This window comes from Lissotriton helveticus, chromosome 7 (assembly GCF_964261635.1).
Source record: "Lissotriton helveticus chromosome 7, aLisHel1.1, whole genome shotgun sequence".
Taxonomy (NCBI): domain Eukaryota; kingdom Metazoa; phylum Chordata; class Amphibia; order Caudata; family Salamandridae; genus Lissotriton; species Lissotriton helveticus.
The window spans coordinates 469,731,109-470,019,466 of NC_136068.1; the positions used below are offsets into that span (position 1 = coordinate 469,731,109).

At 45.0% G+C, this 288,358-nt stretch overlaps 2 protein-coding genes across 3 annotated transcripts; both read right to left on the reverse strand.

Annotated features, from left to right (window-relative positions):
- Positions 1 to 81,807: 81,807 nt before the first annotated feature.
- LOC144768624 (maestro heat-like repeat-containing protein family member 2A) lies at positions 81,808 to 152,084 on the reverse strand. Of its 2 annotated transcripts, XM_078652434.1 has the most exons (17): positions 151,955 to 152,084; positions 142,775 to 142,867; positions 141,175 to 141,253; positions 140,644 to 140,757; positions 139,938 to 139,999; positions 138,019 to 138,138; positions 134,577 to 134,684; positions 132,620 to 132,740; positions 129,422 to 129,462; positions 128,964 to 129,105; positions 126,018 to 126,070; positions 124,761 to 124,868; positions 101,491 to 101,610; positions 100,116 to 100,214; positions 85,676 to 85,759; positions 84,945 to 85,016; positions 82,200 to 82,292 (listed from the first exon to the last, which is right to left on the reverse strand). In XM_078652434.1, exons 1-16 carry the CDS (start codon positions 151,973 to 151,975, stop codon positions 84,951 to 84,953), a joined length of 1,431 nt encoding a protein of 476 aa, XP_078508560.1. In that variant the 5' UTR covers positions 151,976 to 152,084; the 3' UTR covers positions 82,200 to 82,292; positions 84,945 to 84,950. The 2 variants fall into 2 exon arrangements, with proteins under 2 accessions (XP_078508559.1, XP_078508560.1); XM_078652433.1 differs by lacking the exon at positions 84,945 to 85,016 and having other exon boundaries at positions 81,808 to 82,292.
- A 756-nt stretch (positions 152,085 to 152,840) lies between these two features.
- On the reverse strand, positions 152,841 to 227,513 carry LOC144768625 (uncharacterized). Its single transcript, XM_078652435.1, has 7 exons — positions 227,415 to 227,513; positions 209,283 to 209,343; positions 201,075 to 201,202; positions 171,267 to 171,389; positions 155,812 to 155,974; positions 154,508 to 154,606; positions 152,841 to 152,979 (listed from the first exon to the last, which is right to left on the reverse strand). Exons 2-7 carry the CDS (start codon positions 209,335 to 209,337, stop codon positions 152,846 to 152,848), a joined length of 702 nt encoding a protein of 233 aa, XP_078508561.1. The 5' UTR covers positions 209,338 to 209,343; positions 227,415 to 227,513; the 3' UTR covers positions 152,841 to 152,845.
- Positions 227,514 to 288,358: the final 60,845 nt, after the last annotated feature.

The window sequence follows — 288,358 nt, forward strand, 5'->3', positions numbered from 1 at the left end:
ACAGACCATATCAGAGGTTCTCTAGATGGCAATATACCATCTATGCTAGTATTGCTCGACTTGTCGGCCATGTTCCATGCAGTGTCCCATCCCAAATGACTCTATAGGTTACAATAGATTGGCATTCATGGGACAGAGCTAAATTGGCTTGGCAGTTTCCTGTCCAACAGAACCCAAACCATTATTTTATGCTCTTTTAAATCTCGCACGATGTTGCTGGACAAGGGGGTGCCCCAGGGCTCTTGTCTTGACCCTCTGCTCTTCAACATATATTTTGCACCACTCACCAAGATTGTAAGAGCCTTTGGCTTTGAGATCATAATATATGCAGACTCTACACAGTTTGTAATTTACTTTGAGAAAGATTTAGCCAAAACTAAACAAAGCTATTTAGACGGATGACAGCAATTGGCACATGGATTACAGAAAAATTTCTCAAGTTGAATGCAGAAAAAACTGCTGTTTGGCAAGGCCCACTAACTATGGACTGTTAACTGGTGTCCATCAGAACTTGGGATTGTGCCAATACCCAAGCGGGTGGTCAAGAACTTGGGAGTCCGCCTTGACCAACCTCTTACCATGAAAGAGCAGGTGATGTCAACTTCAGGTTCTTGTTTCCATATCAGGCACTTATTGAGAAGAGCGTTTCTCTTCCTTCCCCTAATACCAAGGAAAACGGAGTCCAGGCCCTTGTGGTTAGCCGCCTGGATTATTGCAACGTTTGTTTTGCAAATGAGACATTGCTACCAAAATTACAGGTGGTACAGAACATCGTGGATTGCCTGCTTTGCAATTTGTCACCTGGGGCTGCCTCAGCTCTCCATCTGCAGACATTGTATTGGCTCTCGGTTCGGAAGAGAATAATTTTTAAAATGTGTTGTCTTACGCATAAAGCTCTAACTAGAAACTGTCCTGGTTAAATAGCTACCAAACGTAGGCACTACAACCCGCTGAGATTTTTGAGACCGAGAGATAAAGCATTGTTACTCATTCCACGTGTCAAAAGCGCCCGTTCGGGCAGCATGTCTTATTCCTATCCAACTCCTTGTTATTAGAACAAACTGTCACACCATATTTGGATCTATTCAGATCATTCTCGATTTAGGAAAGTACTTAAGACAATGTTTTTCTTATCTAGCTTCTCTTGATGCCCTGTCTCTTGTTTGCACCGAGATACCCCTTGGGGTGATTCGAGTGAGTCATAAATTAAATTGGCATAACATAAAACCGTCTATTCCAGTACCAATGCATTAAAAAACCAATGCATTTTTAAAAAATGGGCGGGATACAGGCAGGAAGTGATGCATTGGGTGTGACAGCCTGCTAACTAGGAAATGTGAATTTGCTTACGCCTTCACTTCTCTGTTAGTCAGTGCATAGTGGAGGAGGTTGCCTGAGGGTATCTGTTGGAGAAGTGTGTTAGTTGATATTGAGAGTGTGTGTTGTGTCCAGGGCCATGTTGCTGTCATATATTGTGTAGTGTCATTGTTATGTATTTTGTATTGTCATTGTACTGTTGGTGTTTGTGTTTTGGGGTACTGTGGGTAGGTATAGTTGGTAGGGGTTTTAGATTTAGAGTAGACCATTTTTGGGGGATTGTTGAGGATTGGGGTATGTCTGGGAGGGGAGGGGGTGGAACTTCAGTGAACCACAGGTGTGATGGCTGGTCTGGCTCATACCACATTACCTCTCAAGGATGCTTGAGGCTGGTGGCATGATGAGCAAGGGCTATCCTGCAAAGGACAAACATGACCGATGGAAGAAGGTGCACTGGCACCACAAAAATATTTTCAAGGTGTCCCTTACTACACAGTATTGGATATGGCCCTATACCTGTTACCTCAAAACATGCACAATCCAAATCCAAATTAGAATATTATAAAATAATTTCTTTATTTAAACATTTTTTTGTGTTGCATAATCTGCAGTTAATAACATATATTTGTAAAAAAAACACAATTTATAATGCTCTCTACATGTATCATAAAAACACTTCATCATAAAATTACATGAAAATCAATATTCACATAAGAGGGAAATACAAATAAATTTTTCAAACGTGTAGACTGAACACCCCACTATTACCCCTTCTGCTATTTAACCGCACCAAAATAAACAGAGAGACAAAAACACAGACAATTAAATTTGTCATCCTACGACACATCAGGGTAACATTAATTTTTCAGACCAATCCTCTTAGATGCCTTCAGCTTGTGTTTAAGAATTCGTCACAGTCCCCAAAAAGATCGTGCCTATTAATGGCGTTGACGCGTTTCCATGGCTTTCTCTTATTGTTCCATCTTTTTCAAGACCAGGATATGTCTCTCTTTTTTAGGCACTGATTGGTTGCCTGCTGGGGTTATGCCTGTTGGAGATACATCATATTAATTCTCTATTTTGTATTCCATTTAGCATCATTCAATTCCTGTAATGACTTAACATCTTAGACTAGCAACATTTTAGTCCAAAGATTAATTCAGCTGTATGGTTGAATACTTCTCACAATCTGATTCGGGGAAACGAAGGAGAGCTAACCGCCACTTACCTGCGAGACCTGCCAGACGCCGCCACCGCCAGGAGTCATACTGTGGCAGCCAGGCACTTGGAACCGCGCCGCCACCGCCAGGAGTCATTTCATTGCTGACTACACGTGCCGCCGCTCCGGGACTACAATTCCCGGCAGCCTACGCGGCGGCGCGCTCTCTGACAGCACGAGAGCGCCAGGAGGCGCAGATCAGCAGTGCTGCACCCCGCTTCGCGGGACGCGAGCGGGAAGCCCGGGCAAAGGGCGGGCCCTCTACGGCCCTCATCGGCAGGAAGAGACAGGGACAGGGCTCCGACCCCTGGTCAAACTGCCCAAGTAAGTTAACTTCTCCCGACTGGATCAATTAGAGATTGTGCTACCTCCTAGTGCCTCACATTACACGGACTCACATAGACGCTACTTGATATATTTGCCCCCTAACATGTCTAAATCAAAATCGACTGTTCCACTCAATACTATAGACAACTACATGGTACAGAAAGTGGCCCAAATAAACAATGATAGGAGATCATCCTTGGGCCTGAGCCTCTCTCCAGATTTGCTCATTGACAACACACCTTTACCCACTCCCGCTCTGGATATTAGTAATGAAGTGTTTCAGATCCCGGATAATAACTCTTTGCCTCAGCTCCTAGTTGCTATCGCTGATTCTGTACCTGAGAGCACACCTGAGGAAGAACTAATACTCCTAGAAGAGGAGGACCCTACACCGGTGCCAGCACCAAGAGTAGTGAAGGCAGAGGTGGAGAGTATATCTAAACGGGGTGGTCTTCGATCAGGTAAAAAATGTCATGATGTAACCCCTCTGAATAATAATGGAGACGACACAGGGGGAATTACTGAAGGAAAGGTACACTTGGATGAAGAACAATTCAAGAAGCTGTTAAATGCCCTGGACAATAAGATTAAAACTATAACCAAGCCGCTTTTAAGTAAAATAGACCAGCTAACGGAAGAGGTGAATAGGCTGGGGGGTCTTCTACAAAAATCATTAGAAGAAAAAGTGTATATTCCAATACCGAAAACACTCTTAGTTGAGACAAAAAACACCCAAACTGCCCCCAGGTTAGAACCACTTGAAAATACTCCCTTGTTCTCCACGGAGAACACTGACTTAGGGAGGGAGGGCCCCAGGGATTTACACATCAACCAGAGTGATTCTGAAGGGCTGAGACAAAGGGACAGTAGGGTAGATCTTAACCCAGAGAAGGGGACTGTAGAACTAATAGTAGAGGCATCTCCATTAATTTTGGTGCTGGCAAATGTCCCCCATTTGGAACCAGGGCAAGTTGAAAACATCCCATCCCTGATAAATAAATCCTTACATTGGTTATCTAGGAATATGGCTTTTACCTTGGGGGGCAGGGACCAGTTGGCGCAAGAAGTAGTTAAAGCTAGAAGAGTTGAGTGGATCGGGGGTGGCACTAAAAAATTTAAAGGGGACTGTGTGGTACTACACCTGTCTGATCCAGAAGTGCTGCCAAACATCCTAGCGAATATATACCCCCCCCAGCGTAGATCAACTGAAATAGTGCCATTAACACTGGACTTCTTTTACATGAGTAGAGGAGGGAATATTTTAAACCCAACAATGCTGAAAACTAAATGGATCCCTGTACAAAAAAAAGCCAGAATCCTTGAGAAAAGGTATGATTGGGGAATACCACTGGAAAATAGATTCTCTGCCCTTTCCGGCCTTTCTGGCCTTAATGAGTGTGATTGACTGGAAGTTCGGACGATCGTAGAAAAGAATAATGTTGTAGAGCTCCAAGAAAGTGGAAATGAAGCCCCTATAAAGTTGTTAGAAATAATTAAAAGTGATGGTAAGACATCTGGTAGCAGTGCAGAACAGCGTAATATAGAAGGACTTTTGCCACTAAATCCCCGTATTATTACAAGCAATGGGGAAATTAGTTGCACACTTCCCTTGCCGTACTATAATCAGGGAGCCTCATCGCAAGAGCAGCCCAATCAGACGAAAACTAGTCTTAAACTTATTTCCTGGAACTTGGCGGGAATCCACCGCAAACTTGAATCCCCTGAATGGTGTGAATTTATTGACTCCCAAGATGTTATCATGTTACAGGAAACTTGGGCAGTGGCACCTGTTTTCTTCCAGGGCTTTTTAAATTTCTCTGTCCCAGCTAATAAGAACATCAAAGGGCGGCCCTCAGGGGGTCTAACTACTTGGGTACGACAATCCCTACAATGTACCATCAAGCAGAGGCCTGCCAGCAATTGTGATATACTCCCGATTGTGATCACCTGGGCAGACGGCCATAATATGGTCTTATATAATATCTATGCTAGGGGAACCCAAGGGGGCAAAGCATCGGAAGTGTTAGATGCATTGGATAATGATCTAGAGACCCTTCCGGCCCATTATACTATTTTAGTGGGGGGAGATCTGAACACAACATTTGAGCCATTGGGAGTCGAGGATAATGAATTGGCCCTAGAGGAGAATACCAAATGGGGAGTCCCCCAATTGGACCTACCGATGGTAAAAAAATGGACAGAAGTAGCAATTCAGACGAAGAGTTTGTGCTTGGCTAGGGGGTTGAGGGCAGTAAATGGCCGCACCCCCTCAGACCAGCAGGGCACGCATACCTTTGTTAACTTGAGGTCAAGTAGTCGGATAGACTACATCCTCATAGATGTTAGAGATTGGCACAAAGTAGAAGACATGAAAGTGACATCAAGATTGGAGAGTGACCACAATCCATTGTGCTTACTCTTTAATCAGGATCAAAGTAAAAGCTCAGCTAACAAGGACGGAGGTGTTACGACATTAGAAGTCATTCCAACTAATAATCTCCGACACGTTAAATGGGCAACCTTGGTAGATAATCCTGGGGTCATGCAGGACTTACTGGAGGTAGTTAGTAAAGAGGTTAGCAATCTACAGATCCATTGTAATGAAACACATTTTAATCAACTTATTGAAGAGTCACAACCAAAGTTTTTTATTAATTTACAGAGGTTTTTCCTAAAAAAAACACAAAAGGGAAGGGTGCTGGTCCCCCGAGAAAAAGAGGGTGGTATGACCACTCATGCAGAAGGGCGCGACAGAAACTCAGCTCAGCATTAAGGACCAAAATAGGTGTATTAAAGGCCAGGGATGACTACAGGAAAGCCCAAACCAGGGCAAAAAGATTGTGGGATGAGAACTTATGGCTAGATCTTAAGAAGGCATGTGTAGCCAAACAACAGAAAGAGTTCTGGGCCATCTTATAATGGGGTAGTGGGGGAATAGCAGACTGTCCGAAAAACCATGTAGCGAAGGAAGCATGGGTGGACTTTTTTAAACCTCAATATGCTGATAACCTGCCCCAATCAACCGAATTGCCCCCAGAAAGAGTATTCTACAGTTATGGAATATTCTCACTGAAAGATGTAAATGAGGCGATGGATGGGGTAACTAGAGGTAGGGCACCAGGAATTGATGGAATACCAGCGGACGTATTTTTATCTGACAGAGCCAACTGGTGTAAATATTTCGAATGGCTTGCGAATTCTATCGCACAAGGAGCAATGATTCCAGCAACATGGAAGGGTGCGGAGATTATACCGGTCTTCAAAAAAGGGGATAAGACCCTACCAAGTAATTATAGGCCGATTAGCCTCATTGACTCGGCACAAAAATTGATGGGCAGGATGATTCAAAATAAAATTCAAGCCTGGATAGACGAAAAGGATATCCTGTCCCCGTATCAAGCTGGCTTTCGACCATTAACTAGCTTTGTTGACCAGGTATTCCATTTTTTAACTTTGTTTTGGAAAAATGTAACTTTGATAAATGGACCATTATATGCTGTTTTCGTTGACTTGAAGTCAGCGTTTGATTTGGTTCCCCGACAAAAACTATGGATTGTTTTGCGCGATTTCGGAATAAGCCCCGAATTGTTGACTTTGCTTATACGCATGCACGAAAATAACTATGCAAGGATTAGGTGGGGTGCACAGGGAGACGTCACTGAACCTTTCCCTGTAGAGCGTGGGGTCAGGCAGGGTTGCGTCCTGGCCCCCACCTTATTCTCTCTTTATATCAATGGCATAGTAGATTTCCTAAAGCAATCTCCGACAGATGCCCCGGTACTAGATGGGGAGCGGGTCCACAGTACTAATGTTTGCTGATGACACTTTACTGGTCTCGCGGACCCCAAGTGGATTACAAAAGACAATCAATGCCTTTGGAGATTTCTGTCGGATTCGGGGCTTGGAACTAAATACGACAAAGACTAAGTTTATGAACCTAAATCCAGCAAAGCAATTTAAGGGAAAAATGTATTTTAATGGGTCTATTTTGGAGGAAGTGAATGCTTTCACCTATCTAGGTATCTCTTTACAGGCCAACATGAATTGGAAATCTCATATGGATTCTGTGGTGCTAAAGTTCAATCAATTGACTGGGGCTATAGCACAAAAACATAAATCTTCATTTACAAAACCTATTCAGCCTATAATGGAGATTTATAGCATGAAAGTGCTGGGCGCTTGCCTCTACGGATCCGAGCTATGGGGTTTTACCAACTTGAGTACTTTGGTTACTGCAGAAAACAAATTTCTCCGCCGAATGGTTGGTGTCCCACAGAGCACTCCCTCGATCCCGCTCCAATATGACCTTGGGAGGAAGAAAATCGAGGATATGGCTAGATTGCGTCCTCTTTTATATTGGAGGCGCGTAAAGACTACCCCTGAACTGGGCCACTACGCATCTGCTCTCATGGACATTATTAGCTCTGATCGGTTTCATAAAATACCCTGGCTTAAAGAAATTAGGACTTTGCTCCAAAAAATGCACCTAAGGCATCATTGAAAAAGATGTATTGGGATATGATATACAATACTGTCTTGACTACTAGTCAACCTTCCATGTTGGCATCCCAGTTTTTGGATTTAAAAATAAGCCCTAAATGTGAACAGTACTGGGATTTGATTACTAAACCACTGGATAGAAAGCTGTACTTCCAGTTTAGAATTGGCTCCTTACCACTTAATGCTTTTACTGTTAAATGGTCCCTAGGCAATGTAAACACATGCTGCTATTGTAAAGATCATGTTGAGGACATCCCACATTTCCTGTTTGCATGCCCATTATATGCTGCCCCGAGAACAAGATGGCTAAAACCGATTTGTAGGAACTTGGGGATAAGGAAATATCTAGAGGCACTAAGAATATTAAGATCAAATTGTGCCCCCAATCTTGCTATCGCCTTAGCCAAATACCTGGGATGGGCCTGTATAATACGCACGCGCACCTTAAAAGGTAACTAATCATGTAAAATGGATTGCGTAACTATGGGGACAACCTCAAATAGATAAGATTTTGTATTGTGACTCAGAATTTAAAACGTAAGAATTTTATAAATTGAAGTATTCGTCAGCAAATTGTAATTTGATGGTGTTTAATATGTATTTTATACTGATCTTAAAGTTTTAGAATAGTATTTATATTGTTTAGGATAGGGAAACATGCTTTTATGACAATGCTGTTGAATAAAGTATTTAAACTTGAAACTTGATTCATTTACAACCCCGGTAAACACCCCGGTATAGTATTCAAAGTCATGTATTTTGATTTATGCATAGCCTATCGGTGATAATTTCACCATGCCCCATCTCTGGTTAGAATCGCTTTGTATCAAAAGTGTACATTTCTGCTTAATTTACAACAAACAGTAGATGTATTACCTTATCTCATCTTACTGTTGTATTAGCACTCCTTTTTAATTGGACATACTCCTCTTTTTGGGGGGTTTACACGATTCTGGGGAATGTATTTACATTTACAATAAGTAACCTAATTAACACACTTTCATGCTGCTCTTACTGCATGACTGAATATGAGGTTCTCCTTCTCACCTTCTTGTTGGAAACCCTTTTTTTTCCTCTCCTTTTTGTCGAATCTTATCGCTTTGTCTGTTCCCAGGTTTAACTTCCTTTTAGTAAAAACATATTTTCTTCCACTTCTATCTGTTGAGGTAAAAGGGTCCCACATTACTTTTTACCCTTCATTAGTTCTTTTTTGAATGACAGACCCTCGTTAGTCCTAACCTTCACCTACCTTTAAAAGCAATCTTTTGAGGATCTCTTATACTTCCCTTTTCCAATTTTGCTCTCGTAATAGTACCCTACTCCCCTGGTTGCGTGAAGGGGTCTCTCTCTTCTCTTTCCGAGTCTCTTACTACACACCAGCTAAAGCAGTATGAGCAGATATCGTCTCTGTGGAGACCGATCTAATAGACCTCCTGAGGCTGGAGATCGGTGGACCTGTCAGTATGTATGTATGTCATGTCTGCATATAGTGATGTACCTTTATCTGGAACACTAAACGGAAACATGATTAGTACTACATTTATCTTTTCCAACAATATAGGGACGATGGTGCATTCCTGTTCCTTCACCCTCCACTGGTGCTGTATTGGAGGACTGGCCCCAACACAGGTACCCTTGCACAATGGTGTAAGGGTGCTTGTGTTGTTGCAAGGATTGTGTTCGCGCAGGAAGGCACAACTACTTGCACAAATGTAAAACCTGAGACCCTTTCTCCTCTTTCTATATGTATTGCAGAATGCAGCACACATGCATACATGAGAAAATGAGGAGAACTCCAATCATGTCTCCTCCTTTTGACTCCCCTGGGGAGCCATATGGTCTTTGCACATTACCAGGTCAGCACTGTGTCATAAATCTGGGCAGCCATCATTAGACATGGGTGTTGTGTGATTAAAGCCCCCACAAGGCCCATGGAATACCTACCTAGTGCTGAGTCTGGCAAGGAAGTGATTTTGCCTGCGTTGCCTTACTCCATATGTATTAGGCAATAGTAACCCACCCAAAGTGGCTTTGTGTCACATCAAATTTATGTGACATATCAATTTGGCCCACCGGAGCATTTAAACATGTTATGCTTGTGCGGTGCAAGGTGTTCATTAACTTGCTCCTTAGATACTTCCAGGGTAAATCGTGTCACCCATGTGCCTTGGCACACTGGACTCTGCCGTTGTGCTGGCCAGCATTACTCAATCTATCCCATCCTGGATGCATGCTTCAGGCATGTCATTATCAGTACCCCTGAAGTCCAGCATCCCAGATGTTCTGGGGTGCAAATGGACTTGATGCATGCATTGATCTGGGACTGTGGCCAAATGCGTTTTTCCAAGGTGTGCACTTCATCAATACTGTTATCTTATGGTATAGTTTATAAATATGTTGACATGCTAAAATGCAACATTCAAAATGCCATATCCTCTTTCATGTCTTTTAGGTGGCCATCTTCCATTCTCATGGGGAGAGGTGCAATTATTCCAGGACCCCAATGCTACCAGTAAGTGTCAATACTAAATGGTACTATTTTGATGTATGTGTCTGATTGATGTAGGAATGAACTATAGCCAGAAACCGGTCCTTGGATGCTTGATTCCGGTCTGGGAAAGACATGGCTTGGTAGTTCGGACTGGACTGTTCCCATGAGGCACAGGGTCAGAGCTGATTTGCATATAGCCAGTGTCTAACCTAGGGTGGTGTGGAGTGCAAAAAAACGATGGATTTAGGCACAGATCCTTGTACTGGGGTGAATGTATGACATTGTTCTACATTCTGTCCATCACCTGTGTTTTTTGCAATATGTGGCGGGAGCTAACACCCAGCTACCATCAATGAGCTGTCAGTGATTCAGCGCATCACTGGGCAAAACTGTCTTTAGAAATTCTCACAGACAACGACCACTGTTTTTACAGTAAGGTACATGTAAGCTGGCCACAGGAAATACACATCTCTAAACATGTACCTAGACCCTTAGTTACAGGGAATTGAGTTAGGGCAGCACAGCAAGTCACCTTACTGCACTGCCCTACACCAATGTGAAAGGGTGTGAATGCACCGTATTATGCAATACAGTGCGTTCCTGTCCATTCTCCCTCCACTGGCACAGTTTCAGCAACCTAGAGCAAATGCAAGCACACTTGCACCATGGTGCAAAGGTGCCTGTGCTGTCATCAGAATTGTTACTGTGCAGAGAGGTGTACCTTCCTGCACTGCAACAATCCTAGGAGGCCTTTTCCCCTTTCTATGTGTGCTACAGAATACAGAGCACATAGAAAGAGATAAGGACGAGGAGAAATGAAGATACAGCACATAAATAATACTATTCCTAAGTCCAGTGCACCCCCTACAGCAAGTCGTTGTAACGACTAGCGATGTACAGGTTCGCGTTGAAACGGAATGGAATGCGTGAAAAACGCATTAGTTGTAATGAGACATATTCCTATTTGGCCTGTATATATTTATGAGGCCACTCAAAGCCACGCAGGATGGATTAGTGTGGGTTCATGAATTTTATTCAGAGCTCTGTGTCATGCATGTACCACTTTATGTGGGGCAAAAGTGCTGCAGGGCTCTCATCAATAAACCCCTGAGTGAGAGCTGCAACGTGTGCAGCCTTGTGAAAGCCAAAACGGGGTATGCCAAGATAGCCACATTGTCTGTACTGTATCACCTCATCCATGTACACTTATGTTTATGATCAATGATCTACACTTATGCTGGCCGCCACTCCAACTCCCAATTTAGTGTAACCAGGCCCATGTGTCAAATTTGTCGATCTGGACATCTACATGAGTGTGAACAACTGGCCCATATGATATGGGTTCTAGCTCATTGTGAGTTCTGTTACAGTCTGTGCAAATACACAGATGGCACTTGACTCAACTTAACTGGTACTAGTTGGTGATGTCTATGTAGTGACAACATATTGTCTATATCTTCATCCCTATTGATGGTGTTGTAATGGTCAGGTACAGAGTAATTGTCTTACAATGTCAGACTAATTATGTCAGACATCATGTACATGTCTAGACTATGTTAACAATGTATTTATATTTTCTCCTTAGCCAACATGACTGCTGATGAGACCTGCACCTTCAAGCTGTGCAAGGAAAGTCACCAGCATGTAGGGAATGTCCGCAAAGCATACCGGAAGATGCAGAAATTGTAGACATGTGCTAAAGCCTCTGGTACTTGGAACATTGCCAGACCCAGCACACAGTCAATCCCTAGTATGTCACAGGCCATGCCAGACTACGGTCAAACCAGGCCAAACTAGGGCCAAGGCAGGCCAGGGCCATGACATACACAGCAGGGGCGTAACAAATACCCCCGCAGCTCCTGCAGTGCCCAGTACATGAAGGGGGCCCCCTCAGCTCAACTGCAGAGCTGTGACAGAGAGAGGCTCTAAAGCAGCAGCTGCAGTCTGAGCCTTCACTGAGCTCCTCCACTAACTGAAGAGAAACAAAGTAAAGTTACAATGTTTCTCTTCGGTCAGAGCCAGGCCAGAAGGAGGATGAGGGTGGGGGCCCCAGAGAGAGCAGGAGGCATGCACAGAGCTAACTTGGCCCAGAAACAGTTTGCAGCTGCAGGATTCCCTACACTTGAAGGGGCCCCCTCTGAAGAGAGTGCTGAAGCACAGGCCTGAGCAATGCATCAGTTCTGTTTAGCTCCAGCCTTTCTTTGGGCAGGTAGCTGTGTTCTGAAAGGTCTCCACACAAAAAAGAAACAATTGCAATGTATAGCTTTTGTTTCTTTCTGGTGTACAGAGGCCTGGAATGAGAGGCACCCCAGGGTTTATCAGTGAATCTGAGCACTGGGGTGGAGAAAGAAACAGTGGCCAGAGCAGCAAAGAAAAAGGTCAGAAGGAAGTTCAAAGGAAGAAGCAATGCTGAGAGGGAGAGACAGGTGATAGAACTCTGTGTGTAAATGTGTGTGCGCACAAAGGGGCTTACCCTGCCCACCCCTCCCCTGCAGGAGGCCCAGGGACCCCTCAGCCATGCACCTTGCTTGCCCTGATATTCAGCAGACTGCAACTTGCTCTTTTCTTTGTGCACAGTGCAATAAGTTGACACTGCCCTGAAGAAATGTAAGTAACACTATATTGTTACTTTTTAGGAAGCCAATGATTCCACAGGAAGCCAGGCCAGGAGTTTTGTAATTGCAGGAGAGTGTGGAGGGCTCTTGCAGAAGGCCGGGATGGATGACTAAAGCAGGATTCAGTGATTGTCTGTGGACCCTCCCACATCCACCCTCAGTAAGAGTCCAGTATCGGAGTCAGACTACAGAGGTGGCAAGCAGCACAGAGCAGCAGGCTTTCACCCAGCCATGTTGGCATCCTTCAGATGATGAAGGGCTGTGATTCCTGGGTGTTAAAGAAGTAGTGAGGCTAGCGCTGGACTAACTGGGGTCACCCAAACAGGTGAGTCCACTGACAGCCCTTTTCTTTCTACCGTGATGTAATAAAGGGAGGCATGGAGTAACTGACAGGCCCTGGGGGTACTGGGCCAATACCATAGCATTCATTATGCCTCAACACCTGGTCACTCCAGACTTAACAAAAACCCCAGAAGCCCCCACTGGGCCCCCTGCAAGTACTGAACAAAGGCAACTGTTTTAACAATGCTTGATAGCGGGTGGAATCTGGGTATGAGTGACTCCTTGCATTGCTTGGTCTGCTTTTCAGCGGTAGGTTCTGCCCCGCCCCCAAAAGTGAGACCTGACCAAGTAAATTCACCCGCATTAGGATTTCCAACCTCAAGCAGAATATCATTTACCACATGTGTGGATTGCACATGTTGCTCTGGGAGGGAGATGAGAACCAAGCCAGTGATCCTGTGACTCTGGCAGTGGCGCTCTGGGCTCAGACTGTCAGTGTCTAGGTATTGCGGCAAGGTGGCCTTATGGCTCAAAGCCCTGGCCTGCAGCTCTATCCCAATGATCCACTGAATAGTGGGCATTGCTCCTTCATAAATATTGAAAGCTGGGTGAAAAAAAATGGGACAGCTTTTCTGTTTTTCAAACGGCATTAAAATGAGTGCACTGCACTTCCTTAAAATGTTTGCTTTTCAAGTTGTAGGAAAGCACTGAAAACTTGTGTAAAAGCTCTCACAGGTCTGCTACTCAGAATTAAGCAAACATTTAAAATGAAATAGTCATGCTGCATTCAATGTACTTATTCCTAGTGTCTTCCCATCACCTTGCAAGTTTCTACGCCCAACACAATATCTCTCTTTTTCCCTGTTGGTTGCCTCACTTTTTATTCTTTGGGTTACTTGATCTCCGCTGTCTCCTAACATGTGGTTTTCATCCTGCTTTCTTTCCTCCCCTCTGTCTAGCTTCTACTATGATGTCCTGTTCTTCTGTTCCTCATTTTTCCATATAGTCCCCTTCATGCACTGTGAATGACCCTCATTTCTGGTAATCTTACTCTCTAGACAACATCTGCTCAGAGATGGTCACTCTTAACCCTCCATATCCCCATTGTCTTTCTAGCTCTTTTGTTTCTTTCTCTGTTTTTTTCCTTTCTTGTTTTCTTCTCTTTTTCATAAATGTCCCTTCTTTCTGCCCTTAGCTCTCTGACCTGTTTCTCGCACTCATTCCTTTATCTCTTTGCCAACATTCTTGACTTTCTAAGTAGTCTTTCTCTCCCTTTATCCCTAACTCTTTCACTTACGCTCTCTCATACACATTATTTAAGAGTTCTCCTCTATTACTCAGACTCTCTCTACCCACTTTTTGTTATGACTTTCCTGCTCGATCTCCTTTTCTTTCTCTTTCTTTGACTGTATCATCTTGCATCCTCTTTCAGTCTCTCTTTCCTCTTATACATCCATTATGGCCTGCTGTCTATCGCTGTTTGACTGCTCTTATTTTCTTGCTGCTTCTTTCCTCCTGTATTGTTTCTCGTCAATGACGATCACTCTCTCCACCTCTCTTACAGCAGCCTCCTCTTTATGAATGTGTTTGGTCTAACTATGATTCTAACTCATGCACTGCAATACATCTTTTATTATGTTACCTTGATTGTTCATTTTTGTCTCCCCCTCCCCACTCTATTCCCTTGTATTAGTTCCTTGGCTCATCTAATTGGTGTCTGGAGGGTTGCGGAATAAATGTGTGTGCCAGTTACCTGTCACTGTGCTTAATGGCAGGGGCGTTATAATAGCCCCTACAGCATGGCAGGCCCCGAGCTCCAGGGGCCCACCTCTGGCACTGTGCATGTGCAGCAGGCCCTTGCCCTGAGACAGGCCTAGACTGGCAGTACCTGGGGTTTTCTTGGGGCCAGTTTTGTTACGGGGCGATTTTCCTTTTGGGAATCTATATTACATCAGGCCACCCGACCCATCAAAGGTGTTTGGCGCGGCCTAAATGCCAGCTTTAGAAGTAGCAGCACTGGGGTTAAACTAAACACCATTGTCCCTCTTTTATTTCCAAGTCAGTCATCATGGAAATAAAAGAAAGGCAACGTCGGTCTGCGCTCACTCACGATAGCATATGGCACAACCTTTACCAGAGCGGAGCACCAGTCTGACCCTGTAAAAGGTCATTGCGCTTGTTGGATTTGCAGGATGAAAGGTGTTTAGTAGGCTGCCGCAGTAGAAGGTCTTGCGGCGGGCTTAGTAAATGGGCACGCACTGCAAGGCAAGGATGAGCACCAGGACGGCCGGGCCCTGTGTCATCATAGCAGCAAAACGTCAGCAGTCCCAGTTATTTATATGGATGAGTTTAGCGCGCATCTGTACTGAGTTAGACCGGATAAGAATTACAAGCACACTTTTAGGCCAGGGAGAATTCAGATGCCGCCTAATCACCTGCTGATTTCCTCCTTGAAATATAAATTAAACATGCTAATATGTACATCGTTGTTTGACGGAGGCCACACAAAGTCGGCCGGCGTCTTATGTTGTTGCAGCTGTTGGCATGCATGCTTCTTCCATAAAGACTTCATGCCTCTCAGGATAATAAAAGAGACTTGCAGCAAAGGGCAGCAGTTTGAAGAAAGTCGTCTTAGTATGTTTTACTTTTTGAGTAAGATTACTGTGTCACAGGCCATGATATTAAGCTGAATACAGATTCAGATGAAACCACTACTCAATGACTGCAACATGCACTGTATGAGTTGGATGTATTTGCTATTTCAGCCATTGATGTGTGCTTGTAGTGGTGAGAGCCTGTCTGCTACATCTTTTCACTGATCTGGCACTGCCTGGATCATCTAACTGTATATTCTATAGCTAAGGTGGAGGATGAACCTGGGGTAGAGGCCCCTGCTTCTGCACTTCTGCAGCTCTTCTGTACAGTATGAGACCATGAGCCTTAATCTGAGACCCAGCCGCACTATAACCAAGTGCCCCCCCAGTGTTGACTGCTCAGTGTTAAGGAGCTGACTCCTGTGAGCCAGTTTACCTGTCCATGACAAATTTCTGTGACTCTGCTCTCCTGCCTGTCCACACAACATGCCCTCAGCACCTTTGCTAATTGTTATCTGCCTTCGTCAGACTGCAGGAACAATATTTTCTTAACAAAACTGTGGACATTATTTTGATTAAATAAAAAAATGAAAAGCCTTTGGAACGTTGTTCAAGATAGATCTTCCCCCCTCTCTTTGACTCTGAAATGAACAAATATACTTAGATTACACAAAAAGAGCGCATCTGCAGGCAGAAAAGCACCTCCAGCACTTTCCACTAACTTTTGTGTAGGCTGCCACCTCCACTAATTACTTTTTTATCGGCTTGGGCTGCACTGCCCTGGTGCAGACCGGTTTTTCAAATGACTATGATCTTTTTAGCCTGGGTTATCAGTGCGTCTGTCCATGGTTGGTCATTTAGCACTGTAGGCAATTTGCTTTTAGAACTGTCAGCTCCAAAATCTACACTTGTTAAAATTCAGCAGCTACTTGAAATACAAAGCTACTCTTGCTAATTTTTCTTTCTGTGCCTCCTCGGAAAGAAATGCAAACGTTGAGTCTCTCAGGGGTGTCCAACATAGGTCCAGGAGAACCGGATCAATGCAAGATAATCAGCTATCCATGCGCTATGTAAACAAATGCAATTTAGAATTATTTTATGTTGATGTCTTCTATTTGGAAATCCTAAAAATTTGGCAAGGCCCTGGCTCTCCTGGATCTACCTTGTATGTCCCTGTAGTTTCTACAGCGCAATGTCTGCCTTTCCGTCATAACACAGTATTGAAGTGGTTCTTGTCCTTGCTAATGTGCTAAGGATTACAAAATACACAATGTAGCTATTTTGAGAACAAATGACCAAAGATACTATGGTTTGCTACCAAGTTAGTAACATGTCAGTTCAAATACGCAAGCCACCATTGACTGTGATATTTATTAGAAAGAGATACTTCTCCAGCATGTGTGTGTTCTTGACCCCACCTTGCCAGTACTGCCCATGTCATTGACAGAAAGTGTGGGTGGGTATATTTATGATCTAATTTTACATAGGCTGAAAGTATTGATAATGTGGTCATAATAGTAAGAAGCTCATTAGTAAAATGAATTTTATTGACATCTTATTAGATAAAAAATAAAATGACAATTTTTCAGAAAAGCTGTTTTTTCAAAATCCTTAGTGTAATGCCCTGGGTTGCATTGGTGAGGCTGACTTATGTGTTAGTTAGCTTGGCAGGGCTTTTGGATGCTTGATTTCTTGGATGACCCTATAAGGGGCAGGACTCCATATTTGAGTGCATGCCTTAGACCAGCCCTGTTTGAGGTTGCATAATTAGTGTTTTTAACACGAGACAGAGTGTAGTGGATTGTTTGAGGAACGTGCGACTCTAAAGATGATTTTAAAAATCTGTTATCCTGCTGTTTTAAATGAAAGGTTATAGTAAACATAAAACTACGAGAGCAACATTGTAAGAATTGCACCACCTTATAAGAGCTGCTTTGTCATGTATGTTGGCTTATGGAATATTTTAATTGCATGATATGTTATGTTATGTTGTTCAATAGTATGGTGTGCCACATTTCTCTATGTGTTATGTTGTCATGCTTTTATATTGTATTTTGTTACCGGGCTGTAGTACGGCATACCATTGCTGATTGAAAGAGTGCTGCAGGCAGATATAGATCTCCTTAAGTGCACTAAGACACAAGAGAGAAGGGGGTGGACACAAGAAGGTTTATATAGCCAGCTCTATTTCGTAGGTGAAGGGCATCATCCAGCAGTTTTAGAGTTGCATCGCCACAAACTTCGTGGGTAGTGCCAGCTCCTCTCAGGCATATTTACACCTGAGCAGGGAGTAGACCCAGAACCTCTTTGTATTCTTCCTCTTTCGTGGTTCTGTATTTCTCTTCCCAGAGAGTGGTGGTGGGAAAGCGTTGCTTCTATTGGGATGTTTACAGTGTCTGGCAACCCCCAGTTGCACAGGCTGCTTTCCAAATGAGGCTTGATGGGAGGTCGGCTAAGCCTGGCCTGTTTCCTTTCTCCTGATATCCTGCTTTCACAAAGTCTGGAGGAATGTTCTGCACTCTCAGTGGTCCAGAGAAAGCACTTCTAACCTCGCTACTATCAGAACAGAGCTTAATGCCATATGAAACTCTAGTACTATCAGAAAAACACAATTTTTGCACCTAAACTAAGCCACTTAGAATCCACTGGATTAAATACTGGATATTCTAAAGCACTACAAACCCCTTGAGAACAACTGCAATTTAAGGGATGAGCATCCCTGTAGATCATCTGTTTGGGTCTCCATAGTCTCTTCTTTAGATACACCAGGTCTACACAGAGGATCTCCTAATTACTGTATTCACTGCAGGAGGTGTTTTGAAAGATCTCAGTAATCACTATAAACTCAGCTTGCCAACTGCAGAGAAGTATATTGCGTAGTAACCCTATCTCATGTTTTCTCTCTGACACCAACACATGATAGGCTCACGACTCTGGTTACTCACACACAACTACAGTAGGCTTCCCGCAAAGAATAGCACTCTTCCAAACAAGCACTCCTCACTGTGTAGTGTGCTTCCTGAACAATAATGTGCAATGGAGAATGAAGCACTGTACAAGTGCAAATACTACTATGCATATTTCCACTAAAACAGGTCTCCATAAAATGTACAAGACAAGACGTGACCAGGAACTAAAAGCAACTAGATGGCAGGAAAAAGAAAATCACAAACAGTCAGTCAACTAATTAAGTCCTCATCGCCCTGAAGGTAATGTATTTGACTATAATTCCAGTACCATAGGCAACATAATGCCAAAACAGTAATTAATGAATGGCATATGAGAGTTCTAGTATGATGTGGACCCGTATTTGGAAACAATATTGAATTTAAAAATATTGAGATACACAAATATTGAGTTCTTAATATTGTCACACATAAACATTGGAATGCAGATATATCGTTGACAAAAATATTGATTTTTTTAAAGTGAATAATGTAGTTTCCAGAATATTAATTTTTTAAATATTGTTTTCAATAATATGGCAGATATAAATGCCAATTTTTAATTATCTTTACGTGTTTTGGTTCGAATGTCAATTTCATATGTTATATATTGTTTGTAGAACTGCTGACAATCTTTTTAAATACAGTTTGCAAGTTTAGGTTATTTATAATTTTAAATTTAATTGTTAAAAGTACTTAATAGTGTCCTAGCAGGTTTCGAGATTTGTAGGGGTGCAAGGTGGGAAGTTAATTAAGTATATTTAATGAATAATGCATTTTTAATTTAGTAATAATTTGTAACTGATATTTATTTATGCAAATTGTGTAATTATTTTTTTGTCATATTTTAGGTGTGGTTTGTAGGGTTTGTAGGGGTATGTGTTGGGAAGTTAATTAAGTAATAATTGATCAATAATGAATTATTAGTTTATTAATAATTATTTAATTGATTTTCAATTATTTAAATTGTGTAAATATAATATTTTTAATGTTATATTTTAGGTGTGGGCCTTTTGGATTTGTAGGGTTATATGCTGGGAAGTTAAGTAATAATGTATTAATAATGAATTATTATTTAATTATTCGTTTTGTTTCAAAAACATTTATTTCGGTCACCAGGACCATAAAAAGTAACAGAAGCACAAAATGGCACACATTATTAAAATTATATTTATCAGAGTTAAAAAGGAACACTCCATTTGTAATACAATTCACAGTGTGGAGGCGAGTACAATGGGTTTTTACCGTCAAGCCAAGAGTGGGGGAAGGAGGAACAAAGGATTTCACTGCGGGAGAAATTTATATCAATTGATGTAATGCGATCTACCATCAGCTAAAGGGAATAGCAGCAATAGTTCAATAAATAGTTTAAAATGACAAGATATAAAAAAAGTAATACTATTTACAATTCTATATACAAAATAATCAAATGCTAAAAATTAATATCTAGGAAAAAACTGTACATACAATAATCACGTTTATAAAATGCTGCTGATACACTTTTTATACATTTCTACCCCTCTGAATAAAAGCCCACCTCCTGCGCCACATTGTGTTTAAATATCTTGAAACAGCGAACACAATGGGTTCGGATGTATCATATTTTAGAACCCGAAAGGCTTCCCTACAAAGCTAAAAACCGAGATTCCGCATAGCTGCACAAGCCAGTAGCGCCTTGCATTTTGGTAGCTAGGACAGAAAAATAATACATGCATTTCTGTTTCTTCTTGTGTAATGCATACGGGACAACCCTCCTCTTTCTGTCCGGCCCATTTATTGGTGACCGCACGTACAGGCAAAGTGCCATGTCTAAACTGTTCGTACAGCTTTCTTGCAGCCTGGGGAAGGATATCATCCAAAAATATTTCTAGCTTATAGTTGTCTTTCATTCTAAGATACGGTGTTGTTATGGAGCCTAATTTATGATTTGCTTGGAGTGCTCCAAGCTTTAAGGCACAGTAGGTTTTGGGCACTAGGGCACGGGGGACTGACGGACAGGTAACACCCGGAGTGCTCCACATAAAAGGTTGGCCAAGCTTATCGCACTCGTGCTTTACATGAGCAAATCAAGGTACCCTTTTCACCAAGCCTGGGTAAGATAAAAGCTCATTTGTATCTGCCTGGTATGGTGCTAATTCGGGAGTTGCCCAAAGTCTTCGCCAGAACGTCAACGGTTTTAGGCAAATCTCGTCCTCAATCGGTGTAATACCCAAATCTAATCGCAAAGGGATTAGCGGTGTACTGGCCGGGAGACCCATTACTTGTCTTAAGAATCTATTCTCAGTTACAACTAAAGTAGAAACCGAGGAATTCCCCCATAATTCTGCCCCATAGAGAGTTGAGCCCTATACAATTATTGATTATTTAGTTGATTGTCAATTATGTAAATTGTGCAAATATAAGATGAGGGTTGTTGGGTTTGTAGTGGTATAGGGTGGGACATTAATGAAGATATAATTTGTTAACAATTCATTATTAATGTATTATTAACTAATTAAATCATAATTAATTATGTAAATTATTTATTATTATATTTCTTTATGTTATGTATCAGGTGAGGTCTGTTTTGTTTGTAGGAGGATAGGGTGGAAAGTTATTTAGGCTATTATTATTTATTAAATGTTTAATTGATCATTAAATATGTTCATTTTGTTATATTTCTTTCTTTTAGTTATATTTTAAGTGTTGGCTGCTAGGTTTGTGGGAGTATAGTGTGGGAACTCAATTGAATAATACATTTATAACATTTTTGCATATTTTAAAATTATTAAAAGTTTTAATAATCATGTACTTTTTTATTGTTATTTAATTTTAGATATATAATTTTCATATTAAGAGTTGTATATATTTGGTCAACTAATAGAGTTATTTAAAAATGTTATGCTTGTATTAAAGTACTTTCCCCATAACAGATTGGAGTGGGAATAGTAAATTGAAGCCTTCTGAAGTCCATGGCTTTCCTTACTGTTGAACAGACTGAAGTTGGATTAGTGAATTTAACACCTCTGAAATCCAACACTTTCCCTTCTATTGCAGACTGGAGTAGGAATACTGAATTTAACCCCTCCGAAATCTAACTCTTTCACTACTTTTACACTGACTGTAGTTGGAATAGTTAATGTTTCCTCTCCGAAGTTCAATGCGTTACCTACTGTGCCCCGGACTAGGATGGGGAATGGTAAATTTAACCCATTTGAAGTCCAACACTTTCCCTACTGTTGCACAGAGTGGAGTTGGAATAGTAAATTTTACTTCTGCGAAATCCAACATCTTCCCTACTGTTGCACAGACTGGAGTGGGATTAGTAAATTTAACCCTTCCGAAATACAACAATTTTCCTACTGTTGCACAGACTGGAGGAGAAATGGTAAAATGTACACATTTGAATGCCAATGCTTTCCCTACTGTTGCAGACTGGAGTGAGAACAGTATATATATAATTTTTTTATTTAAATACTTATTTTTTAAATTGTTAAAATAAAGTCGAGTCGAGTCGAGTCGAGAGATACTTTATTTCGGCCTAACAAGGCCATAAAAGCACAGATAAAAAACATATAAACTACAATACAATCAGTGCAACTTATCCAACATTAAAAGACATACACATTAAAATATTTGATCAGAAATACATAGGAATTATATCATATAATAAATATTCTAAAAAGTGCCGGTATCTCAATCATAATGAGTAAAATCAATTTTATTTTTTTAAAACCTCGAGTCACAGTTCGGAAGTAGGGTCATTTAGTTGGGGTTGCCCTTTCTTTAAAATTACTCTGCGTGCGCACCACATTGAGAACAGATAGCGGGATACTGAATACACAATGGGCATACTGCTATCATATTTAAGGATCCTAAAGGCCTGTAAAAAATGGGATGTTCCAAGGTTCCTACACAGCTGTCGTAGTCAGCGATGTCTTGCTACCTTATATGCCGGACAGAAAAACAGTACATGTAGGTCGGTCTCTGTACAATTATTACATGTCGGACAGTCTTTTGTGGAGTCACTCCCCCACTTATGTCTGAGAGCACGCATGGAAAGTGTGACATGCCTGAACTGTAAGTATAGTTTCTTAGCAAGAGACAGCTGTATATCGTCTATGGCAAGTTCTAGACTATATTGCAGTTTAACTTCTAGAAAGGATGTTGTCAACGTACCAATCATGGAACCCCCCAGCAATATGGTAAGATTATACTCCTCATAGTTCTTTTTCAGAAGCTTCCTATGTATTAACAGACAGCTGCCTTTGGGACTAGCCCATAAATTTCCCATTCCCATGGATGATAAAGAATTCTTGATATGAGCAAGCCAAGATATTTAGCTTGCTCCGTTTAAATTTGCCACTTCCCTCAATTCCTCTCTAAACATAGATAGCTCAGGGGTGCTCCATATGGGGCCAACTCCTAGATCCATTCGGAGTGGGTGAGCGGTGTACTTTTGGGAAGTCCCAGAAGTTGTCTGGAGAAGGAGTTCTCAATCTTGGCAAGTTGTTCAGATGGCCGATGGCCCCCAATTTCCACCCGATACAGGGCAGCTCCTCTGGCTTGTGCCTTGTATAATTCCAGCACCGGACCCACTTTTTTTTTTTCTTTATTGTTCAATTCATAGCATATAGTATTTACAAATCAATCATTGAAATCATTAATGTAGGAATGTTATGTAGTTACAAAAATAACACCAAAACATGAATAGCATTAAAACAGCAGAAAGAAGGAAAACGTATGACAATCAAAAACAACAAAATTTCAAATAGACATCACCATATATTGTAGCATAGGATGCTAAATTTGAATCCCTAATTGTTTCTTCCTAAAAGATTTTATGCAGTACAAACTAAATTCAAGATTAAACACATTATAAAACTTAGCACGCCCCATTTCATATGATGGCGCCTCTGATTGCAGCCACATAGAGGCAACGCATAATCGAGTAACGGTCATAGCAATAAATATGAAATATCGAAAAGGATAACAAGTCTGCATGGGTACAATATCCTCACCCACTCCAACACCAACCCCCGTAGTTTATGATAGAAAATCTGAGATGCCATCTAAAAATTGTTTTAACACTATGCAATCAAAAAATATATGTACAATGTCAGCTTTCTCCGCCTGACACCTAAAACATTTCCAGTCATGAAGCCTGCCACATTTCATCATTTTAACAGGTGTATAGTATAAATTAAACAAAGTTTTATAGTGTTGGGTGCATAGATTTTCCGTCAGAATATATGAGCCAGTATTGCCAAATCGATCCCTCTACTTTGCTTTGTGCATCTCAATATCATCCCGCTGAGTTGGCTGCAATATATCGTACAGTGTCCCAATGTTAGCTCTTTTAATCAGAGCCTCTACTAAATCATTAGTTATAATGGGCGAGTGTCTACAATGTTTATTAATAAAATCACGAATTTGCAAGTATTTAAAGAAATCATTCTTAGATCTTTTATATTGTTCAACTAAATCTGAAAAAGAAACAAGTACTCCTGTACTGTAAATATCCCCTAAACGTCGTATCCCCTTATCCCTCCAAATATCCATCTTTGTATCCCAAAAAAATAGAGGGAATATTTCCTTGGAGTTAAAAGGCATATAATAACCATTCCAGTTTATAGATACAATTTTACGTATTATCTTCCACACCTTGTAAGCAGCTAATATAATTTTAAATCTCGTTCTTTTAGAATAACTTGGTTCATAGAACTTGAGCAGAGTCTCTCTTTCCTGGGTCCCCAACAACATCTGATATATATTAGGGGCTTCAAATAACCTTACTTTCACCTCGGTCACCAGATACTGCATGTTCTGCAAAAGACAAACTAAATAATAAAAAACAAAAATCGGCACCCCCCCCCCCATCCACCATGTGTCAATAGTGGCGTCATATATTTTGGAGCACTCCGAGTTTTCTTCCAGCCCCATATAAACCTGTCTACAACAGACTGAAGCTGCATTAATTGTACTCGTGTGAGCTCTAACTGTACCGTCCTAAAAAAACATTACCCGGGGAAGTATACTCATTTTTAAAACATTGCATCATCCTACCATTTATAAGTGCAGACACTCAACCCTTTCCAGTTGACTTCGTACTGAAGCTAGTATATCTACCCAATTCACTTCAACTATCTCTTGAAGGGACATCCTAATCTTTATGCCCAGATATCTTGCTTCTGGTGTAACACGTGCTTCCCCAGGACAGAGCCCCTCTGTACAAACAACCTGGCTTTTGGTAACAATTAGCTTACACCCGGCGACTTCCCCATATTGCTGAGTCAGGTTCTCAATCTCACTTAATGCTTGCTCTGGGTCAGATGTTACTACCGCTATATCATCAGCGTAAGCAAGAACACGTACCTAATGCTGCCCAACTATCATTGATTGTATTCCATTAGTAGTCTCCAATATTAACCACAATGGGTTGATATAGATGGCAAAAAGTAAGGGCGAGCAGGGGCATCCCTGCCGGGTACCCCTAGTGATATATACAAAGGATGACTCTTTCCCCAATGTACAAATTTTAGCCCGCGGGTGTTTGTACATAATCTGAAATGCTACCAAGAATTGGGGGCCTAACCCCATCTTTCGCATTGTAACTCACAAAAATGACCACGATACACGGTCAAATGCTTTTTCAACATCTAAAAAAATGATCCCTATTTGCTTTTGCAATGTAATAGCATAGTCTAGCGATGCAATAATCCTGTGTAGGTGATTAACTGTGCTCCTGCAAGGCACAAAAACGTGCTGGTGCCGGGATACCAACGATGGCATAACTTGTGCTAACCGTGTGGCAAGGATCTTTGAATACACCTTGCCATCAGCATTTATTAATGATATCGGTCTATACGACCGTGGAATCCTGGGAGGTTTATCCTTTTTCTTTAAGATCACTATGTTCGCATCATCCCAGGAAGGTCGGGGATTCCCACATTAGGCTTCTATAAAAGTGGCGAGCATATCATTCATTATAATGGGAAAAGTATGCGATAGACCTCCAAAGGGAGTTTATCCGGCCCTGCCACTTTCCCTAACACTAATCCATCGATTGCAATCTGAAGTTCTAGCATAGTAATAGGAGCTTCTAGCTCTTCCCGTTCGATTAGTCCTAATTCAGTTAAATCAAAATTATGGAGATACAGTTCTATGCTGCCCAACTCCACAGAATCTTGGGTATATAGTTCCTTATAATGCAAATGAAATACCGCCACTATTCCTTCCATGGTCTCAACTGTGCCCCCTTTACCATCCTCCATAATTTCAATTCACTGGGAGGTTTGTCTGCCCTGCAGTCTTTGAGCTAAGCATCCACCAGTTGCTTCCCCATATTCATATCTTTCTTCCTTATGAATTTTGAACTGAGCAGCTATTTCTTGACTCCATACCCCATTAATCCGGGCCTTACAGCGTGTTGTCTTAGTTTGCACTTCTTTAGTATCCGCATTAACTCTAACCGCTTGTATAAGTTCACACTCAGCCTTCCTTAACTCCTCGAGTAAAGCCTGCATATGTTTTTTCTGTTGTTTCTGCTTAGCCCACCATAACTAAGTGTTTCGCCCCTTAGCCCAGCTTTCATGGAATCCCAGATCATTGGTTGGGTTGCCGATCCTCTATTACTATCCAAGAACAGCGTAGCCCAAATTTGGATATGACGAATATACTCCCCATCACTTAACATTTTTTTATTGAATGTAAAGGACCGCTGTTTGCAGCGGAAGGCTAAGACTAGCAAGGTCCATAACCACGGGGCCATGATCCGATGTAGTACGGGCCACACCTGCATCTTAGCACCAACGGTCAACAACCGAGGTAAGAAGATATAGTCTAACCGAACAAACTTGTTGTGTGGGGACGAAAAGAATGTATAACCCGGATCTCCATGATTCACAGTTATCCACCCATCAACTAGTCCGTGATTCTGTAAAAGTTGCTGCAAGGCCCTAAATACTTTAGGCTTACGCCCTTTATACCTAGCAAAATGAGAATCCCATGTCTGTGCATCCCCATGTATCTTAAAATCCCCAAGTAGTATCAATGGGGTCCCCCAAAGTGCCAACTCAACATTCAAAAACTCCAAGATCTCAGCCTCATCCATATTTGACCCATATACACTCAGTAATAGCCCACCTCCCGAGATTATCCACCCTCAATCTACCCGTACCAATTATGCCATGACGCACCAAGATCGCCACCCCCCTATTCATAATGGATTGTTTCGAAGTTGATAACAACGTAAATCCCAGCTCAGATAGTATCCTACGATTAGACCAGGGAAGATGCGTCTCTTGCAGACAAAGAATACCAGGGTTTATTAGCCGGAGTTCAGTGATAACACGTTTCCTCTTTGGGACATTGTTCAGCCCACAAACATTAAATGAACATATTCACAGCCTTCTATCTGCCATTACTATATGAGTATCTAATGGCCATCAATATATACGAGAGATATACTCTAAGATTCCTACCGCACGTGCTATGAACTAAAGTTTTACCCTTTAGCAGATTCCCACCCAACCCCTTACTCCCCAAGTGGCCCTCTACACCCCCCCACCACCACCACCCAAAAGAGCCCACCCACCCCCCTGCATGTGACCCTCCCCCATCAAAGAGGCCTTAGGGCCAATCGCCCTTGTGATGCTTGGTGAATAGCCCACTTTGTGATCGCCTTTCCAGCATCCTTATATGTGCAGCTTAGGAAAAACAGAAGAAAAAAAATCACAGCAAGTGGCAAGAAAAGAAGTCATATCACTACATACAAGATCCATTAGCCTGTATAATTATCCTCAACCCAAGAATTGAAGATATTCTTTGGCTGTAATGACCGAAGTGAAACAACGTATATGTCCCTTATTAACAGTCTTTAAAGTAGCTGGTTGTTGTAGAAACACCTGTACGCCTTTTGCTTGGAAAGGAGTAATCAGCTGCCGCAGCTGCCATCTCTTTTCCACTGTGGAGTGGCAGTAATCGGGTCTCGCAAAGAATTGCACCCCTTTACCAATTCTCTTCTTATCTGGTCTAGCCAGATCGTACAATGCCTGTCTAGCCAAGAAATTATTCAGGGAAATCAAAATAGCCTGCAGTTGTTGCACTGCTTGTCCACTCCTTGCTGGCCATTGCCGAAACAGAAATCTATGTGCCCGTTGAATTTCCTGCAGTCAATTCCATTCTTTCAGCTCAGGCAGCGCCTCTTCAAACAGCTCAGCAACAAATATTCGCACATCTTGCCCCTCAAGTCCTTCTGGCACCCCTAAAATACGCAGGTTGTTACGGCGCAGACGGTTTTCTAAGTCCACTAGCTTATCGTGCACATTGTCTTTATTGGCTTTTATATCTGCGACAGTGTCTTTTTGAACCACCAACTGATCTAGGAGTGATATGCGAGTCTCCACTTCTGCCATCCTCTCGGTAAAATCGTTACACGTTTTTGCCAGCCGTCTAACTGTGTTTTGCTTTTTTTCATTTATTTATTTTTTTATTTATTATTTTCAGGAAAGGTACGTCAGATACATAACCATACGTAAAGATCCATATACAATAACAACAGAATACATAAATGAAGCATTTTTTGGATCAACAAAATTCACAAAGGAACAGTGAAAGAAGAGAGAGCCCAAAAGAAAAAGAGAGAGAGAAAAAAAGAAAGAGGGAGCAGAAAAATGGAAGAAGCAAAAGCACAGAGAGGGATGGAGTTGGAACCCAGAGAGAGGGAGAGGAAGAGAAAAAACCAAACATATACAATTCATTATACCCACAATCCACTCTCTCACCCCCTGCCTCCTCGCCTCAACTCCTCCCCCCCTTCCTAACCCTGTGTCTGCAGCTCCAGTAAGGGTCCCCAGATTTGCTGCTCTTTTTTCCTCGCTCTGCTCCACTTGCATTTGTATAACGCAGCTTCCAAATTAAATATATGAAGCAGTCTGACATACCAAGCCTGATATGTCGGGGGGTCCTTATCCTTCCATTTGGAAGCAATCATTATACGGAGGGCTGCTGTTACCATGAAACAAAAATAAACCTGCGTTATTTCTAGCTGCAGGGCTTCGTCCCATCCCAACATTATTAGAGTGGGAGTTAGTATGATAGAACATCCCATAATCTTACTAAGGAAGCATTCAATCCCCACTTTAACCAGCCCCAATTCTGAACATTCCGCAAACATATGGATCATGTTGGCCGGGCCTTTACAACATCTTGGGCATTCGTTTTAATCCCTCTTCCCCCAGGTCCAAAGTTTGGCCGGTGTAAAATATAGACTATATATAGTCTTGAAGTGTTGTGCCTTTAAGTTAGCCGATAAAAGGACCATGTTGGACAATTCAAGGGACCTACATAGGTCCACATCCTGGTTTCCAAGATTAGCAGCCCAAGCACATTCTACTTTGACTATATCGTCTTCGTTAGCTTCGATCATCATCGTATATACTTCTTTCACTTGGGGATGTTTCCGAACCAGAATGTCCAAGAGCAGGAAGCTTAAATGAAAAGTAGGGTGAGTCATAGCTGTTTTAGTACATTCCCTTAGTTGCAAGTACTTAAATAAGCTTCAAGAATCTATCTCAAATCGGTCCTGAATCTCTGCAAATGTCATAATGCCAGTTAAATTCATAATATCACCTACTGAATTAATTCTCGCCTGTTCTCACTTACTACCGATCCTATCAAATAGAAAACCTGGGAAAAATGAAGAACGCCGTAATAAAAGGTAACGATGTAATTTAGGGATATTCAGAAATTTACTGGTTTTCTGCCACACCCTCCAAGCTGCTCTAAGAGGTTTAAAGCGGGTTATTTTGTAATAGCTATTATCCAGTTGTCTAAATAATAGACCTGGAGCTTGGTTACCCATAGCTAATTCAAAGATAGATGGCGGGGTCTCTGTCTGGTGTATTACCGGGATTGGTCTAAACAATATAGTCATTTGTTGGAGCATAATAGCCCAGTAAAAATATAGGATGTTTGGCACTGCCAACCCCCCTCGGTTTTGGAGGAGGGACATGAATCTCAAGGATCTCCTTACCTTAGGATATCCCCAGATAAACTGTGAAAAGATCGCTTCAACTTTTTTAAACAGGAAGTTAGGGGGTTCTAATGGTATACAACGGAGTAAGTAGAATATTTTCGGGAACATTGTCATTTTTATGACATTTGACCTACCTATGATAGATAAATGTAGATTGTTCATCTTATTAAGATCTGCACTTATTCTACTCAAAAGAGGGTCTACAATAATATTCCAGATGGTGTCAACATCGGCTGCTATTGAGATCCCCTAAACAGGTTGCTGCCTCTTCCCTCCTGGGATCCTGCCACAGAATTGAGCTTGAACAGATGATTTTAGTTTTATCCGCGTTTAACCCATACCCGGGCAAGATCTTCTATTCTACTAATTGTTACCTGGGGTCAGGGGTAACAACTGCGATGTCATCTGCGTATGCTAGCACTTTGGTACAGTAACCCCTGACCACCACCGGAGGAATCACCGGATCATTTAAATTAGCTCTAATTAACGGATCTATGTATAGTGAAAAAAGGATTGGGGAGCATGGGCAGCCCTGCCTTGTCCCCCTTGCAATCTTTACCTGTCCAGAATGCTGCCCCATCAGTTGTATTTTTGCGTATGACTGTACATACATTGCTCTTAGGGCAGTAAGTATACGGGGTCCAAAGCCATTCGATCTTTCTGCCAGAGGTATCCCCATTCCACTTGATCAAACGCTTTTTGAGCATCTAATAATATTAATAATATTAATGATATTTGTTGCCCAGAGCTCTCAGCGATGTTAAATAATGAGATTACCCTTTTAATATGGTCTGTTGTACTGCGACCAGGTATGAAGCCGTGTTCCCACGGACTTACTAAGAATCTATGTCCTTTAAAAGCCTCCTTGCTAGGATTTTAGAATAAAGCTTCTCGTCCGTGTTTATTAACGTAATGGGCCTATAAGAGGCCGGATCGTCAGCCGGCTTCCCCTTTTTCAAAAAAATAACTATACTAGTCTCCTCCCATGACTTTGGAGGAGTGAATTTCTGCTAGACTGCTAAGAACAAATCTCACAACGAAGGGGCAAGTTCCTTATGCAATATCTTATAGATCTCCATGGGTAGGCCATCTGGGCCTGCCGCCTTTCCGGAGGCCATGGATAGCAATACTTCGTTAACTTCTTCCATTAAGATGTCTCCCTCTAGTTCTTGTATCACAGGCGGAGACTTTGTCCCAGGATCAACCATGGTTTGATGTCTGGACTTATAGAGATCTTGATAAAAGTCTTGGAAAATATTTACTATCTCTTTAGGATCCGAGGACACTGTACCGTCCTTCCTTTTTTGCTGCCTGCCGCTGTTTTTTGTCTGATCCGCAGTGCCAGATGTTTCCCTGTCTTTTCCCCGTATTCATAGTGATCCTGTCTACTAGTTTGAAATCTTTTAGCTACAGATTGATTAAACAACCAATTTATCTTCGCTTTGTTACTAATAACTTTTCGTTCAATCTCTGATTGCCGCTGATTCTGTTTTTGGACAATAATAACCATATGTTCTGTCTCATATCTACTCAGGTCTAGCATCAGTGATCTGATAAGCTCTAGTTGTTTTTTCCTATGAAACCCGGCAAAGCTAATTACCTCCCCTCTAAGCCCGGATTTATATGCACCCCACACCATCTCCCGTGAAGTACTATACCTATTACTGTAAAAAAAACTGTATAGTCCAGCGTTTGATATAATCAGTGAACCCGTTGGTAGCAGGCAATTTCCTATCAAAGGTCCACCTTGCTGGGGGTTTTAAATACCCTGAGATCTCAATCTCCAGAACAAGGGGGTTATGGTCCGAAAAGAACCTTGGGTAACTTCCTTATCTGAGCTTTGTTTACTAATGAATTCGAAATGTAGAAATAATCCAGTCTAACATACTTTCTATGTGAACACGAATAATATGTATAGCCTGGATCCCCAGATTTTGTTATTGACCAAATATCTACCAGCCAAGGGTTTGCGGCCAGTGCCTGTATTGCATAAAAAACTTGTGGTTTCCTGCCTTGATACCCGACCTTCCCTAGCCCCCCTGAATCCATATGAATATTAAAATCTCCACATATTATCAGTGGTGTAGGCCAGGAGGTGAGCAATACCTCTAGTTCTATCAATAAATCTGCATCATCTAGATTTGATCCGTATATGGTGCAGAGTGTACCAAGGGTGGGAATTACAGCAATTGCCCACTGGCCCCATTTATCGGATAGTTTGCGATTGCTTGGCGGAAGCCGGTTGGAAACATGTATTGCCACTCCTCTCGTATTTGAGGTTTGTGAAGAGCAGGTTACTTGTGTGAAGCCCGGGACAAAGTCAAGACTTCTCTTATGCCACGGAAGGTGGGTCTCCTGCTGACAAATGATATCCAAACCCAACGTTCGCAGTGCTTCACTCATCCTATCTCTCTTAGCTCGGTCATTCAGCCCCTCAATGTTAATCGTACAGACAATTAGCTTACCCATCCCTAAATCTACCTTGGTACCCCCTTCGCCTGCTCTGCTTCCTGTACCATACCATCCAGCTATATTGAGCCCCGACTCTAACCACCCAGCTATCCAATATGCACTGATTTACTTTCCTGAACATTTTTTGTTTTTTGTGCCTTCCTCCACCTCCCTCCCCACCCCTCCACACCCCACCCCCCACCGACCCCCCCTGCATCGTTTAGCAACAGACCTGACTTGGTCATTGGGTGATGGTTAACAGTGGATCCCCGCTAGGGTGACATTATACAAGAGAAAAAATAACAAAAAAAAACAAAAAAAGACGATACCCCCTCTCGCCAGATCTAGACCTACACCTACCCCTTCCAGATTAGTTCACCATTGTTTTAGCTCAAAGGTAATAGGGAAGGTAAGCAAGACGAGTACACAGAGAGGTTTCCCATCAGATCCGAAGGGCCATGGTATTAGGCAGTCTTAAGTCCAAAAAAGAAAATTCTGAAAAAAATTCTGATCAGTCTTACTATCCCTTATCCACCACTTGTCCCCTGACCACCAGCCCCATCATAATTCATTTACAACCAGCATCTAAGAACTCTTTAGCCTTGATTTCCAATGTGAAGACTCTGACCCGATCCTTCCAAATAATTTTAAGCCGGGCAGGGTTTCATAGGAAGGCTTGTGCTCCCTTCTCCTGAAACTGAGAGATCATTTGACTCAATCGCCACCTTCGTTCCACAGTGATGTGGCAGAAATCAGGCCTTGTGAAGAAGAAGAACCCGTCTACTGCCCGTTGTGCATCTGGTCTAGCCTTCTCGAAAATCAGTTGCCTTAATAAAAAGTTCCCAAAATAGACTAAAATTGCCCGAGGTTTGGCATCGGGGCGGACTGGTTGGCGAATATTAAATGGGGCCCGGTGCTCCCTTTGAACTTCATGGGACCACCTCCACCCTTCTAAATCTGGAAAGGCTTTTTGCAACATCTGGACCATGAATGCTCTCATATCTTGCCCCTCCTTTTCTTCCGGTACCCTCGAAAATCATAAGTTATTCCTTCTTTGGCGGTTCTCGCTCTCCTCAAGCTTCCATTGGATATCTACCAATTGTGCCTCGTGTGCTTCAACTACCCCCTTTGATCCTGCGAGATCCTCCTCGAGGGTTGCTGTTCTAGTTTCCACTTCAGACATCCGATCGCAAATGTTGCTGCAGGTTCTTCCAATTTTCCTCACAGCCCCCTGCAATTTTCCTGCAACATTTTGTGCGCGTTTGCTCTCCATTCGGGCTTCTTCCCGGTGTGCCACGACACACTGAAGGATAGATTCCAGAGTAGGAGGAACCAGGGCAGCCGCCGTATTTTTAGGTTGTTTCTCTGAGCTTTTTTCGACCCCTACCAGTTGATCCCCCAGTGAATAATCCCACCTTAACTCCTGTGATTCCTTTGATTTTGGGTTGTCGGCTCTTTGGGCTCTGTTATTTAGCTTTCGAGTGGCCTGAGAGGCTTGCCTGCCACTGGAGCCTTTGTCTGACCCACTGTCCTCACTAGATTCAAATTCGGAGCCTGACTCTGAATCCACCTCCGACCAGGTAGCATCTGACATGGAGTAGAAGTTGTTTGCTTCGGAGTCTGCATCCTTCTCCCCGGGGATCCTATGTATCTTTTTGGGACCAATGGGATCCTTCACTGCTCCTTTCTGGGGTCCGTCGCCCATTGATTCATGTCTATTGGGGGTACTCTGATCCGTTCTGGTTTTAGTAAATCGCCCCCCCCCGGGTTTCTCTTGAGCCTCTTGAGCCTCCCCCATGCTAATAGAACCCCTCTGTGCATCAGGCTCATCTCCAGGCTCTTGAGGGGGCCTCCTCCCTCTCTTTCTGCATTGGAAGCAGCCAGGACTAAATTGTCAGGGTTCTGAATGTTAATGAGTGTTGGGGAGGTTAAGACTGTAAGTGCGTTGACAACACTAATAGGGAGCCCTTCATTTACAGTTGTTATGCCCCGCTGATCTTGTGGCTCACTGAAAGGTCCCGTGTCCCCCAATTGCTCTCTTTCAGGTGTATGCACAGTCTCAGGTATTGACCCCTGTATTGGGTCAGCCTGAAGCCCCGCTTCCTCTGATCCTGACGGTGGCTTACCCAGAATCTTCCTTCTCTGGCCGCCAGCCCCTTTCTGCTCCTCTGTTCTCCCTGTTTGCCGGAGTAGATCGATGACAATCCGCTGTTGCTGGGGCTGCAAGGCCGGGACCCTCGCCTTCCCATCAGGATTCTCCGTTCGGAGCTTTCGCTTCTTCTCCTGGACTGCCACCGGGGTTGTCTCTTGCTCACCACCCCCAGGAGAGCCGAGGGGGTCTGCTTGCACTGACCCCCCCTGCCCTGTGCTGCTCCTTTCGGCGGCATTATGATACGATTCGAAAGTGCTGGGTCCCCCAGCAGCTCCTCCGAGAGACCGCTCCTAAACGCCGAGCAGTCGGCAATCAAAACCTCTGCAGCTGCCATCAACGCCGCAACCCACTCAATGATGCCTGGTATGAGGGGATCTCTCCGATTCCGATTAACTTGCATTTCCCAATGTGGGGGCTGGGGGTTTTATCACCTTATCACCTATTTCATTTCAATGATTATCACCCCTGCGGGAGCCACCTTCGTCCGTTTTCTCTTGGCCGCCTTCTTGCTCCTCCTATGTATCTCCTTTCAAGGCTGTCCCTGTGTTTTGCAATGACTGCTCCCCACTGGAGATCTCCCAATCAGGCGTTTCTGTCATCCGCCCCCCAAAGAAGAATTCTTGGTATGGCTTGCATCCATGGTTGTAGGGGTCATGTCTCCAAACCCTTCTTCCTGCAGTTGAAAATCTCCTTCCATATCAGACTCCTCTGCGTGCTCTGAAAGTGAATAAAACTCGCTTTCCTTACTACTGGTGGGTTCATTCCTATTGTCACTGATAATGCCATTATCATCCATTAATACAGGCTCATTAACAATGTCTAAATCAGCCTGCAGTGGCTCCACATGTTCCAAAGACAAGTGACTCTCCTCAAGAGATGGACCGGTCAGTCTCCCCCCCCCCCTGGCTGGACGTCAAGAACACTGGGTTTTGAAGTGATTGTCAAACAAGTCGCAGCTTTTTTACCAGCAGCCACTTGGAAAATATGCGGTATCTTGGGTGTCACTTGTACCATGCCCTTGTACTGTACAGTACTCTCCAGGTGCTCAGCCCCACCAGACATTTCTTTGGAGCTCTTTGCCGCTAGTGCTGCACGTGTTCCTACCGCAGACTCCCCAGTGGCTCTTGTTTTCCCACCTCGCGCAACTTTAGGTGCCATGCCAGACTACCTATAGTGTCCCAGAAAAACCGAGAACAATAGATTTCAAAGAGTCCAGCTGCTTATTTTAATATAATGAAGCCCAGCATAAAAACATCCAATGAAAAGTTAATGTGCTTTTACACCTGAACTCACCAGAGCCTTGTAACCTGAGCCGCTCTCCCGTAGTCTGCTCACAGCCTGGCATCAATGTCTTTGTAGCAAGAATGTATCAGAATTTATCGGAAAGTAACTTTATAGCAACAGATTTAACAGAAGATGCTGCCTCTCCACAACAGTAAAGGTTAAATACTCCGCTGCTTTCGATATTAGGATTTTCCAAACCCGGCCGCGAGCTCAGCAGTAGAGTCCATTAGCAGCCGTTAGCAAGCCGACTCAGGTGAGGCTGAAGTCCGGATGCCCCTCCAATTCTACTATTGCCGTTTTTGCTAGTTTTACAGCGGGGAGCGCAGCGGTTTCTTTTTACTGTCCCGACTTCAAAAAACCTTCCGTACGGGCAGCAGAAACACTCAGAGGGAAGCCCCAATCCACTCCAGCCAACACCGCCGCTTCTGCCACCGTTAACGCCTTGCAGCCCCCTCCATGGAAAAGACGGGAAAAGCGAGGTAACCAGGAGCTGCTCACAGAAACGTCTGCCGTGCGGACGTCATCTTGCCTCCGTTTACCATCCACTGGACCCATCTTTTTGGGTTAAAATATATTAGCATTATTTGTTTGTTTGTTTACTTTTATATCATGTGTTTATACATAGATTTTTTAAACAATTGTAATATGTTTAATATTTTTTCATTTTTTGTACTTGTGTTCTAATATTATCTATATTTTATTTAAAAATATATTATATGTATGCTTTTTTTATAACAATAAATTAAAAATATATATTTTTATTAATTGTGTTAAATTATATATAGCTGTATAGGTATATGTATGTGTATGTATGTATATTTATGCATGTATGTATATGTGGGGCATAAAGTGCAGCATAAATTATGCATAAAAGAAGCAGAGAACTCTGGTTAGTTCCAAAGTTTAGGTGGAGAGCAGATCCTATGTAGAGCACCCTACAACACCAGCGACACTCTGAATTTGCTCACCTGAAATGTTTGCTTTTCTATCAAAGTATTTAAGCATAGAATTAGCACACGGATATAGAAAGGGACAACGTATTTTGCCATTTCTACAGCAAAGTCTTTAAGCATTGGGATTAGTACAGTGCTATTCTGCCAAACTGTAAAATTACATAAACCTTTTGCCACTCCAGGCCCTGTATTACAGCTTTGGATTAGTTAAAAACCATCCAAGGCAACCTGAAATGAACAAAAGCAATCCTTGACATCTGTTTTGCTATCATTCTAGCTCTTCAGCGAGGTTTAGCTTTGTCCAGACACACGGGTGTACTTAGTATAAGTCAAAACAATACCCTTTTAAGGATAGGTTGCTGCATAAATCATACAAAAAATAAGCAGATTACTCTGAATAGTTCCCAAGTTTAGGTCTTGAGCAGCTCCTATGTACAGCAACCTACAACACCAGCGACACTCTGAATTTGCTCATCTCAAATGTATGCTTTTCTATCAATATTTTTGAACATAGCATTAGCACAATGCCATCCACGTTGAGATAGAAAGGGCCAAAGTATTTTGCCATTTCTACAGAAAGTTTTTAAGCATAGGATTAGCATAGTGCTATCCATGCCAAGCTGTAAAATGTCAAAAGTCGTTTACTACTATTAGGATTCATCAGCAAGGCAGCTTCTTTTCCAATTTTCTCGTGGTTGAAATTTATAAGACCCAAGCATGTAGGGCAGTGCTATAAGGGGGCTGCAATCTCAATCAGTTAGATATTCGTAAAAACACTTTTAATAAATCTCTTATGAGATTACCAAAAAGCACTCTATCCCTTCCTCTGAGGTTGGACTTAAACCTTACATACCTCGCTAATGTAGTCTGTCTGAAACCTATCTTATAATGGACAATACTGTGGTTAAATGAGGACGTGGCCCTATATAGAGACTATGTCAGTGAGATAATCGACAATCGTCTGGGCCTCACGATCCCCGGGTATCTGACATCAAAACCTGGCTGTTCAAGCGTTGCCTTTCTGCATACCGTCAGCATTCTTCTTCCATGCCCAAGAATGCCCATGAAATTGTTAAATCATTGTATTGGAACATCGTTTTCTGCAATAGGATTTCCATTGTTCCTGCAGGTAGTTTATCTGATCTTTATTTATCCACCAAGTGTGAGTCCCACTTTGAAGATTTTATGGATTTTCTGAGTGTCTCTTCAGTGAGATCTTTGTTTATTAAGTTCAGACTTGGAATACTCCCACTGGCTGTCTTTACTGGCACATGGAATACAATCTCTGCTATGGCCAACAATAATTGATGCCCTCTGGGATGTCCAAATATTGAAAATGAAGAACATGCCTTATTCTCTTGTACTGTTTATGCTAAGCAGCGTACACGTTGGATCATCTCTCTTTGCCAGCTCTTCCACTTAGAGGACTGACATTTACCTTTAAGAATATGTTAGTCACATGCTAGGCCCAGTGTTGTATATTCAGATTCCAACTTTTTTCATTCAATGTGATATATGACACAAAAAGTTGTTAGGGCAAGCGCCTTTTAGAGCTGTGACCTGTAAATACTAGACTATATTGGTTAAACTTTTACTACCTTTTTACACTGTGCACTTTAACACACTTGTAAAATCTAGTGATATGAGTGGAACCCAAATTCAGATTTTTACTTTAGCTGCCCGATAGCACAGTTGGGCCACTGAGAGCTTAGTTTAGGCTACTGTTAGAGGCTGCCCATCTGTGATGCTGTTGGGACAAGGGAGTATCTCTGTGTTTCCTTTTATTAATTGCAAACTTTGTGATCCTAATTATGTTTTTATGAAAGTTTTTATAACTTTGCTCAGGAATGTTGGCTGCTGCTGAGAATTGTATGTTCTTGTCATGTGTTTATTTTATTATTTTTCCTTTGTATGTGCTGTGTTATTGTGTACTTTTATGGCTCTTTTGAGCCGAAATAAAGATGATGATCGTGATGGTGTCAATACCATACCGATGAATTCCAAGATAATTGTATTTCCTCTGTATGTTGCCTACATTTACTAAATTCATGCGGAGTCTTGTAGAGTTTTCAGTTTTAGCAAAGCTAGTGCAGTGACAACCTAATGGTTGGGAGTTCCAATCCTCTCAAAAGGAAGCAAGATCTAATCATGGTCAATGTACATGCCCAAGAAAGTTTTTTTCCTGTCCATGTGAAGAAAGCTTTCCCGGGAAAAATCTTGGGGAGGTGCATGAAAGGCAATTAGTATCTGAGTCAAGTTGTCAGTCCCCATTCAAGGTCCCCAGGGTAGACAGGAGTTACTGGGCCCCAACCATGGGGGTTGAGCTCATTTGTAACTGGTGTCCTAGAGATAATCCTTCTATGGCTCTGGACAGTAGGCCAAGTACAACCCTTTTCGCACTTGACATTAAGTGGAGAGGGCTAGGCCTTTTCTAAACGCTGTCAATAATGGGTGCAGCCTTTATCCGATCACTGGTACTGAATTTCTCTTAGAACTAGGAAGTATGAACGGCTTAGTTGGCCTTACCAGGATTCAAACAGACGCTAGCAACGGTGGTTAGCTCACTAAGCCATATTGATGCTTTCTCTCAAAATACCCTACGAATCAGCGGGAAGGTTGATTGACCTGAAGGGATGAGAATGGTTAACACTGTTACTGGGGAACTGCTGCTGCTTCACACCTCACATACAGCATGTTCGTTCCAGTGGAAATTGAATATACTCATATTCTGGATGTAAATTAACCCTGAAAGGTAAAAAGCATTTACTCAAGCTTAGATCATTCTTCATGTCCATTAATAGAATAGATATTCCTCAAGCTGTTGTCCATTCTTTTGAATGTGTTTGAATCACTTTTTCAAGTAACTCTTTTAAACCATTCCAATCCTGCATTTTGTGTTGTCCATTGGTTTGAGACTACCATTGATGGCACACAATTCCTCTTAAAAAAACAAGTACATACATTAGAATAGTAATAGTGTGCAGCTCATGCTCCCATAGTTTTATAGAATCAGTGTTTTAAGTCGATTTTGTTTGAGATTTAAACATTCTGTACTCTACTCCTCTACCACACAAGTACTAGGGAACCTCATTCTACATCAAGACAGTGAGGCTTTTATTGTGTTTTTGTCTTTTATTTACTAATCATTTAAAGCAAAAACATTTACAATTCACACATTGCAACTGCCATTTAAACCATAGACTTCAAACAATGGAAATCCTTCACAGTATCTATTCCTTCATTTTCTCTAACCTCTCTTTTTGACTTTTCTATGGTGCTGTTTGTGGTTTAGGTCTCACACTGTAATATTAGACCTTTCAAACTGTGTGAACTACTGCTTTCCTGCAAGGTGTTAAGCACTTATTCCTGTTACCTGGCTTAAGGTGTTTCAGTTGATACAGATGTGCTACTTGTAATATTCGTAGCCCAGCCAGAGTCCTTCCTGTGCCTTCTTTGTAGCCTGTACCACTAAATGCAAATTACGGCCTGGAGTCCACTTTTCCAGGGGAAGCAGGTGTTGTGTATGCCCAGAAGACTCGGTTTTGTTTAAAGGCTTTATTTAGGGAAAACAAGTTGACCATAAAAGAACAATAATACAGCATTATTAATAAAAGGCTATTAACTAATACCCGGACCATTGCTTTGTGGTAATAAAATACAGTGCATAATTCAATACTACTACAATTCTCAATAATTAGAACAATACAGGGGATGCATACAACATACATTACATCCCTCCCTTCACCTCGCAACCCAAGCACACCATCTGTGGAGTCCACCAATGCTCATCCCTCAGCTCTGCCCTACCCTCTTCAACATCTTTATGACTCCACTTGCAGGTATTGCCAGATTGCACATCAACATCCTCTCCTACGCCAACGACACTCAACTCCTCCTCTCACTCTCAGCAAACCCCACCTTGACAAAAACCAACTGCCACAACTGCATGAAGATTGGCGCAACTGTCTGAAACTCAACATGGACAGAAGGAGGTTCTGATCTTCGGCAACCATACTGCCCCTTTGGAATGACTCCTGGCGACCAACGGAGCTCGGACCCATCCCTACACCAAAAGACCATGCTTGAAACCTCGGCATCGTAATGGAGAGCAAACTCTCAGTGAAACATCAGGTCAACACCATGGCCTCGACCTTCTTCTAGATGAACGGCATGCTCCACAAAATCTTCAGATGGATCCCCATCAGCATGAGGAAAACTGTGACGCAGGCCCTCCTCACCAGCCAGTTTGACTACAGCAACACACTCTATGCCGGCACCTCCACTCAACTCATACAAAGACTCCAGAAAATCCAGAATGCAGCAGCCAGACTGCTCCTCAACCTGCTCAAGACGGCACTTATCACCCAGCATCTGAAAGACCTTCACTGGCTCCCCATCCAGAGGAGATGCCAGTTCAAACTCCTGACCCACGCATACAAAGCCCTCCACAACCAAGGACCAGACTACATAAACCACCGCCTGATCGTCCACCAACCCCCAGAAACCCCCGCTCCACACACCTTGCGCTCACTCAGACACAGCATATCCGCCACTCTGAAGGACACTCCTTCTCCCATCTCTCCGCCAAAGCCTGGAACACCCCCACACCTCCGCACTTCTCCCTCACTGAACCACTTCAGGAAGGAACTCAAGACTTGGGTCTTCACTGTATACCTTCAGCACAGCACCTGGATACCCCACAGAGGGATTAGCCGTGCTATACAAATAATTGATTGATTGATAGGCAGCAGATTTGGAGGGCCCCAGAACTTCAGTTAATGGTCCCTAGAAGGACGATTCTTGACAGTGTGTCTTCAGTTCATCATATGCTTCTAAAATATAATAAAATACGTTAAATGAGTATGCTCCGTATTAAGCTAGAAAAGAAATGCTTTTCCTAATTTGTACTTCAACCCATATAAAGGAAGCAATACTAGAAAATAAAAAAGAGTCCGTCAAGGAATGTAGGAATTTTAGTGCAGCCTTGTGGTACCTGGCATTATTTGCAATGAAAAGTGGTTTCAGATAAAATCATTGCAGTCCATCATAAAACATCAAAAAAGAATAAAGTGCTTAGTGCTCAGCTTTGAAGTGCCATCATATGGGCATGGGGGTCACATCGCTAGGTCATTGTTTCATTACTGGAAAGGGGACTAGAAAGTGCACAATTCAATTTCCGAAGCCTGGTTAGAACAAATTGGTGCTGGGAACATAAGACAATAGACTAATACAGTTGGAAGTCTTCTCCGGATGCAATTGACATGTATAGGGTGACCATATGTTTCCTACCCTCAACAAGAGTCCTATTTCCAGATCTGGAGCCTTAAAGGGCTTTTAACTCACTTTTATGCAGGTTAATCACACTGTATGGGGATTGAATTATGAGGGAGTCATTAAACTTCTTTAGCACATCATTAATATAGGAGAGCCAAGGGATGTTCAAAACATGGTCATGGGGGTCATATCGCTATGTTGTTGTGTCATTACTGGAAAAGAGACTAGAAAGTGCACAGTTCGATTTTCGAAGCCTGGTGAGAACGCAAGCCCATAGACTAATACAGTTGGAAGCCTTCCCCGGATAAAATTGACATGTATAGGTTGACCATAGGTTTCCTACCCTCCACCAGTGCCCTATTTCCAGATCTGGAGCCAAAAAAGGCCTTTAAAATCACTTTTATGCAGGTCCATCACACTGGATGGGGATTGAATTATGAGGGAGTCATGAAACTTCTTTAGCACATCATTAATATAGAAGAGCAAAGGAATGTTCAAAACATGGCCAAGTGTATGACAATCTATGATGATAGATCTAGTAAAGGTCATTTTAGGCTTAGGTCTAATTGACCGCCAAAGCAAGATCGGCTTTAGTAAGAGTAAATGCTCTAGATAGCTAAGTCCCACCTCATTATGGGTAATGTATGTTGAGACATAGGTAGGGATTCTTAGCAGATGCTCGAGGAAGGCATTCTCCTCTGTCTGTAAAGAACCACTCAGAAGATATCCCCAGATGCCTCCTCCATACAAGCCATCAGCCAGTGCTTTGGCTTCATATATATTTATCATTTCTCTAGTAGGATGACTACTGAGCTTCCTTGAAGATCTAAAGACACCCATGCAGACCCCACTTATTTTTAGCCTACCACTTTATATGTGATTGACCCATGAGCCATTGCTGGCAAGCGATATACCCAAATAATTGAATGTATTGATCCTTGTAATCAGGGAATATGTGATATAGATGCTTCTGCTCCTCTAGGTCTTTTTACCATATGTTCTCGTACAGGTTTTGGTAATAATGATCTTCAATTTCCTCCTCTCCATAAAATCGACAAAGGTGTCCATAGTCTATGCAGGCCGACGGTGTTCTTGACATCAAAACTGCGCCACGGGTGGAAAGTTCCACAGGGACCAACCGGCGGGCGACAATAGGCGCGTTGGCCTGCAGAGCCCTGAGAGTATCATCAACCCCACTGATGTAAAGGGCAAAAAGAAACAAGCCAGAACATAACCCTTCCTTATTCCCTTCTTGACTTCATAGGAGTGAGTATATTCCCAGCTTGAACCAAATCTATCAAATCAAAGGCACTACTGAGGTCAGCAAAAATAAAGATAGTGAGCCAGCTTTGACCTCTGCAGATTTCCAGAAAAGAAGGTCCAGGTTGGCACACTGTTTTAAGGTCCCCCAACCCTTTCCTAAAGCCAAACTGGGCTCCTGACAGGATGGAGTTATCGGTGGCCCACTGCTTCAATTTTTGTAGGAGAGCCCTGCTGATTAGTTTGGCTGGAGAATCCAGTAATGAAATAACGCGGAAGCACTTCGGATCTGATCTATCCCCCTTCCTAAAGGTGGACACTATAATAGAGTCAGCGCAGCTAGGGGACATCATACTCTCTGCAACTATGTCAAGAAAATGAGGGCCCAGAGTTCTCCCACAGCCTTGAAGGCATCAACCAGAAAACCATCTGTCCCGGGCAATTTACCCCTGCACTGTGGTGGAAGGCCAAAAGAACTTCCTCCAGGGATGTTTCTGGAGGACTCTTAACAACTCAGCTGCCGATCGGCTCTGTGTCACTCGCTAGAGAGCCAAAAATGTCTGAATAATGCTCAACCCATGTACATGGGTGGGACATGCAGAGTGAGCTCTGGAACTGTTTCACCTTTCAGCAACAGGGCATTAACAGTATTCCAAAATAGAGTGGCATCATTGGCCTCGATTGCCTGGGTTAAATTTGCCCAAGTCTTTACCCTGAGAGCCTACTTACTATTGCCTGAAGCTGAGTTGTAATTCTTCCTAAGTATTTTGAAGACAGTTTGCTCCCTTGGTGAGCTCTACAGTGCTGTCCGCAGCACTTTAGCATCCTGAATGTATGAATGATTAAACCAATCATGCTTTGCTATGGGCCGGATGTCTAGGCTTTTGGGGTAAGAAAGCATTAAGTGGCCTAGTAATAGCTTCAAATGCAAAAATGAGTAACATATCTACCTTGTCACCCAGGCAATACTTAAACTCTGCTTCATTAGTAATTAACAGCTTCTGGAGCACAGCTGGAGGATCTATCCCCGTCTACTTATGGCATCCATGTTAGCAGTCTTGGAGCTAACCCCCTGCTTTTCAGTCTACAATAACAAGAGACAACTAGCGGCTTATAGTCACATAGTGCACTTGGTATTATTCCATGATCGATAACAAGGTTCCTGGTAGAAAGGAAGACTAAAATGATCAATAGTCATACTGGCTCCTCTACCAATAAACGAAGGGATCTGGTAATTTATTTAAAAAACAAACAGGTATATCCTGAGCTAAATTCCAATACCAATCAATGTTCAAAATAAATCAAAATCGTCGCAATCTTCTCATAATCTTCATTTAATATCCTTATTCAATGGTGATCTTCAACTCCAAACCTAGCCAACACGTGTTTCGTCTTTCATGGTAACAACCACAGACTTCGTCTAATTTTTGTAGGATTATAGCGTAAAGCCAATTAGTAGTTTTCAAATTCACAAAATAGGGAAAATTCCAGTTGTCGTGATTTTGCACTATGTCGACTTAGCCATAAAGGTGTGTGGCCTTTCCTAATTATGTGTTAAAAGTACGATCAGCATCAAACCGGTCAGAGCAACATATTCCGCGTATACGTGTGAGTCGGCGTTTCATTTCCTCGGTAATTTTCTCCAGTAATAATCAATCGTACTTAAAAATTAGGGATTTGAGAGAGTACCCATAGGAGTTAAGTTAAAAGTGAGGGACTCTGTCACCTGCTTACGGGTTATACCACACACCAATTTGGCAGCAAGCATACATGTCTGTATATTAAAATCCCCTGTTAATAAAACAAAACAATTTGAAGAATTGTTTTGTAAAAATATATCTAAATCCGCCTCTAAAGAAGTAACAACCTCACTACATGTGGAATCAAAAATATTATTATAAAAATTAATTAAAGCCAGGTGAGATCTGCCTGAAAAGGACAGTCAAACAAGCTTGTAATAGGGCGAGGCAGTAAAGGATCTCCTAATAACAACAGGTAACACATTTGAAAATGGAATTCAAAGACCACCTTTTGGCCAACCTGATAATGATGGAGCAGCGGGCTTACAAATAGAAGAGAATCCTTCCACGTAGTAGTGGACTACATCCCAGGTTTCCTGAAGACAAATCACATGAGAAGTGGAGGTACTATAGACTCAGCCTGGAGTATCTAGCTTGTTTTTAAAACCAAATATGTTCCATGATGTAAAAAAGATACTCCTTTATGTCCCACTGATGCTGGTAGTGGGGATGCTAGACTAATTTCCTTAGGACGGTATTCATTAAGTCAAACTCTATAAACATGGTACACATAGAACTCAAGTTACATCATAAGTGTACCTCAGTAGTTCCTCAATTCAATTAAGCATATCCTCAAAAAGACACACAAGCACCCTAAATAGCTTCAATAGTGACTATTTAATCTCACAGTTATTATAACAGATCACTGTCAGGAACGTTCCAAAAGAGAAAAGTGGGTTGATCCAGGGGGAGTGTGGAAATGGATTGTGCTCGTGAGAATAGAAAAGATATATAGGGAGGGAAATCAGAGATTAGTTAAATAAATTACACATAGTAATGTCCTTAGTAATTAATTGTTTTAACTACTGTCTGGTTACCCCATTGCCCCTGATTGGTTGAATTCCCAATGATGTTATGTCATTCTATTACCTGTAACTCGCTTAGTGCCATAAATCTTTTGGATGAGGAACCGCATGTTGACAATCAGCCGCTGGAAATTGGAAAGGTGGAGCGGGGGCTGGCACCCTGCGAGAGTGATGCATGTGGTGATAGAAATACCCCAGGGCAGAAGAGCTATGTTATTAATGCTCCTGGGCAACTCCAGTCCTTCCATCATTGCGAGTTGTTGGCCCCGGTCTCTTGGCGACCCACCATCCCCCAAGAAGGAGATCAAATCCTTGGGAATATGGTTGGAAGACGATCTGTCCTTCAGGACTCATGCCAAGAAGACCGCAGGGGTCTGCTTTGGTTTGCTGAGATCAGCCCGAAAGGTGTTACCTTTGCTTCCCGCTCCATCAAGGAAGCTGTTGATACGTGGCCTAATTCTATCTAGGCTCGATTATGGAAATGTGTTGTTTCTCGGTGCCCCTGAAGCTACCTTCAAAACCCTCCAACAGGTGCAAAATGCAGCTGCGAGAGTCCTTATGGATGTTCCTAGAAGGCAGTCTGCTGCTCCGGCCCTTAAAGCGCTCCACTGGCTCCCCGTGAAGGAGCGGGTGAAATTTAAAGCGCTTTGCACAGCTCACAAAATCTTATATGGTAAAGGCCCTCCCATACTTGCCAATATGGCCCGTCCCTACAAACCCCCTCGTCTGTTGCGCTCTGATCAAAAACATCTCTTGCAGTCAGCGAGAGTAAGAAGAGCCCGGTCTGGGGGCAGGCGTTTTTCTGTGCAGGTGGCCTCTCTTTGGAACTCTCTGCCCCTCAAGATTCGCTCAGAACCCCAGATCCTATCATTTAGGAAGCTGCTTAAGACCCATCTGTTTCCCCGGTAGTGATTAGCTGAGTCTTTCCTTTTTTTTCCTGTGGTCTGTTGCGCCGGGATGCCCCTGGGTAAGCCGAGCGCACTACAAGTTTCATATTATTATTATTATTATTATTAGGATTGTTACTAGGCATGGAGACCTAGACAGATTCTCACCTGCTACATGGGGGTCTTTAACATTTATAGTAACACAGTCCCCCTCGATACTTTTCCTATTAGGTCCAATCCACCCAACCCTTCTTGTCATAATTATTAGGTCCTCCATCACTGTTGGAAAGAGACACTTAGATTGTAACCAATAGAGGACCTTAGTTGGTTAGATGACTCAGCTACACCTGGGAAAAAGGGGGTACATTAGTCATTATTGCCGCATACAGGAAACAGGCTGGGGGTAAATAATGGTAAGATTGTTAATTATCTCCCACGCGGAGCTGCTAGTCTTCCTTGTTTGCTGTGAGACACTTCTTGGAGAGATGCCAGGTGTACACACAATGTCAAGGAGAATAAACAAATTGTCTGCTCTAGTCCGACCCAACTGAGCAAGGCATGGGTCCATAGAGGGGGCATTAGTGGTAACACTGCTGGATGATGCTCAACAAAAACACTACTGGATTTGTCAACCGCTCTTCTACTTTCTCAGAATGAGCCAGAATCGATTCCTGTACACTCGTAACACGTTACCACCCCTTTCATATTTCTTCTACCTTGTTGGGCACAGTTTCCCTGGGCTTACCCAAATTGTGACTGCTGGGTCACAGATAGGACTGGGTCTCGGTCACGCAGATGGAAAGATAGTAACAGGCACCAGAGAGGCATAAACCCAAATCAGTTCTCTGCAATAAGCAGTGTGCTCTTTGTTTCTCATGTGCTTTGCAGAGATGTAAGTGTCATTTATTTGGCTTCCCTTGAACTCTTTCCTTAACTTCCATTTTTCTTAGAGTTTTTAACTTGTGATATTCAGTATTTCAAATGTTCCAGCTCTGATTTCTCCACAAGAGATGAAGAGCTTGAGTCGAAAGAGTGCACCTCCCTCTGGCCCATAAAAGTAAGAATGTTATGGCATGTGTTTGCAGGTCAGTGCACTGTTTGAAGTCAAGCTTGCATGCAGAGGGTATTCTGTGACATGTTATGAGACCCAGAGAGGCTCTTTGGACTAGAGTCCAGAATGACCATAACATTGTCCGCGTATAGGCTAATGCGGTGCTCCCCCCTCCATGGGGATCCCCTTAATCCGGCCATGGTCTCTGATGTGCTGGGCAAATGGCTCCATGTATAAAGCAAACAAAAAGGGCGATAGGGGACAGCCATGCCTAGTGCCTCTACCAATAAGGAACTTTTCAGAACTCACCCATTGACTCTGACAGACGCCTGTGGTGCCTTATAAACACTAAAACCAAGGACCGAAAGCATTCCCCAAAACCAAAATGCTCCAGTGTGCAGTGAAAAAAGGGCAGTGGACCCGATCAAAGGCCTTTTCCGCATCCACTGTAAGCAACATACTGAAGCCTCATTTACGGTGATCCTTGTCGATGGCATGGAAAAGTATTTTGGTGTTGTCTGTGCAGAGTCTGTGTGGAACAAACCCGGCTTGGACGGGGTGTATGAGGCCCTGCATAAAAAGGTTAAGGCAAGATGCCAGTATTCCTGTGAAGAGTTTAGAGTCAGAGTTAAGAAGCAAAATTGGATGATAGTTCGCACAAAGTGTGGGGTCTTTCCCTGGCTTTGGGATAATGGTTATGGTAGCATCCAGCAGGGATGCTGGAAGAGAGCCAGAGTCAGTTATGAAATTGAAAAAGTTGGTCAGGATTGGGGCAAGGTCAGGGCAGAAGGTCTTATAAAACCCGGCGGGAAACCCATTTTGGCTAGGGGACTTCAACAGCTTCTGTCTGGCTAATGCCGAAACGACTTCCCCCTCTTTAATAGGAAAGTCGAGTGATGACGCCAAGTCATCAGTGAGCTTAGTAACAGTAGAGGTAAGCAGATAGTCAGTAATAGCGTTGGATGAGGTGGTCTGTGCAGTGTATAGAGAGGAATAAAAGAGTCTAAAGTGCTCAGCAATGGAATCGTCCTCTGTAAAGTCAGTACCCCTCTCAGTCAGTAACGTTCATATTATGTTAGCTAAGCTTTGGGCATGCAATTTAGCAGCCAAGAGCCTACCACTTTTGTTACCATTAGGATAATACAAATGCTTGAGGTGAAGCAAGCTGAATTCTGCCCTGTCTAAGTCCAACCCCTCCAACTGTTTCCTGGCAGCTTCCAATTGGCGCCACCACTCTTGGGGTCCCTGTGCGATGATGAATCCCCTCCAAGTCCTTAACTTTAGATTGGAGTACCCCCGTTTCCATTTCCGGTCCTTATTGTCAGCAGCTGCCAAGGAGATAAATTCTCCCCTGACAACAGCCTTCATTGCGTCCCAAACAACAGCCAGAGGAACCTCCGGGGTGTCATTAGTGGCTAGATAGTCAGTTATAAGTTTCCTGATCTTCTCCTGGGTCTCTGGTTTGCTTAACAAGGTCTCCTGTAAGCGCCACTGTCTTCTAGCCTGTTGGTGGAAGGGGGGTCTGAACTCCAAAACAAGCACGGAGTGGTCAGAGAGGGTGTGCGGATCAATTTCACTGAAGTAGAAAGCCTAAGGAAGCCTGAGAGCCCATGAAGTATTCAATTCTAGTGTAGGTCCTGTGTGCATGAGAGAAGAAAGTAAAGTCCCTAGAGTTTGGGTGGTGAACCCTTCAGAGGTCTACAAGTCCAGCTGCCTTCAACCAAGAAATGCCTGCGTTCCAGAAGGCCCCCGCCCCGCCCTCCCCGTGGGGCGAACGGCCCATGAGGTTGTCCATGACCAGATTGAGGTCGCCACCTATTAGTATGAGGCGGTCATGAGAAAGCGGTGAATAAGCCAGAGCATCCCAAATAAAACGTTCCTGCCCCTCGTTCGGGGTACATATGGAGCCCAATGTCAAATGCCAAAAGGCGACCCTTGAGTTTTGCCAGTTTTGGACCAATGGAACCCCTAAAGGAGTGGGAAAAAAGGATAGCCACCCCGCCCTTCTTATGGCCAGAGGAGGAAAGGAATTGTTGCGGGAATTTCCTGGATTTAAGCCGGTGTTCGTCCCCGGTCAGGAGGTGAGTCTTTGGCAAGAGACAGATATCTGCTCCTGAATTCTCTAGAAACGGGAGGATGGCCCTCCATTTACCCGGATTGTTTAGGCCCTTTACGTCAAGGGAGAGAATCTTCAGCCAACCATGGGGCCCAATACTAGGGGAAAGAGAGTATACCATGCCAAGCGGCCTAGCCCTCACTCTGCCCTCTCAGCAAAGGTACCCCATGAGTACCCTGAAACCCACAGAGCGTAACCTGAGGTGTCCGTAGGTGTGTCAAGCATCAGTGCTCGGTGCAGAAGTACTTGGTGTGGAAACAAAAGACATAAAAAGAACCCCCACAAACATGACCAAACAGTAAGAAAAATAGAACCTCTGGGGGATAGGCCCTGGAAAGGGGTCCCCTACCACCGATGAGGAAAGGTCCGGATGGGGTCGATCATGGCCATAGTCTGTCCGAGCGCTGCTCCGCCCTGAGGCCCAAACTGCAACCAACAGGCCTCCGAGGCCCTGGAAATGGGCCCTGTAGGATCAGTCTGTCCTTCCCACCAAGGACCTTCCGGTAATGCTCTCCAGGACTGCCTTGCGTTCTTGGATGATGACCTTGGGCTAGACTTTGAAAGTTTCTTGCCCCTCCGTCTCCTCCCCTGCGTCTCCCAGCACCCACCTCCCGCCCCTGGCTCATCCAAGCTCCCAGCTTGAGATTCTGGCTGTGCGATCTTAAGGAGGGCATATGCTGCTTGGTGCGAAAGGTTCTGGCAAGTCTGACCTTCCCAGTAGAAAAGTAGATGGAAAGGGTAGCCCCAAGAATAGGGGATGCCAAGGCTGCAAAGATGCAATGTCACTGGGCAGAATTGTCGCCACTTCTGGAGGGTTACACCAGAGAGGTCCTGAAACAGTTGGAGGGAGTGACCCCGAAAGCTAATGGAATCGGACCCCCGGACAGTTCGCAGGATATGTTCCTTCATGGGGAAGCTGTGGACACAGGCCAGGATGTCCGGTGGGGGCCTTTTGGAGGCACGGGGGAGTCCGACCCGGTGCACACCATCAAGGCGTATCTAAGAGACGGGTACATCCTCCAAGATCTGTGCGTAGAGGGCCTAGACGAACTCCTCAACATTTCCTGCCTCCACTGAGATCAGCACATTCTGAATCCTCACATTCTTGCGTCTGACCTGTTCTCCAGGTCTTCAGCATGTGCCTGTAAATCAATCTGTCTATCAGAAAAGCAAATTATTTCTTGGCGGAGAACTCAATTTCTTCACCCCTAGCAGTGTCGTTGGATTCCAAGGAGTCCACTCAGTCCCCAATCTCTGAGACATCCTGCGGGACGGCCTGCAAGTCCTTAGCCAGGTCGTTCTTGATCTGCTGGTGGTCCTCCTTCAGCAACAGGAAAAGTGCATCCATACAGGATCGAGTGATGGGGGATTCCCCATCTAAGCCTCCCTCCGGGGCCGAAGGTTCCGTAGAAAGTGCTCTTAGGGTGGGGGTTTAGCAAGCATGTCCTTGATCGTACGCTCCTTCTTAGCCCAGGCAGTGGTCATCTTGAAGGCTGAGGTGAGTTCAGAGGGCGCAAGGGCGACGGACAGGTAATTAGTCCAAAGGGAGCACGGAGCGTTCCAACCTGTGAGGCACCATAAGAAATCGCCAGCACCGAGCTCACCAGCAGGGACCCGCAAAGCATCTGTTTCCAAGGGGAGCCCCAAAGGGAGAACCCCTTGAGTCACCACAGGCAGTGGGAGAGTGCAACAGCCTGGACCTCAGATAAGGCATTAGGAGCCAGTGATGCATTAGCTCCCCTCAGAGTCCGGGCCCACCACCGGGGCACTTCCAAGCTCGGCTGAATACTGGAGGCCACTAAGTCAGCCCTCCCCAGGTCCTCAGCACGATTCACTAACTAGCACCTTTCTCTGGCAGTAAGGGCCAAGACAAAGGGGGGAGGGGTAGAGCCACAGTCCTGTTATAGCCCCCAGGCCGCCTGGTGTAGTCACGGCGAAGTAAAGAGCCTTCATGAATGAGGGGGGCCGGCCTCCGGTCGGGCCTCCCACTGCTGATGGACCTGGGAGTATCTTTAGGGGGAGCACAGCGCCGCCCCCCTGGGGGCCCTGGAGCCAAGCTGCCAGATGTGCGGTAATGAGAGGGGGGACCGCTACCTCCAGGAGGATCCGCCATACCTTCAAAGACCGGCAAGGAAGGCCAGGTACCGCCGCCTCTCCGATGCCTCTAGGCCCCACAGGAGAAGGTCAGTGGCAATGCAGATGCAGGTGGTTGTTCCGACGACGACCCATCCTCCGCGGGCCGTCACGTGAGATATGGATGGGGGCCAGCTAGCAGGCCTGGACGTCGTGGAGGCTTCACACTCAGTCGGCTGGGCCTCAGCTCCCTAGTCCCACGCCATTGGCATCCCACCGAGCCACAGCGGAGGGTACAGCCACCCGCTCACTCAGGTCCAGGCGAGCCGGCTCATTAGCGCTGGTGCTTCGTCCGAGCCCCCGCAACGGCCTCCAAAAACCCCTCCGGGCCGTCCAATGTGGCGGAGAATATGCAGTGCCGCAGCTGCAGCAGATGGGCCCCCCCAGGACCCCGGGGTTCAGCGATGTAGGTGCAAAAATCCAGGGCCGGAGCGGAACGGTTACAAAGCACGTATGCTCACAATGCCATCTTGGCCACGCCCCCCATTTGCCTTCTTAGAAAAAGTATACTTCCTCACGCTAGTTAAGGTAGCACATTCCCTTAATGTAATTCTGAATGGTGAAGCAGTACGAATAAGACTTCATCATCTGGACTATTAGCCCACAAAGGGCCAGATGTAGGTAATTTTATTTTACCACTTCTTAAATACCGAATCATACCGATTCGGTATTTAAGAAGTGGTAAAATAGACAGGGGGAGATGTAGGTATTTCTGAATCGGTAAATACCGAATCGTTAAGATTCGGTATTTACCGATTCTGTAAATACCGATTCGGTAATGCCCACTGATTCCTATGGGCATTGAAGCCCATAGGAATCAATGGGCATTACCGAACCGGTATTTACAGATTCGGTAAATACCGATCTCAGCAAGGGTGCAGGGGGTGTCACTTTGACACCCTCTAGCACCCAAAATACAGGCATGTGTGCCATGTGGCACACAGACATGCCCTAAGGACATGTCTGTGTGTCACATGGCACAAGTGTGCATGCACAGATGTGCATGCACACCTGTATTCGGTATTTTACCACCCAATTGGATTGGGTGGTAAAATACCGAATTCTGAAGGCCTGTAGCACTGTAAACAGTGCTACCTACATCTGGGTTTTACCGAATCGGTAAGATTACCGATTCGGTATTTTACAGATTCGGTAAATTTACCGTTTCGGTAAGTTTACCGAATCTGTAAAATATTGGCCCCTACATCTCGAAATCCAATTACCGGTCGGTAACGGCCGAATTCGGCCGTTACCGACCGGTAATTGGCGACCTACATCTGGCCCAAAGTGTCTGGTACATGGGACAGATCTGCTTCCCTAACAGAACCAAAAACTCTACCTGGTGTGGGCATCCTTACTTCTAATACTGTCCTCAATGGTATGTCATTTTGAAAGACAACAACTGTTTTCATGGAATCAACACAAAACAGTTGGTCATCCATTTTTCCTGCTTCAATGAAGATAACACATACCCATAAGACATGATTATGGTCACTGGCTGTTAGAGCGCCATAAGTTGGTATCACCTCTAAAGCCTCTATTTGCAGTATTAATTCAGCATTAGGCATCTAAGAGTCTTGCCAGTGTTGCCAAAATAGAAATTCTTTAGGTAACTCTTGTGTCTCTGCTATGATTGTATATACTGCCATAGTAAATGCATCCATATATGCAGGTCATTCTCTGATCTGACCTTCGGTAGAGGAATCTACTGTTAATGCCATGATCCTGGAAGGTACTTTTACAAGATACTGGGCTAACCCATACAAAACTCATATGACCTGGGTAACATGTGGTATGTAAAACAGTATGGTCCTACTGGTACATGAGCAATGACAAATACAACATTTAATTTGAGCTTTAGGTGAGCACAAAACAAATTCAAACACAAAAGGCAACAACATAAATGAAATGCACTTAATGAAGAGTCAAACAATGGGATTCAGTTTTTGTGTCAAGATTCATTAGTTATAATTCAACAAAGGAATACATCAAATTTATTGAATAACGGTTGCTCCAAAAAGAAAAGATGTGTTTCAGATGGTGCTCAAGTGCGCAGTGATATGGAGAAGGCGAAGAAAGGATTAATACAAAGGTAACCTGTCTACAGGATTTAGTATGGTCTCTTATTTATCCTTGTTCAATAATCAGTCCCGGCTTGTTAGTCTAAAAAAGTCAACGGTTAGACCCGACTGTTGCCTAAGGTGACTTAGATCCTAGCATACCGGTCTTCATCAGGACAGAGAGAAGTGCGATGAAATGTAGGGCAACCTCACAATGGTGCAAGCGCTCCATGTGATGCTGGAGGTGTAGAATCAATGTACATTCTCCCCTAGCAATTTTCAAGAGTGGTAGGTGTTCGCCTTATGTGCTAATTAAATGTTGCATTTGTCATTGCTCACGTACCAGTAGGACCCTACTGTTTTATGATCCTGGAAGGTAGCACTCCAGGGGTAGAACAATTCATGGTACCATCAGATTCAAAATGAATAGTCATATTTAACTTGGCCTTAAGATTTCTCCCTAACAAATTGGCTAGGGCAGCTCACGATAACAGTAAACAGCCATTGATGTACCTCCCTCCTACTTCCACCTCAACTGGTTTAGTAAAGGAACCCTCAATACTTCCCCAGAGAATTCTTGAGTGTCCAATGAGCTGTTGGAAATCAGAGGGTCTCCCTCTCTAATACAGGATCTTGTTGCTCCTGTATCTATGAGTAATACACACCTTTTGTCATTGAGAGCTACTGTCACAGTGGGTTCCCCATCTGGCCTGTATGTCACTGACAATAATGGACACATATAAATACTCTGCGGTTACCTTCCTTGTGTATTTCCTCACACAGAATTAATCTGGAAAGGATTCCCTCCTCTCATAATGACACCTCCTTGTTCACGTTGAGGTGGAGTCACCATTGGGAGTGTTTGGTAGTTTTGCTAAGGCGGCACCTGTTGTGCTTGAGGCATTACTGGTGGCTGCATATTTTGTGATGGCGTCTGAGGCACATATATGATTTGCAGATTTGGCTGTGGCTGTACTATTGTGGTTTCTGGCTGATTGTAAACTCCTGCTCTTCCATTTTGCTCATCCCATCTCTCAGTTCTGAAGTCTCTAATGAAATGTCCATACCTCTGACAATAATGACCTTCTTGACTTGATCCATCCTTTGATGCCGTAGCCTACCTCTTCCTATTCCTCCTTGTCCTGCTCTAATACTTCCCTTTATCCTTACATTATCCTGTTGTTGAGGGTACTGTTGTCGAGTAGTCACTGGGATCAATCCCACAGATATTGCAGTCATCCGAGTCGTGACTGCCACTTACGCTCCTTCTATTGCTCCTTTCTTTGCCAACTTTTGCTGCACTAATTTAGCTGCTGATTTTTATGTCACCTCTTGTTTGTCCATTTTTCTTTCTTCCTATCACTGCGCTGGATCCTCATTTTGCTACATTGATTGAGCCATGAGAGATCTAATGTCTGGCCTATCAGGATACACTTTCCTCAGCTGATCCCAAACCACTGTTCTAACCAAATCAAATGGACACCAATCATATCTGGTGTCAGTGAGGGCAACGTTTCTCACTCCAGCTTTTTGAAAATCAATGTCTGTTTCATCTTCTATAAGCGATCTAAGAAGACACTTTATGCACCCTACTGCCAAGGTGTTACCTCCAGTTTGCTGTTCGAAAGCTCAAATCCATTTCCCTGCCCCCTCTGTAAGCAGCGGTAGTCATTTCTTGGGTCCAAGGAACAGAACGAGGTGCCCCAGGTCCCCTGCTTATCAGGGCGCATCTGTAAGGGAGTGGTAGAACGCTGGGGATCGTGCTGTCTAGCATATTTCTGACATACAAAGGAACATTTCAGCATGTGGGGATAATCCCATTCTAGATCTCCCTCACTAAAAAGAATGCAATGCTCAGCATTCGCCATATCATATGGATCAAACAAGCCTTCCCTTCTGTGGTCATGGATTCATCTGTGAGGCTAACCTTTCAGTCCCATCTACTAAATTATCCCCATATGGCACACCACTGTGCCAGCTATTTTCTTCTCCTTCAGCGACTATCTCCCTAGGGGTGAGATCTGTGCTGTGCAAAACTGATTGAAAATTAATTTGCTGTACTGGTCTATCATGTAGTGTCAATCCTGCAATGGCCTCACAAGATTCCATCCTGAGGTCTGGGTGGCCATGTGTTCTCTGAAACTGCAATCGCTCGAGCTCTGTTGCTCAAGTTTTCCTAACTCTAGAAAGCATTTTCTGCACTCCTTCTTTAATATCAAGATGATTAGGCAATGGCCTTGCATTCTTTGTGTGATCCAAATTGATAAGGGTTTTTTCTTGAATATTAACATCATAGGTAAGGTGCATAGCCTTTGGTGGTTGAAGCATTTCATCCATACTATCCACACGCTTATGCATATACTCTTCCATTTGTTATTCGCCCAAGTTTTCCCTGAATCTGTCCTGAAAAATTATTGTGATATCCCTCTCTCCTCACTTCCCTTGCCTCTCTTCTACTCTCACTTCCTGATATCCATTCTTAAACACTTTATGGTGAAACTATTACGTTCCCCTTCTGCCAAGTAAGTAGACTACCTTCAGTCCTATTCCTTTCTTGGGATACTGCCCATTGCACCTTACCTACAGCCCTATACACTAGTCACTATATCGAACATCATCTCCATCTCTTTGCTGTGGGTGGACATCTGCTTCCTAACTGCCCTTCCTTTTGTGTCTCTTCTGTGCAACAAAAGCAATGTTGCTGATGAAACCTGTAACTGGTCATCACTATCTCATGGTCTTTGCTGTTTGCTTCTGTCTTCCTGGGGAGAAGCTGGATCTAGATGTATGTTAACTGTGTTTCTAGGTGTCCTGAAAACTGGTAGTCACCTACCCTTACTTGCTTCCTAGATATACTTGCATGTTTTTGCTTTGGCATTTGTAGAGTAACATTAGAGGTAACTTTTAGAGATTGTAAAGGGGTCTCAATGTTGGGGTTCTCAAATACCACTGAGGTTTCCTGGAGCTGCACCAGTGAATAAATAGCAGGTACCTTGGGAGAGGTGTTCATAGGATCATACAGGGGTGGGGGAATAGACGGGGTACTATGGATATCAACTTTCGAGGGGTTCTTAGGCTTCTCACAAAAATCTTGCCATAAAGCTAAAGTGGCTTCTCGCTTCTGTAATTTGGCTCCTGCATATTTACTTCTGAGATGTGTACCAATATGCTCCAGTATTTTGTCGTCAAGTCTCCCTTCTTTTGGCCAGGGATTTGTATGTTTCTGGGAGGCTTTAAACCGTTCTAAATAATATTTTTGCAATTTTCTCTGATCATTTGGAAATATCTTTTCTATATGCACTAAGGGAGTCTCCATGATTATTCGTATTATAAATTCTTCTACAATGTAATTTTTTTATCTTTCTGGTCAAATATTACTCTTACTTTAAAACTTACACACGTTTTTTAAAAACAAGAACATTCATCAACTTTGCCTTTATCAATTGTGCAATACACATGAAAATAACATTATGCAACATTACACATCATCATACTGAGCCCACATTTTATTTATATACACACACACGCACTCACCATCAGCATAAGAAATATGAACAGTTCAACTACTTCTAAATGTTAATCAGCATTATTGTACTCTAAACGATAAATAGACCTGGCAACCACCGGTCATTTGCCTCTGCGCTCAGAGAGGATAATCTTTTCAAACCATGTATCTCTTAGTCTATCGAATGACTTCTGGACATAAGATCCAGGGCAGTAATTTGCGTGTTCAGATCGTACCTGGAGGTAAAGTGTGGCTACATCAGCTTTGCATCTGTCCCTGTATGTCAAACATTGGAACACATATTGGCACCTTCCAATTTCAAATTTCCCATATTGACCAATTACAACTTTATATTGGGACTAACAAGGTAACCAGTTATGTAGCGCCTTTCACACAATCTTGCATGCAATACCCTTATGTCTCTTATAACCTTATATCTCGTATATCTACATCTGTGTTTACTATTGCCAAGGGAAACTACTGATACAATATATACAAAAACAAGGACCATTGTCTGCATTGTCCTCAACATAAAAAGATGGCAATCTCTGGATCCTACCAGTCCCCCATGTACAGCCAGAAATTCAGAGAACACAGTGGCTGCTTTCCTTATCAAAAGGTGTAAAATAATCTATGCAGCAGGGGTAGGTGGTCTTACGGCTTTAGCAGTCAGGTGAGGGCAAGAGGGACTTCCAGGCTGGCTTGCTAACTGTTGCAGGGTGACTTTAAAATGTAACAAAATTAAAAAAGACAGACTCCTCTTTTGCAATGTAAAGACAGCTTTTTACTGTTGTGACCTGGAAATCAACCCTCCTCAAACAGGCAGGCAGCCGGTCTCAATTTGCTGTTTCACAGTCAGCTTCTTATATACAAAATAAGAAAGTACTTTATTACAGACCAGCAAATAATAATTGACTTAGTAGTTACAGATTGAAAGTAGAAAGCATTGAAATGCACGTAGCCCCGTAACCTCAAACTCAAAAGGAATCCTCTACCCAGTCTTTATTGCAGTTTCCAACAATGCTTAACAAACTAACCAGTCTTCATTCTTGAATGCATATATATTTGTGGTAAATACAATTTTAGTGGTATGTGTGCTTTATCATCGTGCCCCTAAGACCTTAGTATATCTTTTTTAAGTAATTTTATCTCCTGCTCTTACTGTCTAGTCAAGCTTCAATCTATTTGGAAACACAAAATAAGTGCCAATAAACCAATGTGCTAAAGCCATACAGTTCTTTAAGCTTGTTAAACACAAGTTGCCTTTTAACTGCATCGCTTTCAAGTTATTTATTATATTATGTCCTAAAGTGAACTCTTCAAATATATTCTTTTACTTCGCATGCGTTACATCGCATGCCTTTACAACGCGGTCGTTACAACAACCACGTTGTTACAACACCAACTATTACATCACCAGTCATTTCAACGACTTGCTGTGGGGGCGGGCTGGACTTAGGAATAGTATAATTTACTATTCCTACTCCAGTTTGTGCAACAGCAGGGAAGGTGTTGGATTCTAAATCCAACACCAATGCGCCCCCTACAGCAAGTCGTTGAAACAACTTGCGATGTAATGGTTCACATTGTAACAACACGGTTGTTGTAACAACCGCATTGTAAAGGAATGCGATGTAAGGCATGCGTTGTTATGGCTGTTTCCCAAACTCTTCGCCTCTCTCTTGTCTGTACGACATGTTGGTCCACACTGTTCTTTCACTATGTATGACTGTGCAGTGCTTTCTGCTGGTGTTTGTTGTTTCGCTATGTTTTCATATTTCACATTTTCCACAACAGATGTCTCAAAGTGGTTGTAGCGGTGAACCCCGATCGAGAACATCATGACCCATTCCCACACATAGCATTTGACAAATTGCCATTTAACTCACTATGAGAGAAACATTTTGGCAGCAGAAAATGTTTCCATTAAGCGATGTAATACACTAAACCCATCTTACCTTTTGCCGAATCCAGAGGGAGATGATGAGGGCAAATTTTACCACAACTGTGCTAGCATTACCAAGTTTTTGCACAAAACCGAGACCTGACAAACTAGATGTACCGAATCTGACCGCACTCTTTTTGTTGATGGGTCCTGCCTAAGAGACCGACATGGTATCTTAAGAGCCGCTTATGGTGTATGTACTCTGATTGGAGTCTTGGAAGCGTCCTACCTGTGCCATGTAACTTCTCCACCAGTAGCCAAACTGATTGCCCTGACAAGAACTTGCTGTAATTAAGAAGGTTCACGAGTCACCATTTACTCTGAGAGTTACTATGGGTTCAGAGTGTGTATGACTTAGGATGTCTGTGGTCACAGCGAGGTTTCATGACCTCTTCTGGTTCTCCTGTTTTGGCACTGCATAAGTTGATTGACTGGCAAACAACCCACAGTTCCACGCACAACCATGTAGAATAATGACTTGGAACATTGCTGGATTAATGGGCAAAATGGGGAATGAAATCTGGATTGACTACTTAAAAACTTTTGACATTGTGGCCTTACAGGAAACATGGGACCAATCGAACTGTTTTTCACTCGACAGATATGTACATTTCTTTATCCCTGCCCCAGGTAGTCGGGCGGGAAGATCTAAAGGTGGTCTACTAAGTCTGTTTAAAATAGAGGTAAAAGGAAAGTTGACTCAGCTTGACTCAGGATGTAGCAATTGTTTAATTGTGGAAATGAATACCCCAGATTCTACTAGTATTTTATTTATAAACTTTTATAATGCCACTGCAAACGATAGCACCAGACTTAATCTGGACCAGCTAGATACATTTTTGTCAGTCTATACAACTACGATAATTTGCTTTGAGATAATTCTCTTAGGTGACTTCAATACCCACCCGTGTAATTACCCATGTGCCAATTCAGTAGAAGAGAGTCCTCCATGTTCTGCAGTAGCGCATTTTGAACACACAAAAAGGGGGGAGGCTCTTGAAGAATTCTTGGCAGCGTGGAACCTGTACGAATCAAGCTGCGGGGGGGGGGGTGATTTGATTGTCCCTACTTTTAAAGGTATAGGTGATGGTACAGTTATTGATTTAATTTTTATGTCCTGTTATATTTTAGGAAAGGTATTAAAGTACAGAACAGAAATCTCAGTCTTTAGCGATCATAATCCAGTTTTACTGGAGGTTCTGTCTGGGTTTTTTTTATCATTTAAAACAGCGTTACACAAGGGTGGTCAGGAAGTGATCCCGACAGATCAGGGTCGCAGATTAAAATGGGCAAACATAAATCTAGAGGCAGTTATACAGGACGTGTTGAATAAGGTGGATGATGATGTAGCGATGTGTTTAGACTCTCAGGCTGCTGCTGAGCAAGTGATTAGTTCATTTGACAGTATTTGTAAACAGATCAACCAGAGCTTAATGGTGGTTAAGGGCCGCCCACAAAACCGGGCCAAGAGATGGTTTGATCGCTCTTGCTCAAAGGCACATGCTGACCTGTTAAAGGCCCTAAAGTCTGATCCAAAAGATCGCGCATTAGTAGCCAAGCTAAGAGCAACCTATAAAAAGGCTATACAAAGCAGAAAAATGTGCTAAAAGATAATGCTTGGTCACAGTTACTAGATCCAGAGGTTTTAAAAAGTAGTTCTCAATTCTGGAAAGTAGTAAATCAACCCCTATTCGCTCCGGTAGAGAATAGTGCCCTTGAATCCAACGTTGCTGACGAGGCTTGGATTATGCACTTTAGTAACATATACTCTAGTACCACTCCTCAAGAGTCATTATATATGACTAAAGAGAGAGTTGAGGGTTATTATGTTACTTTCGAGGTCACAGAAGTAGAAAGGGCAATAGACGAAACTCAGAAAAATAAGGCACCTGACCCCGATGGAGTTCCTGCAGATATTTTTAAGTGCGACTCAAAATTATGGTAAAAAATCCTGAGCAAGGTCTTCAATGTATTAAATTATAGGAATATTCCATCATCCTGGAAAGAGTCTATCATCGTCCCAGTATTTAAGAAGGGGGATCGGTCAGACCCAGCGTGTTACCGCCCAATCTCTCTAATAGATTCATCTGTCAAAATCCTGGGGCGGGTCATCCTGCGCAAATTGCAGAATTGGCTCGATGAGAAAGGGTTTTTATCTAATGTCCAATATGGATTCCGATCCAAAAGAAGTACTTTGGATCAGTGTCTCAACCTACAACTGTTAGTGGACAAATACACTGTTGCCAGGGAGGGGTCCTTATATTTAGGTTTTATGGACCTTTCTTTGGCCCATGACCTCATGAATCGCTCGAAACTCTGGCAGATCCTAATTGACCTAGGCCTTGATCCAACTTTGGTAAACTTCTTGGCGGATTTACACTCTGGCCTGCGGGCCTCCGTTAGGGTGAACACAGAGGGGCGTTGTTCTAGCCACTTTCATTCAGAAAGGGGGGTCAGGCAGGGGTGTATCATGGCCCCTCTCTTGTTCATGATCTATATAAACGCCCTTGAACCGGTGCTTAAGGAGGTGATGGCACATGCAGGAGATCTGGGTATACCGGTTCTCTTGTATGTGGACGACGCTGTCCTTCTATCGCAAACTGGGATGGGGCTTCAACGCTTGTTGGATGCATTTGGAGTTTTTATGAACTCATTAGACCTTAAAATAATGTAAAAAATCCCAAATCATGATAACAGGGAAAGGTTGTCAAAAGAAAAACGTGAAAACCTTCTTCTGTGGCAGAGAGGAACTAAGCAGAGTATCCACATTCCCGTACCTAGGTATTATCTTTGAGGAGAGGTGGAATTGGGGCACACAGATTAAAGCAAGAAACACTGTCTTTGCAAGATCCTCTATGGCCATTATGGCCTTTAGTAAAAAGCTCGGGGGAAGGCCCATTGAAGCCCTGTTAAATATTTATAAAGCAAAGTGTTTGGCGGTAGCGACATATGGTTGCTCACTATGGGGATACAGTGCTACGGACTGCTTGCAAATCACTGAAAATAAATTCATGAGAACAATTTTATCAGTACCGCAGTCAACCCCCTCTTTTTCGGTGCATTCAGAGCTGGGCGTCGGTTTTATTACGGATTTACTAAAGGTAGCGCTGTTAATAACCTGGCTGAAGACCTGGCTGAATGCGGAACTCTCCCTGAATCACTCCATACTCAAGGACTGTGTCCACTTAGACAACGCAAACAAAATTAAGTGGTTATCTTACGTTAAACAAGGTTTTCAGAATATCTGAAGACCAGAGCTCTTCCTTGTGCCAGAAAATATAACCGTAAAGGATGTAGATTTAACAAAGGTGGCAATGCTACAGAGGTTGTCTTTGTGCAGAGAAGAGAAGGAGCTCAGAAAAACAACCGTTAGATCCAATTTTATGGTTTCAAATCCCCCAGGTCCTGAGCCCTACCTGGTTTTAGTCAACAGACCTTATCATAGATTTCTTTTAACGCGTTTCCGTTTAAATTTGATTTACCTGAATCTAGGTCAACTAACAGTATGGAGTACCTCCGATCAAGCGCCTCCGTGCTCCTGTGATAATTTTTCAAACCAGGATACAATGCATTTTTTAATGTTCTGTGGCCATTATATGGCTGCAAGGAGGAAGTTTCTTGTCCCCATCCTCAAGGAAGAAGGGTTTATTCAGGTAAGGCCTGCGCTCTCCTATATTTGCAACTACTAAGCAGTCCCAGGGTCATCTCTCATGTTGCTAGTTTTTTGGTGGGGGCTGCCAGGGAGAGAAAAAAGATAATGAAACTTCACACTTGACCCTATTTTTATATTTCATGCACTTTATGTACACAGTGTGTTTTTTAAATATGGATGGGATAGTACTTACTTTGTATATGTATTGACCTTTTTTCTAATATTTTTAATATTTATGAAATTTGTGAACTTTTTAATAATGTAACTGTAATTTATATATTGATCATCTCTGTCTTTTTATGATATTGAATTATCGAATAAAGTAATTTGACTGACTGACTGACTGGCACTGCATAAGTACTTTACACATTACCCTAAGGTATGCCTGCCTGCTCTGTGCCACAACTACCAGGGGGTTGAGTTCGGGATTATTTAGGGACTTTATGGTTTACCCTAGCCAGTTACTGTCATTATTCCTTGAAATGGGCAGCTGCCCTCCTCAAATAATAATTCACTTCTTATACTAGTCTCCTGAGGTGATGGAGCATCAGAAACATCTCTTTAGAGGTCGTGCAAGTGTACTTACATAGTATGGTAAGAGCTTGTCAGTGGCGGTTAGCAGTGATAATGTGATGTATTCCTATAGGTTCTGTATCGATCCCCCTATTCCTGACCCTATTCTGGTTAACAAACTAACAAGTTAACTAGCAGCCATCCCATGAGGCAGAAAACCCCCATGATGCAGGAACCGTTATCTGATAAAGCCACACTACGGCACAGGAGCGTGTTATCTGATTAGGTCATAACACTTGCCATCTAATTAGACAAGCGATATTCCTCCAGCCCCTGATAAGGCATACGGAGTTCTCATAACAAATCAAACCTATGACACCTTGGGAAAAACCCTGCGGCCATTGTTTTGATTTCACCGAGAACTTCAGCAAAAGAATGTGCTAACGACCTGGTCGTATGACATCCTTATTGACGTATCTATGTCCATCCTTACGTCAATCTCGGCACCTTAAAGGTATATATATATCCGATATTGCCCTATGCAAACACACGCGGTGGTGACGAGGACGGAGCAGCCAGACTTGCCGAAGCCCAGAGCAGAGCAGACCCCGCTGGCGCAGCCCCGCCTTTCCTGACGCGCTGAGAACGAGACGCTGCCTTTCTCCTGCCGAGAAATCCAGCTCCGGCGCTTCCGGGTAGCCCTCGCAGGCAGCCTGGAATATCGAGACCAGAGACGAGAGATACCATCCCTCATCCATCCTAGATTTCAGGTACAGAACTGAATAACCCCTCACAGAGAATTCTTTAGTCAGTCACTTGGCAAAAACAAACTTAACTTAAACTGTAACTTTCTATTCCCGCCCACGTATTAGACTTAGGTCAGGTACACGGGGTAGGCTTAGCTAGAAACACCAGTTGAGTACGATTAGTCAAATGTATATGTGTATGTAATATATTTTATTCATTTTAAACCTTCATATGGCTTAGAAACCATATCAATGTTTTTACAGTATTATTTTATACTTCTGCTTTTAATGTATGCACTTTACTTAATCATAAGTATTGCAATAATATCGATCCATTTCTCTTGTACGAGAAAAGAGACTGATCAATAAATAACATCTTTTATTGAACACGCCCGTCTCTTCCTTTTCTCTACAATCTGATGAGACTAAGAATGCACGTACTGACTGAGTAAAATAAATTGCCTTTTGTTTTCACACGACTCTCGAGATACACTCTTGATTAGGGGAGAGCAAAGTTGTCATGTTCTATGGTTGTCAGAAACTAAATCCCTTCTTGTCTATCCAGGGAGGTTCAACTCCTCCTTGCCTATTCGAGAAAGTTTCTAGTGAACTCTGAGCTAGCTGGCAAACCCAAAACTTTAAGTCTAATATCGACAGTAGTAGACCTAGTTAACGTCTGGTCTAGGCCTATACTATTGAAGGTATTATTCCAATGCGCAGAGCCTCTCGAGAGTCGTGTGAAAACAAAAGGCAATTTATTTTACTCAGTCAGTATGTGCATTCTTAGTCTCATCAGATTGTAGAGAAAAGGAAGAGACGGGCGTGTTCAATAAAAGATGTTATTTATTGATCAGTCTCTTTTCTCGTACAAGAGAAATGGATCGATATTATTGCAATACTTATGATTAAGTAAAGTGCATACATTAAAAGCAGAAGTATAAAATAATACTGTAAAAACATTGATATGGTTTCTAAGCCATATGAAGGTTTAAAATGAATAAAATATATTACATACACATATACATTTGACTAATCGTACTCAACTGGTGTTTCTAGCTAAGCCTACCCCGTGTACCTGACCTAAGTCTAATACGTGGGCGGGAATAGAAAGTTACAGTTTAAGTTAAGTTTGTTTTTGCCAAGTGACTGACTAAAGAATTCTCTGTGAGGGGTTATTCAGTTCTGTACCTGGAATCTAGGATGGATGAGGGATGGTATCTCTCGTCTCTGGTCTCGATATTCCAGGCTGCCTGCGAGGGCTACCCGGAAGCGCCGGAGCTGGATTTCTCGGCAGGAGAAAGGCAGCGTCTCGTTCTCAGCGCGTCAGGAAAGGCGGGGCTGCGCCAGCGGGGTCTGCTCTGCTCTGGGCTTCGGCAAGTCTGGCTGCTCCGTCCTCGTCACCACCGCGTGTGTTTGCATAGGGCAATATCGGTAATATTTATACCTTTAAGGTGCCGAGATTGACGTAAGGATGGACATAGATACGTCAATAAGGATGTCATACGACCAGGTCGTTAGCACATTCTTTTGCTGAAGTTCTCGGTGAAATCAAAACAATGGCCGCAGGGTTTTTCCCAAGGTGTCATAGGTTTGATTTGTTATGAGAACTCCGTATGCCTTATCAGGGGCTGGAGGAATATCGCTTGTCTAATTAGATGGCAAGCGTTATGACCTAATCAGATAACACGCTCCTGTGCCGTAGTGTGGCTTTATCAGATAACGGTTCCTGCATCATGGGGGTTTTCTGCCTCATGGGATGGCTGCTAGTTAACTTGTTAGTTTGTTAACCAGAATAGGGTCAGGAATAGGGGGATCGATACAGAACCTATAGGAATACATCACAATAATGCATTCTTACAAGGGAAGGGAGAGGATCAGCTCATCTGACCACTTTCAGTTCCAATTTATTAAACAAAATGTGGGGTCCATCAGATTTATTAAACCACTACCTGACATCTTGTCTGCCTTCTCAACTTCCCTCTGGGCATCCCTCTGCATACCTCCCAAAGAAAAGAGAGCTCGTACCACCTTCTTCTGTTTGACGTAGGTCTGTAGAGGTCTGCCCATTGTTGGACAACTATTATGTACATAGGTCTACAGTTGAGAGGGGTCTCACTTACAAGGATACTGGCACATTAAGAGCCCACTCAAAATGGTCTCTGTGCAACAACATATGGTTAAAACAAATTTATGGGCATGTGTGGAATTCTGCATGTGCAAGCTGAGACTAAGAACCTGTGTGATCTTGTGATGTGATATGCTGTCAACCTATGAAACCCATGACCATGGTAAAGTATTAGAACCCAAAGCTGTTGACAAGGATACCAAATTGACCTTGTGGGTGCTCGCTCATTCTAGGCGCAGAACACCACCATTTGCTAATTTTTTGTACTTGGATTGGGAGTCCCAATCAGATTACATGGTTGGACCGAGCTTTCCTGTGAAGATGGAAAACGCCATTGGTGAATGATAACATCAGCAATCAAAGCAAAGGGGATGAGGATAACACATCAGAAGTGCCAAGGCACAACCTGCAGTCATGTCTGATTTTCCCTATAAGGGGAGAGGAGGTACTGGATGCCACGGTGATTCTCAGCTACACTTGGCTTTTCTCCTCTATTCATCTCACTATCTGATATGTGATGAACATCTGTTTTCCCTAGGTGAGACTGCAGCTGGGCCAATTGTTCTCCGATCATAGAACCGGAAGTAACACTGGCAAGAGGTGCAAACATGGAGAATCTGATACTTGTTTTTGGCTGTGTTTCTTGCTACTGTTTGAGTTTTTGCTTCTTTTACGACTGACTTGACTTGCTCAAAGCTAGTAAAACAAGCACTGAGAGACATTCTGGAGGGACGAGTCTCAGTCATGACACCCAAGACCAAAGAGGGAGCATTTCTATTGTCTTCTCACGTACTTCAGCCAACAATTGGCACTCCAGAATTGGAATCATGTTGAATAGTGCAGATATGATGATCCAGCCTTTTGACATACTCTCTTGCTGGAACATCTCGATAGCTCATTTTAAAAATTACCTGTCGGCTAATAAAGAGAAAGATTTATCCAATAGGTCTATTCTACCACCAAAAGGCCTATTCCACTTCACAAATGTTCTTCACTCTTCCAAACAAACGCTGGGGTAATAATTATATTGCCACAATAGTATCCATAAATGGGGAGCACAGCACACAGTCAAAATCTGACTGCGAGAGGTTCATTGTCAAACTAAGCACGGTCTGGACAAAACTATAATCTCATTCTATGCTCGCCTGTGCAATCCTGCCAGCACACCTGAGCTAGACCACACAGATGAAGAAATTGGAGCTGAAATAATCCAGGTCTGTTAATCGCAAAAACTAAGGAGAGAATTCTGCACCAAGTGAAAATGACACTACTGGCTATGCTCACTCTAAAGCATTCTCTTGAATTATCAAAGGTGGGTGCTGCTTACATGGTAGCCTCTCTAGCCACTGCCCCATCAAAATAGAACTGGTTAATCAGTGAGCAAAGAAAGTGATGTGTTACTCAAGATGCCTATCAAGTAACCTAATATATTCTGCAGTAAATATAGCAACCCTGAATATAGGAGGGGACCTGCCAGCACAAGGAAAAAGTGTTTGCCAAAGCCTGCCGATCATCAAGTGGCAGCAAAGTTGAGATGGACTTTGTGTGTTTGCCTTTGCTGGTGGTTTATTGTTTTCTGGTTTGTTTATATTTTTATTGGATGGGGGTCCTCTCTCCGGTGAGCTTTTTACTTGTGGCCCTTTTGGGAGGGTCCATCCAGTCACATCTGTCTGTGTGGTCCCTTCCATGGTCTGTCCCCCTTTCTCGGCTCCATAGCATAAGACATATATCTCCATGGTTTTTTACAACCTGATGGAAGTTAAGGTAGTCAGCTATAATGTCGGAGGCCATATCAATCCTACCAAGCGGAGAGCAGTGCTCTCCTTACTCGAGCATTTGGAGGAGGATATATTTTTACTTCAAGAAACCCACCTGCTTCACAAAGATAGACACCGTATGCAATCCAGGGGGTTACCCTTGCAGTTCTGGTCTTCAGGGAAGAGTAAGAAGGGTGGGGTGGCCAATCTGTTTTTCAAACGCTTTAGAGGTTCCATGGAAGGCTCAGTGGCAGAGATTAAGGGCATCTCTTTGCGATGAGGCTACAAATCAGCACCTATAACCTCACAATAGCCTCAATCTATTCCCCAAACGAACATCAGGAGAAGTTCCTGACTGAGGCCCTGGCCGAGGTTCTCCACACGTCCGACTCCTTGGTTGTGGTGGGTGGCAATTTAAATTTGGTCATGGATGCAAGGATGGACCGCTCTAACCCGAGGACTGGGGGGGCAGGATCTATGTCAGGGAGTGGTAGGGAGTGGGAGGAGGATTGTGGGATCAGGGACGTATGGCGGAGCCACCACCCCAGTGATAGAGACTATACACATTACTCAATAGCTCATAAGTCTTACGCCTGATCGGACCACTTTCTTGAAACCAAGGCCCCATGGGTATGCACATCTTTTCCGCGCCCCAAAAATTATTTTTTACTTGAAGGTTGGGGCTGCTGAATGCCAGCTACCCGTTGTCATGTGTGGAAATATGGAAATTGGTGCTCTGTGATCTGTCAGGAAAAGAGATGCAGGAGTCTGCCTTGAAGAATGCAGCAGGCTGACTGCTGAGGAAGAGTGGTAGAGGTACTCTTGCCTGAAGAAGATCATACCTATAAGGAGTGAACTGTGAGGAACTGGGAGTGGAACAACTTGTAGCTGTGTGCTGCTAAACAGAGAAGTATCTGCACCTCAGGCTGTGTGGAGAGGTTTCGAGACCCCATCATTACTGCTTTGTGTCCAGGAAAGTATCTCCTGTAGCTGAGACATGCCCAGGGATACCACAAATGTATTTTGTGGTATCCCTCCCATGAAGACATAGAGCCTGTGATTAATTGGACTGAGAAAATCGTGATCACATTTGACAGCCTTATCTGAAAGTGCCCTAGGCAGCTTAGCACTAGGTCAGACCAATCTCCAGAATCAGTGGTGGCCTCAGTCTCTATCTCCTGGTCACTGCTGCAACATATGGTGGGCTGGTTGTTTGGGTGACTGGGTTGTGTTTGGGTCAGAGAAAGATTGCCCCAGTGAAAATTCAATGGACCACAACCAGAGAGCAGAGTGCAAACTCCTCATCGTTGATGGTGGTGCTGCCTGTCTTCGTCAGGAAGGGGCAGGTGCACCACATGCAGAAGACTTGGTCTGAGGCAACATCAACTGGGCTGAGGCAGAGCAACTGGCACTCACAGCCTTGGTCTGCCTGAGGAACAACAAAGATAAAATGTAATGTCACCCAGGGAGAATTTCATTGGGTACTATCCACGATCCACCTTACCACAGTTACTTGAGAACAAATAGATGGACTTAAAAGAGTACAAATAAGAATTGTACCCACCACTTATTCAATAGGGCTAATGCCCTAACTTTCATTTTAGAACTATGTTATACCTTTCTCAGAGGAGCGGCATAGATTAGTTCCATGAGTCTCAGCACACAGCGATTATTGCTTTCACAACTTTGTATTATTTGTTTGCTCTCAATTGTATGAACTGTTTAGATTTCTATGTTAGAACTAGGACTTTTCATGTGCACCCACTGCTACTTTACCAGCCACGGCACAAGGACCAGCACACCAACCAGCCCTACCCCGAACACATCACAGACACCACCTGTACAAAACACCAACTTGCATGTGCCATTCTCAACCCACGCTTACTATGCAAGCATTCTTTTGAATTATGGGACCTCATCGCCACCCTCACACTGGGCATCCATTATCCACAACAAAACCATACAGTGTACTAGCACCACCGACAACACCACCACTCCCATGGAACATCTCAATTTCATGCTCCACATGGATGACAAGACAACTATCAGAGGTACCCTCACATTCTGACCCATGGCCCTGCCTTCAGTTTCTGCAGCACCATCCCCGACTACAATGAACCCCTCTTCTTCGGCGACCTAAATTTCCACGACTCCAATGACAAAAACACTGCACCCCCCGAAATATGAGCAGCCTCAGATTGACCCAGATTGTCCACCACCCTACACACACTGCTGGACACACACTGGACCCAATTTTCACCTTCAGCAACCGTATCAAATACAGCCATGTCATAGAATTCACATGGACCGCTCACTCCATCATCCACTTCAGCATCTCCAGCCCCCGCACCATCACCCCCAAGATGACCAACACCACCCACTGGAGGTTGAACAAAATCTCTGAGACCCGCTGTGCAAATGCCCTCAACTCCTCCAAGCTTACTACCGACACCAACCTCGCACAGTGAGTGAAAAACTTTAATGCATGGATCACAAATTCCACAGACAGAATCATCCCTCTCAAGAGCAACATCCAGAGAAAATCCTCCAAAAAGGCCAGATGGTACATCCAAGAAATCAGGACAGTGAAATGAGACAGCAAACAGTTGGAGAGAAGATGGTTCAAGGACACCTCGGACAGGGCAGCCTTCAAGCCCTCCCTCAACCTCTACCACCACCTGCTGGGGGCAACAAAGGAGACAGCTCTTGCCGCACACATGGAAACCAGCATCAACAACACCAAGGAATCTTTCAACATTATTAACGAATTCTCTTACCTGTCTGCCAGCAAAAACAACATCACACCATCACAGGAGCTGTGCAACAACCTCGACCACTTCTTCATTGACAAGATCGCAACCTTATACAGGAACTGCAAACCCCAACCCACACCTACGGACTTCCTTGACAAATACAACACCACCGTAACTGACACAAAACACACTCTGACCATCTGGAATATCCTCTCAACCCATGACACCACCTCCACCATGAAATCCATCCACTCAGGAGCTCCTACAGACCCATGCCTGCACCAAACCTTCAACCTCATAAACCAAAGGTTTAGCCAGGAACTCACCATCTTACTCAATACCTCTATCACTTCCGCAACATTTCCCGACACCTGGAAACACGCAGATGTCAGACCACTACTCAAAAAACCCTCCACTGACCCCAGCAAACTCAAAAACCTCTGGACAATCTCTCCCATCCCATTCTCAGTGAAGGTACTGGAAAGGATTATCAACAATCCACTCTTGCCACACCTGCTACTCGACTCCTCCCAATCTGGCTTCCGCAGCAATCACAGCACAATTGCAAGCACTGATGACATACGAACCCTCCTCAACTATGGAGAAACAGCAGCTTTGATCCTCCTCGACCTCTCAGCAGCCTTTGACACCGTATCCCACCACACTCTGATCAAAAGGATCTAACATATCGGCATCTAAGGGGACGCGCTCAGATCGATCATCTCCTTCTTCACAAAAAGAACCCAGAGGATCCACCTCTCACCTTTCACCTTTCACCTATGAACAATGTTTGCACCCCATATGTTTTAAAGGAAAAAGCACCCTCTCAGAGGCTATTTGAGATAACCAAGCAGCCATATTAAGATAACAAACATTGTGTTTTATTGAAAAACAAAAATGTGTTTTTCACAAAATTGTTTCGGTTTATTCCTTGATGTGTTTATCACAAATTTGTTTTGGTTTATTGCTTGATTTGCATTACTTCTTTGTTGGTGTAAACAGCATGATTTATTTTCAGTTTGTTTTCATTAGCAGATCTGTTTTTTCTAAGTTAGTTTAAGAATGATTACTTAAGTCACATGGTTCTCACACGTTAGGATAGTTGCACGGCAGGTTTGAAAAGGTTGCACGTGCGGTGTTCACAATGGAGCTTTGGGGGGGTGGCTGTCCAGTAGGGAGGCTCACACCCTTAGTTTTTTTTTGCCATGGGTGCAGCCCGGGCCCAATTTTGCTCTCTTTGGGCTGCATTTGGGCTTCGGGCTTGGGTTTTAGGCCAGACATATTAGGGGCTGTGTTACCATTTTGTAAGCTGACACTGCAGCCAGCAGTTAAGGACAGTTTTCGATCACAGTTTCCAAACGTTGAGATCTACCGTTTAGTTTTATGGTAGTGAGGCAGAGTGAAATCAAGAGTTTCTGGTAAGGTTGTATGAGCGTATGGGTCAAAAGTAGGGGCCCCAGGCAAACAGGAGGGGTACTCTGCGGGAACGAGTAGAGGAGGTTTTAGGCAGACGGTTTGGGGGACAGGGGTGTGAGGGGGCACTGACAGTTACCTGAAGAGCAGTACAGGTCCAGGGGGTATTAGCAGTTGTGCCCCGCCCAATGGGAGACAGGGACGGATAGGGATACTAAACCCTGTCCGCCGGACCTTGCCATTTCATTGTAGGATCAACGGGTGCGAGAGGCACACACCTCGGGTGAGCCAGATGCTGCTCCGCAGTACCAAGTGGAAGCGATGGCAGGGTCTTGGAAGGCCAGCCGGACCACGGCCAGGGACTACGGACTCAGTGATAAATGGAGGTTTGATATGGTCACGTTGGGGTGACAGCCCGGTTGGGCCGATGCGACCTCTAGCTCCGCGGTGACATGGTCAATGCAGGGACAGCAAGAGGTGGCAGAACGGCAGCGAAAGCTCCCGCCATATGTGGAGCACAATTTGGAGGAATTTATTCAGCGTATGCGACAGTGTGCAGAGGCACATTTGGGGGAGCAAATAGAGCAAGATGGGGGCTATGGGAAGAAATACCATTGGATTATGAAGAAGATAACATAGAGGAGGGGGAGATAGTAGATGAAGAAAGGAGGGGACAAGTAATTTTGTGCCTAGTATGTTGCAGGACACAGAGCAGGAAGTGGTTGTCCCGGCCAAGCCTCATGCAACTCAACCCTCTGCAGGACTGGTTAGGCAGCGGGATCCAGTGAGGATGACAACCTTGAAGCCTGTTAAGAAAGTGGGGAAAAGGCTGGGCAGTTAGTCCAAGATGGAAGGTGTCCACGGAAACTGATGCATGAGGGGAGGACGGGGAGATCAATCTGTGCAAAGGACAATGTGTGCAGGATTCAGGGGTAGGTACAGAAGGGCGGAAGACAGAGGGGGAGACAGGGTCTAGTGGAAACACAAGGAAGGTAGACGGGAAAGCTCAGACAGCAGTGACAGAGATGGATGACACAGGAGATGGCAAAACAGATGGAGGAAAAAGCCAAGCGATGGGGGCCAAAGAGAGCAAAGAGGTCTGATTGCCTAAAATCAACTAAACCAATGAAACCAACAAAAAGTTTGGGAGCATACATCATGTTAGCCACAAAAGAAAATATTTGGAAGGGAGAATATGGGGATATGTTGAAGGTCCTGCATATGGAATTGCGGCCAGATCGAAAGAGGACCATAGAAAACTGGACAGCAGCTTTTCTGATTTTCGCTAGTGTATATTGCGAGAAATACCCAGACAGGTGTGTGTCCTTGTTTAAATACATGGACGTGGTTAGGTGGGCACAGTTGACATACGGGGTTATGCATGGTCGCACTACTACAAAGAGTTCCGAGCCAGACTAGTTTGGGATCCCGAGGCAAATTGGGAAGGTATTATATCACCAGATGATGGGGGCAGTCAGCTTTGGGAAGACAACGTATACGGCCAGTGGGCTACATTTAGTTTACCGCCCTTTTCAAAATTGCCCCACCAGGGGAGGGGTAGGATACACACCGAAGGAGGTGGGAGGGTCCGGGGGTATGTTGGGATTACAATAAAGGAACCTGTATGCGGGTATATTATAGATTTTGTCATGAATGCTCAAAATGCGCAGGAAGGCAACCATTGGTGCAATGCTTCGGGGCAGGATATGCAGGAAGGGGACAGCAAGGGGGGCAAGGTTTCCAACAACAGAATGCTTATAGTGGACAGCAGGGACAACAGGGGGCTGAGAGGCAGGGGAGGAAGAGGGGCGCAGGGTTACATGGGCAAATGCTCATACATCCATTAAGAATGACTGCGTGGATGCCTGGCTGACATTCTACCCACGGGAGCAGGATGCATAGTTACTGAGTAAGGGTTTCAGGGAAGGTTTTAAATTGGGGTATGAGGCCCCTCGGACAGCAAGATAGGCAGAGAATCTGAAGTCAGTGGTGGCTCATACATCAGTGGTTTGGGGACAATTAAAAAAGGAAGTTGAAGCAGGGCGCATGGAGGGCTCATTCACTGTTAATGGATTTGATTATTTCTCCGGTGGTAGTGGTGCCAAAGAAAGAACCAGGCTAGTATTGGTTGATTCAGAAATTGTCATGACCACAGGGAGGGTTAGTGAATGATTTCATATCGAGGACCTGACATTAGTTTCCTATTCATCAGGGGACAAATCGAGGGACCTAGTGGAACACGTTGGCAGGGGTGCCTAGAAGGCAAATGTGACATTAAGGCTGCCTTCCATCTGATGCCAGTATACCCAGAGGATTTTCAGCTGCTGGGCATCCAAGTGGATGGGAACATCTTTGTGGATAAGGAGTTTCTCATGTGCTGTTCAATATCATGTGTCTTGTTCAAGAAGTTTAGTTCCTTCTTGCAATGGGTCTTCCCTTGGAAAACGGGCAAAGAGACGGTGACACACTACCTTGATGACTTCTTCCTGTTGGGATGGCCTGGTTCGTTAGACTGTCGGCAACAGTTGGCATATTTCCAAGAGCTCAATGGGGCACTAGGTGTGCTCCTGGCACCAGAGAAGACGCAGGGTCCAAGCACGGTGTTGTCATTTCTAGGTATTGAGTTGGATTCGGTGGCCATGGAAGCGAGGTTGCCGGCGGATAAAAAAATGCATGTGAGATTATTTATTGATGACATTTTGGCCAAGACAAAAGGGATGGTGAGGATGGTACAGGTGCTGCTAGGGCATCTGAACTTTACATGCACGGTAGTTAGGTCAGCAAGGGCATTTTGCAGGAGATTGGGCAGGTCATTAGCGGGACTCATGTTGAAACACAATCACATGTGACTGTCCACAGGGACGAAAGAGGATTTACACATGTGAGGCAAGTTCTTAGAAGAATTCAATGAGATTCCCATGTCCGCACCAGAGGAGTGCAAATGGGACGTGCAGATATTTTCCGACGCTGTCCGAGCATGCCGGTTTGGGATGTACTGGCAGGGCACGTGGTGTCCAGAGGTACGCCCGCAACAAAGGAAGAATGGGGGCAGGAGTATTGCTTTCTTGGAGATGTTTCCTTTAGTCATAGCGGTCACAGTGTGGATGCAGAGCCTAGCGCATAGAAAGGTTATTTTCGGGGTGGTTAACATGGCAGTGGTGCAGGTGGCCAACAAGCAGTTAGCAAGAGATGAGCAGGTCCTGAAGTTGATGAGAGTATTCATTCTAAATTGTCTGAAGTGTGATATACAGTTGCGGCCGAAGCACAACCTGGGAGTGGACAATGACATTGCCGATGCTTTGTCTCGTTCGCAGTGGGGGAGGTTCCATGGACTGGCCACGGAGAGGGAGTTTCAGAAGACGCTGGTGCCTGCGGGGATGTGGTCCAAAGGAGACAAAGGATGCTGCAACTGGTGGTAGGGTCATTAGAAGTTTCTACGAGATGGGCATATGGCCAGGATCTGGCAGGCCTTTATAACAGGAGGGGCAAGGAGGAGGACAGGGACTTGGGCCAGAGAGGAGAATGTCATACAGTTGATTATGTCTCTGATAGGGGTTTGGTGAAGTTCACTGTTGCTGCCAAGCTAGCGGGGATAGCACTCATGGACAAGTTGTGGTGGGGATATGCCCCTTCGGCAGGTGAATTAGGAAAGTGTATGCTGGAAGGTTGGGCCAGGCAAGCAGGGAAAGGACAGCGGGCCAGGATGCCGGTGTCAAAAGCATTATTAGGCAGGATGATAGAGGAGCTACCCAGGATATGCATTAGCTTACAGGAAGCAGATTTATTTGCTGCCTTAATGGCTGTATTTCAGAGCATTCAGCGTATCAGATTTGTTGAGGAGGAAATGGATTGCAGGCCTTCATTGAGGGAAGTACATGGAGTGAAGCGGTCATGATCCTCCTCACGCACTCGAAGACGGACCAAAGGGATGTGTAGAAGACAGTATTACTAGGGGCCAATGAAGAGGCTTTGATATGTCCCGTTCGATGGGGGTACGTATTACAAACATGGACATGTGTCTTTTCAGGTGCAGTAGCAGGGCCAGAGTCGGAGGCGATAGCCATTTGCATAGTCGGGCATTCATTCGTCAAGTTAGCAGAGAGACACTAGCTTCAAAAAGGGAAAGGTGTTTACTTAGGATTGGAACCTGCCTTGTTTAAAATAAGTTGGCAAGGGAAAGGGGGTTTGCGCTGGCACAAGCTCAATCCCAGTTTGAATACATTGATGCCCGAATGTTCTAATAATTAATTTCGGGGAGAATGATTTAGTGGTTTGCAAGGGTTTGGCCCTACTAAAGCAAATGAAAAGGGACTTGAGGGAGATTAGGCAGCAGTGGTCGGGGTGCTTTGTCGTTTGGACTGAATTCATCCCTGGAAGACAATGGAGGGTGCCGCCATTGATAAAGCCGGGAGGAAGATAAACAGGGACATGAGGGTCTTTTGTGGTGAGTCAGGTTTCGGTAGAGTGGAACAAACAGAACTAAGATATGCTGCAGTGTACTTTTTCAGGGTTGATGGCGTTCATTTGTCTCACTACGGGATGGAGATTTACCTGATATACAAATAAAGGAAGTTTTAGACAAAGCACTATACATACGAAGATACCCAAGAATAGCCTAGGTGATGGGGGGGAGGGGTTGACAGGAACGTTATAGGGACTGTTTCTGAGTGGCGTCTGGTAGCTGGTTCTATACAGTTTTCCTGTTCACTTTATGGTTGGGAACCGGTTACTCCAGGAGCAGATAATAAGGGTAGGATAGGAGATACTCAGGGGCATATTATCAAGGGGGTTTATCTCCGCTTTTTTGGCTTTAAAAGCCAAGAAAGCGGAGCTAAAATGATCTCCCTATTACCTAGCTGTCGCTAACACCAGTTAGCGACAGCTAGTAGGAGATAGCGACCATCTTGGGCCCCACTTTGCATGTCAGTGATATTTATCACTAATGACATGCAAAGTGGGCGTGCCAAGATGTTAGCGACTGGAAACAGTCGCTAACATTGCTATCTCCTATTACCAACTTTTGGAGATATTCGCGCTAAGCGCGAATATCTCCAAAAGCTAACACCTGCCCTGAGCAGTTCTTGGCCATGTTATCCAATGGGAGGTGGATAACATGGCTAAGAGCATTAGCTCGGTAATGCATGAATATCGCTGACTTTTCAGCGATATTCATGCATTGCGGCCGTTTTTTTATCGCATTTGCGATAAACCTTGGTAATACCAAGGTTTATCTGCGATAAAAATCGTCGCAGCGGTAAATTTTTGTCTCTAACCAAGCAATAGCGATAATTATCTTTATTGCTTGGTAATATGCCCCTTAGTTAGGTAGATATTTAGACAGGTAGAGAAGATGTTACAGGATTTAAAGGGTCACCAGTTATTGACTGAGTTGGGGTTGTTAAATAGTTGCAAAGAAAGGAGAAGGGCGGGGAAACTTTAGGGGTGGGGGTGGAGGATATGTAGATGAAAGATTTATAGCGGGGTTTAGTCTTGTGAGGCATAGGACAAGGTTATGTTTTTTGTAAGATGCCCCCGTTTTCAATAAAGTGCCTGCCACAAATTGGTCTCTCTATGGGCTGCACTTGGGCTATGTGCTTGGGTGTTTTAGCTGGAAAATTTTGGAGGCTGTGTTACCATTTTGTAAGGTGACATGGCAGCCGGCAGTTAGGGACAGTTTCCGATCCCCTCCTACCGACCCTTTAGAAGGTAAGATGGGGGGGTTATTTTGGTTATTATGGGATGGATGGCCGAATTTGTTGGGTACAGGTGCATCGGGGGAGTGAAAATGCATTGTAATTGGTTGTCACTTGAAGCAGGTTCATGGCGTCTGAAAGCTAGTTCTGTTCAATTTTACAGTTCACTTTATAGTTGGGAACAAGTTACTCCAGGAGCAGGTAATAAGAGTAGGATAGGAGATACTTAGTTAGGTAGATCTTTTGACAGGTAGAGAAGAGGTTACAGGGTTTAAAGGGACAACCGTGATTGACTGAGTTGGGGTTGCTAAATAGTTGCAAAGACAGGAGAAGGGAGTGGAAACCTTAGGGGTGGTCGAGGGGGATACGTAGATGAAGCATGTATATAGAGGTTTAGTTTTGGGAGGCAAAGGCCAAGGTTTTTTTTTTGTTAGATGCACCTGTTTTCAATAAAGCAGCCTTTTTCACACAGCTTGAGAATTGACTGTGGTCCGTTCTGCGCTTGAGGCCCAAAGGTTATTCTTTCAATTCGTTACAGGCATGTACTATTTAACAAGCGGCTCCACTGAAGGTTGTAAGGCTGAGTCAGAGATGACTAAAAACAACGTTCATAGAATTCTTGAGCTGGGTGTTTGGGTTAGGTTTTTTATAAATAGTGTTTGATTTTAACACAGGGTTTATTCACTTTTTGTTTCATTCACTTTTTGGTGCTTTATTCATTTTGCGGTGTAAAGGCACATATACATATATGAACAGCATGGGTAATTTTTCACTAATTTTCAATTTTAAGTAATTGATAATAGGCACACATATTTTGAGAAAATATATGTTTGAGTACAATATGCATAACATTTTACATTAATTTTGAAGAGTCTAACAATTTATACATGGTTCCTGATGGGTTTTTCTAAATTTCCAGTTACCCCTGACGAAGGGTCTGTAGCCCAAAATGCATTGGGTGGACTTTAAATCTGGTTACTCAAATTGAAATGTAATACACGGAGCTGTTGGACAAAGCCCAGACGGGCATTCTTGGAGCGTTGAAAGATTTTAAATCACATTCTCTCTGTCTGAACTTTAAATTGAACACAGATAAAATTAGATGAAAAGGATTACTCATAAGATTACTGAATTTTTTACTGAGACGATTGATTGTCTGTATGCAGTGCAGCTGTAAACTGGTGCATGCCGATGCCCCAGGTACTCTTTGTAATTGAATTTGTGGCACCTGAAAATCTCATTGTACCCTGTAACCATTATAGTCAATGAATTAATCGGGGTAGGAGTAACAAGTGAAGTAGGCCTGCTGCAGTCTTAGTTCATGAATACATATGGTCTCAGCTTACAGTAAACATTTATAACCTCTTGTAGAATGTTCTTGCTGACCACTAATTACTGTTGGTCTCTTGCTAGGTGAGAGGTGTATTCCACTAAAGCTGGTCATTGCTGACTGCTAGCATTAATAGACTCACCCACCCTGGCTCCATGATATGTGGTAACCCTCCCTGGTATTACTTTGTGAGCTCTGAATATGCTAAGAGAAGCTCTTTGCATTAGTAAGGATGATTTTGGGCAGGTGTAATAGCAAGTGATTTTTTTTCATCAGGTGTTACTGTCAGCTGCAGCTACAGCTACTCATTAACGATAGATTTAACGAGTGAAGATGTCCCTATAATGAATGAGACCTCTTCTTCTGTCAGCAGGATCTCTATTCCCTGTCAAGTAGATAGTAACCACAGGGTGCATTTTCTGTGGAATATTTACTTCATCAGCCACAATTTAGTAACATTCAGGTACTGGTTCTTCTCTCAGGTTTCTTTTGTATCTGTTACACTTAAAAAGCCCTAAGGGATAAGGGGACTTGATTCTGTGGAAGATTTATAAGTACACATGGGTCTTCCAAACACATTAGTATGTCACTCAGATTTGAAATTTGTAGCAACCAGTGAACTGGCCAATATAGGGTACCACTGGTTCATATCACTCCTTTCTAAAGGCACACCTGGCTAGGTTTTGCTAGTTCCCAGAGCTGTAGGAATATGTGTGCGTTACTGCAGGTAAGGGAAAGCACACAGTCATCTCATACCCGTCCCCGAGGACCATACACATTAGAAGGAAGCCCATTTGTGAGCACACCTAACAGAGTAGTTGGAGGAACCATGATGTGCCTACCCCAATTGTGTCTACTCAATTCATTATACAGGCAATAGATCATTAATATAATGGGTTTTTATTAAATCCTATCCTCTAGTATTATCTAAGTATTACAACAGTAATCTCAACAAGACCAGTACTAACAATGTCACAATAAATTTGGGATAAAAGAAGAAAAATACTAAATATTATATTTTGTTAGTGAATTCAAGCCTACCATTGTTGTCAGATCAGTAAAGCTATGTAAAACCACCTGCACTCCTTTTTACCACCCAAGAATGGCCTCTACCTCATCAGATGGGATGTCCTTTGAACAAGTACTGCTCCCAGTTCTCTAGAAAGCCTTTCTCCCTCTCCTTAGGAGAGAAAAGGTTATATTGTACTTTCGCCTGGTTATGGCTGTTTCCTATTTGAACGGCATGAAAACCCATTGTTTGGTGAGTGAGCCTGGCAACCTGTTGTTGGGTGAAGCACTTTCTTTTCAGTTGTATATAGGGCACACTTGACCCAAAGGTATCAGAGCTCCTCACATGAACACCAGTTGCATTACAGAGGGACACATTCATTTTTTAAGGCACAGGGAGATTAAGTGAATAAAAGTAGCACTATCATATTGTTATGACAATTTTCACACAATCAAATCTCCTTAGGCCTTCAAGACTTGTACCCCAATAGTCAGTTAGTAAAGGCCTTTAGTGAGGCACTATACCATATGACATGAGTTTTCATGTATCAAGTAAAGACGAAGTAATGAGGGGCATCATGAGGAAAGAAATCCCTCCAGAGATTGCAGTATTAAGCCTGCCATAAAAAGCACCAAACACTCATCCTGCTTATCTGATCCCATCCCTCCCACTTTTGCTAAACAACAAGCAAATTTTGAGACATACATTTTGAGACACACAGTGGCAGGGGTTTGTTTTATAATTATCTCGTCTCTGACCTGTGACAGAGAAGTCATGTGACCCTGAGGTATATATCTTCCTTCTTAGAATGAGTCAGGAGTAGAAAAAATAATTTGGGGTAAAGATCTCATGCAAGTTAGGGGCTTGTGCACAGATCCACTTTTTTAGTTGAACACCCCAAATTACGATGATCGTTGAGAATAGCCAAAGAAGATTCCTAAATGTGATCAACATGGAATTTATTTTTATAGTGGTTTGTGTAAATGCGGTTTCCTAGATTCTTAATGGCTGGCATAAGCGTTTTCGTAAACAAGGGACAAAGTAGGAGGCCTGGCCAGAGTTTGCGGAGTGACCAAAAAACTCTCCATGGAGTTCCGCAAGCGATGGAGTGAGGTAAGTTGCACTGCTGATTTTTAGCTCAAAAGGGTGCATCATTCTGCCACTTGAGATGTTCTACTCGAGTGGCAGCTTCCTCAATGCAAGTGGCATGTTTCTCAACATGAGCAGTAATGATCTACTGCGACCCCTCGCAATGAGAAATCTCGCCGGGAGATAGTCTAGCATTTGATTTTCCTAGCTCGCTCTTCCTAACTCAATATTGGCGAGCCATGAGAGAGGAAAGAATCTGCTGCACACCTCTATGCTGAGTTTTTAGAAGCTCTGAGGTCCATGCGGAGTGCAGAGTTAGAAAAAGTCCACAAACTCCTCAAGGGTAGCAGAGTTTACCGCCCAGGCCTACAAATTAGTCTAATGAACAGAATTGTTTTTTTCATATTACTTCCCTTGCACAGATCTGAGCCAAGCGAACTAATAGACAAAGACCAGTGGGTCTCTGTGTTTCAAACTTTTGAATGTGATTGAAGAAGCATGTTCCATCCAAATCCTAAATTCTGCATAGAAAAACATTGCTGAGAGTGATTTTTCAAGAGTGACGCATTGTGATGCAACATGCCCCACACCTACTTAGTTTTGAAACTCTGTCTTGAAGGATTATGCCAGTCATGTAACCAAGAATATATGAGAGTCATCATTAAAGACAAGAGTGATTTAATTTTTAAAACATTTAAATTAAATTAAATTACATAAAATAATGTACAATGTTCACATTCCGAGAGTGTGCACAAGACCATTTGCAACACAAACATGTTAAACAGTAAGATTTACATTACAAATAGTAAGCAATTTAAAATTCACCATGGCTGTACAGTGACTATTGAACAACTGCTTAGTATTGCTCGTTATTATGAACTAACATTTCATGGATGATATTGGTGAATGATTTCATGTAGGAGCACCAGACCAGGGGGAAGTAGTGCTTCGTTATCATTCAAAGTGATCCTCAGCCATACTCCTGAGATGCGGTTGTCGTCCTTCGCCAAATCACAAAAGTCAAATCTTCATGTTTCTCTATGGCTGGTGTAGCTTTACTGTTCAATGATTTCTAATGGTTCTCTGGATGTCCTCTGGTGGGATATTGTGTTTCAGCAACGAATGTTTCTGAGAAAGGCAGATGGTTAGGGATCCTCAATACATTTTGTCAGTGGTATCAGTCGCAGTGGTCGAATCAAAGGCCAAAGAAATGGTAAGTAGGTTGAAACCTGAAAGTTGAAAAAGTACAAGGTCAGATAGGTCAAGTAGGCAATTGCCCATCCTCACAGTCCAGCAAGCAATGGAGTCACCAGGAGCTCATAAAATATATTTTGCTCTGTGTTCAACTTTGGCTTGCAAAGAATTTGAATAACGTTCACCAAGGTGACGGGGGAGTCAGCACTGAAGAGATTGTGACTCTTCAAACACGACAAGAGGTAAGGCAGTTTATAAAAATGTGCTGCCATACAATATTGTACTCCAGCAGGTGCCTCTTGTCTTCTCCAGTGTCACACCCTGTTGTTTTGGAATCATACAGATTATTTTTACCAATGTGAAACAGGCCTGATAAATGTCAGTCCTAGGGGTCGATTACGATCTCGGTCGAAACGGAAGCTTTCCGACCGAGATGGTTGGTTTCACTATTGACCCCATAAATACAATTTCAGTTGTCGGAAATGAAACTGGCCAGTCATTCCAGCTGGCTTCCAACAGGCTCAAGGAGCCCGTCGGCCTGTCGGAGTCTGGCCCTTAATTCATATGGATGCATTTTTATACTGTCCATATTATGATTAGGGTTCCCTGATTTCCGCTTTGTCTGATTTTTACAGATAAACACAGACAGAAAACACTGCCTCCCCTGTCTGTATTTATTTTTGAAAGTGGAAAAATACAGATAATTTAGCTTCTTTTGAGTGATTCATCATGCTGAGATTAATCACTTTCAGGTCAGTAGCTGTACATAATGTCAGCAAGGGGAGCTACAAAACTCAATGATATGTCCTTAAATTACTGCATATCTCAACATGTATGTGTGTTGTTACACTATTTCTTTAATGTGAGTTTATTATGTTTATATTTTTTACTGTGTAATGTGCTAAAACCTGACAGGCATTTAAGTATGAGTCCACATTTATCTGTTAAATAAATGCATAAATACACCAGTTATCACCTCATCTATTTAAACAACACAAATTAAATATGGATAAATACCAATAAGCTGGCCAAAAAAGAAATATGGACAAATACAGACGGAAATGTTCAAATAATAAATACTATAAAACCGTGAGACCTAATTATGATGCACGGTTTCCGGGGCAGACTTTCCATGCCGGCTTCCGACATGGAAAGCCTGTTGGAAAGCCTGTTTGGGGGCCTCTAGCAGGGCTCCTTCTGTTGCGGCCTCCGGTTGGGGTCCAAGGGGGCACGTTGATTCCAGCACTGTGTGGCAGGCACCTTGAGGTGCCTGCCACGTTTGCAGGGAGGAACACAGCCTCCCATTTCTCTATGGGAGCTAGTGCTACAGCTGATTTATAGCCACAACACATGCTCCCATAGGGAAATGTAAGTATGTGACCGCACCATGTGTGGTTGCATCATAATTAGGCGGTCGTGACTGCCAACTAGAGGTCAGTCGGTCCATGTTTCCATGACAGTGTTGGGCGGGCTCAAGGGGGCAGATAACGATGCTTACTCATGGGCCCCCCTTTGCATCTGTACCACATTTGCAGAATTATTTTGCTCTTCTGTGCAATCACAAAGCATCCATAGAGGAATTACAGCTAAGCTCTTGGTGGCTCTATTCTCACATGATGAATCTCTGAATTGGTAAAGTAGTTCTCTTCTAAAAGGTTTTACACCCAATTTTCCCCAAAATAGAGGTGTTTCTTTTATGATGATGAGTTCTTTGGACAACCCTACCCCGAAATTTCTCCTCCTCCAGCACCAATGGGATGTGATCGCTCAGTCTCGCTAGTTCCATTGTTGGTTACATATTTCCCTAGGCTCTTGAAAACCTATGTATTTCGTTCCTTTTCAACCCTCATAACTGTAATGTAATTTAAAACAGTAACCAAAGTCCTTATATTATAAGTGGCTCTGGAATTATGAGACTAAGAAGGGCCGATTGTACTCTTGAACGTCTAGTACAAGAATATCGTGACACAGTAATACTGTGGACAAAATATGGAGGGACAAAATATTAAAGGGTAAATGCACAAAGGGACATATACATTTGCCATTCTTTTCTCCAAATAAATAAAGATATATGTATATGTATTTTGGTACACATATGTTGAATTAGGTACAGAAAATCTTTACATACTTACCTTTTGATATTTTGTCTCTTGATTTTTTTATCAATGATATTAGTGTCCCACAATATTGTTATTCATGAGACACATAGGAAGGCCAAATTATGGAACACAGTGCAAATTATGCAGTATAATATAGTACATTCTGTGACAATACTATTTTGCTGTTTTATCAAATATTAATGCTGTTCTCGCAAAATGTTTTGCCTCTCTAGTACCAGTATAACACATGGGTGTTAAATTCAGGTGAGTAGTTAACATTTGCCACAGAGCAACACCATGTGTAATTGTTGATTCTTCTAAACTAGCAAAACATTTATTTGTAAAAAAAACTGTAAACTATGTAGCATAGGGTGGATTGTTTGGCAAGTATAGTAAACCCATTATTGTATGGAAGAAGTGCCTGGAGACCCTCACAGGTGACAAGCAGCTCTCTACAAATCCACCCTACATTTACATTACATTCCAGTGACCCCTATCGATAAGTGATGGTTTGTTGTGTGATCCTTTTAGTCTGATAGTACTCACACTCTCACTCACATTGACAGGAAAAAAGCATCAAACTCTTACCTCACCCTACTTAGAAAGTATGAACTCGCACAACCTGAGAGTGCTTTTCATCATTTTGATCACGTCCTCAAGCTGGTAGATAGAGAGAATGGAAACAAGAAGGCTATTTAGACATGACAAAATGTATAACAGTTGACTTATTTTTCTCAAAAAACTCAAATTGTGGGCATTGCCAGTAAATGGTTGACCCCAAGGAATAGGAGCTTTTTTCTCCATTGAGTAAAGCCAAGGCCAGCCAAATTCTTTGTCTAGTCTAGAAGTGAGGATAGAAAAAGCTAAATTTGCTCCTATTGTGAAAGGGAATTTTTAGCCCATGGATCCTTGCTCGCCCACAAATTGGATCAACCCCAGTGTATTTTGTTTCGCAGAAGAGGTTAGTCTCGTAGTCAGAAGGGTAATTGTTTTAAATAATCTATTTTTCCTTCAGGAGATAAATTCCACCTCTGTACATTTACACTGTGCACTAAAACCAGCTTTGAAGTTAAGAAATCAGCTCTAGCTCTCTAAGGGTACCAGTGGATGAGAGACGGATTGAGTTGCTACACCATTCACTCCTTGTTAATAATGTAAAGAATTCCTTGTGTTTCTAAGAATGGAGGATAGTTTCCATGGGAAGTTATTCGTGTGATATCATGTGGATGTACTTTGTTTGTGAAGATGGTATGGAAGAAACAGAATTTGAGAGAGAAGGCACATGAACATGATGGTATTGTATTTTAAAGAAAACTCACATGTTTCTCCGGTGAAAAGTTGGGGATGTGGAAGTCATCCCTGTATTCTGGTGGTGGTAGTTCTTCAAGCAGATTGTCTGGATCCTGAAAATATAATAAAAAAGATCAGCATTACCAAGACCGTTGTAAACAAATGTAGACTGTCATGAGTCTTGAAGATGAAAGTCATGAAAGGCTGCACACCTCAAGCAAATAAAAAACATATGTACAAGAAACAGCATACTATGTTCACTCCTATTTTGGCATTTCACATCCTTAGCACCTTGTACTATCACCTAAAAGCAGAACATATGTGTGAGTGAAATATTGCTTATGTGAGTAATGGATCAAAGATGCAGTAACAGTGAATAATAGTGATTTGGCAGTGTATACGTGTGCTGCTACCATAAGTGCTCACTCTGCTCATTACCTAAGAAATCTTGTATGGCTCTTTCTAAACAATACAGTTTCTACCTTATCTGATAGATCCCATCCTGGCTCCCAAAGGGCTCGCCTACCATTGACAGATCACTCACCTCCACTACATTGTAAAGAAATCAAGAAAGAAATTATTGGAGGACGTGGCCAAGCAGCCGAAGATGGTAGCCGCATTTTGAGCAAGCTACATGCCAGCTCCTAGAACCTTGCTGAATCCGAACGTTAGGTGACATATTTTCAGTTGCAGGCACCAGTGCAGGGGCCCTATAATCACCCCCTTTGGCCCACCCAAACCTATCCAGGGAGCCCAGGATGAGAGAGCCAATTTCTGCAATCGACGGCCTGGGTGTGCATACGGCCTACCTGTAGATGGGAGGCAAACACCACCTGGAGCTGTAAACCCACAGTGGCAAACCCTCTCTGCATCGACTCCTGGAGCGTGAGAGGGAGAGAAGACAGGCGCGTGGCTGAGGTGTGGCACATTGCTGCTTTCACTTCCAGGTGGTGGCCCGTAACAATGTAACGGGCACCTTAGAGTGGAGGAGATGGACTGGTCACCACACGTGGCTAGGACTGAAACTGCAGCCTGGTTGAGCCAACTATGGGGCAACCTTTTCTTGGATGCAAACATCCATGTGGTGCCCGCTACACTTGTCCCCTTTGGCCAACCTAAGCCCATGTAGGGAGTCGGGGATGAGAGAAACTTATTATGCAAACAACGACCTGCCGGGAGATGGACATGCCGCCAACAGACACAACCTGGAGCTGCAATCTCACTGCAGCGACTTACCTCTACCTCTGCATTGACTCTTGACTCGCAAGGGAGAGGATACAGCCACATGGGAGGGGAGTGGTAGGAACCACCTTTCATTTTAAGCACCCCCATGGGCTTGTGACAGCCCAGCTGATTTGGTGGCCCAGAGTAGAAAAGAGGGGGTGGGCAACATGAGAGAAATTCCCCACAGAATACTTCAGAACCTGCATTATGGATTGTGAGCTATCCTCCTACTTCATTCTGGAAAGGGCGCACAGGGCACTGGCCCTAAGGCCATAGCCAGGGAGACCGCCTAGAGGCATTACCATCAGTATACTGTACCTTACGGACAGACTATATCCTGCGGCAGGCACAACAACATCCATTGCACCAACTCTATGGTTACGCTCTCCCCCGATTATGCAGGTAAAGTGCAGCCCCTTCTTACATCTTTCTTAGAGGTTAAGTGAAAAGTTAGGGCTAAGGACATTCAATATATGCTGATGTACCCTGCCAAACTGAAAGTAATGTATCAGTGGAGAACCATTTTGTTTAAGAGTCCGGAAGAGCTCTGGGACTGAGCGGCGGAGAGGAAATAACTGCCCATATCAACTAAGGAGCCAATGACAATTTGGGAGGCCGAAGGGGATCAACCATCCCACTCTAGGAGGAACTCAGCAGACTGATAGGAGGCCAACTGTGGTCACAACTGGAGGACAGACATAGGGCATCCTCCTCAGAGAGCTCTGGTGATCATGGGGGAGGGGACGCTACCAGTGGATGATGAGATGTTATTCAGTGGTATAGAGTTTGGTCCCTTTCCTTCCTTTCTTCCATGTAGAGCTCCAAGTTTATTCTCATTCGCTGACAAAGAAGAGACACATTGCATCTGTAAAGAGGGGCTGTCTTGGGGCAAATCACTCCCTGCTACACAAGACTATGGTGATTTCTTTATTTTGATAGAGTACTATGTTGTATTGTATGTTGTTCCTATTCAGGTTGCTTCTTTTTGGGGCGACAGATGCTTCCTCTTTAGAAGTGTTGATTAGAGGGTTGTTGGGGGAAAAGTTGGGTACTTTAGGGTTGAGTTAGGTCACAATACTACGTCTCATGCAAGACACATTGCACAGGCCCTAGTCAAACGGGCTCTTTTTAGGCTCTATTTATTTACAGCACTATTAGAAAGTAGACATTGCACTTACTGCTTTTTGTGCGTGACAGCCCGTCTCTAATATACGTCTGGGGTGGGTGACAGCTACACTTTGTGCATTCAAGCAAGACCGCCACAACACATAAAGGATAGATGGATCTGAGTACCCATCTAAATATGTTTGCATTCTGATGGCCTTGCTTGGGCGGGGTGGAAGGGAGGGTCCAACACGTCACTTGAATAGGCAGTCTCCTGTCCTCACTATAAGGACAGATTATCCCTGATGGACAGGACTGAGTTGAAAGGAGAATCTATGCACTTCAGAGGGCTGCTTTGAAGTCACACCCTCACATCAAAGGCACTTTTGGGTATAAGTACTAGGTCTTTGACCCCCACCCCGAAAATCAGACACTTCTAGATCTTGAACTGAATCTATCAGAAGGACTGTTGTGGTGCTCAAATGACTCATTTTAGACTGCAAGCTTGAAAGGCCTGCTTCTATCTTGCATTGCCCTGCTGTCTGCTGTTCTCGGACTCTGCTGAAGGAGAGCTTGACTCTACCTTACCGCCAAGTGATCTCCAGGTGCTTGTGGCTTGCCTCCTGTTGCTTGAGAATCAGGGATATCAAAGTCCTTACCCCTGCTCCTGTGCCTGAACTTACAGGAAGTGGTCCGGTTAGAGGCTACACGCATGTATCGAATGGGTGCCAGGCGTTACAGGCGGTGTGCCATTTTCGCCTCCACCCCCCTCCCGAGACCTATGGGGCGTGGATCTTTTATTTTTCAAACTATACAGGTTCCTCTGATTATGAGGTAATTTTCCCACAACTTGTTGGTTTGTTCATTTTGCACCTTTTTTTACACTGATTTTTAACTTTCACGTCCTCTGGTCAGGGTGGGCCTTAGCGTGCCCATACCGCCGAGGTACACTCCCCATGGTCCTGACGAATGCCCAGTAAATCACACATCAAGGGCAGAAACATGTTGACCCCACTTTAAGTGGAAATAGCCAAACAATTAACTTGGTAGTTTCCTAAACACATTGCTTTTAATATGTCAGATTGGCCACAGAATAAAGTTTTTATGTGAGACACAATCTGGACATTTTTAAACCCTTTTCACATTTACATAATCTTCACAACTAACCAGCTCCGCAGTAATCCTGGCATTGTAGCACACCGGGGAGGCATTCAGCTTCTCCCGGTGGGCACGATAATGAAGCATGTCACCAACCAGGGTGGTGAGTGAGGGCTTCCTATACAAATCTAATAAGACTTGCATACTCATCTTCTCTCCTTTTGTGCTTCTATACATTTATTGATTTACACTCTTTTGTTGTTTGAAGCTTACTGGAAGTGGCCCAGATACTTGCAACATGGAATTTGGCGCATCTCCTGTCTGTGTGTAATAGAACCGGCGATCAACACTGTTGCTGGAGTTTAATTGCCACATCACATTTGAACCAGCACTTTGCCTCTAGAGATTAATGCATCGGACAGCGCATCTCCGCCACTGCAGCTTGGTGAGATCGAGGCATCCCCTCGACTGTGTGGCAGAATCTGGTGAGGCACATCACTCAACACCTCTCGACTCAAGCACCCATCTTCCGAACTGTCACATCGCCATCACTACGTGGAACAGATCGACTCATCTCACTGTTTGTGACCAGGAAAGGTAATTTGATCACTTGGTCCTGCATGGGACCTGTAGCTGGCCTGCCCTTCCACGCGGTCAGCCTGAACGTTGACTTTGACCCGGTCCAGCACGATGTAAAGTAACTTTTTTAATGCTACTTGCTTCTAAGCGTTTCACTGCATGTATTCCTTTAACATTTAATATCTCAACTTCTATACATTGGATTTTTGTCATTTTGGTCTTGTTTTGTTTATAATAGTGTTAGTATTTCTAAACGTGTATGCAGTCTTTTTGTGGGGTATTCTTTCTGTTGCTGTGTGTTTGTGTGTTGCACAAACACTTTACACATTGCCTCTTTATATAAGCCTCACTGCTCTGTGCCAAGCTACCAGAGGGTGAACACAGGTTATCTTTTAGTGTGGATCTAGCTTACCCTGACTAGGATTACTGCTTCTGCTTGGACAGGCTACATTCTTTTGCCAACCAGAAACCCAATTTCTAACACATGAGACCCATAGGAAAGCTGGGACAGGAATATGACCCCGTTGACACGCAAAATTAAGGGAAATATGGTGAGATAGATCTCCCCCCGATCATAATGGAGTATAGAGCCAGTCAAGTCAAGAATAACTTTATTTCAACTCAGAGAACCATGAAAAGATTTACAAATTAATATGATTAAAATACAATACATACACAATTCATCATAAAAAGGTAAAATCTATGTACAGATTTTACTCCTAAGGCTATCTGATCGCAATGGAGTCTCTTATGTAATTAGCTACTGCAATACAGATTTCAGCCGTAGCCAAAGACGGTAAGAAGTTAAAACCATCAATACGAGCAAGAGTGAGTATTTCTTAGTAATGGCAGCAGAAATCTAGTTCTCTCTGATTTATACAATGTGCAAAATAATACAAAGTCCATAGTTCTTTAAACTGAGACGTTATCACATGGGCAGAGCATAACCTTGTTTGATCACCCTCCTTGGCGAGGAAATGCCGGCAACAAAGTGCACAGTGCATAAACAGAACCTGGTTAGATAAAATCAGAACTGGAACTTATTAGAAATAAATAGATAACATTGTGCAGGGGCAGGAACCAAACAGGGGACTCCAATATTGTCATGTTGGTAACTAATAAGCCTATTGCCCCTGGAACAGTATGCCTCCTTGAAAACTCCTTTGACATTTAGAGGAATTCCTTCAGGGTTTTCAATAAAGTATTCCAGACCAATCTCATGGTAAATCCTCTCTAAATATTAAAACCATGGAACCTTTAAAACATTGTCTGATTTTTGGGAATCTTTAATAACATCACATGAAAGTATTAAATCCTCAGAGGTCCCTATCTTGGCCTATAGAAGAAAAGGGGCACTGCCTATACGGTCTTCCATAAATTCTAGTTAAGTTCTGTATGGCAAAAGAGGTAGGAACACTTTTTGGGAGCATCAGTAATCTTTTCATGAATTTATTTTCGATTCCTACAAACTGTTGGTTTTTAGCGTAACCCCAAACCCCAGCTCCATACCTGGCAATAGAGAGACATTTGGCTATAAAGGGTAATTAGTTCCTCCACAGGCTTGTGCCCCAATGTATGGTTTAAATCTTTTATTAATTTTCAAACAGGAAAAAGGACAAGACCCCCAGCTCCCTAGGGACAATGCAATAAAGACAAAAAGTTGTCCCCAATTTAGAAGCAAAACGGAATAGTGCATCCATCACCCTACTTGTCTGCTGTGCCCTTATGATTAAAAGAGGTTCCCATCTCAACAGTTTGCTAAAAAGATTGCCCAAGTATGAGAAGTTACTTACCTTTTCTGTGTAATGTGCTAAAACCTGACAGGCATCTAAGTATGTGTTTTTTCCCCTTTACTGCCATATCTTACTATGACTGTTGTACCGGAGTGACGACTGGGGAGTAGGGTTACTAACGCTTTTTCCACACCCATACCTTCCAACATAGCCCATAATTTATCTCGGTTGACAGTGTCAAAAGCACCAGATAGGTCCATGAAGGCCAGATGGATAGAACTCTTCAAGGACCTTCTGTGCTTATTAATGATTAAAGATGAATTAAGATATTGTTCAGTTGTACCCCGCCCTCTCCTAAAACCATATTGAGTATTGGACAGAATCCAATTTTCTGTTGCCCAATCTTTCAAGCGTGCAAGGAGGACTCTGCCCAAAACCTTATCTGTGGCATCTATCAACTAAATGGGCCTTTGGCATGCCAGGTCACGTTTTGCACCTTTCTTTAAAGATTGAGACTACTGTTGCTTCCTTCCATGATGAGGTTGTATAGCCCTCTTCAAAATGGTGGCATTGCCACAGCTGTTGCATGTTTTGCCACACTACCTCCAGAAAATCCTTACCCTTTGGTTTACAACCCTACAGTTCAACATCAATAGCTACAAGTAGGGAGGACCGGTGCCATGAATCTCTCATAAGGAGTGCATTCAATCCTTTGTGATGGCGGACTAGGGGCAGTAGACATCAGACTATAATACTGGGCAGCTCAGCTCAGCTGCTGGCGGTTAATGACTGGATCTTTGGGGACCGGGGGACCCAGCCACGAAACTTAAGCAGACTCCCTTTACCGGGTAAGCACCAGAGTTTTGGCTGTATGGGGAGTTTCTCCTGCCCACTATTCCAGCCATTTTAGCCGTTACAGCCATTCCATTGATTAACTGGAGGTTGCCTACTAGGAAGAAGCTGTTGTGCATGGGTACATGCCCAACGGAAATGGTAGGGCTGCTGGGCCCTGAGATAAGTTTGGGATCTGTAAATAGGGAGACATCTGGCAGACATACCATATGATGTTCTACGACCAACTTGAAGCTAAAGAGGATTTACAGAGATCCCAGTTGTTTATTCACCTACTGTGCGGACATGCACTGGTTAGGCACACAGGCCACATAACAGCGCTCACAATAGTACAGTCCATTAGAAATCTGACTCATGATGTTAGCTATTGGTAGGAAAGGCAGATCTTGCTTATACAGAATTCTGGTGCTAAATGTCCCAGACCGGCTAAACAAATTGCAGGAAAGATATGAGTCAGACCTGCAGCCCTTGGATGATGACAAATGGATTAAGGTAAACAATGGCAGCCGAAAATGGGTAATATTGCCTCACCTGAGATTAGACCAGGTTAAAGAATATATTAAACCCCTGAGAGGCTGTGAAGGATGGGGAGGGACAGCTGCCCCGAATATTTTCGTTATGGACAGACCAGAAGCTCCTTCATGCATGTGGTATGGAAATGCCAGGTGATTTAGGTGTACTGGATCCTGCAATACCATAACCTACAAAGAGTATGCCGACTTCTGATAGAACACAATCCCGCGTTGGCTATCATGGAAGTATTTCTGGGATGGGATGGGTAAGGGGACAAAAACTGATGATTGGGACCAGTTGTGTTTTTGCTAAACGTCACAAAGCGGGCCATTGGAGAGGCAGGCCCCCCACAATCTCAAAGTAGCCAAGAGGGATGGTATAACTGCTCTTTAGCTGCAGAAGCAGTGTACAGATCCAGAGGGTAACCACAAAAGTATGATAGAATCTGGGGACAGTGGAAAGTACAGCCCAAAACACCCAGAGCTGGCCACCCATAGGAAGTTCTTGGTGGAAAGTGCACAGTTGTCCATGGCACATATCCATCTATAGTGAACCGGATTGGTAACAGCAGACTTAACTGACATCTACTTCATGGTATTCCAGAACTAAATGGGATGTTGTGCAAGGGGGGCATGGGATGGAGTGCTATGCAGTGATACAGTAGTGTGATCTTAAATGTGTTGAAAACTCAATAAAAAGAATTTTCAAAAAATAAAGAAATTACTATCCAGCTACAGGAAAACTCAACAAGAATTTCCTCTTGCGCAATAACTGCTCTTGAACCAGTGTGAAATTGCAGCAATGAAACTCAACCAATCTGTTCACTTCGATGTCAAAGCTGACCCTGCAGTTTTGCCAGCTGGACTTTTCCCCAACTTTTAATATTATTGACTGAAGTCCTACAACCTATTATGGGATTTTCAGGCTGTCAGAAATCCCTCAATACGGTGAGCTGTATGGCTACCAGGTCAGTGGAGTACATGCTTCCACTGCCCTGCCCAAATGGAGTTCATTATTTGATGGGCTGGCCCATCTATCAACACTCCAATATTTCTGAAGTTCAGATTATAGAAATATCTATGCATACATACATGCAATACCAGTGTAAAGTGTTAGAGTAACTAGCTAGAGCTGGGACTGTTGTTGTGACTGACATATTCTCAGACACCTTTCTTCCCCCTTTTTTAGGTGCTGGTGCATTTCTCTAAACTATTCATCTAATCTGAGCCTTTCATTGTCTTGCTTTTGTTAGCCACTGATCAACTTAATCACCATTGTCATACCCCCAGCCAATGAGCAGAGACCTTCACATATATTAGCTTGCATGATTTTACAATAGGTCTCGAATTTGCACGGGTTAGAGCTATAGACGTAAATGACAATGTCTTTTACTTATGTTTTTTGGTTTGGAGTGTAGTGGATATATGTGGTGTCCAGTGGAATTATGTTGGTTGTATTCAAGTTGTTAGTTTTGAAATTGTGTGGGGTGGAAGTGTGTGGTGTATTTGTGTAGTGGAATTGCGGTGCATTGTGAATAGATAGAGGTGAGAGCTGCACAAAATAGATAGAAATGGATGATAGAGAGGGATAGGTAGTTTGTGCAGGAAATGATGATTGAATTTGAGATAGAAGAGCAGAAAGAGTATGTGAGAAAGAAGGGGAGAGCAGGCCACAGATGCATAAACGGGAGCACATGTGTATGCGGAAAACACCTGAAGAATAAGAGGAGAGTGTGGGTTTGAGGGACAGAAATTTGAGATAGAGGAGCAGAAAGTGTATGTGAGAAAGAAGGGGAGAGGAGGCCATAGATGCATAAAGTGGGGGCACATATGTATGCAGGAAAGTAAAACAGTTAAAGAATAAGAGGAGAGTGTGGGTTTGAGGGACAGAAATGTGTGAAAAGGCATGGTATGGAAACTGCGCTTGAGAACTCAAGTGAACCATATGAGAGAGGCAGGAAGAGTGCATGAGAGAGTGAGAGAGAGCAGTGAGAGAGAGTAAGAGAGAGAGAGATATAGGTACAAGTGGAAGGGGCACCAATAATAGGGGGGAGGCGAGAGGTGGACCAGTGAAGAGCGTGTGGAGGTATAGGAAGGTAGCGGATGTGAGCAGGCAGTATAGAGAGGAGACAGGGAGCGTGAGGGAGGGAGAGATCACCGGTATTGTAAGATGAGAGGGGGTACTGGGAGTCTGAGGGAGAGATGAGAGAGGCAGTGGGTGTGTAGGGAAGTGATGACAGGGTTGATGATAGTGCAAGGGAGTGAGTGATGTGTTAGATTGGAATTGTTTGTTGTGGAATCGTATGGCATGGTGTGAAGCTGTGTAGAGGAAATATGTGGCATTGCGTGCTCTGGAATATGTGGATATAACTGAAGAGTGATGATGGTGGCAGCAAATGGGAAGCCCATGGGCAGGCTAAAGCCCATCCAGTAGATGCAGCATGTCTCGGTTTGAGACAGCCCATATGCTCCGTCTAGAGCTGAGGCCTAAAAAACATGACTTTATCCAGCTGCGTGGTTTACCATCAGAGAGATACCAAATAGTGCTGCAATGCTTTGCCTGTACAAGGGCATATGTGTTCTCTTCCGTGTTCTCAGAGTGAGACAGAGAGCAAGATTGAATGAGCAAGCAGACATTGTAGTTTATGAATTGGTGGTAGCAGCATTCCCGACAAACAAAATGGCTGTGTGTGTTTTGACCACGGTGTGGGGGCAGTTGACTGATTTGTAGATGCAGAAAATATGGGTGTCACTAAATGTTCAATATGTCATCCTGCCCTTGGAAGAATGCTCACGAAGGTAATCCTAGAAAAATCACATGTACATGCAATTACGGTATAATCAATATAATAACAGAAACATATGTAACAGGATTCATTGGATCAGATAATGAGTGTAAAATGACTATGACAGTTACCAAAATGTTTATTGTGTAGTACCTTACAGTTTGCCACTCATTTCCATACACATACTAACCGTTTGACCTACATTTACTTTCTGAGAAAAATAGGCAATGCTCATGTTTTATTGACCAGGCAGTGCACGGAGTGGGAGGCCACTTCAGTGCGGGCCACACTTTGCAGGAAAAGGCCCTACCTGCAGAGCCCAGGTGGGCGGTGGAAATGGACAATTAAATGCTCACACTTTCAATTCCACTGCAGTGTGAGGGGTGCAAGGCCACAGGAGTTAGAATCATAGAATAATGAACAAGACTAGCCTCAAAAAATTTGAAACAAAGAGTCCAGCAATTTGAGACAGCCCCGGCTGCCAGGGCGTGTTATACAAATTTCCAACATGATACGACTAATGCTGAATTACCATAAACATAAAAGTCTACCACAGTTGGCAGCTCATCATGCTCAGAAAGAAAAAAAATTAAATGTAGCAAGTTACTGTTTGTAGCATGCTTCATTAAATAAACCCTGGCCTACGACGAAAGACCTATGCAGGGCTTCAAGTGGTATGAAAAAACTGGTGGGTCCCTCAAAGGGGCGTGGCAAGAAGATTACGGATGTGGCTTAAAACATGTAAGCAAAAAATATGTGCTTCTGTATAGTGTGCCTCCCCACTAGTATTTTGGAGCGGCTGTCATTGCACCCAGATATATAATACAGCAAGTTACATGGCTGATACAACAAGCCCAGGTTGTCAGCTTTGTCAATGGTGTGTATTTCCATTGGCTATATCTGAGGGTGAACATTTACATGCCCTTTTCAAATAATTTGTTTCCTTTTAAGTCTTTTCTCTCTCAATGGGGGCTGGTTATCAAAGGGAGGATTTGAAAAGGTTAGTTTAAATAGGCCATCTTCTGTTTTTGCTGAGTTTAACGCAGGATATTCAAGTAAAGCCCTTGCCTTTCTCTCATAACTTTTTTTCCTGCACAACTTATTTTTAACATCCTTGGTGTTTAACAAAATATATGCTTCAATACCTCGATTACACACTCAAAGCATTTCTTCCTGCAGAACAGTTGTCATGTAAAAATATATGGTTTACATGTAAAGCCCTTTAGTGCCCTAGGGCCAAGTTTACACTATATAAACTGCCAGAAAAAAAAGAAAGAAAAAAGCATAACGTGACCTTGGTGTGGCCTGGCAAGTCATATGTCCTTTTGTGCAACAACAACATGTAAGCATAATCGTTGCCTTAATTGCAGAAGTATACAAGCACATGAAGGGCAGAAACCTTCCCTAGTAGAGGACAATGACAGTTATTGTCATTTGTAGTGAACACTGTAATAATGTACTCTGCATTATATTGCTGTTCTGCAGAGTATGTTGCAATGGTAAAAGACCCATGCTTCCCTGTAGCAAGGAACATCCCCTAAGCAGCGGGATCAGAGCAGACATTCCAGCAAAAAAGAGGAATCAGACAAAACAGAGGTTTCTGCCTGGAGGGTGCGGGCAAAAATGGAGACCCCGCTAAGGACACGTCCCGGCACTTGCTTTTTAGAACTGCTGGCGCACCAGCAATACCCAGCCCACTTAAAGCCCTCGGCCTATGTGATATCTATTTGTGCCTGGGTTGTTAAAAACATTATCTGCAAGACGTGCGGCAATGCTATGAAACTACAAAAATGCAGTTACATGAGCTATAAATGAAAACATACATTATTATTATTACGGTGTTCAGGCTGTTAAACATGAACATGTGCGCAGAGTCAGAAGGAGGAGAGCAGAAATAAAGTATACGAGTAAACTGAATGTTTCTGCTGGGTGAGAACGAAACCTGCAGAGAAGACTGCAGTCCTATGCAGCGTGTACCCCATGTTTTCACATCTTGCTTGGTCCCATCTATGATCTTACTGCCAGGTCCTATAGGCAGGCTTGCTTCCAATGTGATCTGACTGAGCGCTCCTATTTGATTTTCACAACTTAGAAGCGGTGTTTTAGCCAACACAGCATTGGGCATTGTCAGAATTAAGCTCTCACTACAGAAAAACAGCTTTTTAGACGACAGGCATTGTGCTGTTTAAATTCCAATTTCTTTGCGATACCCCTTAGATCAATGAAGCAGCTGCCATAAAGGGGTACCTGCTGAACAACGGAAACACGACAAACGGAAAACAAACCTGAGCCAATAATGTGTTAAGATAAAAGCACAAGATAACAATAAAAAAACAAGTATTTCCAAGATCAACGAGAGAGTGCGCCTGTAACCACCGCGCACTGTAGTTCTAACCAATGGAAAAAGTATTCCCAAAATGAGTGCCTAAAATGGCCACTGTGTTAACAGATAAGTAATTGGCTGGTGCTTTCATGGGGGGTTCAATACAGGAAGAGGCATGATGTATTCATGCCACGGACGAATGGAGTGACGATTGGGGCAGCTAAAGGGAAGCCTATGGGCAGGCTGGTTAGAGCAGCGCGCACGCGCTGTCTAGAGCAGAGACCTATGAAGTAACCACTTTTGTAAGTTAAGAGCTTTGCCAGAAAGCGGATCTTTAACCTGGCGGAAAAAGTAATTTCATCCATCTAGTGACGACTTCATGCAGCTTCTGGGCACTGCTAAACTTCAAACGAAAACCTAAATTTCAGATATCGATCCATCAGACTTAATATCATTTATAAACTTATACAGCTTATTTTTATTTCATTTAAAGGGTGCAGCTCATAGGTTTCATGCCTTAACAAACACATATTTTGTCATAGCTATTGGCGCATTTATTGGAGTGCAGCTTCCACTTGCACTGGTAGGCAATGTACTGTGAAATAAGTGAGGGATGTGTAATGGCTGTTGGTTATGATAAAGTTTAAACACAATTCTTTTTCTGTGCTATACAATTGTGGTGGCACAGGCAACATAAATTATTCACTCAAAGTTGAATTATGGTGTCAAAGAACTTTTGGGCAGCACTACCTCGTGTACCTGTCTGCTCAAAAGACACTTGTCCCCTGCCAGTGGTATTTAGGTTAAAATTTAGAAATTAAATATAGAGGAAAAAAATACAAAAAGAAAAGTGAGAAACTGATATTTCAAATTTTAATGCTGTATAAGTATCTGAAAATAATGTTGTAGGATTTTATTCTTGTTGTAAGGTACACAAATCCAAAATCCTATGTCTAACCATAATGCTATCACTATCACTTGCCCATTACTATTATGTACTATAACCGAAACCCAAACCCCCTAACACTAGGAGGATAATATACCCACCACTTTTCACAGACCTGAACCTAGTTCATTCCAGCAAAGTATGCTGAACAAAATTCTTTACCCTAACCCTGTATCATGCCCATACTTCATCTCTAGCCATAAAGTTATCCCTAAGACTAACATTAATCAAGAACTGTTCCGTAACTGGCACAATATACGCAACCTGAAGTCAATATCTATCCTTTATGCTTACAATAACTCTACACCTAGCTTTAATGTGTACCATTACCCTTACCCTAACTCTTATTCACACACACACACACACACACACACACACACAACCTCAAAGGCGGCAGGAACGCCACGAAGAAAATGCCCTGCAAAACCAATGATCCAGTGAATATTGCCTTACCCGGCTGCCTAAATCAACCCTGGCCTCAGTGTCACCCAGCCCCCAAATACAATGATCCTCCCTGGCCTTGTCCTAGGCATAGAGGATATGTGTGGTTCTCTGCCCCTACAACGCAATCACACTGCCTTACCCATGTGTCAGGGTGGGTTGTTCACATTGGCCTCATGAAGGCCCATCCTCAGACAGGAGAGGTAGTCCTTTAACACAACACACCAGTGCTGGTGCCGGTTGCCTCCTGGCCCGGGCCAGTCACCATTTCAGTAGGAGTTTAGAGCACAGTAAGCTGTGTGCTATAGAATATGGACTCAGCCGCATACCTTTCCTTAATGTAACTGTATTCTGTAGATACAGAGCCCAGCCTTTACACAGGCCTGTTGTTTGATATCGAGTACCACTCCCCCCTTGAGTCCAGGGCCTGGCCTTAGACCTGGTCTTGTATTGAACACCCACATTCCTAAATGTAAGTTGTCTTGGAGGGTGGCATTTCCGTTGGTGCTCTATTACTTCTGAAGTCATGAGTAAATCAAAGGAGAAAGTAAAGGTTGAATGACTTGTTTTGATGGTAAATTTAAGAAAGTGTTGCATTTGGTATCATAAGCCCCTTCAAAATAAATTTTCTAAACAAATTTCTAAATTTCTTCAACAAATGTTATATACACATGAGGAATGGAAGCTGCACTGGCCATTTATTTGATACAGTTTTGTTTTCGGAATTGTAGACTGCCTACGTCTTTAGACATATTGTAGCTTTTCTTTCTCGTAAACTTTTATCTAATTGTAAAATACATTAAATAAATGTGAACCACCACTGCTGAGGAAAGTTTGAAATATGAGACAGAAAGAGATGCATGGTTCTTACCAGCTCAATATCAGAAAGACAACCCTTGTACGCTTCAAGTACCTGCCGGCATGCGAAAGGATGAACCTTGGCACATGTTTGGAAACCAATTACTATGCCCTGCAAATAGGGAAAGACAACTCACAGCCTCAGGGAGACAATAGACATTAACCAAACACAGACATTTAGTACAAGAGATTTCATATTTGAAAGAAAGGATAAAGCTGGTTCTTGATTTCACATTCAGTGTTTACAGCTGGTATTGGTGAATGATTGTCACCTAGTAAAGCAAGGGAAATGGCCACTACAACGCGGCCGTTTCCATGAATGCATTAACCACGCATGCATTACAACGCATGCGTGGTTAACACGAAAGCCTTTACCATGCATACCTTTACTAAGAGGTAAGTAGTAAAGGCATATGTGGTAAAGGTTCAAAATAAAAAAGGGGGGCTTGGGGGGTCTACCCCGCAAACAAAAACCTCACCTGAAATCACGTAAGAAAGTGCAGGAAATCAGCGTCGTTTAAGAGGAAACGGAAAGAAACTTCCGCTTCCTCTTAACGACGTACAACGTCAACACGCAAGAATTAGAGGAAAGGGTTATGCGTTGAAAAACCATTCCGTTGTAACGCATGAGTGGTAAAGGCATGCGTTGCAACGGAATGCGTTGTAAGAACATACAACCGTAAAGCAAATATATTCAGTGGCCTCAAAGCATGATTTAAGGATACCTTTATACAGCTATGCTGGAGGGCCTTTACCATGCTACTTAAAAAGCATCTTTGGACAATAAGATGAGAGTTTCGTCACTATTTGTTTTCTGTCACTTAGTGCGATTTCTTTAGAAGCGGTGCTTATCCTTTTTTCCTCATGTCTACTGTTGTCTATTTTGAAGGCCTTTCTGAGAGAGTCATTTCAAAGCCTTCACATAGCTTTATGTCTTTCACCACTTTATCTGCAACATTGATTAAACTTGATTTATCTTGTTCAAACACTGGCTTCTATCAAGAGAGATCACCTAAAGAGGCTCCTAACTATCCCTGATGAAATGCATTATTAGTCACCTGAAAAAAGGAGCTCTACATTTAGTTTCTGCTAACTTAGTCCTCATCTACTCTGTAGAGGGGTTTCACTCTACTATAATTTGGCTATGCACGGAGTACAAAATCACACTTTTGGGTGAGAGGAAGTACTGAGTGAGGAATGTTTCACCGGTCATCAATAATTTACCATGAAGCTCTATGAATGAAGTTACAAACCTACACAATGTACATCCAGATGCTCCACAGCCCATATGACTACCTTCTCAACTTGTTTTTGTTGTGGTCGTACAGGGTGAAATACCCTAGGGAAATAAATCTATGATAATTGTAAGAAATGCACTTGATACTTACTGCATGGTAAGGCGTAGCGATGAACCTAGTAGATTTGAACATGCTTCGAAGAAAGGGTAAAATCAGTGCAGTATCATCACAGCTGGCCATGCACTTACCAAGGCACTGGAAAATAAAACCCTAATATGGGAGTGAATTAAAGACAGTCTGAGTTAAGAATAAACAGCATCTCCTGCTCACTCTATGAAAGTCTTACTTATATTGGAGTATTCATCTTTGATTCACTCTACACACATATTTGTCTCCCACTTTCAAATAGCACTCAATAAGTTGAGTGAAATGTTTGTTATCTTATGTATAGTATAGTTATATTTTCTGGACATTGTAGAGATTTGTATATGGCCTTAATATGACTCAAAACAAGGAAGTGAGGGGTAATGTGAGCCAATGAAGGTCCAGTACCAAGGCTCTGAAAGTGCTAATGCAGAAACCAGTGGAAATACTGCTCCTTTCAGAAAGCAAAGTAGAAAGAAAGGCGGACAAAAAAGGGGAATCCTAAGGATTTTTTCTTGGTGCCTTCACAAATCCATGAGCATGTAAAGTCTCATCATCAAGGGTGTTCTTCATAGGGCTGGCAATGCAATGCCCTATGGGCCCCACGAAGGGTCGCTTTAGCAGAGATCTTTTTATTTTTGCCATCTGATGAAAGTGCCAGTGTGAGGGCGTTTTGAATGTGTGAGGTTGAGTGAATGTGTATAGTGAAATGAAGAGAGACTAAAAAGAGGTATTCAACTGGACTTTAAACTGATGGTTTCCTTGGCAGGTTTAAAAAAAACATAATTTGGTACGGGCGACTACAGGGAGGTAATGTATCCAAGTAGCCTAAATCTGTGAATGTGGTCAGGTCAACGTGTTTCTTGCCTGTTGACCCAAAAAGTATCTGTACCACTTCTTCAGGACCTAAAAAAGGGAGAGCTAACCCTACCCCACATCTAAGATGTGATATAAAGTGTAGGTAATCCCCTAAAAAAAATACCTTTGTTCAAAAAGTTTAAAATTGATCGTCCAACTTAGAAAAAAAAAGACAAATTGAAGAAAACACACAGTAAACAAATGTTTTGCATGTATGGCCCAATGTGTCTCCAGGATCGCTTATCCGGGACACTGTATGTGCATGCTATTGTTATGGCTGATTAGTCGCACCAATGTGAAGGAAGTAAAAAACACACTAGTACATGCAATATAACAGAACAGGCAAGTGGACATACAGGCAACAGATAACATAAAACCAATCTGTGTTGCTGTTACACAGTGTATCACAAGTTGTCCTCAGGAGTGAGTGAAGGGTCTTACCCTTTGGATCAGTGACCCATAGGTCAAAAGCAGAGTGTAGCACTCAGCTGCTAACTGTGGAAAGAACAATGATAGTCAACATAAAGAAACAGCAAGTTCAAGGGGACCCAAATTGCCTTGGGGTGAGAAAAAAAAGAAAAACAGAGTTTTCAAGAGATGCAACCATACTCATGTGGTTTCTGTGCAGAGAGCACTGGAGACCTACCATCCTCTGTTCATCTGGATTGAGACTGAGCAGGGGAGAAGACCCGTCTTTTAAGGTGCAGGTAATTGTAGTGATTGTCCTTGGATGGGGTTCATGCGACTGTGGGAAGGAGTGATGACGCACTGGGCCCCTTGAGATTCCAGAGCCATGATTCGCTTTTAAGTGTACCCAGACACTGAAGGACCTCCTGGTAAACACCAGACCTCATATTCAACAGTCCCACATGCAGAACACCTTGTGGGCCTTACCACCTGTTACAGGGCACTATCCCTGTGGGTCCTACGGGGTATGCCCACTGACTAAACATTCCTAAGAGGTCAGGTTGGGTCCCCAATTTGCCTGGAAACAAAAAAGTCACAGTAACTGCAGTACAAAAAACTGTGTTTACCTGATCACCTGCCTTTGTGGCCTTTATTACGCGGGAATGACCACGAGCGCTATCGAACCAAGAATAATGGAGCACTGGAGCAACATATGCTGCAGACACAGCACTACAAAAATGTGCCATCACTTTTCCAACTCCAACCACTCTCCAGATGACCTCCGGCAGATCATTTGGGCAGCTATTAATTCATGGAGCCCTTTAAACCTTTTCAGAATGGAGCAAGGGTGGATTTTATGCCTCTCCACCAACAGCAAAGGTTTGAAAGATGAAATCCTCTAGTGCGAGGTGTAATTCAGTCCCCTGTGAAATCAGATACTCTCTTACTATGGCTGGATTGACATTTTCTTCATACATGGGAACTGATATACCATATCACCATTGACACCATGTCACATATGGAATGCCCGGCTATGGAGTCCCAGACACCACACTAAGCAGTGCTTATGATAAGCATTTTGCGACTTGGCATTGGTCTCTTCTTCAGTAACACAAATGATTCTGTTGATACCAATGAGGTGGTACCCTCCAATAAGAAACCATGTAACTGTCTTAGTCTACTGTTTGAGATGAACAAGTTACTTACCTTCGGTAACGCTTTTTCTGGTGGATACAGTATCTGCCTGTGGATTCCTCACCTTGTGAATATCCCCCTGAGTCAGCAACGTTCGGAAAATTCTTTGTAGCTCGCCGGCGTGGACGACGTCACAGGAACGCACGACATAGCGCACGGCTGCGCTGACGTCACCGACTCCATAATAGGCCTACTCCGGCATGATGACATCAGTTCTGCCCTTTTTTCCGTGCCTTCGAGGCACACGGACGGACCAACAACAATAGATATATACACAGTATACACAGTACAAACTAGTCAAGTTAAAACACATAGTGTGAATATAACATAGTAAATCATGTACAAGAACACACTTCCTTTGAGGATAACATGTATACATTAAAAAAACATTACCAGAAATTCAGGTATAGAAGAGTGGACAACGGGGAGGCGGGTGGGCATGTGAGAAATCCACAGGCAGATACTGTATCCACCAGAAAAAGCGTTACCGATGGTAAGTAATTTGTTCTTCTGATGGATACATCTGCCAGTGGATTCCTCACCTTGTGAATAGATTCCCACAGCAGTCCCCACTCCTGGAGGAGGGTATCTACTCCTCTATACCAGAAAGTCCTGAAGGACAGAACGCGCAAAGTGGCCGTCCCTCCTCACTTCGGTATACAAGCAGTAATGCTTCACGAAAGTGTGGAGGGAGGCCCAAGTTGCCTCTCTACAAATGTCCTCTATAGGAACACCCCTAGACAAAGCAGATGTTGATGACTTTGCTCTAGTAGAATGAGCTCTTATACCCTCTGGAGGTTCCTTACCAGCCAGGGCATAGCAGATCTTGATGCATAGAATAATCCATCTCGAAAGTGTGCGCTTGTGCACAGCTCTTCCTTTTCTACTGCCAGCAAATCCAACAAACAACTGGTCATCCACCCGATAGTCCTTTGTCTTATCAAGATAAAATCTCACCGCCCTCTTAGGGTCCAGACGGTGAAGCCGTTCCTCCTCCTTGGAAGGGTGAGGGGGAGGATAGAAGGTAGGAAGGGTAATAGACTGTCTTAGATGGAAGGGAGTTACCACCTTAGGCAGAAAAGCAGCCCTGGTCCTAAGAACCATTCGTTCAGCATGAATGGTCAAGAATGGGGGCTTCGAACTAAGAGCTTGAAGCTCACTTACCCTCCTTGCTGAGGTAATAGCAACCAGGAAGACCGTCTTAAAAGACAAGAGTCTCAAGGGACACTTGTGCAAAGGTTCGAAAGGAGAACCCAGTAAGCACCAGATTCAAGTCCCATTGAGGTACAATAAAGGGAGTAGGAGGAAATGTATTCTAAGGCCCTTTAGACATCTTAAAACAACAGGAGACTCAAATAAGGACGGCTGATCCGGCAGGCAGAGAAATTCCGACAAAGCCGAAAGATAACCTTTGACTGTAGGTACAGCAAGCCCTTGCTGCGCTAAAGAAAGAGCAAATTGAAGTATAGATGATAAACGAGCCCTCAAAGGATCGATGGATTTCTCCCCACACCAGGAAACAAACCGAGACCACCTATAAGAATAGATAGACTTGGTGGAGTCACGTCTGGCCGATAGAATGACATCCACCACATCATGTGGGAGAGAAAAGGAACTCAGGTTGCCCCTTTCAATCTCCAGGCATGAAGGTGTAAGGTCTGGAGGTGGAGGTGTAGAACCTGCCCCTCCATCTGAGAGAGGAGATCTGCCCTGAGAGGGAGACAGAGCGGCGGGCGCGAGGAGAGGTGGAGAAGATCTGTGTACCACACCCTTCTTGGCCAATCCGGGGCGATCAATATGACTTGGGCCCGGTCTTGGCGAATCTTTCTCAGAACCCGAGGAATCAATGGTATGGGAGGAAACGCGTAAAGGAGTTGTGAGCCCCAACTCAACTGAAACGCGTCCCCCAAAGCTCCCAGCATCGGATACTGAAGACTGCAGAATGACGGGCAGTGAGCATTCTCGTGAGTGGCGAACAGGTCCACCTGAGGAGTTCCCCACGTCCGAAAGACGTGACAAACTACCTCTGGATGAAGCCTCCACTCGTGGTCGGCCAAGAACTGCCGACTGAGACTGTCTGCACGCATGTTCAGAACTCCGGCCAGATGATTTGCCATCAGACAAATCTGATGGTCCAGAACCCAGGACCAGAGACGCAGAGCCTCTCTGCAGAGACACTGCGACCCCACTCCTCTATGTTTGTTGACATACCACATCGCGGTGGTGTTGTCCGTCAGGACTTGAACCGACCACCCGCGAAGGGAAGGGAGAAAGGCCTTGAGTGCTAGACATATCGCCCGCAACTCTAGAAGGTTGATGTGAAGCAACCTTTCCTCTTGATCTCCAGATCCCCCAGATGAGCACCCCACCCTAGAGTGGATGCATCCGTTATCACCGTGGCAACCGATGGAGGTAGATGGAAAGGCTTTCCTTGAGACAGATTGCCTTCCACGCTCCACCAAGATACATCCGCTGCAGCTTCTCTGGAAATCCTCACAGACTCCCTGAGATCCCTGTTGTGTTGATACCACTGCCTGCGGAGACACCACTGGAGTGCCCTCATGTGCCAGCGTGCATGGTTGACCAACAGAATGCAGGAAGGCATCAGACCGAGCAGGCGAAGGACCTTCAGGACTGGAACGACCGCTCCATTGTGAAATAAAGGAATCATTCCCTGTATGTCGAGAATCCTTTGAGGTGGAGGGAATGCTCGACATACAGTTGTGTCCAGTACCGCACCTATGAACAGGTTGCGCTGGGAGGGCACCAGGTGAGATTTGGGTACATTTATTGAAAAACCCAACCTGTACAACAACTGAGTTGTGACTTGCAGATGATGGAGCACTGTCTCTGAAGATTCTGCTTTGATCAACCAATCGCCCAGATACGGGAATACAGGTATCCCCAACCTTCTGAGATGTGCTGCCACCACAGCCATCACCTCGGTGAAAACTCGAGGTGCAGTAGTAAGACCAAACGGAAGGACGGCAAACTGGTAATGTTGCGATCCCACCGTGAAACGGAGATACTTTCTGTTCGACTTCAGGATAGGAATATGGAAATAAGCATCCTACAAGTCGATCGACACCATTCAGTCCTCTTCCAGCAGCGCCTGAAGAACCTGAGTAAGGGTGAGCATGTGAACTTCTCCTGTTTCAGGTAAAGGTTCAAGATCCTAAGATCCATGATTGGACGAAGTCTGCCACCCTTCTTGGGAATCAGGAAATACCGGGAGTAGCATCCCTGACCCCTTTCCTGCTCCGGAACCACCTCTATCGCACCCTTTCGTAACAGTGACAGGACTTCCTCCTGCAGGAGAAGTAGGCGGTCCTCTGAGCAAAATCCTTGGCAAGGAGGGTAATCTGGAGGAAATTCCAGAAAGGGAAGAGCATACCCATTCTCTTCAAGATTGAGAACCCAAAGATCTGATGTAACCGATTCCCAATCCCGTAGAAAATGGGTAAGCCGACCCCCTACAGGACCCGCATGATCCGGATTGGCGGATCTAGGGCTGCTTTGCTGATGGTGAAGGGGGTTGGGAAGAGGAGGAGGAGGCTTGACGTCCTCGAGGACAAGCTCTTTGTTTGCCCCTGTAGGATTTATATAGTGGATTTTGCTTTTGCTGCTGCTGTTGAGTTTGACGGTAGGGACGAAAGGACGAATGTCCAAAACCTCTATACCTCTTAGTCGCAGAGCCTCTGGACTGCAGCCCCAAAGATCTGGCAGTAGCCCTACTGTCCTTAAATCTTTCCAAAGCTGCATCAGATTTTTTGCCAAATAGTCCAGCACCATCAAATGGGAAATCCAACAAGGCTGCCTGAACGTCCTCAGAAAAGTCAGATGACTTCAGCCAGGCAGCCCTTCTAGAGGCAACAGAAGTTCCCATAATGCGAGCAACTGAATCAGCAGTGTCAAGACCACTTTGAATCACTTGATGTGCAGCCGCCTGTGTATCGGCCAACACCGCATTAAAATCCTTCCTGCTGTCCTCAGGAATTTTAGGAGCCAACTGCCGTACAGAGTCCATCAGGGCATGTATATATCTTTCCAAGAGACATGTGGCATTGGTCGATTTTAGAGCCATACTTGCCAAAGAGAAAATCTTCTTCGCAGTCTGATCCTGTTTCTTGGACTCCTTATCCCAGGCACTTGAGGGAAAGCACCAACAGTCTTCTTCAAACAGGCTGCCTGTATAACCAGACTTCCAGGCAAAGGATGTGAGGATAGAAACTCAGGATCACCAGGTGCTATCCTATACCTCCTTGCAACACCCTTAGCCACTGCAGGAGCTGTAAGAGGCCTGTTCCAAACCTCCAATATAGGCTCAGTCAAAGCCTCATTAAAAGGAAGCAATGGTTCCACAACTGAAGATGCGGAATGGAGGACCTAAGTCAAAAGATTAGACTTGTATTCAGCTGTAGGCAAAGTCAAATTTAAAAGATCCGCAGCTTTTTTGATGACCACATGGTATGGTGCAACGTCCTTTGAAAGGGCATCAGATACAGAGGACAGCTCCCATTCAGGGGAAAGCTCCAAACCACTAGCATCCCTCAAATCATCAAAATAGTCCTCCTGAAGCTCACCTTCTTCCACCTCAGCCTCAGCCTCTCTAAATCTTTGCTCCTCTATAAGGCGCTGAGCTTCTCGCCTCGATCTCTCCTTCAAGAGTCGCGCCATCGGATCCGTGACCAACTTCGATGGAGCCGGTGCCGGCGTCGAGATCGGATCTGGAAGCCCAGGTCGCTGCCCACGAGGTCAAGTCGGAGCCGGCGACAATGGAATCGGCGTCGATTACCTCGGAGGCGCCGAGAAATGCCAAGGCGGAGCCGGCGCCGGCATAAATGGCATAAAAGGAGCTGGAGCATAGGAGTGGGGAACTACTAAATTATATGCCAATGGACCCATGGGACCCGAAGGTGCACCAGAGGGGTACAAAGCTCTCGAGTAGACTCCATACATTGCGTTTAAAAACGAAGTAGGGGGGGCGTGGCTAGCAGCCGAGGATGGCGGCAGCATAAGGGACAGGCTCCGCAGTTGAGGCGGCCTCTCCTACTATCCGGCCCATAATCCGACACTTTTATCAAACCCCAAGGAGGGAACCAGAGCCCAGGACCGGGCGGCGTGAGTGGCGGAAAGCGGCGTCCGAATCCGACGACTGGAGACCGAGCTCTGTCAGAGCTGCGGATTGGCCTACCCTGGCCGTTTGAGCCGGGACCTTGCCTGAGCGACTGACCCAGCAGGAAGTGAGGCCGCCCGGGGAACCTGCACCGGAAGTGTCCGCATATCGTCCACAGCCCCGTCTGACTACACTGCCTGCCACCTGGGAGGGGGTGGCGGCGGCTGCCCACCTTGGCCGCTGCCTCCGGACCTGTGTACTGCCCGACTGGAGAGCTGAGGACTGTGAAGGTCGGCCGCCATTATCCTGGTCGGCGGAGGTCGGTGCACGCTGCCCGACCGCAAAGAGGTATTTCCCCGCAGTGTGTGACTGACGGCGAGAGCAGACCGGACGGTGTACACTGCCGTTGGCGCCCGGGGTCCGTCTACGCTGCGGGCGGGTGAGGGTCTCGCCACACACAGCACCCTGCCTCAGGCACTCCTCGATCCCCGTGGCAGCCTACACATCGCCGGCCACGGACCGGAGGATCTAACAGCACGATACGGGTAGTGTGGGGGGGCGAGGAGCGGTTCCCCCCCCGTATAGCCAGTCAAGCTACAGCCGGCCACTGCAGCTCCCCCGCGGAGACACAAGAGAATCACCAGCACCGCAACACACCCGTGCACCCCACCCGGGAGATAGACACTGGGAGCACAAACCCGCCCTGAGAGACACGGGGGCTTAGGGACGAGTCTGGGCCCAACTGGTGGGTCGCACCGCACCCTGCGGACCACCACTGGTGCGGGGGGGCGGGGCAGTCATACAGAACCTGGCGGCGCTCGGTTCTCTAGCACCTGTGGACAGCAAAGTGGCTGCCTAGTCGCTCGGGCAAGTGGGCGAAGACACTAACGTACTGCACCCGCTGCGGGTGAGGTGCACAGACCACACTGGATCGGAAAGGCCGGGAAACCGCGAAGAACACAGCCATGGCGGGAAAAGGACCGAAGAGTGGCACTACGCAGGCCCGCCTAGAACGCTATGCATACGATAAGCCAGCCACCTTCCCCGCAGCGGGGAAAGAGATGGGGAGCAAATCCGCAGATGCCCCGGGGGGAAAGAAGGCGACACTTGACGACGTAATGCAGGCGTTGGCTCAGCTACAGACTACGGTGGGCTCAATCTCAACGGATGTCACGCTGCTCAGAGCTGACCTCCACAAAATGTCGGAGAAAGTCAACGCCATGGAAGTGGTCACGAAATCCCTTGTTGAGGATGTCTCTGAACTCCAACAGGAGATGGCAAAGTTGGCGACGGACAACAGGATACTACGCGAGAAGCTCGATGATCAGGAGGGGCGCTCCAGGCGAAACAACATCCGCATAATTGGTGTGCCGGAGTCGGAAGGCACGAGAGCCATGGACTTATATGTAGAACGCTTGATCACCACTGAACTTAAACCGAAAGGACTGTCCACCTTCTTTTCCGTAGAGAGGGCGCACCGCGTGCCAGGTGGTCAACCGAAAGCAACGGCCTATAGTTGCCAGACTGTTCAACTTCCGGGACCGGGATGCCATCCTACAGGCGGCACGGGCATCCCCCCCCGTCCGACTTCAGAACTCCACTGTAGCTTTCTTCCCTGATTATACGGCGGATGTCGCTCGCAGGCGAAGAACCTTCTTCGAGGTGAAGAAAGAACTCAGGGCACGAGAGATCCCATATTCCATGCTCTTCCCGGCCAGGCTACGGGTGGTAGCCAACAATAAAACATGGTTCTTTGATACCCCAGAATCCATGCAAGACTGGCTGGAGGGATGGAGGCCTGGCACTCACCCTCGGCGGACCAACCGGCATCCGAAGGGCCGTAATGCCGGACGTCTTCCGGAATCCCAGACATCGGGGGGGGGCCCGGAGATCGGCTTGCCCATGAGAGACGAAGCTGGGGTCGAGGACAACGAAGATTGATGGTCTTCAGGTTTTTGCGATTTGATAGACTTACTGTGCCGCAGGCACACTGCCCGCCATTGGACACTGGGTGATGGACCTCCGGGGAAGAGACTGAGGGACCGCTGACTGCGGAGAGTCCCTCACCCCGACGCGCAAGTACACTGTTTTGGGGTTGGGGCAAGCACTCTGCTCAGTTGGGGGGGCGGGCAATTTTGGATCCGCGTAGCAGGGGGGCAGGGAGGGGGGTGTGTAAGGGAGGGGGATGGTTATTGTTGGGGACCAGTTGGTCCTACCAGTTGAAGTTTTGACACATGCACATGCTGATTGGTATGACACTGCCTCTGCACACTATCACACGAAACGAGGGGGACCACAAGAAACTAGGCATGCTGACGCCACACCTTCTTCGTGCCAGCCCACACACACTGCTTCACGCACGGGGAGACGGACTCGCTGCTTGACGAGATCCTTCTATAAGTCGCGGGATGAGCTGCATCCTGCGGACTTCCTCGAGCCTCGTTACCAGCGATTGCCATGGCTAGGGTAAATAGTCTCACCCCACCAGCCCCCTTACAAATTATGTCCTGGAACGTTAGGGGTTTGGGTGATAAGATCAAAAGAGGCCTAGTGTTACAGGGAATTAAGAGGCAGGGACCCGCCCTGATTCTTTTACAAGAAACACACCTGATGGGGGCGGCCACAGGGGCATTGGATAGGCGAGGATACCGCATGATCGCACACGCAGAATTCACCTCGGGGTCACGCGGAACAGGTATATTGCTGCGGAAATCCTCCCAGTTCATAGTGATATCCACAAAGATAGACGACCAGGGCCGCTTCGCAGCGGTACATGGCCAGTGGGAAGGCAGGCAGCTGAATGTGGTTTCTGTGTACATTCCGCCTGCACTACAGGCAGTGGCATTGCCAGACCTTGGCAAGTTCCTCTTAGACCTCCCTGAAGGAGAACTTCTCATAGGTGGGGACTTTACCATGACTCTACACAACACCCTCGATCGGTTCCCAGCACGTACACACGCAGACGGCCCTAGCAAACTCCAGACTTTTCTAGAAGCGCAGGGATTGGTGGATGTGTGGCGTCTGCTACACCCGGAACAGCAGCAATACACTTATTACTCAGCGACACACAATAGCCTCTCAAGGATAGATTACTTTCTCACACTAGGGAACGGCCTCCTCAACATTGACGAGGCGAAGATTAAACCGAGGGGGATTTCGGATCACTCACCAATCACTTTGACCATGTCTAGTACGGGCACCCAACGTGCGAGGGTCTTTCCGATATTTCCGGGGTATCTCACAATTCCAACAATTAGTAAGGACCTGAGGAAAGCAACCCGACTCTATTTTGTGGAAAATCAGTCCTCGGTTGACTCCCCTTCAGTATTATGGGAAGCGTATAAAACAGTGTTTAGGGGGCAGGCCATAGCGGCGATAGCACACCACAAGAGAACGCAAGGGAGGGAGGCTCTGGAGCTGGAATTGGATCTCGAAAGGGCCAACGCCGCCCATGCGACTGACCCCTCAGATGACACACTGCACTCCCTACAGATGCACCAACGCCGTCTCAATGACCACCTGAGGCGTGTGACCACGGCAGACATCGCCGCTACTAAACATAGAGTCTATGACATTGGGGATAAAGCCAGCAAACTCCTAGCATGGCTGGACAGGAAACAGGGGGGAGGCAGGGGTATATTGCAAATCACTGACACTCATGGAACAGTACATACACGTCCGGAAGAAATTGTAGATGCATTGGCAGATCACTTTAGTGAGGTATACACCCCGACGGCAGAAGTGACGGAGGAGGAAGCCCGGGCCGCCCTCGGCCACGTGCCTCTGCCGACGCTGACTGGGGAGGCGGCGAGGGACCTCGATGCCCCCTTGTCAACTGACGAAATTCAATTGGCGATCAGTTCCCTCCATTCGGGTAAGGCTCTGGGCCCTAATGGGGTGCCCATTGAATGGTTTAAAACTATGTCAGAGTCCCTGAGCGAACCCCTACGCCAAATGTACGAGGAAAGTAGAGAGAAAGGTACGCTGCCCCCGGACCAACGGATGGCGACTATAGTGGCCATCCCGAAGCCGGGTAAACCGCCTAATGACTGTAAATCATATAGGCCTATCTCGCTCCTGAACCCGGAAGCCAAAATCATAGCGAAAGTGCTGGCAACCAGACTCATGCCACACTTAGGACAGCTGATCCACCCAGACCAGTCCGGCTTTATGCCACATAGAAGCACGGCCCTGAACCTTCGTAGGGTACACGGGGTATTGGCGAGGGCCCCACTGTTGACGGAACCAGCAGCGATCTTATCGTTGGATGCCAAAATGGCATTTGACATGGTGGAGTGGAGCTACCTCTTCGCAGTACTCGATTGCATGGGGTTCGGGTCCACCTTTATCTCGTGGATCAGGCTACTATACAAAGACCCAATGGCCAGAGTAGTAGCGAATGGCCATACGTCGCGCGACATATGTCTGGGTCGGGGAACTCGACAGGGGTGCCCACTCTCACCCCTCCTCTTTGCACTGGCCCTGGAGCCACTGGCAGTCACTATTCGAAGTACGCAGCTTCTGAAGGGGATCAGCTGGGACCAACACTGGGAGGACAGAGTGTCCTTATACGCGGACGATATGTTGATCTACCTCACAGACCTGGAACATAGTCTCCCGAACCTCCTGGCACTATGCAACTCGCACGGACGAGTATCCGGCTATACTATTAACTGGTCTAAGTCGATACTCTACGAGCTCAAAGGGCCGATTCCCCCCTTCCGGAATCTTGCCCTCTGGAGGTTGCTCATACTTCCTTTAAATACCTAGGAATACATATCACCCGAGATGCCACAGAGTTTACCACACTCAATCTGCAACCCCCGCTGACTCGGCTGCGTAATGACGTGCAGCACTGGAAGGAACTCCCATTAACGTTGCTGGGCAGAGCGGCGTTATTTAAAATGATGGCGCTACCGCGCTTTCTATATGTCCTTGAAAACGCCCCAACATTGGTTCCCGCCAGCTACTTCCAAAAGGTGACAGCACTGATATCGAGTCTGCTCTGGGGCAATCGACCAGCCCGAATAGCCCACACAAAACTTAACAGGAGCTGGTATGATGGTGGGATTGCACTGCCCAATATACAACTGTACTACTGGGCGGCACAACTTAAGATCCTCAACCAGTGGGTCCACGCCCCACAGACCGACCCAGCTTTTACATCAGACAGGGCACAACTGGGCATCAACAGTTTACTGGCGCCTCTGTATCACCGGGGCGCGGCGGCGAAACTCGTAGGACCCGCCAAACATACCGTGCAGATATGGTACAGGGCGCAGGCGAGATTACGCTGGGAAGGGACCATAACGAAACTCACACCACTGTGGGACACCAAGGCATTGGGACACCTGCGGCGCACTAAGGGTTTCACCCAGTGGGCCAATATTGGGATATCAACAGTGGGGGACATGTGGACCAGAGAAGGCGTGATCTCGTTCGCGTCCCTCCAGGAACAGTATGACTTAAGGGACACTGAGCTGTATAGGTATATTCAAATTAGGCACGCCCTCCAAGCGGCGATACCACCAGACACGACACCTCCAGCATCCTTCCCGCTGGAAGATCGCCTCCTCACAGACTTCATGCAGGAAGGCGCCACCTCATTGACATACCGTAAATTGCTAAATAACTTACCTGACCCGCTGGGGAAACTGAAAGACAAGTGGATAGAAGACGTCGGAGATTTCGATGACTCCGACTGGAAAAATGCCATTGCCTCCCCGCGCGAGGCTGGCATATCGGCCAAGTTCCGCCTGGTGCAATTAAAAATCCTGCACAGAATATACTATACGAGACCTACTTTACACAAATTACACAGGGCAGACCATCCCTATTGTCTCAGGGGCTGCGGAGAGGAGGGCACTTTCATACACACAATCTGGGGCTGCGCGCGCATTGTTGGTTATTGGCAGCGGGTGGTCCGTACTATCGCTCAAGCACTCAACACCACACTGACACTAGACCCACGAGTATGCCTGTTGAACGTGTGGGGACATACGGATCTGACATTTTATGGGAGGCTTTGGACCACGATATGCCTCATGACAGCCAAACGAGACATTGCGCAGAAATGGGGGGCCGCAGACCTCCCCACCTTGGCACAATGGAGCAGAAACATGGATATGCTCATGTTGACGGAGAGGGCAGTCTACAAACTAAGGGCTAATCCGCGTAAATGGAATGGGGTTTGGCAACCATGGAACGCATACAGAGGGGACATTTGTGAGCCACTGCCGGAGGAAGATCTTGATAGCTCCGGAGATGAAGAGGACATTGCGTAATGGCCAGGGGCTGCAGAGGGAGACACAAGCGAGGGGGGTGGGATTAGCTCAAAGTCACGAGGCTTAGTGGTGAAGGGTTCAACGGACAGGATGTAACTTGGTGCGGATTGCAGAAATGATCACCTGCAGGGCAGCGTCGACACCAGATAGCAAATCATATGTAAATCATAGGCATACTGTGACATGTGCGGGTTTTCTTAGTTCTATATAAAACACAAAATGCAAGTTGAATGTATATCTGTATAAACTCCATTTCTTCTAACTGAACAGCATACAGGACCGTTAATGCCTCACAGATCGGGGAAGGCTTCCATTTAGGAAATTGGATCATCCGTATGACGCATTGTATGCCGGCCCCAGGGCTGTAGGCGCACCTATATACTGTTGTTGAAGATATCTATATGACCTTGCAATAAAAAAAAAAACGAAGTAGGGTCTTGACCTGGAGCTGGGAAGGGCGGGTAAGGACCCACAGGATGCTCTCTCGAGGGTCCAGATTCGCCTCCTCTTCCACAGGCGGATGGACTGGAGTCATCGAGCCCTCAGGTAATGGAGCCTCTTCTTCCTCTCGAGCCGGGGACGGCGTGGAGAGGGATCCGATACCGGAGCCGGAGAACGCACTGGCAACTTCAAGGGCGAAGCCTCACCTTCTGGAACACCAGGTGAAGGAGACACCTCATCTTTTCTATGCCTCCTCTTAGGCGACTTCGGTCTCGACTCCGAGTCCTTACCGGAGTGATGTCGAGATCCATGCCTTCGCTTCTTATGCATCTTCTTCGTTGACCTCGAAGCATGACCAGATGACGACCTCGAAGGCAACGCCGTGCGGGACCTCGACCTCGACCTCAACTTCGACCTCGCCCTACTCGAACGCGATCTCGAAGTCTTCTTCTCCTTTCTACCTTTCAACTTCACCACCAGAAGTTTTGCTTCCCTCTCTCAAAGAGCCTTCGGGTTCAACTTCTTACACGAAGAACAGCCTTTGACATCGTGGTCCCAACTCAGGCACCAGATACAATCCTCGCGCGGGTCCGTAATCGACATCATCTTGCCGCACTCCCCACATGGCTTGAACCCGATCTTCTTAGACGACATCTTCAGCGAGAAACAAAGAAGCAAGAAGACACCAAACAGAGAAAAACAGTAACAAAGTTACTAACAGCTACAGAGGTTCTCCGAAACCGTTAGCGTCGACGACGTGGAAAAAAGGGAACTGATGTCATCACGTCGGCGTAGGCATATTATGGAGTCGGTGACGTCAGCTGAGCAGCGCGCGATGTCGTGCGTTCCTGTAACGTCGTCCACACCAGCGCGCTACAAAGAATTTTCCGAACGCTGCTGACGCAGGGGGATATTCACAAGGTGAGGAATCCACTGGCAGTTGTATCCATCAGAAGCCGCCTTACTAATACCATTGACAACTTTGGTCGGCCTGCATTTGACCGCTACACACTCCAAGATGTCCACCACAGAGGGATGATACTTTTGCTACACAAGCACATGAGGGGCTTGCTCCTATTGGCTCCAGCCTACCTCTTCTCTTTCCTCTTCTCCTCATTTGACAATTCCCAATAGTGCTCACCAAGCATCCTAATCCATTGGGAATAGACCACTTGGCCGCCTCGTGTTACTTATTACATGAGGTGGCCTAGATTTCCAACATGAACACAGATGGCAATATGCCTAGATTCCACCATGAGGGATCGCTAGGAGTTATGTGCACCTGATTTGCTCTCCATCACTGTATATGCAAGAGTACTTAGGTTTACTATACTTTTCTCTGACCATTACCTTTGATTAACAAAACATTCAACTGTCTTAGTTTACTACTTAGAGGCCACCTTACAAAAACCATGGATGACTTTGGGATGCCCAGCTTTTAACCACTGCACACTCTGAGATAGGCGCCACTGAGGCATGATACCTCTGTTACATCAGCACGTGAGAAGCTCACTCCTTTTGGCTCAAACTCGCCCCTCCCCTCCTCTCCTCTCCTCATTGTCCACTAGGTCATCACTCCTTCCAGCTGCTGCCCACACCACACCTGAGGACAATCGCTCCAATTGCCCGTACCTTCAATGACAGGTCTTCTCCTCTGCTCAGTCTCGAGCCAGGCGAGCAGAGGAGGGTAGGTCTCTTGTGCTCTCCGTGCAGAAACCATGTGAGTATGGTTGCTTCTCTTGAAAACGTTTTCTTTTTCTTTTAACACTAAGTCATTTGGGTCCACTTGATTTACTGTTTCTTTTTACTGACCATCATAGCTCTTTCCACTGTCAGCAGCTGAGCACTACCCTCTGCTTTTGACCTATAGGGCATAATTAATTGATCCAAAGGGTAAGACCCGTCACTCACAATGGAGGACAACTAATCACTTATGATACGCTGAGTAACACGAACACAGATTGGTTTATTTTGTATGTTCCATGTATGTTAACTTGCTTATTCTGTTATATTATATGTACTTGTGTGTTTTTCACTTCTTTCACATTGTGGTGACTGGTCAGCGCCAAAAATAGCATTCACATGTCTACCTTTAGAGACACTATGATACAGTGAGTTGGAAAATCGATTCTGGTGACACATTGAACCAAACATACAAAACATTTGTTTACTGAGTGTTTTCTTTATTTTTTCATGTATTTTCTAGGTTAGATGATCAATTCTAAACATTTTGAACCAGGTATTTTCTTCTAAAGGAATACCATAGCAGCATATCATGTCTTAGGTGTGGGGTCGGACTATCCCCCATATTTTTGGTCCTGACGAATCATTGTGGAACCTTTTTAGGCCATCGAAACATGACCACACTCACAGATTTAGTCTACTTGGGTACATCACACCCCTGTCTTAGCCCCAACCAAATTATATTTTTTTAATCCTACCAAGGGAACCATCACATTACAGTTCAGTTTGGTATCTCTTAGATAGTTTTAGTCTCCCTTTACTTCACTGTACACATTTACGAATCTCTGACAGAATATCGAGGCTGAAAATATCGACAGACAAAATATCGACGCTGGAATATCGAAGGCAAGTATATCGACACCCTATCTACAACATGGTAAGTACAAAAATATCGAAACAAAAATATCGATGGTAAAAATATCGTAAATAAAAATATTGTTTTTTTAAAAAAAAGATAAAATTAAGTAAATAGTACTTATACATATTTTAAACTTATGTTAAAATGTGTTATAATGTTTAAAATGAATAAATAATACATATTTACTATTAAACATTTAATTAAAATTAATAATAAAATATATAATATATACTTAATTAATTATAATATATACATAATTTTTTTAATAATTATACAATATTAACAAATACTACAATTTAAAAATACATCAACACTCATAAAATAATAACATAAATAATAATAAATAATTATATTTCATAAATAACAATAATTAAATATACTTTCAATATTTTTAAAATTAATTAAATACAACATTATGTAACATCTTAAATACATAAAAAAATATAAATAATATTGAATAGCATAAGGGTACAAATTACTATTCAAACTCCAGTGAGCGCAACAGTAGGGAAAGCGTTGGATCGCGGGTATGTAAAAATGACTATTCCCACTCCAATGAGTACAACATTAGGGAAAGCGTTGGATAGCGTAAGAGTAAAAATTACTATTCCCACTCCAGAGAGTGCAACAGTAGGGAAAGCATTGGATAGCAAGTGGGTAAAAATTACTATTCCAACTCCAGTGAGTGGAACAGTAGGGAAAGCATTGGATAGCGGATATGTAAAAATGACTATTCCCACTCCAATGAGTGCAACATTAGGGAAAGCGTTGGATAGCATAAGAGTAAAAATTACTATTCCCACTCCAGAGAGTGCAACAGTAGGGAAAACGTTGGATAACGGGTGGGTAAAAATTACTATTCCCACTCCAGTGAGTGGAACAGTAGGGAAAGCGTTGGATAGCGTATGGGTAAAAATTACTATGCCAACTCCAAAGGGTGCAACAGTAAGAAAAGCGTTGGATATCGTAAAAATAATATTTAATATTCCAACTCCAAAGAGTGCAACAGCGTTGGATAGCGTAGATCGGCAAATTACTATTACAACTCCAGAGGGTGCAACAGTAGGGAAAACGTTGGATAGCGTAGGGGGAAAAATTACTATTCCCACTCCAGAGAGTGCAACATTAGGGAAAGCGTTGGATAGCGTAAAAGTAAAAATTACTATTCCCACTCCAGAGAGTGCAACAGTAGGGAAAACGTTGGATAGCGGGTGGGTAAAAATTACTATTCCAACTCCAGTGAGTGGAAAAGTAGGGAAAGCGTTGGATAGCGGGTATGTAAAAATGACTATTCCCACTCCAATGAGTGCAACATTAGGGAAAACGTTGGATAGCGTAAGAGTAAAAATTACTATTCCCACTCCAGAGAGTGTAACAGTAGCGAAAACGTTGGATAACGGGTGGTTAATAATTACTATTCCCACTCCAGTGAGTGGAACAGTAGGGAAAGCGTTGGATAGCGTAAGAGTAAAAATTACTATTCCCACTCCAGAGAGTGCAACAGTAGGGAAAGCATTGGATAGCGGGTGGGTAAAAATTACTATTCCAACTCCAGTGAGTGGAATAGTAGGGAAAGCATTGGATAGCGGGTATGTAAAAATGACTATTCCCACTCCAATGAGTGCAACATTAGGGAAAGCGTTGGATAGCGTAAGAGTAAAAATTACTATTCCCACTCCAGAGAGTGCAACAGTAGGGAAAATGTTGGATAGCGGGTGGGTAAAAATTACTATTCCAACTCCAGAGAGTGCAACAGTAGGGAAAACGTTGGATAACGGGTGGGTAAAAATTACTATTCTCACTCCAGTGAGTGGAACAGTAGGGAACGCGTTGGATAGCGTATGGGTAAAAATTACTATGACAACTCCAAAGGGTGCAACAGTAAGAATAGCGTTGGATAGCGTAAAAATATTATTTAATATTCCAACTCCAAAGGGTGCAACAGTAAGGAAAGCGTTGGATAGCGTAGATTGGCTAATTACTATTCCAACTCCAGAGGGTGCAATAGTAGGGAAAACGTTGGATAGCGTAGGGGGAAAAATTACTATTCCCACTCCAGAGAGTGCAACAGTAGGGAAAGTGTTGGATAGCGTAGGGAGAAAAATTACTATTCCCACTCCAATGAGTGCAACATTAGGGAAAGTGTTGGATAGCGTAAAGGTAAAAATTACTATTCCAACTCCAGTGAATGGAACTGATAGAGCAAGCTTCGCATCGCGACTTGCTCGAGTCAAAAACCTCGCCCGTGTGTAATCAATTAATAAATTGTACGTCTTACTAATCTTTTATTTTTATATTCAAACGAGGTAGAGGAAGCTTACGTATGTGTTTTCTAATACAACTAATCCATGTCTCTAAAACATGGCCGCCGCTTGAAAAGTTCTTCTGCGCATGCGTCAGTCACACTCACGTGACCTGACGTAGTTAGAAGTTTTGGTGGGAAAGGGTGCGCATGCGTAATACACAGCTTTCGTGAATAATGTGGTAATGCTCTTGTGAGCGTGTATATGTTGCTAACATTTCAGTTGCATAGTATATTTTTATAATGATAAGTTTAAAGTACAAACCCAATGATGTGTTTACATACATTTATTTCTATGTATTAATTTGTTTTCGCTTACTTTTCATGTATCCTCGACTCGGAGGGGTGCTGGGCTGGGGAGTCCATCTTGGAGGGTATTTCTGCGCAGACTCGCCAGAAGTTGCTATGGCATTGAATTCAGGCCAAAGAAGGTTGATGCCAGAGCCACCCTGGGAAAGGGACACCTCACCCAGCAGAAGCATCATGATTATGCTCAATTGTAACCAAAATGTATTCTTTCCATTGTATTCTGTGCGGCTTTCTCATGGGAACCCCAAACTTGCTAGGCGGTACCCAGAGATGTAAATTAGGCCTCCAAATAGTCTATTCTGATTGGTGTGTTACCCAAATCCTACCTTAGGACCAATCCAAATTGAGGGATTCTGACACTTTGCAACATTGGGGGGTGGTACACCGTCCCAAAACAGTATATCTACCCTGGGTTTACCTAGGGAAATGGTCCGACTTGTCTGGTTTAGCTGACCTGTCACTGACCCAACGCACTCAATAGGTGACTGAAGATACAGAGTACTGCGGAGCACTCTGTCCGAAATTGACCATAGACTAAGGTTTTACTAAACCTTAAAGTGCTGGCGGAGCACTTTGCTGGGAGTTCGCTGACCCAATCGGGGTCTTGATCGATAGCTGCAGAGAGGGTGGAGCGCAGGCGTTGCTTCCGAACTGCGGGTGCTGGTCCTGTCCTGAGGGTCCTGTCCGAGAGGTCCTGTCCTGATTCCTAATCTGAGGGTTTCCTGTCCTGTCCTGGGTGTCCATTCTGCACCTGCTGTCCTTTGAGGGGTATCCTTCCTTGAGGGTTTCCTGTCCTTAACTGACCCGTGGCCAGGGTTTGGTTTCCACACCAGTCTAGGTAAATATTACTCAGAATCTCCTGAAACTGCACCTTCCTATATTTCTGTCTTTTGCTTTAATAAAGACATACCTTTGCATGTGTTAATTTTCCATGCTTTTCCGCAACCATTTAATCATAAAGTCATTTGCATTTGTTCCATAACGTGTTCCTATGTTACCCTATCTGTTAGAAATTATATTTTGCATTGCAGTTTGTCATTTCCTGATATGGTCTAGAACCTCCCTACTTAAATTGTCTAAAGCACTTTTGCCTTAAACATAGCGTGTCTCTCTCTATAGACTCTCCTATAGTTATATAAATGTCCCGAACTCCTGTCTCATATTTTTGAGATAATTCTAGAATACTAGTCCTAATCAAAGCCTATCCCATCTTTAGTGATTCATCCTAAACGTTCGAATTCCTGATCCTTATTTTAATTGTGTCCTGGTTCCAGTAGGTTATAAATGGTTGCACTGACTTATTTGCTATTCAGCTATGTACTTTCTGTTATTCTGATTATCGATTGCTTAATTACTGTGAATTTGATGATTTCTGAATTTTACTAAATTAGATAAAGATTTTAAAACTTTCAGTTGTCCGTGGTCATTTTACAAAGGGTATTGAATGTTATTTGCTGGGTTTGTATTTTGCTGCCTTTCCTTTTACAGCTAGCTCCCTGATCCATTGTGGTCATAGGTATCCGTGTCGGTGGATGGTAAGTCGGGTACTCTGAGGAATAACGAGAGGGACTCACAAATATCTGATAGCAGACCGTGAGGTCATCCGATCAATGTATATGGTGATTTGAAAATATATGGGCCCGAAGCGGCGAAATTATTGGTCGGGTGACCCGCGCGCTCTATCAGAACAGTAGGGAAAGCGTTGGATAGCGTATGGGTAAAAATTAATATTCCAACTCCAAAGGGTGCAACAGTATTGAAAGCGTTGGATAGCGTAGGAGGGAAAATTACTATTCCAACTCCAGAGGTTGCAATAGTACGGACAACTTTGGATAGCGTCCCGGGAGAAATTACTATTCCCACTCCAGAGAGTGCATCAGTAGGGAAAGCGTTGGATAGCGTAGGGAGAAGAATTAGTATTCCAACTCCAAAGGGTGCAACAGTAGGGAATGCCAATTAATAAATATTTACAAAATATATTACACATAAAAAAATGTAATTAATTACAATTAAATTACTTCCCACCCTATTCCCCTATAAACCCACAACCCACTCTGGTACTAAAACATTACATTTAATAATAATTAACATTAATTACCAATTAAATAAATATTTTATCAATTAAAATAATTAATTGGCAATTAATAATTACATAAAAAATTAATTATTTACAATTAAATTACTTCCCACCCTATTCCCCTATAAACCCACAACCCGCTCTGGTACTAAAATATAACATTTAATAAAAATTAACATTAATTACATATTAAATTATTAATTTATCAAATAAAATAATGAATTGCCAATTAATAATTACAATTAAATTACTTCCCACCCTATTCCACTATAAACCCACAACCCACTCTTGTACAAAAAAATTACATTTAATAATAATTAACATTAATTACCAATTAAACAATTAATTTATCAATTAAAATAATTATTTGCCAATTAATAATTAAATAAAAAATGAATTAATTACAATTAAATTACTTCCCACCCTATTCCCCTATAAATACACAACCCACTCTGGTACTAAAACATAACATTTAATAATAATTAACATTAATTACCAATTAAATAATTAATGTATCAAATAAAATAATTAATTGCCAATTAATAATTAAATAAAAAATTAATTAATTACAATTAAATTACTTCCCACCCTATTCCCCTATAAACCCACAACCCGCTCTGGAACGAAAACATAACATTTAATAAAAATTAACATTAATTACCAATTAAATAATTAATGTATCAATTAAAATATTTAATTGCCAATTAATAATTACAATTAAATTACTTCCCACCCTATTCCCCTATAAACCCACAACCCGCTCCGGTACTAAAACATATAATTAACTTTACAAAAACATATAACACATACATAATAAAAATCAAAAAAATAATACAAATATCGATATTAATAACATCGAAATTAGTTACATCGATATATATGCTATCGATATTACTAACTTCGATATTACTTACATCGATATAAATGAATTAGATATTACTTACCTCAGGGTCGATATTCTGTCCTACGATTTTCTTGACATCGATATTCTGCACCTTCGAAATTTTAAACACGATATTTTGGTAGGTCGAAATTTTCAACTCGATATTTTGACTGTGTACCCACATTTACATCACCCCTCACATACAAAATGCCCTTACACAAGCACTTCTAATCGACATCAAAAATAAAAAGATCTCCCCTAAAGTGACCCTTCTTGTGGCTCGTAGGGCATTATAGCGCTGGACCTATGAGAAGCAAGCCCACTATGAAGCATTACATCCTCAGTGATGTGTGAGGGCACCAAGAAATAATCCTTAAGATTCCCCCTTCTTTGCCCGCCTTCCTTTCTTCTTTGCTTTTTGATAGGAACAATACCTCCACTGCTTTTTGCATGAATATGGCCTCACATCCCCTGAATGGGGATTGGCTCTAACATGAAGACTACCTATTGGCTAAAGGAGATCCATTAGGGAAATGAGTATAGCCCTGAAATGTTGTGGCTTTTATTGATTCAAGTGGAGAGGATTACCTCAGGGAGTTCATCTCCATCTGCTTCTTAGTAGGTCAGTCCTTCCAGGGAGTGGGAGAACCATACCTGATTTTCCCAACAGGCTAAGCCCAATGCTGTGTACCCATATTATAAAAATTACCTTTACTAATGGAATACACAGTTCTACCCTTCTCCGACTTTGTGTTAAATTGACTTCTCCAATGGTTCAATACTGACCCTTGAGAGCACTAACCTCCTCATTCACATGATGGACAAAACTGTCAATCTGTTCGGTGAGTTCTTCCATAAAAGAGACATGCCATTCTCTGTATGGGGCTTGTTTTAGGATAGTCGCCAGGAACTGCAAGAAAAACAGTGAGAGACTTTAATGCAGTAATAGAAACGTAAATGCAGTATCCACGGATGACTTCTGCAGTGATTTTGAGAAGATAAGGGTGAACAAACTTCAGCTAACAACCTCTGTAATGAAATTATATTTGGACATAAGAACCAGAGAACACATACAGCAATGCTTAAATAGTGTGGTGTGATATCAGTGCTGAGAAGAAACAGGAGGCCTTGACAGTGGCCGTGATTTACACAGAAACACATGCAACAAAACCATGCTGCCCACAAATTATTGTGAAAAGAGCAACAGTGCAGCCATGCAGACAGAAAACACATTGGGACTATGCAACAATATCACATACTTAGAAGCAGAATGCAAAAACATTTTGGGTATCCAGCAAGGGAGCAGAATGTAAATTTAGTGTTAACAAGGGTGAAGACTGAACACAAGGAACATAACATTTCATCTCAGGAGCACAATAGAAGCTCAGTGGAGTGTGATGGCCCGGCAAAACATACAGTGACAGAGTGACAATTCAAATGAAGATAGGGAGCATGGATCATGTGCCTATCCGATTGCAGAATATGAATTTACTGATAATGTGGAATGCAGTGGGAAGAGTGATAGTGTGACAATCCAGGGAAAGAAGAACTTTGTGCTAGTGTGACTATCCTGGGGGATAAAAAAGAGTCGGAGGAAACAATTACCAGTAAGGGGCTACATTTTTAGCCCTGTGCAACAACAGTCAGATTTATGAGTAATGCAATGATCACTGTGGAGCCTGTAATTTACCTGGGTAAAACATGCAGATAAACTCTGATACATGTAGGACTAGGTGTCGTAAGCATGCAATTTCCAGTTTTATGAATGTCAACTTGGGCCAATAAGGTTTTTAATGCCCCTGGTAAACATTACATATTAGGGAAATGTTATGTACCGGGTACAGCTGCTCCCCCTCTGTGCCCAATCATAATCAACATCATAGTAACGATCATAATCCATAGAAATAATAGGGATATGGTGAGAATATTGCAACCTCATAGCAGAACAGCACTATGATGGGGTGAATTTAATATCTGCATATATTCACGCTGAATGAGTGGCTTTGGAAAACAAAGAGACAAGCGTCATGTGTGACATTCATTAGCAATTCATCCTTACTGAAACAAGCGTGCATTTCCACTTTGCCAAGTCAAAGTTTCTTTCCGTGGAAGCTGAAATAGTAGTTGGTAAAAAAGAAATATATGTAAGTAAAAGTGAATAGCAAGCAACATTTCAAAGGCAATGTGCTTACATACCAAGCACTAGCAGAAGTAGATTCACACAATTCAAAGTGTGCAAAATGTGTTTGTTGGCTCAGCCTGTCCTGGGAATTGAGTTCAAGGTCATTAGTTGTTCATGTGCCCTTGATGTCACTCTTAGCTCCTTATATCTGGTTGTAATTTTAGGTTTATATATTCTGGTTTCCTTTCTTATATAACAGAAAGGTCACCACACCACTTGTTTGCAGAAAATCAGTTTATTACAGAGCTACTGCCAATAAGCATTTCAGCTGTCAGATTAAGCCTTGATCACATAGGGGATCGCCGTTGTGGTTCAGAGTAAAAAAGTGCATATGTGCTCTAAAATTACATACACATAGAAAAATACTCCTTTATTATATCAAAGACCAAAATATTTTGTAACACTTCTTAATTTGCTATAATACCCAACGTACTCCAATATAGTCCTAGGTAGTCGCACAAGCTTTTAACAACATTTGTCCTACCTTGCTCTACATAACAGTTCTGGCCCTGACCTTTTACCTAGTTAGGTGCTGCATAAATGTTGTGTAGTTTTCTCAAAAAACTAGCCTAATTTATTATGCATGAGGATTCTTAGTATCACAGCAGGATTACAATCTTGTGCATAATAACTCTGTATAAGGGTCACCACTATCGTCATCCTTGGCTTACATGCCCACAGAACCATGGCACATCTAGGTAGAACCCCTGATGGTACCTTTCATGTATATAAGTACCACATCTTTGCTGGGCAAGCCGGAAGAGAAAAAGATTCTATGCTGACATGCTGACACGAGACGCTGAAGTCCCTGCATGCAGACACTCCAGTTAGCAGTCGTCTGACATTACTTGTGGGTTGTCCACTCGAGACCAAGATGGGGTCCTTTGCTTTCTCACAACAGGTATTGGGGTTTGATCTTTCCTAGGAGGTTCTTGGCTATACTCCAACATACATGCTAGGTACACTTAGGTACATCTAGTTAGGGTTTGCATCGTAGGAGTACGCACTATTAACTTTATGTATTTATATGTCTGCATATATTCACTATTTTATCACCATGGTAGAATTCTACTTTTTATTTACTCTATTGGTGCTTGTAATCGTCTATATCTGTTTCTGTCTCGTGGTTGTTGCAGCACATGTATTTTATGCTAGAATGACTCTGGTTCAATAAATACTTATTGAAAACACCCCCACCATTTAGTCTGTGTATCTCTCTGAGATAAAGTGAGCACAAGTGACCAAGCAAAAAGTATTGTACTGTTTCCATGATCCCTGAGGGGTCAGGGTTCTCATGTTCGATAGTTGCCAGAAACTATTCTTTCCTTTGTAAGGTTGTGGGGCTTATAGTGGCACTGTCAGCTAGCTGGTCTACATACTAACATATTCTTTGGGGGTGTCTGGTATCAGTCTGGACACCAATCCCTTAGTTTATGTTGTCTAAAACGTGGAGATCCTTCATAGATTTGTAGGAACTACCCGACTAATTCACATAAGTGACATTATAATTTGCAATTAATTCTACCTTAAAAACACAATAAAACACTTCTGCATGATATCTGCTACACAGGCTGAAATATAAATCTTGTTTTTAAGAAAACAAGGGTGACTAACCTTACAGAAATATGTATCAATCAATTTATTAACAACATAATATCACCAACTTTTCTAAATGTTCCTCCATGTGAACTTCTCACATAGTAGGATTCAATTATGCAACATTTAAAACATTACTTTTAACTGCAACATATGGTTGTACCAGAGTTCTAACATTTTCTTTCATAATAATTGCTGTGAAATACCCTGTTCATCCTTAGTCATCACACAAACAATGTTATGCCCGAGTAGACTAATCTAACCTACCATGTACCCTGACTAATACCTACTTCTAATACAAACGCAGAGGGAGCGTTTGGTGTTTATAAATGTGTGTGCAAAATCTCTTCTGTATTGAGGCCACCAGGAGTTTTTGTTTCAAGTTTAGTCATTAGAAGAGTTGGTGCTACTGAGTTGTTACAATAAGTCACAATTGAAATAAAAGAAAAGGTGCCAAAACAGGTAGTGCTCTAAAATAATGTTGACCTTGGATATACTGAAGAAATATTTTTTTCTATGTTTATGGAATTTTTTGGCACAAATGTACTTTAAAATACTGAATCAAGATGCCGCATTCTTATGTGATCAAGGCTGCGTCTGACAGATGAAGTGCTTCATGGCAGAAGCTTTGTATTAAACTGATTTTTTCGGCAAACCAATGTGTCAACTGCCTTTCTGTTATATGCGGAAGTAACCCAGAACTTGCAAGAAGATACCTGACTCCGTTTCAGTTATTGCCTCATATGGTTTGGAGTATGGCATCGGCCAGCAACAAAGAAAAACTGTGACTATTTCTTTTTTTGCTTCCTTGTACAAGCCTTCAGCCAGACCTCCTCATCTGCTGGTCTAACGTGTCCTATCATTCACATTCTCTTCTGTCCTCCACAGCATACATCATGGGCCAATTCTGCCGTTGGCTAACTTCACTGTGAACAATGGCATTCTGCTTTTTCACAAGGAGCACATCCACACACAAATTATTTTCATTTATTAAGAATGTGACCTTTTGAGAACAAAACCGTATTTTTGATCTTGGTATGAACCTGGCATCATCTCCCACCACAATACAAGTTTATAAAAACGTGAAAAAAACATGAGTGGACAAGGTCTAAAAGCTAGCAGCCAACACCAGACTTAATGGCTTTGTCATTGGTCAATGGTTGTTTGAAATGCCATTAATACTTGTTTAAATTGTGTGCTCACTGGTTCATGCTTTGGGGGTCTCACCTTCTAAATATGTTATCAGCGGGGGGATCTTCTTTCTGAGGAGTTTTGCTAGAAATGGGTAATTTGCAGGAATCAGCTGTGCGAGAAGAGCCAAGACTGAAGTTCCCCTTTCGACATCCCAGCGAGGATATGAAGAAATTACCTGAAAACCCACAACAAAGAATTCAGAAAGTGATTCTGTCATGAGTTCCTATTCTCTAGCCTAAAACTTCTGGAAATGCTACCTTGGTCTCTACGCAGTACTTAGTACCAACCACATTTTGGCTGTTTCTGTTCAATGTAAGTAGCATGTCGTACTGATAACCAATTTACTGGAAATAAAACCATCAAATTCAAAAGGAAAAAAGCTGAGTTGAATTTAAGACCTCTATTAGCAGGTTGCATAGAAATGGCAGCAAACAACTTGGGAAGAGGGATCTGGTGGAATATGACGGGGGTGGAATGTGATACTCACTCACCAGCAATCTTACGAAGAGTCTGTGTATTGGAATTTCTTTAGCTGTTTAGGTACAAAAGAACGAAAATATGTCATACTCAATCCATAAATTACTGAGCAATACTTGCCAAAGGAAGACACATGGCTGACACACACACTTAAGACACGCAGTAGTACCTGTAAAGAAGATGATGGGTGATGGGTGGCATTTCAATGAGCCTCTAGCGGTCATGAGGATACTTTGAAATTCCTGCAAATACTGGCAAAGGCACCCTTACCACCCAGGGGTGTACAGTACCTTGACAGCCTATGCTGCAATTCTCTTCCTCCCTCCCTTAGTGGTTGCTGTCAAGGAATGAAAGCTGGAGGAGGAGCTACCTAAGCTGCCATTTATTTTTTATTTATTTTATTTATTTATTTGAACTTTTACCGCGCACAGCTACCCACAGTGGGTTTCCCGGCGCTAGGGACAGACTGGAGAAGAAGATGTCAAATAAGCCAGCAATACTGGAACCAGCTACTTATGTGAACAACAGCGTTTTCAGTGCTCTACGAAAGCGAAGAAGACTGGTCTCTAATTTAATGGCTGTGGGCAGGGCATTCCAATATTTGGGACCAAGGTAGGAAAAAGAACGTCCCCCCATCCATACCAGCTTAAATCTTGGTATGATGAAGTTCCCAATTTCCGAAGATCTTAAGGCACGTTTGGGCCTGTATGGTTGCACCAGCTTTTGTAGGTATGTGGGTGCAATGCCTTGCTTGATTCTAAACATGTAGCACAGTGTCTTAAACTTTATGCGGCTAGAGATCTTAAGCCAATGAAGATCATGCAAGGCAGATAATGCCGAAGTTCTTCTAGGAACATTCTTCAGAAGTCGCGCAGCTGCATTTTGTACAACCTGCAATACTATAACAGTGGCTACATCAGCGCCCAGATATAATATATTGCCATAGTCCAGGCGAGATGTTATCAATGCCTGGACAACCGTCCTACGGGAGGGAATGGGAAGCATCCATAAGATCTTTTGTAGCCACCTAAGAGTAGAAAAACAGGTTGCTGCGACCTTAGTGGCTTGCTGCTTCATTGTTAGCTTGTCGTCAATTTGGACACCCAAATTACGTACAGCATGTGTGGGTACAGGGAGTGAACCCATCTCATTTGGCCAGTGCTGAGGGCCCCAGAGGTTCTTATTTTTACCCAGAATGACCACCTCTGTCTTCTCCCCATTCAGTTTGAGACAGTTCCTCTGCATCCAGTCAGCCACAAGAGTGAGGCCCGATTTTAGTGCAGAGGGGTTATTCTCGTCTCGCTCTGATAGGGAAAAGACGATCTGGGTGTCATCCGCGTAAGAGAACAGAGTCAGCCCCGCCTGCTCTACGATGTTAGCCACGGGTTTTACATAAAGATTGAACAATAAGGGGCTGAGTATTGACCCTTGGGGGACACCCCGCATAGGTTCCTGCTACAGCTTTCATTGAGGGATAGAAGACTCCAGTGGGATAAGAGAGGATGCGTCATGAGCCGTGGACGTGCTTTACATCCTGAAGGACCATGGAAAAATGGGAGCCATTTTCTGACAGCGGATACCCCAGAAGAAAAGAGGACTCCAGAGCATGTTCTTGCATATCTATTTTCTAATACCTGGGGCAAGCAAGAACAAGCACATATTTTGCCTGTTCGATTCTGCTCAGGACTCCTAACATGAGTGACAAATAAATAGACTATGATACCATCTGCCCAGGTCACTTGCACTTTATCAACACATCCACTGGAAAGTTGAGCGGGGAGAGCTAATTGGAACCCTGGAATTATAGCAATTACAGGTATTCACCACCAGATGCGAATCTCCTTCGTAACCTTGGAGTCAGTCAAAATATTTATTTTCACTTACCATCATTGAGCATGCATCCCTGCTTACAAGTGAGGGCCAATAACTATGTATGGAGCTGAAGTCCCAAATGTTGAACCAGAAACATTGCAGAGACAAATATCATAACTAATAACTCCATGGAGAAATAAAATACATCCCTGTTGCGGTCGGCAAAAGTAACAACACATAAATAGGTACCATACCCAGCAGGGTATGATCAACATACTAGACAGAAGTAACATCATGGAGAGCAAGAATACTCCAAGGTTTGAAGAGGAGCATTAGAGCCCTGAGTAGCATCATGGTGTGTGGAAACCTGGGACAGTTAGTACATAACATTTAGGGGGTAGGAGCATTAACCAGACTAAGAGCTGAAACAAACAGGAAAGTCACTTTATGTCTGGCAAACTACAAAAAGTATGTAGGGATTATTTAAAAGCCCTTTGTGCCACCTGTGCATCACTTTTTGAGACACACCAGCAGTGCAACCTGCTGCTCCATATTTACAAGGACAGGTAAAGCCACCCTGTGTGGCTTTTAATGCCCTTGTAAATATGGCCCCTTTACACGCAACACTTGGTGTGGAACAGTTGTGCCATGGGTTTTGCTGTGAGATTTCCTGCGCAACACCCAAGGCTTCTGCCGCATTTCCAGATTTACAAGAAATAGTACACCTGGAAATCTGTAAGAATGCTACACCTCCCCGGGGGAGGTATAGGGAGGTGCAACAAGAACACATATTTGTATTTCTCCTCGTTGTTTACCTCTTTCTACGCGTACTGCATACTGCAGCACATTTAGGAAGAGGAAATTACCTATTGTGATTGTTTTTGTGCACAAAGGTATGCCTAACTGCATAAAAACAAAGATATGCCTTACTGCACAAAAACAATCATCCCTGTGACGCAGCCACCCTTGCACCATTGTACAAGGGTGCCTTCATAGGTGCATGGCAGCTAATTATGCACCAGCACTGGGAGAGCAAAGGGATCCATTATATCATTGTAGATATGAAGCATCCCGGTGCTGCGGAATTAACGCAGCGTGGCACAGCCAAATGGCTTGAGGCACAGCAATTAGTTAATTTCTTATGAATAAGGCTCACAGCGAGCAGCAACATCAGCACAGACACATCTATCTCTAAAAGGAGAGCAATAAATGTTATTTGAAATATTGACACCCACATTCTATAGTAACTCAACCATCACATCCAGAGCTAATGGACTGGTTCTTCAACTCATGCCTGATCATGACAAAGTAAGAGGGGATCTGGGGAGTGGAGGAGAAAGCATTAACCACCTTCAATGGTAGATCCCACTGTGTCAATGAGTAGGATGCTTAACACTCACCACATTCATGAAAGTTGATGCTTGCTTTCTTATCTACAACAAGTAGCATCTGGCACAGTGCTGGCACAGATGAAGTATAGTCATCTTCCAGCATGTAGCTCAAAATCTCTTTCCAAAATCCCTGCAAGAAAGAGCAGCGAATGTGTTATTAGTATCATTAGCATTTAATAAGGCTGCATTCCCACAGATAAACAGTCATAGCCAGTGGGAGGGTTTCTGGTGGGTCTTCTGGAGATGGGGCTACATTTGAATTATCCCCTTCCTGATACCATTCCTTGCTGATGGGGTCCAAGACAGATTGCTGGTATTACACTGATGTAGCACCAACCCTGTTCAATGCTACAATCCATGATTCTATATCCGAGCAATTATTTGCAGAGAATGAGTGCAACATTTATTCTCCAAAAACCCTGTGAGTGAGCTGCTTTGTAAATGATCTCATTATCTGCTGTTATCCTCATAACAATCACAAAAAAGAACTATCTTTATAAATGTGCCAGAGTGTGCAAAGCTATGGCTGGGAATGAACGACCCTGTTGATATGAAATATTGGTGCTTGATGTATCAAGTAGCAAATAGGAGATGCAGATTGAGTAGCTATGTTTTGCAATGTGACTGATGTGCCATTCAATCTCGTTTCAAAGTGGCTATTTAGACTATTTTGGAAAACCTGACTCATTAAAAAAAATGAGGTAGGATTCGACAATCTTCTATGAATGCCGGAAATGCTGGGAATGAGGACTGCACGGGACAGCAGAGCTCTATCCCTGCAGCAGAGGAAACAGACTTTACATCGCGTCTCAAATCACGCTGTGCCTTAACAACTTGGTCCAAACCACTAATAATAATAATAATAATAATAATAATAATAATAATGAGATTTATAAAGCACATAGCTGCGTCAGCTGCGTGTCCCAGCACTGGGGTATCAGTCCTATTATACAGAGTAAGAATATGAATTCCCCTAATCTAAGTTAGCGTGAAAAAACATGTTTTTAAATTCTTGCGATATTGTATTTCAGATTTTTCTTGCCTAAACCAAAGTGGTAGGGAGTTCCACATCTTGCCTGCCAAGTAGTTGAAGGAATGGCCTCCAATGTGAGCATTTTTGATTCTGGGGATAGATGCAAGAGAGGCATCAGCTGATCTCAGATTTCTTTTAGGAAGATACGGTGTGATCAGAGGTGAAGATATTTAGGGCCTTTATGATTGAGAATCTTGTGACAATAGCACATGGCTTTGAAATATACCCAATGCCTTAACGGAAGCCAGAGCAGCATTGGTAGAGCTGGGGCTGATGGTGAGTGTCTAGGCAGATGAAATAGCAGCCAAGCTGCCATATTCTGCACCCACTGTCGTCTTCTTCATCATGTCTGTGACACTCCGCGATACAGAACAATGCAGTAATACAGTCTCAACATGATTAAAGACTGGACCACTGTCTTTCTGGCAGCTTCTGGCTGGAAGACAAGATGTTTTTAAGGTATTTAAGATTCCAACACATTGCCCTGCAAGACTCGTAATTGCTGTACGTGCCCTAATGTGTCTTTTCAATGCATTCCTTTATCAAGCAAGCCAATACAACCACTTCCCTGAAGGAAAGCATTGTTGGACTAATGTTGTACTTTAAGTCCAACTCTTTCCCTACAGTTGCACAGACTGGAGTTGGAATAGTAAATACTATTCCAAAGTCCAGTGCTTTCCCGAAGGCAAATCATGGTAACGACGGGTGAAAAAGGAATGCATTTTAAACATGCATTCATGGTTCAGATCACTATGCGCATATTTCCCACATACAAACATGCAGCAGAGAGAGCTTTACTAAAACATGCTATTATGTGAGTTAGAGGATAATGAAGATAACCTGGGAATTGAGGAGTCTTTGGACATTCTGCAATTTATATTTTGTACACTTCTAGTTTATTGACTCACCTTATTTCACATCCTTCTCACTTACCTCGTCAGTATTTTTATGGCGTAATGCAATTTTATTGAGGAGCTGATAGATTTGGATGTGGATGGTCTCTTCTTCAACATCAGATTCAGGATCCATGTGACTAATGCCCTGTGAAAATGTGGAAAAGCAAGAGAAGCAAAGTAACATATATTTTCACATCATTTTCACTGTGTTTTCTCTCCTCATGGAGGGTCAAGAGATTTGAGAGTGAAAACATCACAATTTTCAAATCAAGGTTGTAAGCACAGAGAGAACCTCTTGGCTTAAATTCAAATGTGAAATGAAAACCACTAGCCGCAAACATGTAAATAAAAATGTATAAATGAGGTTATGCACCCATGTTCCGCTCTACAGAGAATAAAAGTATATGATTGAATCAAAGGAGAGAGTGAGGACTAGGTAAGCTAGTCCGGATCCCCACTTTTATATGTCAAAATCAAAGAGGACTAGCTAAGTTACAAAGGGAAGGACTCAATGGAGTACGTGTGTCAAGGAAACCAGTAGGTTTTTCAGAAAGCCCTCACCCACCAACCTAGTTGGTGGCATGCTTCATCATCGGGCCCACCACAGTGGCACCTAGCGTGCCCCGGGTGTGCTTCGACGCCAGATTACTGCGGAGCTGGTATACTTGCTGAGTGTGCAGTGTAGTGAGTGTGAAGGTGAAAATTAAAAAACCATACAGATGGTCCCAGTACCCGAGGGTAAAACAATATTTTAATTTACTGGGCCTCTGTTGGTGTATTAAAAGGCAGACGGACGCTTTGGAGTATGGATTATGACCTCCAGTGTCCTGTGTGGTCTACATGTTTCAGCCTGGCCTTTCTTAATTTAAAACAGGCTTAGTAAATAAACACACTCACTATAATTTAGTTTATTTATTTAATTCACTTTTTACACATACTCACTTGGTCCTGAGGAAAGCCTGTTTTAAATTAAGAAAGGCCAGGCTGAAACATGTAGACCACACAGGACACTGGAGGTCATAATCCATACTCCAACGCGTCCGTCTGCCTTTTAATACACCAACAGAGGCCCAGTAAATTAAAATATTGTTTTACCCTCGGGTACTGGGACCATCTGTATGGTTTTTTAATTTTCACCTTCACACTCACTACACTGCACACTCAGCAAGTATACCAGCTCTGCAGTAATCTGGCGTCGAAGCACACCCGGGGCACGCTAGGTGCCACTGTGGTGGGCCCGATGATGAAGCATGCCACCAACTAGGTTGGTGGGTGAGGGCTTTCTGAAAAACCTACTGGTTTCCTTGACACACGTACTCCATTGAGTCCTTCCCTTTGTAACTTAGCTAGTCCTCTTTGATTTTGACAATACAAGTATATGGTCATTTGGCGGAGAAGTGTATAGCATTCATATACAGTGAAAATACCGGTGGACTCACTTATAATATGTAAGGTTCTGATGCACTGGGCACTACATCTGACACATTGCACCTCTGGCACCACAAGGTAGTCTCTCTTGCTCACTACAAAGATTGTGATGCCCCATGAGGCCTCCCCTTGCTGCTTGATGGGGAAGTATGTGCTACATTATGGTACTTCTTACACTCAATAAGACAAAACCGGGAACTGCATTTTTGGGAGGCAGTGTTGATATGAAATACTGATTTGAAGTATGTTTGTGCTACTTTGTGTAGGATTTGGTAATTTGCCCTGTTAGGCATTTCAACGATAAAGCGGGGTATGTAACAGGAAGGAGCCCACTAGATAATGTATTATCAGTGAAAAACACAGCTTATCAGTGCATTCGCTGAATGCCCATGTGCCTTGCCCAATCACCCAAGAAATTTCCCAGTTAGCCCCGGCAAAGTCTAAGGGCCAGTTGTCTCACTTAGGCTGGATTGTGTGGTAGGCCTATGTACTGCATGGGAGCACTGCTGTTGAGACGTGTATGGAGCGAGTACCATTCTCACAGTGTCTGAGCATCTTATTTCTTTGCACTCATGCCAGCCAACATGTGCATCTGGTTACTAAAATGGGATCTAGGTATTCAAGCACCATTGTTACAATGCGATGCAACATAAGGACAGGCATCTGAATTGTTCCTGGCATGATGCCTCTGGCCTGTGGTAAAAAAAACTATGGACAGTGTCTGGCTCATCTATTAGTTGAGCTTAATGGGAACCCAAGAGTAAGACTAAGCATGGACTGCAGACACTCTGGATTATGGTCAGGCCCCAAGGAGATGGATACCAGACGTCATCAGTGGTGCCCAATCCCCACACATATTACTGAGCATGGACTTGAGTTGTGCATCTTGGCACAACTACTCTGTAACATGGATGCATTGGCCAAGCTTGAGGAAGTCCTACCTGGTTCACAGTGATCAAGAAGGTCATGGCACCTCTGCTGTTATGGAGGAATTGGTGAGACCATAAACCACTGTGGCCTACTCTCCCAGAGACACTGACAAAGCCAAGAATACTGCAGTTTTCAGACACCATGCCACCTGCCATTGCCCATGCTGCCACATATCACCTTCAGCCCCACAAGCACCAGTGAAGAGCACTGATCCAACACCCATTCCTGGCCCCTAGTCAGATGACAGGCGTTTCCTCCAGCTACTAGAGATAGGATCAACGTGTAAGTGCCCAAAGGACTTGAGATGGTCCAAGAAAAGAGAAGAAACAGAAGAAGTGCCCAATACAAAATCATACATGAGGCCTGTGGAAGAGGAGGGCAATGAAGGAGAAAGAGAATAACTAAAGGATATTATCAGACCACTTTCTGAAACTTGTTGTTCACAACAGTGGACGATTTTGCACAACATAAGAGCAGGATAAAAGTTATAAAATTGGCAGAAGGTCCACAGTACGAATCAAACCAGCTGCAATAGTTGAACTTCGGGACAACGACTCCACTTGCAGTTGACATCACTAACTCAGACCCCACAATAGTAAGGGTACACTAGGTTAAACTTTTCACAATAATGGAAAAACCATAGATTGGGTATACTGGAAGAATGACTCTTGAAGTGAAAGCTATAAGTACATTCACTTGAGTGGTTTGGTTCACATCATGGGCACCCTGGAATAGCAAGACATGAAGAAAAGGCATGTACAGTGTTGGCACTGATGGGCAGCTGCTGAATTTCAGGTGCAAATGTAAGCAGACAAATGGATAAGGGACACCCATAAAAGTGATGGAGAGAGAAAGACGCACTGGAGTGGAAGTGGGGAACATCAAGCTCAAATGAAGAACATAGAATGTCAAGGTGAGACTATGGGAACTAACGAGAGGGACATGAGGTCTATATTCCACCATCAGGGGCAAATATGTGACACTGCTGATGTATATTATACGGCAAAGTAACTACGTTGGGACACAAGGGGGCTAAAAGGTCCACTTATTTCTTGTGTGCTGACTACTGTTGCTGTTCCCTAACACATTCACCTCCCCAAATATGTGCATCTGCCACTTACCTGCTCTTTGATAAGGAGGCTGGTTTTTTTAAGCACATAATCCATCACAGCTCTTCCGTTCACATCATAAAAACCTTTGGCTGTTAAACTGGACATTAAACTTAAAGTGGCAAGAATAACCTGTAATTGAGAAAAAAAGGTAAGCATGGTTAGTGAGAAACCCTTTTGGTGTATGAATAGGAGAAAATCACACATTCCAGTGAGAAAGTAGCAAGGGAGTGTGAGAAAACCATGCATTCTCTCCTTCCTTTTGTCCACAGAGTAGACAGATATACATTTTTATGTGTGGAAAGCCAGTACCTGGATACAACCTTTTAAAGTATGTTGCAAAAAGGGCTATTATGACACTCTGAGAATGAAACTAGAGTCAATTTAATTAAACTGTTTTTACAGAGTGTCTGACTGAAGTGTGATTGAGGGAATATTAAAATATTCCAGGTGGGCTACACCTTCTATAGGTGCCTGAGATTTGATAAAAGATTAAAAAAAATTGCAAAATATGCCTAGGTAGGTTACAACCGACAAAAAAGCTCTCAGGACCTGATATTGATTACAAAAATGCAAATGAGAATTCAATAGGCTGTGGATTCCACTGCTGAGGGAATTAAAAAAAATAGAGTTGTCTGTGGGAAGAATGATGGCCGCTGTCTAACTCCACCTGTAAGATTGAGCAGACATCCCAACACAGACAGCAGATAACAAATGGGTTGCAGTACTTAGAGTTCATTGTCCCACACCTTGTTGTTTGGTTGATCCATATCACTTTCAAGAAGTCGTTTTGGCTCAAGACCGTAAATAGTCACAGTCTCCTGTATCCAGCATTGAGTTAAAATTCACATCCCTAACATGGTTCTGTACGCTGTATATTTGCAGAATCTGGCCACAATGGCTTCAACTGCCAAAGAATACATCCATGCTTGATTTCTGTGATTCTAACATTCCTAGCAGAGTCCTGTCTCTGATGTTCCTGGTTTAATCTGAAAAATATCTAAGAATAACTTGGTTTATATCGTGCCCTGATGTTAAAAATGACAAACCCAATACACCTCTCAAAGAGAATCCAATAGAGACAAAGTTTTGGCAATACAGCCTTTTGTTCGTTATCAAAAGAAAACAGCTTTGTTGATTTTCCTTTGTGCCTATGTCCTGTGCTTGCTAACATGCTGAACATGGTGATTCTGATACTGAGTTACTTGCTTTCTCCATGGCACTGAAGTTAGGCACATTGTGGACATACATGGCATCAAGAAAGTCACATATATTCCAATTTCTACATAAAATACATCTTTTATATCACAATCAGACTTTTCAAACGTGCACATTGAATATTATCCTGTATTATCGATTCACGTTTGGTGAGATTTCGCTGAGACATAGCCCAAATATTATTCTTGGTAGAGACATTTGAAATACTTTACACCACGGTTGTTAAAGATTTGAGGAGATATTAATATTCTGAACTTCAAAACCCCTTATTTGATCATCAACATTCTCCTCCTCAGTGAGGGGTATTACAGATCAACTCAATGTGAAATACAGACCACATATGTTAACAGCATACACAAACTTTCTTTTAACACACATTTATTAAACAATTAGGGATAGGCAACCTCTGGGATTGGGTCTGAAAATAATGCATTGACACAGACTAGGGCAGGAAAACTGGGATATGTCCACTTGGACAGGGAGACAATGGAACACAAGACACACTGAACTGACAGAAATGGCTGGAGGTTGCATGACCCAACACCTCCACTGAAGACTTGCCTTGGAGAAAGTCAACAGATTGTGGTGTGCAAACCACAGCTCTGAGTCCATGTAAGTAGGACTACTGCACTATGCAAAAACTGCATAACTTAATTAGATTGAGTTGCTAATTATGAAAGTGCTTTAACACACGTATAATAGCTTGATGGTACCTTGCGATTGTCATCCTCAAGCACGTGACGGACAGCATCCAGATAAAAGGCACCTTCTGAATCTATTAAATAAAGCCATACACCAAATGTTCATAACACATAGATATTGACTTTGTCTATTAAGATCAAGATTAATACATATGTAGTGAAGTTTCAACTATCAACTGTGATTACCACCCTGAGGGTCCTGTCTTTCAGTTTTGGTTTGTGAGTCTGTGACTGTGAGCCCCATGGGGCTATCAATGCCTTCCTGTTTCGCCCTGCATGTCTGTGTCATCATGTACCACTGAGCGTGTCTGTGTCGACCTGCTCCATATTTTATTTCCCTTTTTGTTCCTGTCCAGTGTCTATGTCAGGATCGGTTTTCACAGTGTACCTGTCCCATTAATGGCTCACAATGGGAATAATTAACCGAAAAGAAACAGTGGCACTCCTTTATTTCTTCACCATGATTCACATAATTGAAGTTGATGTAAGCAAGACTTTATTCGTAAATTGCAGTGCTCTACCAGGAAAAGTTGGCAGTTAATGTAGCTGAAGAATATAAAATTTAAGTATTTTGCTTATAGCTGCACCATGTTGGACAAGTAAGGGAGTAAGTTGGGAATACAACTTAGGGCTCCGGATTCTATGACAAGCATTATATCCCTTTAACTATTCTCCCTGCCTAAAACACACACTGCCACCCACCCACTGACAGTCTTACCAGTTTCCGAAAGGAGCTTGCAGAGCAGCTGTAATGTTGTGGCACGGGACTCTGCACCTATCTGCATCAAGCTACTTTCGAAATATTTATGGACCTCACTAGAGTGAGAATGGGCTGCAAGAGTAAAGTGAAAAGAAAAAATAGACATAATTGAAAAATAACACAACATAAAATTATGCAAGAAGGAACTCAACGCCGGGGAGCAGCCCATTAAGGCCATTTTTCAACGCATGTCCAGGAGGTATGTTATTAATGGTCTGCAACATTTAATTATGATCTTACGAGCACATGGTACTCATGTGACTACTATAGCTGTATATAGTAAACTGGGAACCATATTCCAGTAGCAAGCCAAGCAATGTACTGGGTGAGGAGATAAATACTGAAGCAATAGTATATTTTAAGACGATCAAGTTACGTGCAGGGCAGTGTACAGAAATTAATGTTACAGAGGACCTGATCCCTAGTAAAGGCCAATATATACTTGCAGTATCACAAATATATACATACATACATTTATGACCAACTCACCCAGTGACAGGATAATAGCTGTGGACAACTTGAGTGGCTCTTCTGTTTCATCGGAAACCCCACTTGAGGGTGTGCAGATCTGCCAATAACAAAGCCATAATAAATAATAATGGAAGCTAGGCTATCTGAAAGCCAATCCCATACATCCAGACAGCAAATAACTTCCAGTGGGGGAATGATAGCATAGGAGTTTGTCAGGACTTGTGGGGCCATGATCCATACCACGCTACAGTAAAATTAATTGTGTGGAATACAGCATATTCAGGGTGCCCGATATTAGTGGAAGTGCAAATTCTCAGTTACCACTCTAAGATGGATGCCTTAGTTTCCTATGGTTTTAGGATAGTTTGTAGACTCAAAAGTCTGGCGAGATTGCAGAAGGTAGTGGTACTTAATGCTTTTAACAAAGCTTGCACTAGTGGCGGCTATTCAACGTAATCAAGACGAAGGCTGTTGTTACCCTTCATCTTGGTTTATCTCTGGAGACGGTAAAGCTGTTCCCCTTTTGCGTCCTACGGTGTCTGGCCAGCATAGTGGGTTGCATGCTTTTCAGAGCAGGCCTTTTTTGCTTCACTTTTTGCCCATTTTGCGTCCCAGGTCTCTAGTCAGCAGAGTGGGGAGCGAGTGTTTCTGTCAGTGGCTTCATTAGGACCTTTTTCTGTTCTCGCCGCCACTTGCTGTTTCTGCTGTACCACTTCATTTTTTTTTCTTTACCGGCATTCAGTTCTCGCACTTTGGCCCTCATCAGAGATGCTTGTCTTTTGTTTCCCATTCATTCCAGATTCCACGTGCCAGCATTGCTATTTGGAATTTTATGCTTATGGCCGTCAAGTTGTGCACCTGTTTTCAGAGGGCCTTCTTATATGTGGAATGGGGTCTTGAATGCTTCAAGTTTGGATTGTAAGGATATTCCAGAAATGTTGTGTATTTGGATTATTTGAACTAAATTGTGGGGTAGTTTCTGCACATATTGACTTTAGGAACCTTAGTGGGATAAATACTGAATTTCCTTGATTGATGGCATTAATCAAATGCATATGATATAGCCTTATTATTATTAAATATATAGATTTAACATTGGGTGTACTGTTGTTGGGAATGTCATGAAGAGTTCAGTATATGTTATATAGTAAAGTCTAACTGGACAATTGAACCTCCGAGATAAGCTTTGTTAGTATTATGTATCTGTTGTAAAGCATTGTTATTGGGTACAGCTTTTTTCTTTCAGGTCTCCATCCTTGGTGTTACCCCTGGGTCCCTTCCCTTTCCCTGTCACTCTGTTCCTCTGTTACCTATTATCAGAGCCAGAGCTGCCGGGAGGCAGACTTATGGGTGGTTCTTGCAGAGGAGCTCTCAACACTGGCAGATTTATATCCATTGTCTTCTTTCTTTGCATCCTAGAAGCAAATTGGTTCACATAGGATTTTTATGGATTATAATTTAATAATTTATGTAACAGAGTTCCCAAATGTTGCCCTTTAAAAACACTCCTACTATAAATTGGATTAAGGTAGAAACTTTATTTGTTACAATATGTTACACAGGAAATGTCTGTCGCCTCCCACTGAAATACTTTGTTTGTCCTCATGTATATACTTACCAGGTGATGCAGGACGGCAAGCACGGTTGGCACAGTTCCATTCAGCGCTCTGCAACTCTTAGTAACAGCTGCCTTGATGCATAACTCAAGGGTCTGCAAGGAGATAAGAAAATTGAGATGAGGCCAAAGGGCAGTTTGTGCAAAGGATGATGGTCAGTGGTGAATTACAAACTTCAAAGTGTAAATTCTGTCTGAATGCAAGAGTGAATTGGTGTGCGAATGAGCTCTCTTGTGTACTAATTCTAAACACATATGACCACAAGTAGATTTTGACAGATGACCGTGCTTATGTCCATTTTTTTTCTTTCCTGGTTGCTCTGTTTTCTTGACTCACAGTGCCTTAAGATCTCTCAGATCCACGTAGTGATTTCTGTAGAGGTTATCTGTTGGAGTCAGATGTTGGATTTTAGTCCATCAAGGAACCAGAAGAGAACATGTTCAGCAGTTAACAGGGGCATGCCCTAACACATGTAGCCTAGACTCACTTGTCATCATAGGCCCTGTATTCATATCCACTGTTGATGATGGCCCTTGCCTTGGTTGTCCTAGTTCTCTTGGTGGTTCTAGTTCTCTTGGTTGTCTGCTACTCCTTCTTCCTATGGCACTGTCTAGATCCTCTTGGCCATCTTAGTCCCTTCCTTCATGGCCTTGGTCTTCCTGCTCCTGGTCTTCCTGCTGGTCTTGGTCTTAATGGTACCCATCAGTTTTTTTATCTCTCTTTCCTTTTCAAATCATCATTCTGCCTTTGCTTTTCCTGTCCCTAGTTCTCCTGATGCGTGTCCCGTTGTGATTCCTTGATGGTTGTGTCCTCTTGGTGGACCTGGTAATCCTAGTGCTCCTGGACTTCCTGGTTGCCCTGGTCCCTCTACTCCTCTTGGTCATTCTCCTCTTGCTGGTCTTCCACCTATAGGATTTCCTCTTCATGCTCCTGGTTTACCAGGTCTTCCTTTTAATAGTTCTCCTAATCTTCGTATTGATTTTCATGTTCTCCTTTTTCTAAGTCTCTTCCTCCTGATCATCCTCTTATTCTTCTTTCCCTTCTGTCAACTCATATTTTCCTCAAAATCATCCTCCTGGTCTTCATCTACATATTCTTGGTCCTGGTCTTCTAGGTATTGGTTATTAGCCATAAGTAGCCCTTATCCTCCTGAGATCCTACTTCTGTTAAAAGGATTATCTTTACCATGGTGCTTATTGCTGTGTCCCTCCTAGTTGTTCTTCTGGTGCTCTTGCCCTGGTGTTCTTCAATCTTTTCATTCTTCTGGTCCCAGTCCTGCTGGTCCTCATGATCTTCATTGTCCTTATGTTCATGGTCCAGCTAATCTTGGTCATCCTCTTTCTGGTCCTCTGGATCCTCTGGTGCTGTTACTCCTAGCAATCCTGGTGTTGGCCCTCAGGTTTTTCATGGTGGTCATGGTGGTGGCTGCTGTTCTGGACCTCCTAGCCTCCGCTTTCTCTTTGTGGTCTTCTTCCTCTTACTGGTCTTCCTCCTCCTGGTTTTCCTCCTTATTTTCCTAGTCCTCTTAGAAATCCTTTTCCTATTCTTCCTGGTCTTGATCCTCTTGGTTATCCTAGTTCTTGGACATGGTATTGGTCCCCTGTTGGTTCAAGTTTTCCAAATCCTTCTGGTGGTCCTGGAGTTTCTAAACTTCTTGGCTGTCCTGGACCCTCACCTCCCCTTCTACTCATCCTCATGGCCATCTTCCTCCTCCTCATTCTGTGTAGGGTCTTCACAGTGGTGTAGGTTCTCCATGTTGACCTGCCCATCTTCTTCCTTCTTGTTCTGGTTGTACTGGTCCTCCTGATGAGCCTCCTTTTCCAATTGCACATCCTTCTTCTCCGTTTCATTCCATTCCAAAGTAGCTTTATTCGAAGTATACTCATAGAAGCACAAAACAAACAACATTTAGATACAGTTAAAAATGCCTTGGCTGGATAGATAAAAATGTTTGATAAAACTTAGATCTCAGAGCAAATGGACGAGATAAAAGTTACACCCAGTTAAAATAATCAATCACATTCAGTGGCCAGGCTAGGGAAGTTCAAATTAATGCTCACCAAAAAATTACCCAGATTTAGGTTTCAGCCTTATAGCCCACGCCCATCCTAGGTATTTGGCTACCGCTATTGTGATAAATGGTAAAGTGCTGGTGCGCATAAGCCTTTCCGCTTCGGCGCACCTAAATGTGCAAAGTAGTTTGCACACTGGAGCCAGCCAAACTCGCCTAGGGAGTGCATAGGCGGGACAGGCAATAAGCAGGTGGGCAACTGTTTCGCTATGACTCCCACAGGCAGGACAGATGTTATCACTTGTGGGAGTCCACCTGGACATAAGGGAGTTTAAAGGTAAGGAGCCGGCCCTGAGTTGGAAGTAAAGCTCCCTATCTCTTGGCCTGGTGATATTATCCCAATAGGATTCTAATCTGGGTGTGAGTTTTGTTTCTAAGAAGATTCCCACCATAGAAGATGAGTCAGAGTTACTCCAAGCATTAAAAGCAGCCCACTCCCAATACTTCTCTTTTAGGATGTTTTCAGAGGGAAGCCTCTAATGGGTTCTCCCATAGCATTCTCATTCCCAGGCCAATCAGGCTATTCCTAACACCTCTTAACCAACCAATTTCATGGAAGGCATCAGATATTATTACATCCAGAAAACCTGAGGCATATGATGAGAGTTCATGTGTTGTTCACAACCTGCGCCAATATAAAATCGGACGCAACTTGGCGACATCAATAATAGCTTTTCTACCCAAATCATATCTAAGTGGCTTAAGAGGGGTGCTTTTTGAGAGATTGGTAATGCTACAGAGGAACTTATTTTCAGAAAGAGTTAAAGGTGGGGAGGAGCCAAGCTCGCGATCGTAATGGTCGCTCTCTAGCTCGGCTCCGTCAGCCTGATGGCCTGACTCGCATATCCTGCTGCATATCCTGCCCCGAAACGACACACTCGAGCAGAAACAGAAACGTAAAGTGTTGCTCCTACTCACCGTCTGACCTGGAGACTCCTGCGTGCCGCGGTTCCGAAGTTATGCCCCGGTGGGATCGGGGCCTCCGCGGTGATGGGACCAGGGTCTCGCCTATTGGACCCAGCCCGGCGTTGATGTAAACGTCGGCCCCGGCCGAGAGCGTGAGCCACTGGCGAGAGGCCATTGTGCGAGCATCCTGGTGGTCCTGATCCGGGCTCGCCTTGGCGGCCGTGAGGCTGGTGCGGGGCGCGGTGCTCCGAGGACTGATCGTGTGAAGGGGTCCCCCCGCCGCTGCTCCGTCCATCCACCCTGGAGCCTTGCGCCCGGACTCTGTTCGTCAGACACGCCAGCGATAGTACAGGGGGACCCCCGACTTTGGTGGCTCTCCTTTCTGCACCAAGGCTGCCCTTGCTGGGACCCCCTTAATACCTGCGGGGGTCCGCATCAGCGGGACTGCTCCGAGAGTCGCGGAGGGTGGTGACGAGGCTGAAACTACAAAATGGCGGCCGTCGAGCTAGGCCGCGGATATCCTCAGGACGGCGGACTTGGGATGCTGGACTGCACGGGGGCCTGGACATGTGTACGTGAGCCTACAATTGGCGATGTTCTTGGTGCACTACGATCCTTGCTTGCAGCCTTGGCCCCTGGTGCCCCTGGGGGATCGGTGCGGTCCGCCGCCATCTTAAATGGACGGTTCTTTGTGGTTCCTTCTCGTCTACATGCTACCACTGCCTCGCCCCCCTCGATCATGACGAGGGTTCATGCCGCTGTCCGTCAACAGGTATGCAAGCAAGTGGTTTCGGAACCTTCTGCGCTTCAATGTTTGGAGTTCGGGGACTTGGATATGGTGCTGGGGCCCGATCCTACCCGAGTGCCCGAGAAGCATGGTGGACTGCTGCATATTTTTGCCTTGATGAGGCCATGTTTCTGTACTGCAAGAAAACCCCCGCTTTCCCGGATGGCAAGACTGAACTTCTGTCTTTTATTGCCCTTGTTAACATTGTTGGGACACCTGAACTGCATGCCCGGACCTTTGTTCTCTTGCCTATGGTTTGACCTCCCTGGCCTACATTTTTATCGGAATTTTTCTCGTTCGTATGATTGCCCCACACCATGTTGCTCACTTCCCGCTGACATGTGGTGGGTGGTAATTGTGGCTAAGAAAGGCCTGGGGTGAGATACTATGCTCCCGGTAGACTGCTGGTGTACAGATCCGTGGCGCAGTTGCCCGTATACATAGTGCTGTGGGTGACCCTCTTGTAATTTCTCTGACGCTCGAGATTGTGTCGTTTTCCTTTAAAAGTATTACGATTGTATGGTTGGGCGGAGGGCTGAGGCCGACCGTTTTGTCTCTGCTCCTTTGCTCCTCCCTCCTATGTCTTTCTGTCTTCATGTCCTTCTTTTTGTCTCTTTATTCCTCTTCTCTCTCTTGTCTCTGCTGCATTTCAGGTTCTGATTTAGGGCGACAGGCACGCTGCTCGGGGGGTAGGCCGTAGCCTTCTGCAGGGGTGCTGGGTGGGATGGGTGGGATGGGTCTTATCTGCGGGTTTTATTTTTCTTAGTTCTATGGCCCTTTTGTGTCTCTTATAAGAGCGCCGCGTCTGTCCCTGCCTCCCTTGGTATGCTTGGGATTGGGTCATTATCATCACTGCTCTCCTTCTTGTGATTATGCCGCATTTCCATTGCGACTCCCATCCCCTCCTCGTTGCTAATAATCCTGCTCTTTTATGTGTGCTTGCTATGGGGTGCTTGTATCGGCGCGGCGTTCTTCTTTTTCAGTCTGTATTTTTCCTTTTCCCCTCTTCCTTCCCCTCCCCTCTTCCCTTCCCTTTTTTCTCTCCCAAAGGTTAGTATGACGGGTTAGTTCTACTGATGTCGATATTCCGGTTCCTCTGTTCTGTTTCCGATGTGCTACTGGGTGGTGGGTGTGTATATGATGAGTCTAATTGAATATTGATTTGTGTTAACCGCATCTGTTTTCGTACTGATGTATACTGTAGTGCCACTCCTCCGCGTTGCTGCCCTTTCGCCTTTTTGTAGCCACTGATTGCTTTGGGGAACCCGGATTCGTTTATGCTGTAACCGAGCCTGTTATACTCCTTATTGTGATATTATAAACATTAACCTTCTTTGTTCCTGTTTGCGGGCCGTCCAGATCCTTCCCCCCCTCCCCCTTTTTGGGCTGTATTGATTGCGCTCCATTATGATTGATTCTGTATATTTTCCTTCTGGATTTTTTGATTGCTAAATTGTGTCGTGGCCGGCCGGATTGGTTGTAGGCCCAGATTTGTATATCCTTTCTGTACAAATAAAGGTTTATAAAAAATAAAAAAATAAAAAAAAGAGTTAAAGGTGCTGCTTTCTCAAACACCCATTATTCGGCGCCATAAAGAGCGGAGCTAACAGATTTAGATTCATAAACTTGGAGGACTGGTCTAATTGTTTTTTTAGAGACCTTTTATGCTCCAGACTTAAAACTCCCGTAACTTGTCGATGTTTCAGGGCTGCTAAATCGATATGGCAGTCCCACTTAAGTTTCTTCTCTAACTGTATACCCAAATAGGTAAAAGCCCTGACCAGTTCAAGTGGTTGTTTATTCATAAAACCCTCCCCTTAAAACTTCGATGCAGATTAAAAGCCATGAATTTCACTTTTGACACATTAACTTCCAGGCCTCGAGCAGCACAAAAATCTTCAAAAATTGATAGAGCTCACTGGAGGCCACTAGGAGGCTTGGAAATAATTAATGTGTCATCTGCAAACATTAAAATCGGAATTTTTACACCTGCTAGAGAAGGGGCATCTGTATTCACTGGCAACAAGCGGTCCACTATTCCATTAATATACAAAGAGAATAACGTTGGTGCCATGGTACCGCCTTGCCGTACCCCTCGTTCAACCGGAAACTGGGTGGTGACCCTACCCTGCCCTCCCCAGCGGATTCTAGCATGATTGCCCTCGTGCAGCCTCATTACGAAGGTTAGGATCTCGTCCGAAAGGCCTAATTCCCTCAACGTCACCCATAACCGGGAACAGGGGACAAGGTCAAAAGCTGAACGTAGATCGACAAAGGCAGCATAAAGGCTGCCCTTGCCCAATGTCACAGTCTTCCACTATGAAAGAATAAAATGAATGACTTGATCAATGGTGCTAGTGTATTTAAGGAAACCCTCTTGGAAAGGGGGCAATATACTATTCTCTTCAATCCAATCTAAGATTTTTTTCAGGATCAACCTCCCAACTACCTTCTGAATTGTATCCATCAAGCTGATAGGTCTGTAGTTCCCTGGTTGAGTTTTATCTCCTTTTTTATATACTGGAATTATCACGGCCCCTTTCCAGGAAACCGTGATCGGGGCACCCTGGGCCGTTGCATTTGCCATCAACAAGATGTATCTACCCCATCGTATTTTGTCATAGAGGAACACATCCGCAGGGACACCATCGGGTCCTGGCGCTCTACCTCCAGCAACTGCACTAAGAGCTGCTAAAACGTCTTTGTCATTAAAAGCCTCATCAGTATAAAAAACATAACTAACTTCTTCCATTTGATAATCTAAAGGGTTATGCGCATATTGGGGCCCAAAGTAATTAACCCATCCTTCATGAGAGACATGAATTAGCGGCTGATCAGGTTGACCCCTCTGCCTCACTTAATGATATTCCAGACTAATATGGTATTATTCTGCAAATTAGCTTCTATAGGTCCTGCCATCTAAGCTCATCCCATAGGCACTTGGCTTTATGGATAGCTCTTTTGTATTCATATCTTGCAGTACGGACAGTACCCATTTCCCCAACCCTGATAGCATTGCCAAGGGCAATTCTTGCTTGCCTACATTCATTGTTATACCACCGAAAAGGTTTGGAGTCAGCTAGTTTCTGGCTTCTATGGCGCTTAATAAAGTGGCTACTTGTACTTCTTCTCCTCTTTGGCCTCCTGGTTCTGGTCCTTCTGGTCTACTTCATTCTACTTATTCTCCTGGTTTTACTGATCCTCCTCTTTGTCTTAGGCATGCTGGGCCTTATGTCCTTGGGGTCTCAGTCATCCTGGTCGACTGTGGTTTTTGGCAGCCTGATCCTCCAGGTTTTTCCATGGTCCTCCTGCTATTGCTTTCTCTTCATTATCTTGGAAATCCAGTTCCGTGTGTTCCTAATCCTGCTAGTGATCTTGGTCCTCCTTCTCCTCCTCCTCCTCCATTCAGTTGTACTGAACTTTTTGGAGAGTTTTGTTCCCTTGTCCTCCTCTTCTGTTTGACCTCCCTTTCACCCTCCTGTTTCTCCCTGTTCCTCCTACAGGTCCTCTAGTTATCTGCCTGCTTCTCCAAGTGATCCACACTCCACTAATGTAGTCTCATCCAAAGCCAGCAAAATACACCCTCAAGCCAAAGGGCACACTTAGATGTAGCATGGGTGTATGAACACTATTGGAAATACATTTTGCCATTTTTTCCTGTTAGATAGTAAAATACAGACATAATTGGGGTGCTCCTCTAAAACGTTGATCCATGTATGCGCCGCTACATCTGTTTCACTATTAACAGTTGTGGACCAGGATTGCTCAATGTCCCTCTTGCACCCCTGCACACTGTGAACCATGGGAGTACAGAGGAGCCTAAAAGTATAGTGTTCGCTTATGAGAATCAAAGGCAACGTGGAGGCAGGAGCTGCAACACAGAAGATGGGTGACGACTAAAAGCAGTTTTAGGAACACATTTAGCTACACAGATGCTAATGAGGAGAATGATCACCTGCAATGAAGGCTTGTAAGACTCATTGGGGGAACAACCTCAAATTATGTATATGGTCAATATGCCATACAACAAAATTCTGTCATGTTTTTATGTTTGTAGCTGGTATTCAAATTTTTATTACAAGTGGAGACTGTCAAAAGAAGGACTTGTAAGGAAATTTGAACATCCTGTCCTTTTAACTGTAAGTGCTCAGACCTAGCAGAAACTGTTCCACTTAGAGCCTCAACATTAATCTACAATTCTCAAGCCTTAAAAACAATAGTTCTGTGGAAATGAAAATTGGCAGATTGGAGACGTAATAATTCTAATAGTGTGTCCACCAAGGTCTACGTCACTCTAGCTTCTTCAGCTAATACAGTTCGCACGTCTCTAACTACGGACTCTTTCCTTTGCTAATATTTATTTTTATAGCAACTAAAAGTAGTATTCTATAATTCCAACACATTATTGATTACCAACATGATACATTTCCAGTGCTCCTCTTAAGACTTCACTGTTTTACCTGTATGTTCGGTCACCAGGAGTGCAATGCAAAGTCATGGGGCTCCTTAGTGAAGGTCATTTGTAAATGTACTTGTATTTCACAGGGTGTAAGCAGCCTCTCAGACTAGAGAAAATGCAATGGCACACTGTTTGTTATAAGAGGTCACTAGGGCTTTAGTAAGCCCAATTACTGCTTGGGACCTATGTCAGGGCTCTAGTGACTGAAGATCTGCTGTTTTGTTATGATTAATGCATCAAGATGGAGCGTCAGTATGCTCAATTTCACTTCTATAACCAATTTTACTTACCCAGTATCACAACAACAGGTGAAGCAAATTTCAGCACCGTTGATGTTTATTTAAAATCTAGCACAATTGCTTCGGTCCACATTTCTCCTTTATTAATCCCGATTTCATACGTAACAAATACAAATGTGCATTTTGCTTCTCTGGCTGCCTTCATGGATTGTGTACTAATCACAATTGAGCTGGTTCAGTATTTGGAATTAATGTTGGAAAACTATATTCCCTGTAATCCCTTCATCTCCCCCAAAACAATACACCAGCTCAAAACTGAAATAATTACCAGGCGTGAATGTGTCAAATAGTGGGGAATTACTGTCCGTATAGGTGTGGTTCTATTTCTCAGGGTTACCTAAGGGGCAAACTTGGAATCATACATTTTTCCTACATCCCAAAATTTCTGATACCCACAACATTGGTACTGTTGGGAGCGGAATGCCAATATGTTGGCCCAATGTACACATGATGGAGGCCTGAACCATCTCACAACTCCACCTGTGGTGTAACTAACTCACCAATGGAATCCTGTAGTTCTGTATTCAACCCATATTTCTCAATAATGTAGTGTTTCATTGCAGCTAATCTCTCATTATGAGATACAGTGTTCATTATGAGTGGATCATTTGGGATTGGTTGAAGTGGCAAGCATGGACAGCAAATAAAGGTCACACTCACCGTGAGCAAACGAAATGCCATATCAGCAGGCAGCTGGGGCTGGAGCCTTTCAACTTCATTGACCAACCAAGGAAGCTCCTTATCTAGTTGCTCCTCTGGCAGAATGGAGGCCAAATGTCCCAGAGTGGTGATGACCTGCCCCCAGACCTGTTAAGATAAATTACACCAGGTTTTCAGTTCCACACACTAGACATTAACTACTAAGAAAAGATGAGCCACATGTGGAAGTAGAGGGTTCCCTGGAGAGGCAGCTGCACTTGACATCTGTTCACTAGGAAGTGATTCTGTCATGCAAAGGTAGTGGTTACTGTCACTGGCAGAATATTCCAATAGACAAAACTGATTCTCTAAAATAGAAATGTTATCCATGAATTTGTTTCGCTCTTGTCTTATTTGGATGAGGGTTCCCCACCCACTCTCTCTATTTTCTCCCTCTCCCCAGCTCTTTAAAAAAATATATTTCCCCTGGCTCCTATTCATGGACAGGTTGTGGTAGACATAGAAAATACACTACTGCAGCTGCGATTTTATTAAATTGCCCTAAAATCTAATTCTGTCACTTTCTTTTTCAAAAATACTTATTACACTTACTGTTCCCTAATACTTAAGTATTATAGCATGGTTTAGCTTTGATTTTGTTTTATATATCTGACCTGATAGGAATTTGATACTTGGTCAGGTACAATAAAGGTTTTTACACATTTTATTCATCTACATAAATAGAGATCACAAGTCTGGGTCAAGAGAATGAATTTCATATTTTTTGTATTTCATCAAATGAAGTATATATGCAAAGGCAGAGGAAGGGGTAGTCAATGTGTATGCATCAGTTATCTCACAAAACGTAACAGTTCTAAACCTTCATCCACTGCACTCTCTTCTTTCCCCACTTTACCAACTCACCTCCTGGAGACTGGGGATGGTTTCAAGAAGAAATACCTTACAGGTTGAGTAGGCTTCAAAGAAAAGTGTGACTAGAGGAGTGTCTACACTGGAAGCAAACTGGCCTGATAACATCTCAATGACTGCACAAAAATAAAAAAAATTACAGTTAAGTTCAAAGGCTTAAGTGTTGCATTAATCTACACATGTACCACCTCGTCTGGTAGTGCATAGGACATACTGAGCAAAAACAGTGCAATGCGTCTGCTGATAGGAAATGATTTATAGCAGGTATTAGACTCAATTCACATAGGTATTCTATGACTCTCATAGATACTGTAATGGTATCCATTTCGATCATGCATCCTATTGCACTTTTGAAGCATTCTAGACAATATATGGTAATAATTCCACATTACTGCAACTCATTGTATTGAACTAAAATAAAGGAAAGGCAGAATATGTGTCACCAGAGTTCTTTTTACATTCAATTAGCAACAAAGCAATTTAGTTTGTACAGTTTTGTTGTTTATGAAATAAGAGTGGAGAAATCAGATTTTGCACAAGTTATTACTGTATGACGATATTTTCCCTCTTGGCAAAATAAAAAAAGTATGTAAAAATATAAAAGATGATGCATCCGAGCATTCCTTATCAGTAATTTTGTGAATCATTTTATGTGGTTAACAAAGAAGTGCTGGTTCAGATATCACCAGAGTAAAAAGTGGTGTAATGATTTTGCACTCTTCTGCTAATCAGGCAGGAAGACACTATACTGGTTTTAATCTCACATCTAAATAAACACTGATTCATTCAATGTCCTATATTAAGCATAGCAAAACGTGTGAAATCACATTGCCCCTTTTTCTGTCCTAATATTGAAAATGTTTAGTTGGGAGCAAATCTTGCTTCCTGCATTCTTTATTTTTCAAGAGGCAAAAATGGTAAAAATATATTTACTCCATGATTTGCACCAGTCTAAATCTTTACTTAACACGGTGACTAGTTTGCAATTGTGCGAGCTCTAGGTTGCAACAAGATGTCTGTGCCATTGAAGTGAACAATTACCTCTGGGAAATGATGTACAATTTCTACAGGTTTTAATGCTCCACTTCCTAGGGAGGTAAGTTCACAACATAAGGCCTGATTCAGGCTGTGGCAGATGGTATCCCATCACAAACGTGATGGGATAGCCCGTCCCTCTTATTACACATACAATAGGATACAACTTGTCCACCGAACTCTAAATCAAGCCCTTTGTTTTTTATTACTGAAAAGAATAGGGTTTTTCCCGGAGGTGCACTATACAGACTAGAGATGTGTTCCAGTCATTACATGGCAAACTTGACACAGCAGCTCAGCATGCCAGTCCAATTGGCAAATGTACTAGAAAGTAGTGGAGTTACACATTATGCAGACCATTGTTGCAGTTGAGTTCTGATTTGTGCCACTAATGAAAGTTTAATGCAGATAAGTAATCAGTTGTTGAAAACAATGGGATGAATAGGGACTGTTATTCTCTGCACCAATCAGACATAAGAAATTGCATCTCTTTGCATGAAGGGTGCTCTCAGGAAATGTTACAAAAGTGAACTTAATAAAGGTGTCCTGTCCCAACACTCTCCCAACCATCAAACCAAACCCGACCGCTCCACCAGCGCAGGTGCACACCAAGGCTAAACCAATATTTCTGGTTGATTGTAGAAGCAGTCTTCATTACAGGAAAGAGCGTTCTGAGAATCAGATCTAGATATGGTTCCATTTCCGGTCCTGTAAGAGAAAATAGGATAAACAATATTAATTAAACTAAACACTAATACCAACTTAAGATGATGAGTCTGCTGCAAAGGTGGTGTTGGTCATGAAACATATTGTAAAAAAATCTTGATGATTGGCTTTGTATATTTTCCACCCAGCAGAACATAAAACGTAATGCAATAAGCGGAAAAGAACGTTTCACATTGTCTTTTCCCAGGATTCACTCGCACCTTTTTATGACGGTGATGAAGGAGTTCGGCATTATAGCAGAGTTGCTGCATTTACAGAAATTCTAAATCCTTGTACAAATAAAGGCTTAATAGTTAAGTAGCTGGTTGGTGTAGAGCTGTTTCAGTTTTTAACAGTTTTTCCTCAAGAAGAGACATAATGAAACAAAACCTGTAAGGGACATCTGGTACTGGTATGTGGTGCTAAAATGTGAATCTAAAATGTGAAATTACTAAATTTCAACAAATCTAAAACAATATGTATCATTTGAACATAATAACCAAAATAGCAGCAATACATTTGCATCTTTCAAAAGTGGCTGTCAGTGGACCTGTATTTAAGATGCAACCATTCACTTCTAAGGCCTCTTGCTGGAGTTCCATATTTTGAAGCCTTCTGATGGCATAAGCACGGAGATACTTGTTTCTTTAATTAGCACTGTACAGAAAGTAATCGTTTTAGAGCTTATTTGAATTACCATTATGACATGGGGTTGCAACACATAGTGGTGCTGTTGTATTTCCTTCCAATTAATTGTCACTTCCTTAAAAAATTAATTGTTTTAACTATGCGGGCTGAAATGGCAAAGGCTTGGGCATGGGACTCTATTCTGAATGCCACAATCAGTTTGAAATATATGTAGAAAATAACTTAAATATACCCTGTGGCTTCTTTCCACTTTCAATTTGCATTGTATATGCAATGCTAGTGATTGATCCATTCTCAATCATCACTGTAAAATGCATAAATTCACCATACTGTTATGGGTTTTGTACAAAATGTAGAAATACTTTAAACAAGCAATGGAGTAAGGGAACTGAAAGAACATGTTGCCACATGCTTCAGAGCCCACTCTGTGTATTTGAGTGTTGTGATGACATGAGCCATAGACAGATAAAACTATTTGCATACAGACCTAAAATGAATGTAGAATCCGGTAGACTGCCACAGAGCACAGTGTTTAACAACAAAGTATTTTTTCAAATTACCGTATTGAATTGTCATTTGATGAATGGCCCAAAAAACAATCTCCTCTGGAATAGAAGGCACCGTAAACAGATTTACAATCTTAGAAGATATTGACTGTGGTATCCACTTGGTAAGAGAAATTTGACATATTAAAGCCATCCTTTCAACTTCAGGCGAATTCTCCTAGATATGCAGAAATAGGAAATATTAGTAATTTGAAACATTTGTGACGAACAAGAGGAGAAAAACAAATCCAAAACAAGTATTAAGTACCATGGATCAGGTATAGAGGGAATATTGTGAATCAGGAGATGCTTGAACAAATCAATAACGGCTTGATTATGAGTTTGGCGGATGGGATACGCCGTCACAAACGTGACGGATATCCCGTCCGCCATATTACATGTTCCAACTATAGGATATAATGGAATTGTAATACGGAGGTCGGGATATCCCTCACGTTTGTTATGGAGTAAACCTGTCCTCCAAACTCCTAATCAGGCCCTAAGACTCAATTATCAATAAGATAGAAGTGGAGCAAATAACAACAATGTAATCACTCCTTGAAATAGACCAAGTAGAACCAGCAGTTGCCAAAACAGATTGAAAATAAGGCTGTAGCCTTAGATTTCTTGACCCCCAGCAGCAAGAAAGTTTACAGGATAAAAATGGGTCATAATAAAATTATAAATATATTGGTACCGCCAATGAATGAATAAATAAGTCCATCAAAATATCAGAAATTCTTGTCTTTTCTTAATTTCACATCAAAAAGGCTTTTCTTTTTTTTTATAAATGAATGTCTTTCTGCACTGCAGAGGTATCCAAAAGTGACTGATACCATTTAGGATGTGCACCAAATGTATTGCTTGGTACAGGCTGAGAGGTGCGAGCTATTCGACCTAGTCGCTTTCTGTATTGGCATGGGGCATATATCATCAGAAATAATTAATTCTATTTGGCTATTCTCTAGACCTGGATTACCTTAGTGTTTTATACTTATAAAATATCTATACTAGGGTTATGAGTTGTGAAATATTTAACTTCTTTTCAACACAATACTGGCCTTAGAGACTGCAATATCTTTTTGAGCGGAACAAAAGGTAAACTGGCTTTAAAAACACTGAATGATTATATTTACAAATATTTTACCTATTTTAAGTCTAACACAAATGTATTTTAAACACTCTAATTAGGATGGACTGTCTTAGATAAAAATGCATGGAAATACATGATAAAGCACAATGTCAATAACTCAACAGTACTGTAATGGTATAATATATGAACTACATACTAATAACAATGTGGTGTGTTACGAAATAGGTCTACAGTTGTTTCATCTCCTTGTATATCTTGATAAAAACATGACCTTGCTAGTGAAGTCCTGAAGTCTCAGAGGCCAGAGAGGGTGCAACAGTGAAAGATGTGTGGCACTTCCAAGCTGCTGTTCTGTTTTGTACTGCCAGCATATCGGAACACATTTGGAGGTGGGTATATTACTTAACCTCATTTTCAAGGGGATGACTGGGTTTCTGAGACTCTCCGTAGCACCTCCCAAAGTGTGCCTCGGTAGGCGTGCTACCTTTGCACCGCTTCCCTTAGAGTTAGACATCTTCTGCGATCCAGTTTGCCTTTGCCAGTGCTTAGTAATTTGACAGAAACACCTGGACAAAAGTGTTCCCTCATTTGTATGGGCCCTAGCCTCCTAGCAAATGGTGTAATACATCTTGACACAGTGTGGGAGGTGAAATGGGTGCAAGTACAATGCTTGTTACAAAAGGCCCAGCACATGCCTTGGCAGAATCTGCTGCAAAACAAACACCACCTACCTCCTGTGGTTTTTGCCAATCTAGTCCATGATTTTAAATGAGTGCAGCCCCGAACTCTCATCCCCTTTCTTACTCTCTCTTCTCTCAGTTTCTCACACACATAAACAACTACACACACAAACCAGTACAGACATGCACACACATTTCTGTGTGCAAATCAGGTACTAAAATAGGCAATTCATTCTACAAAATACAAATCAAGATCTATGAGAGAGCTTTACCTTTAAATCTATTAGTTTGTTATATACAGATTGACTCTATTTTGTGTTCTCAGCCCTTGCCTACCTGTGGAATATAAAGAAGAATCCGATTCTCGGTGTTACAATATTGCTACCTTTGTTAAGATATTTCAGAAGTTCTTTAGGAGTGAAAATATGGAATTTGGGGCCTGATTTTGTATTTGACAGGCAAAGCAGTGTCCTTCAGGGTGTCAGAGGACATTGCGTTCCCCAATGGTATTTGAGTTGTTATGTTTCAAGCTGACCTCTTGCCCAGCGATCATCTCTGTACTTTGAAAGGAACCACTGTCACAGCGGTTTCCATCAACGTACAAAAGGTTTGGTGGATGGCCATCCTCGGTTTGACAGCCGTTCACCAACTATTTAACTTTTCTTTCAGAAACCCATGAAGCGGCAGTTTCTGAAAAACAAAAGATTCATGACTTCCACACTCTGGGAGTTTTCTCCCAAGGTGTGGAGATCATTATTGTTTTTCCTGTCCCTCACAGGCAAGTTTTTTTGCAGTGATTGGCAAAAGAAAATGATTCTAGGCTTTGGTCGACTGAGCCATCAAAAAATCCACTGATTGAAAAGTTGTAGTCTGCCCACCTGTAAATAAGGCAGGTGGACAAAAGCTTGGAGGGCAGGGTACTCCGTCATATTTGCAACGGTATAACCTGTACGCCAACCTCCAAATCAGGGGCCTAATGTTTGTTATAGTCTTATTAAAGGCTCTGCAAAATATATAAAGAGGTGAAACAATCATAGACCTGCATTGAAATCCACCGGTTTCTCTCCTAGATATATATTGAGCATCATATTGTTACAAAGAAATATTTACTTTGATGAATGCTCATTTACTTTTTAATTGATTTATGTATTTACAGCTTTCTTTTGTCTCTAGTTGTGAAATAAACCTCTCTTTCTTTTACTGTCAATGTAGAAAAAATAGAGTGGATAACATTTGAGATGTTATGACTTTTTCCGTTTGACCAGATTAATGTTTTTCTAATGTATAAGGTGTGTTAGATGTATTCATAATTCAAAACCTCTGATCACAATATGCAAAAAATGTATTTAATAGTTACAAAAATCACAACCAAGTATACCATTATTTTGCAATAGAATCAGAGATAAAGCAGAACAGTTTTATTGTTGCATTTGTTATGGGTATCGGTGTGGGATGTTGTGTTTATGTTTGAGATAAGCTGTATAGAGTAAAGTTTGTGAGACTTATGATTTGGCGGGTATTGAGAGTGACAGTGGTGGTGCAGGAGTTGTTGGTCAGTATGTAGGTATAAATTATAGGATGTCTGGTCTGGGGGTTAGAATTTACCATGAGGCAGGTGATTTATTTGAGGGTAACATAGGGAGGGCTCTGCGCTCAACCAGGAGTAACCTTGACATCTGGGCCTCCCTGCCTTTGTCGGTTGCGGGGTGTGTGGCATTATTAAAAATGATAACCCTCCCCCGTTTACTCTATTACTTTGTTACCATGCCGATTTGGATACCTGGAAAGTGCTTTGCCTAATTCAACTCCATGGTTTCGAGCTTCCTGTGGGGAACGGGACGAAGAAGAGTGTCTCTGCCGACCATGATGCGCCCGCGTCAGGAGGGAGGCTTTGCAATGCCGGATTTGAGGCTTACTACAATGCAGCCCAGTTCCAATGGCTTACACAACGGCTGGCAGAGAAGCTGGGAATGGAGACAAACCAGAGAAGAAGGGACCTAGAGCTTCGTCACTTGAGTCGGATTTTGCTACCGTTCCCTATGCGGGAACGTGAGGTATCCAGGGATCTATGGGTCCTGAGGCAATGTTGGTATAGGGCTATACGATGCAATAAAGGGAGCCCGGCATATGCCCCTGAGATCCCGGTGTGGTTCTGCGAGGAGCTCCCCCATGGAGGAGATTGACAGCGGCTACATTACTGGGAGGAATCGGGGATCTCCTCCATTGGAGATCTGTATGAAGATGGTGCACTTTTACCATTTCAAGTCCTCATGCAGAGGCACGAACTTCCTGCTCAGGACTTTCTCTTGCACACGGGATTAACAGCTGCTGTGCGCAAGCACTGGAAAAAAGGGTTAGAGAAACCACGGGTCTTCCTTCCCTGCCAGTATGTGGTCACCTCTGTAGGTAGGATCAAGGCGGTGACATGCTTGTATCGGAGGTTGACGCAGGGCTTGAGGACACCTCTGGAGGGACTGCATATTAAGTGGGAAACTGACCTGGGAACGCCTATAGAGGAGAAACCTTGGGAATTGTTAATGGAACGGGCCTGGAAATGTTCCCGAAACGCGAGATTCCAACTTATTCAATTTTATGTGTTTCATCGGGCGTATCTTACGCCTCACAAAATTAATGAGTTTTTTGGCTCCCACGCTACCTGCCCACGATGCAGTCTGGAGGGTGCGGTATGCATACACATGTTCTGGGATTGTCCGCTGCTTCGGGGAATCTGGGGAGAGGTACTGGCCAAACTGACGGAGGTGATGGAAAGGGACCTGCAGAATACTCCAGTGGTGTGCCTGTTGCACTGGTTTCCCCAAACTTCCCACAACAAAACCACCAGTAAGTTCCTAGACCTGGGGTTAGTTCTAGCCAAGCCTGAAATCACTAGCCATTGGAAGGCGGCCACGGCCCCTAGCGTTGCGTGCTGGCTAAGTGACTTTACTAAGTGGGCGGATTGCGAGGGGACGCTCCTCCTCCAATTAGCTCGGAGGGCTGACAACAACAAATTCTGGGAGTCAGCGAGAGCCTGGGTGGCGTTGGTGGATTTGCTCAAGAATCCGACTGTGGATGATGACTGACCTCGCCGGCTATGGGTGCCCTCTTTATTATATGAGACTGCAACCACAGGTAGGAAGTTGAGAGAATGGGAGGAGCGAGCGTGGAAGTGGGAGTGTCCCTCCGGCGGAGATGTGGGCTACTGACATAGGACTAGGGTGGAGTAAGCAGAACACATTATCAGCATTACATGCACGGCTAGGGAAAGCGACATGTCTGAGGGGAGGTAGGTGGTAGGGTTTGGGGGGGTAGAGGGCAGGGAGTTTGAGTTGAAGGGGGGGATTTTGTTCGTTTTTATCCGTGCTGAAACATAGAGGCTGACAGTGCCTGAATAGGCTAAGAGCAACACAATTTAGCCCTGTAGAACTGTGTCTCGGGTTCACTGGGATATAACTCTTGCTATTAGAAAGGCCTCACTCTATACGTGGAACAAATGGATGGACTAACACAGACTTGGCAGGGCGAGGCAAAATCTGGATGGGGATACAATTATTGGTCAAGTGTTGCGAGACTAAGGTAATGAAGTTGCAAGTATCGGTGAATTGTTTGTGCATTGCATGAAGACCTAATAAAATATGTTTTAAAAAAAATAAAAAACGTATAGAATGTCAGGTGCAGGTGTTAATGTAGGGCTCCGAAGGAGGTGGAATGTAGTTACAGAAGTAAGCGAGACTTAAAGAGTAGGAAATGGCGTGTTTCCTATTGGTGGATTAAAAGCAATGGTCTCCAACTAATCAATCACATGTTACTAGTAGCTCGCAGACTGCCATTGAGTAGCTCACATATGATAATTGCCTGTCAACAAGCTTGAGAATATACAGGTGCCCACCTGATAACACAGCTATTTAAAACACAGCTCCCGTTCCTATGATTTACTCAAACGCTGACAGTGCTTGAGGATGCAGACTACCCTTTTCTGAAAATAATTTCTTCTTTTTCTACTTCTTTCTAGCCTCATTTTACATGTCTTTCTGTTTTCCTTGCTTGTATGTCTCTCTTTCATTTCTCAATGTATTTTATTCTCTCTTTGTTGCTGTCCTCTTTCTTTATTTTTCCCTCTTTCCCGCTTCCCCCTATTTGTTTACACTATCCCTTTCCTTCCCTCCTTTGTTGTGCATTCTTTTTCAGTTCTCTTTCTTTTTTTCTTATTGGCTTAATATTCTTCTTGATATTTTTCTTTCTTTTTTCTCATTTCAACCTCTATTTTAAATTTTTCCTCCATTTTCCAGTTTTTTGTATCTTTCTTACTATTTCTTTCTTCTCTTTTTCAATCTTGTGTCTCTCAGTAATTCTTCCCTTTCTTCTTTAATTTTTTCTTTTTTCTCCAATTTCTGTTTTTCTCTTTTCTTCGTTTATTATTCTTTCTTCTACTCTTACTTAATTTTCCTCCTTCTCTCCTTCTTTTCTTTTGTCCTATCTCCATCTGTCTCAATGTTTTTCTTTCTTTGGTTGTTTCCTTCTCTCCCTTCTTTTTTTCAGTCTTATCTGTTTTCTCTGCCTTCATCTTCCCTCCCCTGTTATTCTTTTTCTGTATTTCTCCTTTTGGTGTTATTACTTATTGTTCTGTTTCTTTCTTTTTCTCCTTTCTTCATCCACAAGGATCTTTTCTTAATTCCACCTCTGACCAGATCTTCTCCCTTCTTTTTTCTTCTACTTTTTTGTCTTCTTTTTTTTCTTTCTTTCCTTCCATTGTTTTCTCGCTGTCTTTTTCTTTCTCTCACCTTCTTCCTTTATTCTTTCTCTGTTGTGCTCTTCATTCTTTTGCGTACTTCTTTTTTACCATGCCTTCTTTCTTCCTGTATTTACATTCATTCCTTTCCTAGTTTGTTTCTTCGTCTTTCATGTCTTCTTAATTGCTTTCTTCCTTCAATTCCTGCATTTGACTCTTTTCTCTGGGTATTTTGTCCTCGTTGTTTTTTTCCTTTATTTTGTTATTTCTTTTCCTATATTTCTCTTTCTTTCTTTCTTTCTTTCTTTCTTCCTTTCTTTCTTTCTTTCTTTCTTTCTTCCTTTCTTTCTGTTTTTCTTTCCTGATTTCTTTCTTTAGTTTGTCATTCTTTCTTTTTGTTGTATTTATCTTCCTCTCTTATACTCATCTCTCTTTCTCTCTATTTAGGTGTTTCAAGAGCAAAGGGACAACACTGATCCTCAGGGACCCCAATTGTAAACCTTTGCGTTACAGCTCCTGTTCTATTAATACGTTATGCTCCCTGTATCTGGAATGAAGAACTTTAGGGTACTCAAGGGGCAGTGTTTAAGTTATTTGGTCTCTGTGTGCATTTATAAAATTCCTATATTAGACAGTAGCTCAGGGAAGGTTTGAGACTCCTGATTTAAAGAGTGTAATTGAACTCTAGGAAAGAAGTATATGCTAGCTTGTTGTAACTGATGTCTTTTGTGATGCAGGAGTGTAGAACAGCAAACCATGGGATGTAGGTTTCATGTACGATGTAGGTAGTGAAAGTGTGGTATGGAAGTGCAGTGTAGATGCAGGTTATAGTTTAGCTGGTGGTGTCAGATTTCCCTACAAAAGTATGAGAGTGTCATGCTTACCCTAATGTGCATTGCATAATGATGTTCAGTACACTCATTTTCTACAGGCAGACCATTTAAGGCTCACTATTTCTTTCTTCCTCAGGACACCCCCTAATATCAATATAATAATTCATCACTATCAACTCTAAAGTACTACTACACCAAACTAAAGGACCTGGAATGATAAAAAACATAACATTCAAACACTAGATAACACAAAATTAACTGTTGTCTTTCGAGTGCTAACAGCAGAGAAACTCCTTACTAAAACTTTTAAAAGGGAATAATTGAATATTACACCCACAATAGCATCAGAGATGGTAGTTAAAAAAATCAGCACATTGCATTTTACTCCTTCCTAAAGAATTCTTTATGGAAATACATGAGAAACCGGTGTGTACATAACAAAACTGTTTGAAACATGCCATATTTTATAGTTAATTACTTTTTTATCTGTGCAATGGTTTTAATTAACTATGCACTTTACAAATAAAACAGACTTACTTAAACGTACTCAGTTAATAAGGCCATTGTAAAAATAATGTGTATGGATACAGTGTTACGTTAAGTGTTTGCAGTTTAATTGAAATAGAAATACTATCGCTGAATTTCAAACTCTGTGAAATCAAATATAACTTCTTGCTGCAGACACAGCTGAACTAGCACCTTATCTATCATATAGGTCCATCTGACATAATGTTATGACACAGTTGCAGCTGGTGTCAATGCAGTACTGCACATAGAGTTTTTCTGCTCTGCCTTCAATGAACGGCCCCAAGTGCAAGGTCAACATGTGGCCATACATACTGGATTTTCATACGGTACATCAGCCTGTCTGAGCGCTACTGATTTTCCTGCTAACAGCCCTTATTTTATTACATCTGTCATCCTTTGTCAAATTCTATTGAAGGTGTTGTACCTGAATAGCATGGTCAGAATATTGACTAACATAATACTCTGTACTAAACATTGTTCATAAACATTATTGCCACATTTAGGACATGATATTTATGTCAAACGATCGACTATTTTTAAAATTTTATTAGAATTCCATGGCAGCAAAATAAATAATACATAACTGAACACATACATCAAGACTTCCATCATTGCCCATTTTAAGCCCCAATCCTAACCAAAGCCCTCGACATCAAGTTAACATGAGGTACAACCTATATGATACATAATAGACTAAATTACCCCGTCATATACTCCCTCACGGATGTACGTTGTTACAACGTGTGGTATTACCACGCGTACCGTTACAACGCGTATTTTACAACGCAAGTAGTTACCACGACTTGCGCTGTAGGGGTGCGGACTTAGGAATAGTTTAATTTACTATTCCAACACCAGCCTATGTACAGTAGGAAAGGTGTTGGAATAGTAAATGTACTATTCCTTGTCCTTTAGCGCCCTCCAGCGCAAGTCGTGGTTACGACTTGCGTTCTAAAATACGCGTTGTAACGGTACTGCGGGGTAACATCTGCGTCGTAAAGGATGTTCCCCCTCCCTCACCACCCCCCAAATCATTAACCCTAATCTCCTTTTTCTATATCCTTTAACAGGATATAAACTGTATTCTATGTGGTACTCATTGAGAAACTTGGCCCACCACATCTCAAAGGGCGGAGCCTCTTGCTGTAGCTAAAGTGATGCAATTGCCAACTGAGTAACCACCGTGGCCATAAAAATAGGATAACGGTGTTCATTTAGTAGCTGCCCCTGGCGGAAATCTTCCCCAATACCAAGCAACATCATAGACTGAGAAATTTTGACACAGTCCCCGGTTATTTCTGACAAAAACCTCTCTATAGATTCTATCAGAGTGTCCAATACCGCTCATGCAAAAAACACGTGCACAATGTCTGCACTATCCTTTCCACAGCGGCAACACTTCCCACCATGCTGACCCCCCCACTTCATCATTTTAAGAGGGGTATGATACAAATTGAATAACATTTTATAATGATGACTTTTAAGGCTGGCTGCAGGAAAGATCCTCCCTGTCAAATCAATAGATTTTTCCAATGAGATTTCAGGGTTCCCCAACCATGTTCTCCATCTCATATTAGATGCAACACTTCCCACCATGCTGACCCCCCCACTTCATCATTTTAAGAGGGGTATGATACAAATTGAATAACATTTTATAATGACTTTTAAGGCTGGCTGCAGGAAAGATCCTCCCTGTCAAATCAATAGATTTTTCCAATGAGATGTCAGGGTTCCCCAACCATGTTCTCCATCTCATATTATATTTTTCTAGATCATCCGTTCTGCCCTCTAACAGTGTTTTATAAATTAGCTTGATGTTTCCCAGCTGTCTAATAGATTCTACAATTTTAAACTTCATAATGCAAATAGGGTGTTTTCCCAGAAAGTCCCTTACTTGTAAGTATTAAAAAAATTGAGTTATGGGTAGATGGAATTCATCCGCCAACTCCGCAAATAAGTGTAATCTCCCACCATCATGATATAAGTCGCCAAGTCAGGTAATCCCCTTCCTTCTCAAGCCTAAGGCCACCTGGTCGCAGAAGATCCGGGGCAGCACTCCTGTGGCATTAGTGGGGGTATACATGGAAAGTACTGGAATCTCGAAGCTTTTCCCTACAGTCTTCCAGACTTTAAACACAGCATTTAATACCTTGAAGTGCGTTCTTTTAAAATAACTGCTGTCCACTCCTTTGAATAGGCAATGCTTGACCTTTGACCCTAGAATCATCTGATAAATTGAGGGGGCTTTGGCCAGATTACTAATCTCTTCTCCAGTACGTAAAATACGTGCATTAACCAAAATACAGGAATAGTAATACAAAGCAAAGTCAGGGATAGACCATCCTCCTCTTTCTCAAGAAGGAGTCATATATCGAGCAGCCCTACGAGGTTTCCAAAGGGCCCACATAAACTTACTACAGAGAGATTGTTAATATGTAAATATTGAATTTGCTTATAGGATACCTCCAGGGGCACAGCCCTAAAAAAATACATAACTCGCGGTAAAACATTCATTTTCAGAACGTTAGCTCTGCCACTAATGACAGATGGAGATTCTCCTACCTTTCAAGTGAGCATTTTACTCCCCAAATAATATCGCCCCAATTAACCTCAACGATCTCTTTAACAGAGGTACGGATCTTAATACCCAGATAGATAGCTTCCTTAACACACCTTGCATCCCCATCCATTGCTTGACTTGTACATAAAATTTGGGTTTTAGCAGTATTAAGTTTATACCCAGAAAGTGCCCCAAAAGTCTGCGCCAGGGATTCTATTTCAGGTATAGCGAGACAGGGATTACAAGTAACAATCGCTATATCATTGGCATAAACCATTACAGAATACTGTTCTTGTTGTACTTAACAAGGCAAAATCTTTCTACTTTGTTCTAGCATAAGAATAAAAGGGTTAATATACAGCGCAGATAAAAGTGGTGAACAAGAACAGCCTTGTCGTGTGCCTCTAGAAATCGCGATGGTCTCTGAGTGATATCCCATTGAGCAAATTTTCACTGAGGGGAGATGATAAAGGGCGTTTAAAGCACGTATATAGCCCTGCCCGAAACCCATGTGTTGCAGTCCCCATGAGAGGAAATGTCACAAAACCCGGTCGAGCGCCTTTTCGGCATTGAGTAAAATCAGGCCAAGTTCTCGAGATTCTACCTGTACGATATCTTGGAGAGTAATTACTCTACGCACATGGTCTATGGTCCCTCTCCCAGGTATAAAGCTGTGTTGTTTTAACAATACTATTGATGGTATAATTTTTGCCAACCGTGTGGCCAAGATTTTTGCATAGATTTTACCGTCGGCATTAAGAAGAGAGATTGGATGATAAGACCCCGGTAATTCAGATGGTTTACACTTTTTCTTCAACACACAAATATTGGCCTCGGACCAGGTTCGTGGAATCTCCCCTTTTTGTGAAGTTTGATAAACTTTAAGCATATAATTTTTTATCTCCTGAAAAAAGATCTTAAATACTTCCAAGGAGGGTCTGTCTGGTCCTGCAGCTTTCCCTACTGCAAGAGAATTTATGGCCTGCTCTAATTCCCCCATCCTAATAGGTTCAACATCCGTTGGAGCCAATTGGCCCCATAAAGTGGCTGGAAGTCCCATATCTGTCGGAGAAAGGCCCCCAGTATCATTCTCTGTATATAATTCTGTATAAAAATCATGAAACACTATAAGAATTTCCTAGGGATCAGACACAATAACCCCATCCGTTCTTTATTCGTCCTCTTATATTTGCAATTTCTAGGCTAAACATCGGCCCGTGGCCTCGCCATACTCATGACACTCTTTTCTATATGTTTGATATTTTATGGCGCTCTCCTTGCTCGATTCTAGATTAATTTTGGCCTTACATCTCGCTAGATTATTCTGAAGTGGTGTGGTGTTATATCCTGCAGCTAACCCGTTAACTAATTCCTCTTCGACAATCTTAAGCTCATCATAAAAGACCTGCAATGCCTGTTTCACTAATTTACATTTTAAATACCCAAGGCTCTGTGTTTCCCCTCTAAATCCAGCTTTGGATGTATCCCATGCAGTCCCTCAGGACGCGGAGTGTCTATTAATTTGCAAAAATTCCTTTATCCACACCTTCATGTGTTCAATAAATGTTTCATCCATCAAATGCTTCCTGTCAAATGTAAACGTTCTCGGGGTCACACCGAGCAAGTGCCAGGATTTCAACTACTACAAGTGCATGGTCCAAGGTCACCCATGGGTATACACAGATTTAGTAATTGAAATAGAGCCTTGATGACCCGGGGTTTCCTACCTTTATAGTTTTGCCTCCAATTTTGAAAAGCTTCAGAGGTCAAATTTATTTTAAGATCCCCACACAAGAATAACAGAATGGGCCATGTAGCAAGCTCCCCATTCAAATATTCCAATATTGGGGCTTCATCAAGGTTAGAGCCTTATATTGTACAGAGGGTAAATATAACCCCCCCTGTCCTACATTCCACAATGGCCCAAAATCAGCCCGATGTGGATACACCACATCGGGCTGAATCACCCGAAGCTCTCTGGAGACCCTCTGCCTTTTATTATAATTATTTAACCCGCACACATTCAGTGTGCATATTCGAAGGCCTAAATTTGCCAGAAATTCAAGGTTGCCATACCTACAGGCCTATAAGCAAACCTTTTAACCCTCTGTACTTTTCTTTGCTGCTATGAATCTTCCTTTTTCTTTTACTTTTACCCCCACCCTCCTCCTTAGCCTCTCCACCATCCTCAACCCCAACACCACCCCAACAGCACACTCCAGAGCCCCACTACCTCGAGGCTTTAGGACTGTTAGTCCTAGTGGTGACATGCTCCCTACACCCAAAAGTCCCTCCCACACCCGTGAAGTCCCCCAACAATTGAATCTAACAAAAAAAAACATTAACCTACAGATCAATAGGCCACAGACAGTATGCATACTCATTCTCTTCCCCCATGACATAACCTGTTGCAACAGCTGGGGGGTATACAACTTCATAAACAAGAGTTATGCAAATAATTAAGAATAAGAGCACAAAAGGAAGCTGCAATTTGATAATGATTCTATAAGCCTTATCCCTCCTTATCCTTCTTTGAGGGTTTGCAGAAAATCTTTCGTCAAAATTTCAGAGGTGAAAAACCTAGTATTCCCTTTATGGATGATTTTAAGTTTGGCCGGTTGTAGTAAGAAAGCTTGGGCCCCCTTAGTTTGAAATGGTAGAATAAGCTGAGGTAATTGCCAGCGTTTCTCTACCGTCTGATGGCCGTAATCTGGCCTAACAAAAAATTCAACCCCCTTGCCAACTCTTTTCCTATTGAGACGGGCAAGATCGGAAACTGCTTCTCGTGCCAAAAAGTTGTTAAATTAAATCAGTATGGCCCTTGGTTTAGCCACTTCTGCCGACTGACCTGGCCGGGCCCGGATAGAAAAGGGAAAACGGTGAGCCCTCTGAATCCTCTGTTTGCCAGTCCCATTGAGTTCATTCTGGAAACGCCTCAGTAAACAATTCAATAATAAATTTACGAGGGTCCTGTCCTTCAACCCCCTCAGGAATTTGAAAGACTCGCAGATTGTTCCGCCGAGCTCTGTTCTCCAAATCAATAAGTTTCCATAGCATCGTCTTTTGTGAAGCTAGTTTATCCTCCAAATACGAAATACAGGCTTCTGCCTCGGTAATTCTTGCAGTAAACTCTGAGCAAGTCTTGGTGATACGCCGTACGGAATTTTGTAATTTACGACAGACATTCTGTGTCCTTTGGCTTTCTAATCGCATTTCCTCCCTGTAGTAATCACTGTTCGATATATAAGACTCAAGGATACCTCTTCTGATGGCTCTAGTGTTCTACGCAGCACAGAGGGGTCAGATTTATCCGGGGTTCTAACCATTGACTTTTGCACCGGTAAAGAGGAATTGGCAAAGTAGCAAGACTCCTCTGTGATAGCCCTTTTCTTCCGCATTGTCTGGGGGCTCCCCTCCGATGAATCCCTTTCCGTATCCTCAGGGGGTGTAGTACTATGCTCACTCAGTTCATCCCAATGTTGAGCCATATGCGTTTTCCCATTTCTCATCATCTCCTCACTGGATATATCCGAATGTTCTGATAATGACAAGAACTTATCCACAAGATCCACCAACTCCGCCTCCTTCGTTAGTGAATCTAGACTCTGTGACTCTGTCCCATTAAGAGCCCCAGCCAAGCCAACCGAGCCATTTTTGCTTCTAACCACAATGTTATTATCATTACAAAGCTTCTGTGGTACAACTGGTTCAGTATCTTGGCAACCCAGTTCCAGGGGTTCACCCCACTGTTGTTTACTCCTGCAGGATTGCGCCCATCCTTTTTACCAGCGCCGTTAGCCAGATCCATATTGCTGCCAGATATTAAATTGTCCACGGCAAGAGCGTCATACAGAGAAATCTGCTGAGCACCTGAACTCTCCTTCATGATGACCGGGGGAACCAACAACAGCTTCAACACCCAATGTTCCTAGGAGCTTGTCTGTTTGGGGATTCGGAACACCCTGGATCCCTGTTTTCCCACTCTTCCCACCTTTACCTTGTGAGAACATTTGCGGGATAGTGCATTTTGCGGGACTGACCATGCCCGTAGACTTACCACGGGCACAGCTCTGGCCTTTATTTGTTTTACCATTGAGAATAGAGGCCTTCTTACGGCTCAGCGGCTCCGCGGTTTTTCCTTCCGTTCCGGAGACAGTTCCAACGGCTGCCACTGTAGCAGCAGCGGTAGCACCATCAGCCAGGGCCTGGGCTTTCCCTCTAGCTCCTTTAGGCGGCATTATCGGTGTTCTGCAATATCCTGTTCTCGACTCTCCAGTAGTTTTGCCTGCAACAGTTGCTGCTGCTCGGCTCGGCGTCTACGCCCGGCCCCTTGCGGCTACAATGTATCCAAGTCGGATTTTGCTGAGATAACCTGAACATGCCAATAGTACCAGGACTGAGCTTCGCACACCTCGGTAAGTGCTCAGACCCACTTTCACCCTCTTGTCCTCTCACTATCCACAGCACATCATATTCACGGGTGTAGGAGGACAGGGCACCATCTCACATGACTGAGCTGGCGGCCGCCATCTTGCCTCTGTCAAATGATATTCTATATGTAATATTCTGATATATAGTTCTGTTGATTTATACATTCCCACCCACTGTAAAACTAAGACAGTGTTCTCGTTATAAGAGCTGCTATATTTCTTGCAACTCCCATGATATCCCCAATCCAACAAAATCCCTTCTATTTCCTTTGGGTAACTGATTAGACTTTTTCATGTCAGTAATATCTTGTATTTTTTTGTGCCCCATTGCGTCTCCCATGCACTACTTCTGCCAGGCTCTCTACTCACATCCATTGTGGCGACAAGTTAATCATCCTGTGCAACATTTTTCAGATACTTTGAGAGAGCCATCTGCCCTGTTAACCATTCAATCCCATCACTGCTAGTTTCCATAGCGGCTGCAGACCATGATGGAACTATCTGGAATACAAAAGTTCTGGCTGAATGATCAGAAGTAATTCTGCTTTGCCCTGAAGGTTCTGAGGTTTTCCAAGACTGAATGAACGATCACCATCTGTCGGTGAGAACCTGTTGCTTACCGAGTCCGTCAAGATGCTATCCAGAGTGTCAGCAGTCACCAACATGTTGCGCATTGTCACCTCCCTTTGAGTGATGGTAGTATACATACAATGTACAATGGTTAGTTCCTGCTGGAGTGTTAACTGGAAGAAAAAGTAAATTTCATACATGTGATTAACAGAGTCAATCAGGAACTTATTCACAAACATACTGCAAAATGCTTATCTCAAAACCTTTGTCTGAAGACCTCTGCCTCCACCTCTCTTATCTTTACTACAAGATCTTTGCCCTACACATACAACTATAATTTTGTACTACCCGTGGGAGGGATGGGAGTGAGTGGCTGGAAAACAGGTAATAGTTATTACTAAATGGGAGAGCTTTAGGTAAAGGTAGATTGGGTATATATATTCAATAAAAACTAAAGGTTATAGGGAGGTTACAGTTAGGTTCAGATTTTCCACACTCAAAACCATAGAAACCATAGAAATTCAGCATTTATAGCTAGAGTTATCTCAAGTAACTATAACTTGTGCCTAAGGTAATTATAACTCAACCCCGCCATGAACTGTTATCTCATCAACAATTTGACAGCAAATGTTGCACTGATATTATCAATAATATCAGAGAAGATGTCACAAGTGAAGTAAAATGTGAGGTGCATGGTGACCTTGCAAGTTATAGTTGCCTTAGGGCACAAGGTATAGTTACTCCCCATTAGTAACAGTGCCGGGCCTTTAGGAATGGGGTCACTAGGGCTTGAATCAGCCCGGGGAGGGGGTCTGCGTGCCCCCTCACCCTTCTTACCTTTATCTGTACCCCAGAAGATGGAGTCCGAGGCTGAAAACGGTAAGGGGCCTATGTGCTGCCCTCTCAATATTTTATAAAGCTGGGCCGCGGGAAATGGGGACATCAAGGTTGACTCATCCTTGGGAAGTGGGCCACGTACTCCCCTGACCTATATGCATATACAAAAATTGATGTGCCCTCAAGTAATACAACTGGTGCTATGTAAAGCGCTTTGATACCCGATTCGGGTCAAGTTCGCGCTATATAAAACTCTGTAAAAAAAAAAACATGGGACCTTACCCGCCCAGGGAATTAAAGAAAACAAGCACAGGAGACTGTACTTGTTTATTTTTTTTTGATTTGGCCACAGATCCTCTGGAAAATCTAAACATTTTTGCCCAGACATGGTTACCTGGGGCCCCCCGCAACCAGTCCTAGGGGGTCAGAGTATTCCTACCCCGCCCAATTGCATTTTTTTCCTGTTTTTTTTGTGAGTCAGGCCAAGTCCTGAGTCCCAAGATGTCTACCACTACTTTCTAGTAGAAGTGTTGGCAGCCAATCAGATCTCACTATGAGAACTGTCGGATCTGCAGAACCACTGCGTCTCTATATATACATATATATTTGTTTTACTTAAAAACTACTGAACAGATTTAAACCAAATTATGAGAGCATGCTTTCTGTCAAATTTGGTGTAATTCCATTCAGAGTTCGGGCTATAGTTACGTTCAAAATTCCTATGGGAAATTACATGAGGAAAAGTTGTTTTGGGTCCTCCTACCTAATGGCAACTGCTAGTAGGTGATTTAAAAATATATGTAAATAAACAAACAAAGGATCCCTATACTCTCAGTCCTTCTTGCAATGGTTGTCTCTTCAGATTTCAAGCCGTGCAGTGTCTCTGGGCATTTTTTGTTGCTCAAGTGAATATGGAGAGTGGATAGTCTATAGATAGATCTATTATTCACTATAAAAACAAAGGGTACAGGAACGTTATAGTTAGGCTCAGATTCCACTTATACAAAATCTGATCTAACTATAACTTACGGGCCTGCAATGCACTGTTTATTACCTCACATATTACATCACTCATGACATGGTCAGTGACATCACTGAGGACATCACTAATGACATTATCCACAGAACTACTCACACACCCTCTAACACTCCTATATAACCTCTCATGCACCCACTCACACACCCACACAATCACTCACAGACCCATACAAGTACTCACACAACCACTTACTCATCAATAAAGCCACTCACACACCCACTTATAGTGAAGATTCGTCAAACTACGCCAAAGATATAAACAAGTTACAAAACCCTTTTCCTATGGAAACATGGTCCAATTGTCCAAACTATAACTACCTACTGGCGTCCGCCAGTAGGTAAAATGGCATACATCTATATATACATATTGTCAGCATACAAATATTTATTCGGCTATATCACAACCGTACAAGAACATAAAATGACATGTTTATAAAATAGTAAAAACTAGTGGGCTTAACATTTTTTAAAGAAATACGAATGTGTCAACAGTAACAATACATTATATAATCTCATGCATCACATCAAGGTTAATCAGGTCTAGATTGTCTTGATCTCAAAGCAGCATGTAGAAAGCATGAAACAGCAAAAAGATAATGCTTGATCATCAGACGCTGCAGATACATAAGTGCCAGGTATCCTTGTGAGAAGTTCAGAACTTTCAGTAACGGGAAAAGGAACTGCTTCCTAGGCAGGCTCAAATATTTGCAAAACAAAATGTAGGGTAGCCTGTGGAGACATATTGTTGCATCCACAGGGCCCTAAGTGCCTGAAAGAGACTGACCACTAGATGTGGTCAAAAGATGATGTAGCACGTTAACTGTAGGAACTAGGGTCACCAGTTCCCCGGGGGTAGCCTGGCACGAGCAGGTTGGCACCCGAAAGCTCAGGTGTTAAGTGACTACACAGCACACGCATCCACTGAGACAATAAGTGCACACAAGGACATAGACCACACCAGTTACGTTTGATTCAAATTAATAAGCTTTTATATAAGATTAGAATCAGGGCAATCAAAAATTCACAGTAGCAATACCTTATTAGTTTCCCTTAAAAGCACATGTGTCTCATCACTCGGCAATAAATACTTAAATGAATAAATATTAAATATTAGATAACCGTGGGCTTGGCAACAACCTTGCTCCTAATCAGCACCTGCAAGGAAATCTTTATGAAGACATTCAAATAACATTGCATCAAGCATCAATAACCATTTCTTCATGTAAGCAACCATCTCATTTAGTGACTAAAAGCATCCAGGAAACTTTGCCTTGGACAAGAGTAAACCGTCCATTAAGTAGGAGTAAAACATTTCATTCGGTATTAATGGACATCACAGTGAAGAATGGGCATCAGCTCATTAGGCGAGAGAACTGGGCATTCATTAAGGCACAGATACCCCTGTAATCAGCAAAAGCACTTCCTTATACAACCATTACCCTAGCATTAGGGCCTACACCAGCTGGCATTCGTCTGGACCCCAGGCAGGGGTTAACCAATGTCTCGGCCCAGTTCAGAGGCCTGGCAGTCTTGCAGGAACTTCTCCCCCACCCAGAGTCATCTAAGTCCAACAGGGCCCAACCACGATGTTCCCCGGGGGAAGGGCGAAGTCGGGGCCTTCTGCGGCCTTCCGCCCTCCTCCCCTGGGGGTTACCTTCTATCTTCAGTCCTCCGGGGCCCTTGCGGTGGGTCAACTGGTGTAGGAGGGCTCGGGCTCCTTCGGGAGCTCTCCGGTGGTCTGGCACTGTGGGGGGCAGTCGCGAGGTGCAGCCGGGCTTCACAAGGCCCCGCGGGTGCAGCAAGCAGGAGGGGATCTCTCGCTCTCGTCGAGCGCTGCTGCGGGATCTGCCCCGGGTCCCAGGCCTACCGAGTCTCACTGGGCCCAGGACCAATCATAGGAGACAGGGAGGAGGCGCGCAAGCAGCTGCCGGTTTCAGAGCAGCCTGCGGGGGCGTGTAGGCCTCACGCTCGACAGCAGGAAGTGGTGGAGGGGGCGCGGCTGGTGACGCGGCAGGCATCCCCTCACCATGTGACAGGGGAGGCAACAGCTTCGGGCCCGGAGCAGCTTTGTGGAATGTGGCGGCGGCCCTCTCCTGGTCCCGGGGGCCGCCGAGGGGGTGATGAAGGCAGCACCGGCCCAGGGAGTGCCGGGCTGCGACGGTGAGTTCCGCAGCGCGCTCAGTCTTTCCAGCGCTGAGGGGGCAGTCTCAACTCTAGCGTTTCGTGACAGAAAGGGGCTCTGTCCTCACAGCGCTTCATGACAGAAAGGGGCTCTGGCCTCACAGCGCTTCATGACAGAAAGGGGCTCTGGCCTCACAGCGCTTCCCAGGGGGGGCACAGTTAATGAGCGCTGGATAGATAATGCAGGCAAAATAGCCGTTGCAGCTATCAGGCAGGTCAGCGTTCTAGCGCTCAGGGGGAGGGGAAGAGCGCTTCTAAGGTGGCCCAAGTCACTTCAGGTTTAGGCTCGCAGTTCAGTCAGGGGGGGTTGGCGCAGAGAGGGGAGAGCGCTTGACAGGCAGATCAGTACCTGGTTGATCACCCCAAGATTCCTGGTTAGCGCGGGAAAGCTTCTTCTTGGCGCTTGTTGGTTCTGACGCCCTTTGTTTGTAGTTCCTTGGTTTCTTGAGGGGGGGGTTTGAGTTGAAGGCTTGACGGCAGGTCACTTCAGGTGGTCCCTGGGTTCCCCTCCCGCCGGGCCAGATCAGTGGGCTAGTTCAGGGTTCCTCACTCTACTTGGAAGGCAGCACCTAAGCCCTGTCACTACCAGTGGCATATGCCCCTGACTAGGCCCTACCGCCTAAATCTCCTGCGTGGGTCCCCCGGGTCAGTGATGCCCCAACTCTCTACTCTGCTCTGACTGGAAAGTTTCCCTCCCTTTCCTTATATAGCGACAGTTGGCAGTGGCAGTTGGTGTCACCTCCCCTGTTCTAGAAGGTTCCAGGAGCTTCCCACATTTAGCTATGGGCAGGCTGGCAGGCTGGTATTGCTACATTGTTTAAGGGTTCCAGCCAGCTCCGGGCTACTAGAGTGCACCTAAAAAGACCACGCTGCAGTAGCAGGGGTCAGTGGCAGCCATCTTAGGGGAAGAGAGCACCTGCACCTTAACATTGGGAAACAATGGGAAGGTGCCCAGAGACCTAAGGCCAACAAAAAGTAGCTGGGAAAAATGAGGCCAGGGTGAAGAAAAATAGGGAAGACCACCCTAGGGCTGACAGGTCTAACATGCATCCCCCCTGCGGAAAGAGGGGAGAGCTACCCAACCTCTAGGGCGTTCTCATCACTAAGGCGGAAAAACCGGGAGAGACCGTCAGCATTGGCGTGGTCAACTCCGGGCCGATGTTCCACCCGAAAGTCCATCCCCTGTAGGGAAATGGACCACCTTAGCAACTTGGGGTTTTCGCCTCTCATCTGCATGAGCCAGCGAAGGGGTCTGTGGTCGGTTTGAATGAGGAAGTGAGCGCCAAAAAGGTATGACCTCAACTTCTTGAAGGCCCAGACCACAGCGAAGGCGTCTCGCTCGATGGTACTCCATCGCTGTTCCCGAGGGAGGAGTCTTCTGGAGATGAAGGCCACAGGTTGGTCCTGGCCGTCGTTGTTGAGTTGCGAAAGCACAGCGCCTACGCGTGCTCTGAGACATCCGTTTGCACGATGAATTCTTTCTGGAAGTCAGGAGTGGCCAGCACCGGAGCTGTGCACATCGTGCGCTTCAGTGTTTCGAATGCCTCCTGGCAAGCAGCCTTCCAGGTCACCTTGCGGGGCTGCTTCTTGGACGTTAGCTCAGTCAAGGGGGCTACGATGGTACCATATCCCTTGACGAACCTGCGGTAGTATCCCGTGAGGCCGAGGAAAGCTCGGACCTCAGTTTGGGTTTTGGGGGGCTCCCAGGCCATGATGGTCTCAATTTTGGCCGGAGGGGTTGCACCTTACCCCCGCCCACCAGGTTTCCGAGGTACACGACAGATCCCTGTCCAATCTGGCACTTGCTAGCCTTGATGGTGAGGCCAGTGCATTGCAGAGCCTGCAGCACCTCCTGGAGATGCTGCAGATGGTCCTCCCAGGTGCTACTGAAGACAGCTATGTCATCCAGGTACGCTGCTGAGAAGGACTCCAGGCCAGACACCACCTGGTTCACCAACCGCTGGAAGGTGGTCGGAGCATTCTTGAGCCACTCTGAATTGGAAGTGGCCCTCGGGGGTGGAGAACGCTGTCTTCTCCTTCGCTCCATCGGCCATGGCAATCTGCCAGTACCCTGATGTCAAGTCGATGGTGCTGAGGTACGTGGCTGCTCCCAGCCGGTCAATCAGCTTATCCGCCTGTGGGATCGGGTGAGCATCTGTCTTGGTGACAGAGTTCAATCCCCGATAGTCCACACAGAACCGAAGTTCTGGTGTGGTGCCCGGTGGGGCCACTTTCGGCACAAACACGACCGGACTAGCCCACGGCCCGCTGGAGGGTTCGATCACCCCCAGCTCCAGCATTTTGGCCACATCACCCTGGATGCTGTTCTTCACTTTCTCGGACAGCCGGTAAGACTTGGTTTTTACTGGCGGACTGTCCCCTGTGTCCACATCATGGGTACACAGATGTGTAATTCCACAGGTGCAGTGATGGTCCTCAGAGGAATAGCCTCTGGGTACCGAGTGGTGTGGTCCACTAACACCAAGATGAACCAGTGTCCCACAGAGGTCGGAGGGTCTAACGGCCCAACGATGTCGATACTGACCCGCTCAAAAGGGGTCCCGACCACCGGGAGTGGTTCCAAAGGGGCCTTCACTTTGGTCCCCGTCTTGCCACTTGCCTGGCAAGTCTTGCAGGTCTTGTAGAAGGTGTCAGAGGCAACTCTCATCCTGGGCCAATAAAAATGTGGGACTAGCCTCGCAAAGGCCTTGTCCTGGCCCAGGTGTCCAGCTAAAGGAATCTCATGCACCAATTCCAATAAGAAGGCCCGGTAGCAATGGGGGACCACTAAGGCCCTCGAGGATCCATGCACCGGAACCTTAGGCTCAGTGTAAAGGAGACCATTCTCCAGGTATACGTGAAAACTGCCGGTCTCCTGATGAATCGCTTGGGCTTTGGCCTGTCGCCGCATGCCTTCAAGCGTGGTGCACTCCTTTTGCGCCGGACAGAATTCCTCCCGGGTAGGCCCTCCTTCCACATGCCACTCGGCAAGGGTCGGCAAGTCCCCCACGGGAACAACATCCACCTCCACGGACTCCGGGGGTACCTCCACAGGCTCCCCATCCATCACACGGGGTGTGTTCTCCACTCCATTCTCCCCTTCAGGACCAGCATTGGGTTGGGCCATTGTCTCAGGCTCCAACCCGAGTTCAGTTTCTTGCCGGGCAGCCATGGACCGCGTGACCACGCAAGTCCACCCTGGTAACCCCAGCATCTCAGTGTGGGCCTTAAACTCCACTTCCTTCCAGGTAGTATGTTCCAGGTCGTTTCCTAGCAGACAGTCCACAGGCAAGGCAGGGCTTATCGCAACTCTCAACGGGCCTTGAACTCCTCCCCACTCAAAGGGAACCTGAGCCACGGGATAGTAGCTCAGACTGCCGTCAGCCAACACGGCCGGATGGAACACATCAGGTACTACTTGCTCTGGGGACACCAGCCGCCTCACTACAGTGGTCATGCTGGCAGCTCCGTCCCTCAGAGCGTCCACCTCCTCCCCATTGACCTTCACCCTCTGCTGGTACTTAGCAGTATTCCATGGTAAGGGCGTCACTGGGACCATCTCTCTATCCCCAAGTGAAACCAGGTTCAGGCCTGTCCACTCCCCCTCCCTATCTAGGGGCAGCTCCACCCCAAGCGCTACACTAGCCACGCCAGGACTCTTGCCACATGTGGGGGCTGGGGATCGTTTGCGACACTGGGCATCTCCCTTGTAGTGTCCAACCTCCCCGCATTCATAGCACCGGACAACTTTTGGCTGCTGACTCTTGTCAGGGTAAGTGGGCTTTGGGGAACTGGACAGAGGTGGTGCACCTATTCCTCTCTCAAACTGTCTAGTTTGTGGGCCTCGTGAGAACTCCTTCTTTTTATCTCCCCCCTCTTTCTTCTGGGGGCCGCCCTGTCCGCCTTTCGGGCCATCTCCCCCAGGGGCCTTGTGTGACACCCGGGTGCTGACCCAAGTATCCGCCTCCTCCGCAAGCTCACGGGGATCAGTCAGCTTGCGGTCCACCAGATGTTGGCGCAGCTCCGGAAAACATATATCCAAGAGGTGCTCTCTCAAAAAAAGATTGTACAGGCCCTCATAATCATGCACCTCGCTGCCACGCACCCAACCATCCAGAGCCTTACGGGCATAGTCAAAGAAATCCACCCAATTCTAAGTGGACAGCTTATGGCTGCCACGGAACTTTTGGCGATACCTTTCAGGGTTGAGGCCGAACTTTTTAATGAGCGCCTCCTTCATGGGGGAATACCTGAACTGGTCTGCCTTATCCAAGTACAGGAGGGTGTCCCTGACGTTGGGAGGTATATAAAGATACAGGCCACCTCCCCAGTGTTTCTCAGGCACCCCATGGGTGGTCAAAGCCACTTCATACGCCTCCAACCACCTAGCAATGTCATCCCCCTGTGTGTAGCTCGCGATCACCTCCTTGGGTAACCAAAATCTGGGCTGCTGTTTAACCCCTTGTACGCTGCCACCATTGGGACTTCCTGGCGCACCCAATTGCAATGCTCGCAGCTCCATTTCTTTAAGCTGGAGCTCGTGCGCCAACTTCCTTTCTTCCATAGCTAACTTTTTTTCTTCCAAAGCAAGCTTCTTATCTTCCCTTTCTCTTTCCCTCTCGTGCTCTAGTTTGGCAAGCTCCCACTTCAATCGCCTCTCCTCCCTCCTGTCCTCATACTCCTGCGATGACGCACTCCCCCCAGATACACTACTCCCTGCGCCGGAACGTCTTCCTGGCAACACATTGTCGGACATATCAATGTTGAGCAGGCCTGGGTCTTCTGGAGTGCCCACCTCCCCTTGCGTGACCTGCCCCTCCTGTTCCCCATCCCCTCTCTCCTCTGGGTGGGCCCTTACCCATGCCCTCAAGGCGGTACGGAGTTCTTCCTTTGCGGCTCTCCGCCCAACCGGAACCCCCATCCCCTGACAAAATACCCTAAGCTGCACCACTGTGTACTCCTCCAGATCGGCTAGCTGGAACTCCATTTTGCCAGGTGGAGACCCAGATCAAATCAAGGAAAGATATTAGGACGTGGGTACAATACTGGGTCAACACAGTTCTCTACACACACACTCTACAGGCTAAACAGTGGGAGGGGTTAATTGAGAAAGGTTGTAGGCACGATAGGTGTCCAGTCTAATTGCAGCGCACTCTGTCCCACTGGAGGGTGCTGTATAGTCACAGGTCCTGGATCCCACTGCTCGCCACCAAATGTAGGAACTGAGGTCACCAGTTCCCCGGGGGTAGCTTGGCATGAGCAGGTAGGCACCTGCTCATGCCAGGTGCCTACCTGGCATGAGCCAGGTTAAGTGACTACACAGCACACGCATCCACTGAGACAATAAGTGCACGCAAGGACATAGACCACACCAGTTACGTTTGATTCAAATTAATAAGCTTTTATATAAGATTAGAATCAGGGCAATCAAAAATTCACAGTAGCAATAACTTATTAGTTTCCCTTAAAAGCACATGTGTCTCATCACTCGGCAATAAATACTTAAATGAATAAATATTAATTATTAGATAACCGTGGGCTTGGCAACTACCTTGCTCCTAATCAGCACCTGCAAGGAAATCTTTATAAAGACATTCAAATAACATTGCATCAAGCATCAATAACTATTTCTTCATGTAAGCAACCATCTCATTTAGTGACTAAAAGCATCCAGGAAACTTTGCCTTGGACAAGAGTAAACCGTCCATTAAGTAGGAGTAAAACGTTTCATTCTGTATTAATGGACATCACAGTGAAGATTGGGCATCAGCTCATTAGGCGAGAGAACTGGGCATTCATTAAGGCACAGATACCCCTGTATTCAACAAAAGCACTTCCTTATACCACCATTACCCAAGCATCAGGGCCTACACCAGCTGGCATTCGTCTGGACCCCAGACAGGGGTTAACCAATGTCTTGGCCCAGTTCAGAGGCCTGGCAGTCTCGCAGGAACTTCTCCCCCACCGAGAGTCATCTAAGGCCAACAGGGCCCAACCACGATGTTCCCTGGGGGAGCGGCGAATTTAGGGCCTTCTCCGGCCTTCTGACCTCCTCCCTGGGGGTTACCTTCTATCTTCGGCCCTCCGGGGCCCTTGCGGCGGGTCAACTGGTGTAGGAGGGCTCGGGCTCCTTCTGGAGCTCTCCGGTGGTCTGGCACTGTGGGGGGCAGTCGCGAGGTGCAGCCGGACTTCACGAGGCCCCGCGGGTGCAGCAAGCAGGAGGGGATCTCTCGCTCTCGTCGAGCGCTGCTGCGGGATCTGCCCCGGGTCCCAGGCCTACCGAGTCTCACTGGGCCCAGGACCAATCGTAGGAGACAGGGAGGAGGCGCGCAAGCAGCTGCCGGTTTCAGAGCAGCCTGCGGGGGCGTGTAGGCCTCACGCTCGACAGCAGGAAGTGGTGGAGGGGGCGCGGCTGGTGACGCGGCAGGCATCCCCTCACCATGTGACAGGGGAGGCAACAGCTTCGGGCCCGGAGCAGCTTTGTGGAATGTGGCGGCGGCCCTCTCCTGGTCCCGGGGGCCGCCGAGGGGGTGATGAAGGCAGCACCGGCCCAGGGAGTGCCGGGCTGCGACGGTGAGTTCCGCAGCGCGCTCAGTCTTTCCAGCGCTGAGGGGGCAGTCTCAACTCTAGCGTTTCGTGACAGAAAGGGGCTCTGTCCTCACAGCGCTTCATGACAGAAAGGGGCTCTGGCCTCACAGCGCTTCGTGACAGAAAGGGGCTCTGGCCTCACAGCGCTTCCCAGGGGGGGCACAGTTAATGAGCGCTGGATAGATAATGCAGGCAAAATAGCCGTTGCAGCTATCAGGCAGGTCAGCGTTCTAGCGCTGAGGGGGAGGGGAAGAGCGCTTCTAAGGTGGCCCAAGTCACTTCAGGTTTAGGCTCGCAGTTCAGTCAGGGGGGGTTGGCGCAGAGAGGGGAGAGCGCTTGACAGGCAGATCAGTACCTGGTTGATCACCCCAAGATTCCTGGTTAGCGCGGGAAAGCTTCTTCTTGGCGCTTGTTGGTTCTGACGCCCTTTGTTTGTAGTTCCTTGGTTTCTTGAGGGGGGGGTTTGAGTTGAAGGCTTGACGGCAGGTCACTTCAGGTGGTCCCTGGGTTCCCCTCCCGCCGGGCCAGATCAGTGGGCTAGTTCAGGGTTCCTCACTCTACTTGGAAGGCAGCACCTAAGCCCTGTCACTACCAGTGGCATATGCCCCTGACTAGGCCCTACCGCCTAAATCTCCTGCGTGGGTCCCCCGGGTCAGTGATGCCCCAACTCTCTACTCTGCTCTGACTGGAAAGTTTCCCTCCCTTTCCTTATATAGCGACAGTTGGCAGTGGCAGTTGGTGTCACCTCCCCTGTTCTAGAAGGTTCCAGGAGCTTCCCACATTTAGCTATGGGCAGGCTGGCAGGCTGGTATTGCTACATTGTTTAAGGGTTCCAGCCAGCTCCGGGCTACTAGAGTGCACCTAAAAAGACCACGCTGCAGTAGCAGGGGTCAGTGGCAGCCATCTTAGGGGAAGAGAGCACCTGCACCTTAACATTGGGAAACAATGGGAAGGTGCCCAGAGACCTAAGGCCAACAAAAAGTAGCTGGGAAAAATGAGGCCAGGGTGAAGAAAAATAGGGAAGACCACCCTAGGGCTGACAGGTCTAACATGCATCCCCCCTGCGGAAAGAGGGGAGAGCTACCCAACCTCTAGGGCGTTCTCATCACTAAGGCGGAAAAACCGGGAGAGACCGTCAGCATTGGCGTGGTCAACTCCGGGCCGATGTTCCACCCGAAAGTCCATCCCCTGTAGGGAAATGGACCACCTTAGCAACTTGGGGTTTTCGCCTCTCATCTGCATGAGCCAGCGAAGGGGTCTGTGGTCGGTTTGAATGAGGAAGTGAGCGCCAAAAAGGTATGACCTCAACTTCTTGAAGGCCCAGACCACAGCGAAGGCGTCTCGCTCGATGGTACTCCATCGCTGTTCCCGAGGGAGGAGTCTTCTGGAGATGAAGGCCACAGGTTGGTCCTGGCCGTCGTTGTTGAGTTGCGAAAGCACAGCGCCTACGCGTGCTCTGAGACATCCGTTTGCACGATGAATTCTTTCTGGAAGTCAGGAGTGGCCAGCACCGGAGCTGTGCACATCGTGCGCTTCAGTGTTTCGAATGCCTCCTGGCAAGCAGCCTTCCAGGTCACCTTGCGGGGCTGCTTCTTGGACGTTAGCTCAGTCAAGGGGGCTACGATGGTACCATATCCCTTGACGAACCTGCGGTAGTATCCCGTGAGGCCGAGGAAAGCTCGGACCTCAGTTTGGGTTTTGGGGGGCTACCAGGCCATGATGGTCTCAATTTTGGCCGGAGGGGTTGCACCTTACCCCCGCCCACCAGGTTTCCGAGGTACACGACAGATCCCTGTCCAATCTGGCACTTGCTAGCCTTGATGGTGAGGCCAGTGCATTGCAGAGCCTGCAGCACCTCCTGGAGATGCTGCAGATGGTCCTCCCAGGTGCTACTGAAGACAGCTATGTCATCCAGGTACGCTGCTGAGAAGGACTCCAGGCCAGACACCACCTGGTTCACCAACCGCTGGAAGGTGGTCGGAGCATTCTTGAGCCCGAAGGGCATCACTCTGAATTGGAAGTGGCCCTCGGGGGTGGAGAACGCTGTCTTCTCCTTCGCTCCATCGGCCATGGCAATCTGCCAGTACCCTGATGTCAAGTCGATGGTGCTGAGGTACGTGGCTGCTCCCAGCCGGTCAATCAGCTTATCCGCCTGTGGGATCGGGTGAGCATCTGTCTTGGTGACAGAGTTCAATCCCCGATAGTCCACACAGAACCGAAGTTCTGGTGTGGTGCCCGGTGGGGCCACTTTCGGCACAAACACGACCGGACTAGCCCACGGCCCGCTGGAGGGTTCGATCACCCCCAGCTCCAGCATTTTGGCCACATCACCCTGGATGCTGTTCTTCACTTTCTCGGACAGCCGGTAAGACTTGGTTTTTACTGGCGGACTGTCCCCTGTGTCCACATCATGGGTACACAGATGTGTAATTCCACAGGTGCAGTGATGGTCCTCAGAGGAATAGCCTCTGGGTACCGAGTGGTGTGGTCCACTAACACCAAGATGAACCAGTGTCCCACAGAGGTCGGAGGGTCTAACGGCCCAACGATGTCGATACTGACCCGCTCAAAAGGGGTCCCGACCACCGGGAGTGGTTCCAAAGGGGCCTTCACTTTGGTCCCCGTCTTGCCACTTGCCTGGCAAGTCTTGCAGGTCTTGTAGAAGGTGTCAGAGGCAACTCTCATCCTGGGCCAATAAAAATGTGGGACTAGCCTCGCAAAGGCCTTGTCCTGGCCCAGGTGTCCAGCTAAAGGAATCTCATGCACCAATTCCAATAAGAAGGCCCGGTAGCAATGGGGGACCACTAAGGCCCTCGAGGATCCATGCACCGGAACCTTAGGCTCAGTGTAAAGGAGACCATTCTCCAGGTATACGTGAAAACTGCCGGTCTCCTGATGAATCGCTTGGGCTTTGGCCTGTCGCCGCATGCCTTCAAGCGTGGGGCACTCCTTTTGCGCCGGACAGAATTCCTCCCGGGTAGGCCCTCCTTCCACATGCCACTCGGCAAGGGTCGGCAAGTCCCCCACGGGAACAACATCCACCTCCACGGACTCCGGGGGTACCTCCACAGGCTCCCCATCCATCACACGGGGTGTGTTCTCCACTCCATTCTCCCCTTCAGGACCAGCATTGGGTTGGGCCATTGTCTCAGGCTCCAACCCGAGTTCAGTTTCTTGCCGGGCAGCCATGGACCGCGTGACCACGCAAGTCCACCCTGGTAACCCCAGCATCTCAGTGTGGGCCTTAAACTCCACTTCCTTCCAGGTGGTATGTTCCAGGTCGTTTCCTAGCAGACAGTCCACAGGCAAGGCAGGGCTTATCGCAACTCTCAACGGGCCTTGAACTCCTCCCCACTCAAAGGGAACCTGAGCCACGGGATAGTAGCTCAGACTGCCGTCAGCCAACACGGCCGGATGGAACACATCAGGTACTACTGGCTCTGGGGACACCAGCCGCCTCACTACAGTGGTCATGCTGGCAGCTCCGTCCCTCAGAGCGTCCACCTCCTCCCCATTGACCTTCACCCTCTGCTGGTACTTAGCAGTATTCCATGGTAAGGGCGTCACTGGGACCATCTCTCTATCCCCAAGTGAAACCAGGTTCAGGCCTGTCCACTCCCCCTCCCTATCTAGGGGCAGCTCCACCCCAAGCGCTACACTAGCCACCCCAGGACTCTTGCCACATGTGGGGGCTGGGGATCGTTTGCGACACTGGGCATCTCCCTTGTAGTGTCCAACCTCCCCGCATTCATAGCACCGGACAACTTTTGGCTGCTGACTCTTGTCAGGGTAAGTGGGCTTTGGGGAACTGGACAGAGGTGGTGCACCTATTCCTCTCTCAAACTGTCTAGTTTGTGGGCCTCGTGAGAACTCCTTCTTTTTATCTCCCCCCTCTTTCTTCTGGGGGCCGCCCTGTCCGCCTTTCGGGCCATCTCCCCCAGGGGCCTTGTGTGACACCCGGGTGCTGACCCAAGTATCCGCCTCCTCCGCAAGCTCACGGGGATCAGTCAGCTTGCGGTCCACCAGATGTTGGCGCAGCTCCGGAAAACATATATCCAAGAGGTGCTCTCTCAAAAAAAGATTGTACAGGCCCTCATAATCATGCACCTCGCTGCCACGCACCCAACCATCCAGAGCCTTACGGGCATAGTCAAAGAAATCCACCCAATTCTAAGAGGACAGCTTATGGCTGCCACGGAACTTTTGGCGATACCTTTCAGGGTTGAGGCCGAACTTTTTAATGAGCGCCTCCTTCATGGGGGAATACCTGAACTGGTCTGCCTTATCCAAGTACAGGAGGGTGTCCCTGACGTTGGGAGGTATATAAAGATACAGGCCACCTCCCCAGTGTTTCTCAGGCACCCCATGGGTGGTCAAAGCCACTTCATACGCCTCCAACCACCTAGCAATGTCATCCCCCTGTGTGTAGCTCGCGATCACCTCCTTGGGTAACCAAAATCTGGGCTGCTGTTTAACCCCTTGTACGCTGCCACCATTGGGACTTCCTGGCGCACCCAATTGCAATGCTCGCAGCTCCATTTCTTTAAGCTGGAGCTCGTGCGCCAACTTCCTTTCTTCCATAGCTAACTTTTTTTCTTCCAAAGCAAGCTTCTTATCTTCCCTTTCTCTTTCCCTCTCGTGCTCTAGTTTGGCAAGCTCCCACTTCAATCGCCTCTCCTCCCTCCTGTCCTCATACTCCTGCGATGACGCACTCCCCCCAGATACACTACTCCCTGCGCCGGAACGTCTTCCTGGCAACACATTGTCGGACATATCAATGTTGAGCAGGCCTGGGTCTTCTGGAGTGCCCACCTCCCCTTGCGTGACCTGCCCCTCCTGTTCCCCATCCCCTCTCTCCTCTGGGTGGGCCCTTACCCATGCCCTCAAGGCGGTACGGAGTTCTTCCTTTGCGGCTCTCCGCCCAACCGGCACCCCCATCCCCTGACAAAATACCCTAAGCTGCACCACTGTGTACTCCTCCAGATCGGCTAGCTGGAACTCCATTTTGCCAGGTGGAGACCCAGATCAAATCAAGGAAAGATATTAGGACGTGGGTACAATACTGGGTCAACACAGGTCTCTACACACACACTCTACAGGCTAAACAGTGGGAGGGGTTAATTGAGAAAGGTTGTAGGCACGATAGGTGTCCAGTCTAATTGCAGCGCACTCTGTCCCACTGGAGGGTGCTGTATAGTCACAGGTCCTGGATCCCACTGCTCGCCACCAAATGTAGGAACTGAGATCACCAGTTCCCCGGGGGTAGCTTGGCATGAACAGGTAGGCACCTGCTCATGCCAGGTGCCTACCTGGCATGAGCCAGGTTAAGTGACTACACAGCACACGCATCCACTGAGACAATAAGTGCACGCAAGGACATAGACCACACCAGTTACGTTTGATTCAAATTAATAAGCTTTTATATAAGATTAGAATCAGGGCAATCAAAAATTCACAGTAGCAATAACTTATTAGTTTCCCTTAAAAGCACATGTGTCTCATCACTCGGCAATAAATACTTAAATGAATAAATATTAATTATTAGATAACCGTGGGCTTGGCAACTACCTTGCTCCTAATCAGCACCTGCAAGGAAATCTTTATAAAGACATTCAAATAACATTGCATCAAGCATCAATAACTATTTCTTCATGTAAGCAACCATCTCATTTAGTGACTAAAAGCATCCAGGAAACTTTGCCTTGGACAAGAGTAAACCGTCCATTAAGTAGGAGTAAAACGTTTCATTCTGTATTAATGGACATCACAGTGAAGATTGGGCATCAGCTCATTAGGCGAGAGAACTGGGCATTCATTAAGGCACAGATACCCCTGTATTCAACAAAAGCACTTCTTTATACCACCATTACCCAAGCATCAGGGCCTACACCAGCTGGCATTCGTCTGGACCCCAGACAGGGGTTAACCAATGTCTTGGCCCAGTTCAGAGGCCTGGCAGTCTCGCAGGAACTTCTCCCCCACCGAGAGTCATCTAAGGCCAACAGGGCCCAACCACGATGTTCCCTGGGGGAGCGGCGAATTTAGGGCCTTCTCCGGCCTTCTGACCTCCTCCCTGGGGGTTACCTTCTATCTTCGGCCCTCCGGGGCCCTTGCGGCGGGTCAACTGGTGTAGGAGGGCTCGGGCTCCTTCTGGAGCTCTCCGGTGGTCTGGCACTGTGGGGGGCAGTCGCGAGGTGCAGCCGGACTTCACGAGGCCCCGCGGGTGCAGCAAGCAGGAGGGGATCTCTCGCTCTCGTCGAGCGCTGCTGCGGGATCTGCCCCGGGTCCCAGGCCTACCGAGTCTCACTGGGCCCAGGACCAATCGTAGGAGACAGGGAGGAGGCGCGCAAGCAGCTGCCGGTTTCAGAGCAGCCTGCGGGGGCGTGTAGGCCTCACGCTCGACAGCAGAAAGTGGTGGAGGGGGCGCGGCTGGTGACGCGGCAGGCATCCCCTCACCATGCGACAGGGGAGGCAAGAGCTTCGGGCCCGGAGCAGCTTTGTGGAATGTGGCGGCGGCCCTCTCCTGGTCCCGGGGGCCGCCGAGGGGGTGATGAAGGCAGCACCGGCCCAGGGAGAGCCAGGCTGCGACGGTGAGTTCCGCAGCGCGCTCAGTCTTTCCAGCGCTCTGGGGGCAGTCTCAACCCTAGCGCTTCGTGACAGAAAGGGGCTCTGGCTTCACAGTGCTTCGTGACAGACAGGGGCTCTGGCCTCAAGCGCTTCCCAGTGGGGGCACAGTTGATGAGCGCTGGATAGATAATGCAGGCAAAATAGCCGTTGCAGCTATCAGGCAGGTCAGCGTTCTAGCGCTGGGGGGGGAGAGCGCTTCTCAGGTGGCCCAAGTCACTTCAGGTTTAGGCTCGCAGTTCAGTCAGGGGGGGGTTGGCGCAGAGAGGGGAGAGCACTTGGCAGGCAGATCAGTACTTGGTTGATCCCCCAAGATTCCTGATTAGCGCGGGAAAGCTTCTTCTTGGCGCGTGTTGGTTCTGACGCCCTTTGTTTGTAGTTCCTTGGTTTCTTGAGGGGGGGGGTTGAGTTGAAGGCTTGACAGCAGGTCACTTCAGTTGGTCCCTGGGTTCCCCTCCCGCCGGGCCAGACCAGTGGGCTAGTTCAGGGTTCCTCACTCTACTTGGAAGGCAGCACCTAAGCCCTGTCACTCCCAGTGCTAAATCTCCTGCGTGGGTCCCCCAGGTCAGTGATGCCCCAACTCTCTACTCTGCTCTGACTGGAAAGTTTCCCTCCCTTTCCTTATATAGCGACAGTTGGCAGTGGCAGTTGGTGTCACCTCCCCAGTTCTAGAAGGTTCCAGGAGCTTCCCTCATTCTAGCTATGGGCAGGCTGGAAGGCTGGCATTGCTACATTGTTTAAGGGTTCCAGCCAGCTCCTGGCTACTAGAGTGCGCCTAAAAAGACCACGCTGCAGTAGCAGGGGTCAGTGGCAGCCATCTTAGGGGAAGAGAGCACCTGCACCTTAACATTGGGAAACAATGGGAAGGTGCCCAGAGACCTAAGGCCAACAAAAAGTAGGTGGGAAAAATGAGGCCAAGGCGAAAAAAAATAGGGAAGACCACCCTAGGCCTGACAGGTCTAACATTAACCTTGAATCGTACCAACAGAAATCTATCCCTTTCATTAGATAGGAGTGAAAGGAAAGCTCTGAACAGTTTTTAAAAATAAATGCCCCTATACAATGGGTTTCACAAGCTCTATGTGTTCATGTTGTAATAAGGGACTTTTGAGAAACAAGTCTCTCCCTCTTTTGAGTTCCAGGGGGTACGGGGACTAATAATTGCAGTATATGTTCACCCAACCCATGCTGGTAAAAGCTGCCTTCATATAAGCAATCCAAGGGATTTGATGCATGTTGTCAAGGGTCAGACAATCAGACAAAATCAGTCTATTTATTTGGCATCCCTACCCAGTCTATGTCTTGATACAGCACAGCAAGGGTCTGAGAGCAACAAGGTCACCAATGTATCTAAAACAAAGTTCCTGACGAACAAAAAAAGCCAGCAGAATAAACCTTAAAAGGTATTTTCTGTGAGTTCAATTTTATCGACCGTCATGTAACCCCATACATCACTGTCATATAGCTCCTTGAAGATGCACTTGGACTTAAAATACTTAACTAGAGGGTCCAGTCACCATGAGCCCAACCTCTGTGCAACGCTAGCTACAGTCCCCGTGGTCTTGACCAAATCACAAGTTTTACCCTCAACTAGGGGTTTAAAACTCATATTAGCATCAAATAGCACCAGCAGGTAAGAGAAATCTGGGACCTTACCCATGGTATGACTCCCCACCTTGAAGGTTTTGAAACTGGTGGAAATTCAGCGATGTTAAGAACTCTCTCCGCCAGTTGGGCTTTAAATATGATATGCTCTACCCTGCCTGTCTATGAGTTGAGGTCAATGGAAAGCCTCGCACCTTTGACAACCCAGCAGAGGCAAACGACTTTTGCAAACACTTTGCTTTCAAGTCCTCCTCTTCTAGACAGAACACGCTACAAAGTACTGGATCACCGACTCCTGCTCCTTAGTCCCCTTAGAGCTGATATGGCCTGCAATATTTGGATTCTCCCTCAAATAGGGACTACTTCTGCATAACACCTGTGGACTGCCCCAGACAGTATGCTTTGCTCATCATTGCCTTCTTATTACTTTTTCCATACAAATGCTGTTTATATGTGGTTGATTCTTCCTTTCTGTTTCAGCTATTCCTCTAGGAACGGGCCACACCAAGCAAACACGTCAACTCTCCCCCATGGAGAACACTGCAGTAGCCTCATTGGGATTGTTTAGTTCTTTGTTTCTCCTTTTCGGGGCTTTATTGGATGTTTTCCTATTTAGTGGGGGTGGGGGGGATAGGTGTGGGCCTTTCCTGCTTTCTATTCAGTTTTGTATTTGTTTGTTACCCTTTGCACAACAGGTACACTATATGCCAGCTTATGACATGGCGCTGTTCTTTTCACACCTGTTTACTCAATGCCATCTCAGAAAGGGCCTGGAGAGGTGATAGACATTACTTCCCTTACATGAAAGATATGTGGCATCAATAATCCACGTAAAGGCAAACAAGTCCTCTCATATCTGTCGCGACATCGCCTTCCTTCAGGAAACACGTCTCCTACCCAATGGCGCCCAATCATATGCGACTACTTGGGCCCCCCCCGCTATTTCTCCTGTCATGGCTCCTATTCCTGTGGATTCTGCCCCCTCATGCATAAAAGTAGCCCCTATTCCCTCCATAAATGTCACTCGGACCCAAATGGATGCTATTTAATCCTACAAAATTGCAAAAAACACAGTTGATGGACAGAATGTAGAACAATGTAATACATTCACCCCAGTATAAGGATCTGGGCCTAAATCCATCGTTTTTTTGCACTCCACACCACCCTGGGTTAGACACTGGCTATATGCAAATCAGCTCTGACCCTGTGCCTCATGGGAACAGTCCAGTCCGAACTACCAAGCCATGTCTTTCCCAGACCGGAATCAAGCATCCAAGGACCGGTTTCTGGCTATCAGCCTTCATCAGCCTGGATAGCTTGACTCCAGTGGTGTGGAGAGCCTGGGACTCACGTCTGAGCATACCCAGCCCACTCGGGGTGACAATTGCAAAAAACACAGTTGATGGACAGAATGTAGAACAATGTCATACATTCACCCCAGTACAAGAATCTGGGCCTAAATCCATTGTTTTTTTGCACTCCACACCACCCTGGGTTAGACACTGGCTATATGCAAATCAGCTCTGACCCTGTGCCTCATGGGAACAGTCCAGTCCGAACTACCAAGCCATGTCTTTCCCAGACCGGAATCAAGCATCCAAGGACCGGTTTCTGGCTATCAGCCTTCATCAGCCTGGATAGCTTGACTCCAGTGGTGTGGAGAGCCTGGGACTCACGTCTGAGCATACCCAGCCCACTCGGAGTGAAAATTGCAAAAAACACAGTTGATGGACAGAATGTAGAACAATGTCATACATTCACCCCAGTACAAGGATCTGGGCCTAAATCCATCGTTTTTTTGCACTCCACACCACCCTGGGATAGACACTGGCTATATGCAAATCAGCTCTGACCCTGTGCCTCATAGGAACAGTCCAGTCCGAACTACCAAGCCATGTCTTTCCCAGACCGGAATCAAGCATCCAAGGACCGGTTTCTGGCTATCAGCCTTCATCAGCCTGGATAGCTTGACTCCAGTGGTGTGGAGAGCCTGGGACTCACGTCTGAGCATACCCAGCCCACTCGGGGTGAAAATTGCAAAAAACACAGTTGATGGACAGAATGTAGAACAATTTCATACATTCACCCCAGTACAAGGATCTGGGCCTAAATCCATCGTTTTTTTGCACTCCACACCACCCTGGGTTAGACAAGGCAGCCTCACTGACAAACGAGTTCTATTAGTCAACATATACGCCCCGAACACTGAGTATCCACAATTCTTTCAGGAGTTTTATGCCCATATGGGACATGCAGATGCCAACTTTGCTCTTCTGGGTGGGGATTTCAACATGGTACATACTCTAGCATTGACTCTAGTACCCAGCTGAGTGGTTATCCCCAATCATGGGAAGTACTCCACCTTATATTGCAGAGGCGTATGCTCTACAGGATAGCTGATGTGCTTAACAGCCATCTACACCTGGTTATACCTTTTACTCTGCCCCACATGATATTTTGACATGGCTGAATTATTGGTTCTTGTCTGCTAATGTTTCACTCTGGACTACAAAGGTAAAACTTCTACCGCAAACTCTATCAGATCATAGCCCTGTTCTCTTAACCCTACAGGTCCCCTATGGATGTAGGTCAGAGCGCACCTTGAGTATCCATCACTAGGCTCTACATGATCCTGTGTTCTGTAGCGAACTCCTTCATTCCATCGTCCACTACTTCGCAATGAACTCGGGCATGGTCTCCAAACAGGCAACCCTCTGGAAGGCCTTCAAAGCATATATCAGTGGGGTGTGCATATCCAGGCATCTGAGTATCCTATGAGATATCCTCTCCCAACCGCAATGCTTTTAAACCTCCAACTCCATTGACGTTTAGTATTGTTGACTGAATTTCGCGATCTGGCTGATAGGGAAATCGCATATTTAGGGAAACACACTAGGGCTCCGTGCTATGGTGAGGGGGCGAACCCGACCGCACTCTTGTGCGGATAATCCACCCTAATCGCCTAGGTAGTTATGTCGATGAATTGCGCACGTCTCTGAGTCCTCTGTTTTTGCTGGCGAAGATGTTCTGGCAGAGTCCCAATTCTATTATAAACTCCTTTATACATCCTGCATGCCTGACAATGCACCAGAGATCCCATCATACTTGGTGGAAATCGCCATAGGTCTGGCCCACTGATGGCCAATGACAATTTTTTAGCAAGATGATTTTTTGCAAGGAGGTCACCCAGGTGATCGACTCTTTAGACAGGTCCAATGGCCCTGGCCTTGATTGCCTTACGAGAGCTTTCTATAAAGCTTTCAAACAACATGTCACCCACATCTCTTTGCAGTGGTCAACAGAATCTCCTGCCAAACACCTGCTTTAGTTACCCTAACGGATGCCGAAAAGACGTTTGACCCCTTGGAGTGGCCCTTCTTGAAAGAAGCTCTGATCAAACTGGGAATCCCTACCGCGCTCATCTCCTTGGTCATGCTCTTATATCCTAATCCTGTGGCACGCACGGGAGTCAATGGTTCCCTTAATGGACCCTTTGGTCTGCCACCTTCTGGAGCACCACATACATGAGGCTCCCGCGCTTCATTTTTTAAAATATTTTCTGCCGGAGTCACGCTGGGTGTGAAAATCCAGCCCCCCCAAAAAATGCTCTTTTGGCCCTGTAGGCCCCTCTGATCAGGCCTATGCGGTCAAGGTGCTTTTACCCTGCCACCTTTTCTTCTTTTTTAATCGTTTTTCTTTCTCCTCATACCAAGTGACAAGATGGCTGTCAACATTTCCTGGTTACAAGTGTTGGCAGCCAATCAGAGGCAAGCTCCACTGTGGCACTTACTGGATGTACTAGTTGGACCCCACACTGAAAAAATACATAGGTTTCAGGGACGTTATAGTTAGTTGGAGATTTCACTCGTACAAAACCATAGAAATAGTCAGTAGACCTAACTTTAACTTGTGCCCATGCAATGCACTGCTGATGACGTCACATATTACATCACTTGTGACATGCTCAGTGACATCACTGATGACATCTCAAATTTTCCATTGGGCATACAAGTCACACAGTGCTTAAAATAACAAACGGAGATGTTGGCTCACCATCTGCCTACTGGCTCTACTACTGTCTCCTGATTGGATAGAAAATAGTCAATTGTGACATTAAATGTTATGTTATGTTATCTTGTATAGCGCATGGCTACCCCAGCGACGGGGCGTCCCAGCGCTTACGGACATGCCAGAGGCTAGTGCAGCAGGGGAAGTGCTAGATGGATGCAAACAGCCAACTTTTTATAAGTTTTCGGAATTGCAGGTGGTTTGAAGTGGCCCGAGCTTTAGAAGGAATAGAATTCCAGTGCTTAGGGGCCAAATACCTGAAGGAGCGGCCACCGGCTCTACTCCTCCGAATCCTGACTGTACAAGCTAGAGAAAGGTCCGCTGAGCGAAGTGCACGCGTCGGAGTATAAAAAGAGCACAGTCCCTGCAGAATTTGGGGGCCAGCTTTATACAGGATTTTGTGGGTAAGGCAGAGGGTTTTAAATTGAATGCGCTGTTGTATTGGGAGCCAATGTAATCGTTTGAGGATGGGGGACGTGTGGCAGGTTTTGGGAAGGGCAAATAGAACGCGGGCAGCAGCGTTCTGTGCTCTTTGCAGCCTGTTTATTGTAGTCATGTTGGAGCCTAGCATGAGGGCATTACAATAGTCCAGGTGAGATAGAACTGATGCCTGGACTATGATCTGGCGAATAGGAGGCTAAAAAAAAAACAATATGGGTTTAAGAGAGCGGAGACGACCGTAGCAGGTGCCTGCCACTTTTTTGGCATGCGACTCTAAGTTGAGTGAATTATCAAGTAACACCCCCAGATTTTTTACTGACTCCTTGGGTATAGGTGCTGGTCCCAGCGCAGGAGGCCACCAGTGCTCATCCCAAGTCTGCGTGCCATTGCCAATCAGGAGTACCTCTGTTTTAGAGGCATTTAACTGCAGATAGTTGTTAGATAGCCACCTTGAAATCGCCAGAATGTCTTCTCGGAATTTAGTTTGGTCCCCTACATTGTTATTAGCAAAGTTGAAAATAAGTTGTGTGTCGTCCGCATATGATGTTAACTGGATCTTACGTTCCCGAGCCATCACGGCCAGGGGGCGGACGTACACATTGAACAATGTAGGGCTGAGCGCAGACCCCTGGGGCGCCCCGCATTCAAGAGGGAGCCTGCTGGATGAGTACGGCGGGGCATGCACCTGGAAGGAGCGGCAGATAGAAATGACGCAAACCAATCCAGGGCCGTTTCCCTGACTCCGATCTCCCACAGTCGCTCCAGAAGTATCTTGTAGGAGACCGTGTCAAAGGCCGCACTCAAATCCAGCAGAACCAGGATAGAGGTTGCACCCGTGTCCAGGGAGGCCCTTAGATGTTCTGTAACTGTTATCAGGCCAGACTCCGTACTATGAATCAGGTTTGTATAGTAGGTGGCTTTGTTTTCTTTATAAGTTTACGGTAAGCTTTAGTGGCCGTTCGAAACTTAGTTTTGGCCAGGGGGTCAAAGGATCGTCTCCAGATATGCTCTAGCAGTTTGCAATGTTTTTTTGTTTCAGCGAGAGTCTCCGGGTACCAGAGGTGGGACTGATCTCGTCTAGGTCTTGAGCGTTTCATAGGGATAAAATGGTCTAAAGAATTATTTATCCACTCTCTATAAGCAAAGTCTGCTTCTTCCATGTTACCCGACCAAACCGGGCGGGAGTGGTTAAGCCTGGCTTCAAACTGGGCTTTATCTAGGCTGTTCCATGGGCGCCTTTGTAGGGAGGGAGGAAGAGACTCCCTACCAATAGATGGGATCTTAACTGAAACCGAGACCAGAAAGTGGTCAGTCCAGCTAAGGGGACTGGGGGATTCAGCTGCAACATCCTCTATGTTGGTAAAAACTGGATCGAGGAGATGACCTGCCTGATGAGAGGGTCCCACAATTAGTTGATGAAGCTGGTATGCTTCCAAGTCACCAAGAAACTTCGATATAGTGGGGGAGTCTTGCCGCTCAAGGTGAAGGTTGAAATCATCAAAAACACTAAAATTGGCTGATTGAAGCGCTAGTAACGAAATGGTTGATAATAGCGACTATTGGAATGCACTCGCTGGTCCTGGGGGGTGGTATATGAGGAGCCCTCTGAGAGTGAAGGTGTCAGATACCTTTAGCTTAAATAGCGCACATTCGCTACTGACTATGCTCATGGCCTTGAGGGTGCAAATGTATTTGGACTTGTAGATCACCACTAATCCACCACCTCTACCAATGGGTCTATTTTGGACACATATAAGGTAGCCTGGGGGAAGAGCCAGAGCTAAAATGGCCGCAGAGTCCTCAAGTAGCCATGTTTCTGTCAGAAACAGAACGTCAGGGCTTTCATCTAAGAGAAGCTCATGGACGTCCTCATGGTGCTTTACCAGGGACCTGCAATTGAGGCTCAGTATATGTAGTTTAGAGAAAAGAATGGGCGCTGAGGCTGAGGGAGATAGAGAAGAGCAGGCCACAGAAGCATTAAAGCCGCAGTGGTTGCAGTGTATGGTAGGGGAACCAGGGTGACACACATGCGCCGAACAGTCAGTCTGAGGTCTAAGAGCAAACAACTCAGCTCTAGCATAGGGCGCCATCACTAGTCAGGCGTCCAGGGGTCATGGCAACAGGCGACGGACCAGCGCGGACAGGCACAAACGGGCTCGCCTTTGGCGAGCCTTCGGCGACACGCCGGCGGCCCGCCGCGTGTGTCCGCTGCGCGGGGATAGTGTCTGAGCCTAAAAAAGCACAGGTCCTGCCTCTGGCGGTAGAGTTACGCCCTCGGGGGCCGTGCCAAAGGTCAGGTACGCCTTCCACACAAGCCGTGCCGTGCACAAGCCGTGGTGGAACGGGGCGGCGACTAGGTGGAAGCGGGGAAAGATACTGGTAGGCTTTTACTTGGAAATGCAAATGAAAGTTTTAAAAACAGCACTCAATGTGAAAACGAGTTAAAACATGAAGCAGAGCGCTGCTACAATGCCTGCTGCAATGCCTACTGTCTCCAGCGTGTCCCTTTGCTTACATTCTCATGGTTCTGCCTATGTCGAACATTTACTTTTGCCACACTGATGAAGGCTGATTGCTGAAACGCGTATGTGGCCAATAAAGTTATGTTGAAAGCCCCGGGAGTGTTCCAGTTGCTTTTTTGGTTGTTGAATGAAATGGGTCACATACATATATATATATATATATATATATATATATATATATATATATATATATATATATATATATATATATATATATATATATATATATATATAAATAAACAATTACAGTTATTATAATTTAAATACATTTAACAACAAACAATTAGTAGTTTTTAATTCAGATTAAATAAAATATACATTTTACTTTCTGGTTGATTTTTTAAATAAATATTTAAATAAATAATTTTGTATTAGCTTATTATATTTACAGGAAATATTTTAACATACTTTCAAGATAGTATTGCTGTAGAATTTATTTTCAATTTATTTAGGTTTAAAAAAATATAAAATACATTAAAATATTTTCATTAACTTATTTTAAAGATTAAAAATCCCCAATACTACACCATAGGGAGAACTTTGCCCTGGTGAAATAAGTGTGAAACGTTACCAGTGGCAACTAGTCACTTATAAATTTGCCTCCACCCTCTAGTTTCAGGGATCGAGGATATGCACATTTCCACTGTGTTGTAACTTTACATGTGAAAACGGTGAATAGCCAAAAGCAGTAAAGTTACTACAAAGTCTAAGAGTAAATGTGCACGTTTGCCGGTATTTCTACTTTTGTGAATAGGGATGATAGTCTTTTTTGACCTGTAATTATTGACCTTTTCCTTGTGCCACATTTTTCTCAATTATCCCTATCCAGAGTAGAAACTAGCCAGGCATTCTTACGTCTCACAAACGGATCCTTTAGATGACACTCAACATAATATTGTAAGGACAAAAGTAGCTGACATGAGAGCTTTCCATTCACAGGTTTGCTGTAATCAGGATCAGGGTATGTCACAATAAGTCCCTCAAAGCAAGATTCTGGTTACATTTCTGGATTAACCAGAGTGTTTAAATGATCTTCATTTCGATGAGGTTATGTACATTTGTTTTACAGGGATATCTTGAATACCTGGCATGATCCAGTCTTTCTGGTTCTAGGTTGTAGACCCCAAGAACTGAAGTATTTTTACAGCGAACTAGCAGTGTAACTGTTCTTATTTCACTCCAAGAAAGAATTTGCCATGACATGTTTCGGTGAGAGGTTAGTGTCTACCATTTTCTCCCACAGTCTCTGACCAAACAGAGTTGAAATGTTCAAACAAAGGTTACAATACTGTTTTTTCGAATGACTCATCCATGGAGTACGATATCAATATGTATACTTAATGGATGCTTTAGATGAAAATCTGTCATTCCAGGCACTTGCAACACAACACAGCGATGTAATGCATTACAATACATCTCTGCATCATACTACAACATAACACCACAAAACACACATAGCTGCACTACAGCACAGCATGACACTGACAAACTACACAAGACTATAGTACACTGCACAAAAATATGATATAACACTGCAACACCACACTAACTTATTTATTCTGTACACTATAGCAAAACTTTGGACTACAAGCCAAGATAACCTAACCTTATACAACTCTACTTCACACCACATAGTCCTTTGCAGTACCCTAGGGCCCAAAAACATCACACTACAACCCTACACTGTCAGGAAACGGGCTTTTTGCATGTTCCCATCCCAGTTCTTGACCCTATTTGAGTAATAGTTGCTGTTTTTTAGACTCAGTGCACTTAGGCCTGTTAACCTGACCCCAGTGCCAGTGTACTGACCCATTATAAAATATTTCTTGAATTGGATGACCCCAATTTGCAAGCACTAACTTACTTGTGAGTCCCTAGTATATGGTGCAGAGTGTGACAAAAGACAAGAAGGCTCCCAGCCTCCCACTGCAGACTAGAAGGGTGTTCACAATGCTAGTTTGACTATGGCATTGCCATTAATGGCAAAGCCACCCGTTCCCTTAATGATATATGTAATTCACCCCTAAGGAAGCCATATAGACCCCTATCGCAGGTAGCTGTATATTGTTAAGCAAGATATATAAGTTTATATAGCCTTAGCAGCAAAACCCTTAAAGTTGTTGTTTTGATGAGGAAAGTTAGTCCGGCTAACTTCTGAATGGGACTACCTTACATCAAATTCAACTTGATGCCCAAATCGAAATTAATGTCACTGTTAAAGTTAGGCAGCTTTTAAAAAGTTGACACTCTGTGCCCTAGATAGTCCAGTGGCTTTGTGCAGGCCCGGGCCAACAGACAGCTTTCTGCCCACCTGGGGAGACATGTGAACAACTCCAAGGCTTAAGCACAAAGGCAGTTGCCGCAGACTGAGGTGTCACCTCCTCTCCCAGAAAGGCCAACTGAGGTGTTAGCCCAAAAGGCAGGCTCAAAGGAAATGCCCCCTTTAAAGGGTGACAACACACCCGAGCAGGATGACTTTTATTCCTGCAGACAAGTTGGAGGCAGGGACGGAGAGGAAAACACTGTCCTCAAACCTGTTTTCCTGTGGGCTTGACAGTAGCAAAAGTATTGCACACTGGGATTGCGAAATGCCACACATAACTTGAACTTTGTCTCAAAAAAGGAGTGGGCCTACAAGCCCATTGGATAGTGACCACGTTGTCCCCCCAGGCACTTTCCCAGGATAAAATAGGTACCCCTGGCATGCTAAACCTCAGTACACATTGGATTTGGAAAAATAACCCAACAAAGACTGTCCTCCTGCCCTTGGAATAGCACAAAGAGAGGATTCACTGTTGGAAGGACTGCACCTGCTGCACTTTGGACTAGTAAAATTTGGACTGTGCCTGCGGCTCCCGGCTTTGGAAAACATTGATCCCAGAGCCAGATTGAAGCAGTGACTCCAAGGGTTAGTTGGTTGGCCCCCTGGAACAGCACCATGGATACCAAAGTTGAGAAAGCCGAAACCGGCAAAGCAGTATCCTCTTCAGAGGAATCACCACTGACTGCTGTTGGGTGCTCCTAGAGACATCTCCGATGTAGCCAAAAGGTGCACTCGAGTCTGCTGGACCCAGGACTGCTATCAAAGGATTTCTTGCCTTAGAGGGACACTAGCTTCTACCAAGGATATTAGCAGTGATTGCTGTGTCGGGAGCACAGTAGCCCAGCCGCTGCTTGCCTTCGACTGTCACAAAGAGAATGCCATGGGACCTCACATGCAGTGGCCAAAGTTACCCCACCTGACCCATGCACCAAGGAATCACCCACAGCTCACCCTTGTCGACTGCACAGCTCCAGGATGATATTTGAACATCTTTTCTGCCTGCATCCCCAGCATAGGAACCACTTCATTGTTCTCTATGGTAGTTGTTTTCTAAAGGCTGGTACTAAACTGAAAAAGGGTCTGGTGGCCAGGTCACTGCCCAAAGTGATCTTAAGTCAGGCTGAAGTTGACAAACTAACTATTTTAAACATTGAAAAGATTTACAAACTTTTGTTGACCAGTGCTGTTTTGTGGTTGTATTGAAAGTTTTTTTTATTGTTTTCAAAATACATATCTCTGGAACCTCCAATGAAATTTGATGAACATGGATTCTAAAAATGTATACAAATATGTTTTATTTTCATAAAGTATTGTTGTATCTCTTGTGTGACTTTCTTATTCCATTGTTTGGTGCTCTTACATGATTTACACTAAGTTCCTTTGTCAAGCTTTGCTGCTCGAAGCCCCAGATACCCAGGGTTGAACAAAGGTGATACAAACAAGCTTCACTGGACCCAAGACAGTTGTTGTGACTGTATTCCATGATAAGGCTTCTACTGCCATATCATATAATACTCTGAAATTCTCACATACATAATATATCATACCATGAGACAACCACATGTTTAAATGAAGCACAATGCCTCTTATTCCCTAGAATGCCCGGTAAAGCAATGGAGAATCACAGTTACCTTTTTTCGATGTTCCAGGATTTTACAACATAACAAGATGTTCTCATTTGAATTTGCAGAAGCAGATGTATGCAAAAAAGCCATAAGGATGTTTACGTTCATGCGCCGGATAGATTCCATCAGTCGAACTGTAATGACAACCCAGAGAAACAGACACATGTACAAATAATGCCCAAACAGAGGTTACTTGACATTTTTTAGAAGTTTAGAAAAAAGTGTCACATGATATTTTTAACTTGCAGCAACATTTGCATGAAATACTAAAGAAAGGACACTTGTCCAAGATGCATTGGTGCTTGTGCAAATTATGTTTCATGTTATTTTCTTACAGATTGATTATATCTGGAATTCAGCGGTAGGTCTTGCAACATTGAGATTGACACTTTGTGTTCATTTTAGACTTTTACTCCAACTGTTAGGATCATAATTGGTTTTTGTACCTCATTCCACAAAACTTACAGGCGCTTCGTTTTAGCTTGCTAATCAGGGTGACAGCTGTTGTGATCTTCCGTCCCCGCCCCGTTCCGCCGTAGCTTTTGCCGTTTGTTGCGGAGGGCTAAAGGACCAGACATACCTGACTAGCACTTGTGGGTTGGGAACAGCTGATGTGTGCGCGAGACGCCTGTCTCACTGCTATTTAAGCGGCATGCCGGCGCGGACGCGAGAACACCAGCGGTAGGTCTTGTCACTTATCATTTTGCCCTGCTGCTATTTTTAAAAAACGCATTGAGATTTACACTTTGTGTTCATTGTAGACTTTTACTCCACCTGGTGTGATCGTAATTGGTTTTTGTACCTCATTTCACATGCTTACCGGCACTTTGTTTTAGCTTGCTAATCAGGGTGGCAGCTGTTGAAATCTTCCCTCCCCGCCCGTTCTGCCGTGGTTTGTGCCGTTTATTGCGGAGGGCTAAGGGACCGGACATACCTGACTAGTACTTCTGTGTTGGAAACAACTGATGTGTGCGCGAGACTCCTGACTCACTGCTATTTAAGCAGCATGCCAGGGCGGATGCACAGAGGGCGCGCCGCTGGCACACCAAAGGCAAGCCCGTCTGCGCCCATCCACGCCTAGATCGGGCCCAGGGCCATCCCCCCTGTCCGTTCCCTACTGATCTTTGGCCCAAGTTTAAAATATACAAGAGATACTCTTGTAAGACTTAACCCCCAGATGAAGGATTCCTGTCCACAACTTGATCCTTTGAAAGAGCCTAAGGTGTGCCCTCTGTGTGACATGAAGTTCCTCTTTACCAAAACAAAATGCAGCTTTAACTCGCATCAAGTCCTTTACCCGCAAACAGTTTTGCAAAAGTCCCTCCAGGGCCTACTCCTGAATACATGCTCTTTAATTAAACACAACATTAAATTCGCCGAGCTGCAGGAAGCTCACAATATAGATATGGCATTTGTCACGGAGACGTGGGCAGATGGAACATCTGATCCGGAGCTATCATTAGCCATTCCCCAAGGATACTTATTAATCAGGAATGACAGACAGGATAAGCGGGGAGGGGAAATAGCGATTATTATCAAGGACACCTTGTCGATGAAAATCTCTACTTCAGGAAGCGGTCCTGATTGTGAACTGCTTTCATTTGGAATCACCATCAGTGAAAACTATATATTTAACGGCATACTGCTGTATAGACCACCAGGGGCTAAGAACAAGTTTGTAGAGACAAAAGGTCATATCATCGAGTCTAGTGTTGACTTTCAGGAATTTTCTATCTTAGGTGACTTCAACTACCATTTAGAAAATATAAATGACCAATATACAATCTCACTTCTAGAGCTGATGGCCAGTGTCTTGATGGAACAACTGATCAAGCATCCTACCCACGAGGATGGACACACCCTAGATGGAATATTCATATCTAATCCTCAATTGAAAGTGCAGGAGAGGTTGCCAATCCCATGTTCTGATCATAAGGCCATTCGGTTGGTGCTTACCTCGTCCCATCATCTTACTCGACCTCATTCTGCTCTTAGGACTTTTAAAGGGAGAAATTGGAAGGAAATCAGCCCACAGCAGCTGCAATTAACATGAGCTGCCTCTAAACCGACACTAATGCCCGAAGTAAATACATCCACCAATATTTTTACTAATTGGATAGCAACCACAGTAAATATTTTAGCTCCAGAAAAAACATTTACTAGCAAATGGTTGAAGAAATCAGAACCTTGGTCTGTGACTCACTGCGCATCCAGAAGCAACTATGCAGACAAGCTGAAAGGCGCTGGAGAAAAACCTATACGGAAGCCAAAAAAACGGTTTATACACAGTCACTGACCGAATATAAAAAGATGATTCTGGAGAAAAAAAGCATCTATTTCTCTGATAAATTGAGCAGGCGGGCAACTCAAGTAAATTACTTTTCTCAACTTTAAAGGAAGTAGTGACACTTCCCACCCCACTAGCACTGAATAGCAATGTTACTGTCTGCAATCAACTCGCAGATTCCTTTAGGGACAAGGTGCTTTCTATCTATGATTTCTTCAGTGGAAAAGGCAATGAGCCTCAAGTGAATCAACCCTCTTCACCTATGTGACATCCCGCCATGGCTTGAATGCTTTTATCCCCCCAAATGTAGAACATGTTTCGCAGATAGTCATAATGGTGAAAGCAGGGGCTCCATCCGACCCCTGCCCCCCTAAAATATTCCAACAGGCAGCTGATGAGATCAGCGAGCAACTCTGTCTGATTTTCAACGAGATCCTTATGTCCAGCATTTTGCCAGAGGCTTGAAAGAAGGTCTCCATCCTCCCCCTGCTGCAAAAACCTAGACACCAGCGATCACAATAATTATCGACCCATAGCAAGGATTCCGTTCCCAGCTAAAGTTTTGGAAAAAATAATAAATCTCCAACTTACGGCCTTTGTTTCCTCAGAAAATCTGCTGGACTCTTCACAATACGGCTTCCGGCAAGGGCATGGTACGGAGACGGCCTTGGTCATGGCAGCAGAGGAGCTTCGCTCTATGCTGGTTTCCGGTGCAAAGGCCGCCTTGATCCTTTTGGATCTTTCAGCGGCCTTTGACACCGTGAACCATGACATCCTCATTCTAAGGCTTCAGAAGTTGGGAGTGTCAAGCTTAGCACTAAGCTTAATCAAATCCTACCTTAACAATATGCAACAGTAGGTTCAGATTGATGATTCTTGTTCAAAACATTTTTTCACTTTCTTGTGTGTGGGGTACCGCAGGGCTCATCTTTAAGCCCTAAGCTGTTCAATCAGTATGTCACCCGCCTAGCTGACGTCATCAGGCAGTTTGGCTTCTCGCTAGTGTCCTACGCCGATGATACCCAGATTGTAGTATCCATCTCAGGCAATCTGGAAGAAACGGCGGCCAGCTTTAATCAGTGTATGACCTGCATGGATCACTGGATGCGGGCAAAGTGCCTAAAGCTTTATGGAAGTAAAACAGAGGTGCTTCTGCTGGGCTCAGACTCCAACATTTAGTCGCAGAAATGGTGGCCCCCAGCTATGGGAATACTTCCCACCCCAGTGCGTAAAGCTAAATATCTAGGCTTCATCTTCAATGACAGTCTCACCTTCCAACATCAAACCAAGGTCGCCTCTCAGGTACATTTAACTCTAAAACTAATTCAGTAGGTGAAACCTTATATTCCCCCACCTGCAGTAAAAACATTGGTAACAACTTTGGCATTGGCCAGACTGGACTATGGAAACGCCCTTTATCCGGGCCTTCAGAAACAGCACTTGATTAAACTGCAGCGTCAAGTCAAAATTGTCAGAACAGAAGTTAAGTAGTATAAGGGGTAACAGATGCTGAAAACAAGAGCAGTGAGATAAAGCAGCATTAGACAATGTGCAGGTAGGTGTGGCTCCCCGAGGGCCCTGTATATCCAGGTTGACAAATGACAAGTATTTCATTAAGAAGAAAGCAACGATTAGGTCAGGTGGGGGGACAGTAGGTCCTGTCTAAGAAGTGATCACCAGGTCACTTGACAAAATATATCCGCTTAACCTGACCCACCACCAGTAGGTACCAAAAAAATGGGGCGAGGCCTAAAAGGTGAAAACATATATGTGGAAAGGGGACCAAATGATATAGCAAAATAATGGTGGAAAAATTTGCTCACTTCTAATAAATGTTGATGGTCAACTCTAAGGATCTACTTAAAAGCTTCCCATCATACATTTCATAAATTTACCTTTTCTAAACTCAAAACCTAAATTGAGATACAAAGCTAAATGTTTGGTATTTTGCAGCATTGCTCTATAGGTTGTCTCATATTTCATATTTATTCAAATGTATCAGCGACAGCTTAGTTTATCTGCATGTTAAACTATATTTCGAGCATTTGCATAGTGCACATTTTGCCTTTGGCTTTGTCCTTAGGTGCTGTCCGCAATCTGGTGGCTTTCCACGTGATGCAAGTGTTAACAAAGCAGATCAGCCTCTGCTTTGCTTTATGGAGTAAAGATGTGGTATTGGTATTGTGGGCTGGTCATACTTTGGGTGAACTGGATAGTTAAGGGTTAAGGCTGTATGTGTTCCCCAACAGCACATACATTCTCCAAGTAGCTAAGTATAGGTGTGCATGTGCTTCTGTGTATGTGCTAAGTGTGCAGTGTTTGTAATGTTGGTGCTTTTGGTTGTATAGTGTATCTGAATCTGTGTTCAATGTATGCTAATGTTTTCTGTTGGAGGAGCTACTGTGATAGCCATCATACTGCATGCCTGCAGTGTGTGGCATGCTGAATATGTGGGTGGTGTTCTATTTAATATGTTGTGGAACAATGAGTTTCGTAATCAGTAGGGCTACTGTAACTCACATGCTGGCCAGCTAAATTACATATCTTGTCTCTGTTGAGTTTGTGAAACATGTTCCGTCTTATGTGTTGTGTTGGAGTTGTGTGGCGTTTCCTAAGTGCAGTTGAGACCCCCATGATAACTGATCATAAATTCATCTTGAATGTGTTGAATTTATGTGATAGAGTGCTTGATTTTATTTCGGAGCATTCTGTGGGAGAAAGGCAGACTGTCTTGCTCAGGTTTGGTTATTTCCTGTATCCTACTTCTATGTAAATCTAACTGCTTGAACTACACCTTGCACGTGAGGAAGCCTACGGAGGGAAATGTAAAGAGAATTAGCACTCCCAACAAAGCTTCCATAACTATGCAGACATAATAAAAGTGCATCTCATGATAAATTCTAGAGCTGTTACTCTTCATTTTTATAATGAGACTGCTCAAACGTTATGCTGTGTTAAAGCCCACGGCATACAAGACAGCATATCCAGGAGCTCTCTAACCTATCCAAAAGGACACCAATGGCATTTGCAAATCACAGAGAGCCTTTGGTCAGAAATTAGGGTTAGTTTGAGGGCACAAGTATCTCTAGATTGAATGTTAATTTCGATTACAGAATCCCATATGTCTGCACAAACTGAAGAAAGTGGCTCCTCAGATGGTCCTCCCTTCATGCCCCAAGTTGCTGCTGATTGAAATTATAACATTAAATACAATATAATAACATAATATAAACTAACATAACATAACTTATTATTCTACTAGAGTTTAAAAGCCATGTTTGCTTGAAAACTAATCAGTTTAAAGATGGATACAAAAATGTCCTGAAACTCGGTAACTACACGTTTCACTGCCAGTCCTGTAATGCTCCTGGTGAAAAAGGCCCTCCAACTTGGGTCTCCCTATTCCCCCAATTGTATAGTTGTTGCCTGCCTTTCTCTGTTTGCAAAATGTGAATATTTGAGTCAGGATGGGTGATGGAGGACCATGCATGGCCAATTCAACTCATCTATGTTAGACTTCAGATACAGCTGAACAATTGTTCATGTTATGTGACTATACGTGTGAATTTATGATAAGTTTTTTTTCACCCAGGAATGGTGCAGCCTTTTGTGACTTTTGTATCAAATATAAGAGATTAATATATATAGATTTAGAAGGAACTGCTATGGCAGGCTCTTCTAATTTGCAAATCACTGCATTTTGTTAGTGAGGCTTACAAGTTGTGTTCCTGCTCCTATGCTCCCCATTGGAATGTATTTTCTCCAGGTCACTGTTTTGGACAATAACTTCTGAAGCTATTTGCCACATCTATGAAAGTTCTAAAATGTCAGCATTTTTGGTGGCCCAGCCTACAACTGTTCATTTTGCTTTATATTTCTGGGGTTAGGTAACTCCTATCCACAGCCTAGGAGTTCTGTAAAAATGTGTCCGTACTGAACAAAGATTCCATTTGTGAGCGAGCCCAGGCTTCTCCTTTTGCCATCAGCATACACTGTCCCTCGGTCTCTTTGAGCCAGGTACTTCCAAAGACACCTGCCGTCTAACGTAGCTCTGCGGCCACCAGCAGCATTTGGCTGCACATTTTCACAGCCCACACTACACTTGATCATCTTTATTGTCCTCATAAGGATTTGGGGGGCCCTAGGTAAGACATAATTTGAGGGCATCTGTACAGTACAAATGTGAAATGTATTACCCATTTCCTACTATTTCAATCCTGCTTGATGCCAAACAATACTAAATCATATGTCACACTATAACGGGAGCACACAATAACATATTAAATATGTCCTGACAGGGATCCCAAAAGTCCTTAAAATGACTCAAAAGAGTCAGTATTGGCATGAGGTAGAGAGTTTTAACAGAGAAACAGAATAGTCAAAGATCAAATAGTGAGAAAGTCCACTTTCCCATGGTGCCTCTTGGAAGGTGGGGGCCCTGGGCAATTGCCTAATTTGCCTATGCCTTAAAACGTCTTTGACCATCTTGCCTGGTGATCCAGTGGCCTCCAAGCCTACCACACACATGCCATAAGGCTCCAATAATTTGTCAGTGCTGTGTTTGGTTGTTGAAAGACCATTCTGCCGAGGTGGTGCCAGGATTTGAAACACAGCCAGTACCTCCCACCACAATGACTGTGGCCCAACACGCTCAGAAATGAAATACTAAATGATCAATGCAGGCGCCATACATTGTAACATTGAGTGACTGCTGCCTCCATAGCCCCATGTACTTGAATATTTGCATTTCACGTACTATATTATTACATAATAGCTTCAAGGACAGTGTGTTCTGTGCTGAAAATGTACTTTTTACAGAAATGCATCCCTTCATTTCATTAAAACTATAAACAATCAAAGAACTCACAGAAAGGGGAAAACTCAGGGGCAGATTTACAAGAAAGTGACCCAGGGGCATATTATCAAGGACCGGTGATAAAATTATCGCAGTTTTATCGTCAGGAAACTGCCAATAAAACGGCGATAATGGGCTTGATAATAAGTCCTTGTTAATTCCCTTAGAAGCCCATGTTCTGGTATTAACATGGGCTTCTATGTGAATTAATAAGGGCGTATTATAAAGCCCATTATCACCGTTTTATCGGCAGTTTCCTGTCGATAAAATGGCAATAATTTCAACACCGGTCCTTGATAATATGCCCCTCAGTGCCTAATGCAAGCCACATTGAGTCACTTTCAAAGCACAGGGATGCAACATATTTACAACAATATGTCGCATCTCAGTGCTTCCCTCTGCGCTGGCGTACAAACTGCTGCCGTGAGCCGTCCGTTGTGGGGAGATTGTTTTTGTTCAGGAAGGGTTCCCTTCCTGCACAAAAACAATCTGAAATGCCGTTTCTCAACTTCTATGTGTGCTGCATTAGCACCCATAGAAGTTGAAAAACTGCATTGTTTCAATGATTGTTGATGTGCCGGAAGGGAACCCTTCCTGTACATAAACAATCATTAGAGGTGATTTCCACTTTCTATGTGTGCTGCAAAATGCAGCACACATAGAAAGAGGAAAAGAAAACGAGGAGAAATTAATAAATTTCTCCTTGTTGCGCCTCCCTCCGCCTCTGCTTGGGAGGCATAGAATTCACACTCATTCCCAGATTTATGATTCCTTGTGAATCTGAAAATGTGTCTGGTTCCATGGGTGCTGCGTGTGAACACCCACAGCAACACCCATTGAAAGTCCCTTTCATGCAAAGTGCTGCGTGTAAAGGGGTCATATTTACAAGGACAAGCAAAGTCACACAGGGTGGCTTTTCCTGTCCTTGTAAATATGGAGCGTTACCATGCACCACCGGTACAACACAAAAAATGATGAACCGGTGTGTCAAGGGGCTTGTAAATCTGCCCCTCAGAGTACATTTATGTCTAGTGGCATGAGGTAATGAGGGGTTTTGCTTTCGATCACTTACCTCCCTCAGGGACTGGTCTGCAGCAGCAGATTACTGCCCTCAGGCGGCCTCGCATGCGGAACTACAAGAGAAACAGAAAGAATCATTTGATCTTTCTCTCTAAAACCAGATTTCACCATTTCATCATATTGATATACAATGTTACACCCTGTGCCGCTCAGCCATTTTCTCGTTGAAATGTAGTAGGTAACTACTGAAGGGAATCCGCTATATTCAAATGCCATGGTTGGGGAACAGTCGGAACACTGTGGACTAAACCATGAGTGTTCCAACTCCGCTAGATCTACTGCACATGCATTAACCACACATATGCCCTAAGCACGCATATGTGTGGTTAAGGCAATATGCATACTAACTGCTGCCTGCTACGGACAGAAGCAAGAAGACCTTGCAGGAAGCAGTGAGTTTATTTGTGCTGGGTGTAGTTTTGGGCTGGGGGTTGTTTTGTTGTAGTTTAGTAGGCTGGTGGGTTTGGGGTAGTTTTATAGGCTGGGGGTGAGTCAGATTTTGTTTTGCCGGCTGGAGGGGGTGGGTCGGGTTGGTTTGTTGGCTGGTGGGTGGGTCAGGAGTGGTTTTGTGGGCTGGGGTTGATTCGGTATTGTTTCACGTTCTATGAGTCTCCTCGGTGAGCTGCCCTATATCTCACTCCTGCCTTGAAGGGGAAGTAAATTGTTTCACCAAGTGTAACTCTTTCACTTCACATTGAAGGCCTGTAGTGGAGCGAACTCTAAACATGATGTTTGTACAACTATGGGAAAGAGATCACAACCATACTTTTTTTTTAAAGAAACTAAATTGATTGTCAACAAAATTGAAAACATCTCAAATGACAACTCTTTTCATGAAAGTGAAAACTTTAAAGTAGGCACTATAATTTGCTCACTACTTATCCTCCCAAACTTTTAAACTAACATTGTAAGTTGGGAAGAAACCGCGGGGAAGATCTAAAAGAAACTAATGCAGCGCGATGAAGCAAGTCATTTTGCTGTGCTGCACTGCGTTAGTTTCAAAGCACAGGGATGCAACCTATTTTCAACAGTATGTTGCATCTCTCTGCTTCCCCTTGCGCTGGCACACAAACAGCTGCCATGCGCTGGCGCAGGCATCCTTGCACAGTGGTGCAAGGATGCCTGTGTCATGGGGAGATTGTTCTTGTGCAGGAAGGGGCACCTTCTGACATTCTGACACATTTCCAGATTTACGATTTCTTGTAAATCTGGAAATGCATCAGTGGACATGGGTGTTGCGTGGGAACACCCATATCAACACCCATGTCCTGCCCCTAACACGCAAAGTGTTGCATGAACTGGGGCGATACTTACGAGCACATGTTAAGTCACGCAGAATGACTTTACCTGTGCTTGTAAATATCACTCAGCAGGCTACGCCACAAGTGCCTCATGCAACTAGATGCACTGCAGCACATAGGGACTGTAAATCTGCTCCCATATATTTAGGTCTGATCATTTCTCAGTCATCAAACAAAAACATAGTTCAAAGGTCACTACAAAAACTCTTCTCGCTCCCTGTGTTTTTAGTAGGTGACACTATATTGTTTCCTCTCCTGTTTTAAAACATTGCATGTCTTATGTTTTACCTTTGTTCACCTGCAGCTTCTTTTAGAATCGGGACTTAACATGTGAATTTTCACTCAAATAGCAGTACTCATCTCTATTTCAGAAACTCAAACCCTGATAATGACAATTAAGCATAATACCTCATTTACACTTACAGGCATGAAATCAAAACTCACATTGTTGGACATCCTGAATTGAGTAAAATTCAAATTTCAACAGTGGTTGATGGTGCTCACTCAACTAGACTGTAGACAATTAACTAGGAATCAAGAAAGAAAAGTAATGAGTTGAGTCTAGAACTTCAGTTGTCACAATAATTTTAGAGCAAAGGATTCCATGAGCTGTGAAAGTCGGAGATTAGTGGCATAGCATCCCATAGTAGGAAACAGTATACAATATATGCTTTATAAACACTGGAGATTCAAGACGGGTCTGTGAACTACGACCTTATTTTTTAACATGAATAATTTCTGATGTCTAAAAGGGATTATAAAAGAAAGAACATTATCTCTATATCCAGGGTTCAGTTCAGGGGAGGCGAGAGGAGAAAAGAAAACTTGATTCTCACCTATGCTGTTGTTATACTAAATCCCCAAATACCAAAATATTTTAATATCATTTCTCCAAATAGAATGAGAAAACACCTTCACTGCAATGTGCTGTACAAAAGAATTCCTCTCTTCTCATCCCTAAAACCCAGACCTTAAGTAACTGTTTTCATAAAAGGATTGGCCTATATCAGAAACTGTGGGGATTCACATTTTCATCAAGTAACACTCCCTTTCTATAAGTGACTACTAAAAAATTGTCTAGACTTGGGATGAAACATGTTGGCCCTATGGAACCTTGTAAATGATTTTTAACTATCCAAAGTGCTTTTGTTACATGGAATCCGCTTCATTTTGCTATATGAGAATAATGCCCTAAAACATCACCTGCTTGTGACACAACTATTCTCTGTCTACTACAGCGTTATTGTTTAAACATATTTTTGGTTGCTTTTCAAGTTGCAAGTTAAATGTATAAGTATGAAGGAAATTGATGGTAAGAACAGCTCAAGATGGCACCTAGGCTGTTCAAAAAGCCTTTAAAATTAACTAATCAGCTAATTTATAAGTTACTGGAGTAAGTATGTAGATGAATCAAAATAAGGAATGGGCAGGTCTCTTGGAGGGATTGTAGTTGGCATAAGAGACTTGTAGGGGAGCATTACACTCCTGTTCGCAGAATGGATGTGTGGGTGACAGTGATATGTTATGAATGCAGGCCACCCAGTGCCCCTGTAATAGATTATGTGTGTGTGTGTGTATCTTTGAACTGGATGTGAGGACAGACGTATTGTGAGAGTTCAATGAGTTGGAGTTGGAGGGTGGAGTTGGAGGGTGGAGTTGGAGTTGGAGGGAGGAGTTGGAGGGTAGAGTTGGAGATGGAGGGTGGAGTTGGAGGGTGCATTTGGAGGGTGGAGTTGGAGTTGGAGGGTGGAGTTGGAGGGTGGAGTTGGAGTTGGAGGGAGCAGTTGGAGTTGGAGGGTCCTATTGGCTATGGCAATGCTTGTTGGTAGCACGTAAGGACAGTGCTGTTGTGGTGCTGAGTGATGATGTGGATGGGCTGAGTGAAGTGCCGGTGTATTAGAGTGATGTGGTGGTGTCCCAGAGTGAATTGGTGGTGTCCCAGAGTGATGTGGTGGTGTCCCTGAGTGATGTGGTGGTGTCCCCGAGTGATGTGGGAGTCCCCGAGTGATGTGGTGGTGTTCCTGAGTGATGTGGTGGTATTCCCAGAGTGATGTGGTGGTGTCCCTGAGTGATGTGGTGGTGTCCCCGAGTGATGTGGTGGTGTCCCTGAATGATGTGGTGGTGTTCCTGAGTGATGTGGTGGTTTCCCTGAGTGATGTGGTGGTGCCCCTGAGTGATGTGGTGGTGCACCCGAGTGATGTGGTGGTGTCCCTGAGTGATGTGGTGGTGTCCCCGAGTGATGTGGTGGTGTCCCTGAGTGATGTGGCGGTGTCCCCGAGTGATGTGGGAGTCCCCGAGTGATGTGGTGGTGTCCCTGAGGGATGTGGTGGTGTTCCTGAGTGATGGAGGGTGGAGTTGGAGGGTAGAGTTGGAGTTGGAGGGTTGAGTTGGAGTTGCAGGGTGGAGTTGGAGTTGGAGGGTGGAGTTGAAGGGTGGAATTGGAGGGTGGAGTTGGAGGGTGGAGGGTGGGTTGGAGGGTGGAGGTTGGAGTTGGAGTTGGAGGGTGGAGTTGGAGGGTGGAGTTGGAGGGTGGAGTTGAAGGGTGCAGTTGGAGTTGGAGGGTGGAGTTGGAGTTGGCGGGTGGAGTTGGAGGGTGGAGTTGGAGTTGGAGTTGGAGGGTGGAGTTGGAGGGTGGAGTTGGAGGGTGGAGTTGGAGGGTAGAGTTGGAGGGTGGAGTTGGAGGGTGGAGTTGGAGGGTGGAATTGGAGTTGGAGGGTGGAGTTGGAGTTGGAGGGTGTTGTTGGAGTTGGAGGGTGGAGTTGGAGTTGGCGGGTGGAGTTGGAGTTGGAGGGCAGAGTTGGAGGGTGGAGGTGGAGTTGGAGGGTGGAGTTGGAGTTGGATGGTGGAGTTGGAGGGTGGAGTTGAAGGCTGAAATTGGCGGGTGGAGTCGGAGGATGGAGAGTGGTTTGGAGGGTGGAGGTTGGAGTTGGAGGGTGGAGTTGGAGTTGGAGGGTGGAGTTTGAGGGTGGAGTTGGAGGGTAGAGTTGAAGGGTGCAGTTGGAGTTGGAGGGTGGAGTTGGAGTTGGCGGGTGGAGTTGGAGTTGGAGGGTGGAGTTGGAGTTGGAGGGTAGAGTTGGAGGGTGGAGTTTGTGGGTGGAGTTGGTGTCAGAGGGTGGAGTTGGAGGGTGGGGATGGAGTTGGAGGGTGTAGTTGGAGTGTGGAGTTGGAGTTGGAGGGAGGAGTTGGAGTTGGAGGGTGGAGTTGGAGGGTGTAGTTGGAGTTGGAGGGTGGAGTTGGAGGGTGGAGTTGGAGTTGGAGTTGGAGGGTGGAGTTGGAGGGTGGAGTTGTAGGGTGGAGTTCGAGGGTGGAGTTGTAGGGTGGAGTAAGAGTTGGAGGGTGGAGTTGGAGTTGTAGAGCGGAGTTGGAGGGTGGAGTAAGAGTTGGAGGGTGGAGTTGGAGTTCGAGGGTGGAGTTGTAGGGTGGAGTTGTAGGGTGGAGTAAGAGTTGGAGGGTAGCGCCTTGAGACCTTGCGGTGATAAGGCGCTATATAAGAACCTTTGACATGACATGACATGACATGCCCTAAAACATCACCTGCTTGTGACACAACTATTCTCTGTCTACTACAGCGTCATTGTTTAAACATATTTTTGGTTGCTTTTCAAGTTGTAAGCTAAATGTATAAGTATGAAGGAAATAGATGGTAAGAACAGCTCAAGATGGCACCTAGGCTGTTCAAAAAGCCTTTAAAATTACCTAATCAGCTAATTTATAAGTTACTGGAGTAAGTATGTAGATGAATCAAAATAGGGAATGGGCAGGTCTCTTGGAGGGATTGTAGTTGGCATAAGCAGACTTGTAAGGGAGCATTACACTCCTCCTGTTCGCAGAATGGATGTGTGGGTGACAGTGATATTTTATGAGTGCAGGCCACCCAGTGCCCCTGTAATAGATTATGTGTGTGTGTGTGTGTATATCTTTGAACTGGATGTGAGGACAGATGTATTGTGAGAGTTCAATGAGTTGGAGTTGGAGGGTGGAGTTGGAGGGTGGAGTTGGAGATGGAGGGTGGAGTTGGAGGGTGGATTTGGAGGGTGCAGTTGGAGTTGGAGTTGGAGGGTGGAGTTGGAGGGTGGAGTTGGAGTTGGAGGGTGCAGTTGGAGTTGGAGGGTCCTATTGGCTATGGCAATGCTTGTTGGTAGCAAGCAAGGACAGTGCTGTTGTGGTGCTGAGTGATGATGTGGTTGGGCTGAGTAAAGTGGCGGTGTATTAAAGTGATGTGGTGGTGTCAAAGAGTGATGTGGTGGTGTCCCCGAGTGATGTGGTGGTGTCCCCGAGTGATGTGGTGGTGTCCCTGAGTGATGTGGTGGTGTTCCTGAGTGATGTGGTGGTATTCCCAGAGAGGTGTGGTGGTGTCCCTAAGGGATGTGGTGGTGTCCCCGAGTGATGTGGTGGTCCCTGAATGATGTGGTGGTGTTCCTGAGTGATGTGGTGGTGCCCCTGAGTGATGTGGTGGTGCCCCTGAGTGATGTGGTGGTGTCCCTGAGGGATGTGGTGGTGTTCCTGAGTGATGGAGGGTGGAGTTGGAGGGTGGATTTGGAGGTAGGAGTTGGAGGGTGGAGTTGGAGGGTGGAGTTGGAGGGTGGAGTTGGAGTTGGAGGGTAGAGTTGGAGTTGGAGGGTGGAATTGGAGGGTGGAGTTGAAGGGTGGATGGTGGAGTTGGAGTTGGAGGGGGGAGTTGGAGTTGGAGGGTGGAGTTGGAGGGTGAAGTTGGAGTTGGAGGGTGGAGTTGGAGGGTGGAGTTGGAGGGTGGAGTTAGAGTTGGAGGGTGGAGTTGGAGGTTGGAGTTGGAGGGTAGTGTTGAATGGTGGAGGGTGGAGTTGGAGGTGGAGGGAGGATTTGAGGGTGGAGTTGGAGGGTGGGGTTGGAGTTGGAGGGTGGAGTTAGAGGGTGGAGTTGAGGTTGGAGGGTAGAGTTGGAGGGTGGAGGTGGAGTTGTAGGGCGGAATTGGAGGGTGGAGTTAGAGTTGGAGAGTGGAGTTGGAGTTGGAGGGTGGAGTTGGAGTTGGAGATTGGAGTTGGAGGGTGGAGTTGGAGTTGGAGCGTGGAGTTGGAGGGTGGAGTTGGAGTTTGAGGTTGGAGTTGAAGGGTGGAGTTGGAGGGTGGAGGGTGGGTTGGAGGGTGGAGGTTGGAGTTGGAGGGTAGAGTTGGAGTTGGAGGGTGTAGTTGGAGGGTGCAGTTGGAGGGTGGAGTTGGAATGTGGAGTTGAAGGGTGCAGTTGGAGGGTGGAGTTGGAGTTGGCGGATGGAATTGGAGGGTAGAGCTGGAGGGTAGAGTTGGAGGGTGGAGTTGGAGGGTGGAGTTTGAGTTGGAGGGTGGAGTTGGAGGGTGGAGTTGGAGTTGGAGGGTGGAGTTGGGGGGTGGAGTTAGAGTTGGAGGGTGGAGTTGGAATTGGAGGGTGGAGTTGGAGGGTGGAGTTGGAGGGTGGAGTTGGAGGGTGGAGTTGGAGTTGGAGGTCAGAGTTGGAGTTGGAGGGTGGAGTTGGAGTTGGAGGGTGGAGTTGGAGGGTAGTGTTGGAGGGTGGAGTTGGAGTTGAAGTGTGAAGTTGGAGGGTGGAGTTGGAGTTAGAGGGTGGAGTTGGAGTTGGAGGATAGAGTTGGAGTTGGAGTTGGAGGATGGAGTTGGAGTTGGAGGGTGGAGTTGGAGTTGGAGGGTGGAGTTGGAGTTGGAGTTGGAGGGTGGAGATGGAGGGTGGAGTTGGAGTTGGAGGGTGGTGTTGGAATTGGAGGGTGTAGTTGGAGTTGGAGGGTGGAGTTGGAGGGTGGAGTTGAATGGTGGAGGGTGGAGTTGGAGTTGGAGGGTGGAGTTGGAGGATGGAGTTGGGGGGTAAAGTTGGAGGGTGGAGTTGGGGGTGGAGTTGGAGGGTGGAGTTGGAGTTGAGGGTGGAGTTGGGGGGTAGAGTTGGAGGGTGGAGATGGGGGTGGAGTTGGAGGGTGGAGTTGGAGTTGAGGGTGGAGTTGGAGCTGGAGGGTGGAGTTGAGGTTGGAGGGCGGAGTTGGAGAGTGGAGTTGGAGAGTGGAGTTGGAGGGTGGAGTTGGAGTAGGAGTAGGAGGGTGGAGTTGGAGGGTGGATTTGGGGGGTAGAGTTGGAGGGATGAGTTGGGGGTGGAGTTGGAGGGTGGAGTTGGAGTTGAGGGTGGAGTTGGAGTTGGAGGGTGGAGTTGGAGGGTCGATTTGGAGTTGGAGGGTAGAGTTGGAGGGTGGAGTTGAACGGTGGAGGGTGGAGTTGGAGTTGGAGGGTGGAGTTGGAGGGTGGAGTTGGGTTGTGGAGTTGAGGTTGGAGTGTGGAGTTGGAGGGTGGAGTTGGAGGGTGGAGTTGGAGTTGGAGGGTGGAGTTAGAGTTAGAGGGTGGAGGTGGAGGGTGGAGTTGGAGGTTGGAATTGGAGGGTGGAGTTGAGGGGTGGATGGTGGAGTTGGATTTGGAGGGTGGAGTTGGAGTTGGAGGGTGGAGTTGGAGGGTGAAGTTGGAGTGTGGAGTTGGAGTTGGAGGGTGGAGTTGGGGGGTGGAGTTGGAGTTGGAGGGTGGAGTTGAGTTGGAGGGTGGAGTTGGAGTTGGAGGGTGGAGTTGGAGGGTGGAGTTGGAGGGTGGAGTTAGAGGGTGGAGTTGGAGGGTGGATTTGGAGGGTGAAATTGGAGTTGGAGGGTGCAGTTGTAGTTGTAGGTTTGGAGTTGGAGGGTGGAGTTGGAGTTGGAGGATGGAGTTGGAGGGTGGAGTTGGAGGGTAGAGTTGGAGGGTGGAGTTGGAGTTGGAGGGTGGAGTTGGAGTTGGAGGGTGGAGTTAAAGGGTGGAGGGTGGAGTTGGAGGTTGGAGCTGGAGTTGGAGTTGGAGGGTGGAGTTGGAGGGTGGAGTTGGAGGGTGGATTTGGAGGGTGGAGTTGGAGGTGGAGGTGGAGTTGGAGGGTGGAGTTGGAGTTGGAGGGTGGAGTTGGAGATGGAGTTGGAGGGTGGAGTTGGAGGGTGGAGTTGGAGGGTGGTTTTTGGAGTTGGAGGGTGAAGTTGGAGTTGGAGGGTGGAGTTGGAGGGTGGAGTTAGAGTTGGAGGGTGGAGTTAGAGTTGGAGGGTGGAGTTGGAGTTTTGAGTTGGAGGGTGGAGTTGAATGGTGGAGGCTGGCGTTGGAGGGAGGATTTGAGGGTGGAGTTGGAGGGTGGGGTTGGAGTTGGAGGGTGGAGTTAGAGGGTGGAGTTGAGGTTGGAGGGTAGAGTTGGAGGGTGGAGGTGGAGTTGGAGGGTGGAGTTGGAGGGTGGAGTTGAAGGGTGGATGGTGGAGTTGAAGTTGGAGGGTGGAGTTGGAGTTGGAGGGTGGAGTTGGAGGGTGGAGTGTGGAGTAGGAGTTGGAGGGTGGAGGGTGAAGTTGGAGGGTGGAGTTGGAGGGTGGAGTTGGAGTTGGAGGGTGGAATTGGAGGGTGGAGTTGGAGTTGGAGGGTGGAGTTGGAGGGTGGAGGTGGAGTTGGAGTTGGAGGGTGGAGTTTGAGTTGGAGGGTGGAGGGTGGAGTTGGAGATGGAGTGTGGAGTTGGAGGGTGGAGTTGGAGTTGGAGGCTGGAGTAGGAGTTGAAGGGAGGAGTTGGAGGGTGGAGTTGGAGTTGGAGGGTGGAGTTGGAGGTTGCAGTTGGAGGGTGGAGTTGGAATTGGAGGGTGGAGTTGGAGGGTGGAGGGTAGAGTTGGAGGGTGGAGAGAGAGGGCTAGGGAGGAGAAAACAAGAAAAGCGGACATCAAAGGAAGGGTGGGCGGGAACGAACATATGGGGTGTGAGTGAGCGAAAGTTAATTGCTGTAAGAGGGGGAGCAGGAAGTGAGGCCAAGCGCGCGCTGGCGAAAGCAGTCTGCTGCTTTTAAGTCAATGCCAGATGCCTGCTTCGCACTTTAATGCCTCACATGCACTGCCCATAAACCGCATTCCAGAGGTCTTTGGTAGACTTTTCTTTTCCCCTTACTATAATCTCGCATAGCGATTGCTTACGCAATAGCTAGGCTCGACCTAATGAGGTGCATCAATCAGATCAAAACTATTTTATTCATAGTGACTTGCAAAACCCACCACAAAGATTGTGTCCATATATTAACATTGAAGGCAATGCTGAACCATCTACTGCCCTAACCTCTGCAGGAACATTCTTAGTGATCCAAGGTATCTCTAATGATTGTCCAAACTTGATAACCATATAATTCCCTGAGACACCTAAACCTGACCTGAAGTCCTGAAACAAATTCACCTTGTTCATTGGATAAAATAATTTTGTAAGGAACTGCTACATGAGTAATCAATCACTACATAGTATTAGCTGCCTATTTTGTGACAAACTGCTTATCTTCACTCAACAAGGCAGCATCATTTATTGTCGAGGCGCTCCGTTTTCCACTGGTTGTAACCTTTCTAACTGAAGGCATCTGTATTTGACTCTTGAAAATTCTATGTTTACTGTGACAATCTTTTAGATAATATCCAGATTTACCACAATACAAACACATTCTTTGTACACATCTTCTTTTCGTTTCTTCCTTTTGCAAAGCTCATATCGTAATAAATTGCAAGGATTAAAAATAAAAAAAGACTGTTATGAACGAAGGTTTGCTCCCTGGGGCGGGGCCTATGTTGGCACCGCGAATGTCGCATCTGCTGCTGACTACGCCAACAATACGATGCAGTGCCAAATGATGCCAACTACCAGCATGCAAGGGGACATTGCAAAAAATGATTCAGGATGCAGTATGATTCAGGTCAGTGCCACTGTGTCGTCCTGTTTTTTCCAGCTTAGGAAGATTCGGAAAATTGCCCACTTTCTGACCACTGAAGCCCTCACCTTAGCACTGTTGGCATTAGTCATCTCTCGGATTGACTACGCCAACGCTCTGTACGCTGGCATCCCACAATACCAAATTAATAGATTACAATTGATACAGAATCAGGCAGCTCGCCTGATTTATCACCAACCAAAACACCACCACGTCCGTCCCCTCCTTAAAGCCCTCCACTGGCTTCCAGTTTCAGAGCGCTGTAAGTTCAAACTGGGCTGCCTGACTCATAAATCTTTGGCCGGCATTGGTCCCTCCTTTATCTCCTCTCTCCTGCATCCTTATGCTCCCTCTAGGCTCCTCCGTTCTTCTCATCTTGCGCTCCTTCAGACTCCCCGTTTTAGACGCAAAAAACACGGAGGTCTTAGATTCTCCTTTTTGGCACCTTCATTTTGGAACTCTCTCCCGCTGGACCTGAGACTCTCTCCCTCCTACCTTCACTTTAGGTCTCTCCTAAAAACTCACCTCTTCCATAGCATCTACACATAAGCCTTCCTCCCCCCGCCTTCTGCCTCTCACCAAACAAAGTGACCAGCGCCAAGAAACCGTCCGGTGAATGCCGCGCTTTATAAGTAATTTTTACATTACATTTTACATTACATTACATTACATTACTCTAGGGAATATTCTCATATAAAGAATCAGCGTCTAGATAGAGTCTCTACCAACTAAAGCGTTATGGAATGTAAGTAACTTGTTCGTCAAGATGTTAGTTATCACCTCTGTTGTAGGTAGGGTCAGGTCAAGGACCTCCTCAGACCCTAGGCACCACAGACATAGTTCATAGGGATCTGTCACAGACATTGTTTTTCAACATTCCCTGAAATGTTTAAGCCCTGATGTTTTAGTAGGTGACATATTGTCCCTGGGACTCTGAAAAAGAACGTTTTGGGAGAAAAATTGTTGTCAAAGAGAGGAGGAGTAAGCTCTGTTTCCGCCTCAAAAAGCATGTATACAAAGGAACTGGCATCAGCACGCCTGGATGGTGGTTATTTACACCCAAGTCTTCTGGAGTGGAACAACGTCAGCACGGAGGTGCACATCGCCATCTACTGGTATACAGACTACTGCTGCTTTTAAATATCTGGATCCAGTCTGATGCCTACCAGAAGCCTTAAAACAGCAGCATGTCATGCAATTTTATTTGCTCTAGCATCATCCATGTAGCCATGACTGTCACAGCAACCTGTTGCTTTCATTGAACCCCCAAGTCATACTTTGAAACCATTCAGTAAAAGGTGGAAATCCATTAAGGAACTATTTGTCTCATCATCTTAAGAAAAGAATGGTAATTATCCTAGCTTCTTTCTGCAATATCTATGAAAATCTCAGTTTTTGTCAAGACCGTAGGGAAGGATTATGCATAGTTTAAAGCGTACTCACCACCGACTGTACTGCATAGCTTTAAAATAAAACCACTTAAACGTAGGATACCCACACCACTTGACATCCTTGAAAATGTTGTCCAATCTCGCTCCCACTACCAGGGCTTTTAGTGCCTTGGAAACTCCTGCCGATTGTGGCTCAAACCTGCAAATTTCAACCCTCCCTTGTTCAATCATCCACCTGATGCATCTGTTTAAGGCAGATGAAGACATTGTAGTGCCGACTGGTCTTGATTCTGTTGTCCTCTTGAAAGTTGTATGAAGTGTGTATCAATAGCAAATTGATGTTGCTAGAAAGCATGTAAGAAAGTCTAAAGACAGTGGAGGAAAGGTTTTAACTCAAACCCTAATAAGAATGCCATTTCCAGATTGGAAAACCTATAAAATAGCCATTAAAACAAAACATTCGACTCACTTTGTGCTCAGAGTAATCAGTTCACCTCTCGGACTAGACAGATTTTGGAGATTGTTAGAGAGTTTGGCCCACTCACTGTGAAAGATGTAAGTCTCTGCCCTCCTACACTTTATACAACCAACTCTATCACTTTTTTTGCAGGAAGCATTTTAGAAATTAGCTCACCCTCTGCAGACCCCTCAATAACATATTAGCTGGACCCTACTTCTCAAGGAAACACTTTTATGCGTTTTAAGCCTATAAAATAGGAAGAGGTACTTGAGCAGCTGAAAGAGATATTATCAAGATCTCTTTGGGATATCTGTAAGATGAAGATCATTCACACAGTTTGTGAAATTATTTGAATTAAACTTACAGAATTAATGTATCAGGCCAGGTACCTAATGGGTGGGAAAATACTGCTGTCTTTGGAGCATAATTAAAGTTTACGTCAATTACCGACCTGTATCATTTTATCGTTTGCCACCAAACTGATGCAAAGCCTGGCTAATAATCAGTTATCAAGTTATTTGGAAAATAATTGCTCAGCCCGCAACAATCAGGTTTTAGACCAATGCACTCCTCTGATTAAGCCTTGATGTCCCTGTTGGATGCCCTCCATCTGTTGCATTCCTGATTCTTTTAGGCCTTTTGGCTTCTTTTGAGTCTGTTTCCTATCCAGTACTTAACGTGGATAAAATCTAACTTAGTAGTGGGCAACAAACTAAACAGCTGGGCTAACAACTGTTGGCTGGATAATCAATCATATAAGTCAAATATCACACGAGTTCCTCCAAAAGTTTCTTTAACCAATAAATGATGAAGTTGGCACAATCTGGAGTGTTATCAAAGGGTAAAAAGCTTTAGAGCAAGGGGATCTGGAAAGCCCATCTTGCTGCAACATTAGGATTCAAGGTCTTGCGTGAGTGGGAGAAGATATTCAGACTTACATTCAGAAGCTACTCCCACACATCGTGAACAACATCGTTAACATGCACTGTCCATACATATGTTCGAATGTTCCTCACCCATTACTGTACCCATATGTGATGAGTTCCAACACCTACAAGAGTACTGCACGTGTCTTGCATAATTATGTAATGATTATTTTGCCTCCCAATACTGTATCCCTCTTACCCAAAATTGTGAAGCACTCTGATACCCGTAAGGGTCACGATGGCGCTATACAAAACTTTATGAATAAATGTTTGTGCCTTGCGCACCAGACTCAAACATTTTACCGCTGACCTGACTCTGTGAAATATCTAGTCTGTTATGTGACTTGTTCACCAGCCATTAATATTTTGCTATGTATGACTATAAGGGAGAGCCATTAGCATGAATACCGAATTTCAAATCCTGTTATTGCTATGACAGAAAAACTGGGAGAAAAAAGTTGTTTCATAATGTTGCAAACTGATAAATCAGTTCCAGGTTATCCTGCCATGGCTCTCAGAGAGCCTGTCAGCATTGGATGAAGAGCAGAGAGCACACCTTGGAGCAAGGAAGGAAAGGAAAGCTCTAGAGAGAAATGTGGTAGGGTAGCCAGAGGCCAGGAATAATGTTTTTATATTTTGGCAGGAGAAAGATTTAAAGAGAGGTGTGGTGGGAGGCAAAATACCAGGCTTATCAGTGAGTAAGGCAATGGCTTTTCCCTCAGAGTTCTGAGATGCATCATAGACAGGGCCAGACTGGGCATAGCCGGCACTAGGTTTTTCCCCGGTGGGCCGCCAGTGTGAGGGATGGTTTTTGGCCTGTGGGGTGTTGTTTTTGTTACAGGGCCGTTTTTGCAGCACAGCTATAATATCGGACCCTGTAACAAAATCGTCCGAAACCGGGACTGGCAAACAGCTGGGTCACACCCCTAACCCCCCAGGCGGTCCGCTAAGCACTTTGCCGGGTCTAGTTTTGGTTCTCAGTCCAGCCCTGATCATAGACAACTCAAGCTTCCATCTCATCATCTATTTGATGCTACCTAGGACCCCTGTGTGCAAAACATGGCAGTTGTGTTAAATGATCGCTAGTCCGAAATGTTTAGTTGATGTATGAGAAATTGCAAGAGATCTAATTCAATAATCAGCTTCAAAATGTATTAGTGGGTTAAGCGGATAATTTCACTATAAATATTTTTTCGCTAATAGGAACAAAACAACATGTAAAGGGTGATGGCCCTTTGTGGTTCAACTTAAATTTGAAGAACTGTAAAGTGTCCTTTATGGCTAAATTATTTTGGGGAAAATATACAATTGATGATGGCACTTTGTTGCAATAACTTTTTTTTGCAAGGTGCACATGAAATTCCTATGGTCTTGTTTAGCCTAAGAGTGTTATGTTAAAATTTCTGATTTAAGCACCATTAGCGACAATCATTTGAAAAGGTCTGGATAGAGATAATCGAAAACCCTGCGTCACTTGCCCCTCTGCCACAAAGGATAGATTCATTCTGAGGTCATCCATGTGGGTTCATTTAAAAGAATTCCTTGCACCTGAGAGACCTTCCAGGCATGTACTGATAACTCTGCTTTGGCTTCATTCATAAACAATTAATTTAAACTGACCAAGCGTTAGAAACTGGGTGAGAGGGGTGGAAGTACCACTCAAGTAATAAACATAATCCTTGTCTGGTTAACCACAAAAGTCACTAAGTAAACCTGTGCTTACCCTCTGGTGCCTTGGCACAAGATCACTTATGCTTAAGATAGGGTTAATGCGCATAGTACTTATGCAGCACGCAAACAAAGTAATAAAGTGATAACACAACGCAAGACAAATACCAAATCTATTGATGTTGCTAGAGCTTCTCTTTGGCAGTCATTGCAGTCTACTGTGCTGGTGCTGGTTATCTTGACTGGGAGTGAATGTTTGATTCATTCAGCTCTCCGTCCATCATTTGTTTGCTGAGCACTTTTGCCGTAAGTGGGATGAGTAAGCCTAGATGTGTGTCCTTTACTGACTGTGCCACTGGATTTAAGCTAGCCTAGCTGATGACGGGTGATGCTCCGAAATTGGTCCTATGATACTTTTTTCTGGTCCAAGGAAGGCCTTGCTTGACAGTACAAGCTGGACCGTTCAAATGAGAAGCAGGATCAACACTGATTTGTATATGGCTGGGTCTAAACTGGCATGGCATGGAGAGCAAAAGAGCAATGGGTTTAACCCACATTTCTTAACTGGGGATGAATGTTTGGTTCATTCAGCATTTCTTCCATCATTTGTTTGCATAGCACTTTTCACCCTAAGTGAGAGGGGTATGCCCAGACATGGGTCCCTTGCTCACTGTCGCACTGGATTGAAGCTACCATGGCTGATGAGGGGTGATACTCCGAAATCGGTCCTAGGATGCTTGTGTCTGGTCCAAGGATGGCCTGGCTTTTCAGTTCAGTCTAGGCTGGTACCATGAGACACAGGTTCAAGACTGTTTTGCATTTGGCTTGGTCTAAACTGGGATGACATAGTGAGCACAATAACGATGGCTATAACCCAGATCACTTGACTGGGGGGTCAACATTTGATTCATTCAGCATTCCGTCCATCATTTGTTTGCTCTGAACTTTTCACGTAAAGTGGGATGAGTAAGCTCAGATGTGTGTTCCTTGCTGACTGTGCCACTGGATTCAAGCTAGCTTGGCTGATGAGGGGTGATGCCCCGAAACCGGTCGTAGGATGCTTGCTTCTGGTCCAGAGAAGGCCTTGCTGGACAGTTCGGGCTGGACTGTTTCCATGAGGAGAAGGATCAAGACTGATTTGTATATGGTTGGGTCTAAGCTGGGGTGGCATGGTGAGCAAAGGAACAATGGATTTAACCCAGATCTCTTGACTGGGGATGAATGTTTGATTAATTCAGCATTCCAGCCATCATTTGTTTGCATAGCACTTTTCACCCTAAGTGGGACGGGTGTGCCCAGACATGGGTCCCTTGCTCACTGTTGCACTGGATTGAAGCTAGCATGGCTGATGAGGGGTGATACTCCAAAATCGGTCCTAGGATGCTTGTGTCTGGTTCAAAGATGGCCTGGCTTTTCAGTTTGGTCTAGACTGTTACCAAGATAAGCAGGGTCAAGACTGTTTTGCATATGGCTGTGTCTAAACTGGGATGGCATTGGGAGCAAAATATCGATACATTTAACCCAGGTCTCTTGAGTGGGTGTCAATGTTTGATTCATTCAGCAGTCCATCCATCATTTATTTGCGTGGTGCTGGATCTAGGAGCGGACATGAAGAGCAGGTCGTCGCAGGAGATTCACGCTGGCAGGCATTTCAGATGGTTGTCGGGTGACGTGAGGAGTCCATTCGCAGTCGCACAGTGGCAAAAAACTTCAGAATCTTCACCTGGGACTCAGGACTTGCGGTTTCAGACAAGAAGGGAACACTCTAATGCTAGCCAAGGGTCCATGACTTGGATGGGCACCTATTGGGGATCAGAGTTCACTCCAGCAGAGGCCGGCAGCAGGGCTCAGGCAGGCCCAGTTGCTGGTCAGCTTTGCAGTTGCAGGGAGGCACCTGGAAGCATGCCTTGTCCCTTTAGCTAAAACAGGAGGTCAGTCAACTGACTCTTGGAGTCACTTCTGTGGAGCCTGAGCCCAAGTCAAGCAGGTCCAATTTTCCATCTTCAAATGGCAGGACAGTTCTTCTTCCTAATCTTACACAAGTCAAGGAATGTTCTGATGAGAGGTTTTGAAGGTACCGCTTTTATTTTCAGTGCCAGTCTGCAGGTGAGGGACGTCCCATTTGTCTAAATTTCACTCTTTCCTATATTTGGCTCAAAACTGTCCAGGGTAACAAACGGGAGACAGTGAATCATGCCTTTAAGATATTCTCATTATCAGGGCATGTAAAACTGAAGTAAACCTTTGCTACTTTTTAAATACACTGCATCCTGCCCTATGAGCTATTAGGGCTTGCCTTAGGGGTGACTTATAAGTATTAAACAAGAATGCTTAGGCCTAGCAAAAGGCATGATGTGCCTGGTTGAAATGGCAGTTTAGTTAAAAACTGTACTACAGATTTAGTGGCAGAAGTAAGATATGTTTTTAAATCAGGTATGTCGTAATATGTACAGACTTCAGCCCCTATCAATTAAAACACTTCATGCTTAATTACCACATTTATAGATGTTTTGAAAATATACAAGAAAACACAACCAATCATAAACAATTTAAACATGTAAACATAAATAATAATTTTTTTTTAAATGAGAAATCATCTAAACTGGTGCTTAGTGAACAAAATCCTATGGGTACTTAGTTTAAAGCTAAGAAAGAAGAGGATCAGAGAGACATCTATGATTGTCGTAGGAACTATTATAGATAACAACAAAACTACATACTCAAGAGGTGTGTGTTTGAGTGTATGTGTTTGTGTACCTAGATAATTCATGTTGTTTACTGAGAAATAGATGGCTGGAAAGTCATGTGTGTTCCATTGAAATAAATTGAGTGCAATGTTAGTATGAAAAGTAAACCTGCATATTTTTCATACAGATTAATAAAATTTAAAAAAATACTCATTAGCATAACGCATAACTCATATGTAAAACATGTTCCTCTATATTATTAAAGAGATGTAATATCAGGGTTTCTTTAATCCTAAACCTACACTTTTAACCCTCTTCACCATAACCTTAAGAAGATTCCTGAAATACTTAAGCCATACCCATAGGCCCTATACCTTATACTCAATGTGTTAATCTCTGTTCCCTTAATCCATTAACCCTATACCCAAACGTGCTAATCCTAATACCGTATATCCCACAATATTAAACCCTAGCACCTATAACCGTCATAACCCTCACTCCTAACCTTTTCACTCCTTAACATTATACCCAAAACCCTTAACACTTAAATCTGTAACTCAAAATCTTAACTATTATACCCTAAACCTCTAACCTAAAACCACATTACCTCACATCTATTCCCCTAATGCATAAACACTAGTCCCTGAACTTTAACATAAAGTTTCATCATTTGTCCCCAGTATGTGTGTGTGTTTATGTAAGTGCACATGGATTCTTTAAATACACAGGCCTTTGGAGGTAGAACAATGTCTATATTCTATTTAAGTTTAATATTAACATAATGTTTTAGATTCAAAACATCACAGATATCCCATCCATCAAATTCCAAGTGTATTATAACCTAAAGCCTAAAGCACTTGTAACATAAGGGAAGAAGTATCTGTCACATTTTAACTGAGTATCCCATCCACAAACCTCTAAATAAGACCCTCAGTCAAGCACTCTAACACATAAATGACCTTACCAGTTGTAGTAGTATTCAAGCTCACAAATAAATGTCAGTGTTTAAAGAAATTGCAGCTCTCACAAGCTAATACAGCTCCAACTGCCTCCTTCCAAGTCTCCAAGGAAAGTGACCACTGCGCCAGAGATCTAGAACTCTCAGTCTCAGTTTCCTAGGCAGCACTAATGGAGCCCTTATGACACTATCAGCAACCATCTGCTTGTTATGTTTCTATTTGTGCTCCTTGGCAATGTCTGATGATGTCACACACATAGAATCTGGAGAGGTTGGAAGATGAATTGAGAATCCTGGTGCATGGGAAATTCCAACAAACAAAAGAAGCAAGATTATCCTTATTTAAAATGCAGAAAGGTCATCATTCCTCAATATGGGAAAGCCCACAAGATTTCAAATTCAGGTAAGCTTTGTTCCAGTGGCACAGTGTCACTGAAACCACGTCTGGACATACCCTGTGTCACAGGAACAAAGCTATACTTTTTGAGAAGCCCTAACCAGGGTAAAACCACTCCTGGGTTGCTTGGTTCCGGTTCAGGGAGAACTTAGCTTGTTCTCATTGGAGCAGAGTCAAGAGTGATTTGCATATGGTTGGATCCAAACTTAAGTGGCATGGTATGGAAAATAATGATGGATTGGGATGCGGCCCAAGTAATTACCAATGAATGAGATTAATTCAAACAATCTATGCATCACTTTTCTGTACACTTTAATGAAAAAGCATACAATGTGTATTAAGCATGTACATCATGGGAAGGGTTTCCTAATTTACAGTTATATTTGTTGTCAATTCTTGTGGAGTATTGCTATTTTTTTCAATGTTTTAAACCATTTGAAAATGGTTGTAATAACCAAGCGTGCAGTGTGCAATTTGCACACTTTTTGCATGGTGTAATAATTTTTGGCCACTATTTTCTGTTGCTTTTATTATGAAGTATTATGATAGCAACATTGTTTGATATATCTTTGCTTTATTTCCTGCCTAATGCCTCTGCACTAAACCTGGACGGAGTTTGCGGAGTTGCACTATGCAGCACTATGCGAACTGCAAACAAATCTCCGCCGCACTATGCAGAGCTATGCGAGTGGCGGAGTATAATAGGAAAATGCTGTTTGCAGTGATTGGACAGTGCCGGATGCTTGTCCGCACTGTGCAATCATTGCGAACGGCACCATGCACAGTGAAAGTGGACCCTGCTTTCCTTTTGTGCAGCTCAAGTAGATTTTTACTCGAGTGCCAGCTTTCTTAACGGGAACGGGCAGTTTCTCAACGCGTGCTGTCACAAGCATTCGCGACCACTTGCAAGAGAAACCTGTTGCCCCCTGCATTGAGAAATCTTGCCGGGATGTTGATTTTCCAAGCTCGCGCTCGCCAACTTGATGTTGACGATCGCTAACGAGGTAAAAAACTCTGCTACACAACGCGAAGTGGAGTTTTTTGGAACTCAGTGATCTCCGCTTAAGGCGGAGTGCAGGAAAAGTAAGGTTCAAGAAACGTATAGGAAGAGGCGTTTCAGCCTTCACATGGCTTCATCAGTGCTGGTTTCAATGGCTCCTTCTTCCAGGGGGGGCAAACGCACAGATTTAAATATCGTGGCCACTCCCCACCAGATGGTCTCTCGCCCCTCCTCAGCCCAACGATGTTCAGGTATCCTGCGCTCAAACCAACCAGGCAGATGCATGCTGGGGCTGGGAGTACTCAGAGGAAGCCCTTTCAGTGACGGGGCATCTCCTAACAACATGTGAAGTCCCAACTGGTTGGCTAGGGATCCTAAAGCCGCCAGAGGTACCTGGAATGATTATGCCTTCCTATGCCCCTTCTCAGGCAATGGGGGGTCACGCGTTGCAGTTTCATGCAGCTACCAGAGTTCACAGGCTCTCAGCATTGCTCCAGACTGAGAGGGAGGTCGTCAGCCATCGCCTGCTTGCTGGCGAAACATAGACACCAAAACTTTCTCCCAGGTAGGGAAAAAGGAACGACACAGCTCCGGGGATTAAAAAGGCTTTAATAGCTCTTGTTTGGCGCAAGTAAGTGAGGTCCATGAAACGCTTAGGCAAACACGTTTCAGGCTTCAAATGGCTTCATCAGTGCCGGTTTCAATGCCTCCTTCTTCCAGGGGGGCCAAATTCACAGATTTAAATATTGTGGCCACTCCCAATCAGGTTGTCCCTCGCCCCTCCTCAGCCCAATGATGTTCAGGTGTCCTGTGCTCAAACCAACCAGGCAGATGTATGCTGGGGCTGGGAGTACTCAGAGAAAACCCATTCAGTGATGGGGCATCTCTTAACAACATGCGAAGTCCCAACTGGTTGGCTAAGGATCCCAACGCTGCCACAGGTACCTGGAATGGTTTTGCCTTCCTATGTCCCCTTCTCAGACAAACAGTGTTGCCTCCTCGCTCCCAAAGTATGGAGGGCAACGTGTTGCAGTTTCATGCAGCTACAAGAGTTCACAGGCTCTCACCATTGGTCCAGACCGAGAGGGCGGTGGTCAGCCAGTACCTGCTTGCTGCAGAAACATAGACACCAAAACTTTCTCCCAGGTAGGGAAAAATGGACGACACCGCTCCGGGGATTAAAAAGGCTTTAATAGCTCTTGTTTTGCGCAAGTAAGTGAGGTCCATGAAACACTTACGCAGACGTGTTTAAGCCTTCAAATGGCTTCATTAGTGCTGGTTTCAATTGCTCCTTCTTCCAGGGGGGCCAAATTCACATATTTAAATACCGTGGCCACTCCCCATCAGGTGGTCCCTCACCCCAACGATGTTCATGAGTCCTGTTCTCAAACCAACCAGGCAGATGCATGCTGGGGCTGAGAGTCCTCAGAGGAAGCCCATTCAGTGACGGGGCATCTCCTAACAACATGTAAGGTCCCAACTGGTTGGCTAAGGATCTCAACGCCGCCAGATGTACTTGGAATGATTTTGCCTTCCTATGTCCCCTTCTCAGGCAAACAATGTTGCCTCCTCTCTCCCAAAGTATGGGGGCGACACGTTGCAGCTTCATGCAGCTACCAGAGTTCACAGGCTCTCAGCGTTGCTCCAGACCGAGAGGGCGGTTGTCAGCCAGCGCCTGATTGCTGGCGAAACATAGACACCAAATCTTTCTCCCAGGGAGGGAAGAAGGGACGACACAGCTCTGGGGATTATAAAGGCTTTTAGAGCATTTGTTTTGCGCAAGCAAGTGAGGTGCATGAAACGCCTAGGCAGACACGTTTCAGCCTTTAAATGGCTTCATCGGTGCCGGTTTCAATTGCTCCTTCTTCTAGGGGGACCAAACTCATGGATTTAAATATCGTGACCACTCCCCATCACATGGTCTCATGCCCCTGACCAGCCCATCGATGTTCAGATGTCCTGCTCTCAAACCAACCAGGCGGATGCATGCTGGGGCTGGGAGTCCTCAGAGGACGCCAATTCAGTGACGGGGGCATCTCCTAACATGTGAAGTCCCAACTAGTTGGCTAAGGATCTCAACGCCGCCAGATGTACTTGGAATGATTTTGCCTTCCTATGTCCCCTTCTCAGGCAAACAATGTTGCCTCCTCTCTCCCAAAGTATGGGGGCGACACGTTGCAGCTTCATGCAGCTACCAGAGTTCACAGGCTCTCAGCGTTGCTCCAGACCGAGGGCGGTTGTCAGCCAGCGCCTGCTTGCTGGCGAAACATTGACACCAAAACTTTCTCTCAGGTAGGGAAAAAGGGAAGACACAGCTCCGGGATTAAAAAGGCTTTAATAGCTCTTGTTTTGCGCAAGCGAGGTCCATGAAACGCTTAGGGAGACGCGTTTCAGCCCTTCAAATGGCTTCATCAGTGCCGGTTTCAATGGCTCCTTCTTCCAGGGGGGCCAAACACACTGATTTAAATATCATGGCCACTCCCCATCAGTTGGTCTCTCCCACATCCTCAGCCCAACGATGTTCAGGTGTCCTGCACTCAAACCAACCAGGCAGATGCATGCTGGGGCTGGGAGTCCTCAGAGGAAGCCCATTCAGTGACTGAGCATCTCCTAACAACATGTGAAGTCCCAACTGGTTGGCTAAGGATCTCAACGCTGCCAGATGTACTTGGAATAATTTTGCCTTCCTATGTATCCTTCTCAGGCAAACAGTGTTGCCTCCTCTCCCCCAAAGTATGGGGGGCGACGCGTTGCAGTTTCATGCAGCTACCAGAAATCACAGGCTCTCAGCGTTGCTCCAGACCAAGAGGGCGGTCGTCAACCAGCGCCTGCTTCTTGGCGAAACATAGACACCAAAACTTTCTCCCAGGTAGGGAAAAAGGGACGACTCAGCTCCGGGGATTAAAAAGACTTTAATAGCTCTTGTTTTGCACAAGTATCTGAGGTCCATGAAACCCTTAGGCAGATGCGTTTCAGCCTTCAAATGGCTTCATCAGTGCAGGTTTTAAGGGCTCCTTCTTCCAGGGGGGCCAAACGCACAGATTTAAATATCGTGGCCACTCCCCATCAGGTGGTCTCTCGCCCCTCCTCAGCCTAACGATGTTCATTGTGTCCTGCCCTCAAACCAACCAGGCAGACGCATGCTGGGGCTAAAAAAATAGTTTTTTTTTACAATATCTTTGGGGCCCTTTGATTAATCTTCGCAAATTTTTCAAAACTAATGAGGTGCTCCGCTCAGCTACTGTCTTGAAAGGTTTGGGGTGAATCGTCAAGTGGGGGCCGAGAAAAAAGGAGGGTCCCAAAATCCATTTTCTCCATGTTCATTTCCATAGGAAACTTTAGACAAGGATACAGCCTGAACTCCTGAACGGAATTGCACTAAATTTAGGAAGTTCAGGCTGGACTGTTTCCATGAGGAGCAGGATCAAGACTGATTTGTATATGGCTGGGTCTAAGCTGAGGTGGCATGGTGAGCAAAGGAGCAATGGATTTAGATTAATTCAGCCTTCCAGCCATCATTTGTTTGCATAGCACTTTTCTCCATAAGTAAGATGGGTATGCCCAGGCATGGGTCCCTTGCACACTGTGCCATTGGATTGAAGCTAGCCTGGCTGACGAGGGGTGATATCTCCCTAAGCAGATACTAGGATGCTTGTTTCTGCTACAAGGCTTGGCCATTCGACAGGACTGTTCCCATGAAAAGCAGGGTCAAGACTGTTTGGCATATCGCTGTGTCTAAACTGGGATGGCATGGGGAGCAAAATAACGATGAATTTAACCCAGATCTCTTGAGTGGGGGGTCAATGTTTGATTCATTCAGCATTCCATCCATCGTTTCTTTGCGTGGTGCTGGATCTAGGAGCGGACATGAAGAGAAAGTCGTCGCAGGAGATTCAAGTTGGCAGGCATTGCAGATGGTTGTCGTGTGACATGAGGAGTCCATTCAAAGTCGCAGAGTGGGCAAAAACTTCAGAATCTTTACCTGGGACTTAGGACTTGTGGTTTCAGATAAGGAGGGAACACTCTGATGCTAGCCAAGGGTCCATGACTTGGATGGGAACCTATTAGGGATCAGAGTTCACTCCAGCAGAGGCCGGCAGTAGGGCTCAGGCAGGCCCAGTTGGTGCTGATCAGCTTTGCAGTTGCAGGGAGGCCCCTGGAAGGTTGCCTTGTCCCTGTAGCTCAAACAGGAGGTCAGTCAACTAACTCTTGGAGTCATTTCCATGGAGCCTGAGCTCAAGTCAAGCAGGTCCAATCTTCCATATTCAAATAGCAGGGCAGTTCTTCTTCTTAATCTTCCACAGGTCAAGGAGGGTTCTGATGAGAGGTTTTGAAGGTACCACTTACATTTTCAGTGCCAGTCTGCAGGTGAGGGATGTCCCCTTTGTCTAAACTTCACTCTTTCCTATATTTGGCTCACAACTGTTTAGGGTAACAAAGGGGAGGCAGTGAGTCATGCATTTAAGATATTCACATTGTCAGGACATGTAAAACTGAAGTAAACCATTGCTACTTTTTAAATAAATTGCACTCTGCCCTATGCGCCATTAGGGCTTGCCTTAGGGGTGACTTATAAGTATTAAACAGGAATGCTTAGGCCTAGCAAAAGGCTTATTGTGCCTGGTTGGAATGGCAGTTTAGTTAAAAATTATACTAAAGATTTAGTGGCAGACGTAAGATATGTTTTGCAGTGCTACCTTAGTGGGGGGCAGGGGGCACAATGAGTGCTACAGCCCACTAGTAGCATTTAATTTACAGGCAGTGGGTACATTTAGTACCATGTACTAGGGTTTTACAAGTAAATTAAATGTACCAGTCAGGTGTAGGCCGATTTTACCCTGTTTTAAAGGGAAAGCACACTCAGTTTACCAGTGATTAGCAGGAGGAATGTGCACAGAGTCCTAAAAGCCAACATAGCTGTGTACAGCGAAGGAAGGCAAACATCTGGGGTGACCTGGCTTAGAGGGCCAGGTCGAACACCAACTCATTCTGTTGCTGCTTTTAACATTTAGAACTCATATTGCCAGCCAACTAAATAGTAATATTTCTGCAGGTTGTAAGGCAGACCAAGATATATTGAAACCATCACCACTGACATTGATTATATGCAAATATACCTCATGGGTATCTCACCTTTTTAGGTTGAGCCTCAGGCATTGATTTAGCAATGCTTGTTGGCAAGATATTTAGTAAGGGGCACCAGAAAATGCTCCCAAAGACCTTTGGAATGTGGTTTATGGCCAGGGCCTGTGTGGCATTCAAGCGCAAAGCTGGCATCTGGCATCGGACTTGAAAGCAGCAGACTACTTTCGCCAGTGCGCGCTCTGCTTCACTTCCTGCTTCCCCTCTCACAACAATTAACTTTGGTTATCGCTCACACCCCATATGCTCGTTCCTTCCGACCCTTCCTTTGATGTCCGCTTTTCTTGTTTTGTCTTTGCATCCATTTCGCGGGGAAGCAGTGTTTTGTTTGTCGTTCTCTGCACCTTTCTCGGTTTTTTACCTGGACGAAAGTGAAAGCCTACCATGCTTGTTTACAGTAGCCTTGCTCTTCAAATGCTGTTGCTGTATTGCCATCTCTCTAGGGACACTCAGCTTGAAAACACTCGACTTGCTAGCTGCAATGCTACATCCACTATGCTTTGCTTCTAGACACGTTGATCCCTCGCAGACTGTGCTGACTCTGCCCCTCCTGATTCTGAAACTGACCAACACAGTCACCACGCAGTCTCTTCTCTCTGTCTTATGACGTCTGCCCTGCCACCATTTACTACGGACCCTCACCCTCACACCTCCTCACCCTCACACACCCTCACACCCTCTCACTCTCACACACACTCACACACCGTCACTCACCCTCACCCACCCTCACACACCCTTACTCACCCTTACACTCTCACCCCCTCACCCTCACAACCCTCTCACCCTTACTCACCCTCACCCCTCACACCCCCACACACCCTCACACTCACACTCCCTCACCCTCACACCCGCTCACGCTCACCCCCTCACCCTCATACACCTCCTCACCCTCACCCCCTCACACCCCCACACCTTCACACACCCTCACACCCTCTCACCCTCACACACCCTCACACACAGTCAATCACCCTCACCCTCCCTCACACACCCTCACTGACCCTCACTTACCCTCACACCCTCACCCTCATAACCCTCTCACCCTCTCACCCTCACCCCCTCACCCCCTCACACCTCAACACACCCTCACCCTCACACCCCCTCACCCTCACCCTCTCCCTCACACCCCCTCACCCTCACACCCTCACCCTCACACACCACCTCAGCCTCACACCCCCTCACTCTCACCCCCCTCATCCCCACACCCCCTCATCCTCACCCTCACACACCCTCACCCTCACACACCCTCACCCTCACACATCCTCTCATGCCCACATACCCTCTCACCCTCAAACACCCTCTCACCCTCACACACCCTCTTACCCCCTCATCCGCACCCCCTCACATCCTCTAACATCTCCTCACCTTCCCTCACCCTCACACTCCCTCACCCTCACACCCCTTCACACACCCTCACGCCCCCACGACCTCACACACCCTCACCTTCACTCACCCTCTCACCCTCATGCGCCCTCTCACCCTCACACACCCTCTCACCCTCACACCCCCTCACCCTCACACCCCTCACCCTCACCCTCACACCCCACAGCTTCACTCACCCTCACACACCCTCTCACCCTCATACCCCCTCTCACCCTCACACCCCCTCACCCTCACACCCCTACACCCTCACACACCCTCTCACCCTCACAAACACTCACACCCTCACCCATCCTCGCACACCCTCACTCACCCTCACTCACCCTCACTCACCCTCACCTCCCTCACCCTCACAACCCTTTCACCCTCACTCACTCTCACCCGCTCACACCCCCAACACACCCTCACCCTCACACCCCCTCACCCTCACACCCACTCACCCTCACCCCCTCACATACTTCCTCACCATCACACCCCCTCACTCTCACACCCCCTCACCCCCACACCCCCTCATCCTCACCATCACACACCCTCACCCTCACATACCCTCACACACGCGCACCCTCACACACCCACACCCTCACTCACCCTCTGACCCTCACATGACTCTCACCCTCACACACCCTCTCACCATCACACACCCTCTCACCCTCACACCCCCTCACCCTCACATCCCCTCACCCTCACATCCCCTCACCCTCACATCCCCTCACCCTCCCTCACACCCTCACCCTCAAACACCCTCACACACCCTCACCCTCACACACCCTCACACCCTCACCCTTACTCACCCTTTCACCCTCACATACCTTCTCACCCTCACGCACCCTCTCACCCTCACACACCCTCTCCCCTTCACCCTCACACCCCCTCACCATCATACCCCCACACCCTCACCCTCACACACCCTCACTCCCCCTCTCACCCTCACTCCCCCTCTCACCCTCACACACCCTCTAGCCCTCACACACCCTCTCACCCTCACACACCCTCACCCTCACACCCCCTCACCCTCACACCCTCACACACCCTCACACACCCTCACACCCTCACCCTCACACACCCTGTCACAAACCTGCACCCCCTCACACCCCCTCACCCTCACACTGATTCACCCTCAAACACCCTCACCCTGTCACCCTCACCCTCCCTCACCTTCATACACCCTCATCCTCACACCCCCTCACCCCCTCACAGCCACTCACCCTCACACCCTCCCCCTCACAACCCCACACCCTCCACCTCACACCCCCTCACCCTCACTCCGACTCACACCCCCACACTCCCACACCCTCACACCCCTCACACACACCCTCACTTTCACACTCCCTCACCCTCACTCTCACACACCCTCACCCTCATACCCCCACACCCCCTCACACCCCCTCACCTACACAACCTCACACCCCCTCACCCTCACACTGTCACACCCCCTTACACCTCCTCACCCTCGAACCCCCTCACCCTCACACCCCCTCACACTCCCTCACCCTCACACACCCTCACTCTCACAGACCCTCACCCTTACACACTCTCTCACCCCCACTCACCCTCTCACCCTCACACACCCTCTCACCCTCACACACCCTTTCACCCTTATACCCCCTCACCCTCACATCCCCTCACCCTCACATCCTTTCACCCTCACATCCCCTCACCGTCCCTCACACCCTCACCCTCAAACCCCTTCAACTTCACCCTCACACTCCCTCACCCTCACTCACTCTCTCACCCTCACACACACCCTCACCCTCACACACCCTCGCCCTCACACCCACACACCCTCACACTCACATAGCCTCACTCACCCTCTCACCCTCACACACCCTCTCACCCTCACACACCCTCTCAACCTCACACCCCCTCACCCTCACACCCCGCACCCCCTCACCCTCACACCCTCACACCCCCTCACCCTCAAACACCCTCACACCCTCACACCCTCATACCCTGTCCCCTCACCCTCACAACCCTCTCATCCTCACTCACCCTCACACCCTCACACCCTCACCCTCACTCACCCTCTCACCCTCACACACCCTCTCACCCTCACACACCCTCTCACCCCCTCATGCTCACACCCCCTCACCTTCACCCTCACGCCCCCAAACCCTCACCCTCACACACCCTCACTCACCCTCTCACCCTCACACACCCGCTCACCCTCACACACCCTTTCACCCTCACAACCCCTCAACCTCACAACCCCTCACCCTCACACCCTCACCCTCACACTCCCTCACCCTCACACACCCTCACTCATGCTCACTCACCATCATACCCTCACCCCCTCACACCCTCACCCACCTCACCCTCACAACCCTCACACCCTCACTCAACCCCTCACACCCCCACATACCCTCACCCTCACACCCCCTCACCCTCACACCCCCTCACCCTCACCGTCACACCCCCTCACCCTCATCCTCACACCCCTTCACACACCCTCACCCTCACACACCCTCACCCTCACACACCCTCACCCTCACACACCCTCTCACCCTCACACACCCTCTCACCCTCACACACCCTCTCACCCCCTCACCCTCACACCCCCTCACCCCCTCACCCTCACAGCCACTCACCCTCAAACCCTCCCCCTCACAACCCCACACCCTCCACCTCACACCCCCTCACCCTCACTCCCCCTCACACCCCCACACTCCCACACCCTCACACCCCTCACACACACCCTCACTTTCACACACCCTCACCCTCACTCTCACACACCCTCACCCTCATACCCCCACACCCCCTCACACCCCCTCACCTACACACCCTCACACCCCCTCACCCTCACACTGGCACACCCCCTTACACCTCCTCACCCTCGAACCCCCTCACCCTCACACCCCCTCTCACTCCCTCACCCTCACACACCCTCACTCTCACAGACCCTCACCCTTACACACTCTCTCACCCCCACTCACCCTCTCACCCTCACACACCCTCTCACCCTCACACACCCTTTCACCCTTATACCCCCTCACCCTCACATCCCCTCACCCTCACATCCCTTCACCCTCACATCCCCTCACCGTCCCTCACACCCTCACCCTCAAACCCCTTCAACTTCACCCTCACACTCCCTCACCCTCACTCACTCTCTCACCCTCACACACACCCTCACCCTCACACACCCTCGCCCTCACACCCACACACCCTCACACTCACATAGCCTCACTCACCCTCTCACCCTCACACACCCTCTCACCCTCACACACCCTCTCAACCTCACACACCCTCACCCTCACACCCCCGCACCCCCTCACCCTCACACCCTCACACCCCCTCACCCTCACACACCCTCACACCCTCACACCCTCATACCCTGTCCCCTCACCCTCACAACCCTCTCATCCTCACTCACCCTCACACCCTCACACCCTCACCCTCACTCACCCTCTCACCCTCACACACCCTCTCACCCTCACACACCCTCTCACCCCCTCATGCTCACACCCCCTCACCTTCACCCTCACACCCCCAAACCCTCACCCTCACACACCCTCACTCACCCTCTCACCCTCACACACCCGCTCACCCTCACACACCCTTTCACCCTCACAACCCCTCAACCTCACACCCCCTCACCCTCACACCCTCACCCTCCCTCACCCTCACACACCCTCACTCATGCTCACTCACCATCATACCCTCACCCCCTCACACCCTCACCCACCTCACCCTCACAACCCTCACACCCTCACTCAACCCCTCACACCCCCACATACCCTCACCCTCACACCCCCTCACCCTCACACCCCCTCACCCTCACCGTCACACCCCCTCACCCTCATCCTCACACCCCTTCACACACCCTCACCCTCACACACCCTCGCCCTCACACACCCTCTCACCCTCACACACCCTCTCACCCTCACACACCCTCTCACCCCCTCATGGTCACACCCCCTCACCTCCACCCTCACACCCCCACTCCCTCACCCTCACACACCCTCACTCATGCTCACTCACCATCATACCCTCACCCCTCACACCCTCACCCACCTCACCCTCACAACCCTCTCACCCTCACTCACCCCCTCACACCCCCACACACCCTCACCCTCACACCCCCTCACCCTCACCCTCACACCCCCTCACCCTCACCCTCACACCCCTTCACACACCTTCACCCTCACACACCCTCTCCCTAACACACCCTCACCTTCACTCACCTTCACACACCCTCTCACCCTCACACACCCACTCACCCCCACATCCCCTTACACCCCTCACCCTCTTACCCCAAACCCTCACCCTCACATACCTTAACTCACCCTCTCACCCTCACACACCTTATGACCCTCACACACCTTCTCACACACCATCTCACCCTCACACACCCTCTCACCCTCACACCCCATCACCCTCACACCCTCACCCTCACACACACTCACCCTCACACACCCTCAGCCTCACACACACCCTCAAACACCCTCTCACCCTCACAGACCCTCACGTACCCTCACCCCCACACCCCCTGACCCTCACACACCCTCACCCTCACACACCCTCACCCTCACACCCCCTCACACTCACACCCCCTCACCCTCACCTCTTCACCCTCACCCTCCCTCACCCTCACACCCCTCACCCTCACACCCCCTCACCCTCACCCTCACACACCCCTAACCCTCACAACCCTCTCACCTTCACTCACCCTCACTCCCTCAAACCCCCACACCCCCTCACCCTCACACCCCCTCACCCTCACCGTCACACCCCCTCACCCTCATCCTCACACCCCTTCACACACCCTCACCCTCACACACCCTCGCCCTCACACACCCTCTCACCCTCACACACCCTCTCACCCTCACACACCCTCTCACCCCCTCATGGTCACACCCCCTCACCTCCACCCTCACACCCCCACTCCCTCACCCTCACACACCCTCACTCATGCTCACTCACCATCATACCCTCACCCCTCACACCCTCACCCACCTCACCCTCACAACCCTCTCACCCTCACTCACCCCCTCACACCCCCACACACCCTCACCCTCACACCCCCTCACCCTCACCCTCACACCCCCTCACCCTCACCCTCACACCCCTTCACACACCTTCACCCTCACACACCCTCTCCCTAACACACCCTCACCTTCACTCACCTTCACACACCCTCTCACCCTCACACACCCACTCACCCCCACATCCCCTTACACCCCTCACCCTCTTACCCCAAACCCTCACCCTCACATACCTTAACTCACCCTCTCACCCTCACACACCTTATGACCCTCACACACCTTCTCACACACCATCTCACCCTCACACACCCTCTCACCCTCACACCCCATCACCCTCACACCCTCACCCTCACACACACTCACCCTCACACACCCTCAGCCTCACACACACCCTCAAACACCCTCTCACCCTCACAGACCCTCACGTACCCTCACCCCCACACCCCCTGACCCTCACACACCCTCACCCTCACACACCCTCACCCTCACACCCCCTCACACTCACACCCCCTCACCCTCACCTCTTCACCCTCACCCTCCCTCACCCTCACACCCCTCACCCTCACACCCCCTCACCCTCACCCTCACACACCCCTAACCCTCACAACCCTCTCACCTTCACTCACCCTCACTCCCTCAAACCCCCACACCCCCTCTCCCTCACACCCCCTCACCCTCACACCCTCACCCTCATACACCTCCCCACACCCTCTCACCCTCACACACCGTCACTCACCCTCACCCACCCTCACACACCCTCACTCACCCTGACTCACCCTCGCCCCCTCACCCCCTCACCCCCTCACCCCCTCACCCTAACCCTCTCACCCTCACTCACCCTCACCCCCTCACCCCCCCCACAACTCCTCACCCTCACACCCCCTCACACTCACACCTCCTCACCCTCACCCCCTCACCCTCACACACCTCCTCACCCTCATACCCCCTCAATCTCACCCCCCCTCACCCTCACACCCCCTCATCCTCACCCTCACCGTCACACACCCTCTCACTCTCACACACCCTCTCACCCTAACACCCCCTCACCCTCACATCCCCTCACACTCCCTAACATCCTCACCCTCACCCCCCCTCACCCTCACACCCCCTCACCCTCACACTTCCTCACAACCCCTCACACACCCTCACCCTCACACACCCACACCCTCAAACACCCTCACACCCTCTCACCCTCCCACCCTCACACACCCTCTCACTCTCACACCCCTCATCCTCACACCGCCTCACCCTCACACCCCCACACACCCTCACACCCCTTCTCACCCTCACACCCCCTCACCCTCATACACCCTCACCCTCACACACCCTCACCCTGTCACCCTCTCCCTCCCTCACCCCCCCTCACCCTCACACCCCCTCACACCCCTCACCCTCATACACCCTCACCATCACACACCCTCACCTTCACTCACCCTCACACACACTCTCACCCTCACACACCCTCTCACCCTCACCCACCCTCAACCTCACACCTCCAGACCCTCACCCTATAACGCCCTCACTCACCCTCTCACCCTCACACACCCTCTCACCCCCTCACCCTCACACCTCCTCACCCTGACACCCTCACACACCCTCACACCCCTCATACCCTCACCCTTACACACATTTACACACCCTCTCACGCTCACACACCCTCACCCTCACACATCCTTACCCTCACCTGCATCCCCCCTCACCCCTGTCACCCTCCCTCACCCTCACACCTCCTCACCCTCACACCCCCTCACCCTCACACCCCCTCACCCTCATACCCACACCCACACACCCTCACACCCCCTCACCCTCAGAACTCCACACCCGTACCCTCACAACCCCACACCCTCACCCCTCACCCCCTCACCATCACCCCCTAACCCTCACACCCCCACACCCTCGCACCCCTCACCCTCACACACACCCTCACCCTCACACCCCCTCACCCTCACTCCCCCTCACCCTCCCACCCCCTCACACCCCCTCACCTTCACACCCCCACACCCCCTCACCCTCACACACCCTCACCCTCACACATTCTCACCCTCACACACCTGCACACACCCTCACACACCCTCACTCACCCTCACACACACTCACTCACCATCACACCCCTCACCCTCACATACCCTCACTCACCCTCACACCCCCTCACCCTCACACCCCCCCACCCCCTCACCCTCACATATCCTCACACCACCTCACCCCCTCTCACCCTCACACACCCTCACTCACTCTCACACCCTCACACAACCTCACCCCTCACCCTTACACCCCCTCACCCTCACACCCTCACCCTCACACCCCATCACCCTCACACACCCTCACTCACACACCCTCACTCTCACACACCCTCACCCTCACACCCTCTCACCCTCACACACCCTCACCATCACACCCCCTCATCCTCACTCACCTTCACACACACTCTCACACCCTCGCCAGCACAGCATACAAAACATAGCATAACAAAACAAATCATAGGATAGCAAAACAAAACATAGCATAACAAAACAAAACATAGCATAGCAAAACACAACAAAACATAGCATAGCATAACAAAACATGGCAAAACAAAACATAGCATAGCAAAACACAACAAAACATAGCATAGTATAACAAAACATAGCATTGCAAAGCATAGCAAAACATAGCATAGCATAACAAAACGCAACAAAAAATAGCATAGCATAACAAAACACAACATAGCATAGCATAACAAAACAAAGCTTAGCATAGCATAACAAAACATAGCATAACAAAGCATAGCATAGCATAACATAACATAGCATAACAGAACATAGCATAGCAAAACAAAGCATAGTATAATAAAACACAACAAAACATAGCATAGCATAACACAACATAGCATAACAAAACATAACAAAACACAACAAAACCTAGCATAGCATAACAAAAGAAAGCAGAGCATAGCAAAACTAAACATAGCATAGCATAACAAAACAAAGCCTAGAATAGCAAAACTAAACATAGCATAGCATAACAAAACAAAGCATAGGATAGCAAAACAAAACATAGCATAGCATAGCATAACATAACAAAACATATCATAACAAAACACAACAACACATAGCATAACAAAACATAGCAAAACACAACAAAACATAGCATAGCTTAACAAAACACAACAAAACATGGCATAGCAAAATAAAAAATATAATAGCATAGCAAAACATAGCTTACCATAAACAAAAAACACTGCATAGCATAATATAACGAAATATAGCATAGCAAAACAAAGCATAGCGTAATAAAACACAACAAAACATAGCATAGCATCAAAAAACATAGCATAGCATAACAAAGCATTGCATAGCAAAACAGAGCATAGACTAACAAAACATAGCATAGCATGAAAAAACACAGCATAGCATAGCATAACAAATCAAAGCATTGGATAGCAAAACATAGCATAGCATGACAAAACAAAACATTGGATAGCAAAACAAAACATAGCATAGCATACAGCATCACTCCGCACCACCACCGCATCACTCAGGGGCACCACAACATCACTATGCGCTACTACAGCATCATTGAACACCACAGCATCACTCGTTCGCCATCACAACATCACACAGCGCCACCACAGCATGAATCTGTGCAACCATTCAACAACACCTGGTTCAAATATGTTCGCTCAATGTTTCAAGCTTTATTACAATTGTAACAAAAAGATGTTAATATTTCACTTCTGTTCTTGGATTTTCGTCACAATAAAATGCACTGAACATAATCTTCACAAAAGTTATTTACAAAACTTTAAGCTATTGCCATTATAAGTTACAATAACTTTCATTTAAGTATTAATTATTGATTTTTTTTTTTAAAGCCATTGTTATTTGTAATATCAATACATGTAAGTCACGTAAATACAACACATATTGCATTACCAATGCTATAGGTGTTACATTTGCAAAAGTTATAACTATTGGCATTGTAAATGACAAAGCTATTAATTTAGCTATTTTTAAAAACAAAACATAAATAAAAAAATTGTCATTTACAACACCAATAGCTCAAACTTTCCTAATGCGAGACCTATTGTATTGCAAATGCTTGTTCTAATTGATAGGTCGACAAGCCCTGCCTTAATGTCAACACATATGAGATATCTCTAGATGGTAAATAGTGTTTGAACAGAACGCAAATAATCCTTCTTCTTTTCCCCACAGCCTGTACGTTTTTCTCCTACACCTTACCAATACCCAAGTTCATAACACAGGTGTACAGCCGGACAGCCCTCAAACACAAGACTCACATGAACAGACAGAAGGAAGAGCAGAGTTTAATAACAACAATACCAGTCCAACAGTGCAGCAGCAAACACAACTTACCAGAAAACAAAATAACTAAGCAAAAACTAGAGATGCCTGTAACATTTTGAGGACAATAAATCAACAAAAGTAGTTTTCACTTCAGAACATCAACTCTGAACCACTAAGGTTGTTTGACAATGAAAGAATTCCATAAATTAGGTATGTCGTAATATGTACAGACTTCAGCCCCAAACAATGAAAACACTTCAAGCTCAATTACCACCTTTATAGATGTTTTGAAAATACACAAGCAAACACAACCAATCACAAAAAAATTAAACATGCAAACATAAATAATATATGTTTTTTGAAATGAGAAATCATCTAAACTGGTGCTTAGTGAACAAAATTCTATGGGTACTTAGTTTAAAGCTAAAAAAGAAGAGGATCGGAGAGACATCTATGATTGTCATAGGAATTATTATAGATAACAATCAAACTACATACTCAAGAGGTGCATGTTTGAGTGTATGTGTTAGTGTACCTAGATAATTCATATTGTTTACTGAGAAATAGATGTCTGGAAAGGCATGTGTGTTCCATTGAAATAAATTGAGTGCAATGTTATTATGAAAAGTAAACCTGCATATTTTTCATACAGATTTATATAATTTCTAGAAATACTCATTAGCATACCTCATATGTAAAACATGTTCCTCTATATTATTAAAGAAATGTAATCCTAAATCCACAATTTTAACCCTCTTCACCATAACCTTAAAAAGATTCCTGAAATACTTAACTCATACCCTTAAACCCTATACCTTATACTCAATGTGTTAATCTCTATTCCCCTAATCCATTAACCCTACACCCAAAAGTGTCAATCCTAATACCGTATGTCTCACAATGTTAAACCCTAGCACCTATAACCGTCATAACCCTAACTCCTAACCTTTTCACTCCTTAACATTATACCCAAAACCCTTAACACTTAAATCTGTACCTCAAAATCTTAACGATTATCCCCTAAACCTCTAACCTAAAACCACATTACCTCACATCTATTCCCCTAATGCATAAACACTAGTCCCTGAACTTTAACGTAAAGTTTCATCATTTGTCCCCAGTATGTGTGTGTGTTTATGTAAGTGTGCATGGATTCTGAAAATACACAGGCCTTTGGAGGTAGCACAATGTATATATTCTATTTAAGTTTAATATTAACATAATGTTTTAGATTCAAAACATCACAGATATCCCATCCATCACATTCCAAGTGTATTATAATCTAAAGCACTTGTAACATAGGGGAAGAAGTATCTGTCACATTTTGACTGAGTATCCCATCCACAAACCTCTAAATAAGACCCTAATTCAAGCATTCTAACACATAAATGACCTTACCAGTTGTAGCAGTATTCAAGCTCACAAATAAATGTCAGTGTTTAAAGATATTGCAGCTCTCACAAGCTAATACAGCTCCAACTGCCTCCTTCCAAGTCTCCAAGGAAAGTGACCACTGCGCCAGAGATCTAGAACTCTCAGTCTCAGTTTCCTAGGCAGCACTAATGGAGCCCTTATGACACTATCAGCAACCATATGTTTGTTGTGTTTCTATTTCTGCTCCTTGGCAATGTCTGATTATGTCACACACACAGAATCTGGAGAGGTTGGAAGATGATTTGAGAATCCTGGTGTGTGGGAAATTCCAACAAACAAAAGAAGCAGGATTATCCTTAAGTAAAATGCAGAAAAGGTCATCGTTCCTCAATATGGGAATGCCCACAAGCTTTCGAATTCAAGTAAAGCTTTGTTCCAGTGGCACAGTGTCACTGAAACCACGTCTGGACATACACTGTGTTACAGGAACAAAGCTATACCTATTTTATGAGCTCTAACCAGGGCAAAATCAGTCCTGGGTTACTTGGTTCCGATAAGGGAGAACTTAGCCTTTTCTCATTGGAGCAGAGTCAAGAGTGATTTGCTTATGGTTGGATCCAAACTGAAGTGGCATGGTATGGAAAATAATTATGGATTGGGATGCGGCCCGAGTAATTACCAATGAATGAGATTAATTCAAACATTCCATGCATCACTTTTCTGTACACTTTAATGAAAAAGCAGACATTGTTTATTTACCATGTACATCATGGGAAGGGTTTCCTAATTTCCAGTTATATTTGTTGTCAATTCTTGTGGAGTATTGCTACTTTTTAAAACATTTTTTAAACCATTTGGAAAACAGTGGCTATCAATTTGCACACTTTTTGCATGTTGTAATAATTTTTGGCCTCTATTTTCCGGCGCTTACAGGGAATGCTGCTTTTATTATGAAGTATTTTTGATACCAACTTTGTTTGATATATCTTTGCTTTATTTCCTGGATAATGCCTCTGCACTAACCCTGTGCGGAGTTTGCGGAGTTGCACTACACGGCACTATGCGAACTGCAAACAAATCTCAGCCACATTACGCAGAGCAACGCGAGAGGGGGAGTATGATAGAAAAATGCCATTTGCAGTGATTTCACAGTGCCGGATGCTTGTCCGCACTGTGCAATCATTGCAAATGGCATCATGCACAGTGCAAGCGGTCCCTGCATTCCTTTTGTGCCGCTCAAGTAGATTTTGACTCGAGCACCAGCTTTCTCAACGTGAACAGACAGTTTCTCAACGCGAGCTGTCATGAGTATTTGCGACCACTTGCAAGAGAAACCTGATGCCCCCTGCATTGAGAAATCTCGCCAGGATGTTGATTTTTCAAGCTCGCGCTCGCCAACTTGGTGTTGAAGATTGCAAACTAGGTAAAAAACTCCGCTACGGAACGCAAAGTGGAGTTTTTCGGAATTCAGTGATCTTCGCTTAACGCAGAGTGCAGGAAACTCCGCAAACTCCGTGAGTGGAGCAAAGTTCACCACCCAGGGTTACTCTGCACTCACTAGCGGGTGCACCGTCGTGTGTGGGCAGGCTAGCATATATCTCTAGGCTCAAATTTCAAACAGACCAGTACTAATGGGAGTGTTTAATCCTCTTACATATTTATCTGCACTTTACACAACAAACGCTTTTTGGCAGTCCGTCTTCATGACGGCGAACCTCCAAAATACTTTTGTTGCATAAAGTGCCAATAAATATGAAAGGGGGCGTGGCTTGAGGCGTCAAGATAGCGGTCGCACTCTAAGAGTGCTCCGGACCCCCTCCGTCATCCGCCTCATCTTATCCCACTGCTGGCGACCATTGGTGCCTCAGAGTCCTGGGAACGATTCCCGTACCCGACCTGCAGCGTTCTGACCCCTCGCGGGGCCGATCTGATGCCTGTGATCTCCTGCGGGCTCTCGGCTCCTTACGGCCTCTTTTACCCTAAGATGGAGGCCCTGTAGCTCCCGCTCCTGTGGCCTGGGTCCCCGCCTGGCTGCCCCTTCCCGCCCGGCTTACCTGCACTCCGCCGTGGGCGCTGACCTATCCTTGTGGTGTGCGGCCGAGCAGCGGCTGGAGACTGAGGGGTGCCCTCCCGTCCTGGAGCCTGTGGAGTTGGTGGATCATCTCCGGAGCGAGTGGCGGGACTCGTCAACGGAGCGCGCCTGGAACCCGGGCGGCGGAGGAGAGGTGTCGCCTCTGTGCTCACCGGCGGCTGAGGAGTAGACCCGGCATCCTGCTGCGGGATCGGATTGTGGCCTGTCCCTCGGCGCGGATCCAGCGAGGAGGCGGTGGAGGTGCTGCCAGCTGGCGCTCTGGAGGAGGTGAGTAGGCAGGAGAATGCGCTGTGGGCCTCCTCTCCCCCTGCACCCTTCGGCGGCTGTGTCGAGCCGTGCTGCTTCGAGCTCCGGTGCATGAGGCAGTGGTGGACGAGGTGTGGTGGTGCTGGGGGGCCGAATGGGCTGCCACTGATGCCCGAAGTCGCTGTACTGCTGGTGCGGGCCCCATTGCGCCCTTCGTGTGGTCCCCTGGTGGGGCGCCCCTCCATCCCCCATCAACCTGCCTTGGATCCGCGGCCGTTGCCGTCCTGCGAGTTGAAGGGGGTGGAGGAGCGGGGCGACGGAGGGGCTGTCAGCGGAGTCTGTGGACGTTCTTCCCCTACAATGGAGCTGGGGGGCGCCGGATGACGAGACCTGCACTGAAGGAGGCTGCCTGTGTACAGCGAGGTCCTGGGGTGGGGGAGTGCCCGACTCTGAGGGCCCGCTGGGTCTCCTGGCCGGCCTCGACCTACGGGCTGATGGGCCCCCCCGCCTTCTTGCTGCCTGTGTGTTGAGAGGAGCGCCCTGGATTGGTGGGAGGCAGATCGGCCACTGAGTCGGGTGGCGCGCGTGGGTGCCTGAACCCCTTTCGCCTTGAGACTCGAGCTCTTTGAGCCGGTGTGGGGCTCCTGAGGCCCTGGGCCTGCTGGAGTCACTTGGGGAGCCGACGACACCTGGCACGGTATATTATCCTTGTGACGCCCGCCTTCCATTATACGTGGAGTGGGAGGGAGATCAACTGTCACACCTGGCAGTGGGACCACAGCTGGAGCGCGGCTGTATGCCCCCCCTCCGCCAGGGGCCGACCGCTCACACTTGAACCTCTGGGAGCATGGGCAAAAACCGCACCTCTCAGGTCCCTGGAACCTCCACTCAAACTACAATGGACCAGTTCACCAAGTCTGATCGGGACCTGGCGGTTAGGTCGGTGGAGGCGCCTGAAGCAGCCGGGGGAGACCTTTCCGCTATCCTACAGGCGATCAGTGCATCACAGGTGTCAGTGGAGGCCAAGATCGGGTAAGTGCGGGTGGACGTGGCGTTGATCCCGCAGGCCCTCCGTAATGCCACGGCCCGGATTACTGAAGCAGAGTCCCGCATTTCCACGGTGGAGGACGACGTGGGTGCTCTTAAATTCCAGGTGACGCGTCTACAGGTACAGACTGGGAAGTTACACCGTAGGGCAGAAGACGCGGAAAAGAGAGCCTGCAGAAACAACCTACGCCTCCTGGGTTTTCCGGAGGGAGTGGAACAAGGATGCACTGATACCTTCACCGAGGCGTGGGTCAAGTCCTGGATCCCCAAGGAGAAATTCTCCCCCTGGTTCGCGATAGAGCAAGACCACCATTACCTTGCTCCTAAACCCCCTCTCGGAGCCCTCGCCCGTCCCATCTTCCTGGACAGGGACGCGATCCTAGAGGCCGCCAGGATGCAGGGTCCAGTGCACTTCCAAAATTCCAGGATCCTGGTTTTTCCGGACTACTCTAGGGAGGTTCAGTCACAGCGCCGGTCCTACGACGAGGTCAAGCAGAAACTCCGTGCCACGGGTCTTCGTTACGGACTCCTCTTCCCGGGCCGCCTTAAGGTGATTTTTCAGGAAAAAACCTTTTTCTTTGACACCACACAGGCAGCATGGACCTGGCTTACGGAAGAACGGTCCCTCCTTCCGGGGGCAATCCCGGTACCTGTCCTGAAACCGGCGGGCCGATCCGACCGGGAGGCGCCCAAGGTGCAACGACGCCGAACTGGATCCAGACGTCGGGGACCCATCGGGGCGGAGCTCTCGGTCACCGGGGATGCAATCCCGGCGCTCCCCGAGTCAGACCCTGAGCCAGAGGGCTTCCTCCCCTGCTGTGGTGTCCTCCCTTATCGACATGGGCAGTGCCCCTGGGCCGGCAGCTACCCGGCGACGGGCCATGTCGGACTGGGATCTATCTGGAAGCCCTGTAATTCGTGGCTCTGGTGGGGAGGAGGGGGTGTGATCAGGATTCCTGTTGGTATGCCTTTGCCCAACCACTCTGGACCTGAAGGGGAGAACTTACTCCTGACCCCGGGACCGGGGTTTTCCCTTGGCTCTGATAGCCGAATTAGCCAAGGACTACATTTGCACTGTTATCCTAAACTTGATCCATCTTATGTTTCTTGCTGTCCAAACATACTTCCTACTGTGGGCATGTATCCGTACATATGGAGGGGGGTCCGACTCAGCCATGTTCCTGCTTGACTGTAGCTAACCGTTTTAGAGTAGCATATCACCTTTTGCGGTGTAGTTAATAGTTGGGTTTTTGGGCGACAGATGCTTCCGCTTCAAAAGTGTAGGGTGGGGGAGTTGGGGGGGGTTGGGTGGGACGGGGGACCGTTGTCCCTTGACAGTTTGTTTTACTTAGCTGCCTACGGCCGCTGGTTGCAGTTCATCTTGCCATTTCCGATCCTCTGATTACTTCCCAATGGTCATGCAGATCACGTCCTTCCTGGGTATTTTATTTTTGGCCGCCTACGGGCCGCCACTGGGGTTCCTACTGGCAGTTACCTACCTCCTTTCCCCGATTCCCAAGATTGATGGGCTGACCATCAAATACCGCGACTCCGATCCTGGGCCCGGGGGAAGGGAGGTGTTCCCCCCTGGATGGGTAGGCATCCATGTTCTTATCCGGCCCTCCACAGTTTCTTCCCTTAGATGACCTCTATCCTTACTAGACCTCTCCACATCCTTTCTTGGAATGTCAATGGCCTCCTGGATCGAATTAAGCGTACAGTGGTCCTCCCTGCTGCTCATCGCCTTGGGCGGACATTCTATTCCTCCAAGAGACCCACCTCTTGGGTACACAATGCAACTTCCTTGCTTGATATGGCTTTGATAGGGTCTGGCACTCTGGGTTTGCACGGGGCTCCCGAGGGGTGGTCATCTTGCTGAGGAAAGGGCTTTCTTTTACCCTTGTTAACGTCGAGTCGGATACACAGGCTCGATATGTGGTGGTTTTGGGAACCATTGAAGGGTGCCCCCTGAGCCTTCTCTGCCTCTACATTCCCCCCCGCTCCTACCCCCTGCACTCCGGGGTCTTACTCAAGTGATCTCCTCCCTCCCACAGGGCCTTATGGTAGTAGGGGGGACTTCAACGCCGTTCTGCAGCCCCTGAAGGATACGACCCGGCCGCCATCTGCGAACATTCTCTCACGCTGGTCCTCGACCTTGGGTCTGTGTGATGTCTGGAGAATATGGAACCCGTGTACAGAACAATACACCCACACGTCAGCCGCCCACCATACTCACTCCGGAATCGATCTTATCCTGATTATGACCACGGACTGCCAGCTAGTGTCTGCGGCCGTGATACTGCCAAGGGGGATCTCAGATCACTCTCCCATCTCACTCCGCCTCGGGACCCCCCTGAGGGGTCCGCGGGCGGTCTGGCGAGTTAACTCCTGGTTCTTACAGGATACGACATTGGTGGAGTCCCTTGACCAGGAGCTGCATATTTTTTTCTACACTAATACAGGCTCGGTCCCCTTGCAGGGGACGCTGTGGGAGGTGAGCAAGGCCGTTATCCGAGGGGTGGCCAGGGGATTGGTCCAGGCGAAGCGGTCGGAGCGGATAACCCAACTTGCTCACCTAGAATCCCGGGCGGAGCGGCTCGAGACGGCTTTGCTCAGGGGTGGCAAGGGGGATTCCTCCCAACAGCTGACTGTGGTGCGTGAGGAGATCCGTTGGGTGTCATTGGAATCTGCCAAGATGCTTTGGCGTTCATCGGTCGCCCGTATTTACGGGTGGGGGACAAGAATGGTAAGCTCCTCCACAATCTAGTGTCTTATCCCAAAGTCCACCGTATTATCCCTGAAATCCGTTCCCATACTGTGGCTCTCAGGGTGACGTCTTCAGCCATTGCTCAAACCTTCGCGGATTACTATGAGACCCTTTACACCGTCCGTCCCCCAGGTGCTTCCCTAGATGACTTGTTGGACGAGACAGATACCCGACTCCCGGGTCTTTTTCCAGAGGCGACGGAGGCTCTGGACCGTCCTTTCACCCTGGAGGAAGTCCAGGACGCTATCTCACTCTTGCATCCCGGGAAGACACCTGGTCCCGATGGGTTTCCTCAAGAGTACTACGCGACCTTTCGGGATGTCCTGGCCCCCCATTTGGCGGATCTTTTCCTCCACGTGGCGGAGGTAGGGGCATTCCCTCCCGAGTCGGATGTTGCCACGATAGTGGTCATTCCAAAGACACAACCGCCCTCCCTGAGCTGTGCGGACTACCGTCCGATTTAGCTGATTAATACAGAGACTAAGTTTTTCGCCACTGTCTTGGCTCAAAGGCTACGCTCCCTTCTACAAGATCTTGTTCACCCCGACCAATGTGGGTTTATGCCTGCCAGAGGCACTCGCCATTGCATTCGCCGGCTCCATTTGGCTCTGGCTCCCCGTGGCTGCCTCACCCCATACTTGGCACTACTCTTCTTAGACTTCAAGAAGGCCTTTGATACGGTGAACCGGGAATATCTGCAAGATGTGCTGGACAGGATGGGGTTTGGTCCCTCGTTCCGCCATCTGATCAGTGTTCTCTACGCTAGCCCCAGAGCCTGAGTACTGATCAATGGAGAGCTGTCCGGGGCCTTCCCCATCCGAAGGGGTACACACCAGGGGTGTCCGCTCTCGCCACTCTTATTTGCGCTGGCGATGGAGCCCCTGGCGGCTCTCATCAGGCAGGACCCACTTATCCGGGGATGGGACTGGGACGCGAGTCAAGTAGACAAGATAGCCCTATACGTGGACGACGTTTTGCTATATTTGGCTGACCCTGATAGTTCTGGCCCCAGGTGCCTGGCGATCCTTGCCGCATTTGAATGGGTCTCGGGACTCCGCATCAACCAGACACCTGGTCCCGATGGGTTTCCTCAAGAGTACTACGCGACCTTTCGGGATGTCCTGGCCCCCCATTTGGCGGATCTTTTCCTCCACGTGGCGGAGGTAGGGGCATTCCCTCCCGAGTCGGATGTTGCCACGATAGTGGTCATTCCAAAGACACAACCGCCCTCCCTGAGCTGTGCGGACTACCGTCCGATTTAGCTGATTAATACAGAGACTAAGTTTTTCGCCACTGTCTTGGCTCAAAGGCTACGCTCCCTTCTACAAGATCTTGTTCACCCCGACCAATGTGGGTTTATGCCTGCCAGAGGCACTCGCCATTGCATTCGCCGGCTCCATTTGGCTCTGGCTCCCCGTGGCTGCCTCACCCCATACTTGGCACTACTCTTCTTAGACTTCAAGAAGGCCTTTGATACGGTGAACCGGGAATATCTGCAAGATGTGCTGGACAGGATGGGTTTTGGTCCCTCGTTCCGCCATCTGATCAGTGTTCTCTACGCTAGCCCCAGAGCCTGAGTACTGATCAATGGAGAGCTGTCCGGGGCCTTCCCCATCCGAAGGGGTACACACCAGGGGTGTCCGCTCTCGCCACTCTTATTTGCGCTGGCGATGGAGCCCCTGGCGGCTCTCATCAGGCAGGACCCACTTATCCGGGGATGGGACTGGGACGCGAGTCAAGTAGACAAGATAGCCCTATACGCGGACGACGTTTTGCTATATTTGGCTGACCCTGATAGTTCTGGCCCCAGGTGCCTGGCGATCCTTGCCGCATTTGAATGGGTCTCGGGACTCCGCATCAACCAGGCAAAATCAACCCTAGTGCCCCAACACCCCTCCCGGGACTGTTTTGACTGGCAGTCGGGCATCCCCCTTAGAAGGCACTCGGTCAAGTACCTCGGCATTCGGATAGCTCTTCTGCCAGAACTTGAGTGGGCTTTAAACGTCACGCCTTTGGTTGCCCGGATGAAGGCGGATTTCAAGAGGTGGCAGACTCTCCCCCTCAACCCTTATGGAAGGAGTGAGTTGTTCAAAATGATGGTCCTCCCCCGTTTTATTTACATAATACTAAACATTACTGTCCACCTGTCGAGTAGCTGGTTCCGCGAACTGGACAGTGTCCTCACCCGGTTTCTCTGGGGAGGGGGTAGGCCATGCCAATCTCTGGCACACTGTCGTATCCCCCCCTTTGATGGAGGCATGGGGTAACCAACTTTCACCTATACTACCTAGCCACGAAGCTCATTGTCATCCATGATTGGTATGTGGGCGGCTCGTCCGACCCTGCATATAGGGTGGAACTCGGTGCGTCGAACTTTACACAGATCCAGGGTTTTTTGTACGGCAGCCCAGTCCCGCGGGCCTTGCCCCTGGTCACCAGGACGGTGTTTCTGGCCTGGCGCACGGCCCTCCGCCATGTGCAGTGGGACCGGATACCAATTCAGCAGACGCCATTATGGCATGGGTCCTGGATGCAAGAGGTCTCGTCCTTGCAGAGGTTCCGACGGTGGGACCTTGTTGGAATCTCAGTACTCGGTGATGTTTAGGTGGGGGATCACATCCTCTCCTTTGCGGATCTGCAGCACCGCCACGCCCTTGGACACTCACACTATAAATACCTGCAGCTCAGACAGGCCCTCCATACCTATGTCTCACCCTCTGTCTCTCTTCCAGAGTTCAGCCCATTAGAAGCCCAAGTGATGATGGGAAATCTGGGGAGGGGAGGAGTGTCCCGTATCTACTGATCCTTAGTGAATAATGGCCCGCTTCTCTAGACCGGCTCCGGGGTCGATGGGAGAGTTGGGTGGGCCCCCTAGAGGAGGCGGACTGGAGGGATGCCCTTATGGCACCTAAAACCCTGACCACATCCTCCAAGCTTCGTCTGGTCCAGCTCTATTATTTACACACGGCGTATCTCACCCCGACACAGCTATTCCAGGCCCGGCTGAAGCCCTCCCCGGCATGCACACGATGTACATCTGCCCCAGCTGACTTCTATCACATGGTATGGTGCTGTCCGGCCTTGGCGCCATTCTGGGAGGCGGTGGAAAGAGAGCTCACAACCGCATTGGGCTGGGAGGTTCCTCACGACCCCATATGTTTGTTGCTTGGGGTGTTTGATGGCCTGGATGGATCAGGGGCGGATACGCGCCTACTGGGGACAGCTGTGGCAGTGGCCAAGAGAGAAGGGAGAAGAAGCTTGAAATATTGGATATCAGTGTGCTTTAATTGGATTATAATTGAATACATGGATATACTTTGAACAGATGGCTTATTGCCTGCATAAGGCTATTTCAGTTGTGCGTTTGGTGGGGGCAGCAATACGCCCCTACCTTCTGAAATGTATGTACCAAGGCACATTGTGGGCATGGTGCCTTTCCAAACGGCACGCTTCATACAGACACATTTGCATAAAGAGAAAAATATAACGAATAAACAGGTGTGCATCCGTATCCCTGTGAACTCTTGTCGAAATGAATGCCCGACATGGGATAGCACCCGCAAAGAATTTAAAGAATTATGGTGGAAGAAAATGAATACTGTAACCCCACACGGAAGGCGATACATCGTGGTTCATCATCAAAGACAGAGGTGGATTTATAAGAACTTTTATATATGTTGGACTACGAATGAATTTGGTCTTTACAAACAATGTGCGTTCAGAGTTAAAAATCAAACGCTAGGACACGTGTTTAATATTTGTTTACAATCGCCATGCATGATGGGACATGTAGGCTTTACCTGAGGCATACATTCGATAAAGCTTGTTTGGCGGAAAACGCAACCCATATGGACCAATGAGGGTGATTGAGAAACGTTTAAAGAAGGGGTGGGAAGAGGGAGGGAAAATTCAACGGTCAGCAAAGTAACTAAGTCGGATGTCCCGTAGCGACAGTGGCAGGTAGGTTACCCGTCTGTTATAAAAAAGCAGGATTGATGCTTTTTTGCTGCACGAGAGAGATCCAAACTGTGAGGAATGTGTAAACGCTGTAAAAAAAGTAGAGAGCAACAGGACCAACCGATGCGGGCGCTTGAATGGTGTTGATTCTTTGAAGCGGGGTTTGGCTATAGAGATATTTGGTTAAGTGGGAAGGTGATTGTGGAAGGAGTAAGTTATGGTAGGATGTGGGGTCAGTTATATATGGGGACTGCATGTTAATCCCGTTATTTTTAAGCATAACGACGATTTTTGATGAAAAGTTTGACCAATGATATGGTGTTTTGAAAACGAATTCAGCACTTATGCACTTGTTTGATAATGTTGTAAATTTAGAATGGTAATAGTTGTTATCTCATTTGTTATTCCAGTGATCCCTGATGAACGGCACGTGATGCCCGAAATGTATTGGGTATTTTAAATAAACTCCACTGTCTGACGAAAATTGCTCTACTCGCGTTCTGTGCATGAGGTTCGGATGGCCCAGCCGTAACATGTGAAATAATGTAAATTGGCAAATCCGCTCCGCGTGTGGGAGAAGAAGCTTGAAATATTGGATATCAGTGTGCTTTAATTGGATTATAATTGAATACATGGATATAATTTGAACAGATGGCTTATTGCCTGCATAAGGCCATCTCAGTTGTTCATTTGGCGGGGGCAGCAATACGCCCCCACCTTCTGAAACATATGTACCCGGGCACGTTGTGGGCATGGTGCCTTTCCAACCGGCACGCTTCATACAGACACATTTGCATAAAGAGAAAAATATAATGAATAAACAGGTGTGCATCCCTATCCCAGTGAATTCTTGTCGAAATGAATGCCCCACATGGGATAGCACCCGCAAAGAATTTAAAGAATCATGGAGGAAGAAAATGAATACTGTAACCCCACACGGAAGGCAATACATCGTGGTTCGTCATCAAAGACAGAGGTGGATTTATAAGAACTTTTATATATGTTGGACTACGAATGAATTTGGTCTTTACAAACAATGTGCGTTCAGAGTTAAAAATCGAACGCTAGGACACGTGTTTAATATTTGTTTACAATCGCCATGCATGATGGGACATGTAGGCTTTACGTGAGGCATACATTCGATAGAGCTTGTTTGACGGGAAATGCAAACCATATGGACCAATGGGGGTGAATGAGAAACTTTTAAAAAAGGGGTGGGAAGAGGGAGGGAAAATTCAACGGTCAGCAAAGTAACTAAGTCGGATGTCCCGTAGCGACAGTGGCAGGTAGGTTACCCGCCTGTTATAAAAAAGCAGGATTGACACTTTTTTGCTGCATGAGAGAGATCCGAACTGTGAGGAATGTGTAAACGTGGTAAAAAAAGTAGAGAGCAACAGGACCAACCAATGCGGGCGCTTGAATGGTGTTGATTCTTTGAAGCGGGGTTTGGCTATAGAGATATTTGGTTAAGTGGGAAGGTGATTGTGGAAGGAGTAAATTATGGTAGGATGTGGGGGCAGTTATATATGGGAACTGCATGTTAATCCCGTTATTTTTAAGCATAACGACGATTTTTGATGAAAAGTTTGACCAATGATATGGTGTTTTGAAAACGAATTGAGCACTTATGCACTTGTTTGATAATGTTGTAAATTAAGAATGGTAATAGTTGTTATCTCATTTGTTATTCCAGTGACCCCTGAAGAAGGGCACCTGATGTCCGAAATGCATTGGGTATTTTAAATAAACTTCACTGTCTGACGAAAATTGCTCTACTCGTGTTCTGTGCATGAGGTTCGGATGGCCCAGTCGTAACATGTGAAACAATGTAAATTGGCAAATCCACACCGCGTGTGGGAGAAGAAGCTTGAAATATTTGATATCAGTGTGCTTTAATTGGATTATAATTGAATACATGGATATAATTTGAACAGATGGCTTATTGCCTGCATAAGGCTATCTCAGTTGTGCGTTTGGCGGGGGCAGCAATACGCCCCCACCTTCTGAAACATATGTACCCAGGCACGTTGTGGGCATGGTGCCTTTCCAAACAGCACGCTTCATACAGACACATTTGCATAAAGAGAAAAATATAATGAATAAACAGGTGTGCATCCCTATCCCAGTGAATTCTTGTCGAAATGAATGCCCCACATGGGATAGCACCCGCAAAGAATTTAAAGAATTATGGAGGAAGAAAATGAATACTGTAACCCCACACGGAAGGCGATACATCGTGGTTCGTCATCAAAGACAGAGGTGGATTTATAAGAACTTTTATATATGTTGGACTACGAATGAATTTGGTCTTTACAAACAATGTGCGTTCAGATTTAAAAATCAAACGCTAGGACACGTGTTTAATATTTGTTTACAATCGCCATGCATGATGGGACATGTAGGCTTTACGTGAGGCATAAATTCGATAGAGCTTGTTTTGCGGGAAACACAAACCATATGGACCAATGGGGGTGATTGAGAAACGTTTAAAAAAGGGGTGGGAAGAGGGAGGGAAAATTCAACGGTCAGCAAAGTAACTAAGTCGGATGTCCCGTAGCGACAGTGGCAGGTAGGTTACCCGCCTGTTATAAAAAAGCAGGATTGACACTTTTTTGCTGCAAGAGAGAGATCCGAACTGTGAGGAATGTGTAAACGTGGTAAAAAAAGTAGAGAGCAACAGGACCAACCGATGCGGGCGCTTGAATGGTGTTGATTCTTTGAAGCGGGGTTTGGCTATAGAGATATTTGGTTAAGTGGGAAGGTGATTGTGGAAGGAGTAAATTATGGTAGGATGTGGGGGCAGTTATATATGGGGACTGCATGTTAATCCCGTTATTTTTAAGCATAACGATGATTTTTGATGAAAAGATTGACCAATGATATGGTGTTTTGAAAACAAATTGAGCACTTATGCACTTGTTTGATAATGTTGTAAATTTAGAATAGTAATAGTTGTTATCTCATTTGTTATTCCAGTGACCCCTGATGAAGGGCACGTGATGCCCGAAATGCATTGGGTATTTTAAATAAACTCCACTGTCTGACGAAAATTGCTCTACTCGTGTTCTGTGCATGAGGTTCGGATGGCCCAGCCGTAACATGTGAAACAATGTAAATTGGCAAATCCACTCCATGTGTGGGAGAAGAAGCTTGAAATATTGGATATCAGTGTGCTTTAATTGGATTATAATTGAATACATGCATATAATTTGAACAGATGGCTTATTGCTTGCATAAGGCTATCTCAGTTGTGCGTTTGGCGGGGGCAGCAATACGCCCCCACCTTCTGAAACATATGTACCCAGGCACGTTGTGGGCATGGTGCCTTTCCAAACGGCACGCTTCATGCAGACACATTTGCATAAGGAGAAAAATATAATGAATAAACAAGTGTGCATCCCTATCCCAGTGAATTCTAGTGGCCATGAGAGACATTGGGGCACACTGGTCCCCAGCCTAGGCGCCCACGCTAAAGGGGTGGAGGAGGGAAGTGGACTGGTGCGGGATCCAGGAGGAAGCCATGCTCGAAGCTCGGGGGTGCCCGGATTTGTTTAATAAAGTATGGGGTAAATGGTTTAATATGCTTCCCTCGAGGATCTGCCTATTTACCTGTTCATCGTTTCTTTATTTCACCCTCCATTGTGTGCAATTTTCCCTCGTCCATGCTCTGCCATGCTCACCCTGAAGGACAGTTTTGCTGCGTGTCAACTGTGTGTACTTTTATTTTCTTTCCTGACCTCAATTGAACTGCAACCAATGAATGTGTCTTGTTGTAATAAGCTTAATAAAATTGATTATCAAAAAGAAATCTGAAAGAGGATTAAACTCTCCAGCGAGTGATGGTCCATTTAAAATTGGAACTTTGATATTATATATATATTTATATATTACCTACTGGCGATAGCCAGTAGGTATATATAGTTAGGATTGTTTTCCATAGTGAAATCGCAACATTCTATTGGGAATAACTTTGGCGCCGGTTGAGGAATCTTCCTGAAATTCTCCTTAACTTTGCCTCGCGGCGCTCCTCTCCTTCCCTGAAAGTTTGGGGGGGATTCGTCAAGAGGGGGCCGAGATAAAAGGGGTGTCCCAAAACGTGTTTTCCCCATGTTAATTTCCATAGGGCGGTTGGACTCACTTTTAGCCCGAACGGCTGAATGGTTTTCCACCAAACTTGGCAAAATTGTAGGGACTGGTAGCCCGATGTGCCTTTGCCATGTCTCAAGATATGTGCTCCAGTGGTTTTTACGAAAATTAACTTTGAAAAAATATATATTGGGCTACATTGGGCTATATATATGTTAGAGCCCAAATGTAGCCCAATGTAGCCCAATATAGCCCAATGTAGCCCAATGTAGCCCAAAGATGGCCACCAGAGACAATAAAAACCAAATGTAGCCCAAATATCAGCCAGATGTAGCCCAACTATAGCCCAATGACAGAATGTCCCAGAGTGTTCTAAAGAACAACTAGAGCGCTAACAGTCTTACTTATGACAAAAGTATGGCACACCTGAAGTCATCTTGATTGGAATAAAGTGTTAACACTTAAAACATTTAATTTGCAAAGGAACAAAATGAGGGGGTTCATTTTGCCATAGAAATTATGATTAGTGCTGAAGAAAGAAAAATTAGGGCACATTTTGAGTGACTTCTCAAATCCTCTTATATTTCATTAAAAAAATTCTGATATGCAGTCTCCCAAGATGGCCACCAGAGACAAAAGAGCCAAAATGTAGCCCAAATATCAGCCAGATGTAGCCCAACTATAGCCCAATGACAGAATGTCCCAGAGTGTTCTAAAGAACAACTAGAACGCTAAATGTCTTACTTATGACAAAAGTATGGCACACCTGAAGTCATCTTGATTGGAATAAAGTGGTAACACTTAATACATTTAATTTGAAAAGGAACAAAATGAGGGGTTTCATTTTGCCATAGAAATTTTATATATATATATATTCACTGAAAAATCCATAGGTTACACACCAGTTATAGTTAGGAATTAGCATTTAAAAAACCTTTGAAATTCACTGAAAAAACCATAGGTTTCACACCAGTTATAGTTAGCTGGAAATTTTACTCGCATAAAACCATTGAAATTCCCACGTTATAGTTAGTTGGACTCACTATAACTTGCATGTCTGCAATGCACTGCTGATGACGTCACATATTACATCACTCATGCATATATTTAAATATTTAAACATCACTCGCTAATATATGTATTCACTAACATACACTTAATAAGCCAGTTAACCAATCAAATTTTTTTTTTAAAACACTGAAAAAACCATAGGTTTCAGGCCTTATATAGTTAGGAATTAGCATTTAAAAAACCTTTGAAATTCACTGAAAAAACCATAGGTTTCAGGCCTTATATAGTTAGGAATTAGCATTTAAAAAACCTTTGAAATTCACTGAAAAAACCATAGGTTTCAGGCCTTATATAGTTAGGAATCAGCATTTAAAAAACCTTTGAAATTCACTGAAAAAACCATAGGTTTCAGGCCTTATATAGTTAGGAATTAGCATTTAAAAAAACCTTTGAAATTCACTGAAAAAAACATAGGTTTCAGGAGTTATATAGTTAGTAATTAGTTTTTAAAAAACCTTTGAAATTCACTCAAAAAACTATAAGTTTTAGTGGTGTTATAGTTAGCTGGACATTTTACTCATCCAAAACCAATGAAATTGCTCCTATATAGTTAGTTGTACTAACTATATTTTGCGCACCCGCAATCCACTGCTGATGATGTCACATATTAGATCATTCATGACATGGTCAGTGACATCACTGATGACATCTCAAATGACATCATCCAGTGAATGTGGTTTGCTTCGTTAGTTAAATATGCGTTATATATATAGCAATTTACATTGAAGAATGAGTGGATATATATAAATAAATATTTGGATGGAGGATTTAGTAGCAGTGTAATTGACTGTTTACTTGACCAATTTATAATGTCTCACTAAATATAGTGGATAGTGACTAAACTGTGTGAATATCTGTATCACTTTGTCCGTTGTTGTGTAAACTGATTCTACAGTTGGTTACTAACTATGTGAAAGTCTATATTAGTTATTGATTAGTTAACTGAGTATTTGTATGGGAGTGTGAAAGTGTGTGTGGTTCGGTGGGGGGTGTGTGACTGTCCAAAGATGTGTGAATAGTTGATTCAGTAGATATATGAAGTTAAAACTACATGTTCTAACAGTTTGGGTGAGGGAATCTCTTTATGGGTGAGGTGATGAGCAAATATATTTCTCAAAGGTACAGGTCCAACAAACTAGAAAAATAAAAGGCAGTGTATGTGTCAGTTGTTGTATATAAATAAGCATACCTAAGGCACAATGATTGTGTGAGTGACTGTATGGATAACTGTATACTTGTAATAATGATTTTATAATTCACTAAGTATGACTTACTATCTAAATGAATAGAAGAAGTGGTGTTTGTATAAGTGTTTTGCTAAGTAAATATGTAAGTATGATCCATTGTTTGCATAAGTGAGTAGGATGACTTCATATGTGAATAGGATGCGTGCTGTTGTTTAATGTCGATATAGATGTATAAGTATTTTTGATAGTGTTCTATTGTTCATTGACAGCATGTATGAGTGAATCCATAGGTAAGTGATTAGATGTGTGTATACATCTATGAATCACTGAGTGGATTTTTAGATACTTGTATTGCTGTGACAATGGATTTAAATATGATACTCTGTATTTTACAAACAGTGATGAAAAATGGTAATAGTGCATGAAAAGGTGTATGTGATTGTCACGTGGATGATGTCATCAGTGATGTCATCAGTGATGTCATTTGAGATGTCATCAGTGATGTCACTGACCATGTCATGAATGATCTAATATGTGACATCATCAGCAGTGGATTGCGGGTGCGCGAAATATAGTTAGTACAACTAACTATATAGGAGCAATTTCATTGGTTTTGTATGAGTAAAATGTCCAGCTAACTATAACACCACTAAAACTTATAGTTTTTTGAGTGAATTTCAAAGGTTTTTTAAAAACGAATTCCTAACTATATAACTCCTGAAACCTATGGTTTTTTTCAGTGAATTTCAAAGGTTTTTTTAAATGCTAATTCCTAACTATATAAGGCCTGAAACCTATGGTTTTTTCAGTGAATTTCAAAGGTTTTATAAATGCTGATTCCTAACTATATAAGGCCTGAAACCTATGGTTTTTTCAGTGAATATATATATACATATATATATATATATATATCTATATATATATATATATTTTTTTTTATTATTTATTTATTTATTTATTTAATTTGTTTTTTGGGGACATTGACAAAGGCGTGTAGCCGAAACGCGTCTGTCGGGTGTTTTTGTGCGGAATAAAAACTGAATAATATATCCCCCCTTGTGTGCGCCTCATCTTTGATCCATAAGCGGATCGTCGTACTTTTCATATATATATATATATATATTCACTGAAAAAACCATAGGTTAGAGACCATATATAGTTAGGAATTAGCATTTAAAAAACCTTGAAAATTCACTGAAAAAACCATAGGTTATAGACCATATATAGTTAGGAATTAGCATTTAAAAAACCTTATTTTACTCACACAAAACCATTGAAATTCCATATATAGTTAGTTGCACTAACTATATATCGCGCACCCGCAATCCACTGCTGATGATGTCACATATTACATCATTCATGACATGGTCAGTGACATCACTGATGACATCACTGATGACATCTCAAATGACATCACTGATGACATCACTGATGACATCTCAAATGACATCACTGATGACAACATCCAGTGACTGTGTATTTCTGTAAAGTTAAAATATGTCTTACATATTGAAGAATGAGTGGATGTAGAAGTGTCTGGATGAAGGATTTAGTAGGTGCATGACTGACTGTATGAGTGAGTGGTTAAATATGTCTCACTGAGTGCATGGGTTAGTGACTGAACTGTCTTAATTTGTGCATCATTATGTTTGTTGTTCTGTAAACTGCTGCATGTGTTGATCAGTAGCTATATGAGTAAGTATATGGGTTATTGATTGGTTGCTCAAGTATTTGTATGGGAGACTGAGTGTGTGTGTGGGTGGCTGGGAGGTGTATGACTATGTGCATAGATCTGTGAGCAGTTGATTCACTAGATGTATGGGTTCAAAAGTGCATGTGGAAACAGCTGTATGGGTGGTTGACTGTGTGCATGAGTGCATTGGTGAGTGAATGGATATCTCAGTGCTACATGTCAAAGTAAGTACATATGTAAAACACAGTACATGTGAGAGTTGACATATATAAATAACTGTGCATAAGAGCCAGTGAATGTGTGAGTGGCTGTATGGATCATTGTGAACTCGTATCAGGAATTGTATAAGAGAGTAAATATGTGTTAGTATATGTTTGAATAAGTAAGGTGTGTATAACTGTATAGTTGAGGAAATGGGGGTGTGATTGATTCTTTGCATGACTGACTAGGTGTGTGAGTAACTCCATGGATGAGTGACAGTGTGTGAGTGTCTGTATACACTGAGTGTATCTAAGGTTACATTAGAGTCTGAAGAGGTTTATCGTATTAGCACAAGAATGATGTCAAATGAGATGTCATCAGTGATGTCATCAGTGATGTCATTTGAGATGTCATCAGTGATGTCATCAGTGATGTCACTGACCATGTCATGAATGATGTAATATGTGACATCATCAGCAGTGGATTGCGGGTGCGCGATATATAGTTAGTGCAACTAACTATATATGGAATTTCAATGGTTTTGTGTGAGTAAAATAAGGTTTTTTAAATGCTAATTCCTAACTATATATGGTCTATAACCTATGTTTTTTTCAGTGAATTTTCAAGGTTTTTTAAATGCTAATTCCTAACTATATATGGTCTCTAACCTATGGTTTTTTCAGTGAATTTCAATGGTTTTTGAATAGCAAATATCATAAGCTGTCGAATGTCAAGTACGTGGTAAGTAAAAACATTTTCGTGTTTATGCACACTGATCTGCTTTGAATGCTGCCCCCCCCCTCATTTCTATTACGAGTACTCTCTCTTTGCAGATAGTGAAGGGTAGTTAACGCAGGCCTTTGCCCCCGTTTTAATCCGTCGTGCCTGCTTCTCTCTCCATTTGATTGATTGTTATCCAAGCATTTACTGTTTTAGAATTGGTTCTCTTTGGTTCATTCTCTATTTACAAACAAGCACAGACTCGCAATACTCTGTTTAGTCTTTGCAGATAGTGAAAAAATGTGTAAAAAAACAAAAGGAATCGAGCAAAATCAGTAGGCCACTAATGGGATCTCTTTTTGACCTCGCTAAAATAGAAACATTAGGAACAACCCCTCATGATTGCTCGTGGAATGGCCACGACGGAGCTACGAGATGGTGGTGCCAGCTTCAGTCTGAAACATCCAGAAACACTGTAGACTACCAATTCGATCAGTTCCGGTAGCGCCCCAACGTGACCCGGTAGAGAAGAACTTGACCTCCCCTCTTTGACTGATAGTTCTTGTTGCCTGTCCCTTCTGTTGTCATTTAACAGAACTATTTAGCCTGCTGAAAGGGGTTGTGTTCCGACCGCTGGTTGGTGGAGACATTTTGACTATATTCTGGACCTGCGTTGACGTGTAATGCGTCATTTGACGCGCCGCGTTAGCGCATCCGGAAGTGCTCCGATGCGCGAAGCGCAGCTTCCCGGAAGCGATCTGGGGCGCGGCGCGCAGCGCGTAACGTAAGCATAACAGGTCATGTGACTTGTTAATAAAACTTTTCATTGGTTCATTTTACTTTTCTCATTCTAATGATGAAAGGCTTGGTCATATGACCTAAAAATTACACTTTTTATTACTTTCGAACATTATTTTTACTTAAACATATATGTTATAATGTTCCAGGCTAATGTACTTTCCCGGAAAATTTACAACTGTCCTGCAAGTAAAATATATTCCTTTTTCGAGAAAAAGGGCGTTTCTTCGTCCCATGACGGAGCCGTTGAGCAAAAGAGGCTCGGCCTGCTGTCTTAGTCGCCGATACGCCTGAATATCAGATTCTTATCGATCACTTTATGTTGCAGGAGTAGAAAACACAACAGCCCTTGACCATTTATCTTTACTGCGTTCCTGCGTATTATACCTTTTACCCTTCATGTAATTGGACTGCTTTATTTCACTTGCCTTTTACTGATTCGAAAACAGTGACTATTATTAAAAACTTTACCAATGTAAATACTACTACCATGTTTTCTTTTAAAAACCTTTATTGTGAAAATGTCAGTATACAAATACGGGCCTATAACCACGTGGGTCGGCCACGGAGCAAACTGTAATCGTATATGATGAGGAGACATTTACACTGTAGAGGAACGTAACGGGCGGGCCATTAGGTTGCAAGAACTAACGTGTCTAACAGTTGCGGAATCGGTGGACGTACATTTTATAATTAAAATACGACAGGGCCAGTTACAATAAAATTATCTAGATATACATTTGAGGGCAAGTACCATGGGTGACGTTAATTCGAACTTTCAATAGTACAGTAATCAATAACACATCAGAACTTAATATCAATAGGGCAGGTCCAGGATATAGTCAAAATGTCTCCACCAACCATCGACTATGATGATGTTCATATGCTGTATTTATTAGAGTAACACTCATCTGTCCACATGAAATTAATTTGCCACAATCTAAACATGTCATTTTAATCTTTCCAAAGTTCTTCTGAATATTTGGGACCGTTTCCCTTGCCTCTGATGCTGTCAGTGCCACTTCTTTGGTGAATGTACTGGCAGGTCGGGGGTTGTCCTCCAAATCTCTCTTTTGTGCACCACTATAATTAATCGGTGCCACCTCTCCATATGACGATGCATGGTATAATTACCATAACTATATTTTTTTTCGGTTCCTCTGGAGAGTACATCGTGGCAGATGAGGCAGGTAACGTACCGGGCATTTACCTTTTTTGCATGTAGAGGAAAGGAAAAAAAATTCGAGCGTCCGAGTTCTAAGGTGTCCCAGGGCCATTTTAGTGGACCAGGCCCAAATCCAAAGAACAGGCCGCCATTTTGAGAGTCCTGTTGCAGCCACCTGTCGCTGTAGCAGCAAGAGCGGGTGAAACTCAGCTAGACGGCGCTCCACTGCAGATGAAGTGCCTCAACCTGGAGAGGCGGGAGAGGCTAGTTTGCGCCGCCTCCCCCCCCCTTCGGGCACCCCACGCCGTCTTTCGGCGCAGCATTGTAGGATGGCCACACCAGTGCGGCAACTTGCTAGACACCACCTCGGTGCCATCCGGATCTCGGCGCCCCACTGCAGATGAAGTGCCTCCACATGGAGGGAGAGACTCGTTTGCGCCGCCTCCCCCCCGCTTCTCAGAACTCTCAACTATGACACCACCTCGGTGCCATCCGGATCTTGGCGCCTTGTGCTGGTTCCGGCCTATTCACACATCGGTCCGCTACTGACGCCACCTCACAGGCCAACGGGGCGCCCCACGCCGACTTTCGGCGCAGCATTGTAGGATGGCCACACCAGTGCGGCAACTTGCTGGACACCACCTCGGTGCCATCCGGATCTTGGCGCGTTGCGCTGCCTTTGGCCCTATTCGCACATCGGTCCGCTACTGACGCCACCTCACAGGCCAAATTGGTACCCCACGCCGACTTTCGGCGCAGCATTGTAGGATGGCCACACCAGTGCGGCAACTTGCTGGACACCACCTCGGTGCCATCCGGATCTTGGCGCGTTGTGCTGCCTTCGGCCTATTCGCACATCGGTCTGCTACTGACGCCACCTCAGAGGCCAACGTGGTACCCCACGCCGACTTTCGGCGCAGCATTGTAGGATGGCCACACCAGTGCGGCAACTTGCTGGACACCACCTCGGTGCCATCCGGATCTTGGCGCGTTGTGCTGCCTTCGGCCTATTCGCACATCGGTCCGCTACTGACGCCACCTCACAGGCCAACGGGGCACCCAACGCCGACTTTCGGCGCAGCATTGTAGGATGGCCACACCAGTGCGGCAACTTGCTGGACACCACCTCGGTGCCATCCGGATCTTCGCGCGTTGTGCTGCCTTCGGCCTATTCGCACATCGGTCCGCCACTGACGCCGCCTCACGTGCCAACGGATTTTCTACGCTTTTTATAACCCTATGCCGCATAACAGGTCATGTGACTTGTTTATAAAACTTTTCATTGGTTCATTTTACTTTTGGTTTCCTAATGAGGAAGGCTTGATCATATGACCTAAAATAACACTTTTCATTGGATTAAAACATTTTTTTTCCCCAAACGATGAAAGCCCCACCTTGTTTCTGGATGTTTCAGACTGAAGCTGGCATCAGCATGAAAGCACCACCATCTCGTGACTCCGTCGTGGTCATTCCACGAGCAATCATGGCAGCCGCTCCCCACCGGAAACGTGCAGGAGTCGGGGGCCCCCAAGACTTTTGTAGAATCTTCAAGGCTGAGGGGACGCTTTCGAGAATGGGGTCCAAGACCTAGCAGACGAGCGTCTGAGTTCCAAGGTGTCCCAGGGCCATTTCAGTGGACCAGGCCCAAAAAGGAAAGAGCCTGCCGCCATTTTGAGAGTCCTGTGGCAGCCGCCTATCGCTGCACCGCAAGAGTGGGCGCAACTCAGCTGAATTGCGGATTTTGGCACAGTGTACCAAAAGCGGGCGGAATGGCAACTGAAACGGTAAAGGGGCGCCCCACTACAGCAGACGAGCCTCCACCTGGGGAGGCCCGTTCACGCCGCCTCACCCCCCCCCCCCCGGGGCGCCCCACGCCGGTATTCGGAGCAGCATTGTAGGATACCAAAACCAGTGCGGCAACTTCCTGGACATCACCTGGGTGCCATCCACATCTCAGCGCGTTCTGCTGCCTTGGGACTATTCGCACAACAGACCGCTACTGACAAGGCCTCCCCCGGGATGCCCCACGCCGTTTTTCGGAGCTGCATTGTACGATACCAAAACCAGTGCGGCAACTTACTGGACATCACCTGGGTGCCATCCACATCTCAGCGCGTTCTGCTGCCTTGGGACTATTTGCACAACAGACCGCTACTGACGAGGCCTCCCCCCGCACCCCCCAGGACGCCCCACGCCGTTTTTCGGAGCTGCATTGTAGGATACCAAAAACCAGTGCGGCACCCAGGTAACATCACCTGGGTGCCGTCCAGAACTCAGCACGTTGTGCTGCCTTGGGACTATTTGCACAAAACACAGCTACTGACCATTGTTGCTTCTTTTTTCCATAAAATGTTTAAATGTATTTACTGTTTTTGTTGCGTTGTATATATTTATAAGTTATTAAAGTTTTATAATCCTACTACTTTGTTGGAGTGCTATATATTTTTAATGTGACACATAATTGTAAAAACTTTGATGTACAAAGAGGCATCCCTGGAATCTTCCGCTTCAGGCTGGGTCCCCTCCCCAATCACAATACAGGATGGTTTTCAGATAGTAGGAACGCGTGTGGTGTGACGGATCTCATCGGGTGGGGGCCTTGATCTACTGTAACTCCTTTGAAGAGGGGTGATTCTTTACAGCTGGAGCCATAAACTACATCTGCAGGGCTAGGTGATAGCCTGGGACCGGCCTGGACAATCGGACACATAGGAAGAGGAGTGTCAGAGGGTGCGGTAGTGAATAGGGTGAAAGGGAGGTGTCGAGCGGGCACAGGGTGTGATTCTCAGGGAAGAACAGCGCAGATGGGGGGAGGTTTATTGCCCATGCATAAGACAGAGAGCGGGGGTGACCAGTGCCTGGGGGAGATGCTTGCGAGGGTGGGGAGCCATGCTAAGGATCGACAGCGTGCAGAGAGTGGGTCTGGTCAAGGCATCTAAAATGGCTGCCGTGCACGACAAAAGTGTGGATTTGAAAAAAGGCAAGATGGCGCAGACAATGTTTATCAACACTTCCTGATTTCCTTTGAATCGAAAGTTAACAGACGTTATCTCTCCCACACTACCGGTCCCCCTGGTCTTAAACGCTGAGATAGTAGGGACTGCATCCCGTGGAGATACGCCGAGACGTCACTCAGCAGAAAAAAAAACAAAATCAAAAAAAGTCTATAAACATACAATAAGTTAAAAGTCAATCATTCTTGTTTCCTTGTAGTACGCTCCCCAGTCCGCTTTCCGTTACGCGTACTGGGCGCACCCCACGAAAAAAAACGTTGTTTTTTTTTTTGCCCCGCGGGGCCCTTTTAAAGCCTCCACATCAAACCTAGGGGGTCAGGGAGGATCTACTATGCCCCCTTATGGTCATTTGCCCCTTCGCTTTGGCCTCCTCTTGTTTCTCGATCCTACCGAGAGACAAGATGGCGGCCGCTACGGACTGTTTGGAATGTTTACAGACACCGGAGAGCCAATCAGCTTCGATTCGCAAAGCTCCGTAACGCGAAAAGTACGCGAAACGGATCGCTGCCCGGAGCGCTGTCACAGATATATATCTTTTTTGAACGTTAATTTCTCAAAATCCACTGGAGCACATATATTGAGACCTAGCAAAGGCACATCGGGCTACCAGTCCCTACAATTTTGCCAAGTTTCGTGCAAATCCATTCAGCCGTTCGGGCTAAAAGTGAGGCCAACCGCCCTATGGAAATTAACATGGGAAAAACGCGTTTTGGGACCCCCCTTTTTTCTCGGCCCCCCTTGACGAACCCCCCCCCCCAAATTTTCAGGGGCTGCTCAGAAATAAAATGTTCCATTTTCCTGAAAATTTCAGCCAATTCCGTCCACAAACGCCAAAGTTATTAGACATAGAATTTTCAAAAATCCCATAGAGAAAAAATCCTAACTATATATACCTACTGGCGACCGCCAGTAGGTAATATATATATATAGATGTATATATATATATATATATATATATATATATATATATATATATATATATATATATGTATATATATATATATATATATGTATATATATATCCAAGCTCAAACCATTTCCCATAACGAAATGTATCACGCACTCCAGGGGTAAGTGGCAAGATTTTATTTCAGCCCGCAAAGTTGTAAAAATAAACCACAAATGAGATAAAGCCGTGTATCGGCCATTCACCACACCTCGTCGGATTGGGGGTAAAGAGAATTAATCAAAATTGACACAACTGTTATTTACATTTTCGTATTTGTCTAGACATGGTTGCTGATTTCAGGGGATAATGATGTAGACCATTTCATCATAAAGTTCTTGATGCATATCACTGACATGACACCAAAGTCAGTAAAAATGTCATTAAAATCAACAATAATAAAAAATATTACATTTTCAATTCTCAAAGTTCATACTTGCACAAAGTAAGAGAGAGGAATGGAAAGAAAAAGAAAGAAAAAGAAGAAGAAAAAGAAAGGAAAAGAAACAAAGCCAAAGGTTCATCATCATAACGTGTGCTTAAACATGTGTTCTCTGCCATCGTATCTCTTTTGTGGTTTATTTTTACCAGTCCTGATCAATGGTATGTTGTTACACCCAGATCAGGAACCACCAGAGTGACCGATATGGATGTGGTATTTGCATAGAATCACGAATAATTTTGTGCTCTTGTACTGATAAGGCGGACAGTAGAACAGCGTCCAGAAATGCCGGTTAATCGCCGATACACGGCATAAATATATACAGTATACCGGTTTTAGCGGTTTCTATCAATGTGAAATGTGTTATTTAACCTTTTTAAAGATGGCCGCTATATCTGTAAAACGCTGAAAGATTTGTCCGTTTTCAGTTATGTGGAATAATGCATATATTACGCCGCTAGATGGTCTAACATGTAAACATTGACGAAGGACTCTGTGTCCGAAACGCGTCTGTTGCACAACTTTGCGGGCTGAAATAAAATCTTGCCACTTACCCCTGGAGTGCGTGATACATTTCGTTATGGGAAATGGTTTGAGCTTGGATAATTGACCGCGAGTATCGGCGCGGATTCCGCACCCGCTTGAGAGTGCCTCTGGACTGGCGATGCAACTGGGAGCCTTGATTTGTTGTTTACGGAGGCACCGCGACGCCATAACAGGAGGAGGGACTATCGGAGGAAAAGTTTGTGGCTGCCGGTAGACGAGGAAGACGAGGTTCGTCACCGGTAGGCTACTCTTTACTATCCTCGATCCTACCAAATATCCGGAACCTGTTTTACTGCTTAGCAAAGCGTGGGGGTTTAAAGTGGCTTCAACACGGTGAAAATTTCCGTGTACAGCTGTAACACCGCAAATACAATGTGGGACGAGAAAGACCGCCAGGAGGCTGCATTAGACATTTTTAAAAAAAGAGCACCTGGTTTAATCACCACGCCAGATGCCGGTGGAGGGGCGAAGACATTATCGAGTTCCTTGGCAAATCTATTTTTGAAATTGGAGAGATGTAGTGAGAGGGAAGTAAGGAAATGGTGGGAGGCTACTTCCCTGCAAAACTACATTGATGTCGACAGAGTTCCAAGAGGGCTGAGGATATACACTGTTCCGGCCTATGAAAGTCCAGACCCTCGGCTGTTGGAACAATGGGCCGAACTCACAGCCGCGTCCTGCAAAGCAATGTTAGACCTGCTGGTTAAATTTGCATGGAGTGATCGGGCAAAGGCATTGGAAGAAATCGCCCTAATTGAGAAAGAAATAGCCAAGGATACCAATTTGACAAGACAGGAACAACTGAGAGGGGAAATGAAAAAACGACTAATTAAATATGAACTCAAGATAAGACTGAGAAAACAAGAGAAATTCGAGCGCGACGAGCGGGACTACGCTCTTGGTAGGATCCTGACCTTTGCTAAAAAATACGAAGCCCCGAGGGCAGCGATGAAGAAAAAGAAGAACATGCCTCCAGCTGTAGAACCAGCGACATCTGAATCAAGTGTAACAGATGAAGATCAATCAGGCGATGAAAGACCTAGTGTCATGAATGATAATGGGTAGAACCCTTTTCATCAGCAATTCGACCTGATCCGAAAGACATGGCTCAGAGGGGGCAAGGTCAAGCCGCCAGAGGACGATGAAGAACTCGGAGAGGGGGCTGGAAGAGGAAGAGGCAAGGCAAAGAAAAGCAATTACAACACCAGCAAGAAGAAGGGCAGCAGGTGGTAGATACCAGTGAAAATCAAACCATCATAAATTTAATCAAAGACACGCTTACTAAGGAAGAAGAAGAAACGCTGCGACTGGGACTAACCTTCTGCCCTAATAATAAGAAAATCGAGTACACCCAAACTCGAATCGACCTCTTCAAACTGACCAGGAAGATTAAATTGCATAAATTTCATAAACTTAAACCCACAATTGGAAAACTAAAGAAAACGACCAAAAAAACGGGATTACATCCCACAGATGTACTTACTGTCAGAGATCTGAATACAGCGGGTATGCTGGATGAACTCAGAGATGAAACGACACAGTCATCTTCTTATGTTGGCGAATGTAGAGGAATTGAGCAGCAATCTCCCATAACCAACTTTCGTGCTCCTTCTCATTTTAATCCACAAAAGCCCTACGACGCCATCGACACTTTCTCAGAGACAGTTATTCAGGACCTCATGAAACTAAGGACTTTACCAGCAACGAAAAACAAGAAATCTAAGATGAAAATCAATCTTAGCAGAGGACAATCTATGGCACTTTCCAATATATCGGAAAAGGAAGGAATAATTGTGAAACCCTCCGACAAAGGAGGCAACGTCGTGCTCCTTACAAGAGAACAATATTGTGAAGAATCTTTACGACAGTTGGAAGAAGTAGAAAATTATCAAAGGAGCAGCAGGACGGAGTATCAACATAGTATCCAAGTTTACCATGATTTATTAACTAAATGGCGAAATAAACTGATGTTGGATACCAATGAATATCTGTTTCTTCGTAATCCTGAACCTGTCATTCTGACATTTTATTACCTTCCCAAGGTTCATAAAGATCTTGACTGTCCCCCAGGAAGGCCTATTGTGTCCTCAAATGGAGGATTAACTGAAAACCTTTCTATATACATTGACTCTTTTCTATCGAGTTTTGTTGTTGATTTAAAATCCTATGTTAGAGATACCAAACATTTTATAGAACAGCTTGAAACCATTGTTTGGGATACCACGTATGTTCTAATAACGTTAGACATCACGAGTCTTTATACAAGTATCAGCCATGCACAAGGTATAGAGGCTGTCAGGTACTTCCTGGAAAAAAGACCCGCAAAATACATGGAACACAACACCATGCTGATTGAATGTCTGGAGTTTTGTCTTACGGACAATATATTCTTGTTCAGTACTGAATTATTTAGACAAACCTCAGGGACTGCGATGGGAACCTGCTTCGCCCCCAGCTATGCGAATCTCTTCGTTGGCTGGTGGGAGGAGCAGGTGGCCCTAGCAGGGGCAAACATGAAGTGGGCAGAACATATTGTGGTATGGCGTCAATATATCGACGATCTATTCTTGGTGTGGAGGGGCTCCACCACACAAGCTGAAATATTCATTGAGGACCTAAACAACAACAGTCTTAATTTGAGATTCACAGCCAACATTAATGTTACAGAGGTGCACTATCTAGATCTGAAAGTTTATGTAAATGGGGAGAGACTAGAAACGGCCTTATATAGGAAACATACGGCCGGGAACAGCATACTTCATGCTAAAAGCAGTCACCCCCCAGCCTGATTCGAAGTATACCCTATGGGGAACTTCTCAGATTGAGACGCAACTGCTCACGGGATTCTGATTTTAGTACAGCTGCAGAAGAATGCGTCTTGAGATTCCGTACAAGAGGCTACAATCAGGCTGAATTGGAGAAGACCTATAAAAAGGTGGCCAGAATTCCTAGGAAACATCTACTTGAGAGTAAGGATAAGAAAGATAAATCCTCCGAAATCAAAAATAAGTTTCGTATGATAACGACTTTTTCGGACCAGGCCAACACCCTAAGAGGGATACTCACAAAAAACTGCCATATTCTCCAAACAGACCCCATAATAGGGAAGGATGTTCCTCTGAAACCTTTGATAACTTTTAGAAAATTGAGATCTATAAAAGACAAAATTGTCCATAGTCACCTGACACCAGTTAAACCCAAAGTGAGTGGGAAACTTAAAGATATGAAGGGATTTTTTCCATGCGGGAAATGCCGAGCATGTGAAAACAGTAAACGGGTATTCTCCTATAGGATCCCAGGTATGTCCCAAACAAAGCCCATTAAGGAATTCATCACATGCACAACTCCCTATGTTGTTTACTGTCTTATCTGCCCTTGCGGACTCCAATACATTGGAAGTACGATCAAGAATGTGAAAATGCGAATCTTAGAACACCAAAGAGCTATCACAAATAAGGATATGGCATATCCTGTAGCTCGACACTTCGCAGAAGTACATCAGAGTAATAGGGGGCTGTTACAGTACTTCGGTCTAGATCACATACCTTTAAATGCTAGAGGGGGAGATCGACTACTCAGTCTTCGAAGACTTGAGTCACGTTACATTATAGACATGCAAACAAAATATCCACTTGGTCTCAATAGTGGAGAAGAACTAACGGTTCATCTAGGGAGATGATTGACATGTACGATGGCAGAGAACACATGTTTAAGCACACGTTATGATGATGAACCTTTGGCTTTGTTTCTTTTCCTTTCTTTTTCTTCTTCTTTTTCTTTCTTTTTCTTTCCATTCCTCTCTCTTACTTTGTGCAAGTATGAACTTTGAGAATTGAAAATGTAATATTTTTTATTATTGTTGATTTTAATGACATTTTTACTGACTTTGGTGTCATGGCGGTGATATGCATCAAGAACTTTATGATGAAATGGTCTACATCATTATCCCCTGAAATCAGCAACCATGTCTAGACAAATACGAAAATGTAAATAACAGTTGTGTAAATTTTGATTAATTCTCTTTACCCCCAATCCGGCGAGGTGTGGTGAATGGCCGATACACGGCTTTATCTCTTTTGTGGTTTATTTTTACCAGTCCTGATCAATGGTATGTTGTTACACCCAGATCAGGAACCACCAGAGTGACCGATATGGATGTGGTATTTGCATAGAATCACGAATAATTTTGTGCTCTTGTACTGATAAGGCGGACAGTAGAACAGCGTCCAGAAATGCCGGTTAATCGCCGATACACGGCATAAATATATACAGTATACCAGTTTTAGCGGTTTCTATCAATGTGAAATGTGTTGTTTAACCTTTTTAAAGATGGTCGCTATATCTGTAAAACGCTGAAAGATTTGTCCGTTTTCAGTTATGTGGAATAATGCATGTATTACGCCGCTAGATGGTCTAACATGTAAACATTGACAAAGGACTCTGGCCCACATGCATCAAAGTAGATTGCATTCGCAATCGGCAATTTTCTTAGAAAACGGCCGTTTGCGAATGCAATCTACTAGTTTGAGATGTATCATTATTTTTGTAGATTTTCGGTATTTTAGAATTCGTATTTCTCTCTGCGAGTCCTAAAATGACTCGCAATGGATGCGAATCGCATCAGATAAGGAAAAGTGCCTATGCATCAAAGTTTGGAAGATGCGAATGCTGTAGAAATCGCATTTAGCATTTCTTAATTTTAGAACAAGTCAGACATGGTGTTATTTTTTCGCTGGCTTTGGAAAGTGTGTACTGTGGGCGTTTTGGAAGTTGTGAAAGCAATTCAAAGTGACAGATTGCATTTCCAAACTGTGTAAATGATGTGACATGTCATGGCATGGGCTGATCTTTTGTGACCTCTGACCTTTTGTGCATGTCACATGAAATTTGAGTTTTCCCATAAATAATCCTTCATTTGCACACATATGTGTTCATATTTTATTGTATTTGGGTGGACGTTGGACACATTCATATTTGGATATATGCTGCTGTCAGAAAAATCATTTTTTTATTAATTATTGTGTTGTTTTTTTTTTAAATGCAGTTGTATTCCAACTTAATATTGTTCAAGCATTTTTTACTCCCATATCTGCCTGCACTGTTATTTATTGCAGACCAGATTTTGTGAAGGTCTTGCTGATTGGCAGCTCCACTATATAAGGCAGGGTTTTGCTGCATCCACTGTTGCTGTTTTTCAGAGAGCAAACAGGAGCCTTTCACAATGGCAGCACTTTTCTTCCTTGCGCGCCGTCACAGATTGAGAATAGGTGCAGGTTTGAGGGGAAGGCAGATAGAAGAGAGAATTTTTAGAGTTAGGATTACCTTGCTTGGTCAAACTGAAGATCAGATTTATGATAGGTACCGGCTTACTGGTAACTTAATAATTGATTTAATTAATGATTTGGATCCCATGTTGCAAAGGGAGACTCGCAGGACAAATGCTATCCCTACTCATGTTCAAGTCCTGTGTTGTCTACACCTGTTAGCGTCTGGTTCTTTTCAGGGGGTGGTAGCTATTGCTGGTGGTGTATCCCAGAGCTCGCTGTCTAGATTTTTCAATTCTTTTTTGGATGCAATGTTAATTAGAATTAGTAATTACATAAAATTTCCATCTTCTCAACATGATTTACAGAGAACTAAAGTGGATTTTTATAGTATGGTACAATTTCCACATGTGATTGGATGTGTGGATGGGACTCATGTACCTATTTGTCCTCCCTCAGAAAATGAGTACATATACCGTAATAGGAAAAGTTTTCATTCACTGAATATTCAAGTGATATGTAACTCCAAGACCATTATAACTGACATAGTGGCTAGTTACCCAGGCAGTGCCCATGATTCTTACATTTTTAAACATAGTGCAATACATGCAAGACTTCTAGCTGGACAGTTTGGAGATGGCTATTTGCTTGGTAATTGTTTATTTTTTAATTTTTAAAGTACAACATTCCCATCTATCCCAATTAGCAAGTAATACATATCTAAAGTAAGTGTCCTTTTCTTTTTCTTAAAGGTGATAGTGCCTATGGAGTTAGGTCATACATATTGACTCCATACCTAAACCCAGCAAGTAGAAAGGAACAACATTACAACCAATCTCATAAATCCACGCGTAATGTAATTGAGAGAACTTTTGGTGTGCTTAAATCAAGGTTTCGCATACTACATAAGACTGGTGGTAGTTTGCAGTATAATCCAAAAACATGCTGTAAAATTGTTGCAGTCTGCGCTATGCTACACAACATGGCAACAGAGAGAGGCATACTTTTGGAAGAAGAAGACATTTTACCACCAAATGACAATGATCCCCAGCAACCCCCAGCAAGACAACATGGACCAGAGGCAGCAGAAGGACGGATAAGAAGAGCAGAAATTACACAGAATTATTTCTGAGAAGGTACCATGCTTTATTTGTATTTCTCCATACATAATGATATTGTGTTGATTGTAACCAAAAACAAGTGAGGATGTTTCAAAGTAATTGTCTTTCATTATTCAAAAAATTTACCAGACCTCTGTCTCAAAAAATATTCTTGCTCTCAGTAAATGATTAAAGGAATACGTTTTGACTGAAAAAGCTCCATTGAGAAATGACTTGCTTTCACACTATTTTTTACGCCCACGCACATCCAAAGCCTTTGAACCTTTGTTTCCTTCATCCATCAACATCTGGCACCCTTCCTTAACCAATCTAATACTCCGTCTAGATCCAGCAATGGTCCCATCTGGTGGATTTACATTTTTCCCACCCATAGCACTGTCTTCCTTTGATAAAGTAATTGCAGGTATGTTACCACTGTTAGAAGCATGCTCTAAGTTAATCTCTCTCACCATTCCCCTTGTTATTGCAACAAAAGATGCATTAATTTTTTCATGTATGTCAGCATTTTGCTTGCACATTTTGGATGCAGTATTTGAAATTCTTGACAATAGTCTGTTCTGAGCATGTAAGCTTGTCTGTTGCCTAAGGTGCCTATTAACACTTTGCTTATGTTGCATTTTCATGACTGTGCACATTGATTCCAAAGACTTTGCTATACTGTCCAGTTTTCCTGCAGTAGCCTCATGGCTATGTTTGAAATCATCTGCCATCTTATTCATAGTGCTGTGCATGCCTGCAATTTCTTTGCACATAGATATCATTTTTCCTTTCATAATTCTAATATCTTTTCCTTGCAGACGCTGTATCTTTAATATTTTGTCCTCTACAACACTTCCAGTGGTGGACCCCTCCTCTAATATGGACACCGTTGAGGTTCTTGGACGCCTTCTATAAAATTTACTTTGCCTCCTTCGCCTACTAGGCCTGGCATTGGTGGCTGTTGGTGTGGGGTCTGGTCTTGAAACTGGATTTGTTTGAGTATTTTCCTCCTCTGAATCACTTTGCAGTAATTGGCTAACTCTTTGCCTTTCATGTAATGTCACATTTGCTGTAGATGTATTTGGAATGTTGGCATCCTCATTTACATGAATATCTAAGTTACTGAAATCTCGTAAGTCTTGTTCAATTAATTCTTGAAGCAATTCTGTTTGAAAAGTGGAAACAGATATTTAGTGTGGAAAATGTTTTGCTGTGAATTAGAAATAAAATGATTTTGCTTGATGGTTATTGTCTAAATAAATATTGTTTCTTTACAAACATATTTGTGTTTCTGTTTTTAATTAAAAAAAAAATCTTTTTCCTTTCAAAAAATGTCAAAGAAGAACTACATTACCCATGATGCATTGCTCTAAGCATGCTAAGTTCCCTTTAATGAGGCAAGGAGTGCAGTAAATGTAATGTACCTGCTATTTTATGTTGTAAGAAGCTTCCTTCTCATGACTTGACTATGTTACATGAAAACCATGTCATTAATAAACCCACTTGCATTACCAAACACATGTCCACTTACCTTCAGAGGGAGTGATAAGATCAGACGTGTCTATGTTCATGACACCAACAACTGCCTCAGTCAAAAGTGTCCCTTCAACAAGGTCTTCCAAAGGGGTTGTGGGTATGTCCTTGGGGGGACCACCTCCTGTTTTGTTGGCAGATTTCACTCTTGACGCAATCTTCTCCTTAGCGCGACTACGCAAGTCATACCACCTCTTCTGTAAATTGCTGATTTCCCGGTGAGCCACACCAACTGCATTCATCTTGGACTGTATGTTGAGCCACACATTTCTTTTCACAGCATCAGGCACTTTATGAGACAGCTTTCCAAATAACTGATCATGCCTGTTAGTCACCTCTTCAATGAGAATTTCAAGCTCTTTTTCAGAAAATTTCACTTTCCTTTTCCTGGAGGGCCCCTCTGCCTCTTGGTTTTCCATCTCCTTCCTTGTGAAAAGCACAGACTGCAGCACAAGCAACCTTCCACAACAGGCTCTGAGATCAACTGCCAGAGCTACATTCAAAAGAATTCTCAGGTGTACCTGATTGCCTTCTTTGGCTTTCCAGTAATCAGAGTGCTTCAATTCATCAACTGTGCTTTTTTCGCATTTTGCGAAATCGCAAAAGGTAGAAATATGCGCGATTCGCATTAAATTGCGATTTTTTGCGAATCGCAAAAAATTGGCGAAAAAAATCATGCATAGCATTTTGCGATTTCTTATTTGCGATTCCTTAAAAATCGCAAATTAGAAATCGCATTCTCACACTTTGATGCATGTGGGCCTCTGTGTCTGAAACGCGTCTGTTGCACAACTTTGCGGGCTGAAATAAAATCTTGCCACTTACCCCTGGAGTGCGTGATACATTTCGTTATGGGAAATGGTTTGAGCTTGGATAATTGACCGCGAGTATCGGCGCGGATTCCGCACCCGCTTGAGAGTGCCTCTGGACTGCCGATGCAACTGGGAGCCTTGATATATATATATATATATATATATATATATATATAAACGCTTGGTTTTCTCTCACGGCCGTGAAAGAATGGATCGCACTCTCAGGTTGAAGGTTCGTTCATTATTTTATTATCGTGATTCAAAATCAAAATCAAGAAACAGGACGCGTTTCGGCATCGCGCCTTTGTCAACTGTTAAGTTACTAATGTTTGTAAAGTTCTTAAATAAAGTTACACATACATTCAAAAACAATGTAACTTCCTCTGAGTAATCAACAAGAAGGAAGGACTGAAATCTATAGTTCCATTACGGTGGCCATCTTGTAGTGAGTTTAAATTAAATACATTTTTAACTCATTTTGGTAGTGACCATTTTGTTAGCAGATTGCACAGACGTTATTAAGCCCTGGATGGGCATTTTGGAATTTCAATTGAGTCTACATGAATAACAAAGTGAATACAGGCAATGTAGTAGACAGTTCTTAGATTGTTCTTAGATTTCATTGTTCCAACAAAACAATCTTTTTGAAAAGGTAAAAAAGTAAATAAGTTTCTAAGCCCTGTATGGGCATATATACATGTGAAATTGTGTCTATTTATAATTACGACATCAATCTACTACTATTGCTAATTATGAATTTCATTGATATGTTGATGATTTTTATCAGATCAGTAATTTAAAAAAGAAGAAGAAATCAACAGTGATGCAGAGCCTATTGTCTATATACACTGTTCTAGTGGACTAACCTAGATGTATGGCTAATTCCTCTTCGGAATTTGGCCCTTTTGGAGTTTTGGTTTGAATATCTATGATAAATCTTGATTCCAATCTCCGCAGTTGTAGTATCCTGTTTCCTCCCCTGTCTTTTGTGGGAACTTGGTCTAGGCAAAAGAACTTTAAAAGGTTACGATCACTCTGATGTTTTAACGCAAAGTGTCTACCAACGGGGTAGTTAGGGTCATTGTGTTGAATGGCTCTGACATGTTCGAGAATTCGTTTCTTTACTGGATGGATTGAACTACCAATGTACTGAAGTTTGCATGGACATTCCAAACAGTAAACGCAAAATGGGCTTGTACAGGTCAAAAATGTGTTAATATGTCTTGTTCTAGATGTTCCTGGTATAGAATACGATACAACTTTAGAACTAGATTTACAAGCTTTGCATTGTTGACATGGAAAACACCCAGTAAGGTTTCCAAGTCGTGGTGACCTGACGATCGGATCAAAGTGACTGTGTACAAGAACATCCTTTAGTGATCTATTTTTTCTGTAGGTGATTTTAGGATAGCTGGATAAATCCCTGCCTATTACTCCATCACTTTTCAAAATATTCCAATTACGAACCATAGTTTGATGGATAAGTGATGAGTCTTTCGAAAAGGTTGTGATAAAACGAGGAGTATTATTCTCTGTGTTACTGGTTCTACAATGTTTACTGAATAGGCTTCGTCGAGGGATTTTAATGACTCGGTCATAGGCTTGTTTTAAAGTGTCATCTGAGTAGCCTCTTAACCTGAATCTTTCCATAGATTCCTGCGCTACATTTTTTAAGTCTGTTTCCAATGTGCAGTTCCTCTTCAACCTCAATAATTCCCCGTAGGGGATACTGCTGATGAGGGGTTTTGGATGGCAACTACTGGCTTCTAAGGTAGAGTTCCCAGCAGTAACTTTTCGAAATAAAGATGTACAAATTTTGCCATCTTCAATGAATACTTTAAGATCCAAAAATTCAACCTGTGTGTCACTAATGGTGCCACTGAAGTGTAGATTCACATTATTATTGTTCAGCTGTTGGATGTATGCCTCTGCTTCAGATTTGGGACCTTTCCAAAAAATAAACAGGTCGTCAATGTACCGGTGCCACCTAATTATTGACGAGACCCAGATTTGATTTTCATCGGCCCAGGCCACCTGCTTCTCCCATCAGCCGACGAACAAGTTCGCGTAGCTGGGGGCGAAGCAGGTTCCCATCGCCGTCCCCCTCTTTTACCTATTGTATTGCTTCTGGAACAGAAAATTGTTATTATATAGACAAAACTTCAAAAATTCGATCAACATCGTGTTATGTTTTACCAGTCTCAAAGTACGAGTATTGAGGAAATATTGTACTGCATGTATCCCATGCTCATGTGCTATGCAGGTATATAACCATGTCACATCCAACACTATCATCAACATTTCGGGTTCCCATACAATGTCCGAAATAGTTCGAATAAAGTCTGATGTGTCTCTTATATAAGAGGGGAGTGTTTTAACATGATCTACCAAGAAGGAATCCAAATACTGGGACATATTTTCTGTTAGACTGCCTTTTGAGGAAATAATCGGTCTCCCCGGGGGCAGTGTTGCATGTTTATGAATTTTTGGCAGATGATAGAATGTTGGTGTGATTGGGTCTTGACATGACAGGAACTTTGTTGTCCAGCATTCCCTCTGAGACCGATTTGTCGAGTAATTCGTGGTACTTAATGATGCTGGAATTGTACTCTTCTATGCTGATTTTAGTATAGCAAGTGGTATCTTTCAGTTGTCTAAGTGCTTCTGAGCAGTAGTATTCTCTAGTCATTAAAACAATATTTCCTCCTTTATCAGATGGTTTACAGATAATGTTCGGATTGGATATCAATGTATGCAATGCTGTTCGTTGAGCTAGCAAGAGATTCCTTTGCCTGTTGTTAACATTTTTGGCTTTCTGAACTCTTAGTTTGTCCAAATCATTTTTTACTGCTTCTTCGAAGACGTCAATTGCGTCATACGCATGGTCGGTATGAACTTTGATGGCGGTTTAAATGTTGTCACTGTCTTAATTTGTGATATGCCATATTCCGCTGCAATGGCTGCTCTATCTGTTAATGGTGGATCCAAATCTCTTCTTTGACTCGCCATTTGTTCAAATAAATCCAAATCATCTGTGTCTAGATTTGTAGATGTGTCACTTGTCATATGTGAATTGCCGCTAGTGATGTTCTTCAATCTGTGAAATTTCTGCAGTTTCAATTTTCGTGTGAAAAGAAACAAGTTGATTCTGGTCTGAGTGTATTCAAAAGCATTAGTTGGACAAAATGTCAATCCTTTTTTAACCCCTTGCACGCTGATGACGGAACCGCTCCGTCATCAGCTGCGGGTTCGCTGTGCTGATGACGGAGCGGTTCCGTCATGGCCCGCCCCGCTCGAAAGAACGCTCATGCGCGGCGCGAATTCCGCGCCTGCGCTGAGGGTTCTATTGAGCGGGGCGGGCCATGACGGAACCGCTCCGTCATGAGCACAGCTCAACCGACGCTGGTGATGGAGTGGTTCCATCACCAGCATGCGGCCGCCCGCCCCCTTAGCACTGCGGCGGAATAGCCGCCGCAGTGAAGGGGTTAAGGACTAGCTCTTCAATCTTTGATAATTTGTATGTTGTCAAATTTATGATGGTTAACTCATTTTGGGAACTTATCTCCTGGTCCCTCTTTGACTCCTAGTTTGGGCGACCATGCCTTGATTCCCTGATGTTAAAGCCGCCTCGTCTCGTCGGTTTAGTCTTTGTCTTGATTCCGGGGGCATGCCTCTGGTTCCTTTTGATGAGTTTGACGCATTAATTGGAACTCCTTGTGAAAATGGGAGTGTGGGGAAGTTGGTTCTTGTAGTACTACTCTCTCATCTCCAGACTGTTCCGTATCAGTTACCTCGGACTCAGATGTCTCAACAACTGTGGCAGTTTTCTTGCTGATACCACTTCTGAGCGCTTTTCTTGGAGCATCGAATTTGCGCGCAAATGTCAGGATGCGTCCCTGCGCATAATCATTAGCATCTCTTTGGAACTTAGTTTGCTTCCGTTTCTTGATTTTATCCCTGTATGCTAATAGCCTTTTCTTTATTGCTTCTCGTAATTCCTGACATTGGACAGTGTTAGGATCCTGAGAAATTTTGGTTTCCAGGGCTTCAATTTCCTTTTGGCATTTCTCCCTGTCACTCCACACAAATTTGATTAGTATTTTTAACATGCCTCCTGACATCTCTGCTGTATAGCTCGCCCATTCATCAAGTAGCATATGATCTGGATTCTCATACGCGGGAACCGTGTAAATGCGGAGCCCGCCTGGGATACGTTGCACTTCTAAGTATTTTTGAAGCGACGTAGCTTCCCACCATTTTCGTATCTCTCTTTGGAAGAGTCTTTCCAATTGTGTAAATAAAGTTTTGAGGGGGCTTAGAACAGGAGTTTCCGTTCCGCTTGCCGCTGTGCTCTGCACTGTGTCTGTTCGGAAAATATCTTCAGCCGCGTCACGGCGCGCTTGATCTGAATACATTACAGTGGTTTGTGCTGCTGCTAACTTGTGTAGCTTTACAGATGGTTCTGAATCACTGAGATTATTACTATGAACACAGCCAAATATTCTGCCCGACAACAAGCGTCTTGATACGTTCTACCATATAACAGAGAAAGAAACACAAGGACGTGACAGTCCTCCGACTCACCCGTCCTCGATTTCAACTCTGCAGTGTCCTTCAAGAGTTCGGCTATCCAGCAATATGCTTCTTTGTCGGTGGTGCAAATGAAACTTGGTCTCAAGGTGAAGCGCCATACACGAAGTTCAGATTAAACCTTCTTTTATTCAAATCAGCAACAGCAGAGGCACAGCGCACTGAATTTGGTAAGTCTCTTACAGCCTTCCGCCAGACGCGTTTCCGGGGACATTTCTCCCTTCTTCAATGGCAGGCGCAGAAGAGAAGGTACAGCTACCTTGTATCCCACATTCATTTTAAATGTTCACAGTACCGCCCAACAGGGCGTGTGGCGTCAAGCATTCTGGTAAATGTAGTTGGGGGCTTGCTCGCAGCTGTCTCTGTGCTTTCCTAGGTGAATAATGCACATTACAGGTTATGCCGCTTCTGCTGCTTTTCTCATGCCCAAATGAACAAGGTAACTTCGTTCCCAAGTGTTGTTCTGTTTAGTAGAACAACCAGATCTGAACTGTCAGCAGGTGGGCAGCTTTGTGGCCAGAGCGGGCCACTAAACATCCAAAGGAAACTTGCTCTCAAGGTGAAGCGCCACACACGAAGTTCAGATCAAACCTTCTTTTATTCAAATCGGCAACAGCAGAGGCACAGCGCACTGAATTTGGTAAGTCTCTTACAGCCTTTCGCCAGACGAGTTTCTGAGACATTTCTCCCTTCTTCAATGGCAGGCGCAGAAGGAAAGGTACAACTGCCTTGTATCCCACATTCATTTTCAATGTTCACAGTACCGCCCAACAGGGCGTGTGGCGTCAAGCATTCTGGTAAATGTAGTTGGGGGCTTGCTCACAGCTGTCTCTGTGCTTTCCTAGGTGAATAATGCACATTACAGGTTACGCCGCTTCTGCTGCTTTTCTCATGCCCAAATGAACAAGGTGACTTCGTTCCCAAGTGTTGTTCTGTTTAGTAAAACAACCGGACCTGAAGTGTCAGCAGGTGGGCAGATTCGTGCCCAGAGCGGGCCACTAAACATCCAAATGAAACTTGCTCTCAACATATATATGGCCGAAACGCGTCTTGACTTCATGCAGCAATAAATAATGCTGGCACAAAAGTTGGTCTACACCCGTGATTCCGCGTCTAAGCGGGAGAATATTACGAGTTCCTGTTGATATATATATATATATATATATATTACCTACTGGCGGTCGCCAGTAGGTATATATAGTTAGGATTTTTTCTCTATGGGATTTTTGAAAATTCTATGTCTAATAACTTTGGCGTTTGTGGACGGAATTGGCTGAAATTTTCAGGAAAATGGCACATTTTGTTTCTGAGCAGCCCTTGAAAATTTGGGGGGGGGTTCGTCAAGGGGGGGCCGAGAAAAAAGGGGGTCCCAAAACGTGTTTTTAACATTGAGTTTTCCATAGGGCGGTTGGCCTCACTTTTAGCCCGAACGGCTGAATGGATTTGCACGAAACTTGGCAAAATTGTAGGGACTGGTAGCCCGATGTGCCTTTTGTAGGTCTCAATATATGTGCTCCAGTGGATTTTGAGAAATTAACGTTTAAAAAAAGATATATATCTGTAACAGCGGACCGGGAAGCGTCCCAGGACGCGTACTTTTCGCGCAACGGAGCTTTGTGAAGCGAAGCTGATTGGTTCTCTGGCGTCTGTCAACATTCCAAAAAGTCCGTAGCGGCCGCCATCTTGTCTCTCGGTAGGATCGAGAGACAAGAGGAGGCCAAAACAAAGGGGGAAATAACCATAAGGGGGCATAGTAGATCCTCGCTGACCCCCTAGGTTTGATGTGGAGGTTTTAAAAGGGCCCCGCGGGGCAAAAAAAATAATAATAATAATAATCGAACGGCTGAATGGATTTGCACGAAACTTGGCAAAATATTAGGGACTGGTAGCCCGATGTGCCTTTGCTAGGTCTCAATATATGTGCTCCAGTAGATTTTGAGAAATTAACGTTCAAAAAAAGATATATATCTGTAACAGCGCTCCGCTTCGCGTAACGGAGGTTTGCGAAGCTGATTGGTCATTCTGTCACTGGGCTATAGTTGGGCTACATCTGGCTGATATTTGGGCTACATTTGATTTTTTGTGTGTCTGGCGGCCATCTTTGGGCTACATTGGGCTACATTGGGCTTCATTGGGCTACATTGGGCTACATTTGGGCTCCAACATATATATAGGCCAATGTAGCCCAATATATATTTTTCAAAGTTAATTTTCGTAAAAACCACTGGAGCATATATCTTGAGACATAGCAAAGGCACATCGGGCTACCAGTCCCTACAATTTTGCCAAGTTTCGTGGAAATCCATTCAGCCGTTCGAGCTAAAAGTGAGTCCAACCGCCCTATGGAAATGAAGGAAATGAATGGGTAATTTGTAATTAGCAAATAGCTCATCGCAAACTAGGAATGGTAAAGAATCGCTATTTATTCCTTAAAGTTCGCTATTTAGGAAATGCAAAAAACTTTGATGATACATATGGCGGTTCATCTCTAACAAGATAAGAAGCATAGGGATACATTTATGATGACTGGCGCATCACCAGGGATGTGTTAGTCATTCTGTGCCGCTGTTCCGTCACCTATGGTGTGCTGCATTTACAATGCGGCGCATCATGGGGCAAAAACAGCACAGATGCGTGATGTATCTGTGCCGTAAAGGTGGCGCATTGCTGGAGTTGTATCGCAAGTGTGATGAAGCTCCAGCAAGGGTCGGGGGTGCCCCTGTCGCAGGGTTTCTGTTCTCACACAGAACTGTGGACAGAGGATTGGAACCTCGGCGAATTAGGGTGTCCCAAAACTCACGTTAGTAATCAAAAACTCCTTAGCAAGCTAGGTACAGTGTCACATTGGATATAGCAAACTCTCAATGTTTAGACAATCCAGAATATGAACTTATAGTACCTCAGGATACGTGGAACTCATGAACAGTCGGTCGTTATATATTTCTTAGAAACCAGAACATGGAGTTAAGAAGAACACATGTGTATTTGAAATGTTTATTTACTAATGCCGTCTTCTCAGGCGTAGTATCTTAGATAATACAAGTACACATATTATCAGTAGCAAAATTACCAGCATAGTTACTAGTACATAAAAAGCGAATGGTGATAGTATGTT

What these genes read in the sequence shown, in the direction of transcription:
- LOC144768625 (XM_078652435.1), bottom strand. Translation starts at nt 209,337, where the DNA reads ATGCGAGGCCGCCTGAGGGCAGTAATCTGCTGCTGCAGACCAGTCCCT. An exon ending in TCCTGGAACATCGAAAAAAG is followed by an intron (nt 171,390 to 201,074) that starts GTAACTGTGATT and finishes TTTTTCTTCCAG; the next exon opens with TTAACACTCCAGCAGGAACT. An exon ending in ATAGCATCTTGACGGACTCG is followed by an intron (nt 155,975 to 171,266) that starts GTAAGCAACAGG and finishes CTGCATATCTAG; the next exon opens with GAGAATTCGCCTGAAGTTGA.
- LOC144768624 (XM_078652433.1), bottom strand. Translation starts at nt 151,975, where the DNA reads ATGGCATTTCGTTTGCTCACG. An exon ending in TCCATCATGTGAATGAGGAG is followed by an intron (nt 101,611 to 124,760) that starts GTTAGTGCTCTC and finishes CTCCCATATTAG; the next exon opens with GGTTTTATTTTCCAGTGCCT. An exon ending in ACTTTTCACCGGAGAAACAT is followed by an intron (nt 82,293 to 85,675) that starts GTGAGTTTTCTT and finishes TTCAACTTTCAG; the next exon opens with GTTTCAACCTACTTACCATT.